Genomic DNA, 262,612 nt, shown 5'->3' on the forward strand with positions numbered 1-262,612 from the left:
CTATTTTAATTGTTTGCCTCTTTGCAGTTCCTCTTTACCAACCCTGGATAATGGCAACAACTTCTTTAGTGGCATGCTGCATGCTCTGTTTGGTCATGTCCAGAGATACCCAAGATAAAGAAATTTGATAAATATACACATTAACTCAGCAAAAATAACATGGTTATTTTCATGAATATTGCACTTGGGCACATCAGCAAAATTCAAAAGTGATAAAAGGTGAGCATTGTATATGAATTTTGCATATGTACATGGTAATATTTTGACACTAGGAACAATATTTTAAGTTGAAATGTCTATATTTTAATTTAGTAAAGATTTGGCAAGCCCCTGCTATATTAGCAATATCAAGATAATGAGATAAAGATCCCACTCTCAATAAAAATATAAAATTATACATGTTTCTTGTGCCCATCATCAGCCATCGTTATGAACATCACTCTGAACTGTTATGCACAATAAGATAACTAGAGGGTTAAAAATGAAGGTTTTACTGCTCACGTTGAATATTATTTTTAGAAAAGAAAGTCATTTCTATTATAGAGGAGGCATTGTGGTCTACTATAATGGCAAGCATATTAAAAACAATGCATTCCTGGTGAAATAATGCTTAGAGTATAGTCAACAAAATAAGCAGGCTGCTGAAAAAAGTTTAAATGTCATATTTCATTAATTCTAAGACACATTTCCCCCTGCTTTTAGATCTCTCAAATTGAAAGGCATCTTACAACCTATAGATGAAATCTAGTAAATAGAATAAGATAAAAAGTATCTTAGTTTCTTTCCTTGGGTTGTTTGCCTTTCTTTTAAGGGAAGGTTTGTTTGACTATTGTGTTTTGTTTTTAACAGCTTGTTTATGAATCTTCCCTTTTCTAGCATTAATGATTGTGTGAGCCTAGAATTTAAATGGTACAAAACTCTGATTTTTGTTTTTATTCTTTGTTCTGACCATTACTGAGGGGAGTACAGGACACTGAAGCAGAAACAAGGTCTGAAAGTGGCAATGTGGACCTTGCTCCTCTGTGGAGGACTCTGGTACCTGTCTGTGTCTGAATCTTGCCACTTCCACTTATCTAGCTTTGCGATCTGGAAAAGATTAACTTTAGCTTCTCTGTGCCTCAGTTTCTTCAAGTGCTGAATAATGGTATCTACCTCATAGTGCTGCTATCTATGAGGGTTGAGTTTAATATAAGTAAACCCTTAGAATAATGCCTGGCACATACTAAATATTCTCTCAACTTTAGCTGTTACCATTGTACCTCACTTCCTTGGTGATCTCTTTAGATCCCTGTTTAACTATGTCCTCATATTGTGAATGACTCCTAAAATGCTATCTTCAGCATGGGCCTATCCCCTGAAATCCAGGTGTCTATATCCAACTGTTTACTCCATTTGGCTATCTAAAGTTGTCTCAAAATTAACAGGTCTCTAAAAGAACTCAATTTTTTTTTACCTTCATTAAACGGTTTCTCCTCCAATTTTCCCAATCTGCATAAATGGCCCCAGATCATCCATAAACCACTCTCTTTATCTGCCACATTCCACAGTTAAGCTATCAGCAACGTCTGGCAGCTCTGCCTTCAAAATACATCTAGATCTGACCATTTCTCATGACCATCATAGCATTTACCTTGATTCAAACCATTGACTCCTTCCTGAACAATCGGAGTAGCTTCCTACTGATTTCTCAGCGTCCACCTTAACTCCTATAATCTTTTATCCAGAATGATCCCTTTACATTATGAACCATCATCATGTTTCTCCTTTGCTCAAGACCCTCTAATCACTTTTCATCTCACTCATAGTAAAAGCTTTAGTCCTAGAGAAACCCACACAGTGGCATCTGCCTTGGTTCCATGGTACTTCTTGCTCCTCCTCTTCCCCAACTTGACTCTGCTTCAGCCACATTGATTTCTATAAATGGCTCATGCACCATCCTGCTCTTGCTATTCCTTCCACAAATGGTCAGAAAGTTTTGCTCCTTTATTTTCTTCATGTCTTTTATCAAATAGACCTTCCTTCCCTGACTACCATGAGGAAACAGTATCCATTTCCCTCCTCCCAGTCCTCTGTTTCTTACTTTATTTTATTTTTCTTCCTCACACTTATCACCACCTGATATGTTATCTATTTATCTCTCTTTCTCCTTGAGATCAGGGACTTTTTGTTTAGGCTGTATCCTTGGGGCCTAGAACTGTATCTGACACGTAATAGGGACTTAGTAAATATTGAATAAATGAATGAATAAAATAACTGTTATATTTTGAAACATGACTTTGTTGAGACCCTCCTTAAAGTGTCTGGATTTCCAACTGCAAATAGATTTGTAGTTATTACATGGATTTGTGAAAATTTTAAGATTGGATTAGAAGGGCTTTTTTAAGCCAGTAGTTTTTTTTTTTTTTTTTTTATTCTATCATGTTTTCCTCCAGAGATTTGGGAGCTGTTTCTCTTATTCACTTGTTCAGAGCCAATGAATGTTACCCTTTAGTTTGCCAAAGTGGTTGCTGAGTGATGAGGCATTTCATCCCTCAGGGAGCTTTAAGTACTGCCCGCACACCATGTATAGTCACTGCTGGCTATGATCAAAACTGTGGAAATGATCAAGTCAGAATCTCCTACTAGGAAGTACAGGCAAGGGGCATTCAGACTCTGGGTCAGCTCTGGGAGCCTTTCAAATCTTCCCATTGGCACTTGTGTGAATTTCTAGTGCTCATGAAAGTGAGACACCCAAGGGAGTCTGCTGCCGTCTAATACACCCAAGGATTCCCATAGAACTTCACCCACAACTCTGCAGAGATCCAGGTCTCTCTGGCAATGGAGCTCATCATACACTTTTATAACTTAAGTTCTAATAAAATATTATTTGAACCAAGAGAAAAATCCCTTGTGGGTTTCACTGCTGCAGCTACGGCAGTAAAGAACTTGGCTTTTTCTCATTAGGGTGATTTACCTTTACAGGCTATAGAACCATTGCCTAGCAATGGGTTAAGAGCTTGAAATCAGAGTGATCTGGGTGCAAATCTTTGCTAAGATGATTACTACCTGAGTGAATTTAGACAAGTTACCTAACTTTTCTAAGCTTCAGTTGTTTAAATTGGTTAAATGATCAGTTGGCTATCTCACTGAAACCCTACTGGCCAAGTACTTAGTAAATCACCTGGCTTAGCTGGTTGCTGTCATTTTTATCTTTTAAATACCTTCCTTTGCCTTACATAATCACTAAAAGTATTCAGGAAAGTATTCTACTTAAAATATAGCATAATTTTTATTCCTGATTTATGATGTGCTAAAATGTAAAATGCATTACATCCCATTTGAAAGTAACTTTATAGTTTCCTAAATTATCTTAAGGTGCCATAATCTATGTTACTTAGATTTCAAGTGTCATTTTATAATCATAAAAAGAATTAATGTGAAAATTCTATTTTCTATTTATATATAAATATGATGGCTTATTTTAATCAATTTAATATAAATGTAGAAAATGAGCATATTCTGACAAATATATACATGTAGAAAATTTTTAATGTGAATACCCTAGCTGAGTTCAGGGCACATAATAGATATTTAAGAAATGTTGATGTCCCCTCATCCCAACATCTACATAAACTTTAACATAACCTGAACTTCATATAGCAGTCCATGACAAAGATATTAGTTTTTTAATGTTTTGAATATTAAAATACTTTCTATTTTTAATATTGCCACTTGGCTATCTGACATCTACAATTTCTAGTGCAGAAAATAAGAGTTGCGTCTATATTTTATTATCCAGAGTGGTCTCTTTAAATTGTGAATCATTATCTTGTCATTGCTTTGTAAAACTGTCTTCTGTCTGCCAAGATTCAGCCATTCATGTATTAATGCAGCCAATATTTATTAAGTGCCTGCTGTGTACCAGGTACTGCTCTAGGTGGTGGGCATACAAGTATGAACAAGAAAGACAAGGTCTTTCTCTCTCAAGAGGGTTAAATTCTAATGTGGAATGATAGATCATAAACAAGCAAAGAAATAAACAACCAAGATAATTTCAAATTTTTCATGAATGGTAGAAAAGGCAGAGTAATCAAGGATAGGGATGTTCCTTTAGATAACTGGTCAGAGGCAGCCTCCCAGAGGTGGTACCCTCTGAGTCAAAACCTGAAATTTGAGTTAAAGTAGCCAGCCTGGGAGAGTCAAGGAAAAGCACTGAATTTAGAGGGAAGAGCAAACCCAAGGCCCCTGAAGCAGATAGGAGTTTAGGGTGTTTAAAGGCCAGTGGGTGGACCAGTCTGGCTGAGCACAGTGAGGGGCACTGACAGGAGACAGTGAGTGTACCACTGCACTCCAGCCTGGGTGACAGAGTGAGACCCTGTCTCAAAACAAACAAAACAAAACAAAACAACAACACAAACATAATTTCACTACCTGTTGAAAAAGATAAACTTGGCAATTGGGTGCTTAATCCACTGCAGAAAGAGACAGTGGGAGACTGTCACCAGGATGTATAGCATCATGTAGTCCAAAGAAGAGTGTTCAGATTTCATTCTAAATTCAATCAGAAGCTGAAAGAGCATTTTAAATAGGAAAATAAAGATACTTTTACTTTGGGAGGCCAAGGCAGGTGGATCCCTTGAGCCCAGGAATTCTAGACCAGCCTGGACAACATAGCAAGACACCGTCTCTACAAAATAAATAAATAAATAAATAAATAAATAAATAAATAAATAAAGGGTTAGTGGTGTGTGCCTGTGGTCCCAGCTACTCAGCAGGCTGAGATGGGAAAATCACTAAAGCCTAGGAGATCAAGGCTGCAGTGAGCCATGATTGCACCATTGCACTCCAGCCTGGGTGACAGAGTGAGACCCTGTCTCGAAACAAAACAAAACAACACAAACATAATTTCACTGCCTCTTCAAAAGGTAAACTTGGCAATTGGGTGCTTAATCCACTGCAGACAGGAAAAAAAGTGAGAGCTAGAAGCTCAGATTGGTGGTCATTTCAGTAATCCAGGCTAGAGATGGGGGAAAACTTGCTGGTTTAGACCAAGGAGGTAGTAGGAGAAATAGAGTTACAGAAGGATCAAATCTGACAGATAAAAGTGGAAAAATCAAAGACCCCTGGATTTTCAACTTGAGCAAGTAAGGAAAATTGGGGATGGGGGAATCTTAGCACAGATTTTGACAAGATGGGGAATTATCATGAGTCTTGTTTTTGGTATGTTAAAACATTTTTATACAAGTAAAAATGTCAAATATGCTGTTGGATTTGGGTCAAGGCTGAGGAGACGCATTTAGGAGGAATTGGCATCTGGTGGTATACAAATTCACAGGGCTAGGAAAAAGTATGGCTAGAGATCAAGCTCTGGAGCACTTCAACATTTAGAGGTCTCATTTGTAAGAAGCAACTAGCAAAGAAGATAGGGATGGAGCACACAGAGAGGGGGGAGAAAAACCAAAAACATGTGTCCTTGAATGATGATAATGATGATGATGATGATGATGATGACGATGATGACAACGACTAGCAATCACGGTGCCAAATACTGCTCTGATTGCCTTACATTCAATCCCCTCAATTTCAAAAGGTAGGTACTATTATTACCCCCATTTTACAGACAGGGAAACTGAGGCACAGTGGGGTTAAACAATTTTCCCAACTTTATACAGCTCAAAAGTGGCAGATGTAGGATTCAAATCAAAGCTATCTAAATCCAGAGGCTATGTTCTTAACAACAACCTGATATCACCTCTCTGATTTGACAGTGAAAAATTTGTTTTGTTTTTCTGAGGGGACAGAAAAAATATATCAAGTGTCACTGAGAGACAAAATAAGATGATAGGAAAATACCTGTTGGATTTATAATATGGAGGTAAGTAAGGTGGTGACTTTCATGGTAGTTTCTCAGTGGAGTATTAGTAATGGAAGACAGATAGATGGGGGTTAACAAGTGAGCAGGGAGTAGAAAGTGAAAGCCACAGATTAGACCACTCTTGTGAGAAGTTCTATTGTAGAGCAGAAAAAGAAATGGCGCTATAGCTAGAAAGGCATTTGGGACTCAGGGGAGGTGTGCTGGTTAGGACCTCAGGAAGGCAGACCTCAAGATGGAAACCAGAAGTACAAGAGATTTATTGGGATAATGATTTTGAAATATAAGGGACAGAAGGAGCAGGAGTAGACAGGGAAAGCCTTCAGATCATGACATGTGTGAAAGGTGAGGGGCAGGAAGGAGGATTAAGTAGGAAAAGCCTGTGATTAGGGTGCAGCTCTGAGAAAGTCTCAGCCAGCCCAACCAGGGAGCTCTGTCATAAAGACTGCCCACAGGGGAGCCTGTGAGTTGGAATGGCTGGGAATTAGGAGCGTTGTAGTGATTGTGCTCAGTCCTTACCTAGGAGTTATGTCAGGAAAAGCCTGGCCTTAGCTTAAATGCTGTGGTGGATCCCAAAGGTGCTATAGCTGGAGGCTGTCACCTAATTGCATTCCTGGCAGCTGATCAGCAAGGCCTTTGTTATAGAGAGACTCAGGTAGCACACTCCCTGGCCACCATAGGAGGGTTATACATTTTCTATATGAGGGCTCTATAATGTTGGTATGCTCATGGAATCAAGGTATAACAGAGCTAACACCATCACTTAATTTACAAAAATTAGCAAAGAACTTAATTTTGTTTTATTGATACTTCTAATACCAACATTTCTTGACAGAAGAAAAATATTTCCCAATATTCATTTAAATGGTGCCAACAAAAGTATTTTTAAACAGATAAAAATCATTTTCCTAGAAGATATCTCATTGAATATCAAATCTAGACACTTAACTTCTATAATTCAGTAGCAAAAACAAAACAAACAGAAAACCAAATAACCTGATTTTAAAAATGGGCAAAGGACTTGAATAGACATTTCTTTAAATGTCTATTCTATAAATTCCATAAAGACATACAAATGGCCAACAGGTATATGAAAAAGTGCTCAACATTGCTAATCGTCAGGGAAATGCAAATCAAAACCACAATAAAATATCACTTCATACCTGTTAGGGTGGGTGTTATTAAAAATATTGACAAAGATGTGGAGAAATTGGAACCCTTGTCTATTATACTCTTGGTGGGAATGTAAAATAGTACAGCCACTATAGAAAACAGTATGGAGATTCCTGAAAAAATTAAAAACAAAACTACCATATAATCCAGCAATCCTACTCTAGGTATTTATCCAAAAGAATTAAAATCAAGATCTCAAAGAGATATTCACACTCCCATGTTCACTCTGGCATTATTCACAATAACCAAGATATGGAAAAACTCTTAATGTCCATCAAAGGATGAAGGAATAAAGATATTGTGGTATATACATACAATGGAATATTACTTAGCCTTGAAAAAAGAAAATCCTGCCATATGTCATGACATAGGTGAACTCTGAGGACATTATGCTAAGTAAAATAAGCCAATCACAGAAGAATTAATACTGTATAATTCTACTTATATGAGGTATTGAAAATAGTCAAAACCATTGAAGAAGAGAGTAGAATGGTGATTGCCAGGGGCTGGGGAGAGGGAGAAATGGAAAGTTTAGTTGGTATAAGGTTTGTTATGAAAGATGAAGCTCTAGAGATCTGCTGTACAACATTGTGCCTGTAGTTAACAATACTGTATTGAACACTCTAAAATTTGTTAAGAGAACAGATCTCATTGTTAAATCTTCTTCTATGATAAGCTGTTTAAAAAATCTGGACACTCAAGTTTGAGCAAACAAAGTGAAGGTTCATAAATTGGGATTCCTCAGTTTGGGCCTGTCTGAATTCACATGGCCCAAATAGGGTATAAGAAGCAAAATTCTGACGTACAGCATGCCCACAAACTTAACTGTCATATTTCAAAAGTTTAGCTAAATCCCATAATCGGGTACTGACTTGAAAAGCTTCCTTGTAGACTTTTAATTATATCTAATGAGCTCAAAATAACTAAATGCCATTAAAGCTGTTTTTTCTTACTGTGTCCCTAAAATGGTAATTTAAAAATACAAGTGAAAAGCTTGAGTGACTAGACACCAAGCCAAATTGTGTAATATCCCAGAATTAAACTATAAACTATTTTTTTAATCTAGAAACTCTTTTTTAGTAGTGAAATGACATTAAAGCAATCCACAAACATGGGTCAAAAAGTATTGAGAAACTACCTCTACTTAAAATACTAGGCTTGCTGCCTGCTTAATTGGATAGAAGGTCATTTGCATAGGCTGCGTAAAAGTTAGAAATTGGTGTTGTGTTTGTTTCACTTGGGCTGAAAGACCAACTAAATGCTATGGATTGATTGTAATTCAAAAAAAAAAATGCACAACACTCCCTCTCTCAAATTAAAAAAAAATACAAAAACTCTCAGATTACCAAAAAAACATAGACAAGATTGTTAATACTAGATCAAAATGTACACACATTTGAATCAATATATTTGTGTGCATGTGAAAAAATAATATATTATTTTTCAGTGTTAATGGGCCTCCTATTATAAGTAGAATAATTCCTGACATGTTAGTTGCCTGGAGGGTTTTTGGTGAGGATTACTCTAGTAATCTGAGGTGGCATTATGGCAATGCTATAGGGGCATACGAAAATACTCACAGCTACCCTGTTCCCTGGGAATTTGGACAGGTAATCCCATATGGTTCATAGGACTTGTTATGTATGGTAGAGAATGATTCCAAAACAACAGAAACCACCAATGGATATTAAGAGGGAGTTAAAAATGAAGAGACCTTTGCTTTTCTGATGAAAATAGGGCTACCGGCAATTGTGGCCAGTGGTTGCCAAAACCGTGTCCTCTTCAAATTAATTTAGATGCTAATTTTGTTCAAGAACTTGATCATAGAAACACTTAGTTTATACAACTACTTGTTTCAAAACAATACCATAATAATCTCATTGCAAATGTCTGACTATGATGCTCCAGAGTTCAGCTACTGCAAATGTGTCTTTATAGGAATGATTAGGAGTAATTCTATTGGGAAAGAGTGAAAATTCACAATTCTTGACTGGCATGGTTGAAGGCACAAAACTGCTGCCTCTATACTTCTTAGTGAAAAACAGCATTGGGCATACCAGGAACAGCAATCTGCTCCTCTTAGTACCTTGCATTTATGAAGTGATATCCTCCAGGAAGTACATGATGCTGGGCATCACATCATGCTCTAGGCAACACCATGAGTGCTTCATTTTCACAAAGACCCAAGGGGCGAGATGAAATAATTCTCATATTCATAAATTAGGAACTATAATTCTGCAGAGCAAAACTGATTTTGTGCACTCAGGCAGTGGGATTAAGTTAATGCCATGAGCTCTTCTCTTTGTGAAAAGTACATTTCTCCTGGCTGAAGAGAACAGCAATAATTACTCAAAATTCCTGAAGTAGGCCAACCATTTGTCCAGAGGGCAAAGAAATCCTGCTTGACTGGCTTCCACCCAAAACCAGTGTCAAGTTCCTGACCTTATGAACTCCCCAGAACAATATTCGGTGGAAAAGGAGGAGCTGTTCTCTTTAGCTTCTTTTCTATTTTTTTTTAAATAATAGCAAGCAATGTGGTTATGTTTTTATTGGCACTCAAGATTATTTCTGAGAGGAGAATTGCTATATTTAAAAATGGATTTTTATCCTTTATAAGTTGGGTGAAATTTTTCTTAGTTTCACTTTCTTAAAAAGGTAGTACTCATTAAGGGAACCCTTCCTTTCCTTATGGTGGGTGGTGCTGGCAGATGAACAAGCCACGATTATGCATGTAGTCAGAGTTTGCTTTATAAGATGTTATTCTAGACATCAAATACATTATACACATGTCATTTCAAAAAGTTCAAAGTCAAAGATAAAAATACATTTAGCAAATAAGAAAACAGCCTGAATGAGAGGGAGTCAAGCTTTTGGAAATGAGAAATCAACTTAAGTGTTATCAGTAATCTAACGCCTTTTTTTCTCTAAGTGTCTTCTGAGTGGGTCGGGTGACAATTGGTCCCAGGACTGGAGGAAAGAGACTTGACTATCTAAAGCAGTGGCTCTTAAAAAGTGGGATGTCATAGAGCTCCTTGAAAATTAGATAAAAGCTAGGAAGGCACACCCTCAGGAGAGAAAAAAAATAGTTCATTAGCTTACAATGAAATTTATATAGAATTTCAGGAATTTCATAACTCCCCTGAAATGCATCAATGGATCCCCACCCCAAAGTTTATGAATAAGGCTTGTGTAAGGAAGGGGTGGAATTCTCAGCTCTATTCCACCAAGTTTTGGGAGACTTTGTCTACCCTGTCAACCCCAACCTATCACTGAAGTCTTTAGTTCCTCCTAGTCAGCTCCGTTGCTCTGAGCTTGGTGGCTATGAAGAAATGCAGGAGGGTCAGCATTAGCAATGACTGGTTCTTCATTAGCACTAGATATGAAGCAAGTGCTGTACCCTGTCTTCCTCAAAAGGTTGAGTTCTTAAAACTTCAACCACACACAAGCCATTGCAAAACTCACTTGGAGAGCTCTGGAGGTCCCTTATGAGAAGACACACATGATTTCAAAACTGATTCTAGCTGGGTGGTTTTGTAGTTGCCTGAATGAAATGATCTGTCAATTTTAGCTTTGTTCTTAGGGGAAACATAGACCCATCTTGAAACATTCTTTATAATCAGCTTGGATAATCCTCCTACTCCCAAATTCAAAGATTAAAAGTACCTGGAAAAAGAACTAACCTTTCTCTTCTTGAGACATTCCCTCTAGGGCAGGCCGAAGGTATACTGGGAAAAGCAGGGAGGGAAAGCTTATCATTTTTCTATCCATAGTATCCTGAGCTGTCAACTCAGCAGCTTTCACAAGAACTAAACCTACTTTTAAAGAAAGGAGAGCTTGAAAGTGTTGTACCATTAGCTATTCTGATTCTAGTCCATGCCAGGAAGCAAAGGTTCTTATTATACCATGTTCTATTTTTGATCTAATCCGTATCAACAGCCTGAAGTCTCAGCATGGTAATGCTGGGGAAATTCTTTGATGATAATTGGAAACTGTACTGCCTTGCCCCTTAAGTTATACAATCTGACTGTCACTAGGAGTGTCATTTGGACTATAAAGAGTCAGGGATAAGAAAAGTGGGCATCTGAAATCTACGTGGAAGGTGCAGTAGCAAGTCAGAGCCTCTTGTGAAAGTTCTGTTGGTTAGGTTGGGATATCGAAAGAAGATGTGTCCCCTACCCTGATATTTCAGAGCCTCAAGACACTCAGTAAACCAACACTCAAATTCCTGGACTGCATCACCTTTACTTTTTGTGCAGACAACACAATATGGGAAGAAAAGTCATACTACATACCAGTTATTAAAAACAGTTAAATGTAACACCAGGCGTTAAAACCTAGTACCTTCTTGTCATGATAAAGATTGTAACAAGAACAGGAAATGGCACAGCACAAATCCGTTTTCATGATAATGATCTCGTGAATGTAAAGAGCATAGGAAATGGAACAAATGTAACCCTATTCCATTACCACCTTCAAACGGTAACCTCCTTGTCCTAGTCACATGCCCTACTTATGGTCCTGATTAAAGCACAAAGGAAATCATAAGACTGTGACTCTGAGGGAACGAAGCAGCTCCCACTTATTTGTGTGCGTGTGTGAGCACACATCTTTCCTTCTTTGAACTAAGTTGCACCAGGCAATTCCTTACAGCTGATTCCCCAACTTTGTCCTGAATAAAGCCGGTCAGACATGGGAGGGACAAAGAAAGCTAAAAACCAATGAGTCATCTGGGAATAGATGTTCTCTTTACTACCCTTTATCAGAACGAGGAAATGATGCCTTCCCCCAAATAGAGGCAGTAAACAGTGAAGATGACTGAACGCTTTTCTTCTGTCTAGCCTTCATAGCACCTCAGCTTACCAAGGAAAATGGAGCTTCTATCTCATAGTGAGTGTGTTCTCTCTTCCCTACCTAAAGAGGCTGCAACATGATTAGGGCTCGTCTAGAAGTACAAAGGAAGATCTCAGGGACACAAGGAAGCCAGAAATAGTTGAGGTCAATCAGGCCAGGTTAGGGTTGGTGCTGCCATACTATATTCCTTTTTGACCTGGGCATGTTTTCCAGGAGGATCTATTTCCCTTGGAAAGCTCTTTAAGTAACACTATGTGAAATTTATAATAAATCCTCTCACCCCAAGATGACTGCTTCAGATATGAGGGGGAGTAGTGAGGAATGATGGCTGAGTTTGCCAAATAAATACGAGGGAAGATGAAAGCCAGATTGCCTGGAGTACTGTGCCCACACCCTGCCTCAACCAAATGTCACTCACTCTGCCCAGCTGGCTAGTAATTCCTTACATGGCATCCAAGTATCTGTACTATACATTTTCTTCTACTGGGGCTTTGTCCAGGCAAGCAAGTCTGAATGCACTTTACATTTCAGGCATCTTGGATATCTGTTCCTTCCAGATGATATCCCAGTTACCAAATGGCCCTGATTGGTTAATGAGGAATGCAATCCTGTTCCTTGCCCTGGCTATTTGTCACTTGTTAAATGATGTTAGGAGATTCCCAGGTGATTTCACATCTGAAGACTGTAATTTGTGGCCTCCTTATCAGATGCCATGCAAAATGTTTTCTGTGGGTCACAACAGTTTCCCAAGGATCCTATCTTGATTCCCAAGATGGATTACACTGGAATTATCTTTTCAAAGAAAGGAAGGAAGCCCTACATTTCAAACAGTCTAAAGTAGGTTATAAGGACTGAAAAATAATCATTTGGGGACAATCTTACATGAGAAAAAGAATATATTGTAAAAACTGGCTAAGTCAATTCTAATCTATAATGTCTTTTAGAGGTTTTTAACTGTATATGATTGTAGGGAATCAAAACCACAGATCTGTTTTTACTTATTTCAAAACATTCTATAATGCTCTTTAAAAAATCATATTATAGGATAACTGTAATCTAGGTAAGATTACTATTAAATACATTGCCATTCTCCGTTTCTTTTTTACTGTATTTACCTTTGCCTTTTTATTCCCAAATGACTAGTTTTGCTGCACAGCAACTTCTTTTCATTCTTTCACTACTCTAGGGGAGACAATGTGTTAGAATAGAAACGGAACTAAACCAAGAACAGTGTGAGGAGGAAGATCTCACTAGCTGTGAGGCCTGGGGGTAGGTCCTTGACATTTCTGATCCTCAGTTTTCTCACTTACAAAATAGAGATTGGTTTCATTGATATTGAGGGTCTCTTCCAACTCTGAAGTCTAGGAGACACTGGATTTTTATAAAATCTAAACCTATGACATAGATAGCATCCATATTTGTTGTTGTTCTGTGAATTTTCAATAAATATCACACTGAATATTTTTATTAAAAGGATATTACCTTTTCTTTCCATGAATATTAAAGTTCCATGTCTCCAATTTCTTGCCTATAAGTTTTCATTTTTACAGGGGAGAGTTACTTTTCCTCAATGCTTTTAGTATCTACTATTAAGAAACAAAGACACCGAAGTAGAGAAGAAGATATGAAGTAAATGATATGGAAAGTTTTAAAGCATAACCCGGACCTACTGTAGAGACAAGGAAGAGGGAGGAAGGCTATTTCCACTAGGAGACTGCATGGGCAATCTCCAAGGTAAGGGACTATATTTTTCAGAAGTGCAACTGACTGAATGAAAGAATAAAAAGAATCCGTATATACAAAGTTCTGAATTATATTTGGTGAGGAGACTTTTGACATCTGCTAAGCTATTAGACCCCAGTTTTTAAAGAAATAAACCATTCCCTGTACATAGAATTAGAAAAAAAAATGTAAGAAATCATTTTCTAATTCAGAAACAAGAGCCAGAACCAACATTCCTACTACAGATTAATACTATCTATACATAATCCTGAAATACACCTAACTAAAGAGCTAGTGACTAGCATGCCTGCCACTGTCCTCTGCTATCTGCTCTGTTCCAGTGCTCTCTTGGGTAACCCAAGTGTGTTTCAAAGGCTTTCACACTGTGGTACCAGAGATAAGAATTGTCTCAGGCTTTTGCAGACAATAACTACTGACCACAGTAAGGTGGATTTCCCACCCCAGAAGTGGTATCAACTGAAAAGGGAACTCTCTTTGATCTTATCCAACGTCTTCATGCCATTTTAAATTACTCCACTGTGGCATCTTATTTCCCAATTCCACAGTCGTCTTAGTTGTTTATTCATTTGAACACCTGAAGTTACTTTATTTGAAATTATTTCCTACCTGGAAAAATGAAACAGGGATTTAAAGCACTCATCCTGTGGTGTACAAAGGATAGATAGAGAGACCTCCTCATGTGCAAGTGCAAAGATGAACTGGTAACAACAATGTCATCTCTAGCATGCTTCTCTGTGAATCAAGGGATGTCTTCTAATAAGACTTCAGACTTGTGCTTTTATTCCAAGCTAGGCTCTGGTGTCAAGAAGCCCTTGGCTAAACTAATAAACTGTTGATCAAGCAGATGTGACTTTGTTACCAAAGATTAGGAGGACTATGGAAAAAGTAAACCAAACACTACAAGCTATAACACCATCACCTAGCACAGAAATAACAACTAAGAGGATACAAAAGAACATAGAAAAATCGTTTTCCCAAAGACTGTAATTTTACTGCCCCCTTTATCAATGCAAAAATACAGACTCCTACTCATCTGGTAATTCTTACCAGTCCTTTAGAAAGATAGGTGACAGAATTGTTGCCACTTGTAGTGGTGATTAGACAGCCATAGACAAACAGGAGGTAAATATTTGCTATCTCAACTACAGATGTATGCACCTGGTCATAAATCAACATATGTTTTATTGTGAACCACCAAAAATATGTTGAATCAAGTGTATGTTGCTTATATCCATGCATTTGAGCTGTGGGGAGCAGTTTAAGGAATATGTAGGGCAGTCTCTACATTTGAGAGAATCTGATAAGACAAAAACCAGATGAAATACATGTGATCAAATTCATATGACTGGATATAAGATCTATTATAGGGTAAAGGATACATTGGTCAAATTGAAACCAAGTATGCAATGATATCTCTGAAAATGGCCGAAGGACTCCATTTGCCTTTACTAGGATGGGAAAGGCTTTGTGAATAGAGTGGATTTTGAGCTCACTATTGAAGAAACTTCAGAAATGAATGCAGATGAATTTGTGGGTAAATCATGAAGACGCAGGGAAAAATCGAGCAATAGCTAGGTACGACCATGAGAATGTTGATAGATGATTAAACCCAATTTAGGCACTTGAGGGATTTTCAGAAAAGAATTATGTGATCCCAGCAATGAAAACTAGTTAGTAGTATTTAGGTGAACTTACCAGTGGAGAAGAGGATCTTAAATATAAACGGTAAACCAAGAAATAGTAGCTAAAACCAAAGATATTCAGAACTCACATGAAGAATGTAACTCAAAATATGAAGTAACAAAATGTCATTCTTACAGTAAATGCTGGCATTATTGGGGAATGGAATTTGCTGGGGCCAGACTACACTGAATTTTCTTGGAACAGGAAAGACTGCTTTTATGGAAGTCAAAGGCAGGTTCTATCTACAGGAAACGGAGTAATGTGTTCTTCCCCCTTTTTTTTCCTCTCATTTACACCATTGAAAATGGATTTTTAAATGATTTTAAATGAGGAAAGTGTAACCTATGAAATTATATGTTATGAAATATAATCCTATCTTTTTTTCTGACTCAAAAGGAAATTCAATTTCCTATAATGCCTTAAGTTATTATTACAAATGTTGGCAAGGATGAATATTTAACAATTATTGGGGATCTTCTACGTTGGGTATGCTGCTAAGGGTTTTATATATGTTTTCCTACATACTAAAATAGTATTCTCTACAGGCATTCCAAGGAATCTCTCTGTTTTAAATAATCAACTTTACTGCACATTGTATATATTTTTCATCAGCTTAATTGTTTGAAGAAAGAAATGATTAGGACAAAAATACAGTGTGTAATGGCAGCCACATGAGAATAGGTGTGTTGAGAAAAATTAAGAACTTTATGATTTTTTTTACAAGTTTAACATTAATATATACATAGGTCTGTAGATAGAGGTGTTACTAAAAAAGAAAAAGATTCAGCAAAGAAACAATCTTATACTGTTAAAACCAGAAAGTTCTGTAGACATGTATGCATGGCTGAATTTCAGGGGAAATATTAAGACAAAAAAAGCTAATATTTTGAATCATTTGTTGCATTTCTGAGGCATTATTGCAATGATTTTAATTTACTCCTGTTTCCATGTGGATGATGAGCAAATTTTGCAAACAATTAGGAATCTTGAGCAATATTAGCATAGGTACAAGATAACCTTAGGCAAGGCTCATATTTCTGTACATCACTGGCAAAGCTAGGCCTTTATCTTAAGATAGCCCCTTTGGAAGATTTACTGGTTATAAAGTCATTTTATTTTGAGCCCACAAATACTCAGTATTTATAGTGAGTAGGTTTCTAAATACATTCTCAAGAAAGCATAAAGTTGAAAGCCCTGAAAATGCAGTTTCTCTAAGGTGCTTCGTACTAAATTTAAAGATAGCTGTTTCAGAAGAGAAATGCCATATGTATAACTTACTCTATGTTCATTAGCCCTTTTGGTGGAGTCTCTCTATGTAGTACCATAGAATTAGATAAGACAGTAATTCCAAGTCAGGCTAAGTGAGAATGAAATGTTTGCTGTCTTTCAAATTAAATAATATAACTACTTTGTCAGGTCTTGCAGGTGAGATAAATACAGAATATCTCAATGCCTGCCCAATATAATACTTTATTCTGTCTTAAGTAATAGGATAAAATGAATTGAAATTTCTAAATTGTTAAGAATAATTATTTAAAAAATCAACTATAGGTATTTGATATTATAGTATTGTATTAATGTTTGTAAAGCAGTAACTTTTTATACATTGCTCATTTTATAAAGCAGAATAAATGGTGTAATAATATGTGTACAAGTAGGAAATTCTCCGAAGGAAAGGCTGCAGAGACATAGGTGTTTACTAACGTATTCTACCTCATATATTAGAATCAATGGAAACAAAATACAAGAAAATTGTGTAGTTATTTCATGTAACATCAAATGATACATTGCCTTGAGGATGACAGAGTGTATTTATAACAATATATCAGCTGGGCAAGGTGGCTCACACCTATAATCCCAGCACTTTGGGAGGCTGAGATGGGTGGATCACTTGAGATCAGGAGTTCAAGACTAGCCTGGCCAACATGGTGAAGCCCCATCTCAACAAAAAATACAAAAATTAGCCAGGCATGGTGGTGCACACCTGTAATCCCAGCTACTCGGGAGCTTGAGGCAGGAGAATCACTTGAACCCAGGAGGCAGAGGTTGTAGTGAGCCGAGATGGCAATGCTGCACTCCAGCCTGGGCGACAGAGTAAGACTCCGTCTCAAAAAAAAAAAAAAAAAAATCTATATCTATCTATCTATCTATCTATCTATCTATCTATCTATCTATCTATCTAATTTACAGGCATATTTACAACCAACATCGTTCAGTCAAAAGTAAAACTTTAACTCAAGATACTCAAACTACAAATGGCATCCCAAATGGGAGTGACTAGAGAAAACTTCTCCAGAAAAGTTTGATTGGGCATTATTGATGCTTGGCAGTTGGATGAAAAGTCCTTTAAATTTCTCTTCACTAAAATATATCCCATTACCTTTTCAATGATATTGCCTATGATCCCTTCAAATTTAATTAAGCATAAGTATTCAACATGTAAGCATACAATTTGTGACTTGAAAATGTACAGAAGCAGAAGTTTACAAATTGTGAAAAAAACAGAATAACATTTGGCATTTGGATGAAATGTTTTCCCTCTGCGTACTTTCAAACCCATTAACCCCTTATTTTATTTTAACAGCATTCTTATGATATAGGTGAATTTGGTCTTTAGAATTACTCATATTTTACTGTGGGAAATGAGCTTATTACCTGCCCAAGGAATGCAGATATGGAATTTATATTCAGATTAAAATTCTATCACCGTGATGTTCTTTCCAAGAACAGTTGTTGCCTGTCAAAAAGAGAAGCAGGATGGACTTCAACCGAAAGTTGGAAATAACCCTGAAAAGAAGAAAGAATAATAATAATTTTTTAAAAGATGGCTTGGCAGATGAAGATAATGCAGCATTATAATCCCTTGGAGTTGGTTTGGTCAACATTTGTAATCTCACCCCTTGCTTAAGCCTTGGTAAAATAACATTTTATCTTATGGTATTTTTTACATACATTACTTGCTTTCAAAATTATTCTACACCACATAGCTCAAAAAGAAGCTTTAAAATATCTAAATTGCCATGGATGATGATACAAATTCATCCTGACCCCACCCTCATTCTTTCCCTAAAATCACAATTTTTATCACTTCCAATCTGGAAGTGTAACATTTGACAAATGAGATGACCATATTTGTAATATCTCCTCTGCCCACTTTAGAAATATTGTTCATACATGACATAACTTCTATGTGCTGTATAGTGTGAATTTGAACCTTCTTGTCTTAAAATGTTAAGGTCTTTATGCCACGGAGGACAGATACTGCATTGTTAAATAGCTGTAGTAGTTTTCGCTAAAGGCCATTTTTGTTTTTATTTATCTGGAGGAAGAAAATGACCTGTATGTTACTTTTTTTTTTTTTGAGACGGAGTCTGGCTCTGTCGCCCAGGCTGAGTGCAGTGCCGCGATCTCGGCTCACTGCAACCTCCGCCTCCCGGGTTTACACCATTCTCCTGCCTCAGCCTCCCGACTAGCTGCGACTACAGGTGCCCGCCACCACGCCCGGCTAATTTTTTGCATTTTCAGTAAAGACGGGGTTTCACCGTGTTAGCCAGGATGGTCTCAATCTTCTGACCTTGTGATCTGTCCTCCTCGGCCTCCCAAAGTGCTGGGATTACAGGCATGAGCCACCACGCCCGGCCAAAATTTTTAAAATTTAAAATGATGAGGCAGTGGTGGATCTTAGCAATTGTTAAGACATGTATTACACTTTTGGTATGGGTATGTAAGCTCCTCTAGTGAGAGACTAAAATTTCAATTGGCAATGCTTGTCACTTCTGTTTCAAAATTTCCATTCATTGTTTGAAATTTTAATAATTACTGCTACTTACATTGTTTGGGGAAAAAAAACTTCCTTTCCTGGTTATTTACTTACTATTTCCAAAATTTCAAAGTAATCCAGGCAAGTTAAATCTAAGCTAAACAAAAAGTGAGCTTTATAGTTCAAGTTCTAAACCATTTTTCAAAATTACATCAATAGCAAGACTGTAAGTACTTTAAGGCTCATGGGTGGTGATATCTTATATTTCTATGAACCTTCCAATGTCATCTATTAGTGTTCTGGCCAAATAATAGATGTTTTACAAATGTCTGATTGTTTAACAAAAATGCGTGTATCATTCACCTCTCCTTTGCCCTCTGGTTTATTTTTGGCAAAGCACACTGGTGGGAAGTTATTTCAATGTTTTTCAATTAAAATATTTAATAATTAAACATTGAGCTTAACAGGGAAGGAGAATGCAAGAACTGGCCCACAGGAACAAGTGATGAATACTGAAATAATGAACGGGTGCAGCAGTAGCAGCAACAGTCAGTTTCATGCTTGCAAGGAAATGATGAGTGGGAAGTTTGTGACACCTGACTTAAAATCAATGCTCCTGGAAGGTGATATAATAGCTCTAAGCTGGAAAAAAATAAGTACAGGGGGAAATCAAAGCTGACACAGTGAAACTGCACAGAAAGAAATGGGTAGAATAATGACAATGTCAAGCAACTAATGGAGCTAATGAGGTATAACGTGATGGTGCTAAAGATCTCATGTCTTCCAAAGCAACTAGTTAATTTAGCTGATTAATTTGCTAACTCAGTTTTTCTTTTTAATCTCTTAGGGAGATCCTGGTGGTCTCCTTGTATTATATTTTATATCATGTATCAAAGAATATTCAAACTGCTACTTAATATTAGAAAGATACACTTAAAAAGAGGAAGTAAATGCTAAAAAGAAGAGCTTTAATTTGTTTAATAAAGTGATGATCATCTAACTCCAAAACAAAGCCCAGAGTTGTTTCTCTCAATGAGAAAATATGTAAGAAAGAAAAATGAAGTAAAATGTGCACTACTATTTTTTTCTGGCTCCAAGAGAAAAAAAGAAAAGAATACCTGTAATTTGCACTTTTTAAGACAACAACCTTATCATTCGAGATCTTAAAAGTCTGCATGCTTGCAACACTGTATTTTCTTTGTTAAATTATTTCTGAATTCTTGTTTTGGTTGTAAGGAGACTTGTAAATGGCTTTCTTCATATTCTTCTACTTTAAAAATAGTAGGGGATGGGTGTAAAAGTGGCTAAATGAGAACATTAAAGAAAGGGCTCTTAAAGGTATTTGGACCTGCCAGGCAAACTGTAAAGTTGCAGTAGAGTTGTTTTCAAGGTAATAGTCAGCGTCCTTCTCTGAAAGCTGATTTAACTTGGCTAGATGATAGGCATCTCTTTGGGTAAGTTAAAGGGTCTCAAGCAATAAAGTATGTTTTATCTTGGTTAAGCTGATAATTTGTTCTACTTAAGCAAGTAATGCAAATTTCCTTGCAAATCTCTGTGCTCATTAGCTCATAATTAGGGCAATAAATCTGGAATCACAAAACAGATCAGTGAAAACATCATAGTACTGTAAATGTGGGAGTGAGGTTATCTTCTCCTGTAGGAATCAGTAGAGAGTTTGCAGAAATCTATTCAGATTCTGACTGTGACTCTACATGTGATTATCATAAATTTAACTACTAGGAAGAAGAGAAGGAAAGGAAGGCTGAGGGGCATACACATACTTTAACAGTCCAGGTGACAACCAAAATTTTAAAGACATCTCTTATTATCAAGACCACTTATAATCCTAAGATATATTATGTTTATGAATTATCTTTAAGTAGGTCTTTCACACTAATTTTCATACATGAACATTTTTGCAAGTAAGCACTTACTGTGCTGCTGGTGGGGAAACCAGTGGCCTGCAGGTACTGAGCAATTAGTCAGAATTCACAGAGTGAGTCAAAATACCATGTCAAGTAGAAAGCCAGAAGAGAACTCTGCAAAGTACAAAAGCCTGCATTCCACCCTTAGTATACAGAATTCTGGTGTGGACAGACAATTTGAACTACTCTAGAGATGACAGAGAAAACTGTGAACTCATAAGAAACCAAACAATTCTGCTTTCTTTTTTTCTTTAACACAAAAATGTTAATTCAACACTGCTTACTTGTACCACAGTACCTCTTTCATTTCACTTGCAAATTGTTTACAAATATGCCCCTTTCTCACTCAAAAGTCATATTCACTGATATTGGTCTAAATCATGCCTGTACATGCTATGTATTTTCTGTTTATTTCTGAGCTCCACCCAACTTGCTCATTTTCCTTATCGCTCAAGATTTAGAAAAAGTTGATTCATGTCAGTACGACATCATGCAGATTGACTAAAACTAACTTTGAGATTAGGGGAAACACATCTTTCTATAAAAGAACCCGGAGTTGCCCTTAGACTTTATGTGTTCATCCTGCTATATATGACACTTAAGCTAACAGAACTGAATTTCTTTGTGGTTTACATCTCTAGTGAGAATATGTTTCTTCTTGTTTAAGAAGTGATACACTGAGATCTTAAATCTTCCCGGTTTTAGCAGAGGAGACAGGGTGGGCTCTTCAGTGATCTATATTCTCCAGTCAAGTTGTTACTACTGAAGTGGAAACTTTTCTTCAAATTATTTGTTTGGGTCTCATTTGGGCCTAAAATGCAGACTTCAGCTTAGATGAAACTATCAGAAATTTAGGAAATGAAAAGTACCCAACAGCAAAAAGCTAAATAAAGTGAATACGGCATCTATTTATATGTATTTAATCCTTAGAAGACAAGCTTCTAGAGAAAAAAACCACAGGAGAATTTTAGCCTATGCTAATAAGTGAAGAGGAAGATACTCACCATGTAATATTAGCTAAAAAAACAAATGTGCATGGTGGGAACAGATGGATTTTTATTTTGGATTTAACTCATTAAAGGTATTTCATAGTCTGGCTACAAGTCAGACTATTTAGAATGATGGAGATAGGTATTAAAACTAAAATAACCCAGCTATTGTTAATGTTAATAAATCGGCTTGGAACTTGCACTTTCTTCCGGCTGTTATCTTTAAACAATCTATTTAAATATTTCTTTGCTCTCTTACCTTTCTTTAATTTCTCAAAGATATGCATAGCCACTATCCTATCCCTTTCCTATATGGAATACTTAGCACTAATTTACATTTTGCCAATATATTTATACTTTGCTTCTTCGCCTTTCAGTGAAGACTAAAGTGCTGTAACGTGTAGTAAATATGTTCATCCACTACCTAGAAGTCTCCCAAATTCCCTAATTTAATAACCATCAGTTTTTCAAACAATGTCAGATATATCCCACCATTTTCCAAAAAAAGCTGCAAGCAACATTTCACCCAACAGACCCTAGGCACCATCAGTGGTTAAAGGTCTTAAGTCCAGATTGACATTTAACTAAACTGAAATAGGAGGCAAATAGCAATATGATTTCCAGAGGTAATACAATCTAGGAGAGGAATTGCCTTTAAATGGGCTTAAATACTGAAGGCAAACCATAAACATAAGAAAAACGAAAGAATAAAGGTGATAGAGATGATTTAGAATTTTTGTAGATTCCTAGGGGAAAAGAAATACTTTAAAAGGAAAACAGAAACAAACAAACAAACAAAAAACCCCAAAAAGCAAATATAGAAAATATCAAGATATTCGGAATCTTCTAAACTTGAGGACTTTATCAGCATTCCATTTTACCAAACTTTTGAAGAGACAGCCCTACCCCTTTGTCCACCCTTCTCACACCTTAGTAGCACATCCCTGAATTCGGAAGTCACAGCCTGTCCATATTCTAATCTCATCCCTATGTGTGGTCAGGGCTGTTGCTTAAACAAAATGAAGGGCTAAATCCTGAAAATACACCCTTCCCATCATCAAATACCTACCCCTATGTCAAGTTGTCTTTCTTCTAGACTTTTATGACACACAACACATCATAGGAAAACAGAACAGCCTGAGTTTTTATTCTAACTTTGGATGCTTCGTATTTATTGTGGGGAACCTGGACAATGAGGTGTAGAATAATATGTTGGCTTCCCACAGATTCTATTAGTAGTTCTTTTGGCTGCCTCTTCATTGCTGTTTATGACAGAAAATAATGCATAGAATTATTTTAGTTTAGTCTAGAAAAATAATTAAGCACACAAAATTTGTCTTTAGACCTCAACCTTGATTCTGTCCTCTTTTCTCCTCTTGAAATCTCAACCAGAAAACTCTCTGTTCCTTCCTCTCTCAGTATACTTCCCTATGAGTGACCAATCAGTGTGCTGTTTTCTTTAGCAGGATTTGCATTTTAACCCTTGCATCCAATTCTGGAACATTTTGTCCCTAAGACATTTCAGTTATCACACCATGTTTACTTATAAGACCATTAAGTTTAAGATGGAAGAAGTGGTAGTGGTAGGTGATTTGGCCTCTGCTCTTCTTCCCATGCTCTCATGCTCTCTTTTGCATTGGAGACAGTGAAAGAGGCTGTCTCAATGGCAGCAGATGCACACCTATGCCCAGGAGTACAGATGATAATGGAGCTTGGGGCTTGTTCAGTATTCTGGGACATGCAACTCACGGTGAACAAATAGGGTTTTATTCTGCCTCTAAATCAGTCCTCTTCCTGTCTGGTGCCCATCTTCCCTCAGATACTGAGGCAGCTGGGTAAGATCTGGAATATGCATGTGTCCTACAAGGCTGTATGTCATGAGCCAGTGCCAGAAAGAGCAATTTTCTTTTTTATTTAGACCAATTCAAGAAAAATAAACTTGTTTACAGGCCACCTTAAAAAATTCAACATGGGGATAGCTTTATTTGGGCTTTTGTGAGAGTGGATATATTCATTCAACCTAGATTATCCATTTAGTGTCAGTGAAAAACATTGCAGGCACTTCTTAGTCACCAATATGTTAAGGTTTGTAATAATCTAGAGCAATTTTCTAATTGTATCCTGAAAATAGGTCCTTCATCACATGGAAAATATGGGAAGATTGCAAAACTGAGTCACGGGTTGGTCATTACTGACCTGGAATCTTATTCTCTCTAAGTTATTCAAAACACAGAACAGTTGGTGTCAGAGTTTCTCTAAAGGGAGCATTCATTTAGAAGTGAGGACAAATAGCTCAAACTTAAGCCACGTAAAAAGAGTGGGAATTGAAGATATGAACCCAACACTTACTTTTTAACATAAGGGCAAATGTCAAGGTGCATATGTGAGAGAGATGAGGAACACACCATCACGAAATAGGGAATGTTAGGGCCAGATGGAAACCTTGGTGATTATCTAAGTCCACCTCCTAGATTTTTACAGACAAGGAATCAGATAAATGACATGATGTCTTAAGACATTCCATAGCAAAAGCTTGGGAGTCAATACTACTTCAGTTTGATTACTGGTCCAGCAATTACTAGCTGTGGGGCATTAAGTATGTTATTTTACCTCCCTTTGCTAGTTTCATCTATGATATTGGGATGATTTTGCAGCACTAAACTAATAAGTTGTTTCAAGGAACAAATAAATCTGCTTATACATATAAACCACTCAAATCAATATTTACAACTGACGTGCACCCAATAAATGATAAATTTCTTTTCACAACTCTTCATCTGCTCTAGGTTTTTAAATTATCCCCCATGACTTTAGAATAATTTAAAGAATATATTGATATGTTCCATTTACATACCATTCCCAGAAAAATAGTATTCCTATGAATTTTATAATTAAAATATAAAATATATTCAATGTTAATTCTTGAAATTAATGGGTAAATTAATTTATACATGGATCTTTAGTGTGAACTTAGGCCAGGCTTGAGACATGTAGTACCTCAACATGTTGGACAAGTGTTTCGGGTCTCACTAAGCCTTGAGGAATGGGAAAAAAAGGAAATGGAATGGCTTTCCCCATTCAGAGATAGCACCTCCCCACCCTGCTCATAACTCAGACAGCACTGCACTTTAAAGGTAAGGGGAGGGGGCACATACAAGGAACAGATAAGAAAAATAAGACTTTCCTGCAACTCTACCATTCTTCTTAGAACTTCTCTTACCATGAATATCTTTCTTTCTCTTTCTAGTTCTCGGCCTATCCATCAAGGACAAGCTTATCCCAAAATTTTCCCAAGGTTCCCAGCCCATAGCCTCCTCTTAGTCCCATAATCTTCTGGCACCTGTCTCTCTACCCACTTGTATGGATGTTAATCCCAAGCCATACTCTAACTCTTCTGCTGCTTTCATGTTTTGCCATTATATTTCTTGTGTTTATATTTTGTTTCCTAATTAGACTGTAAGTAACTTGAAGTGCCTGGAAGATGTCTTTTCTTTTAAAATTAGTTGACCAAAGAAAGAAAAGGAAAAGGTAATGCAGAAAAAGAAAGCAAACACTGTAACTCAGAAGAATTTGCCCCAACAACTCAAATATCAGCTTCACTCCAAAGCTCCACCCCAAAACTAAGCAGGACTGAAACAGCCAAAGCAAAGCCATAACAAAGCTCAGTAAATATTTAGCTTCTCCTAAACTATTCCAATAGAGTCCTAACTAATCTCTTTGCCTCCAATCTCTCCTGTCCGATCCATTCTCCACACAAGTGATCAAATGATGTTATCTACATTAGCCACCCAATAATTGGTTTGTTAACTGGATTTATTAAACATATATTTTGTGCAAGTAAAAAAAAAGTTACTTTGGTGATTCAAGCAATTATATCAATGCTATGTTGTGAGTGAAAAGGCACAACTTTGGCAATTTAATCAGCAAGAAACTCAGAAAGCAAAGTTTGGTACAATGTATGCAGGTGGTTTCTAAATTCAAAGGTGACCCTGCAACCATGGCAAAATAAATGTTTTTTATCTACATACAATTTATGACTTGATCACTAATTGTCTTACTGGAAAACTGTTGATGTTGAAAACTGTAATTCAGGAAATATTATACATTACATAGATAGATTCACGCCATTCTTTCAAAAAGCAGATATTCAGTGCCTACTACATTCCACACACCAAGACTGATAAAATACAACACAAGCAAAACAAGAAATACTGGGATGTTACAATAACATTGCTTTTTGTTAACCATGACAAAATAAATGCTTATGGGTGAAATCATACCTTTTGAATCAGTCAGGGTCCAAGCAGGAAGCAAACAGCATATTCACATTAGAAAACTGTGAGAAAAGTTGAATGTCCCTTTTACAAGCTGAGTAGAAGGAAACTTCAGGCCAGTGCAGGGTACCAGTGTGAAAGGAGGTTTCTACATAGCCCTTAGGCCTGAAGGAGCAATGGGGACAGGGTAGTTACTGGAACTCACAGACAGGAAGAGTACTTGGATAGAGCAGAACCTCTTGAGACCCCAAAAGAATGAAGCCTGAGGAATGCATATCCCCCACTCTCTGCACTCCCTTCTCTGCCTGCTTGGAAGTCAGACAGTGAGGAAACTCTATGTATGGTATGTGGTCCATATATTAATATTTTAGCCACTCAGGCTACAGAGCAGCATGGGGAAGAGTGGAGCATAGATCTACACTCCATAACAACTTAATTCAGCATCCCTTTAGAACTTTCTAAGTAAGTAGTCAGCATGGGTTGGTTAAACTGCACAAACCTATAATGAATGAGTGATTTCAAGTACATTTTTAAAACAGTACCACAATTTTCTGCTGAGCTTCTGAAGGCAAGGTATCAGAGAAGCTGTCAACATTAATGCTGTTTATAGAAAATGGAAAATTAACAAAGCAAGAAGAAATGATCAATTTGAACTTGGTTTGGCTGTGTAAAACTTCTAATTTCAGTCATATATATTAGTTGCTTACCATTTATGCCTAATTACCATGTAGCACAATAATGTGTATCATTAAACATGTGCCAAATTAACTTTACAATATTAACTTTGCAATGTTAACTTAGCATTATTAGCTTAGTTCAAGTTTGGACAGTTTTTGTAGGTTTTGACTCGGGTACATGCTTCTCCCTCTTTTAACTCAAAGAAAATATTTGCTTCAGTGATATTCTGCCCAATCATATACTCTCCAAAGACCTAGGAAATGAAAAAAATATCTGTGCAGATTCTTCAGACTTAATATATGAATTAATTTAGTAGTGCTTAGAGCCAAACCATAACCAAGGATTGGGTTATCAACGAATTCCAGCCATGATATAAAGCAGGAAAAAAACTCATGCCAGACCCTTTATAGCTCTTAAGTCATAGGACTCAGTATGCAGCGAACTGCCACCAGGAGGATCAGATGGGCGAGAGGTGTGCTATCTTTAGCAAATGTATCCTGATAACTAAGACCACATTCCATTTTTGCACTTGAACTAATTCTTGATTGTAGTGTAAAGCTTGAGACAAGCTGACCTACCTACCATCAAATCACTAATGATTAGGGTCATCGGGATATGTTCATACTACATATTTGAATTTCCAGTCGTGATAACTAGATCTTATTACTGAGTTTATGCATTCATTCTAAGAACTGATCAAGAAATTTCTGTTTTGCCTTGATAAACGAACAGCATATATAACCCACAAATTCTAGATCCTTTAAATTGCTAGACAGAGGATGCCTGAAATATATTACAAGTTGGTCTAAAAAGCCTCAGTTTAAATGTATCAGAAAACCATAATAATTCAGCAGTGGGCCTAATACTATAATTAAATTTGACTCAAGGTACTATGGGGTATGCATTTTAAAGGATTAATTTACTTAAAACACATGTTCTCTTTGATTTCAGAAAATAGTTGAGTTACTTTATTTCACTTCTTGATAAGGATTTATATTCAGAAATGTAAAAGTATAATCATATTCTGGAAGATCGGCCCTATTTTATGGCCTTACAAAATATCCTGCACTTCAGGGATTCCACTGGAGATTCTTCCTTGAGGATTCATCTTCTAGGGTCACAGGACCCCTCTCAGTTACTGACCCATCATTGTGGGCCTTCACTGGTGACAAGAAGGGAGAATGGTGGTATTAAGTCCCAGTAGGCACCAAAGAGAAAGCAATATGCTGATGTGGAGAAAGGCCAATTGTTTGCATTTTCACTTCAACCTTGCATGCTGATATGTTATCTGACCTTTAGTCAGTTTGCCAATGTTGTACAAAAACGACTGCTAGATTAATCACTGAAATGTTAACAGGCATTAATTGAACATACACGGTACACAATCATGGAATTAGAACACCTTGGAGGTATTCTTATGGATGAAGAACATCTATATATTCACATTAAAATAATAAGTATAGCTACCCTATATTCCTTGCCTATGTTCTAACAGATACTTAAATCCATGAGGTTATTTAATTCTTTGAACAACCATGTGAGGTAAACAGTATACCCAGTGCATGGACGAAGCGAGGAGATGAATGGGCATAGCATATGTAGGAAGGGGAGGCTGGACTTAAGATCAAGTCTAATTCCAAACTTCATACCCTTTCCATTATTTTGTAAGCCTTAGCAGTGCCTTCCAGTTATGGTTGTTTTGTTTCTCCATGGAGATGTCTCTCATTACCTTGTACACATAAACCCACAGCTTATCCCTGACTCTTCTCCTGCCCTCTTTTCCTTGTGAAATGTCTGACTCAGAGTAATCTTCCTGAAACAGCAAGAAACTGCAATCAGCAAAGCAGAAGTGCTATTGTGCACTGGGCTTGGGACAAAGACCTTCGGTCTGTGGTCAGCAGATTACAGCAGGGAAAAATCACATTTGGGGGGTTAGAGATGATGATTAATATGTGTTCTTTTGTCAGAGATCAGTTTTAAGAAATGTCAGAATGTCGGATTATCCAGGTTTTCCATGAAGTCTGCTGTCAAAAGAATTATTATTATTTTTGTCTCAGTGTTTAAAATAATCCATGCAAGGGCTCTGTAAGCCTTCCTTTTGGGAGGACTGTCAGGAGTTAACAATTACAGATTTCTCCTTTCCAAGGCTCACTCTGGCACCTGTGCCTTAGATCCCATCACTTCCAAATTCCTCAAGAATCTTGTTCCTACATGTTTTACCTTCATCTCTGGAATCTTCAGTTTCTTTTTCATTCCTCTTTTACTTTTTTCTGCTTTCAAACTTCACCAAAAAGCTTTAGTTTACTTGTCTGTCCCCTCTAGCTACTGTCTTACTTCTCTCATTTTCATTTCTGAGCTTCTTAAACAAGTGGTCTAACCTCACTGCCATCCTCTCTGTTTCACATAGCTTCCCTTCAGCCTCTGACATTCTGGCTGTCACCCTACTACACTTCCACGGATGGTCAGTGGCTTTCTCTTTGCCAAGGACCTTGGACTTCTCTCAGTTGTCAGTTTTGATATCTGTGTGTCATGTTATTTTAACTGCACACTCCTTGAAACACTGGCTTCATTATTGGTAACTTTTTGTCTCTTCTTACAACTTTCAGTAGCTTCCCTTCCTTTTTTCCCCCTTTTTAAATTTTTATTTTAGGGATTCTATTGAGGGGTGGTTTAATGTGTTTAATTTTTTAACAGATTTATTGAGAAGTAGTTAACATATAATAAATCGAATGTACTTAAAGTATACAATTTGGTGTTTTGATATATTTACACACCCATGAAACCATGACTACAGTCAAGATAGGGAACATATCCATCACCCCCAAAGGTTTCCTCATGACTCTTTGTAATCACTCTCTCCTCCCTCTCCCCAATCCCCTGCTTTCATCCCTAAGCAATCATTAATCTGGTTTGTCACTATAGATTAGTTTTCACTTTCTAGAAGTTTTGTAAATGAAATGACACAGTATTCACTCTTCTTTGCTGTCGGTTTTTTCACTCAGCATAATAATTTGGGGATTCATCATGCTATTTCCTGTATCAATAGTTTCTTCCTTTTATTGCTGAATTTGAATTCATTATATCCTATACAATTTGTCCAGGCTTTCAATTCTGTCTACCTTTTAATGGAAATTTATGTTATTTCCAGTTTAGGGTTATTGCATATAAAGTTTCTATGAACATTTGTGTGCAAATTTTCTATTGAACAAATGCTTTCATTTCTATTGGGTGGAATGCATAGATCATATGGTAGTATATCTTTTAAAAAACTGACAAACATTTCCAAAGTGGTGTACATTTTACATTCCCATCAGCAAATGTATGAGAGTTTCAGTTTCTTCATATCCTTACTAATGCTTGGTATGGTCAGTATTTTAAGTTTAGCCATTCTAATATATGTGTAGTGATATCTCACTGTGGTTTTAATTTGCATTTCTCTAATAACTCGTGATGTTGACCATCTTTTCATGTGTGAATTTGTCATGTATACTACTTCCCTGGCAAAGTGTCTTCAAAGTTTTTGCCAGGTTTTTTTTTAATTGGATTATTTGTTTTCTTACATTGAGTTTGAAAGTACTTTATTTATTCTGGAGGCAAGTCCCTTTATCAGAAATATGATTTTCAAATATTTTTCTTCCAGTTTTTGGCTTTCTTCTTAACAATATCTTTCAGAAAAATGTTTTTAATTTTGATGAAATCTTACTTATTTTCTTCTTTGATCATGTTCTTGGTGTTATATCTAAGAAATTTCTACCTAATTCAAGAGTAAAAAATTATGTTTCCTTTTAGAAATTTTAGTTTTAGGTTTTGTAGTTAGGTCTGTGAACCATTAATAGTTAATTTTTATACATGGTGTGAGATATGAATCAGCATTCATTTTATGACATATGTATATCCAATTATTCCAGCATCCTTTGTTGAAAAGACTGTCCTTTCTCCATTGAATTGCCCTTGCAACTCTGTCAAAAATCAGTTGTAATATAGGTGTAATATAGGTGATATTACACCAATATCATGCTGTCTTCATGACTGTAGCTTTCCAATAAGTCTTGAAATTAAGCTGTGGTAGCCCTCCAACTTTCCTTTCCTTTCCCTTCCTTTATAAATCCCCCAACTGTGGTTATTACTGTAGGTACTATTGTTGACTTGAGCTTTTCTCTCTAAACATGACTGGCCTTAGTGAACTCTGGAAACTCCTACAATTTTCATAAACAATTTTATGATAAAGGCTGTAAAAAAAAAAAAAAGCAGAACTGCTAGCCCCAGCTTCTCCTTTGAGTTCCAGGCCTGTGGCTCCACTAATTTACAGACAGCTATCAGAAATCTCATCTCTTCAACCCCTGAACTTTTATATAATTCTCTTCTGACACTTCCCATCAACTTTCCCTCCTAACTTCATGATGTCAGCACCACCGTTTTTCTGTTGCCCAGACTTGAAACCTCATCTTTGATTTAGCTCTTTCTTTCTTTTTCTGATCCAATAAATCACTATATCCTGGCCTTTTATTTTTCATTCAAAACATGTTTCATGTATGTTTTCTCCATTCTCCCATTGTCACTGTTACTAAATTTGTACTACCATTTTCTCATGTGTGAATGGCTGACTGAAAGCCCAATTGGCCTTCCTACTTCCAGACTTTCCTTTCCCAGACCCAAGCCAATCCTTAGATTTATCTTCCTAAAGCAAATTATGCTCAAGTCAGCCTGAAAGTTTTCCATTCTAGTTAGGTTTACTTCTCCTTCCCTCTTTGTAATTTGCTCTAGTCTGTGATTTTTTCTTTCACTCTCATTTGCACATTAATCTGACTAGTTTTAACATTTTCTAAGTAGAAGAGAATTTTAAATAACATTTATTTAAAGCCTTTTTAGAAAGGCTATAAAATCTATGTACTATCATATAATTTGTTTCCCAATCCCACTGCTGTAATTTAAACTGTACTTTCCACATTCTCACTGAACTTGAAAGATACTCCATCATTTGACACTGAATAATTTTATTTATTTAAACCTAACCCTTGCTTTATAGTCATATAAGGATCTACTATAGGTTAAAGACAAACCTAACAAACCAAACAAACAGTACCTAAATTCCTAACCAAGACAAGATCCAGTGAAAATGAATTCACTCCATGTCTCTAACACAAGTAGACCAGTTTTAATAGTGTCCTATAAAAATGGGGACAAATTCCTGTGACCATAGGCAACTAAGAATTTTCAGAAATGACAGATTATTAGAAATCCCCCTCCTTCAACTACAAGTGCAACAAGTTCAATTACCCCTGTGAGTTCCCAGCCCTAACAGAGTCACGGGAAAGATGCATTTATCACAAATGAAACAAGCTTTAAAGATTCACTTGCCTATGATCTTTTGGAGAAAAGATAAGAAATGAAACATCATATTTGCTTGTAAATATAAATCTCCTTTAAGGAAAGTAATATTTGAAGATCAATTGTTTTGATAATAAAATAAACTTTAGAACCTTGTTTATGGACACTGGGTGACATAAAACTAAGAAATGTATGTTCTGCTTTTTGAGAATGTAGTATCCTTAAAATGGAATCATTAATATTATGAGAATGTCAACGTTATGGTAAAATATTACACAGTTCATTATTCTGGCAAAGAAATCATTTCTTTAAAGGCAGGTATTTATTTTTCACCCATTAGTATCTAAGGAAATACCTCATACGCAGTTAAGCATGTGATACTTATTTATAAATTAAATTCAGTGACACTATTTTCCCAATATTGATAATATTTTGACAGTTAAGCAATTGGTCTCTAAGGGTCAATTAGAATTCTAATTTGCAAGAAGAAAATGAAAAATGAAAAGAAGCAGTATAATTCTGGATTCAATCTTTTTTAGGCTAAGAAAATAAAATGGAAGACCCGAATCAAAATAGGATATCTATCAGATCATTTTCTGATGTGTAACGTAGACTTAGTTTTAAATGCTAAAAAGTAAAAGTTACACCTTATATTAGTAGAATGGTTTTCTTACAAGAAGCTCAAATTCTTTTGAAAAGACTCCCATATTTTCAAGGACATGCAGGTTCAAGTGCAAGAGTGTTTGTGGGATAAAGGTGTCATAAACCAGATCGTGGTGTTTACAACACCAGCAAGCACCCTGTGTAATCTCACACCATTCGACTTAATAGCTGTTTCAAAATATAGGACAATAGAGTTTCCTAGGATTCTCACATACAGAAGGAACCCAGCTTATTTTTCTTTTTCCCACTTCATGTATAAGGAACAAGGGTCAAGGAAGGCTAACCTCACACAGCAAGCTAGTCCAAACATAGCAGTTACATTGCCTGACTGCTCAAGGTCTATATTGCATTAACTTTAACCTGCTCAGGAAAGACAAGTGCAATACTTTGTTTGGATGAAAGCAAAAAAATTCGGGTATCCAAACCAAAACAGCTTAGGTGAGAAGATGATTCAGCTTATTCAGATCTAGGCAAACAAATGAGAAAAAATAAAAGGAGGGGAAAAAAAAAACCCTTACAAAACCCACCATTCCTCAGAAAACCTAATCCCACGACCAAAAAAAAAAAAAAACATAAAAATTTTAATTTTTAGGAAAAGATATATGTGGCAGTATAGCGTAGAAAGAGTAAAAGTTGGAAAAGAGAGATTTAGAAATATATCAAGTTACATGTAATGCACACAATGTGATTTCTGATAATTTTGGAAAGATATTTTGAATTGACTTTAAAGGGAATGGAGAGGGATGTGAGAGAGTGAACTTGTTCATTTAAGCATGTTTTTCTCCCAGTACTTACTGCTCATCTGAAAACAAGAAGTAGAGCAGGTCAGGAAAGGGGTTATGGTTAACACTGCAAGATGAAAGATAAGCAGCCAGGCAGTTAGAAGCCAATGCATTTTATCTAGAAGAGCAGGTCTGGCCTTGTTTCTATCTTGATAAGAATTAGATTGGAGAGCTTGTTTGTCTATAGACTAGGATGGGGTGGAGGGGTGTCGGGGCTGAAGAAAGGGGACAGGGAAGTCAGGGGCTGAGTTATGGAGTAGTGGCAAACCACTAATGTAGTGATAATTCCCTCTTCTATGTTCTATGTCTACCTGAACTTTGAAATTGCTAGACTTGTCTATTTAGATAACATGGCTGTGTTTCTTTCAAATATGGAGACTTAAATATCTAGAAAGTTTAGGTGACCTGAACAGGCTAATTGCCTAAGTCTAAAATTTCAGGACAATAGCTAACTGGATGGGCCATTAACAGAGAACTTGAAAGAAATGACATTTTAATTTAAGCAGCTCTTTAAATGGTGTGTTTATCTTTATTCTGAAGCATATGCACGATATACTCTGACTTGCTTTTTAAAGTTGTATTTTCATTTCAAGTTTTTTAAAAATAGATTACAATTATAGCAGCTTCCACTTTCTTACTGCTCTGATTTAATGATACAACTGATTTAGAATTATGTTTTACAATATAATTATTAAAATTTGTAAAGTCCTAAGGTCACCAAAATTTGTTCTGATTATGGCCATGACTGTAAAAACAGCAGGTTTCCCTGGGATTTTATTTGCTTTTACCCTTAGAATTTTAGTCCATAATAGAACCAGGAAATCAGAATTTCAAAACGAAATGGGTTATCTTTTTAAAAAAATAAGCCTATAAAATTATTTGTAGCTATTTGAAATGATTCTTAATCATGGTAGGTTTATGTTGCTCATGACCTTAGTTGTTCAAGTAGAGTTTGTTGAATACACAAGATGATTAGCAGAGGAGGAAGCATTATAGGATTAATATAGTTCATAAACCTTTAGGGGTTTATAGCCTCTATGAGAAATAAACCAGGGCATTTTTAGCCCAAATGATTAGATACCAAAACAAATTTGTAAAAATAACAGGTGGGAAGAAAGCATCTTGAAACACTATATTTTTTTCTTATTATCTTGGCCACTGTATAGATTGTCTGGTACCTTGAGTCTTATCTTCTCTGTGGTCCTGAGGCAGTCCCTATATATAATTATCTCTGCACCTGGCCTGACCTCCAGGAGCAATGTATAGAATGTGTTCATTACAGTGCCTGGCACATAGGAAGAGTGAATTGAGTGTTTGTTAAATGAATACAGATAAGAATAATCAAAATGCTCATTGATGAGATTGATTAAAATAAATTATATATCCATGCACTGGGATACTATGCAACTGTGAAAATTATGTAGTTAACTATTTAACAACATGGAAAGACAATGACAGATTATTAATTAGTAAAAAGTTATAAATCATATGAATAGAATGATTCCATATGTGAATAAACAATATGTACCTATGTATTAGATATGTATGATAATTTTTAGAAAGATACATACCAACATGCTTATATGTAAATGGTTGGATTATGAGGGGATTTTTTTCTTTTCTTTTTTTTTTTTGAGACAGACTCTCACTCTATTGCCCAGTCTGGAGTGCAGTGGCATGATCTCGGCTCATTGCAACCTCCGCCTCCTGGGTTCAAGTGATTCTCCTCAGCCTCAGCCTCCTGAGTAGCTGGGATTACAGGCCCCCGCCACCATACCCGGCTAATTTCTGTATTTTTAGTTGAGATGGGTTTTTGCCATGTTGGCCAGGCTGGTCTCAAACTCCTGACCTCAAGTGATCCACTCACCTCAGCCTCCTGAAGTGCTGGGATTACAGGCATGAGCCACCACAGCCAGCTGGATTATGAGTTTTTTTTAAATTTTACTTTAAAACTTTCACACATTTAAAAAATATATATACATACACATACACACACACACACACACACACACGCACATATATAGAAAAGATTGTTTTTATGATAATTTTTTTTAACATCCTAAAGGTGAGGATATAGAAATAGCAAGTGATAATTATTCTTTGGTAAAACTTGTCTGTGAAAGAAGTGGACTGAAAGCATGGAAGCTACAGCTTATTTATAACCAATCGAGAAGCAGGACATGTAAAATGCTGTACAGAGTCCTGCTACCTGGGAAGCTTCTGATAAACGAGGGTTGCTATTATTCTTATTATTGTCATTAAAATGTCTCCAGGTCTCATAGACTTTCAGCACCAGCACACTGTCCAGGAGCACTGTCCAGAATGTTCTCAAGGAGAGTTCTCTTTCTAGAACACTCTCCTTTTTTAAAGTTTCTTCTCTTATTTCCCGCTCCTTGGCTACTCAGTAGAGTTGTGCTGGTGCTGAAAGTCTACGAGACCTGAAGGCATTTTAGTGGCAATAATAATAACAGCAACCCCCGTTTATTAGAAGCCTCCCAGGTAGCAGGACTCTGTACAGCATTTTACATAGTGTGCTACTCCATTGGTTATAAATGTGCTGTACCTCCTATGCTTTCAGTCTACTTTCTTCCACAGAAAAGTTTTGCCAAAGAATAATTATCACTTGCTATTCAATATCCTGACCTCCAGGATGTTAAAAAATTTTTATCATACAAATAATCTTTTCTATGTAATTTTTAAATGTGTAAAAATTTAAAATTAAAAAACTCATAATCCAACCATCTATACATATAAGCATCTTGGTACAACTCTTTCTAAAAATCATCATACATATCTAACACATAGGTACATATTGTTTATTCACATATGCAATCATTCTATTCATATGATTTATAACTTTTTTCTAATTAATAGTCCATCAGTATCTTTCCATATTGTTAAATAGTTAACTACATAATTTTTCACAGTTGCATTATATCCCAGTGCATGGATATGTAATTTATTTTAATCAACCTCACCATTGAGCATTTTGATTACCTTTATCTCTATTCATTTAACAAAGAATTCACTCTTACTATGTTCTAGGCACTGTAATGAACACTTTATGGTATTTACACATTTAATTACTGTAAAAACCAATCAGGACAAATAAGTATTGTAGGCTAACAGATTGCACAACAACAAATGCTGGTGGGGATGTGCAGAAAAGGAAGCTCTTGAACACTGTTGGTTGGAATGTCAATTAGTACAGCCATTATGAAGAATAGTATGGAGGTTCCTTAAGAAAACTAAAAATAGAACTGCCATACAATCCAGAAACTCCACTACTGGGTATTATCCAAAAGAAAGGAAATCCGTATATCAGAGAAATAGCTGCACCTCCATGTTTATTGTGGCACTATTCACAATAGCCAATATATGGCACCAAACTTAGTGTCTATCAATAGATGAATGAATAAACAAAATATGTTTTATATAGACACAATGAAATACTATTTGGCTGTAAAAATGTCATATCATTTGAAGCAACATGGATGGAACTGGAAGTCATTATGTTAAGTGAAATAAGCCAGGCACGGCACAGAAAGACAAATATTGCATGTTTTCACTCATATGTGGGAGCTAAGAAGGTTTATCTCAGGGAGGTAGAGAGTAGATTCATAGTTCCTAGAGGCTGGGAACAACTGAGTGGGGGATGAAGAGAGGTTGGTTAATGGGTACAAAGATACAGTTAGATAGAAGCATTAAGTTCTAGTGTTTGATAGCACAATCGGCTATATATAATTAACAATAATTTATTGTATATTTCAAAATAGCTAGAAGAGAAGATTTGGAATGTTCCAAACACAAAGAAATAATTAGCGTTTGAGGTGATGGCTACCCCAATTGCCCTGATTTTTTATTATGTAACAATAAAAAACCAACCAGGCTGCAACAACCTTATTAATAGTAGTAATCCTCTTACTATCCCTATTTTACAGATAAAGGAACTAAGGCACAGAAAAGTAACTTGCCCAAGTTCACAGAGCTAATAAGTAGCAGAACTGAGGTTTCAACTCAGGCTGGCTCTAGAGTAGGTGCTCTTAACTACTGTGATATGGTTGCTATCAGAAACAATGCTGCAATGAATGTCTTAATTTCTTATTGTTTCCTTAGAAAAACACTTAGAATGAAAATGCACCTTAGATTGACAGACCTTAGATGATACTGTGCGTTATTAAAATTAAATCTCACACTGTTTCAACTTGTATTTCTCACTCACAATTCTCTGAATCTACTGAAATTTTTTCAGTCTTCGTCTTTCATGACCACTCCATAGCATGGGATGACTGATCACTCCTTTCTCTTGCTGTTCTTTACTGCTTCGGTGTGATATCGCCCTCTGCTACTTCCCTCTAACTTGTATTAACATTCCTCCCCTGACTCCCTCGCTGATACTTCCCTCTGACCTCCTTTTACATTTTGGTGTTTCTTCGCTCTCCACTTTATCCTCTCCTCATGTTGCAATCTCCCTGGGAAATCTCATCCATTCCCATGACTTTCACCACAATTTAAATGCTAATGCCTCATAAATCTTTATCCCCTTCCAGACATCTCCGTTAACTCTAGACTTATATATGTAACTGTCTATTAGACGTCTTCACCAGGGATATTCTCCAGGCTTTCAAAAACCGAATATGTTTAAAATTGAACTGGCCACTTTTCTCCTACACCTGCTCTTCATCTGGATTTATCATCTGAATTTGATTTTACCATCATACAGCCAAACACCTAATAAGAGAGTCATTTTAGATTTGAGTAATGATGATAACAAAGGTTTTGAATCTAACAACCCTTGGTTTGAACCCAAGGTATGCCACTTAAAATCTGGATGGCCTTGAGAAAGTTGCTCAAACTCTCTAAACTTTATTTTTGTTATCTATAAAATCAGAATAAAAATACCTACTTTGCAACACTGTTGGGAAATTGAAATGGGATGACGTATGTTATACTGTGTATGTTCTTTTGGGAGTGCTTGACATATTAAAAGCATTCAATAAAGAGTATTGCTATTTTGGCAGTGATGTTTCACCTCTCACATCCAATCAGCTTCTGAGTCCTATTGTTTCTAACTCTGTAACCTCACTCCAATAATCTTTCTCTCTTTACTTTCCCTGCCGATAATGCCTAATTAAGATCTTGTCGTCTCTGATTTAAGGGTTGCAATTTTCTCTAATTCAGTGGTTCTCAATCTCTTTTTTATTCCTGATATCAACACACAGAATGGATGAAGTTCACATGCATGATGCTCCGTCAGGCATACTCCATGTTAAGTACAATTCTAGAAGTTTAGGCTATAACTCCACCCCCCTTGTTTCCCATTCCAATAGGAAATATACTAAAATATACTGGCGAGAAAAGTAAGAGTAGAATTAGCAAAGAGGGGAACTTGAATCCACTCCAGTTTTTTGTCTTGTGCAAATGTGAGTACTGTATTTCCAGTAGCAAACTGCTTGCAGCATACCTGTGTGCCAGTATACCATGGGTGAGCTTTGCCTTAGCTAACTTCCTTTACTAACCCTCTCACCCCACACTAATTCCATTCCCTACACTATTGTCAAAGTAAGTGGTTTCTATTATATAGACTTTACCCTGTGCCCTGAATTTTCTATGAGACAAAATACAACTCCCATTAGCTTGGCGTTTTAAGATCTTTTAGACCTATCCTTTTCAGCTTTTTCAGGCTTTCCTTTTTATATACTCCACCAGACATACGTCTCTTGAAACAACAAAATAATGGTATTTTCCACCTCCCATTTCTCCCTTTCCTGTCACTCCTCACTCCACAAGAGTCTGCCTTAAGCTCCAGACCCTCCCCTGAATGTACCCTCAAATATGGGCACCCACGACCTATATACTCCTAAATCCATTGGGCATTTTTCACTTAGTAGCAATGAACACGTTGAGCACTTCCTTTCCTCCTAATTCTTTGGCTTCTCCTTTATTAATCTCCTTTTCTGGCGATTTTTCTTCTATTTATAGTTCAATATTCTGCCCCCAGGACTCTTTCCTGAGCAGTTTTCTTTTCTTCAATTCTCTTTACATTCTACAAACTCTCTTTGGGAAATCCACTCTACTCTTTACGGTTCCAATTACTATCTATGTGCAAGTGCCAAATAATCCTCTGTTTCTAAGCTTACCTCTTTCCTGAACCCTATGTATACAATTGCTCATAAGACTTTCCAACTTAAGGGTCTTGTGCATGATATAAACATAGTGTTTTCAGAAGGGAATTCCTCATCCTCCAACCCTCCCTAGTCAACCTCTTTTTCATTAAAGTTGCACACCTGTATAAATGACACCACTCACCCTATTTCTTCAGTGAGAATTGAGGCGATATATTTGACCTCTCCCACTATTTTTGACCCCTACAACTAGTTACCATATCTTGTTGATTATATCTCACAAATATCTCTAAAATTCATCACATAATGACAATCCCATTGCAGCCATCTTACCCCAGGCTGCCATCATTTCTTACCTAAATTAATTAATCGCTTGGCTCCAATGTTGTCCCACATGAACCCATCCTGGTCTAGGCTCATCTATTTTTCTTCAAATCTGATAATATAACCCCCTAACTTTAAACCCTTCAAGATAAAGTTCAATTATCTTGAACTTTGATTATCACTTTTAAGGCTTTCTAAGATCTAGTTCTGGCCCCCACTACCAGCCCAGATGATGTACCACGTGTACTTTCACACTATATGGTCCAGCTTGTATCTGGACCTCTTGCGTCTCTCTTTTTTTTTTTTTTTCTTTTTGAGATGGCGTCTTGCTTGTCGCCCAGGCTGGAGTGCAGTGGCGCAATCTCGGCTCACTGCAAGCTCCGCCTCCCAGGTTCACGCCATTCTCCTGCTTCAGCCTCCCGAGTAGCTGGGGCTACAGGCATGAGCTACGACGCCCGGCTAATTTTTTTGTATTTTTAGTAGAGTCGAGGCTTCACCGTGTTAGCCAGGATGGTCTCGATTTCCTGACCTCGTGATCTGCCCGCCTCCGCCTCCCAAAGTGCTGGGATTACGGCGTGAGCCACCGCGCCCGGCCTCTTGTGTCTCTTTTTGTCTCTGTTTTGCTCACATTGAATGCTCTCTTGTCCCTACCCCTTTTCTATGCCTGGCTCAATCTATTTCAGAGCTCCTATTCTCCAGGATTGATCGTATACTCCACTGTAGATTTCCAAGGTCTTAATACTTTCCATACCATAACATATATTTCTTTACTAGAAGCCCTCTTATCTCATGATTGCTAATATTAAAATAGACTCAAATCTAAGAAGCATAAGATATTTACATTTCTTAAACATTTATTTTAATATAATACAGTTATACATTCATTCCCCTATTTTTTAATTTAAGGATATAGCCTTTAATTTAGAAACAGGTCCATTGACTGAAGATCCATACAATCTTTCTTTACTATAGTGTACCATCCATAATTTCTAATTTCACTATCTTTAAACTAAAAAAACACATTTGCAAGCCAATCTAAATATGAACTTTCTGGATTATTAAGTTTTTTTTTTTTCTGAGTCTTTGCTCATTGTATCTCCTCCACCTAATTTCATAGGAAAGTTTTTAGCAATTCTCCTTTATTGAGTCTTTCCAAAAGATTCAAGTTAATTTTCAAAGAAGCAACTCTCTCATTTTATACTCTATTTCATTGAATTACGGAAGCAATGTTATTTTTATTACATGGTTATAATACGAAGTCAACTGGCAATGGTTTGGGAATAAACACAACTAATTCTTGGCAAGCATGCAACGGCACCAATGAGAAAAATGTGTAGGCTTACTGGAGCGTCATCTACTGGCTGTGAGCTTTCACTGAGCCCTGAATATTAATCAGAGTGTTTTGCAAAGGAAATTGATAATATTGGTTAATTTGCCAAGTCAGTTAAATGGAGATCTATTAAGAGCACTTCTCTTAACATAGCTGCCTCTCTTTCACATTGACTATAAGCACTGTGATAACAGAAGAAATACGCATGTCTTAGAAACGACCATCTCTTTTGTATTCATCCCTACTTTCAGTACCATGTACTAGGAACACAATAAATATTTGCTGAAGGAATAAAGAAATGAGTGAATGAATATATTAAGAAATATCTAAAATAATTACATCCTTCCTCCACCGTAGCTCAAGTGTCAGTGCTTAATACTGCTTGATTTTCCTGAATGATTTCTCTATCCCCTAAAGTAAAATGTGTAATTTCCCTTTTTCTGACTCCAATGTTCCTGCACTTACTGCCAACATACCACTTTAAAATACTCTAACATCTGATTTTTTTATTTCCCATTACATATCTATTACATATCTCTTGAAGACAAGAAATAATTTGTATTTTTATATCTTGTTTTCAATATTTAAATGACACATGCTATTTCCATTCCCAAATTAATTGATAAATACGTGAATAAATAAAATAGCTGTGCCATATAGTTATCCTTGATATCACTCTAGATGAGGAAACTGAGGCTGGAAAGATTAAACAGCTTAAGTAATATTAACAAAGCAAATAACTCTTGGGACCTCCTTGCTCTGTGTATGTCAAAGCTCATGCTCTCTTTCAACTCTATTACATCTCTTTGAATCAGCTAGTAAGATGAAACCTCTTCTAGGAAGTAAAGACTTCCTGGCCTCAATCAATTCTTTTTACTTGCCACCTGCTTGTGAATATTAATATTGCTTTCGCTGGATTTTAAAAAATAGACTCCTAGGTAAACAGTAAACAAGAGAGGCAGAGGCCAGAATGCTCAGAAAAAAGGATACAAACTGGCGCAATAAGGATTATATGGTCTGAAGCAGAGCTATGTGGAAGCTGAGGTGGAAAAGTGATGGTAAAGCAAACCAGACCCAAGGATATTGGTTTATCTTATGGCAATACTTAACCCATGGAATGAGAACATTTGTATGAATTATCCATGCCATTGTTTTCCTCCATAGAAGATATCATATTTCCCATATGTGGTTTGGAGAGACTTCCTGGAGTAGATTGATTCCAAGTGTATCTTGAATGGTAGGGAAAATATGGCTTAGTGTTTGGAAAAAGGGATCTAATTTGCAGACTTCAAGGCCAGTGAGATTGAAGGAGCTGATTCAAATATAAGATAGGCATACTTGAAGCAAGAACAAGCCATTGTGATGTTATAGTGAAGAGTAGAGAAACCCCATAGAATCATGAGAAGGACAGAACATCTTTTTGTTAATTAATTTTTTCCTGGACCTCCAACTCCATACCACTGACCATCACATTCATCTTTAGTTTTATCCAAATCAGATTGGCTGATTTTCATCTGAGTTCTTCAGACATCATATCTTGTGCGGAATATCTTAGCTCTCAAATTCCTAACTTCCTATTTTAGAAAATTCAGACCAAAATCAATTCTCTAGTTTTCCAAACACTTGTTACTGATTTTCTTTCCATACACTTAATAATGTAGAGGTTCAACAACTTAGTGCATTGCATCACATATTAATTGTCTTCTATATCATCTCATTGAAATGCATCCAGGACATACTATTATTCTTCCCACCTCTATTCATTTTTTTTTTGGTTTTATTTGGCAAGGAAATAAGGCCCTATAGCTACTTTATTCAAAATCATTATTTCTGCAACATAATTTCTTTTGTTTATTTTTCTTATTTTAGTATTTATAAATTCTCTTACTGTTCCACAAGTTCAGTGGGGCAGTGGTCTAACTTTTCCAACTATCAAATCACTTTACCACAAATTTACTTTCTCCTACAACTGAATTGGCTATCTTTACTGAAAAATTATAAATATGAAATCATATAAAAACATAAAATAATAATAATTTAAATGATATTTTATAATTATATATTATAATAATTTACAATATAAATAATAATGTATATACCTTATTTCAATGTACATATAAATCTTTGTATTTGAATCCCTGGTCCATCACTTGTTAACTCCACAGCTTTAGGCAAGGCCGTTAAACCCTTTGAAGTCTCTTGTTATTCCATCTAGAAAATATGGGTGACAATGGAATTTCCATCATAGCTTTGAAGATGAAATAAGAAAAACATGGAAATTATTATAGTGACTACCACATAACAAGGCCTCAATAAAAGGTAGCTGTGGTTATTGTTATAAAGCAGGAGTATTTATATAGTTCAATGTAATTATTAGGATAGACCATAGATCTGCTTTTGAGCACTTGAAATGTAGCCCAAATTGAGATATGCTATAAATGTAAAATACACACTGGGTTTCAAAGACTTAGTATAAAAAACAAAGAAGGTAAAGTATATCACTAATAAGTTTTTACATGCATACATGTTGAAATGATATTTTAGATATATTGGATAAAATTAAATATGTTAAAATTAATTTTGTATGTTTTAAATATTTTTAACATGGCCACTAGAAAAATTAATTACACATGCAGCTTGTATTTGTGGTACACATTACATTTCTACTGTACAGTACTGCTATAAATAATAATAATTATAAACCCATGAGTGGGTTTAGTTTTACTTAGAAATCTTGTCATAAATTTTCTCTCATGTGAAATGTTGTCACCCATAATGAACTCTTATAAATTCTTATATAGACATGTAAAATATTTTGAAATATTTTATTATAGGATATATAGAAGATATTCTCAGGATTATTAATTTGTAATGACATATTAATATATTATAATTTGATATAAAGGCTCTTTTTATATCATATTTGCAAGATGTCTTCCTTATGTAGGCTGTGAAAAAAATAAAGATTTACTTGGGTATCATATATTTATACACCCAGTTAATTTACAAATGTGGGGGTAACTGAAGACCTGTATGAGAATAGATGGGAAAACTTAGTTAATTTTGCTAAAAGGAATGCAGTTTACCAGAAGATCAGTAATAGATTGTGGTTAAAAAGTGGTCCTAGAGAAGCCTGTGTAAGTAAAAGACATTGTCTAAAAGCTGTGTGGGGATATAGGGTTGTTCTATAACTGTACATCCTGCCTCTCAGTGTGACCTTGAGCATCATGGACTATGACGAAACCCTAGTTTCTAGCCATGTGACCAACTAGTTGTTAAGAAAACAGGCTTGTATAAATAAATTCACCGAAAGATTCATGCTGAAGGCCTCAGATTCCATTTCTATAAATTGAGATGCTCTCTGATAACCTCCAGCTCAAAAGGAGATGATAATACATGACACATTCAAACAGGTAAGTGCAAATATATCCCTACTTTTTACATTTGTATATGCCACATTTATAAAGAGAATAATTTTAAGTATTACTTTACCCTATACCTTACAAAAAAAAAACAAACAAGAAACTGTCTGAACATTTATGACAGAAAAGACACATGCCTAGCTTCCTCAGACCCCTGCTGAGGTATTCAGGGACTCTCTGGACCAAGCTGTGCTCAGCGGAAGTTTGGGCTCTCTGGTTCTGGTCTTTGTTTCTGTTTCTAATACACATTCATACTCAAAGGAACTGAAAATTGAGGTACAGTTCTCTTAAAATTACTCTGTACCCTGATTTCCACCTAAGTCTTTAGCTGTCTTTCTGAAAACTTCCCAATACAATTTTAGAATCTCTCTTCAATACCCCTGTTTCCATGAGTCTATTCTTTGCCACCCAAACCTTCTCCTACTAGGAGTCCCAGGTAACTTGTACCTCTGGTTTTTTTGTTTGTTTTTGTTGTTTTTTTTAGAGATGGGGTACCACTCTGTCTCCCAGACTGGAGTGCAGTGGCACAATCATAGCTCACTGTAGCCTCAAATTCCCAGATGAAAGCGATTCTCCTGCCTCAGCCTCTGATGTAGCTAGGACTACAGGTGTCCACCACTGCACCTGGCTAATTTTTAAAATTGTTTGTAGAGATGGGTTCTCGCTTTGTTGCCCAGGCTGGTCTTGAACTCCTGGCCTCAAGTGATCCTCCCACGTTGGCCTCCTAAAGTGCTAGGATTACAGTTGTGAGCCACCTCATACTGCCAGTACCTATATTTTGACCCTCGGTGACAGCTTTTCTTTATACTAATTTTCATATGAATCTTATATCTTCTACTGAAGGAATTCCTTGGTATAACTTTTCTTATACTTTACAAACTCCATGAGTTTGACTTTAACGTTTTCTATTTTAGTGTACTCTCCCTAGTTGATCTCCTCAAATCTGTAGCTTCAATTACCATAAATATACATATGTATATATAGTCATACCTTGTATAACAGCATTTTAGTCAAAAACAGACCACATATAGGATGGTGGTCTCATAAGATTATAATAGAGCTGAAAAATTCCTATTGCCTAGTGATCTGTATCACAATTGACCACTGTATTCCATATAGGAATGCTTAAGTTCTCACTAAAAGGCAGGTTATACAGTTATAGAACAACCCTATATCCCCACACAGCTTTTAGACAATCTCTTTTATTTATATAGGCATCTCTAGGACCACTATTTTGTACAGTTTTGTAGCCTAGGAGCAGTAGGTTATAGTATCTAGGTTTGCATAAGAACTACATACATACTCTGTACTGTTTACACTGAAATTGCCTAACAACATCCCTGTCGTTAAGCAACACATGACTGTATATGCATTTATGTGTGTGTGTGTGTGTGTGTGTGTGTGTGTGATCTAAGCCCAGATCTTTCTCCTGATATTAACCTGGTATCTCTAATTTCCTACTAGATATCTTTACTTGAATGTGATACTGGTATTTCACACTCAACAGGTTCAGCATGTTCATCACCTTTCTACTCCTTAAATCTATGTTTCCCCTTGTGTTTTTTGATGTGAGTAAATGGCACCACCATGCACCTAACCTTCCCAGTCGGAAACCAGGATATCATCCTTAATTAACCCCCCTTCCTCACTACCCACATACATCCAGCACAGAGCAGGCCAGTACTTTCCACCTTTTGAATATCTTTGGAATCTGTATCTCTCCATTTCCAGACCACTCCCATAGCACAAACCACGATTACCTTTTTCTAGGATTTCTGCAGCAGCTTCTACTTCCAGTCTGGCATCCCTCCAATCTCATCTCATATTGAAGCCCAAACAATTTTGCAAATCTAATCATATCACTTCCAAATAGAGCCTCCATTGGTCCTTGTTTCCCTTGGTATAAATTCAAATTCCTTGATTTTGAAAAACAAAGCCCTAACATGCAACTCTACTCAACTCTCCAATTTCATCTCTTGTTCCCATCTTACACTCAAGCCATACTGAACACTCAATTCTCTGAATGGAACCATTCATATTTATTCACTCTCTGTTTCTGTCATTGTTTCTCTTGGACTCTTCTTGTCTTTCCCTGTCTGCCCCACTGTCTCTTCCAGGACTTTGTAGATGTCTTTCCTCTGCTTAGAACATGTTTTCCATTTTCCCATTTCATCTTTCCCTCTTTGTGAAATTTACTTTTGTTTATCTTTTTGAACTCAGCTTAGTTGTGACTTCTACCAGGACATATTTTTCTTAGTCTCAGGCTGAATTAGGTTCCCCACCCATTTGTTTCCATAGTATATTTCTTTCATATTTATGGTAATAATTACCATGTTTTATGATGCCTAATTATTTGTTTGCTTCCTCACTGTAAGATTTTTGTATCCTTGAATACAGGGATTGTGTCTTATTCAATATTATGTGCTAAGCACCTAGACAAGCACATTGGAAGTACTGAATAAATGAATGAACTTCCTACAGTATTTAGTCAAGGGGCTTGCATGCAATAAATACTCTACTTCCTAAATTTTAGATAATTTTTTTTGTGGACACTGTAACAGGAACCAGTCATTCAGAAAGAAAGAGATAGTATCGAAAGAAAGGACAAAACTTATGATCTACCCAATTTTCCAAGTAGACTCAAATTTAATGTTGAGATATAAATCATCTGCACATTCTATCCTTGTCTCATCCTACAGGCTAATTCTGCAGACTTTACTTAAATTTCTCCAAGGACACAAAGTGGCCTTGCTAGGAATCCCAGAATAAATAATGTCGCTGAGCCAGAATCCTAGAAAGAATATGTGGATACGTCGTTCCCTACTTGTCTTTTATTCCTCTGGTACTATTTATCAGGTAACATTTTCAGGGTTCTCGAAAGAAAAAAAGCAAAAACCTTATATCTTTAAAGGATAATATTTTACTCCCTTCACCTTGAACTTAGGTTTAAATTAAAATTAGGTTGTATTTAGATTTAAATTTAGGTTTTAAAATGTGTACATTCTTTCATAATCTTGAGATACTCTGTTTTATATTACTCAATAAAATGATAAGATTATTTTTTACACTTAGGCCCATTATAGTTTTACTTTACTTATAGTAAAATATTCAAAGGCCTTGCTGTCATGAAAGGTTTTGCTACATATAAATCAGGCCTGCTTGGTACATAGTGATAAATGAGGTAAGATAAGTCATTCACTCTTACTGTCATTCAGATGGCCAATGATGGAGCTGTCCTTGTTTCTCCAAATAAGTTTTATTATGGAGTTCTGCCATAATAGTCTGGACAAACAGAATGAATTTAGGTCTCATAGACCAAAACAAATTTAGAAGCGTAAAACAGTCACTGGGCCAATTCTCCCAACTATTGCATTTGTACTTTACATGGTCTCAAAATATTGAAAATTAGTCTTACAAATAAAAAAAAAGTACAAAAAAAAAGGCTTTGCTTCTGAGAAATACAAGGGTTACTTATAACCCAGCATACAGAGAACTAAAGAACAAACAGCAGATAAATAGAAATGAAAAGTCTGCAGATTTAAAACATAGCAAGTGGCCAGGCGTGGTGGCTCACGCCTGTAATCCCAGCACTTTGGGAGGCAGAGGCAGGTGGATCACCTGAGGTCAGGAGTTTGACACCAGCCTCGCCAATATGGCAAAACCCCGTCTCTACTAAAAATACAAAAGTTACCTGGGTGTGGTGACGGCAGCCTGTAATCCCAGCTACTCAGGAGGCTGAGGCAACAGAATCACTTCAACCTGGGAGATGGAGGTTGCAGTGAGCCAAGATCGTGTCATTGCACTCCAGCCTGGGTGACAGAGCAAGACTCTGTCTCTATATACATAAATAAATAAATAAATAAATAAATAAATAAATAAATAAATAAAAACATAGCAAGTAAATAAATTATACTACTTGTTCCCTAACCCTGTGATGGTGTATTATTATAGGTGACACTTGCTGTCCAGTGGCAGGTTGACAGGTTGCCATTACTAATACATGATACTTGGATATGCCTAATTACCATGGGACACTAGTATTGCCCAAAGCTACTTCTAAACTTCCATGTGATGACTAATAATTGTACTCGGGTTATACACACATTGGAAATGTGGCTGGCAAGACCTACTGATACTCATATGAACCATGTGAGTACAGAAAGGAAAATACATACCCTTCATTATCTTGTTCATTTCTGGGAGTTCTCAAGTGCTTCTTTTTTTTGAACTGGGCTGAACATGCCATGTTTATATTCTAAGAGTCAGATAAAGCAGTATAATATAATTAACCCAAACATACTGAGTATCCTAACATACTTATGACAGATTGCTCATTAAAAAATCCCACATCATTAAGATAATCTACATTGATGGAAGGACATGTTAGTACGTTTTTTATATAGCTCAAACTCACCACACCATATCAAGCTCTTTAGTGTTAAGATTTTGTTTTCTATAGATTAGAAACTATGAACGAGGATAAATTAATCATTCAAAATATGTTAACACAAATGGGCATTTAGTTAAAGCTGAGAGATATCATATTGAATATGGTGGCTAGTGTCTCAATATGATGCTTAATCATAATTTTTAAGAGTCAAAAAGACTTTTTTTCTAATTAGAGCAGACAATGTGTCAGCATACTGTAGTTCGAATTGACTATATTATTGTGCACTCATTTTTGGAATTTCAAGTAAAAACAAGAAAAAGCATAAGGGATCTAATACAGAGCTCATCTGTATTTCAAAAGAATTAGGTCATGACCCATTTCATATCTTAAAGACCCAAGAAAGCTACTTGAATTCTTCAAGGCAAATAAAGAATAAATTCTTTCCTTTACCCTTGCCTGTAGCAGAATTTTTCTCATGCTTGTTATGTGATCAAGTGATCACTTTCTTAACTATAATCAGACTTGTCAAGACATTAAAGAAGAAAGCAGCAGACTCTGGGCTTCTACTTGCAGCTTGGGAAACGTATTAGTGTTATGGTATAGCCAAACTCCCATATTTGTTAGGATGACTAAAAAGTAATTTGGCTAAGAGCTTGGAAAAACATGAGTCATTTGCTGCCCCAGTTTCTTTTTTCCCCTTGAGTGTCATCAAATGATAGTAATATATATGCATGTTACAATCTGATACAAATAAAGAAACAAACAGTGAAGGGAGGTGGGGTGGGGAGGGGCTGTGCAGAGGGGTGGGGTGAGGAGGAGTCGGGAGACAAAGAATAGACTGTTTGAAGGCCAAAAAAATGTTATTTACTTACATTGGAGAAGTAAGACAAGGAGAACATAATGCTAGGTGTCACTACAGCAACCATCCCTTGAAGACTGGGGAAACTTGTCTTGGCTTTGACCAAATGGTAGTACATGTCTCATTCCTAAGGATAGACAACATAAGGTTGGATTTTACCATAAATATATCACTCATTTCACAAGAACAGATTTGGGGTTGAGGGTGAATCTTGATATTGCTCTATGCTACAGAATTAACAGTAAAGAGATAAGTTAGTAATAGGTTTTAGCACCTAAGAAGAATAAGCACAATCTCCAGGCTGCTCATTGAATTTGGAAGACATAATGACAATGATATCACTGAAAACAGTAGGATATCATTGACAGAACTTCCAGTACCGATAAATTCATAGATTTAATGATGAGTCAGGTGAAGGTTTGCAAATGCAGAGGAGGCAAAAAACAAAGTATAAATATTAGAAAGTAGATTCTGCAATGAAAGAACTAAGGAAAATGAGTATGGGGATATAGATCTAGTGATTTAAAAAACGGCAAAGAATTCCATCAACTCTGAAGGAAATTTTGTAAGTAATCAAAAGCCCACATGTATTTAAATTAGGTCACAAAGGGGTCTTTAGAAGAACCAAGCTAGGACAATTTATTCATTAAAAAAATTTCTGCAACAATATTTTAATTTCAAATGATTTTTGCCTTGCTACTTAATACTGTATTTCAGAGTCCTAATGACTGTGCCAGTGAGTTCATTTGGGATAATTCTGTTTAAAAATTAGAAAAGCAAAACATTACTTTTAAAGTATGCCTGCTGATTCTCTTATTAATTGGGTTTATCAATCAAATGGTGAATAAACTGGTTTAGAAATTAAAACACTGAACTAAGTATATGTGGAATTAGAGTCTAGTTTTAGCTTTTTCACTGATTGGGGTGCTTATGAACAAAATCACAACCAACCTGAATCTGTTTCCTTGCCAATAAAATGAAGATAAAGTATCAGACACCCTACACTTTCCATGAGCGTTTTGAGAGTGAATTAGATAAAGTCAGGAACGATCGTGCTCATTTGCAAAGTACTTGTAAAAAAGAGGGGTATGGTTAAAACTCACATATTGTGGTTGCATCGAATTTCTCACATTGAAAAAGACTGTGTTTTATTTAGAGTAATCAGAATTGTGACAGGGTCAAGGAGAACAGATAGATGTTAATCAGTCTTTTAAGCTTTTATGTCCACAAAACCAGAACCAATATGTGGGCCCAGGGCATTGATACAAAATGAACTCTGTTGCCATTCCTTCTTAGCCAAATTCTCCTACTTCCTGATCAAGGGATTTCACTAGGTACTCCCTCCCGGTGGAGACAGTTGATTCTGATCCCAACTCCATCTGGTGAGGTGAAATGACAACACAGTGACTCCTCCCTCTTCTACCACAGGCTTACCAAAGGCCCAATGAAACCCAACACAAATACCCTTAGGTTACTTCCTTTTTACCTTTGGTTCTTCCTCTTGCTTCTTCACAGACATTCCATTTGGTTTGATGATCAGCTTCATACAGCTCTTCTAAGGATTTCTAGAACAAACAACTCAACACCAATATGGGCAGTATCCATTTGCACTGCTTTGAGGGATTTGTCCTTTGCCTGACAAATTTCAAGTTAGAAGCACTTGGTCTGATCCAAGACAGTTTAGGATTATAAAGCAGCAATAAGAGCAAGAAGAAAAAGGCTACCACATTCATATTCATCAGACTGAACACATCTTTATTTTCCAGGATCTCCTCCAGGTTTTACCCATTTTTATACGGGATTATGGATGTCCAAATAAGTTTGTCTTCTTTGTCAATTTCTCCCATTTGCCAGTTAGGCTATTTTATTAAAACCTCTCCCTTGGGTATTGTGCCAAACAGGAGAAAAGTAGGAAAATTCAAATTCACCAATTGTTACCTTCACTGGAACCTCTAGTGAGAAGTTAAATAAACACACCAGGAAATTTCAGTAGGGGTGTTAACAAAAAAGGGGATTTTCCTGGAAGTTTAACGGGTCCATTTGGAACCCCCTAATAGCAGGAGGGAGGGTTACTAAAATGCTAGATGAAATCCTTTCACCATGTGGTTCACACCCCAAGAACAGTCTTCTGGCTTGAGCATGCTGATAAAAAGTCTTACAATCATATCAAGATTTAAATTATTTATAATTTCTCTGACCATATTGCAATTGAAAAGTCAAGAGCATATGGCACATTTTTCAAGAAATCCTTTTCATTTGGCTCCTGTTGATATAATACACCAGGGGAATTTGATATTCCTTGCTGATCTTGAAGGAATCCTTTATAAACTTAATACTGGAGGATGATTTGGTAAGTTTTTCTTCTTTTTGCTTTGCTATTTCACTTGCTTTACATCCTCCCCTGCCCAAATTAGGTTAGTGTTTTGAATTATGATACAGTCAAGGCAGGAAAATTTCATTTGAATTTATGGTATATTTTTCATTCTGTGTGACACATGGAAGTGAAATTACTGGGGAATGTGGTAAGTATCCATGAAATTCTATAAATACATATCAGTGAGGAAAAACTCTTAACAGCTATCTGAAATGTGACGGTGGAGTTCAAATTGGCCTGAAGGATAGTGGATAGCTAACACTCAATAAAATGAATTTGCAGTCATATATGCCCTTTTGCATTTCTGGTTATGAAGATGTTTATAACAGAACAAACTTCTCATGGCAAAAGATAAGTTACATTTGTAAAATCTAAGAAACAAAGAGATGTGTATGACTCACGTAGTGATTGTACAACATGAAGCAGAACTGGCAACCAGTTTTTGCCAGTGTGATTGAACAATCGCTATGACTTCTTAATTTTATCTTTGACTTCTAAGAATACTGGTTTCTATAGCAGTAGTGTTATTCTGGTAGTGTTATTGACCATATCAGAGCACTCAGACCTCTTGTGTAATTTAAGTGCACTACTATGCTCTTTGGAGTAAGTCACAATTTTCTTTCCTAAGGTCTATTTTCTTATATAGAAAGGGGATAGGCTCTGATGTACACTCCTCTTTTTTAAAAGTGAAATAAGATATGTATGAAAGCTGTCTAAAGAGCAGAGATGTCATTCTTAACAAATCATGTAATACTTTGTTCTCTGCTCTGGTGGACTATATAGTAATGATGGAGATGACTAACGATTGAGATGTAGATTGCAGATATCACATGTATCCAAACTTCTGGAAATGGAAGTGTGACAAATACACAATGGCAATGATAATTTAAGCCTGGTATAGTCAACAATTTAGTCTTCTGTATTTGGAAGACATGTTTGTGTACAGAATTTTCACCAGAAAGTTTTTATAGCAAACTTTTTATGTCAGAAGTTTATTTTATTGGTAAAATATTAAATAATATACAGAATTAAAAACTGCACTTACACTTCTGAGAAGAAATAAATCTTGGACAAATTATATGCTTGTTCCTGAGATTCCCTAAATTTATTCCAGTAGCTGTGCACTCAGACAGTACAAACCTTTATAATATAATCCTTTTCACAAAGTATTACAAAGTTTCTGCAGCTTCTTTAGTTGTACACACATACAGACACACACTCACACATGCATATACAACACTCATACACATATACACAGTAACCACATACATGCACAGAACATGTATGTGTGTGCATTAAAAACAAAGAAGATACAAGTCCCACATTTTAGTCTGCAGTGATAAAACTATTTAGCGGAGGTCTCCAAATCAGTATGTAGTAGAGTGACTTGTCACACAGCTGCAAAGACTGTTTCAGTATTTCCATAGTAAACCTCATTTTCTGAGGTATGGTATTTGAGCCTTAAAAAAACTACATTACACTTAGCAAACCTGACATACAAGGTATGGAATTTTAACTTTACATATATATTTATATATATATATATATATTTCTTTTTTAAACAATAGTTTTTATTTCCCCAAATTATTAGTTTGAAAAAAAATGAGGTTTACTGGTTTGACCTATTTTTTTTTCTTTTTTTTGCTTCTGAAACACAAAATACCCTAGAAACTGTCAAGCAATTAGTCTTTAAAATAGTCTAATTACCTTTGGTATTGTTAAAGAAAGAATATCTAAAATGGCCAAGACACATACTGTACAAATGCAGAAATGCAGTAACTGCCTTTAAAAGAAATGCCAAAGAAATGTTATCTTTTAACAAAACATGTATTTATATTACAGCAGTTTTACTACAGGGACACAGGTATAAAAAAAGAAAATTAGCACACTACATATAAATATGTATAAGAAAAAATACCTCTTACTTAAATTTGTATGAAAACAGGACTGCTCCAAATATTTTTAAAAAATTTTCTCCAATAGGTGATATGTAAGTGTTTAAAACTCAGCTAAGTGCTTTGCTTTTATTTAAAAGTTTATTTCTAAAAGGGGAGAAGTAAAATAAAAATATTAAGTATCAGGTTCTTAATTTAGCGCATTGGGCGAGGGCCTAAGAAGATTCAATCTGTAAAAAGTTCAACTTTAGGACACATTTTTCAAGCAAAAGATTACTAATTTCCATGGAAATTTAGCTTAAATAAAGATACCATGAGATCAGACTAGTGGTTTCCACATTCTGTAATCTTTTGATTGTGGAGTGTTTTTCTCTTTGCTTGTTATGTCTTTTAACATACTATGACTTTTATGAGTTTCTTTTTGTCATTAGCTAAAGGAAGAATAGGTCAGAAAAGAAAAAAAAATCACCATAGTTTTTAAGACTTCAAGGGGAGTATTGCACTTGTACAGAAAGAAAAGAATAGTATCTTTTTAACTAATAGCAGAAGCAATCATTCTGGGATTGCAAATAACACATGGTCTAAAAGGTCCAACTATTAACAGCAAATATGGGGCCTGGAGACCCCCTCCAAACCTGGAATATTATTATAGTAATGTTAAAGCATTTTTCTCCCAATTAGGAGAAAGTTAAGACTCTTTGCTTTACATTTTTAACACCTTTCTAAACACTTGCAAATAACTGTCTAGTCTTTCATGATATACATTTTTTGGAGGAAAGCCAAATCAGAATGTAAAATCCAACAATAAAGGAAAGCAAACATACTATAATAGGATTACATAATCTCTGAAGTAATGTTTTAGGTACCCAATATTTGAAAGTGAAAGTAACATGAGGGTTACATAGCTTACTATTTTTAATCCAACCACTTTTCTTTTTAATAGAAAACTACACTTGAGTATAAAAATACGTCAGCAGATTATACAACCAACAAAAATCACGAAAAAAAATTAAGATTAAATTACCAATGAACTAGAAATAAGAGTTGACCTAATCTTCAAACTTTTAGGAGAACAGAGAGGTAAACATCCATAGACAATGACAGAAGGGAGACAGACAAAGAAAGAGGTTGAGGGAGATGTAACAAAATTTAAGAGATAACAGAGAGACCTTTGTTACACAGAAAGGGAAGGGAGTTATGTTCAAAATCAGAATGCTTGACTGTAAAAAATTTTTAAATCACAGTTTCAGAATTTGAACTACTTAAAAAAAACAAGAATAAAACAAAAACAAAAAAACCCAGATCCCTTCCCTTGTTACAGTGTAGTCGTTTTTTAAAAAATCAATTTCCAGTAAATTAAAGTAAGTAAAATCTTGATAAGTGCATAGTAGGGGATTCAGTGACCTCCACCTGCTCAAGAAGCTTTTCTTACTATCTGTCACTTGAGGTAATTTGAAGGCCCAATTCACTGCAAACTTATTTGTACCTATATGAACTTATATGCTGTACTTTATGTGACTCAGCAGAGGGCCTCTAAATTTTATATTTTATTCACCATAAAAAGGACATCTTAGAAAACTAGTCATTCATGTACCACTCTCTGTATGGGATAAAGGTTAATACACAACACATATTTTATACAGAAAATATACAAATGCAGTGTTATGGGAGGAAAGCCCCATAAACAGAATTATGAACTTATTCCTAAGAGTGCATGTGAAAAATATCCTCAAACTTACAGTACAGCAAGATAAAACTAAAAAGCTAGAAATAGAATATTACATAAAAACCTTATGGAAATTCCAAAGTTTAAGGTTTCTGCAATAAATGTAAAAATATTCAAGGTGTCATTATTTGGCCTAGTAATACACTATGATAAAAAGAAACACTAGCATATCACAGCTTCTTGGTCATATGCCATTTGCTTTGTATAACCAGCAGCTCATTTTTTTAAAAAGCTGTCATATCCTAACGCACCCATTGCAAGTAATACACAACCATGATATGAAACCATTTGAGATTATGCTTTGGAGAATAGCAATGTGATATGACTGTTCAGTTTTGCTTTGTTCAAGGAGAATTAATTACCTGCTTTTTCACATTATTCCATCAATTTTCAATCTCTATTTTCTAACAGATTAGAAAATACAGATTCCAAGACTAGAACAATACTAGTCTGGAGATGAAAATCCAAATGAATATTGTATTTTATTGACCAAAAAATTATCTAATAAATTCTTGTTTGATACAGAACTTATTCTTCCTTAAAAACAAAACAAAAACACAAATTATAATTCAATTCACAGGTAAAGTTTCACTCTATATTTTACCTGCATAATCTTGTAATCATATTCAGAAATACTATGAAACTAAAAAGGTATTAAAGTCTAGTTTCAAAGTTTCCTTTTCCTTTTAACAGCTGAGCTGAAAATTTCTCTATTAGAAATTGCTGTAAAGATTTGCACTAAAAATGCAGAGATGAATTATATAGTACTCAATTTTAAGTGATTTTTAAAAATGCATATTAAAAGTGTTGTACAGCTGCAACAGCTAACCAACACTCTCAATGCATTTTAAAAAGGCACCAATATAAAGAACATAAGTATTTAATACATTAAATTCAGGATTTAGGAGACCAGTTACTGTATATTTTAATTATTTTGCAGGAACTGGAGAATTAAAAATATGTCTAAGATAACTTTCATTTACACAAACTTCAATTTCACCCCTTCCCACTTTTTTTTCTTTTGGATTTGGGGAATTTTCTGGTTTAGAATAGTCTTCATTCAGATAGTATTTATTAAAATAATACATAAAATATAACTGATGATAAACACAAATGTAATTTATCCATTTTTGTACGTGAACAATCCAAAGTTAAAAAACAAATCATGTAGCTAGTACAGTTTAAGTTCTGCCTGAAACTAGGGGCACACAGTTTTTCGCCTGTATTTTTACAGCCCCGTCTGCTCTTTTTCTACCCTAAGAAATCATTTTGGAGACAGGATGAAATAAAATTTGGAAGATAGTGAGAACATAATAATTTTCATCTAAATGCCTTAATCTGATGTAAATTTTGTTAAACATTTATAAAATACCAAAGACTTCATGGTTTTGTGAGTTGTACAACCAAGATAAAAACTATAAAAACAAAATACCGGGCTCACTAAACTATTCTTGTCTTTCTCTATTTGCCAATAAGTAACTGTTGATAATATTTATTTTCTGAATTTTCTTCGTATTCCAAAAAACTTTACATTAAATATCTTTGAATGTATATCCAATCAGCTTAATAATTGTTTGTTTCACTTTGTTCTGTAAGTAGATAATAAGGACCCAAAGTTTTAGTATAAGAGTTGCCACTGGTCCTAAAGACACACTAGTAACTTCTTTAGTGATTCCTATTACGACCTGATAAAGTAAACCCAACTAATTTCTTGGTATTAACTGTCATTTAAATTCTCTGTATGTTTTTGCAATATATCTGATCACTCCAACTGCTTTTTTTTTCCATGAATTCTCTTTAAAAGAATGTGTGTGTAGTATACACACACATATACCCTATGATTCATACATACAATTACCTGTATGCATGTAGGGGAGACACTTTCTACTATGTAGCCAAATCTAAGTCGTAGTTTCTTATTTTCCCAATTTTGTCCCTTTAGGAAATCTCAATGGAATATTTCAATGACTTGAAATTTCTTCCAATCTGCCTACCGATCCCTTTCCCTGTCTTAAAAAGGTCCAATTAGAATGGCTTTTTAAGCATGATTCATCACTGTCAGAGAGAGGCTAAGATAAAATTCTGGGCAAAATTAGGGCAAAGCAATGTGATTAAATTCTGAACTTTTGCCAAACTGGAAAATACAGAAGATAACCCATTTTCATGCTCCTCAAATACTTTCTGCAATGTGAAATCTCACCTAAACAAACTGGGCATACAACTGTTATGTAAAACTTGATTTATTTGGTGTCTGACTCTTATGTTTATTTTTAGATGCTACAACCTTGCGTATTTCCTTTTGAAGAAAAGGCATGCAAATATAACCATCCAGAGTTTCTCCAAAAACACTATGTCCACAAAAATTCTTTCTGACCCACAAATTTGAATTGACTTTGTCCTCAATTGTCCCTGCCACACCCTGAGCCATATCCACCTCTTTCTGTTCCTCATGAAGCTAGGAAAATACAAGTATATGCTTGTAGCAAATGCACTCTCAACTACTAACTACCTTCAATAAAAGATTCCCAAAAAGATGAAATCAGAAAAGGAAAGTGCCTTAGCACTGTCTTCATAAGGTTTAGGGTCCACCTAAATTTAGTTTCATCCTGGGGCAGGTAGATATATGATTGTTCATATACTGAAAAATAAGTAGGAAGAAAATTCATAGATAATGCCAGCAGAAATTCGCACGCAGCCAAAATTATGAACATATTGACTGACATCCAAATGTTTCCTTAAATTGCAGTAACAGACAAAATTGTGAACCTTAAAATTATTTACCTCATCCAAAAGGAAAAAAAATGGCATCCCAATTATTATTTGGGAGTGGTTGGGCGGGGGGGGGTGAGCGAGTCTCAAAAACATGCTTTATCTTTGAATAGGTTGTATGTTCACTATGTACCAAGGCAGGAAGAAAAAAAAAATGAAATTGTTGACATTCTATATATCTCTGTTTTGGTGCATTCCCTTAGATTTAAAGGGGCAGTTTGGACATTTTCCCAAAAATAATTATGATAGGGACTAGTAGAAGAGAGCTGAGTTCTAACCATTTTTGCCTAGTTCTAGCTGTGTTAGTGCTTAGAAGTGCTTAGCTGGTGCCTACCATTTAAATAGCAAATAGTAAGCTGGAAAATGAGTTAAGAGCAGTATTGGGGCCAGACTTGCTTATGTCCACAATTCTCTTGACTTGGTAATTCTCATACAACACTGTATTAAGATACATAATTTCAGCATCCTATTTAATGATCTTTTAGAGCAGTTATCAGTTACTGCCTAACAGAATTTCAGTATTCACAAATGGTTATCAGATAATCCAGTCACAGTCAGGCCTGTCCTCCCCAAACAGAAGCAGCAAGTTCTGCCTTCCAAGTATGTCCCCCTAAAATGACTTGAATCAATATCACTCGGTTCCTCCCCTCTAATGTGGTTGGACTGCAAAGAAAAAACAGAGCACCCACATAAATGAAATTAAAATCTGCACATGAAATATGGCAACCTATACCACGTAAGGGGAATTCTATACTAAGGGATTGAGATTCATTTCTGACAAGGACTTACACAATTAAATGTTTTGGAAACAGAAAAATGTGCAGGACCTTCCTTTGGGGGTTCTGTCACATTCTAGACTCCAAGAAGGGTAAAAGTAAACTTTCTTATTTTTTTGTTTCTTTTATCTGCTGTCCAAGGTACAGGTTACAAAGAAGTCCCATTCCCTTTTCTTTGCAGCAAGAGTAGTAAATACTACTGAAGAAATGCTAAAATAAATAGCCCTAGTTCTGTAACCTTACAGGGTTCAAGTTACCAGATTCAGGTCAAATTAGCAATTGCTCTGAGGAGATTTTGAAAGAAACAGCCGACAGGAAGACTTTTAAGACCTTCTACTCGAAGAATAAAGGATGAATGAACTATGGACAGAACACCGGGAGGTCACATCTTGAAAAAAACTAGTGAAAAGAGAAATACCAGAAAAGGGATTTCTAAGTGGGTTTTCTCCCCCTACTGTTAGCATAATTATATTTTTCTGCTGACTGGTTAACACTGATTAAATGCTGATAAAGTGACAATCGTAAGCATACTTTTAGAAACAAATACATATACTATGCTGCCATCACATTACAACTTTAAAAGAAAACCTCTCAAACAAATTTATGAAAGTAGAAGTCCCTCCCAGAAATTATTGACTGCCTTTTATCCACTCTTAGACCATATGTTATTCTGAAAACTACATAAAAATACTATTCCTTAAAGGTGTTAAAAGTAAGGCTGCCAGGGTGTCTATAAAATGCCAGTCATCAAAACTATGGAAAAACAGTGCTTACGTTTAGAAAAATAAGATCACAGGACCTCAGATGTATTGTAGGTGGCCCTTAACTACCTGTAGTTTAAAAGTTTTGCTATATGGTACAGTGTAAAACATACTGAATTATAAATTCCATAGGGGAAGTAAACATAGAACCCACAACAACTCAGCTCCTCTTAGGAGTTATCACTGAAAATAACAATGTGTTTGTGTTCCATGATCTCTGAAGAACAAAAAATTGGTTTACAGTTTGAAACACATTCTTCTTTCAAGAATAAAGTTACTTATACCATTTTCAAACCACCAAAGTCCTACCCAGAAAACTCTAAACTTTCCTGTCTTCCATCATAATCCTGAATATCAGTGGCAAATCAGAATCTCTTAGGTGAATCTTTATGAATCAAGTGATTTTTCAAAGCATGATATGCCTTGGTAGAAATGGACTGCTCTTAAATTCCCACAAAATAAACAAGCCAGGTGATAAAGAAACAATATTCCCACCCCTTCTCTCTTCTGTTTCTTCCTTATCGTAATTAGGCAGAGCAAATGACACTGCCTCCACAAAATAAGAATTATCAACAGTAATAATATTAAAAAAAATAAAAGGTATGTCAACATTTGAGGAAAGGTGGGATTGTAAGTGCAGTATTTCTTCATGTGCAGTTCTTTACTTCATAGGGGTCCCCTTTGGAATGAAAAGGCCTAGTGGAATGTGTGCTCCCCTCGAACAATGTGTGATGAAAACTCATAACGGTCCTGGCTTCTGTAGCCACAGATGTTGCATTCCAGTGGGTCCCGGTAGCCATGGCAACCCATGTGAATGGTGTACATGACATGGTCTAGGAAAAGGACTCGGCAGTGCTCACACTTGAAGGCCCTAATCTGTTCTCCTTCTCCATTGAAGACCTTGTAGATGTCCTTCAGAGAGCCCTTAGGAGCCTTGGTAGTATCCAAAGCTTTGACATCCTCCTTCATGTAAGCTGGGCTTTGTTTCCTCTTGGGATTTAAGGCAGGGTTTCCTTGGTAGGACTGGTGGTCATCATGGCTGCTTTCTGAGTCAGTGGAATCCAGGCAGCTATTGCTGGGAGAGGCCTCTCTTTCCTGGGGTCGACTCTTTGGTCTGATGAGAGAGATGGGGCCATCCATGTTGTTTTCATGACTATCAGCAGTTTCCCTGCTAATGGGTCTTTCTATCCTATTTGGATGATAGACCTGAGAATAAGCTGAGCTTATAACTGGGGCCACTTCAGCGATTGTGCTTGGCGGGTGCTGCATCAGAGGGTGAAGGGCCTCAGCTCCAAGGTAGGTGATTGCATTGTTGATGGCTTGGTCCATCATATGAGACTGCATCAGCTCAGCCTCCTTCTCATATGTTAAGTTCATATCAAAGTGAATATCTGGGTAGCTGAATCGCATGAGCTTTTCCCCTGGAAGGGAGTGGGAGGTGAAAGAAGTAAAAAAAAAAAAATACAACAACATTAGTATCAGATTAAAAATATGAAAGGGTACGAAGTTGACTGATTGCCTCCATTTTTCATAATTTGGTATATATTATTCTATAAGTCAAGTATTTGGGCAATGCTGCTGATGCTCACACACATTTTTTTTTTTGAGACAGAGTCTCAGGGTGTGATCTCTGCTCACTGCAACCTCCGCCTCCCCAGTTCAAGGGATTCTCATGCCTCAGCCACCTGAGTAGCTGGAATTACAGGCATGCGCCCCCATACCTGGCTAATTTTTGTATTTTTAGTAGAGATAGGGTTTTGCCATGTTAGCCAGGCTGGTCTAGAACTCCTGGCCTCAAGTGATCCACCCACCTTGGCCTCCCAAAGTGTTACGATTACAGGCATGAGCCACTGGGTCTGGCCACAAATATTCTTGACATGAAAAAATATAAAAGCAATAAAAATTTCGTAAGCCATTTGCATTTGTTCTGATGCCATCATGAGAATGCATCTAGTCTGAAAGATATGATTGAGTTTATCATATTTTCATTTTCTTTTAAAATTCTCACTTGAATAGAGCTCAAGGAGAACAGGAGGAAGAATACCCAGTAAAAATAAGTCAGAGACAATGCTTGATTTTGCATATTTTAAACATTAGTGACCAAGCTACAAAGATCATAAAAGTGAGAGTGATCTGGTTATAACATATGGCACCTCACTGTTGTGTAGGGTTAAGTTGGTTGATTCAGCCACTATTTTAGAAAAAATATATATAACCCATATATGTCATTCTGGAGATTTTTTAAAAGTCATTATTAAAATACTTTTAAAAGTTGTACCACCTAATAAAAATGAATGAAATGTAGGGTTATTTAAAAATAAAATTAAGAGTTATTTCAGAAAGTATTTGCTCATAAACTCAGAAAATCTTGTCTCATTGTTTTGCTTCTTGAAATTAATATTCATTTTTATATCATCCTTTCTTATTTAGACATGTGTATGTGATAGTGCTGGTATGTACACCCATTGCTAGCTTCCCATACTTTTTCTTGATTGAAGCATGTTTGCAGTTTTTCCTTAAATATACACCTCAACAAATATAACTTTACTCCAATATTTTACATCAACATAATGTCTGACTGTTAACTATAAAAGAGTTTTGGTGCTTGCAACGGGAAAAGTAGTTTTGATTTTTAGCCAGATATTGCTGGTTTTGAACAGAATATTTAGTCTTTTACAAATTCTGTCCCTAAGACAATGTGGTCTCTATTTACCAGTTACTTTCATAGGTAAATCTTACAGATAAATGCTTCTTAAAAACGTATGTGGGTTTCCCATAAATGGTTAATATGTTGTTGTGGATGGATGCTTAACTTGTAATTTTGGCAGATACTCTCAGATTGGAAGAAATGGCCCCTACGTGAGATCAGTGTAATGATTAGAGTAACAAAAATGGAAACATAAAACGAGGAGAAATTATTTCATGGCACTCAACTTAAGATATATGCAATGTCAAACATTTCCAAATTAAGCTAGACAAACCCGATCTATATTCTTAAAGAACTTACAGTTTGGAAGGAACAATAGCAATTTAAGGATCATTTACAACATAGTGTGATATGTGTGATGGGGTCAAATAAGAGGAATATTTAGCTCATACCAGGGGACTAAAGGAACGCTTTTTGAAGGAAATGGAATCAAGGACAATAATGTGATTGTAAACATAGCCAAGTGAAGAAACATGAGGTGGAGTAGCTGGTAGAAACGATCAGAGGCAAGAGGGTATCACTTATAAAGGAGGAATTACTTATACTTCAATAAGGCTGAGAGTAGAAACAAGTGCAAAAGACAAGTTAGATAATATAAGGCCAAATATGCTAAAAATTTGAATATTTCCCTAAAGGAATACAGATTGAAGGGGATAAACAGGGAAGTGCCCTGAAGGTATTCATTTAGCAAAGGGGTTTAGGAAATTGTTGCTCTAGGTTTCTGGCCCACGTTTCTGGCCTAGGACATTTAGTAGATGACAATGAGATAGAAAAGATGATGAATTCAGTTTGGGAGGACTATGAGTAATAATAATGTTCAGTAAGATTTAGTCTCAAATTCAGAAGAGAGACCTGGGCTTGAGATGTAGAAATGAGTCATCAGTTGATAGAAAGCAACTTCTGAAGCCAAGGAAATAACTGATATCACCCAGGTAGAGTGTGAAGGGGATGGGTCAAAAATAGAACCTGGAATAACACTAAGATTTTTCTGCCTACTCATAGATCAGGGATAAGTGGGGTTTGCACTGGGCCCCATGTTTAGGGAGCCCTGGGCCTTTCTTCTCAGGAAATGAGGAGCTTCTAGGGCCAAGGGAATGTGCTGATCTGAAGCTCACTCAGACCTCAGAATTCCTTGCCCAAATGGTTCTGAGCCTGCTTCTAGGGTCTACACAGTCCTCTTCATAGGGTCCATAATACTTCATACCAACTGTGCTACTGGTAAGCACACACCTAGGCCTGATGGCCAAGGCACTGCTCTTTATGTGCAACGTAAAAAGAACCTGGATATGCAGGCTGGGGTGTCCATACATGTGTGTGTGAGACCCCCTTTGGTAATGGAGAGAACTAGGAGTGGGTCTAAGAGAGGAGCCTAGCTGTAAGCCAGTGGGTGGTTCTGCTCGTGCTGCCAAGGTGTAGTGTAGAGCTACAGGAAATCTGAGAATTGCATATTTATTTGAACTTAGTCAAGTTGGAAGGGTAGAAAATAAGTTTTACAGTTAGATTTATAATATAAAAATATTTAGGCATATGAATGGGGGCCTCCATTTGTACTTTGGCCAACTTGCATAGCTGTTAAGGATAAGTCTGAAAGAATACTGAACACAGTCAGAGAGAGAGAACAATGTCATAAAAACCAAGAAAAGAGTGTGTTTCCAAAGGAATTGACTATTCAATAGTGGCAGATACTCTCTAGGAGCTGTGTAAGATACTGTCTTAAAAGAGTCTACTCGATTTGGCACTACAGAAGCCAGTTGTGACCTCAGTGAGAATAATTTCAGTGGAGTGTGGGAAAGAAAAACAGGTTGCATGGACTTGGAAATGAATAGAAAAAAAAAATCATTGAAAACAAGCACAGAGATTCTTTCAACAATTTCATCTTTGAAGAAAAGGAGACTACAGGTGTACCTGGAAGGAGATAGGGCTTAAAGGAAGATTTTTTTTAATTATGAGAATTTATTGCATTAAATGCCGATAGGAAATGCCCAATAGAGGGAAGAGGTTAAAAATGTAAGTGAGAAAGAGGAAAAAATAATAGCGTGAGGTATCTGGGGGGCCAGGATAGGAGAATTCCTGTGCACAAGAGGGGGAATGAACTTTAATTAGAAAGAGGGATAGTTGATTCATTGAAATAAGGAAAAAAGATAAAAGCATTTACATGGATGCATACAATCCTATAGAATTGGTAATATTATGTTGAAATCAGTTCCAGCGATTTTATCCCCTGTGAATATAGATATAAGATCACCAAGGAGTGAGACAGCATGTTTGCAGAGAGTACAGAAGGTTGGCACTGTCATGGTGGAGAGCAGGAGAGATGATTCTTCAGGGATGCTGCTCCATAGGATGGATAGGCCAGCTGATATTTGGGATCAGTTATTCATTCATATATATTGATGCCAACTCATCAGCCTGTGGAATTTTCTCCAAAAGTACCAGATGTGCAGGCTGGGGTGCACATCTAGTGAGATATAAGTATGGAAAGGATGCTCAGTCAGCTTTACAAGACAGTAGGGTTTCATCAGGAGAAGCGGATGATAGATCAGCCAACAAGGCAAGAAAGGCAAGAATATTGGCAAGAGAGATGTAGAAGTGATGAGCCATGGAATCTAAGCTGAATAAGAAAAGAGAGGGAGAGACAAGTAGATATGCAGGAAGTTCAGGGATCATTGGTCTGGAGAATTTGATAAGGTCAAAGAATAGTATTTAACTGAGGCACATGGAGAAGGCAATTTATAATAAGTGTGGAACGATGAAATCTTTTGTTTCAAGAACAATAACAGAAGTAGTTACTATGGCTACTGTTTGTTATACATTACTAGGATAGAATCCAAATAAAGAAAAATATTCTCTCAAATTCTTAATTAAAAATATAATATAAATATTTTAGAATCATAATGTAATTTTCTAAAAAGCTGTCACTCTTTTCTAAGGAATGCAGTGAAATAAAATTGAGAGTAACATCTCTAAGTCAGGAAACATGACAAAAAATGTTACAAAGAGTAGACTATATAAATTCAGAAGACAGAAAGAATAATAATATATTTTATTTTTTCCAACTACATTAGAGTCTAGTTAGATTTAAGCATTTAATGACATCCAACAAAAAAATCAATATTAAAAATAAGTAAACTGGCTCTTTATTTCTTTTTTTTCATAGTTACCCACAAGAACAGAAAAAAAGTTACCAAAGGCCTGAGGCAGTCCTTTGTGTATAACTCAGGGGCTTCAACTGACATAATATAAACTATGGCCCTTATAGTCACCCTTCGGCCTTCTTTCAATGAGTTCTCAATAAATCCCTCCAGCTAGTCTTAGAGTGCTATTTTGGTGATGTGTTAGTTCTTCAATTTCAGATTGAAAGGAAACCTTCTTTAAGTGTTTATTGAAGTAATGGAATTGTGTTATCCTCTCCTCCCTGAAATAACCAAAGCAAAGATTTTTGTCTCAATCTCCATTTAATCAGGATGTCCCACAATGCTGACACTAGAATGTCAGAATCTGTTTGAATATTTTTATCCTAATAGATATATTATATATACAATGAATAACAATTCTTTAACAATTCTTTTTATTGAATCTCTATTATTCACATTTCTTTTAAAAAGTCCATGCTTTTTGTATCCTCAGAGACAATCTATGACTTACAGCATGCATCCAGAATGATGCCAACATTGGGCGTATCAAAGAATATCTAAGGGTTTGGAAATGAAAAGGGAAAGTCTAAATATATGATATTTAATCTTTTCAGTTCAAAATCATAGGCTGGATGAAAAAACAAAGATCAAAATATGAAATAAAGATCCAAATATGAAACATCTTGAATGTAGGTTGCTGCATTATTTTTCCAATGCAGAATTTTGAAAAAAAGAAAAAAAGAAAAATTCTCTTCATTCCAGATAAAATACTAAAATAATTAACCCATTTATGCCTGAGGTTGAAATTTTGTTTTAATTTTCACAATCAGACCTTGGCAATGACCTTGAACAGTAGGATATAAATAACTCCCACATGCTTAGCGTTCCAATAATGGAACACTAGGCATAAATGTTAATAGGTTAAAAAAAAACAGCTAAAAACCTGACACTAATGAAAATTTTAAAACAGATTACAAAACTGGCCAATAGGCTGGACCATTTCTCCTCTGTATGACTATTTTTTAAAGAAATTAATATTTTCTATTTTACATGTTATTTCACTTTATATATCATCATATTTTGAGATGGTGACCACTATCAGTCTTTATCTCTCGTATGTATTTGTGTGTGTTGGTGTAAGTGTGGTGTACACAGAGTGTCAGAGAGTAAAAAAGAATAATGAAGAAAAGAGATGGGTATTTATTTCATGAACTGAAACACACCATATATATTTCTAATACATGGGAACTTGCCTTTTCCTACTAAAATCACCTTGCAAAGAAACAAAAGCATTTGTAATGCTTACCCACAAACTTTTGTGGAGTGGAGCTTTTACGTTTTCCCATATTCCCCGTGAGCTTCTCTATGACAGCAGGTCTCTCAAAAGGCACCAGAGAAATATTGTTGTCCATAATAGGCTCTTGTTCCTTACAATCTTCCATAGGAGGTACTATACAAAACCATAGAAAAACGCAATCTGATAATTTCTTCAACATTTTGGATGATACAAAGCTGGATATGCCATCTCGATATGTGTTATAAAAGCTAGTATGCTTCAGTAGAAGCAAGTAGAAAGAATACCCTCTAGTGTGAAAGTATACTCTTTAAATTTGCACACACACATATACACCAGAGGATTTGTTTTTATTTGAGTCTCTCTTAAATCCATGACATACATACACTGTTGCCACTATTGGTGGCAAACTTGTTCATGTGGTTTCTCATCTTATTCCCCTGAAAGTGTTTTTAGCATTGACTAAAATCAATACTACTTTTAAGACTGCACTATTTTCAAGGCTTTTAGAGTTTATTTTTAAAAAACAATTTAAGTAAGTCAACTTGTTTGAGAGAAAAGCTTAAACAGACATACAAAATAACAGCATGGTATTTAACCGTTTTTCTTAACCCATGTATTTTCCTGCAGCATATTTTCTATTTGATGAGCTGTTAGCCTTATTGGCAGTAGCTTAAATACCTGCACCAAGCAGCCCTCATGAAGAAGAGCCAATTCTGAACATGTCTATGCACAGTAAACTGTGGCAGCTTTATGATTATAATTTATTTTAAAAAGAGCTCTTCAGCAGGAAGAAGAATCCATTTCTAAATTGGCATATTGGCTCACTAAACTACTGCCCTAATTCATTTGACATACACTCTCCAATGCTGTTCCCTATTCATCCCTTTTTTCTAAGCTGCTATGGACTAATCTGTTAGCCCTTAGACACTGACATTCATAGTGCAGACAAAGAACTTAAAACAGTTGTTTTTTGAGTAGAAATACTGCCCAAGGATGTTTAATTAAGGATAGGGTAACAACTCAGACAAGGCAAATCAGTTGATTAAAAACAGTGTTCTCAGGAAAGAACATAACTTATTACTTGTTGATTATTGTTGCTTTCTCCAGTTGCACTTGTGCCAGTACTGTTTGGAAACCTAAAGCTTTCATTTCTTAGAAAAACTTTACTTGTTCAGTATGCACTGTAAAAATGATTTACTCTGATCCTTTCATTTGTATAAGATAGTCCCACTGTGTACAAAAAAATGTGTTCTCATTTATAAGGGGATCCTCTTGGCAGACACAAAAATAAGTGAGAAAGCAAGAGATGAAAGTTAGGAAAATTCAGTGCACAATTCAGTTGATGTATTTAATGACCAATAGGTTACCAATTTTGAAAAAAATGAAATATAGTGTGAAAAAATGTTTTCATGATTTGGACATGTTTAAAGAAATCAACATTCCATCCAAGTTTTGATTAACCTATAGATGGGTCAGAAAAATTGAATTGTAATCTACATTTAATAAGAAGTCCTCTGGCTATGAATAGCAAGGGATTGTGCAATTATTGGATGTTAATTTGGAAAAAAGTTTCAAGGTGAGACTGAGGAACAAGGAAACAGATCATTGTCTACACTATATCATTAATGATGTTATCACATTGAAAAAGTATGTCCCAAGATATTATGTATAAAACATTATATTCTCTTTTAGTAACAACTAAAAAAGTGACACAAAAGTAAAAGAGTCAATAAAAAAGCAAAGAATTTCAAAAACATTCAGGGATGACCAATTCACATAAGGGGAGTCAGAAGAATGGCACAGTGGTGGTGGTGTGGTGGAGAACCAGGTAATGAGATACAAATTGTGGTCAAAATCTTAACTTTTTGTTTGGATGATGGATTTACAAGCACTTACTACATTATTAGAAGTAACAACAAAACTAAAAAGCAGTCCAAGTATGGACCAAAGATGAAAATATGTCAGAGACTGAGATCCAAAATGAAAGAATTTGGCAAGAAAAAAAATGTTGTTGTAAATTTTGCTAAAAAACTAGCAAAACTGGTTAACGGGTTTGCCCCCAAAATTGAATATGCTAATTTGTTCTGAAATGAGTAGTCCAAAACCTGGCAGTTTTGCTCTAAGTTTCACCCTGAATTTTCATATTTGAACGCATTTAACACTCAAAACGAAACCTGGGTGTGGGAACTGTCCCACACCACATCCACCTCAATTCAGATGATTTGTCCCGAGTTCAATGAAGCTCATGTGAACTGAAAATGATGATTTTGGCAGAGTTCTGATCTAATTTCTACTTTACAATAGCCCTTTTCATGTCAAAAATTGATCTTGTTTCTACCACATCGGCAATAATAATAACTGACGTATACTATGTGCTGTGTGCTGTTTTAAGGCTTTGCATTTAATAATTAATTTAATTCATCCAGAAACTCCATGAAACAGGTGTAATACCATCTTCACTGTACAGATGAGAACACAAAGACCCAGAGATGTTAAGTAATTTCCTCAGGGTTTACATCTAGTTAGTAGAGAATGTTATTACTACTAGGAGTCTGGCTCCAGAGCCTGGCTCAACCATTACGCTATACTACTCTTTGTAGAGGTATTTTGAGCATTGACTTTTTGTAAACCAGTCAGACATATTTGTAAGGTCTGCCATTGGGTAAAGACCTGATACATTTTTCCTTAATTATGTAACCAATCTGATTTTGTTTTGCTTCATGGATCTGGGTGCAACTCATCAAAATATTTCTGTGTATACATTGCTAGAAACATAAAACAAATTCTCTAGATATCTCAATAATGCATTAATCACATAGACATTAATCTGGGCTAAAAATATACCAATAAGGTAACTTCCCCTGTTTGAACAAACTTTATAACCAAACATCCTCTTTGACCTTATATTTGAGGTTATAACCAAGATAAAAACATAATTCCATTAGATCACTGTTTCATCACATTGATAACCATAACGGCAAAACCATAAGTGTATTCCCAATGTATCCTTTTGAAAAACCAAACAGTTCACCCAAATTCAAATTCCAAGTCTGAGGGACCTAGATTAGGTCACATGTCTAGCCTCTGAGCAGGAGAGGGCAGAGTACCTGGACTGAGGGTCCCACCACAGCTACATGCAACAGGAAAGTTCTCTAAAGGTAAATGGGCACTCTTGTTATCAAGAGAAGGAGGAAGGGATGTCAGGCAGGCAAAAACAACAGATGTCTTCTATATTGTTGCAAATTTTCTCCATGTTACCCGATCTAAAAAAAAAACTTTACAGTTATCTTAGTTATTTTCTTGACAGCATTTGGCAGTGCTGACACTTGCTTTGGCTTCTGTGAAATCACTCTTTCCATGTTCCTACTCTGCTCTTACTCATCTTCATGAAATTTTTTTCCTGCTAGTGTGTTCTTGGCCTTCTTGATGTCTCACTCTGTATTTATCCGTACCGTATTGCCTTATTAAAAACTACTACGTTGGGCCACTACATAAATTATGATGGATACTGCATCTTTGTTTCCTACTCAGACCCCTCTCAAGAGCTTGAGATCTATATATTTAACTTCTTCCTAGACAGTTTTATTTGGCTATTTCATAGAGACATAAAAGAATATAGTAAAAGAAGTAAAATCTCCATTTACCTTTCTTTCTTCTATTTTCCTAATTACCATATCACTGAATGACACTACTAATTACCATATCACTGAATGACACTATTATTTACTCCATCAGCCATGCTAGTCACCTGTGGAAAATCCTAGATTTCTTCCTTTCATCCAGTCTTCTGCCTCTCCTCCTCCCTAGCACATCTCTTTACAAACACACATGGAGGTACCCCAAGTGTTTAAGATGCTACATTGGTAGTTGTTCACACATGTTGTTCTTTCTGCAGGAAACACCCTTCTCCATTTATTAGTTCACATTTTTGCTTTTTAAAACTAAGCTCAATCCCGGGAAATTCCTCTTGGATGTTCTGCTGATTTAGGTATGTCCTCTCTGTCTCCATAATGCTTATCACATAGTACTATAATTGTTGTTTTACTGGTCTATCTTCCAATAGCTGGTAAATAACCTCAGGGGTTGCATTCTGTTGTATTTGTGTCTCTAATACCTTTTACGATACAAGAGAGATATAATATTCAATGGATGTTCACTGAATGATGTCACCCAAAAGAAATAAGTCAAAAAAGCTTACTCCAAAGTTTGGGGGTGCCCAATAACGCCTCTATACTGTGAAAAAGAACCTCCCTTTCCTAAACAATTCAAAGCATAAACCTAACAATATATATAGATTTTAAGCTGGCTATCCTTCTGCTTTGCACTTTCATTTTTGTCTTTAGGTTTAGGTAAAACAGGTAATAACATAGTTTGATTTTAAAGCTTTTTCTTCAAGCTGAGCAGACTTGAAAAAGCAACATAAAGATAATATTGAACAAGATAATCTGCCATAAAACCTAATTAAATAAGATAAATAATCTGCCCTAAAACCCAATAAAATAAATAAGCTCATCAAACCCAATTAAATAATTTAATTATATAAATAATCTGTCATAAAACTCAATTATTATTTCCAAAACTATGAGTCATGATATTCCTCCTTTTTCCTCAAACTCAATCAACTTTTCTAAGACCATTTTATTCTACCTCCTAAATATGTCTTCAATATTTCACCTTGTTCTCTTCTGCAGTTGCCTTTTCATCTTTTTTTTTTTTGGCATTCTCATTTCCAGTCTCTCCTCACACCATACCCCCTGCCCCAGGTAGGCATTTATCATGTATCCTCATTGGAGACATTTTTCTTGATTTGATTACCTCATTAATAACAAATTTGGTTACCCTAGTGGCCCCCCATCAGTTACACAATGAAATTCAAACACTAGATTAGCAGAGAAGACTCTGTCTTTGCATCACAACCTACCAATTCAGAAGCTTCATTTCCTACCACTCCTTAAACTGCAGTTATACTCAACATCAGGGAAGCTGTTAATTATCTTTTATATCTCCAAGCCTCTTCTTCTCCTTGAATATACATTCTCTGTATCCTGCCTGATATATGCAATTTTTACTCATCCCTCATGTTTGGATTGAACACTCCTGCATGTAAGAAGCCTCTCTTGACTTTTCCAGAGTTAGGTTAATTCTACATCTACGTTCCCAGAGAACTGTGTATGCATCCTTATTAGAGCTTTTGTTTCATTTTATTTTATTTTTTTTAAAGTATGTATTTCCTACCAGACTATAAAGTAAGTGTATTAAAAAACTGTGTCCATTTATTTTTATACCCCAGAATGTTCTATATAACTTGGCACATAGTAAGCTCTTGATAAATGTTTTCTGAGTAAAGTGAAAATGCCTCTTTTCCTTTAAAAAATTCCATACTAGAAGAACAACACGGGGAAAAACACGTTTTAGAAAAGAAAGACTAGGAAATATAACTATGTCAGATATTTTTTAAAAACGAGTAATAGTTAAATCATTTCATGGAGCTAATGGCAACCAAAACGACAGCAACTCTCATATCTACCACAAAAAAGGAAAACAAATAACACACAGCAAGAGAAGGGGATAAATATAAGTTTCATCGTGGTTCTGTTTAAAAAGAGACATATGCCAAGCTATTTATATGAGACGTATGTTAATGATGAACTCTAGCAGCATTTTACAGAACCATCTTTTTCTCTTACAGTATTTATCAACTCCTACCTCGTATGGCCAATTTCCCATTAGGCATGTTAATAACAGATAGAGGAGATTAAGGATAATCTCAAATTATTGTTATAACAAACCCAGAAAAAGTATGGTATGAAATGGCATGAATGTAGACTTATGTGGTTAAAATGATATCCAGTATTTAAGAATATTTGTTTCTATAAATGGTATCAGAAGCTACCCTCAATCCCTTCTCCTCTTTGGTTTTACCCTCTGCTCTACCTACCCAGTGCCCCTGCCCCTTTCCCACTTTCCCCCACTTGGTTCCAGCTTTAGCACCACCTGTAAAGGGCCTATGCCTGTGGAGGGCTAAGCAATCTGGGGAATAGGGGGTAAGACTGAGGCCCCAGTTGTTTAGAAGACATGTCTTTGCTTCTCCCAAAATATACTTGTTTAAATTTTTCGTTAGCATTTGATTCTCTAAAAGTTCAATCTGCCAACAGATAATTCAATGTTGATTATAATAATTTATTTACATTTTACCTCCCTATTACCATATAGTCTTTTAGGAGTATGTATGCAATACAGAATTCCATAAATAACTAGGAATGCAAAAATAATAAATAAAGTTGGAAATGCATAACGCCATCAAATGTCAGAACCGCAATGGGAGAATATAATATAGAAAAACTAGTAGCAATGCCATAAGGTGTTCTGGGGAAGATTTGGTATTCCCCCAAGTTTCCATCAGCTTCCAGCCTCAATTTACCCTTAAATCCATCAATTTAAATAGTAACAGTGTATTTGGTCAGCAAATGAAACTTCTAATGCTTAAGTTATTGCTGGTAAATAACAAATTTATAGGGAATAGCACATTTACTGTTATTCAGTTATTTAATGTTCTCAAATGTTAACAGTAAAGCAAACCATTTATTGGACATTTATTACATATCCAGTCAAATTTAGTCCTCACACCCAGCCTATGAGTGACACACCCAGACACGACATAGCCAGAGCAGGTTTGGCAGACTCCGAGACACACCATTTTGTAATCTCTATGTTCCAGATCCTATGCTATCATCAGCCCAGGTAATGCAAGCTTGAAATATCAAATTTACCAAGACTTGATACACAGATATGTTTGTAAAAAATGTTAATGATGATAATATAAAAATAAATGGACTTGATCACAAATCAATAGAATTAGATTCTTTAGATTATAGAAACTAGAAGGAAATGCTTCAGTTGTTCAGGATAACAAGAAAAATTTTAAATTAAAAAAATTCCCAATTCAACAACACATAATCACTAGCTGTCCAACAAACACAGTTCCATAGTATATACCCTATAAAACAAACAGAAAACCCCAGAAATAATCCTTGACCTGGCTATGTCTAAGCCAATACATAGATATTTATATTTTAAAAGTGACTGTCGCAATCCCCAACTATACCATTTAATACTGGGCAAACCTTTTTTAAATAAAAGATATACAAGTGGCCAGGCGCAATGGTTCACACCTGTAATCCCAGAACTTTGGGAAGGCAAGGCGGGCAGCTCACCTGAGGTCAGGAGTTTGAGACCAGCCTGGCCAACATGGCGAAACCCCGTCTCCACTAAAAATACAAAAATTAGCCAGGCCTGGTGGTGCATGCCTGTAATCCCAGTTACTCGGCAGGCTGAGGCAGGAGAATCGCTTGAACCGGGGTGGCAGAGGTTGTGGTGAGCTGAGATCGTGCCACTGCACTCCAGCCTGGGTGGCAAAGTGAGAGTCCATCTCAAAAAAAATAAAATAAAATAAAAAATAATTTAAAAAAATAAATAAAAGATATACATGTACTAATAAGTTGAGATTTTTGTCTTTGTATAAATAAAACTTAGCAGTAGACAAATCTAATTAGTAAGACAAGATAGACACTACAAATCTTAAGAACTGAAATTCATTATTTTCCTATATAAGGCTGATTATTAAAATTAACTTTTCAGGAACAGAGAATTATTCATTGATAAACCTTAGGGATTGCCTTCCTACCTGCTGTAGTGTATTTAGAGATCAGGATGTTTTGCTTGGAGAATGTTTTTTGTGGAGAGAGATGGTGTCTAATTTTGGTCTAGATTGTTTTGCACATTGTAGAAAGCAAAATCAGTAATTTCTCATAAAAATTAAACGGCCAATTGGAGAAATTTCAAATTATATGACTGATCACTTACCTAACAGAGATGAAAATATTCAAATAACCAATTCATTCTTTTAGGCAGCCTACAGACTAATGTGGAACCAGCTCTAACTATCTGGTTAGATAAACGAAAAAGAAGAGTAAATAGTACCTTCCTTTGGTATATGAAAGGTTGGTTGTCATTATTATGCTAATTCAAACGTTATCAGAAATAATTTGGGAGTATTGCAAAATTTCAATACAGATTATTTGCAATGTATCCCAAAGTTCAACTCATTTAAGTTAAAGTGGTCTAAAATAGTTTTAAACAGCGTAAGATTTTATCTTCATGTTGAACTACAAAAGCAGTAGGGGGAAATAAAAATGATGAATCCAGTTTCTACCCACCATGGTGACTCATGACCTGCCCAGCAGCCTCCATGCTGACATTCTGGAGATAGTTGTGGCAGCGTTCCTTGTGCTCCTCCAGTGAACTGCGCTGCTTGTAGCTTCGTCCACAGTAGTTGCACTTGTGAGGTTTACCCACTGTGAAGAGAACTCAAGGTCAGTGTGCTGTTAGTCTCATCAACATTCAAAGCAAAATCAATAGCTAACTTTTGATAGTCTGGAGGAAGCACTCATATAATTTTCAGACTTAAATCTCTTCCTCCTTTACATTCCAATTTTGGTAAGAAAAGATAATACATTTCTACCAAGACAAAGACAAGAAGACAGGTGGATCGTACCTCTGGCAACAGGGGAAATACTGAATCAAATTCTTGCTCTGACTGTATTCTAGACCTTGAGGGCCTGATGATCAATCTTCAAATTATCTCACTCTTAATACACTGACTCTCAGCTTTGACTCATTCAAAAGACAAATCAGGAGTATCCTAGATACATCATGAGTTGTGTTTTTTTTGTTGTTTGTTTTCTTTTCGGGTAAGGGCAGAGAATTTTACAGAAGAAAACTTAAAATGCAACAACTTGAAATGTCACAGTGTAATAAAGAGATTATTCTTGGGTACCAAGAAGATTAAAAAGAACTCAAGTGGTGAGAAAAAGTACAGATGAAAGTAGAGTTTCCTTTCCTTTCACCTTGGTAACAACTATTCACACATGCAAAATTTTGTAGCAGGTAAGTATATTCTCCCTCATCAGCTTTTATAATACCAAGAATTAACCTACTAGGTGCTTTGAGTCAGGATTATTACACAATATGTAGTTACAAAATGACAGTAATAGTTTCCAAAACATCTCACATTCAGGAAATGAATTATTCCCCAATAGCTAGGGAGCCATTATCTCAGTGTCATTATCTCAATACATCTGTTAAAATACTAAGATGTTCAGTAAAAAAAACTTTAAGAAACAAAGAAGAAAAATATAATCTCTATGGAAAGAAGCATGTTTTAATGCATGACTCTTCATAAGGACATCACAGAGCACTTTGACTCTTGGTTTTGAATGAATACAGAACAACATAAAACCCCAGATGGTCTGTGCCAAAGCCCTCAATAGTAAAGCACCGTGTGATCCAGGCCCGTGTCTCTATTTGACTCCCATAGGAATTATTTAGTTTTGCTCAGAGAATAACAGACAACTCTTTTTCATGACCAAAGATAGCATCCCTAACTCCAGTTAACTTATAAACCCATGCTATGACATTGGTCACAAGAGGAACTGAAATACTATAACAAGGCAAGGTATTCATGGCTGCCTGAAAGTTTCACTGTACTGATGACAAAGAAAGCTACACCAAACCTTTAGATTGTAATTGAGGTACACATAAATTAAGATCAGTTATTTCATAATCATAATTGTTTGTAAACTATCATAAAAGCTATTTATGGAGTGATTATTCATTTTTTAAAAAATGCTTGTCAAACCAGCTTCTATTTTTTGGAACCATGGATTTCTGGGAAGTAGCTGAGAATACTGTGCAGAACTTGTATCACCATGTGACAGCATTAAAAATACAAAAAATAAGTTTTGCTGAAATCATCTAGTGTAAATACTATAAATAAATTTACATGTAATTATGTTCCAAGATATGGGACTACATAACAAAAAGTATCTGTTTGCTATTAGCATTACTCAGTTTTGGGTTCTTCTGTAATATTTCTCTAGAAATAGTAATGAATTTACACTGAACAAGTTTATTAACCAATTAATACTTATTAAGCACTTACATTGAAGCTAATAGCCCGCTGTAAACTACTTCAGTCATTTCCGGGTCTTCCCTGGTATTAGTTCCATCACATTATGATGCCTCTGTTGTACTATGAGCATATTCTCCTATACTTTCTTCCCCTTATTTCTGTAAGCAATCATTATACCTTCTCAATTTAATTGAAACATGGTTTTTCATTCTATTCCCCTTGGCTCACAACCCTCTAAAAGTCCCAACTCACCTGATAAGAAGGAAGAGACATGTAGTTTTTATGTTTTCTACTCACTTTTTACTACTCTCATTACTATCCCATCTGCTTTATTTCAGCTTCTCCCATTTTGTCCTCTATTTTAAATTAAAGCATCACTCCTTCCTCTTCATCCCATCATTGAGTCCAACAGGGATCTGAGTTGGGCTTTGTTCTAAATGTATAACCCTAATTTTCCCAACTCTTCATCTCCATTCTATTCCAGCAACCCAATTATTAGGTGACATGTTGGATTTGGACATTTCTTAAAACTATTCTATTTCCAATAAATTTGCTCTGGAGACAATCTATCCTTTTACCTCTCTCATTCATTCAATAACAGACTACTATGTACCAATGCTCATGAGGCTAAAATGTAAAGTGGAAAACAAATTCCCATGGTGCCTATCCGTATGCAACTGACAGTCTGGTGAGGCAGACAGACATTTAAAAAATACACAAGCAATATATTACAAATTGTGGGCAGTTGCATGGAGCAAAAGAATGGTGGTGTAGTATAACATGGGGAAACTAGCTTGAAAAGGTTGAACAAGAAGGTCTGTTTGAAGTAGGAACATTTCAGGTGACAACTGAAGAAAAAGTAGTCATTATATAATTGGGGAGTGAGGGTGGAAAGGCAGGATTTCAGGATTTCTGAGACCTGTAGTCATGTATTTTCCTCTATATACTTAGCTCCTTCAAAGTCTACATTCTGCCCTTAATACTCTTTTGAAAATTGTTTTCAGACATTGCCAACAATCCCTGCAAATTCAATGGCTCTACTATCTCCACAAGACCATTTCCTATCCATTTCATAGTATTTCTTAAAAATAAAGTTCATAAAAATATTGTTTATACTTACTCCCTATACATGTGTTTATCTGTACATGAGTTTATCTTTAAAGTAATACATAATTACTACATATAACATATATATTCATATAAAAGGACCAATATTTCACTACCTTTATTTTTATAATAGTTATTATTATTATTACTTTATATTGTTATGAACTGAAACGGACTTTTTCTGGTATTATTGAAACATTTTTGAAAAGTCAGTGGTCTCTGAATCACTAAATCCATAGGCTTTTATTAATCCTCTGCCTTCCTAATCTCTTGGCCACTATCAAACTTTCTTGTGTCTTGGGTCTCCTGTTTTAGCGTCTGAGATCAGATCCTACATTCCCCCTCACTGCTTCTCAGTTTTTTCCTAACTTGCAAATATGTTATATGCATCCCTTCAGATATTGTTCTCAGTACAATGTTCTCCCTCTTTGCTCTCTAAATGAAGTGCTCATTTTTATGAAACATCCACATCAGGTCAAGAATAATTTCCCATGTTTGTAAGCTCCAACTGGCCATGTACATCTTTCAATGTCTGAGTGAATCCCTTCCCTGCAACCAAAATGGAGAGCATCAGGACATAGCTGTCTCCTCTGCTCTCACAGAACTCTGTTCGTACTCTGTTGATGCACTACTTTTAACAACTGTGTTGTAATTAACCATTTGATAACTATTTATTTCCCTAGTCCAAACAATGAGCTTCATGAGGAGAGAGATCTTGTTTTACTCAATTTTAAATTGATAATACATATCGAGTTATTAAACACAGGAGACAATATGTATTTGCTGAATGACTACTTCAAATCCATACTTGCAACTGCCTTTTGAGTCTTGCCTCATGGATATTCCCCCGAAACCAAATCAAACATTCAGGATACCCAAAACTATCTTCCTCCACAAAACTCCCTCTTTGTTCTGACTGCCCTTCTGTGCTAGTGTTACCACTGTTCTAATATTCAAGATTCACAACAATGCACCCACTTCTGTTACCTTCTACCTCTTTTCCTACTTCCAAATAGCTGCTAAATTCTATATACTGGACTCATAAAATGATTCTCAAGTTGATCTCTTCTTTTCATTCTCACAATCAACATCCTAGTTCAGGCCTTCATTATTGCTCACCTGGGCCTGGCATAATAGACTTCAAATAGGCTTTCTCTTCCCGTGTGTAATTATTTTATTCCTCTCTCCAACAACTTTCAATAACTGTTAAGTTTTATTGAACTAAGTCGAAATCCCTTTACCTGGCATTCAGCACCCTATACAATCTGGTCCTAAAGCACACATCCCACTCCTACCCCAGGCCCCAGTCAAAATTACTTTACACCTACACTTCTGAGTTTTGTTTGTTGCTGTAATTGCCTCAGATGATTTCTACCTCTTGAAATCCTCCACATCCTTCCACTTCCAACCTCCTTAACTCTATTCCATTTTAACGTGATCTTTCTCACTAAAGAACTATTCCTGTATTGACCCTCATGCTTAGAACACTTCCAACACTCTATCATTCTATCTTATATTATTTGTGACGTTTATACTGGTATTTACACACTAATTTTCATCTCCATGTTGGAGATCTTGGCCTTTTTGAGAAATTATAACAATATCTTATGTGTCTTTGTAACTTCCGAAGAGTTTAGCAGGGTGCTTTGCTCATAGAAAGAACTAATAAGTGGAGTTTTTATGAATGATATAATTTCCAAACTCTTTAAATAGCTTTTTCTCATTAGTTTTTCTTAAATCTTTTTCTAATTTCAAATGTAAAATATTCATATAAAATTTTTTTAATCACCAGTAAAATCCATAATTATGCCATTTAGAAATAACTGTCTTTGGTATTTCTGTATCATCCTCTTGCGTTTTTTTTAATGCATGCAAAGATAAATTTTGGTATGAAAATGAGTTATTTTATACACTGTTATTTTATAACCTGCTTATTTTACTGAACAATATATTTTGAACATTTCCCCATTATTATGAAATGATATTTTTGTTGCTGCTGTTAGGTAACACTTTCTCCCAGATTCTAGATTTATGGTAATGCTGAATTACTCAGTTTGCTTAGCATTCTGAGTCCTTTTCTTTTACTATGTTAATGATTATTTTTCTTTTTACCATAGTTAGATATGCCCATAAAAAAAATCAAATAGTCCCAAGTGGCATTTAATGAAATACATAGTCTCTTCCCCATGCTGCCCTACCTGCCCCCAAGCAATCTAATCAAAATCCCAAAAAGCAACCATTTTCAGCTCCTTCTTTTGGTGATTACATTCATATTTCTAAATAATATATGGGTTATTTTTATTCATCAGGTTTAGAGATAATCTATTGCTTCTCTGTCCTGGTAGTTAAGGATTCAGCTCTCTTACAAACACCCTCTCAATTCTCACTTCTGTGGCCTTTCAGTAGTTACATAATCATTTCTGATTAATAGTATAGAAATGGAAATTTCCAGTAGTCATAGAAATATTAATCATAACATACTATTTGGCTCAACGGTGATTACATTTCCTTTTTTGTGCAGCTTTTAATTTTTCCTAGAGTTAAGAATCTTCTCACTTTTTATTTTGCTTGTGTTTCTGTATTCAGTGCCACTTACCCCCTCCTCTGAGGTTCTCACATCTTACTGATAACTGTTCTAAACACTCAGAGTCCAAAACAATGTCATAGGTCCTTGCCAATCCCACTTTCCTCTTGCCTTCTCACAACCATTGGCATCCCTTTCTCCAGTTGGAACTGATGGTACCCTGGGTTTATTACAGAGTTGTTATCCAGAACTTTCCTTTGTCCCCCTCATGATTAGTCTTCTGCTGCCTGAATCCCAGGTTGAAAGTCATTTTCTCTTAACATTTTGAAGCCTTTTTTTCACTGGGCTACTAACCTCTAAAGTTTCTTTTTAAAAGTATTATATAAATATAGCTTTATATGTGGCCTGTTTGTCTGAAAGCTCTTAGTAACTTCAGTTTGCCCTTGATGTTCTGAAATTTCTGAAATATGAGTGTATGTCTCTGGTCTAAAGTCTCTAATTTGGATGTTTGTCCCTTACCTCTCAAGAAATACGTGTCTGTACTATATATAATAAGTATATACTAGTTCACATATTGCAGAATATTTACATATATACAGATAAAACATATAAATATGTGTTTAACGTTGATTCACATAATTACTATAGTTGTCAAAAGTCTATGGCTATTTCAACTTAATTTTTATATATGGCATAAGAGTCTTAGACCATTTTTTTCAAAAATATGGGTATTCAGTTGTTCTAGACCCATTTATAGAAAATATTATCCTTTCCCCCCTTAAATTATCTCAGTACCTTTGTTGAAAATCAACTGATCAATTTGGGTTCTATTTCTGGACTCTATTCCATTCCATTAACCTCTATGTCTATCCTTAAACCAACAGAGCAAGTCTTAGGAATAAATTTGGAATCAGGCAGTGCAAGTCATCCAAATTTGGCTTTTCAAAATTATTTCGGCTATTTTAGGTCTACATTTCCAAACAAAGTTTGAAATCAGTTTGCCAATTTCTGTTAAAAAGCTTGTTGGGATTTTGACTGAAATTGCCCTGAACTGACAGACTCAATTTCAGGAGAAACCAACATCTTAACAATACTGAATCTTTTAAATCATGATAATGTCTCATCTCTGCATTTATTGAAGTCTTTAATTTATCTCAGCAATGTATTATGATTTTAAGTACACAGTTCTTATACATATTACTTAATTTAACTCTAAGTATTTCATACATTTTGGGATGTTATAATCAATGGCATTGCTTTCTAAATTCCAATGTCCAAATGTTCATTCCTTGCATATAGAAATACATTCGATTTATTCTCAGTATGTCAAAGAAATATTTGCATTACCATGTTTATTACATCATTTCACAATAGCCAAGATATGGAATCAACCTAAGTGTCCATATTTTCTTATTACACTCATCAAATGATAACCATCATGATGAGGAAGTTCTTTTCTACTCTGTTGCAGAGAATTTTTATAATATGTGAATGCTGAATTATGTCAAATACTTTTTCTGAAACTTTAAAGACAGACTAAAATCTTTTCTTTTTTAGTCTGTTAATATGGAAAATTACATTGTGATTTTTTTTCACCCAATGTTAAACCAACTTTAAATTCCTAAGATAAATCCCACTTGGTCATGATATATTATCCTTTTTATACATTCCAGATTCAATGTGTTAAAATTTTAAGGACTTTTGCATCTGCATCGTGAAGAATACCATTATGCAGTATTTTTTTCTTGCAATGTCTTTGATTTTGGTGTCAGAGTAATGCTGAATATAATAATTTGTTTGGAGGCCTCCATCCTCCCTTTTCTATTGTCTGGAGGAATTTGTTTCTTTAATGTTTTTCTTAAATTACATTTTCCTTAAATATTTGACAGAATTTACCAGTGAAGTCATCTGGAGTTTTCTTTGTGGGAAGGTTTTTAACTTCAATTTCAATTCCTGGAATAAATGTGGGCTATTCAGAGTGTGTATTTCTTCCTGAATGAGAGTCAATAATTTCTATTTTTTATTTCATCTAGCTGAATTTGACATAAAGTTGTTCACAATATCCCCATATTATGCTTCCAATGGCTACAGGATTTTTAGTGATTTCCGGTTTTTATTCTAGATGATGTCAAATTATGTGTTCTTTTAATATTGATTGATCTTGCTAGAGGTTTATCTATTTTATTGATCTTCTCATATAATCAGTCTTCGATTTCACTTACTAATGGTATGCCCAACACGGCATACCATCCCATTAGTAAGTAACTGTGGCCATCTAAGGATGAAAAAACAAAACAAAACCCTGTTTTGGGTTTCAATTTATATATTATAATTTTCCTGAATGGATAAAAAGTTGTTAGGGCACAAATCATTATTAAGTTGTTTGGACCTTACTACTTAATAAAATGAAACTTTTCAGTATTACTTTTAGCCCTAAATGCACTTTGACAAAATTATTAAGACACTACAGTCACAATGAACCAAGAAAGTTTGGGAAACACTGAGCTAGGTAATAAAATGTAATTTGTATTTCTTTTACACTTGCATTAGTGAAACTAAATATTAAACAAAAAAATCATTAGACATTTGTATGCTATCCTTTCAAATGATCTATTTCATGCCTTCACCTATTTTTAAATTATGGTCTTACTGCTTTGGTCTTTCTGAATAAATTGATCAGAAATTGATCTCTGTATATATTAACGCCTTTGACTTATTTCTTGACTTACCTATTTGACTTATGCTTTTTTTGAGGTTTAGAGGTTTTACATTTTCTTGTGGTCAAAATTGTTGGTAGTTTCCCACGTTGTGATTTCTTTACTGTTTTAAGTTTTAAAATTCTGCCCGATACGGAATTTTTTAGAAATATCCACACCTACTTTTTTTTTCTAAATCTTTAGAAGTCTTAATGACTCTAGGTTTACTTTTTTAATGAAATGATTAAGTGGGAAAAGAATATTTTAGAAAGGAAACAGATCTCTACCTGAAAAGTGAGATATCTTTCAAAGAGAATCTCTTTATATGAAATAATTTCAGGATAATTAGCTGTCTGTCAAAAATCATTACAGTAAAATAACTTTTATCTCTCTAAGGACAGTTTACTAAAGTAGTTGAGGGTGGGGGGATGAATGTTAAATGTTTAAACAAGTCTGTGAGACAGTATATTTAATGCAGATTTCTTAGAGATTTACAATGTATATGAGCATTATCAGAGGTTCTTTTGGATGTTTAGCTTCAATAACAAAAAAGCAAACAGACAAAACTTATTTAACCCAACGTTTTCCAAAAAAACTAAATATAGTACAATTTTTTATTTTAGCAACTATTAATTTCGCAAGTAAATAATTTTTTGTGAACATACTGTGAAGAACACTGCATTATGACAATAAAAGAGGCACAAAAAGTCAGCATTTGTAGTATTTTTCTTTTTTCTTTTTTTTTTGTTTGGTGAGATGGAGTCTCGCTCTGTCACCTAGGCTGGAGGGCAGGAGTGCAGTGGTGCCACCTCGGATCACTGCAACCTCCGCCTCCTGGGTTCAAATGATTCTCCAGCCTCAGCCTCCTGAGTAGCTGGGACTACAGGCATGCGCCACCATGTCTGGCTAATTTTTGTATTTTTAGTAGAGATGGGGTTTCACCACGTTGGCCAGGCTGGTCTTGAACTCCTGACCTCAAGTGATCCGCCCGCCTCGGCCTCCCAAAGTGCTGGGATTACAGGTGTGTGCCACTGCGCCAGGCTGCATTAATACTGTTTACTCTTCTTTAACAGGATATGCCAGGTGTTGAGCAAAGACATCTAGTTCCTTTAACATAAATTTCTTGAGCACCTCCAGTATTCCATGTCCACGTTCTAGGTGCTGTAGATACAGCACTGAACGAGACAAATGTCATTCCTGCATCCACAGAGCTAACATTATTAACCATCCAAATATTGCCATTTGTTTTATAATGTAATAACAATGTTCAAAGTAAACTGAAAATCTTATACAGGACACAAACACCAGGAAAAATTGTATATAAAAAAGTATGTATGGGACCTTTAAAGTAAAATCACAGACATTTGAAAGCAAAAGAAAACTGCTTTTGATTGTTTCGGGCACTCTGGAAGAAAAACAGGCACAATTCAAACAAGAAAATGTCTTATGTAAGATTATTTTTGTAAGTCTAAGTTGTTGGCATCTACTTTTCTATCACTTTAAGTTAACACATTTCCTCAGATTTCTTGAACTTAACACCTAAAATAAGGAAGCAAAATGGGATGAAGCAAAATATACATTGTAACATATTTTGGCAGTGTAACAGTTACGCTTCCCCAGCATTTCCTTATCACATAAAATATTTTATTGCTTATTTTGAACATTGCTAATAAAATAATTAAACAATAAACGGAAGTAGATGCTTAATCTCTCTAAATTTTTACACTTCTGTTAAAAATATATACATATCAATTGTTTATTCATACAACATGTATTTACCAGCTGCCTAAAATGTGGCATATATAATCATAATAATAAACATTATATTCAAAAACCATTTAACCCCTAGGGATGCTCACTTCTTTCACTGTAAGTGTAACATAAATCATTTAACAGATTGGTTGATGAATTTAGGAAAAAGAGCTAGAGAAAGTATAAAGGTGCAAAAAGTTTTAATGTGGCCAGGAGATGGTACAGTAAAATCTAAGACACAAGAGAAACAGCAGATATATTTGATACTGTTTCATTATTACAAATGTGCAAAATATTCATTATGGGGAATAAAAAGTAAACAGAAAGGCTAGTAAGAATTTACTAGGCATACAGATTAAATGAATAATCCAAATTATATAGACTCTTCCTTTTAATGAGATTTCAATTAATCAAACCACTGGCATATCTTGGAGATATTGCAGGTTGAGTTCCACCCCATCACAATAAAGAATATATCCTGATAAAGTGGGTCACTCAGATAGAAGTTATGTTTATATCATACCATAATCTATTAAGTGTGCAACAGAATTGTGTATAAAAACAATGTATATACCTTAATTTTAAAAAATACTTTGCTGCTAAAAAATGCTAAAGAGGCCAGGTGCAGTGGCCCACACCTGTAATACAAGCACTTTGGGAAGTGGAGGCAGGAGGATCACTGAAGCCCAGGAGTTCTAGACCAGCCTGGGCAACATGATGAAATCTCATCTCTATAAACAATACAAAATTAGCAAAATTAGCAAAATTAGCCAGGGTGTGGTAGCATGCACCAGTGGTCCCAGTTACTCGGGAGGCTGAGAGGCTGAGGTGGGAGGATCACTTGAGCCCAGACAGTCAAGGCTACAGTCAGTTGTGATTGCACCACTGCACTGCACATACATACATACACTGTAAAGATAATCTGAGCCTTCAGACTCATAATCTTTCCACTGGTGGAGGAGGGCATTGCCTCGATGTCGATGGCTACTGATTGATAAGGTTGGTGGTTGCTGAAGGCTGGGATGGATGTGGCAATTCCTTAACATAAGGCAACAATGAAGTTTGCCACGTCAGTCAACACTTCCTTTCACAAAGGATTTCTCTGTAGCATGTGATGCTATTTGATACGATTTTACCCAGAGTAGAATTTCTTTCAAAATCGGATTCAACTCTCTCAAACTCTGCTACTGCTTTGTCAACTAAGTTTATGTAATATTCCAAATCCTCTGTTGTCATTTCAACAATATTCACAGGATCTACACTAGAAGATTCGATCTCAAGAAACCACTTTCTTTGCTCATTGTAAGAAGCAACTCTTCATCCATTCACATTTTATAACGAGACTGCAGTAATTCAGTCACATCTTCAGGCTCCACTTCTAACTCTAGTTATGTTGCTGTTTCTATCACATCTGCAGTTCCTTTATCCACTGAAGTCCTGAACCTCCTGAAAGTCATCCATGAGGTTGAAATCAACTTTTTCCCAACTCCTGTTAATATCTTGACCTTCTCAGATGAATCAGAAATGTTCTCAATGACATCTAGAATTCTGAATCCTTTCCAGAAGGTTTTCAGTTTACTTTGCCCACATCCATCACAGAAATCACTGTCTATGGCACCTCTAGCCTTATAAAATGTATGTCTTAAGTAATAAGACTTGAAAGTTGAAATTACCCCTTGAGCGTGGGCTGAAGAATATATGCTGTATTAACAGCCATAAAAACAACATTAATCTGCTTGTACATCTCCATCAGAAGTTTTGGGTGACAAGGTACATTGTCAATGAACTGTAATATTTTGAAAGGAATTTTTGTTTCTGAGCAGTGTCTAAACAATAGGCTTAAATTATTCAGTAAACCATATTGTAAACAAATGTGCTGTCATCCAGACTTTGCTGTTCCATTTATAGAGCACAGGCAGAGTAGATTTAGCATAATTCTTAAGGACCTTAGAATTTTTGGAATGGTCAATGAGCATTGGCTTCAACTTTAAGTCACCAGCTGCATTGCCCTACCAAGAGAGTCAGCCTGTCCTTTGAAGCTTTTAACCCAGGCATTGACTTCTCCTCTCTAGATGGCCTCTTCTTCTAATAGAAGGCTGTTTTGTCTACACTGAAACTCTGCTATTTATCACAACCACCTTCATTAATTAGCTTAGCTAGTTCTTCTGGATGAATTACTGTAGCCTCTACATCAGCACTTGCTGCCTCACCTTGCACTTTCATGTTATAGAGATGGCTTCTTTCCTTAAACCTCATGAACCAACCTCTGCTAGCTTCCAACTTTTCTTCTGCAGTTCCCTCACATCTCGTGGCCTTCAGAAAATTGAATATTGTTAGGGTTTTCCTCAGGATTACGCTTTGATTTAAGAGAATGTTGTGGCTGGTTTGATCTTCTATCCAGACCATCGAAACTTTCTCCATAATCAGAAGTAAGGCAGTTTTGGTTTCTTATCACTTGTGTGTTCACTGGAGTAGCATTTTAAATTTTCTTCAGTAACATTTCCTTTGCATTCACAACGTGGCTGTTTGGCACAGGAGGCCTATCTTTTGGCATGTTTTGCCTGTTGACATACCTTCCTCACTAAGCCTCATCATTTCTAGCTTTTGATTTAAAGTGAGAAATGTGAGTCTTCCTTTCACTTGAACACTTAGAGGCCACTGTACAGTTATTAAGTGGCCTAATTTCAGTATTTTTGCATTTCAGGGATATAGAGGCTAGGTGAGGGACAGAGGGACAGAGAAACTGGCCAGTTGGTGAAGTAGTCAGAGCTTACACAACATTTATCAACACAAAAATTTAAGGCCGGGCGCGGTGGCTCACGCCTGTAATCCCAGCACTTTGGGAGGCCGAGGCGGGTGGATCACGAGGTCAGGAGATCAAGACCATCCTGGCTAACACGGTGAAACCCCGTCTCTACTAAAAACACAAAAAATTAGCTGGGCGTGGTGGCGGGCACCTGTAATCCCAGCTACTGGGAGGCTGAGGCAGGAGAATGGCGTGAACCCAGGAGGCGGAGCTTGCAGTGAGCCGAGATCGCGCCACTGCACTCCAGCCTGGGCGACAGAGCGAGACTCCGTCTCAAAAAAAAAAAAAAAAAAAAAATTTAAGTTTGCCAGGCTGTATAGGTGTGGCTCGTGGTACCCTAAAACAGTTATAATAATAACAAGAAAGATCACAGATCACAAAACAGACATAATAATGAGCAAATGTGAAATATTGCAAGAATTATTAAAATGTGACAGAGAGACATGAGGTGAGCATGTGTCATTGGAAAAATGGTATCAACCGACTTGCTTGGAATTAGGGTTACCACAAACTTTCAATTTGTAAAAAATGCAGTATCTGTGAAGTGCAATAAAGTAAGGCACAATAAAGGAAGTTATGCTTGTATTTCCTTTCATCTGACTTTCTATATTACAATAACTCAGGCTTATGAGTAAGCAAATAATTTGGATAGCAAACAGCTCCCAAAATAATCAATTCAGAAGCAAATAGCTTGCTCTAACTTATGGAATATTCATATAAAGAATATGTATTTGTATATCCAGAATGTGGTTTCTTACTTGGATCTCAAATTCTAACCCTAATGCCAGTTGTGTGTGAAGCCTAGGTTAAGTTAAATTAGGAAATAGTTGTACCTAACTCACAGCATTTCTGTGAGTATATATTTTTTTAATCCATATGGAAAACTCAAGGTACTTAACACACAACAAATGCTCAATAAGTGGAAAATCTTTTTTTTCCCTGTAGCAGTCAACATCTTATAACATATTATATGATTTTTTAACTGATTCTTGCCCATCTCCCCTTATTAAAATGTAAGCTCCACAAAGACAGTCTTGCAGTCCACAATCTCACAGAGCTTACATTCGAGTGAGGTGGGACGGCACAGACAACATGTATATAAACTAAACACCAACATAACCACAGATTCTGATTCAAGCTTTTTATTAAGATAGAGATAGCAAAATAGAACTAAGGGGATGCTTCTGGTAGGTTGCTTATGGATGCCACTATTTTCAAAGAGATGACATTTAAACTAACATCTGAAAGATAATAAGGCAACTATGCCAAGATCTTGGGAAAACGCTGAAGGTGTTGACTTCTAGGATCATCCATTAGTTCAAAAACAGTAGGAAAGAATAAAGAAACCTCGGGTTGCAAAGAACCCAGAGTGAGGCGTAAAGTAGTAGAAGATCAGACAGTAGAAGTGGGCAGAACCACCAATGGCCATGATTAGTAGTTTGATTTTATTATAAAAGCAATGGAAAACCATTAAAATATTTTAAGAAGAGGAGTGACATGATTTAAATCAGATTTTAAAGTAACATTCTGGTTGCTATCTGGAGAATAGATTGGGAAGCAGGAGTATAGTGGCTGAGAGCAAAGACCCTAGATTCAGACAGACCAGAGCTTATATCTCAGCTTTCATGAGTATATTGGAAGTTGGATAAAATGTAAACATATAGTTATCATGGTACGATTTTTTTTGCTATATCAGATCATAATTTTTAAAGTACTCTCACATGTATAATTTATACTATTGTTAGATTTATTTTGTTCTAAGCTGCTATATGTCTTCAAGCATCATGATAGATTTTTGTTTATAAGAGCATGATACAATTCTTGTTTTATTGTGCTGTGGGTGTGTATGTGTGTGTCTGAAATCTAATCCAATAATACATTGTTGCCAAACCATGGAAAATAAAAGAAAAATAAGGTGAAAGTATAATCTGTATAAGCTGAGGAGGCATACATGTAATATGTAAAATGACTGCGTGAGGACATTAGATAATATCTCTTTCTTTAAACTTGACTCTACTTATCTGCAAAATAAGGCCCTTAAAATAATGCTTGTCACAAAATAAGAACTTATTAAATATACCCATAATTTTTAATTTTTGTAATAGACTAATACTTATCATGTACTAGGAAACATACTCAACCACCATTGACCTCCATGAATCTTAAAAACCTTTCTAGTTAATATAAGAATATTCAAATAAAATAATCTGTCCATTAATTCATTCAATCAATATGGTATATAAGGGATGAAGATGCAAAACAGAATAAGCTCTCTTCTTTGAGATGCTGGATCTAGGACCTTTTATTCTTATCCAGATGCTTATAATCATTATCATCATATTTCTATACAATTTAAAAGGACTCCACTCTGATAGATTTCTGATACCTTACATAAAATTTTAATTATATTCTAAATATATTTTACATGCTTATGATGAATGATACTTGGTTTTTATCTTTCTTATTTGTCTGATTTTCTACCATTTCAGAGTTTTCTTACAGTATTTGGCAAGATAGTATAGGCTGTGGATGAACAGGTTTCTTTGACTCACACACACAGATCAAGTAGGAAAAATTGAAAGAAATGGTAAAGGTTAGGTTAGAAAAAAACATCCAAACAAAACACACCACACACACACACACACACACAAGTCCCAGTGTGTCATGCCCTTCTGGATACTAGGTGAGTAATAAAGTTTGCGTGCAGCCTCTCCACTTCTGTTGTGGAGTTCCAAACATGCCAGGCCTGCAGACTCATGGTGTGGAAGGGAAAATGTGAAATGGCCAAAGTTAAGACTGTCCACACTAAATCCATGCATGGTACAAAACTGTGGTAACAAGCTTTGGAATGAGGACAGTGTAGATTATTTAGAACAATGAGAGAGCAGCTAAGAATCTTGTCCATTTCTTTAGAACTCCTGATAATAAAGGAGGAAGGAAAGCTTCCTACAATAAATTGATCTTCTAAATGACTTGCACCAAAGTGAAAAGAGCTGCATAGAATTATAAAAGAAAGGCTTATTAATTCCTTCTAGAAATAGGGTCTGAAAGAAGCATGACTACTACAAATCATAAAAGATGCGATTGTATATGCTATTAAAAGTTTTATCTTTTATTAGAAACATATAGTGAAGAGTAGATACATAATGGTTATTGGTCTGGGGTAGGGGGAAAGAGGTGTTCTACCTGGTGGAAATCAAATGGGCTGTCTTACAGCTGGCCTGACTGAAAGTGGCTTTTACCTTCTAGGTAAATTTCAATGAGTAGGACCTCAAGTGTGTGTTTTAAGAGTCAAGAATGAAAATATTAATCCCATCTCCTTTCTTCAGTGTTTATTGCAAAGCATACAGTGAGGCACCAAAGGCATCAGTATCAGAATTTGATGGATGAAATCAGCACAGCACAGTTATGCAAATCATGTGTGCAACTGACACTGCTTGTGTAATTATCTGTATAATCCACCTCTATCAGCCACCTCCAGGAAGGAAAGGAGGGGCTGAGGGTGGGGAAAGTTCACACTTGGGAGATCACCCAGAAAGTGGGCCAGGTGCCAGGTCTACAATCAGTTTAAAACAGTTCCTTCTCATGAGAAGCCTGCAAGACAAATTATACTACATTTAATGCACCATCACTATTATGAATGAGCTGCACTGGATTCAATTTCTAAACCAGCATAATTTAATTCAATGTTTCTATCCTTAAAAAAAAAAAAAGTCATGGTGGTCTGTTTTGTTTTGTTTTCTTTTCTTTTCTTTTCTTTTTTGAGACAGAGTCTCACTCTGTCACCCAGGCTGGAGTGCAGTGGCAGGATCTCTGTTCACTACAAGCTCCGCCTCCCAGATGCACGCCATTCTCCTGCCTCAACCTCCCGTAGCTGGAACTACAGGGGCCTGCCACCACGCCCAGCTAATTTTTTTGTATTTTGAGTAGAGATGGGGTTTCACCGTGTTAGCCAGGATGGTCTCGATCTCCTGACCTCGTGATCTGCCCGTCTCGGCCTCCCAAAGTGCTGAGACTACAGGCGTGAGCCACCGTGTCCAGCTGGTCTGGTTTTAAAATAATGCAAATATGAAAACAACCGATTATCATAATCTTCTGGCCAAGTATCTAATTTTCAGAAATTTTTGTCCTCAATCATTCCACAAAACTATCAGTACTATTAATATCCAAAGGTGTATAACTTGCAGCTATCTCATCTTACACAAAACATTTTGCATGATACATACACTGAAGAAGTTATTTATGTACTTTTTTTCTGGAAGTCATTACAAAAAAAAAGTGAAGTAATGTGGAAGCAAATGGATGAAGGATTGAGGGAAAAAGAATTATAAGAAAGACAAGAAAGAGCAGACCACAACACTCAAAAGAAGAAGGGAAGATAATTTAAATAAAACAAAATAGAAACTGGTGTATTATAAAAGAGAGTAAGTGATGACAAATGCTACAGTACATTAGAAAATACTTTAGCTTATGAAATCACTGATCAGTTGTCAATTTAAAGAAAAACGATGTGATTGTGATAATAAATTCCTTAGTAAGAGACAACAATGCGTTTGAGGGTATACTACTCTCATGACAAATTAAGAGACTTTCTATGAGATTTAAAACTAGAGCAACTAACATTATGTTGTTTCTTTAAACAATATGGTCAAAGATGAGCTCCATCTTGATCCAAGCCACATGGTAATTTTTTTTTTATTTTTAAGAAATTTGAAGATATGAAGAAGACCATCTTGTCTTACCAGTTTCTCTGAGGGCATGTAGCATATACCTTAAAAATGCATGTTAGTTTGAAATTCTATTAAAGATAAATGTGCAAATATATTTAAACATAGGATGAGTCATAATACTTTACAGGAATTTTCTCATAATAGGTGAAGGCATAACTGAACAAAATATAAACTAGGCTATTTAATTGGGATTTTTAACAGCCAATATTAGGAACTAGTATAAGCATTCAATATTTCTGAGCTATTTTTGTGGATAAAATATAGTCCTTGGAACTATAGGGACTTGAAAAATAAAGATAGTCCATATATATATATATACTAAAAATGTTTTTTAGTTGGGAGGAAGTTGTTGTTTTAACAGATGGGGATTTATATGGTACATCTGGTCCAGTTCCTTTTTATGGAACAGAATAGCTTTAAACTGACAATTAGACATAAACAACAAACTTCATAAGCTGAAAATTGTCAAACACTGAGTAGGTCACAAAGTAGTGTTGTAAAAATCAACATTCCTAAAGTGTTTGGAAGTAAGATAGATACATGTTCAGAATAGTTTAGGCATATCAACCCTAAGTCAAAAGAACTTTGACACTGTAAGGTTCCTCAAATCTCTCTTACTCCAAAGTTATGTGATACGGATAACTAATTTTACAAAGTAGTTATTTTTAAGTGATATACACAAATAAATAATTATATCATATGCTCAATGCTGGTTCAATTGAAAGCTGAGGTTTTACTTAGAATTTAATAGCATTATTGAAAATATGAAATAATTATTTTCTTAAAATGAGGATGAACAAAAATATTAGAACACAATTCCTTTACTTATTTTCTCACTTAAGGACATTTTACTTATAAATCTTTGAAAAATAACTTAGTTTTAGAACAAGTATCTTAAATATATAGCTCTCTTAATAAGTATTTGGCTTTTTTAGAATTATAAGAGACAATGAATAAATGTCTTTGGGAAATTAAGATTTTTAATTTTCAAATGTATTTGGACGATTCCGTTTTTGAGCAATACATAATTTTCATAGTAATCTGAACCAGTATAATTCTTAGCCAAAATTGAATTTTTCATCTGGTAGAAAAATATTTTGAGACTCTATGAGATGCATTCTGTTTTTTTAACTTTTAAGTTCAGGGGTACATGTGCAGGTTTGTTATACAGGTAAACTTGTGTCATGGGTTTTTTTTTTTTTTTTTTGGTATAAATTATTTCGTCATCCAGGTATTAAGGCACCACTAGTTATTTTCTCCTGATTCTCTCCTTCGTCCCACCCTCTACTCTCCAATAGGCCCCAGTATGTGTTGTTCCCCTCTATGGAGACACATTCTTACTCATCATTTTTCTCTTTATAATTTATAAAAAGAAATGTTTAACACACATATATGTTTCTCATATATTAAAATTATACACTCTTCTGTTTTAAACCTTTAATTTGGGTACAGCATAAGAGTATATACAAAATATACCTGAAATGCTAATTAGAAAAAACACGTAATTCTATTTCCTCCTAGAATTTTTAAAATAACAAGTATTCTAAATATTATTTTGACTAATAGGGGTCCAGGGCTTAATTTAAACACTATCCCCTCAGAGTATTAGGTATAATAAAGAAAGTAAAAGGTGTAATATATATAATGTACAAAGTATAGTAATCAAATTTATAAGAATGAAAGAACTATAATCACCTATAAAACTGAAAAATCTGAGACAAAACTAATAAAAATCCTTTTTTGTAGCAGAAGCATTGATTCATCATTAAATAGTCACCTAAGGGTGGGCGCAGTGGCTCACGCCTGTAATCCCAGCACTTTGGGAGGCTGAGGCAGGCGAATCACCTGAGCTCAGGAGTTCAAGACCAGCCTGGCCAACACGGTGAAACCCCGTCTCTACTAAAAATACAAAAATTAGTTGGGCGTGGTGGTGCACGCCTGTAATTCCAGCTACTTGGGAGGCTGAGGCAGGAGAACCACTTGAACCCAGGAGGCGGAGGTTGCAGTGAGCCGAGATCACGCCACTGCACTCCAGCCTGGGCCACAGAGTGAGACCCTGTCTCAAAAAAGAAAAAAAAAGTCACTTAAATACTATGTTAAAAGTTTACATGAAGCAAAGTAGATGATTTGTATAGTAAATCTCAAGATTGCTGAATAGCAAGAGTTTCAAGTATAGACTAATACCTTTTATTTTCCTATAACTTTATGTAATGTATCTCTGGGACATGTTTTTAAAAGTGCAGTTCACTTTCTCAGTGGGCTAATAACTTGACTGTAATCTTTTTTTTTTGGGGGGGGGGGGATGGAGTCTCGCTCTGTCACCCAGGCTGGAGTCCGCCTCCCGGGTTCAAGCAATCCTCCTGCCTCAGCCTCCCGAGTAGCTGGGACTACAGGTGTGTGCTATCACGCCCAGATAATTTTTTGTATTTTTAGTAGAAACACGGTTTCACCATGTTAACCAGAATGGTCTCGATCTCCTGACCTCATGATCCGCCCACCTCGGCCTCCCAAAGTGTTAGGATTACAGGTGTGAGCCACCGTGCCCGGCCACAACTTGACTATAATCTTTAGCTGATCTTTGTTCATAAAACATTTCAATTATTTATTTGTCTCCCCTTTCCCTCTTCTCCTTCCCCTTCTTAAAATGTCATTTACATTTCACACAAAAAAAGTTATTTTTTTTTCTTTCTTAGACACTTCAAGGCTATCAGATGTAGGATATCAGACATTAGTAGACAAGAAATATTGGCACTGTGAAGACTCAATATAAACCTTAAGATGTTAATTCGGTTTCACGAAAACTTATTTTAAAATAAACTAGGGCAAAATACTAAAAGCAAACAAACAAACAAACAAAAAGAAGTAATTTGGAGGGAGTGGAGACTACTCTTTAAGGTGTGGTAGTAGTGACTGATTAGCAAAATCCAGGGAGAGAAGATAACACATTGTAGTTCGCATCATATAATAGCAGAACCAGGAGATTTAAAGAGTAAATTAAGTAACTTGACAACGTCCCATAGCTAATTTGCAGCAAGGCCACCCTAAAACTCACATGCCTTGATCTCCTGACTTCTAGACAGTACATTTTTTTTTTCAATCATTAGGAGTTACTTCAGTAGAGTTAAAGCTTTATAGAATAAACATACGAGCTGTGTCATTTATCGCTTAGCAGGGTGGTGATGAGCACAAATTGTGGAGTTTGCTGCCTTAGTTTAAATCCAGGGTCTGCCTGTGTGACTTCTTTTCTGCCTCAGTGTACAATAGGAATAACCAAAGTGAGAGGTTCTCATAATGAACCTGCCTCTCCATTCTCTTTGTAAAACATACTAATGGATAACCAAAAACACTGAATTCTTGGAGCTCATAGGTTCTTCTTTGGTATGTCCGAGTATACTTCTAGCAGTTGAGCTGTATGTATAGTCACTAAGAGTCAGGTATGACTGTAGCAAAACCTATTTATGCCAGTTTACCTGCTATAATTATTTCCAACAAAATAATTACAAAAAGAATACCGTTTCTATGAAACCAAATTTTGCCACTTTGAAAAGATTCAATAAAGATAAGCTGATAAAAATATTTCTAAAGAAGTGAATGTGGGCAAAAATAATCATAAAAATTAGTGAAAAAATCTTTAAAAATGAATAGAAGTCTGACTGCTTCACAGGATCTTTAAGTTCTTAAAGACACTGAAAATGTAACTAAAGATAATGTGTTATGGGTATGGTTTAGACCAGAAAAATTACATGCTATTCAACAACCAAATTTCTCACTGAAAGAAAACAGCTTGGCCTTAAATTAAAAAATAAATAATAAAATATATATTACATTTATATTTTTTAAAGTAAAAACTTTTCAAAAATGCATTTTCCATGTTACTAGACTTATTGCTATTAATCTACAATCTCTTTTTGCTTATGTTAGATAAAAAGGTTTTTTATTAAAGAAACCATGGAAAATGCTTAGTACAGTGTCTACTGTCTAGGGAAAGCTCAAGAAATTCCAGATAAATAACCTAACTACCAGGCCTATGCAATAAAAACCAAGACACTACTTGGTGTCCTCTAGAGGACAAGAAGAGTTCCTAAGCAGAAAAATATCACCTTGTACAGGGATCATGCAAGGTAAATGAAATACACACACACACGCACACACACACACACCCCTAGTATTTACTTAATACATATTGTATTCCAGGTATTTTTCAAAGTATTTTTCATTTCTTAAACTGTAACATCTATCACAGTAACGTATTCATGCACATCAGTGCTGGGCTTGTTGTTACCAACCTACCAAATGAAAATCAAGATGAGAAATTTTTAAGTCTACAATATAGGAAGCACAAATGTGGTATTAATATCCAACATGATAAATAACAATACAATAAAACAATGGACAGTTATTACCCGGAGGAAAAAGGGAGGCTAATACTTTCTACCAATAATAATATTCATAAAAACAGAGATTAAATTTAAAATCATTATATTCCCCTTAATACTCTATATCAGCAGTTCCCAACCTTTTCACCACCAGGGACCAGTTTCATGGAAGACAATTTTTCCACAAATGACAGGTGGTGGGGGAATGATTCCAGAATGAAACTATTCCACCTCAGATCATCAGGCATTAGATTCTCATAAGGAGCACACAAAGTAGGTCCCTTGCATGCGCAGTTCACAATAGGGTGCGTGCCTATGAGAATCTAATGCTGTCACTGATCTGACAGGAGGAGGAGCTCAGGCAGTAATGCCTGCTCACCGCTGCTCACCTCCTGCTATGCGGCTCAATTTGTAAGAGGCCACCCACTGACTGGTACTGGTCTGCAGCCAGGAGGTTGAGGACCCCTGCTCTATACTAGTAATTTTAAGCACTAGTTCTTAAATTTTAGTTGATCTGTGGCACATTCTCTGTTTGGCTGCCATAGCCATTTTCCACACTTCTTTGTTCTGCTCCTGCAAAAGCTAATTTTTATTGGCTTTAATCAATAGGCTCCCTTGTCCTCTGGCTTCTGGTTAAGTTTAGTCAATGTGAGGCACCAGTAAGAGACTGAAGGGTGGAAAGAGTGAGGTCAGGGTGTTTATTCCCCAAGTCACAGGTTAGCAAAGGCTACATTCTTCTACTGAAGGTCAGTGCTCAAGACCCTTTCCTATTTCTCTTAATTCCAGTGACCTCTAGATCCCCTTTCTCTTTCAGGCTAGAGCTAGTAATGGCTTCCTACTACTGTAAACCCAACCATCTTTTTGTAGACTACCCTTATTCCTAACCATTCTTTTGTGAATATCTGTCTTTCATGCATGTCCCCAAATTTTCCCCACTTGAGTGTCTTACTGTTTTCTTGTCAGGATCCTGACTGATAAAGAGTTACTGATATCAGAAATGGCCCAAAGCTCCAGTCAAAATGGAATTCAAGGATAGCAGGATAGCCTCCTTACCAGGGAGTTAATGGGACAGTAGTGATCCAAGGCATGTGCTGGCAAGATGATTATTCAAATTGTCACTGGTGGTAGCATGGAAGGATGTACGACGCAGGGTAAGGCTTTGGGAGCCATGGCATTACTTGCTAAAGCAGCAATGGTAGTGTATAAAGATTATAGCATGATATGGCTGACGGCCCTAAGGAGCACACAAAGGTGAAAGACAAACTGAGTGCCTTGAATACTCAAGTCAGAATACAGGCAAAATACAAGAAAGTTTATGTCAGCTTTAAAAGGGTCCCTTATCCACTTAAGCCTCAGGGCAAATAAGGCTGAAGACCAACTCCAGAATCTGATTTGAAGGGTTATAGAATTGCAATGCTAAATACAATGGACAATACTAAGACTATTAGTTTTTGATAGTGGGGCAATGATGAGAAAGCAGAGAAACATGGGATGGTAGTATCTTCTCCCTCCCCCTCAACAACTTCATTGAGGTATAGTTAATATACATAAAACTGTAGTAAAAAAACAAGAAAAATAAAAAATATTATTTCAACATGTAGCACTAGCCATATTTAGGTGTTTAGTAACCACATGAGGCTAGTGGCTACCATATTGGACAGCGTAGCCCTACAACTATCACCTCTCCCAAGAGAGCAAACTAAAAGAAATAATAATTCTATGGATGAATAACAGACAGTAGTGAAACCACCAGAATACTGAAAGATGTTAGGGGTGATAATTCATACTATACACCCATTTAAACTGTTTATTAGGCTAATGCATGGCATTGATGCAGACTTAATCATTTCATAATGTTAACTGTAGATGCAGTTTTAGCTGTACAATCTTTACTGGAGCATATTAACATAGCCACCGACACTAGGTATGAAGCAATGAACTTGATTTCTGTTTAAGGTAATTTGTATAACAAAGATAATCAGAAGCAGTTTTTTCCCTTCACACTAGAGGAGCAACATACTTTTACTCTCTTACCTTAAGGCTAGGTCAACTCTACTCTCTTTGTCATAACATAGTCTGGAGAAATCTTGTTCATCTTGACATTCCACAAAACATCAAGCTGGAATATTATATTCATGACATTACACTGATTGAACTTGGGAGCAGGATATAGTAAATACCTGAGATGCCTCAGTAAGAGATATATGCTATAGAATAGGAGATAAACTCCAAGAAAGTTCAGGGACTTTCAGCATTGGTAAAATTTTATAGGCCACTGATCTGTGCATGCTGAAATAGATCCTCCATTGTAAGTGAGAAATTGCTGCATCCTGCACCTTCCTTCGTGAAAATGAAGCACAAAATGTGGTGGCCTCTCTAGATTTCAGAAGCAACATAGACCATATTTGGGTATACTTCTGTGGTGCATATACTAGGTAATCCACAGGCTGTCCATTTTGAGAGCAGCCTGGGGCAAGAAAAGGATCTACATCATACCCTGCCATGATGAAAGCTCCCTCTACTTTTGACTCTAAGATTCAGCAGATGCAATGATTTTTGGAAATGTCTGTGGCAAATGGAGATGCTGTATGACATCTCTGTCAATGGAAGCCTCAGTGTGTAGATCCCTCATGGTTTTTAGTAAAGACATGCAGTTTTCTAACAATAACTAATCTCCATTTGAAAAGCCTCTCCTTACTTGCTAATGAACTTTGGTTAAGACTGTGTACCAGGCCATAGGACTCGGAAGGACAATGTAGCCCAAACCGTGCATCATGAACTAGGTGTCATCTAATTCAACATATCAAAAATGTACACAACAGCATTTCCTTGGTATATTTTCCTTCCCTGCAGCCTTCTTATGCTAGTTGAGGAAGCCCAAGTATACTGTATGAGCAAGTAGCTCAGAGGTCCCTAATACCTGCTACTACTGCTTCTCAATCTTTTTGCTTCAACCCGTATGTATGGCCTCATGGGGTATTCTCAGTGACTAGTTGATGAGGATGAAACAGTGTGGATCTGGTTTGTAAATAGAGTGTCTGGAATTCAACACCAGCTGTGACTATGGTGTTTACAGGTCCACTTAAGGGAGAGGGCCCTGAAATACAGTGGCTATCCCTCCAGCAGCCAGAATTTCATTCAGCTAGTACATTTAACTGCACACTTTGCATGGAAGAAGAGATAGTTGAGGTAATGATATATGGCATGGCCATATGGTCAAGGACTTCAAAGAACAAAATTGGACAACTGGTGACAGAAGGTCTAGGGAAGAGTTATGAGGATATATCCTTCAGAATTGGTACAAAATGTAATGATATGGTATTCTATGTAAATTCTCTCTAGAGGGCATTCACTGTAGTGAAGGCTGTTAGTAATCTGAAGGGGGTAATCTCATCAGTCTCAGACTCTTTACCAGGCTTACCTGGTACTTTCTCAGTGGGCCAATGTACAAAGTGACAATGGGAGTAGGGACACAGAAACTATGAACAGATTCAATTACATGGACTTCCTCTTCTCTATGACTGATTTAACTACCACCACTGCTGAGCTCACAATTTTCCAGTGCTGAGACCCTGATATGGCACCATTCCTGAGAGAGATCAACCAAGCAAGTAGTGGCAGGCAGGTTACATTTGACTCTTTCCAACATGGAAGAGGCAGAAATATATCCTAATAGGATATGCCTTCCCTTTCTCTTCAATATTTTTGCAAGCTCCCTCAAATATGGATTTAACAGAATGCCTCACCAATTACCCTGGTATTCCTTGCTATACTGCCTTCAACCAGGAAACTCCTTTTTATGGCAAGACAAATACAATTCGCGCAAATCTATAGAATGCATGGGTCATACATACCCCATGTATCACCACCCAGAATCAGCTGGCTACATGGAGTGGTGAAATGGCCTACCAAAGGAGTGGTTCATGTATGGTTGCCAGCTGGGAGGAGTTTGGGTGTGTTCTACAGGATATTATATATGGCCAACATCATCTCCTCCATAGCCAGAAGGCATGAGTCTGAGAACAAAGAGGTTAAGGTAGAGGTGGCCACTCTAATAACATCAAATAACCCATTTAAAGGCTTTTTACTCTGTGTCCTGAAACCTTCAGATTGGTGGTTTTGGAGATCTCAGTTCCCAAAAGAAGAATGTTTTCTCCAGGTTTCAGAGATCTGGTCCTGTTGTATTGGAAGCCGAGAATACTCACTAGCTATTTTGGGCATGTCAAGCTGCTAAATAAACGGGGACTGGCTTATAATTTTTCCAGACTACCAGAACGATTTGGAGCTGTTGCTATATAATGAGGACAAGAAGAACTATGCTTGGAACTCAGGGGATTTACTGGGGCATCTCTTTAGAAATACTTACCTAATAATTTTGGTTATTGAAAAATTATAGTAATATAAGAAAGACAGGACCACCGAAGACTCAGAACCTATAAAATTTTAGTCACCTATCAGATAAAGAATCTTATTTAGCCGATGTGCTAAACAGAGTAAGAGTAAGGGGAAGATGTATTTGAGTGGAAGAAGAACACTATAATGATCAATTTTGAGCTTTCTGGCAAATTAGAGGAGCAAAAACTGTAGCAACTCTGTTTAATGTTCTATCTATTATGAAGAAAATTAGGGATGGCTGGCATTTTAGATTCCAATTGGAAGCATGATTGAATTGGTATCAGCTCTTGGTGATGCAGTAGCTGGATGCCCCCTCTCCAATAGGGACTCCATTAAACTCTCTTGAATTACCCAATTTGAATATATCTATTTATATATCTGCAAAAATCATAACTTGACATACTAAATTGCAAAATGAGCACGATGGCAGTTATAAGGACCATGTCTTTGTTTATGAAGACAGATAACATAATATGTACACACAAAACCATGACATTAAAAACAACATGATTTCAACAAAAATAAGATGGATGTTTAAAGTTATTTATTACATGAAGTTGAGGCAAAACCATATGTTCACAAAGATCTATTTGTTATATAATCTTTGGACAACTCAATAATAATTTAACTCTGGCTAGAGTACATGACAAGCTAAAGGAAATGCCTATCATGTCCTAAAAGTATATTTCGATAAAGAACTTTTCATAATAAAACACTGCTTTAAGTTATAATTTTGATAGCACAATTTTAAAATAAAACATAAAATGCTGTAGTTGGAAGTAAGTGAATTCCTTTAACTCAGGGAGGAAAGAAAAATATATACTTAAAATATTTTGTTTTCGTGTTTGCATTAATTTAATTTTCTTGTAACTGCCCCAAATTTAAGAGTTAATGTTTAAAATAGTTTTACACGATTCACATTCATGTTTAAAAACTTAGTACAGCCTTAAGGATAAAAAGGAAAAATGTAAAGAGAGATAATATACAATAAGCATTCTCTCACAACCTCAGCACTCTCCAATACGATTTGTCAATGTAGATTAAAATATCACTTCCATCATATCTTCATATTAAAATTAAAATTTAGTATGTCATTATGAACAGAAGAAACAAATAAAACTGGCTTAAGAGTATTCTATATTAATTTTCCACCTTTAACTTCTTGGTTATGAAAATTTATACTAAAAGTCAAATGAGATTCATTTGGATTTCTGATCATTCTTTTCTCTTTTATGTGTTATATTCTGGCATTTCTTAAAAACATTAAATTTATTTTTTTCTTTTATTCCCAAGAATTTATCATATTCTACATTTTTTAAATGATTTATGAAACACAGCAAAGTTTCAGAGTACCCAATGACTATTGTTTGAGAGCTAAAGATACAAGGAGAGTTAAAATTAGAATATAAAATACTCGAAAAGCCAATTTTCTGAGTATATTTTCAAGTTTAAAAGAAACAATTTTATTTTCCACAGAGATCCCAGCCTGAGCACTGTATCAGTCAAAAAAAATCAGTTTTCATTTCCTCTATAGTAACTCGAAACATAACTGATATTATACTGGATCTTCACTTATCTTGGATTAACCATAATGACTCCATTCTTAATTGTAAAATTTTAAAATTATAGAAAATATATAACAGCTGTTTTCTTATTCTAATATATTGAAGTAAGATACTCTTCAGTTGACAGTGCTCCTTTCTGCCAAGCTGTAAAGTCTAAAAATGAAAGATACATGCATCCTGCAAGATTTATCAATTATTTAATGTACACCAATAACAATATTGTCTTGGTCATTACTGACTACATAACAAAGCCATGTTACTATCATTCAGTAGTACTCTTCTAAGTTTTCCTGTTTTACTTTTCTTCTCAAGGAGTTGGTGACACTTACCAGAATGGGTCCTGAGGTGTCCTGTGAGGGCGTCCCTTCTTCTACAGGCGTAGCTACAGAAAGGACATTTGAACGGCTTCTCTCCAGAGTGTAACTTTATGTGTCTCAGAAGGTTGCCCTTCTGAGTAAAAGAAGCTCCACACTGGTTACAGTGGAAGGGGCGTTCACCTGCAGTAAGGAGAAGAAATGGGAAGTATCAACTAGGGTATGTGCAAGTGACTAATTTGCCATCCACTGTTAACCAAAGCCAGTTCTCTATGCTAAAAATGTTCATCTCCCTCATAAGTCTTTTAAACATTTATCTTCCTAGAATTTGCTTTGCCAATACAGTTACCAAAGTCTCAAGTTTTACATCAAATGATCTTTCCCCTTCTATGTATAAATGTGACAAAAGTCCTATCACTGACTCAGAAGAACAACAATAATAGCATTTATCGTTGGTTGAACAATGAGGTGCTATCACTTTAGGGCCTTACACACAATTGTATGCTTTCCATAGAATATTTCAATCCTTTCTTACAATGACAATAATTAGGTTGTTTTAATTTTAATTAACAAATGAAGAAATTAAAGTCCATAGATCAAAGTATTTTATTACACAGAGCTAGAAAGTAGTCAAGGTGAGAAATGAACCTGGTCAGTTTGGCTACAAAATCTTGTTCTCTTTATTTTACATGCTATCTCTTTAAAATTGGCAGAAAATTTGAGCTGAAAGAGACCTTCAGTCTAATTCCCTCATTTAGCTGATATGGAAAGGGGCAACTAAAAGGTACAGCAAATGAACCAGCTTACAAAGCTCATTAGTACAAGATTTTCAAATACAGGCCAGGTTTCTTGATTCTCCTGGTCACTAATAGTAAAACCTTTAGCAAAATTTCCAAATAAAATTATTCATCCAGACATGTCCTGTACACCTTTTTTGTGAAAATTATTATTTGAAAGGAATCTTTTCTCCCCGTTTTTCTATTACTGATATTGCTATGAAGTTTTTAAGCCTCAATTATAAGTTTGGTCTGTTGCCATCAACTGACTCACCAGTGTCATCAAATATAAAAACATGTACGCAATGAAGCAGTACAACTGGCAAGTAGGATCAAATTGATAGCCTTATCAAACTATAAAGAAAATGCTATTATTTTAAATTCACCTATCACTAAAGATATATATAAAATAAAATAAAAATTTAAATATAAGTAAATAGTAAAAATGTAACATACTAAAGCTCTAAGTTTAGAATAAAAAGAACATTACAAAACAATTCCCTTTTGGTTGAACTGGACCATTTCTTTACCTGCGGTTAGATGATGATTGTAATTTTAATAGTTTTTCAAAAAGCTTACATTGAAATGTCATGTTTCATATATCTTTAACTGAAACACACATAATAATGAATAATAAAAACTCAAGGTTTTTTGGCCCTTTGACATAATGCAAACTCAATGATTCTTTTATTAAAGAAAGCTAAGAGGTATAAATAAGATAAACTATGGTCACTTTCTGGCAGCAGCTATTGAAAATTCTATCATATAGATTTGTTATAAAACCTAGATAAATTTAAAAATTGATAGATCAAGTATATCTCAAATTCTGTAGTATTTAGTGTTTTGGGAACTTAATGAGGTACATACCAAAAAGGTGTAATCTGTGGGTATGGTGGGGGTTAAGGTTTTTTCTTAAGAAATCTGGAGCTCTTATGAGCTACATGTACAAGAGGTCCTATATTGATAATATTGGATTGAAAAAAATCTGTAATGTTAAAGTTCCCTTAAGTGGTATCTTCTTAGTTTCATTAACCTGGTAAGATCTATATCTCCTCATATAAAGTCTTCCAACATAAGGTTTTAAAATAAATTGAATTTTGGCAGATCTTTTTTACTTTTACACACAATATACAACTTGATTATTTGATTCTCTTTCCTAATGGAATCACAGGCTGCAACTTTTTAAATCAAGAATTTTCCACTCCCAACCCCTGCCATAGTAACAAAAGGAAAGATGGAGGCACTTCTTTCACAAATTAAATTTTTAAAGAAAAAGGAAAATAGCAAATATATATTATACTTTTCACTCCAAAAATTTGATTTTACTTTTAAAATCTGTCTACGTAAGGTTTCCCAAGCAAGTAACAAATTCGTTCACAATAACTTTACAAGAGTTAAATTACTAAGTGTGGTGAACAATTTGAAATCATGTCTGCCTTTAGATAATACTCCTATAGCCTGCTGACTCCAATTTCCTTTAAACCTCCTACAATGTTTGAGTTGAAATATTTCAAAATCCCTAATTTGAGTAGTTCATTCTTCAAAAATAATGCTAGTCTAAAAATGAAACAATATCTTTTTTAAAAAGAATTTTAAAATTCACCTAACTGAGTTTTATGCGATTAATGAAAGGGTAATTTAGTTTTTACATTTACAAAATACTCTAGATATCTTCAAGTCTTTTTAATAAGAAATTACTTCTGAATTTATATGATCATCCCCAAATGGCGTAGAAGAAACAAAAGGTGGTCTAGGTATATCTGGAAATATTGTCCTGTTGCTGAGTGTGGAAGTCATACTATGGAAGTCTTTGGTAAGTTCCCAAGGACATGGGAAGTAAAGAAGAACAAGGCATGATTAAGGTAACTAGTTTTCTTCCTTTTTTTGGTAAGAGAAAAGGGGCATTGAAAATAATACATTTTAATTTCAATAAGATAAGGCTTTGGGAGATATTGATTTGAATTATGAATAAGTCTTGATAGATGCTTTTTACATTTGGATACTAATCTTATGGCTTTCCTCATTTTATTTGCCTAACTCCTGTTGATGTATTGATTATAGGAAAAGATAATTATTTCAAGAGTCCACTTGTTTTATTGTGTTCCAAACTAAAGTTAGTTGGAATCATAATGAAACCCTCAAAGACAGTACTGTTAGAAACAAGGATTAAAACAGAGGGTAATTTATGAGATTTCTAAAAGTATACATAGTTATATTCCAGGAATAATCCAAATATAGAAGTAATATCCATATCTGTCTAATAACAAATAAAAAGTGAATTGACTCAATTTTTGATAAAGTTATTTCTATAAAACATTAGCAACCCTTTTATTCAATGTCGTGGGGTATTTCCTGGCCTAGGCATTACAGAATAAGTGTAAAATTGTCTGACAATTAAGTAAAAGATTCAGTTAACTATCTTTTCTCTATGCAAACGGTACATATGCAAAAACTCCATACTGTCCATGAAACTTTAAAATAACATATCTCAATTATTTCTTGTAAATAATTTGTTCTTTAAATGGACTGCATCAGTGTGCCCTTTTTGAGTCAGTTTAGACTTTGTCTGAAAAAAATATTAATCATGTTCTTCATATGTATATCAAAGCAAATTTTAAGAAAATCTCACAAATTTACTAACTACATTAATGGAGCAATCCAAGCTGAAAACATTAAGTAGTTTGTTATAACCATAATGACTAATCTTTCCCCTGGTAGGCACAAAAATCTAGACTAACAAAACTGGATCGAGGAAAACAATTAAGATATGGTCATGTGTCCTTCATGTCCATATCTCAATCTGTTGTTTTGTTTTTATTTTTAAATACAATAGAACAATCTACTGGTCCATTTTTATTTACTGACTGGGTGAGATTATATATTATTTTTATTATGGAATATCTTATATTTCAATATTTTATGTACCTTCATAAACACCTATTTCTAGACCTCCATCTAAATATTCAATTAAAATGCAAATATATATGCATCAACTTGCTTTGGTGAATCAAAGACAGAGGGTGCTCCTATGTTGGGTGGAACAACCTACAAATATGCAGAATCTCAAGCATCTGCTGAGTGCCTTTGAGCAAGAGGATGGCTGCACAAAGCTGCAATGTACAAAATACGGTGCTGAAAACTGAGTTACAAGATGGGAGTAGATTAAGGAGAGGCAAAATTAGGGAATTCTATATGTATAATGTCCAATCGATATGTGTTCATGCATGAATTGATTTACTATCCCTATTTGTTTACTCTTCTCTCTATATTCCCAGTGAAGAGTGCCTGGAGTATCCGATGACAATATTACCTGATTACTTACTAAAGTAGCAATACCAAATCAATAAAATGAAGCCATTAATAAGACACTGCAATTGGTACTTTAGTAGAGTATGACAGAGAAAGAAGAAGAGTGGATTCGATCTGATGCTCCATGATATTGTAATGAATTGGATGGTTGTGCATCTTTTTTCACTATCAATTTTATATTAGAGGCTGGGCACGGTGGCTCACGCCTGTAATCCCAGCACTTTGAGAGGCTGAGGTGGGTGGATCACCTGAGGTCAGGAGTTTGAGACCAACATGGCGAAACCCTGTCTCTACTAAAAATACAGAAATTAGCTGGGCCTGGTGGTGGGCACATGTAATCCCAGCTACTTTGGAGGCTGAGGCAGGAGGATCGCTTGAACCCAGGAGGTGGAGGGTGCAGTGATCCAAGATTGCACCACTACACTCCAGCCTGGGCGACAGAGCGAGACTCCAACTCAAAAAAAAAATTATATTAGATGTTCTATGAACTAAAAACACTAAAATATATGTTTCTCAAAGGCATTATAAGGTTTTAAGACAGTATCTTTAATATGAGAGATAAACAATTGATAAGAGTGGGAAGTTCTAAAATGCAGACTAGTTCATGGTATTAAGGAGAAAACATTTGGCTAATGACTAGATTCTGACTACATTTTTCTCAATCTAGTTTAAATTAAAGAAATGCAAATAGACTTTCTAGTCTCAAAATGGTACTAAAGTGGTGTTGAAAATGGCAGGACACACTCAGATGTATAAACTGGATCATCAGAAATATGTTTAAGTGTCTAGTTTAAAGATATCATATCCACAATTTCAAAGTTGACAAAGCATGACAGGTATCACAGCTTCTCCGTAAATGGCTATTAACTTTAAGAAAAATCTAGATCTGAAGAAAGTATAATAATTTGCACAATGCTCCAATAAACACTGATTGACAAAAAAAGATAGTGTTGCAAGTGTACTTTAACATACTCCTTGCTGTTATGAGTTGAGTGAGTCTCGTATTCCTAGGATTTGTGGAAATCTGTATAACTGTTTATAAACTTTATTATGCCAATTAGATTATTTTCAAAAATAAAATAATGCAACTCTACCACACTAGTAAATAACAAAAGGACAGTAGAGTAGGTATATAATTATTATTGTATTTACAAATTAACAATCCTCATGAATATTATTGTAGCTACAGTGAATCACTGATTAACCTAAATTTTCTAAAAACTGTACTCTGGTTCTTTGAATTTTCTTAATTCAGACCATAAAAGATCAATTAAAAATCTTCTAAATACTGTTTTTAGTTTATTTTTTAGCTTAAAATTTAACATTGCATGCAATTCAACTGAAAAGCCATTAGACTGACTGTGTTTTGTTTGTATTTTACTAGATAGGAGAAGTTACACATTTGAATGAGTGTTATCTTCCTTAATATAATCACTCTTACATAATGAATATATTATAACTTTGTGGAACTTGTTTTTAGAACTGTCGTTAGAATTAGTTCATGAGCGTAGATGAAAAGTAGATTATTTTATAGTCTTTTCCCTTTACTTTTTATCAAATAGATACCAAGCTTGATCTTTCAACCTTTTCTAAGACACTTAAAAATTAAAGAAAAAAGTTACACTAGTAATATAAATATTTTTAAAACATCATGCTGTTTAAAAAGGAGATAAAAAACCAAAAAGCAAAATGTAATTGACTGTATGATTGGAATAAGTATATATGTTCTAAAGCTGATGATTTTGATTATGATAACACTGATTTTAATGTATAACTTCTCACTGTAATTTTTAAGATATCAGCCTTACTTTACAGTCATACCTTATAATAAATTATTGGTATACTGACATACCAAGCAATAGTGTGTCTGAACAAAACCAGTATGGGCATCAGAAAACCCTGGTTCTAGCTTCAGCAATGCCTTTACCTACATAAGGGATAATGGACAAATCACTTGACTGTTTCTTCATGTCTATTATGAAAGGTTCGGATTAAAAAAGACTTTGACCTACCTTGTATCTTTAATGTTTTAAGCATGTAATTATTAAACTATTTAGAAATAAAACTTTTAAATAAATTTATTGTGATTTATATTTCTTCCAAAAAAGTATATTTTAAAACTCTGAGAATATTAGTTATTAATATTTTACTGTACACTACACTACTTTGCATTATAGTGAAAGCCATCATTACCATTAAACCAATTTTCATATGAACTTGAATCTTCTTTGTTAAGAGTCAACGATCCTCCTAGCTTACCACTTACTATCTCATTTCTGTTGCTTTTTAAGAAAAAAAAATTGGCAAAGTGTTTAAAAAGATTTAAATAAGACCTTCTCATTTGGTTAGTTTTCACAAAAAACTTTTCACCTCTCCAATGTTTAAAAATATAGTATGAATTAATCTGTGGGCTTTTTCCTCACTCTATCCCAGAATTACATATTCCAACCTACACACCAGCCACTATTTGTCATATTCAATCCTACATATATCCTTGCAGGAGTTATAACCAACAATTACAGAAAGATGGTAGCATCCCTGAACTACAAAAGCACCTGCCTGCTACTGAGACCTGTGGTAGGATAGGCAGAGATCGATTAGAAATTGTATTTCAAGGAGTTAACTGGATAAAGTGAAAATTATTCACTTACATAAATGCATGAGTGCCATTTTGTAGTATAAACTCTTATCTAGCAAACTATATTACCTGCCCATGGGTATGGTAAAATATGTATAGAAATACAAAAAGATTAAGTTACACAATGAAATTCTCCTATACCTTTTGAACCCTTATCATATTATTGCTATATTAAGAACTGTGGAAACTGAATCCCAAACTTCTTTTCTGATATGCTATTCAGATTTGAAGGCTGGAAGTCAAGACCCAGGCTACTCTCTGTTTTTCTGCAATCCAATACTAGCAGAATTCTGAAAAGGTAGTTTTCACCACTGCCACCCCTGAATAAAAAGGAAAGAGAATAGATGTCAGGTAATATCAACATCAGATGTCACAGGCAGTCATCAGGTTATTCTTTCAGCTGCTTACCAGTGTGACTCCTTTTATGTACCATAAGCACATTGGGCCCAATGCAAACCATGCCACAGACGTCACATTTCAGTTTACCATTCGGAAGCCGGATTCCTCCCTCGCCTTGAAGCTCCTGGACTTTCCTGTTGTCAGCCACCTCGCTGCTCTCAATTAGGGGTTCTTCTAGGCTGCTACCCTCATCATGGCCCCTGATCTCATCTTCATGGCTCAGGGGTTTCCTGTCACACTCTTCATCACTCTGCATTTCTAGCTTTACTGAATTTGCTGTAATTTGAAAAGAAGAAAATAAATTTTAAATACATGTTATGTATTCTCACCTACATCTCTTTTCCACTCATTGTCATTCTACTAAATGGATGAAAATGATATATACAGTAGAATAGGGTTCATCATCAAATGCCATGTTAATACATACTGTGTTCTATGATATTTTAGTGAAATGTCATGGAAGTGAAGATAGCTCAGGAAAACTCCAGGTAAACAGAGTGACTATTTCTGCACATATTTGTTTCTTTCACTTAGACATTTGCTTTTTAAACAAATTTTTTTAATAATCCTGGTATTGGCTTTTGAGTCTGTCACTAAGACTCCTAGGACTGAGATAGGATTATGGAAGAAACAAGATTAAATATTGCTTAACACTCTGAACTATGCCTCCTCTTAATTTAATGATCATTATGTATACTTCATATTCTCTGTTTCACATCAGAGTACTTGTATAAACCTGCTTCTGAACAGGGCAAGAGAAACAATTCAGGATCTTAATCCAGCAAATGTCTTTGACATATGAAGATACACTGTCAAGGCAATGTTCTAAAATCAAACTAAACACATATATTCAGTTTAGAGCTATATAAATGTAGTACACAGACCTCACATGCTCTTAAGTTACTCTGCCTATTTTTTCTATCTAAAAAATTACCTATGGAACATGTTGTTTGAAAATCAAAGTATTCCAACTCTAATCTATGCACACCAAAAAGCAACTAATCACAGTAATGGCATAGCATGCATGTACACACTTGCCACTGTTAAGAAATGTAATGCCTTCTGTTTGCTGTTTTTGGATCATCCCACAGAAAAGTTGGAATTTTGTTAGCACAGCCTTCATTCTGGATTGCTGACAGAGTCTTTTCGTAAAGCAGAAACAAGCTTTAAGTGAGTATCAGTTTTTTATCCAGTAATATAGAAAATTTCTTAAGAAATCATATCAAAGTTACTAAGCAAAACAACTTATTTGGTACTACTTGATTAGAGGAAATATTTTCATAAAAAGGAAGTAAGTTCTTTTCATTGCCGTTGTTTTCTTAGAGAAACCACACAGTCTGTGATTTGTCATTAGTACTTATCACAAGAGGGTGCACTATCAAAATGGCTCTGTGGTAGAAAAGTACTGGCATTATAATCTTGAACTAATTATTTAAACTGGGTCTCATGTTTGCAAAGTACAGATGAACTCAGATTACTGAATAAAGTTCGAGCAGAACAGTTTAGGTATTAAGAACGAGGATAGTGAGGAACTTAGGTTTAATTTCAGCATGTCCTTTATAAAATGGGGATGATAATGGTACTGACTTCCTATGGTTGCTGTGAGCATTAAATGAGTAAATATAGGAAATGTGCTTATCTTTTTTTTCCTGGATATATAGTGTTCTATTTCATAAGGTTTTTATGAAGATCAATCAACTTATGGTACATAAACTACTCTGAGATCTACAAAGTGATATGCATCCTTCCTGGACCCATTTCTAACAGAGTACCAACTATATTGCGTTTTACCCTATTTACAAATTGTTACTCCCTTACTAGTTTTTAAAAAGAGTTGGGACAGTATTTTATCCATCTTTATATTGCCAGCATGCTCAAGAATGTTGTGGTATATAGGAGATGTTCAAGTACTATTCACTGATATGTTTTACTAACTTAAGAGTTTTATTGCTTTAAACTTGCTTTGTATGTTTAAAGAACCCATAAACATGGCAAAGAAAAAACAAAAAAAAACATAAAGAATAAAAATTACATATGAAGTTCTTTTGTAACCAAGCTCACTATCTTTCAGGCCCTATCTCAAAAGCAACCAGTATCATAATTTTCAAATTCCAAATAGTCTGAATCCATTTTATAAATCTAGCATCATTTGTTCATCCAGTTAATCATTGGAAATTTGAAATTATTTCTTGTTTCTTGCTATTACAGACATTATTTTACAATACCACATAGTTCTGTCAATCTGACAGATTAAAACTGGTATTTTATTATGGTTTTTAAAAAGCATTTTAAAATTATGAGTGAAGTTAGACATCTTTTTCTATGTTGAAACATTATTTTTTCTCAGAATTATTTATCAAAGTTGTCTGCCCATTTTTCTATTAGGTTGTCAGTCTTTTCTCACTGAATTTAAATGCTCTTTACATATTAAGGAACTTAGCCCAGTGTTTATGATATGTTTTGCAAACATTTTGGTTTATCTCTTTACTCAAGGGCATTTTTTGGCATATATGCTAATTTCACATGTTGAATTTTTAAAGTCTTCAGTTATGGCTCCTGGATTCTATATCTTGCATCAGTAGGTTTTTCCATAATCTAAGTAATTCTTCCATGATATTTTTTCTGGTAAGGGAGACTTTTAAAATCAATGCAAAATGCTATTGGTTATCGCATATAGTGCTATATTCCATTCATAATTGCCATTTAAAATTAAAATTAAGAAAGAAAATCACTGAAAAGTGTTAACTTTATACAGCATGACTTTATACCACTTAGTGTGCATAAAGTGTATCAGAATTCCATTTCAGGAATGAAGAAATACATAACTGAAAGTGTAGTTTTAGAACCTGAAACTATGAGTCTTTTAAATTTCAAAATAGCTCAGAATTATGAAGAATATGACTGACATTACACTACTAAGTTTAATTGGGAAATTAAAACATAACATGAAACAGATAAAAATGTGATTTTTAAAAGTGTGAGATATTACAAATATAGTTAGAACTTTTTATCTATAGAAGAATATACTACAAATAAATACAGAAAAAGTGTATATTTTCCTAAAACCGAAATAGACAAGAAATAGTAAAGCCGTAGTAATCTATTCTCTAACAATACTATAAAGAAGTATGTTTAGAATATATGAATGTATATAATTTTGCTGTACTTATATAGTAAATCAATAAAGTGCAACACATTTTAATATACACATGTCATACATTAAATTTTGCATTTACATGGTGCATATATACAAACAAAATCCCAGTGTAACTAATCTTTCACCCATCTCACTACAATTAGGTTGAAATTCTAGAATAAAAGCAATTATTCTTTGAATCTTAACTATTAAATAGAAAAGTTCTCTCCACTCATAGAAACTCTCCCATGGTTTATTTTCACTATTTAAGATGTCTGCAATTAATGTAGAACACCTAATATTTTAACTTATTAATGATTAAATGTAAGTAGTAAACTTAAGTGTATTCTAAATTATAACTTATATATATATAAGACTTTTGTTATAATATTTGTAGCTACACTATATGATGCTACAACTATTGAATTACAACTATTAACCACCGTACAATAATATTCAGAGTGCTTTAGTTTTCAAATATTTGAAATTAGATTTATATGAAATTTATTTTACAATTTGGCAACACAAAGACATCCTCATAAATGGGCTATAAAGATAAAAACTTGTTCATTTGAGTAAAATGAAAAATCACTGTTACAATTCTCAATACCAAGAGTTATTTTTCAAGCTTGTTTCTCTGATATGAAATAAAGAATGTAAAACTTGGGCATATTTGTGGAAATGTACACACGTTATCATATGCTAATAAGCAATAATGGCTTAATTTAAAAAGAATTTTGCCAGAACAAACTGTTAGCAATGAAAAGGGGATATGAGACAAGATTTTAGTTTTGATGATAAAGATGTTTCTTATACTTCAGTTGTAATGGCACTTCTATTTAGCATTTATATTTATAACTGTTACATCCATATTTTGGTAGACTCAGGTTTGTGAACACAAGGAAAGAATAAGTTAATAGAAAAAAACTGTTATGGTCAAGTTTATGTAGAAAAAGCTTTGAACATATCTCAGGATAAAAAGTGCCATATATTTTTCCAGAAAAAAAAAAAAGCTTCAGGATATAAACATTCTCATGAATTCAAGCTTTTCCCCTCTTCTTCTTTATGCTTTCAAAATACTATTTATAAACACTAGAATGTAATCTTGATGCCATAAAAACACCTAGTTTAAGCAATTCCATTTACAAATGACAAGAAGTAAAGACACTTGCACAGATACTCTTTTTTAAAGCGACTTTCAAGCCAAACAATTTTCAATTATAAAAGTTCCTTCAGTAACCATTCTAGGCTCTCTACAATCAAAGGCTTCACAATAGTCATTGCTTCCAGATACATAATAGTGAATGGACAGTTACACTAGACTTGCCTTTAATTCACTAATATGATAATAAAAGGATAACTGAATAAAAGCCTTTACACAGGTAAACAGGTATAGATCATCATGAAAAAAAGGTAGAATCTAAAACCAAATGGAGCAAAATCATGTTATTTTGTGAATCTACTAAAAACAAATTAATTTAATCCAATCAATGTCATAATGGACATTTTCTTTGCCACCATTGTACTTGAAAAAGTAAAAAAAAAAATCAAAACTCAAATTTTACTCACATAAGAATGAAAAGGATAATAAAATGCACAACAGTCATTACATACATTTGTAGACCTTACATTCATTCATAGAACTCATCTACCTTAGCCAATAAGGAACAAAGACAGCACTGAATTCTCTTAAAAAATCATTAAACCAGTAAATATTTATTAAGTATCCACTATTTGCCTAATACTTTGTCAATAATAATAGTAAAGGTTTAAAGCCTAAAGCAAAAAAAATACTATTAACTTAAATAAGTAACCCATATTAACGCAAGAGTATGTACTCCAAAAATGGCCATAAAAGAGTTCATGAGTTAGAATACAGGAAATATTTTACAAACATATGTAATTTGGTTACATAATAAATTTATTGAACTGAACAATATATAAATGTAAAAAGGCACTTCTTTAAAACCTGGACATTTTACTTTACTACTTTTTATGCTATAACTTCACAAAGTCACCCGTTTGTGCAAGACAGCATATGATTTTGCAGTCTGGAAATTTATTTCTTCAATAATATGAATTCTCAATTTTTAAAATTTTTAAGAAAAAGATCACTTTATATGCATGATAAATATATTAATTTTAAATTTTCAAATTAAGATAATAAATTCTACCCTCATCATTAGAATTTTATTTTCACAAACTGCTATAATTTTTAAATGTCAATTCTGGAAACACCATACACAGTAATCAGAACTGAAAATATCAATTTAAGACATTTTTAAATATACATATTAAACTTTCTACAAGTTAAAACTTTATTATTAATATGAGCTGATTCTACTAATCTACAAACAAGTGAGTCAAGTTTCCTAACCAGGAAAATAATGCAGAGGGATTATGATTTATTTTCTCTATTTAAAGTGATATATTTATTTATCTTATAGAGTATAAAATAAGCTTTCTAGTTTAATTTCTATGAAATTGGTGACTTACTTTTGTTTAGCTGCCAAAGTGTATATTTTAATTTTAATTTTTAATTTTTCAAGGAAGTAAATATTATGGGAATTAAAGAAATATTTTTTTCACATTGTGGAACAGAAGATAGTAAAATACCATTCTTACTTACCAAATGAACAAAAGTGTATTTCAGGTGTGATGTGTAAGTGGACTTTTTATATGGTTGGTTTCTGTTCCCTGGCAATTCAAGTGGGCACTTAAGGGATTTTATAACTTATAAGCATGAACATTTCCCAGTCTATGCCAGACACTTGAAATGGTGTTATACACACTAATTGAACCAATATGGCTATCTAATAATTTATTGAAGTTGCTTCTACACTAATATAACTCCCTCTCATGTAAACTTTCTAAACAGAAACACCAAACATGATTAAATCCATGTTAATATCCCAACAGCTGTTTAAATAATGTGTTAGGAAAACAAAGTGCCTTCAAAACTGTGATGTAAAGCCCAATTATTTACTAAGAATTTACCAACAGTCTAAACAATTAAAGTAAAACCACAACAAAGGTATATGCAATCATTTTTTAATATCCTCAGCAAAATTTCATGCAATGTATTTGTTCCTTTTGACTGTGGATAAATAAGTGGATGAGTCTTGAAAAACAGTTTCTTCACAACATCCTTAAAGAATTTGTTTTATAAATGGTGGGACATGTCCAGACACTGGTGTCACTGAGCTGCAGCTGAGCCACTTCTGGGTAGCATTCTAAATCTGTATATCACATCACCTCACTTTTCTCTCCATCCTCTTTCTTCTCTGTTCAATATAGCTATATTATGTATTTCTTAAACCCACTGGAGTTACTCCAGATCAAGACAGTACTGATTTCTGAAATACTGTTATTATTCCAACAATAGTGTAGTAAAGTTACCCTGCATCTGAAGGCAGAAAACCAGGGTCTCTACCACCTCTTCTGCCATTTAACTTGTTATGGGACCTTGGGAAATTTGTTTATCCTGACTCAGCCACTAGTACCATCTAAAATATGGGGGGAAATAACACTTGATGTTCCTGAAAACAGAAGGCTAGATAAAATAATCTCTGGTAGACTACAGATTTAGAATCCTTTTAATGATAATAGTAATAATAATGATAATAATAATAATAGAAAAATAAAACAGTTTTTATGATTTATAAAATACTGACATATTCTTTTTTGATACTCAAAATGACTGCATTGTAGGAAGGGTAGCCACAGATAAACACTGAAGCATGGTTGTTAAGTGGCTATTGAAAGGATACAAGTTAGTAAATGTGAACTTGATATCAGTTCAAGATCTTTTGACTCGTAGCCTATCCATCCTTCTATGACATGATACTGGCTCTCCAATGAAACAAGTAACTTACATTAGTATTATATTTAGGACAAAAATCAGTCATAGGCAAACAGTTCTTACGGTAGCTGTAAAACTATGTCCACCAGTTGAAGAGGATACCAGAAACTTAAGTCCCGAATGGTCACATAAAGAAATGTTAAGTTTCCATAAACCAAACTATTGAATTATGACTTTCTATCAAAACTGGGATGCATGTCTCACTCAAAACAACTACCTCATAATTTTAAAATTTGCTTTGGTGTTGTCAAGGTTATGTCCATGCAGTACACCTAGTTGCTGAAGAATCTGTCAATATTCAATCTTTTCCTCCTCCTCTCTATTTTTTTAACACTAATTTCTATACTCCTTGTCCTGCTATGACTTATCGGTGGTAGGTCAAGGCAGCAATTTGAGCAGTAAGTCAATATTATCAATTTTAATCTCTAAACCAATAGTTTATGAAGGATAGCATTTCAGGATTTCCTTTGTGGTCATGTTTTGACAGTCTTGTGTCAATTATTGATATAAAGATAAATCACACCTGTGAGTTGGTAATGTAGAATTTTATTTACATTTAAACAGATCTTGGCAACAAAATAAAGACCAAAAAGTTTCCTCCCTACTTTCATGGAAAAAAAATGTAAACGAATGGAGTGCAAAATATCTAACTTCCTGATGATCCTCCACAATCCATGAAACCTTGTATAGCGTGCACATCATCAAAATACACACCTTTATTAGCTAGCACAGTAGCACCATCGTGGCCCACGGATGGAGTTTCTATTTTTTGGCGGACAACTAGTTCATGAGAATTATACAATGCAGAGAAAATAAACCTACTTTAAATAGAAATGCCTCAGCCAAACAGCAGTCTATCCCTTTATCCATCCTTTCGATGAATGATTTCATTTGCCAAGTCCTAAAGGTTCAATATCTTCTATGTCTTGCACATCTAACTGTTTTTGCATCTTCTTGGGCAATACAACTACTTTAAGATCCCCATGACCTCTCACCTGGAACAATATCAAAAACTTTCTAACTGGTCTCTTTCCTTCAAACTTTTGCCACACTCTTCTCCCCCAATTCATCTATATTCAATTGTTAGGTTAATCTTCCTATTGCAGAGTTCATATTATTCTTCTAAATGTCTTCAAGAACTGCCTACTGCCTAAACATTAAATACAAAGGTATTGGTGTGGAATTTAAGAACACCCAAAGTGTAGTCCCATCATATCCTTCAGCCATATATCCTATGAGTCTTTTAGTTACTCATACCTTTTCCAGTCAAACCACTGTCCTCAGTTTTCCAGAAACACATTTATACATCTCTACTTACTGGGTTTTTGTTTTTTCCCAAGCACCTGCTTTTATTTTCTGGGATACTTCCCCTATTTCTGCAAAAATTAGCACATCATTAAAGGATCACTTATCTGCTACCTTTTTTTCATGAGTGTTTTCTGAGCAAAAAGTTCTTCTCCTATGAAACTTACTTCACTTTACATTACAGTGATTTCATCAGAACATTTGCCTTACCTCTACACTGCCTATAGTGTAAGGTCCTTGAGAGGAAATACTGCCTTTATTCATAGTTGTAAAATCATTCTATCCTTGCACATACAAAGCACCCAATATGTATTTGTTGAACCAGCGCTGCTGATTTATGTATGATATTTCTCTTTTTAAATTACGAAGACCTCACATAAATCAAACACACATGATGAATAAATATAACAATACAGATTTAGATTTTAAACACAAATCATCAATATCAAAATAACGTTAATTAAAGAACCATTAATGACAGGAAAGAATTTAGGTGCATTATATATATCAACTGAATTAATCAAAATAGCCACTCTATGAAGTACGTAATTTTATCCTCATTTTACAAATGAGGAAACTGGAGCTCAAAATCAGTGAAGTAACACATTCAATTCATACAAATATTCAGAGTCAGAGCTGTGACTGGAACTCAGAACTGATGACCAAATTCTTGCTATTTCCCTATGATGCCAAAAGCAAAGTAGCTAGTAATAGTTAGTAAAGAAAAAAAACAGATGTCAATATGTTAAAGAATGATACCTTTGAATCAGTGTATACAATCTGATATGTTTTTTACTCCACAGTGGAATACAGGTGTAGCAGATTGCCAGTTTGAGGTAAAGAGAAAGTTGTCTGAGTAAGCCTGTTTTGGAAGAAGACCAGCTTACACTGCCAAATTTCCTGAGCGTGGATTTTATTTCATATAAGAGCAATCTACTTTGAACTGGTGTTTGGCAACCATCTGCTTAACGTAACTGTAAGAGGCTTGTGAAGCAAATTACATTGTGAAATTATCTTTTTAATAAGAGCAGTACAAAATTCTTAACCTAACTTCTGTAAGAAGTAAAATCCAGCTGAGTGGGTATGTTCCCAAAGGGACCCACAAGGATTCCCAGAGGTCACTAAGGACGCTTAAACAAGGTCAGAAGGCAAGGCTGCTGGCGGCTCAACAGAAAGAGATAAGGAAGAGAGCAGGATTTCTATCACTGGGCAACGGCAACAGAGGGAGGAGCCAAAGCAGTGCAACACACTTCAGCAGCTTTACCGGGTCTCTGAAGTGAAGCAACAGGGGAACCCAACAGGTTTCCATACCCCAGGTTCAAACATCCTTGGGTCATACACATTGAGATCAAGGCTACAAAAGTTCTTTCCCTGCTGTTCTTCCATAAACACTGTACTACTGGTCTGAGTCAAATAAACAGAGTCTGCATTTGGCCCTGAGATGCAGGATTGCTCAGTTAGAAATTAATAACCAGTAAGATCTATCAAGTAGTGAGAAAGAGAAAACTTGTGGTGATTAAGGGGAATTAAAGCAATTTTTGACAGATCAGTGCCAGATACTTATTTTCCACAATGTAGCAGCAGCAGTTTTTTTTGTTGTTGTTGTTGTTCTTCTTCTTTACAATGCTCATACCTAGTTTTCTACTCCTAATGAATGAATGAACATTTTAAGTAGGATTACAGAATGCATATAATTAAAGGCAAAAACATTTACAAAGCATCCTATGAAGTATTTAAATCATGGAAATACCAGATTATAACATCTATGTTTAAATGCTTACATATATAAATGTTAGGAAGCCACTTGCTAGCTCCCTGCTTTCTACTGTATATAAAGTGAAGATAATATCCTCTACATTAAAACTGTGAAGACTGGAAAAGCATGCAATCACTTAAAGCAAGCAACATAGCCCTGTGGTTAAAGAGCAAGGGCTCTAGGTCCAGCACCCTGGAGTTTAAGGCCAGGTTCGTTCATTTATAAGTCACATGACCTTAGGAAACCTAAGTTTCAATTTTCTCATCTATAAAATCAAAATAATGACAACAGCTGCCTCCTAGGGTTGTCCTAAGTATTAAATAAAATTGTATAAACAATACACTTGGGACTACTTGCTTCTTATTAATATATCTATGTGAAAGCATTTCATAAGTATCAACATCAAACAAACATAAATCTGGGGTTATGTTTACTACATGGAAGTACAGGGAAGATGCAGAAGGCTTTATGAAGGAAATGGCATGTAAAATAGTACTAATAAGTTGGATATGACTTATATAAAAGAAGAACTAGATGGCACTCAAGATAGGGGCAAGCATGAAGAGAGGAAAAAGGCATGAGTACATGTTGGTTGTGAATGACACCATTTTTTCCGGAATGGATACACTCAACGGATAATATACAATAGAACATATTCTAAAACCACAGAGCATTTAAAATTGAGCAAAGCACAAGAGAATTAATGCTTGAATGGCAGTAATTTCAAAAGACAAATGCTGTTAACTTATTAATAGGACAACCAAGTATGAAGAACTCTTATGAAATCATTCAAAATTACTCACTGAGCACCTGCTCTGTACCAGGCACCATGAGGCAGTAGTGAACAAGACAGATATATTCCCTGCTTTTATGGCACTAGTGAAAGGTATGCATATAGATATATGTGTCTGTCTTTTTATATATATAAGCAACTATGCACTGTAAAATATTTAATGAGCAATACAAGGATTCATAAGCCCCACACCACCATGCCAGAATATTCAGCTACTATAAAACCTCAGTGCAAAATATAGAGCATAAATAATCAACAAATATTCTCATAAGATCACTAATTCAAAAAGATAACTTCTCATTGTAAGTAGTTACTTTAAGCATGCCATCCTTGTATTTGTGAACTGAAGTCTTGATTATTCAATGAGTTATGTTTCCATTTCCAAATCACCATTTAAACAGCTTTCTAAAGCTCATAACTAAAGTATGTGAAACATATTAAAGTGATGACTATGCACCATAGAAAGCAAAGTAGACAGACATATAAGGTATAGTTAAAGGGCATATAAATAGCTTTAACACTTGTGTATGTATGATATTACATTAATCAGATGTAAGAGAGTTCCTTATCCATTAAGAAATACTTCTTCTTTTAGAATACTTGATGCTTTCTGGTCAGGTAAGTAGATCAAAATTTATACAAACTGGGTTTTATTTCTTCTATTAACTGGTGATTTAGCACTGAAGATCACATCTATGTCACCTGGAATTGTACAAGTTACCTTCTAAGAGGCTTAGCTTCCTCTTCTGTGAAATAAAGATAATGCTACCGATTTGTGCAGGTAAAATGCTTAAAAGCCTACCTGCCTGAGGTTAAGGATCTTAAGGTCCCTTCAATCTATGGTATCTATCTATGATTACAGAATACAACCAGACTATTCTTTAAGTTTTCCATAAATAACAATTTGTGTAATTGGTAATAGTTATTGGTCACTATTATAAGTAATAGTATAAATTTATTTATACAAAATCTGGGGTAAAGATCTACCTTTTAGATCATATATTTGAAACCTCTGGGCATGCCTAATTCTATGTGTTCAGGTGTTTCTAAGGGTCATAGGTAAAAGCATGTTTAAATGTGAATGTACTTTTATACATATGCATAGTAATATACTGGAAACCTAGTTGGTATGTGTGCAGGATGTTCTTTATTAAGCAATAAATGTTAGCTACTTAAGCAAAAGATAGTGCAATGTGATAAATGTGCTATCCCCATGTGTTTCCTTCAGTTGAATGTTGGCTAGCATCCAGGAGGGAGAAAACACACACACACACACACACACACACACACACACACAACATACTCAAAACTTTAAAAAGAAAAAAGAAGTGCTACAACCTTCACAAAAAGCATAAAGTCCTTGACTCAAATAATGTTATGAAGACTCTTCTGAATTTCTCTTTTTTTCTACTTTGTCCCCGTCAGGATGTGAACCCTGCCATTATGTATGGCTTGCGGCTGTTTGGGAGTTTCCTCCCCATCTGGGACTAAGAGGCAAATTGCAGGTTTCCAGGGAGGGGAATGCTGTTACAGTAGGGATCACCTCAGCACTTCACATGGATTGTGCCAAGCCTAGTGATACCAGCTACCTTGATACCTGTGACAAGCTAGCCACCAGATTTTGTACTCTTTGTTACTGAAATTATGTAAGGTATTAGTTTTAGTAGCCTAAAGTCTTTGTTTTCTCAAAGGCTATAAACATATGAATAACCATTAAAAGTTATTTTAATCTTCTTCCACCTTTAAAATGAATGCAATTATTTCAGGAGCACAAGAATTCCCGAATCTACCTTTTTGTCACTCTCATCTTCCAAAGCCCACTGTCTTCTTTCACATTCCTAGCAGGTTGCCTTTGTTCAAGGCAGCACATGCTTACTAAAAGCACCTCTCATTCGATGGAAGCTGTCAGCAATTACCGCAATGAACTTTAAATCTTTTTCCTCTAACTACTGTAGTATTCTAGAAATAATGACACAACTTCTCACTGCTTTAAAATGTCAAGCTGACCACTCAGAAATTCAAGCTATGTTTCTCCAGGAAGGTCCAAATGATAAGACATTTTATGTGCCTTCCATTTTATCTCCTGTTCCATTACTACACTGCCTAACACCTTCACAGTATAGCAACACCTCCTGGGACAAGCTGAAACCTAAATGAAACACAAAAGCTGCAACCTGAACAAAGTTAGCAATATGTTTTTGGCAAGAGTAAGCTGTTTTTGTCTTTTCTTTCCATGATCTGACACTATCAGTTGAATTAATTTTATTTTCTTCCTCACAGTGCTATTTCTAAGTAGATTAAACCTATTGCATGACTAATTTACCTAGTGGCAAGGTAGCCTGCCTTTAATTGTGCAATATTTTTAACAATAAACACCTAACATACTCCATTATTTTCATGCATTTTGAGATTAAATTTATATTCAAATGTCTGGTTTGACTTTTATACTCAGAGGAAAAAAAAATACCTTTCAGAAATTTGAACTAACTTCCTTAAACTCAGGAAGCTTTAAACTTCCAGCTGACACAAGAATTATCAATTTACAAGGTTCATATGAATACAGTAAAATCCTGATAGTTTTTCAAATAATATGGAAAACACAGGACATATTTTAACTATGCTTAATTATGGGAAAGAGATGTCCATTATTAAGAGATCAAGTTAAGTTTTAAATGGCATTATCTTTAACTACATAGCAAAATTAAATTAAGGAATAGAATCCTGAAGAATAGCTTTTACAGATAGAAAACTTAGCTTCTTCCTTTACATGTTAAAACTCCTGTTACTACTTACATCTAATATATAAAGAGTGTGGACTTGGGAAGTCACTGGATTGTATTCCAGGATCAGGGAATTCACTGATTTTCAGGATACCCTCTTCCCATCATCACTTTCCCATAATAACAGAAAAACAAATAAGCAAATCAATTTATCAAATACCAATTTATAGAGTACAGTATACACACTAGACACTGTTAAGTATTGGATCTATAGGACTAGACAGGCTTATAGTCTGGTTGGGGATACAGACAAACCTAACAAGGTAAGCAGTTCTCAGACAAGGACAGTACAGAATGCCACATGGGAGCACGGTCTCAGTGCAAAATACAGTGTTTGAGAGGAACTAAAAGGAAAAGACAGGAGAGTCAACGACGGTGTCCAGGTCTCTCAAAATAATACTGCTGGAAAAGAAAGGTTTAAGGCCTTTAAAGGTTAAAATCCAGGGCCAATGGGTCCACAGGAATTTATTATTCTGTGGGCTAGTTTTGTGAAATTGGTAGCAATGGAAGGAACAAATGAACAGAGAGGGAAAAGTACTAACATTTAGTGAAGGTGCATTTAGTTGGGCGTCCCTCAACATTAGCCACTTAATTACCAAACAAATCTTTCCAATAAGTATTAGGTTCATTTTATACAAAAGGAAGCTGAGGATCAGGACCACATCACAATGTTGAATAATACTGTGTGTATGAACCAGCCAAATACCCTCATAATGTATATCACTGGCTATAAAAGAAACCAAGTTGGGGGAAAATGCTTCTACAAATATGGGAATTCAAAGTCTTTTTCCATGAATGGGGCCATTTATATTTTACTAGATACTATACAAACAAATATTTATTAGTAACTGATATCTGAATATTACGGAATAAAAATATACAACATTTAAAAACACAAGCTCATTTACTAAGTAATAGGCAAACAAGTGAAATGCAACAAAATAAACAGAAAAATGCAAAGAATCTGCAGAGAAAAGGAACTGAATGTAACGAGTGAGTTTAAGAACTGGGCTTTTACGCCCGGTTTCAAGGTGATAAAATGTGAGTGTTCATTCCTTCACTCAACAAATATTTATGGGGTAAGACTTTTGTACCGGACACACTGCTAAGCACTAAAGATACAGTAACAATCAAGCCATAGTCCTAACTTCATATTCTGTTTATATTAGGTGGAGACAAGAAGAGATCGCAATCCCACTACAAGTGTCTGTCTGTGTGGAAGGAGAAGTATAAACGCACAGAATTGGGAAGAAGAAAGGCTCACAGCAATTCACTTAAATTCCTGAACTAAGGACTTGTAGCCCTACCATATATCCCTTTATCAGAAAGCAGAATATTTCCTGTTGAAAATACATGTCAGTATCAACAGGTAGTTCTCACTAATACTTCCTAGCCTGTTTCCACGACAAACATAAACAAAATTATATAATTGTCTTTTTTCACTATGAACGTAGCCCTACAATGCAAGCAAAACCTAAAAATATTAAAATGAAACACGCACATACACACATACAATTTTTGAATGAAAACCTAAAATGAAACCTCTTCAACCCATTATATTCACCATCATTAGATACAAGATCGCTATGACAAGTAATAGAACATTGGTCAAAAATAATAGCTTGGTTAAAATTTCTACATGCTGATAATAGTTGCAAGCTTTCACTATGTTGCCATATTATCAGTCTTCATGAAATTCACTTGTCAGTTCTGTTTTGAAACAGTGAATTCTCACCCAGCATGACAGGGGTAAAATTAAAATCTCTTTTCTCTTCCCAATCAAATCAGCTAACGATGAAATATAAGAAAGGAGTAACTCGGAAATTTCTGTCACTAATTGGTCAAAAAAAAGATTAGTTTTCAGATTCCTTTCCTTTGTTTTTTTTTTTTTCTGTTTCGACTGATGATCTCCCTAAATGTTACTAGTCAGCTAATTCTTTTCTTTAAAAACTCATTTTGTTGCCAGCATATTGAGTAAAACTCGCTGAAAATACACAGTGTTATACAATAGTAAGGAATAATGCAGTAGACAGTCTACAATCTGCAGATTTTATTATCATTATCGCTCACTGGGTATTGAACTTATCCCTGTAGTGGAATAATGTCACCAAGCAGCTCATTCAAAGATAGACAAGGCAAAGATACCTTTCTACATACTGACTTTAGTTACAAACTTTTATAAGTCTTAGTGAATTTCAGCACTCTTGAAAGTAAGTCTGTTAAGAGAAAGGACCATATTTATTTGTTTCCCCATTTATAGGGCACCTTATCAAGCCTTGCACATTAGGTACATTAAACTTTATATTTTTCTAGGGTTTCTATTTTAAGCTTTTGCTGAAAACTGTTAAACACAGCAACTCAATAAAAATTAAGTATGGCCTAGAAGAAGAAATAAAAATTCAATGAAAATGACACATGAACACGAAATCTAAGGCACTGGAACCCATTCAGTTAGAGACTGAATTTATGCTGTTTTATAAATTTTATTCTGCTTAAGCTTCTTCAATACTCTCAAATGATGGTCAATCAATGTTTCCCTTTTTCATTCATTTAATAATGCATAAATTCAGTAAATATTCAGACAGAATACTTATCCAGTATAAGTACAGTATTGTCTCGGATGCAAGAAGGCAGAAGGTTTACAGGAATAGATGTAAATATTTTACTTAAAAACCTTAAGGTCTACTTAATACGTCATAAGTCCATATTCTTTGTGATTTGGGGGAAGTGGAAAATGAAGACTGTTTTCCACTCCTTGAAAAACATCACAAATAAAAGTTAATACGAGGAGCTAATATAGTTAATCTGGTACTAGAAACTGAGATACAATAAACCAATCACTGAACTAGAAGTAAGATTCCTAGGTTCTACTGCTGGTTAGTGATGGAGTTCAGTGAGTAAGAGTGGAGGTGAATGTTAGTGTCTCAGTTTCCCAACAAGTAACCTGAAATAAACTAACTCCATATTTACCACAGAAGAAGTATACAAAAATTAAACAGAAAACACTGCCAGGAAAATATTAAACAAATGATAGTAATCCATTATTGACATGATCTATTTTCATAAATATAAAAATGTTTTAGAGTATGACAGTTATTCAAATGCTTAATAGCATGTTACACCTTTGAAAGATGTAACACTACAAGAAAAACAACAGAAAAATCAATGTACACTTCACCTTTCCAAAATGTAAAGCATATATTAAACAAATAAAATGAAAATCAGGGAAGTGAAAGCCATGTTAACTTCCAATGAATCAGAAGTCCATAAAAACTTATAAATAACATAATTTTTGTTTTCTTTGAGATGGAGTCTTGCTCTGTCGCCGGGGCTGGAGTGCAGTGGCACGATCTTGCCTCACTGCAACCTCCACATCTCTAAATAACCTAAATTTTAAAAATTCAGAATGATGTGAAGAATTATCTCTAAAGTACCATCCAGAAGTAGAAAAAGATAAATTTCCATTTCACAATCCCTGGGATCCAGAAACTTGCACCTATTTGACCCAGCTCCTATAATCACATTTCCCTGGTCCCTTGAATGTATTTTACTATCCTCTCAAACTGAGAAAAGTGACAATATTCATTATTTTGTTGCAAATATCCAGAGCACTGATTTAAATATCATACAAATGAAAAAGAGTGAAAAGAAAAAACTTTGAAGAGACACATCCATCTCTAACTAAAAACATGAACAGAGTAGCAGTATTTTGCCCTTTACTTTTTAACCCCGTATAAAACTAAGTCAAGGAAAATATATTATTCTGACATGTTTATAACTATTATATAAAATCAACTATCACCTAACTACAGGAATGTGCTCTGAGAAATGTGTCCTTAGCTGTGAACACTATCAAGTGTACATCACAAATCTAGATAGGATAGCCTACTTCATACCTAGGCTGTATGGTATATATTGCCTGTTGATCCTAAGCTACAAACCTGCACAGCATGTTACTGTACTGAATACGTAGGCAATTGTAACCCAATGGTATCTACATAGGTACATAGGTACAGAAAATGTACCTTAAAAATACCCTATTTATAATATTATGGCATCACTGCTGTATATGTTGTATATGTGGTCTATCATTGAAAAGTTATCAGGCATGCACATGACTCTACATATTTATGTCAAATATTAAAATCCAGATGGAACATTAGTTAGAATAACAAAAGCCTAACAAAACTCTTAAATCCAATCAACGGATTATGCTTACATACATATTTTTTAGAAGACTGACATTGCATTACCACATAGAAGCTGTGAGTCAAATTTCACTAAGAATCTAGATTCTGTTGTGTACTTTGGTCTTTGCCAAGTTTTGCTAGAGTAATAGAATGCCAAATTTTCTGCAATTATTTCATTTAGGAAAAAACCTTCTCTTAAACATTCTATAAAAATTTGATTCATCAAACCTTATTAATATGATGATGAATTTATTACAATTGTATTTAAATGGTTATTAAATGTAAGCCTAAATTATTCAGGCTAGACAGACAAGCATGGATCCTGAAAAGGCGGTTTGTTTTCTTAAAACTAACTTCCAGTTATTTCAGATTTCAACTATGTGTGTACTTTTCTAGAAGACAATTCTAAAGTGGCTTTCAAACTGTTCCTTGGCTATACACTATACAGATACTGAGACAGTCTCAATAAAAGAGAAATGCTGAAGTCTATACTACCTTATTTCATTCAGTTAAAGTTTTGTTCTGTTCTGCTGGCTTAATATGGCCTTATCATTATTTCAACACATGTCCCATTCCCATTTATTAACATTAAATATGAAATAGTAAATCTCACTGGAAAAAGTTTTCTAAAAGCTAACCCCTGCTTTAGAGAAACAATCTATTGGCACATGCTGTATGTGTTTATGTTCATTAGCAAATTGGCCATTGCAATACTTCAAATTAGGGTATCAGCTGAAATATTAGGTTGATGCCAAAGTAACTGTGGTTTTTGCCATAATATTTAAAATGAACCAAGAAATAAATACAAATTCCAAGTACTTTCAAGTTATACTCAGTAGAAAAAATATATATCTTATCCTATATTTGAGTTCCCCCAATGTGGATGTTGTCATAATGTCATTAGTAGAAGTTTATTTTTTAAAGTGACAGTTTGCTCCAAATGTCACCTAAATAAATATTATTTATCAACTCTCATTTGAGAATCTGAATACAAGTATTAATTTTCTGAGGTCACATAGAAGTTTTCTTTTAATGAAACTAGAATCCTCAAAGAAAACATTTGATTAATTTTTCATTAATTGGTATATACTGACATAATAACCATTAAGTAGTTTATATTAAACACACCCAGTGTATTTTAACCATCCTTGTTTGGGTGAGAAATGAAGATAAAATATTTTCATGTGACCTCTATCTTGATATTATTCAAGCACTGACATTCAAACTAAAGAATATGGAAAGAAGATTTTTGATTTTTCTCTGCCTGGGAATAATATTATCAAAGAACTCATAAAATAATCATAAGCAAATACTAAGAATACACCACCACCACACTCTACCAAATTTAGGTTAATGGCACATAGCAAAGAGCAGAGCAGATAAGGCATCACAGAAATTCATATACAAATTTAAAACACATAGACACACTAATGACTATGTTTTTAAATCACTATTTGTAAAAAAACAATGTTTTCCCAACGCTTTCCTACACATCATTTAAACTAAACAGGATTTTTTTTAAACAGGCAGGGAAAAAAGTGAACAGAAGTAAACTTCATGAAACCCCATTACAAAACTAATGCTTTTCCTAGGGATGAAGTCATATGCACCATCACCTAGTTTTCCACTAGAAAAAAAAAAATAGAAAACTCTTTTCATAGAAACTCCATTTATTCTAAAACACTGAAACAAAACTACTATATAATCTCATTTTCTAAAATAATCAACACAAAATTCCTAAACATGTAATATAAACAAGAGAAGAATAAGACAGAGGACTATTTAAACACAAATAATGTATAGTAGGCATAGAATCCTAACACAAAAATTAAACATGATGGTTTGCGATACAGTTATACTGATATAACATCTATCGATCTATCTTCAGCATTTGTACTTTATTTATTTAAATTAAATGAAATATGTATGTGAAGTGCTTTTTAACTCCAAAGTTAAATTCATATATTCACTGCTAGTTACTATAATATTTTTGGAATTAAATGTTTAATATAGAAAAGAGAATAAATGAGATATTGTCATTTCCCTATACTTAATACCATGGAATAATTATTTATCTTCAATTGTTCAGGATAAATTATGATATTTTAATTTAAAAGAAGCTTGAGAGATGTCCAGCTTCCAAATTCTACATCCAAATTCTACAATTCACTATTAAGAAATGAAAGTCCAGCTACTCCGGAGGCTGAGGTAGGAGAAGGGCGTGAACCCAGGAGGCGGAGCTTGCGTGAGCGGAGATCGCGCCACTGCACTCCAGCCTGGGCGACAAAGCCAGACTCCGTCTCCAAAAAAAATAAATAAATAAAAGAAATAAAAGTATATGAACTTAGTGAATCTGAAGACATACAACTAATATATAAATCATTTCAAGGAAAATTTTGGTTTCCTCAGAATAAAAGATTGTTACACACAGGTACAAATTTACCAAAAGGACTGTGGAATATCTTTATGCAAGCTGCTTAATAATTATCCATCTTATATACATGAAATTCACTGAATCTGATATAGAGAAGGCTTATTTTAAGGATTTTCTAGTGACTTAATTCTACATTTACAGAATTCTAACACCAAATGAATATGATAATAGTGAACAAATAAGTGTATTAATGTATCACTTGTTTAAATCAGTGGTTCTTAAAATGTATCCATGAAAAGCACAAGTGTTATAGATATTAAATTGTAGCTCAAGTAAAATAATACTAGTCTTTTTTCCATCACAGAAATATGAATTTCTTGAACTTTCTGTATTTAAATTTTCTCTAATAATTTATATTAAACCACTGCCATGAACTACCTCTTATCTATAGTGAATGCTGTCAATCAACGAAATGAATGAAAACAGTAAGTAAGTATGAACTATAAAAATGGGAAAGAATCTAATATCTTTGCAATTTGTTTTTTAAATTTTTTAAATTGATCTTTGGGCTGCCAGTTCTGATATTATTCTATGTACTTTTTTTTTCTTTTCTTTTCTTTTTTTTTTTTTTTTTTGAGACAGAGTCTTGCTCTCTCGCCCAGGCTGGAGTGCAGTGGTGCAATTTCGGCTCACTTCAAGCTCCACCTCCCAGGTTCACGCCATTCTCCTGCCCCAGCCTCCCAAGTAGCTGGGACTACAGGCGCCCGCCACCACGTCCAGCTAATTTTTATGTATTTTTAGTAGAGACGGGGTTTCACTGTGTTAGCCAGGATGGTCTCGATCTCCTGACCTTGTGATCCACCCGCCTCGGCCTCCCAAAGTACTGGGATTACAGGTGTGAGCCACTGCACCCGGCCTATTCTATGTACTTATTTGTTTTAATCATGTTTACATTAGTTTGGAAGATAAAATTCTATCTATATTTCTCTCTAAAATCTAGTTTTGTTTAATCTGTAACACAAGTGGGTTAGAGTAGAAGATTGCATATTCCTTTCCGTCTTAAGAGCTTTATGATCCTACTAAGGATCCCACTGATAAACCCACATATTCCTGTCTCCTCAACTCTTCAAGTGTAAACAGATTATGTGTCCTTTAAAAAAAATTCATGAATACAAAGATTTATGTTTTGCTATATTATTTTAGAAGGGTAGAGAAATTGGCTGAAATTGCTAAGAAAACTTAAAAATGTAGACAGTAATATTTTATCTTCTGTTGAAAATGTTAAAAATGTACTTTCTATTTTTAATAAAATAGAAAGTTCTATTTGTAATAAAATAGAAAAGAAAATTTAATAAAATTTTCTTCCCTTTTCTTAATATGAAATTAGTTCTCAATTCACTGCAACAATTACTATATTCTTTCCAGAAACAAAATCAGTATCCTACAGAGGTTATGAGAAACTCTTTTCTTTATGAGTTATATTATAATGTTACTCATACTTAAACAGTTTATTTAGTTCAGAGTGTTTTGAAATCTTCCATCTCAATAGATCTTCACACTAGAATATGAAGTAGGTGCTATTATTATCCCCAGTAAACGTACAAGAAAACTGAATCGCAGAAAACAGAATTATTTGAGCAAAATCACACAGCTAATAAGTAAGTTGAAGAGCAGGGCTTAGGTTTTGTTTTTTGCTTTGCCCTCTAAATACTGTGTTTCTTCATCCCTTTGAAAAGTGAGTCCAGAAGGGTAATTTTACATTTTAGTGAAATAGAGTGAGTGGCTACCTAATTTTGACAGTTCTCATTTATCTGTCTCATTAGCATGGACAGACCAGATGGACAACCCACCATATAGAATGAAATTCTGCTGTCATTTCCTGCCAAACCAAAGTGATTCTTCTCTCCCATGTTAACCAACTGTGTTCACAACCAAACTGCTCTCTGAGTTTTCTGTTTCCAAACCTATGAGAAACAATAGCTGCATGGTGAGTACTAACTTCTGATATGTCAGGTTGATATGACAGTAGTACTAGCCCATCATTGTGACGTTAAATCTATTGAAAAATAAACCTTGAATACAGCATTTGTTGTTGCTGCTATTGTTGTTGCTGTCTAATTTTCTCTTTTTTGTTGAGGGAGAAGGGGGAGAAGGTCTATAAAGAAGAGTCTTGGTTGGGTGTCGTGGCTCATGCCTGTAGTCCCAACAGTTTGGGAGGCTGGGTAGATCACTTGAGCCCACTGGTTCAAGACCAGCCTGGGCAACATAGTGGGATCCCATCTATACAAAAAATTTAAAATGTAGCCAGGTGTGGTAGTGTGTGTTTGTAGTCCCAACTACTTGGGGGACCGGGACAGGAGTATTGCTTCAGCCCAGGAGTTCAAGGCTGGAGTAAGCCATGATTGTGCCACTGTACTCAAGCCTAGGTGACACAATAGAAAAGAAAAAAGAAGGAAAGGAAGGGAAGAAAGAAGGAAGGAAGGAAGGAAGGAAAGGAGGGAGGGAGGGAGGGAGGAAAGGAGGGAAGGAGGGAAGGAGGGAGGCGGAGAGAGAGAAAAAAGGAAAGAGAGAGAGAGAAGAAAGGAAGGAAGGCAGGAAGGGAGGGAGGGAAGGAAGGAGAAAGGGGGAGAGAGAGAGAGAGACAGAGAAAGAGAAAAGAAAAGAAAAGAAAAGAAAAGAAAAGAAAAGAAAAGAAAAGAAAAGATCTCCATCTATAAACCATCTCCATAAATTTCTTGTATACTACCAAGAGAGAAAGCCTGTGTTGTCCCACCACAGTTGGGCAGGATACATTTGCCAGCCCAAGTAAAAATATGATTAAAATAGGCAAAGCTTGTCATCTCCTGATTTTTACTTTCTCTATGTTTTCCTAGCAGCAACTTCCATTTTTCCCAAAGTGCTACCCACCTTAAGGCATCTAATTAGTGCCCACTGTTTTTCCACCCTCCAGTTTGATGCCCAGCTTTCTATGACATACCCTAAATGAACCACACTTTGTATTTGCTTTCCTATCACCTGCCCCCAATCAAAATTCACTTTTCATTTCTCCTATCACCTGGAACCCTGCCAAAAGCTTTTTAGGAAACCAATTACCTAATCTGATAAACTGCTGAGCAATATTTAGCAAGAAATTTGACTAATACTTAAAAACACATGTACCCAATTCCAGTTCCCACAACTTACAACTACAAAGTTCAAAGGAACAAAAGAAATAAAAACACTCTCCTAAGAGAAAAAGAGATAATAAGCCTGAGCTTCTATTTACCCTGAAGTATATATTTAAAAAATCCATACAGAGATAGATAGATAGATAGATAGATATGGATATCTTGTCATATTCTGTTATAATGTGATAATATGGAAAGGGAGATTCTTTTGCCCACCCATAATTTACAAATACTGTGTCAGTGAACTTCTAAAGTTGGAAATTACTTTAAAATAATTTGGGAGGGAAAGTATTTTGGGATATGGAGGCACAAAGGTTCATTAAATATCTACTTCTCTATATATCCAAATTTTCAACATTAAAGGAAAGAGAAAATGAGGAGAACAAATCAATCAATGAATGGGGGAGCAACAGTTATGAAACTGCAACTACTATAATTCAGAAAACTTTGAAAATGGTTGAAATAGAAAATAAGTGAAAAAACCCTCTAATAATGTATGACAGTAAGAGACATGGGTAAAATGCAAGTGATTAAGACTAGTTCAAAATAAATGAGAACTAAATGTTCAGAAAGACTTTTAAATATTTTCTTGCAACTAGTAAATTTTCATGTATCTAGTGAATATTTTTAAAGGAACAACATTAATTTTTAAATCACTGACAAATTTAAGATAAAGGACATGGGCTAGCCATGGCAAGAAATGGTTTAATGATACCACACATATCACTGACTCAAAATCCTAACTAATTCTAATAGGTTTGACAATTGCAACACATATGGAAGGAAAAAAAAGGCTATTTACTAAGCTCCTTCTCTAATCCATTTAATAAGGGATGAAATGTTTGGCACCATCTTGACCTATTGTTAAATTAGTCCTAATCATTAAATATCCCTTTCATAAAGAAAAAAAAATTTGGTGTTAGGTTGAGTTTTTTTAGTACAAATCTATTACAACTAATAAAAAAGCAATTAGAGTTTCTGTTTATATGTCCAACATGTATTAAGTTAGGTCTGTGAAGGCCTAGAGTCTAGGAAGATGAGTAAGGCCCATGAGGGTCAAGTGGAAACATACCAGGCCTGGGAAGAGTATAGGAGGTAGTTCAGAAAGACTTACAGCATATAGAGCTAGCCAGTGGTTATCCCAGCAATCAACAAACTGGAGCATGGCCCAAAAGTACACTGAAATCAGGATATTAGCCAGAACAGAAGAAAAAAAAAAAGAATAGGTATGTAAGTATGTCATTAGTAGATTCAATTAAATCCAGTATCTATAATATCCTCCAAGTAGATGCAGGACAGGTGATTGGCAATGAACCAAAACAAAGTCACAGAAGTAATTCACTCTTTTAAACATTTATTGAACTACAATGAGCTCGAAGTCCAATATAGACAGAAAGTCAACAAATAGTGAGAATATGGCATGATGAGTGCACTAATAGATGTGTGGACTCAGGTATAAGGAGAAGATATAAAAGAGGGGATGATCAAAGAAGTTTGGGTAGGCTGGGGAAGGTTTCTCAAAGAAGATGACTGAATTCCACCTTGAAACATGAAGAGGACTTCACCAGTCACACTTGGTGGGAAGATATCCCAGAAGGGGGAATAACATGTGCAAATGCAATGGAGTATGAAAAATGGAGTGATCATCAGGTACCAGTCATGGGGAAAGTGGGTTTTCAGGGCAAGAAACTCAAGACCCTGAGAGCAAACCATAAAATCATGCCCTGAGGAACTGAGGTACCAAGGTCAGACCAGAACTGACATTAAATGTGACTGTGTACTAAACTAGTGAGCTACTACACCCCTCCTAATATCCTCTGGGGGTAGGGTCCAGAATCTGAGTCCATTAACGATATTCAATTGTAAAGGTCAGAGGTCTGGCTGCAAAGTCAGGGAGGTCCTTAATTAAGTTTTAATAAGAACTAAACTAGTTATATTTTAATAAGAACTTTATAGACCTAAAGAAAGGTCTCTGAAGAGCAAGTGGGATTCATGATCAAGTTAAAGGCAAGTGAGGCTGACTAAAGTTACCCAATAGTGATGAAAAATCTAGGATTTTGATAACATGTCAAACAGAAATTTTTCTAGTTTTGTTCTATACATTGTTATGTGCTATATGTTAAAACAGTTTTTCATGAAATCAAGCAGCAATAAATGTATACTTAAGGCTTGCAATAGAAAAACTATTGTGTTAAGTTTGAGGAATAAAAATAATGATAAAGAATGATCCTTACTCTCAAGAAGTTTACAGCCAAATTAAGGAAATAAAACAGCTATCTAGAAATATGAGCAAATATACAAGGTACAGCAAATGTCAATAGGTCCCTTCTTTTATAAACCAATGTACTTTTTACTAGCTTATCCTGTGATGTTATATTAATGCAAGAAATAAGATTTATAATGATAAAAACATAGATAAAAGGAAGAAAAGGTACACTTGCACAAAAGAATCTGTGCTAATGTTAGCAATGAAGCAAACCCTCTGACTAAGTCAACTTTAAAACTCTAAGTTTATTGGATTTAGAACTTAACACATATATAGTCAATATCCCATATCATTCAAATTACTCAAGGCACTCAGTATACAGAATATGAAGAAATATTTAGATCATCGGAACTTGCCTATTATGAAGCAAAGGTTAAAAATACTCTTCTTCAAAGTTTGGTGAGTGTGTGAGTAAGAAACACCTGCTGTCAACTCCATACAGATAGCAAAAAGACTCATAAATTTCAGTGACAATTTTTTTGGATGGGGTTTCAGCTAATTCACTTATTACATCCATAAACACTGGAGACATTTCACTACTTTTGACAGTTCAAGTTTTCCTTCTAAAATATGTTTGCAAAATATAATTTCAGGGGAGAAATGTTGCTTTGGTTTGCAGGGTTTTTAACGATTCATTTACAGGTCCAGAAAAGCATTTTATATTTCTTTTCCTTCATATGTCTGCTTATTTGATGGTAATTTTATACCTCTGAGACAACAAAATGACTTTTTAAACCTTCAGTTAAAATAAGCCATATAGTTGAAAAGTCTATTAAAAACTATAGCCAGAAAGTAAGACATGCTAAAATTAAACACTACTTTAAGTAATGAAAACCCTCGGCTTTTGCAATGTTTGAAGTTCAAATAACTTCTATAAGTTCTAGTGCAGGCATCCTCAAACCCCAGGCCAGGGACCAGTAGGAACCAGTAGGAAACTGGTCACACAGCAGGAGGTGAGCTCCATCTGTATTTACAGCACTTCCCATCTCTCATACTACTGCTTGAGCTCCACCTCCTGTCAGATCAGCTGCGGCACTAGATTCTCATAGGACGGCGAACCTTTTTTTTTTTTTTTTTTTTTTTTTGAGGCAGAGTTTCGCTCTTGTTGCCCAGGCTGGAGTGCAATGGCGCAATCTTGGCTCACCACAACCTCTGCCTCTCAGTTTCAAGCGATTCTCCTGCCTCAGCCTAGCTGGGATTACAGACATGCACCACCACGCCAGGCTTTTTTTTTTTTTTTTTTTTGTATTTTTAGTAGAGATGGGGTTTCTCCATGTTGGTCAGGCTGGTCTCAAACTCTCAACCTCAGGTGATCCGCCCACCTCGGCCTCCCAAAGTACTAGGATTACAAGTGTGAACCACTGCGCCCAGCCTCAGATGGCAAACTTTATTGTGAACTGCACATGCCAGAGATCTAGGTTGTGTGCTCCTTATGAGAATCTAACGCCTGATGATCTGTCACTGTCTCCCATCACCCCCAGACTATCTGGGACTATCTAGTTGCAGGAAAACAAGCTTAGGACTCCACTGATTCTACATTATGATGAGTTATAGAATTATTTCATTATATATAACAATGTAATAATAGAAATAAAGTGCACAATAAATGTAATGCTCTTGAATCATCCCAAAACCATCCCCCACTAACCCCCAGGCTGTGGAAAAATTGTCTTCCACAAAACCAGTACCTGGTGCCAAAAAGGTTGGGGATAGAATACAGATTATTTGGAGTAAGTCAGGCCTCAGTTTAAATACCCAAACTGACACTTGTCACCTGCCAATTATTAAAGTACACCTGTCTAAACTACAGTAAAGTGAGCATATGATGTGGAATTCAACCACCTTGATTTTGCATCCCAAACCTGTCACTTAACAGCTGTATATCACAGAGCATATTAGTCAGCCTCAGTTTCCCTAGAATGCTTCCCTGGCTTAGAAATTTGAGATAATAACTTTCCAGGGAAGTTTCAAGGAGTAAATTGTATAGACTGTATGAAAGTACCTCACACAGTACCTAACATATAGGGATACTCAAATAATAGTTCTGTTCCTCACTACAAAAGATTCTCCTAAACTACAGTTTACTGACAGCAATGTTAATTTCATTCTTACGGTCAGTGTTAGAAAAGTGCTTAGTAATCATTTTTATTATGGCTTTGGGGATAAGGAAATGAACATATATGAAATCTTACAGAAGTAACAAGGTCTACAAAAAGGTTTTTGAAAAAAATCATAAGATGATAAAATATATCTATGTCACTCTAAAAAAGAAATTGAAAAAAAAAAAACAGGTTCCTTCAACTCTGCCTTTCTTAAGTATTTTCTGTTACTATTAAGTCCCAATATCAGGTGATGAGCATTATCTGAAGGCCTTTTACACATGAAAAAATATTATCATGCCTTCTCTAATCTGAAAGAATAAAATAACATTAAGCCCTGTTGAAGTTGTATTTTGTAACCTTTAGAGCCCATCACATACTTACAACTCTCTTTGCTCATGTAGTATCCCCTTGCATTGGATGTCCTCATTTGTCCTCATTTTCTACCTTTCATGATTCAAGGTCCAGTTTCAATGTGATTTCCTAAAAGAATATCCTTTTCTGACCAATTTTGGTGAAATTAATGGCTCCTAACAGAATAGTGAATCTACACCGCAAATATAATTTAACTGTCACTTCTATTACACTGTACGCTATGACCCAAGAACAATCTTATTCATCTCTGCATTCCAAGCACTTAACACAGTGGCTGGCACACAATAATGTTCAAAAAATATTTACAGAATCAAGTTGAATTCTTTCCCAAGTCATCTTTCTCTTTTAGAACACTTAGAAACACTTAGAAACAGATGATGTTAAAAGCAATTTTTAGTAAGCATTTTTAAAATCGAAAGGTGAGCTCCTTCTTTTATTAAAAGGCACTAAAGAGCAATTAAATATTTTTCAAATTATGTATGTTTTTAAACAAAAAGCCTTTTGGACACATGTTCTTATTATGAGCCAAATTTGCCAGCAAGGCAAGTGACACTATTGACATCTTAGGGTATAAATGGCTTATATATTAACATACCAACACTAAACATATTAACGTATTTCAATGTGATTCATTTAAACATGGCTTTGTTTAAAAATCTAGTTAGGACTTTATTCACCATGATCTTATTCCAGAAAATATTTTTAAAGTTTCATTTATAAATGCAGTAAAATTAGAGTTTATTCATCAACTCATGACACTTGGCAGTGCTGGTTTCACCATGGTGTAATAAAAGAATGAGAGAGTGGATATCTACTCAGTAAAGGTGTTGCAGCATTAATGATAGGGAAACTGACCTGAGAAAAACACCTGAAACCCATAACATAATCTGTAGAATGAAGGAGGCAACATGATGTTGGGTCAGCCTGCCAGACAATACATGCACTCTATTTAAGAACTATCGCATCCTGCTGTATAACCTCTTTATGTTTTGCTATACATACAGAAGAGCATGTTTCCTTTCTCGATTATCCTTAAGGAGGTTGCAGCCTTGTTAATGATAGGTGTCAAGATCTCCAAAAGAGATGGACTTTACTCACTGGAAAATGTTGAGACTTTCCGGGATCACTCTGGCCAAGTTCTTAAACTTGAGAAGGTGGTGATTAAAAGTTAGCAAGTGGTTCTGTAGTGGTGAGACGTGGGGTAAAGAATAATTGCTAACCCAAACTGAGGGCAACACCAAATGCTAACTTCACCAAATTAAAGAAAACAAAATTGCTTAGTATAGGAATCATTACTCCACTAAAAACATAAATTACTTGGACTTGGAAAAAAACTTTTGAATTTTCACCTAAAACACTGTACTAGTGAACCTTATGTTCAGCAATATTCAACAATACTTCTTGGTATTCAAATATAACTCCATGTGAGCATGTAGAATCCAGGGAAAGAATCTCTGGAATGCTGTAACTGTTTGAATAGTTCATATCCTGCAAATACCTACATCCAAAAAGAAGAAAGAGTTGGAAGAAAGCTGCAAATGTTACTAATTTACCAGTACTAAATACCAACAAAATATAGTTTTAACAATGCAAAATAATATATGATATGATGTATGATTTACAAAAAACAGATTAAAATAAGCTCTAAATTTCTGTGGACAAGATGAATGTGTGTGGCTGAAGGGAAGCAAAAGTGATCCTGATCCCATGGTATTAAGGTAGTTCAGGTGAGTATGATTATTTTTCACACATAAACACTAGCCCGGAAGCTCACCTTTACTGCATATCCCTAAAGATGTCCAGAGATTGCTAGGCTTCCTCAGCAATGACTACAGGGACTAGGAACTCTTTCAGAGAGACCCCTTACTCTCCAGCCTCCAAATAGTCAGGCACCAGTCCAGCAGCCCTTGGCTGTGCTCAAGCAAAGAATTTTAGGAATGGGTAAAGGAATGGCACATTCCCTAGAGAGTTTAGTGTGGAATGGGAGTGGAGGGGGGAGGAAAAGAGGGCACCCTTCACATCCCTGTCAATCAACTATTATTAACTATTATGCTGATGGAATGGAATCTAACGTTATACTGGCTAAGACTGGCTTTCGTCCAGGTTCAACACTATTGCCAAAAAACAGACTGTGGTTTTATTAAGTGATCTGGCCTTTGCTCCATAAAGATCTCTCTGTTAATGCAATAGGGAGAATATCAATATAATATTCTCTAATATATATTTACTCTGTTCTGAATAAAACACCTTCCACAATACCAGTACACTTAAAGTGGTAATCTTAGGTTTTGAAACAAAAGGTAGGGGAAGTCAAATCAGTGGAAAACCTGAGCAAATCAAAGGTCTTGATATGCAATGTATAGTAAAATTGACCCAAGCAGAGCAGAGGAAAAAAAATGCTAATTTAAACACTGCCTGTTGCTGTATTTGACTCATTATTTCTGTGGGAACTTTGATTTGCATAAAGGCATGGCAGATCTTAAGAGGCAGCAAACATTCACTCATGTCACTAATCACATTTATAATTCAGAAAGTTCCTCACATGTACGCATAAAATTCAAAATCCTGATTTTAATACTTTGTAGTTCTGAGGATGAAAATGCAACTCATTTAAAAAGAAAAAGTTGTTTTATTTACATTAGTGTGTGTGTATATATGTATACTACACATGTGAAATGACTATCCATTACTAATTTATTTTTTAATTATACTTTAAGTTCTAGGGTACATGTGCACAACATGCAGGTTTGTTACATATGTATACATGTGCCATGTTGGTGTGCTGCAACGGTGAACTCATCATTTACATTAGGTATATCTCCTAATGCTATCCCTCCCCCCTCCCCACTCCCCGCACCCCATGACAGGCCCCAGTGTGTGATGTTCCCCACCCTGTGTCCAAGTGTTCTCATTGTTCAGTTCCCACCTATGAGTGAGAACATGCGGTGTTTGGTTTTCTGTCCTTGCTATAGTTTGCTCATAATGATGGTTTCCAGCTTCATCCATGTCCCTACAAAGGACATGAACTCATCCTTCTTCGTGGCTGCATAGTATTTATTCCATGGTGTATATGTGCCACATTTTCTTAATCCAGTCTATCACTGATGGACATTTGGGTTGGTTCCAAGTCTTTGCTATTGTGAATAGTGCCTGAATAAACACACGTGTGCATGTGTCTTTATAGCAGCATGATTTATAATCCTTTGGGTATATACCCAGTAATGGGATGGCTGGGTCAAATGATATTTCTAGTTCTAGATCCCTGAGGAATTGCCACACTGTCTTCCACAATGGTTGAACTAGTTTACAGTCCCACCAACAGTGTCAAAGTGTTCCCATTTCTCCACATCCTCTCCAGCACCTGCTGTTTCCTGACTTGTTAATGATCGCCATTCTAACTGGTGTGAGATGGTATCTCATTGTGGTTTTGATTTGCATTTCTCTGATGGCCAGTGATGATGAGCATTTTTCCATGTGTCTGTCAGCTACATAAATGTCTTCTTTTGAGAAGTGTCTGTTCATATCCTTTGCCCACTTTTTGATGGGGTTGTTTGATTTTTTTCTTGTAAATTTGTTTAAGTTCTTTGTAGATTCTGGATACACTAAGTATTAATTTATATCCTATTTCATTCCAAAGCTGATATTTAAAAACAGCTTTAAAAATAATTTTCCTGGCCTGGCACAGTGGCTCACACCTGTAATCTTAGCAATTTGAGAGGCCGAGGCAGGGGGATCATTTGAAGTCAAGAGTTTGAAACCAGCCTGGCCAACATGGTGAAACCCCTTCTCTAGTAAAAACATAAAAATTAGCCAGTCATGGTGGTGGGCGGCTGTAATCACACTACTTGGGAATCTGAGGCAGGAGAATCGCTTGAACCCAGAAGGCGGAGGTTGCAGTGAGCCAAGATTGCACCACTGCACTCCAGTCTGGGCAACAGAGCGAGACTCTGTCTCAAAATAAATAAATAAATAAAGTTCATTTTACCAAAATTAATAACAACAATAATGGAAGATATTTATTAGGTGCTAATTACTTGTCAAGAATTACACTGAGTTTCACAAACATTATCTAATGTTACCTTCAAAGAACCCAGTGAAATAAGTAATATATCCCCACCTATAAGTGAGGACACTAAGTCTTAAAAAACTGTTTGGTAGCTTTGGTTCTCTGCTGCATTGTAAGGGAAACCATAATTGCACTACTCTGCAGGAGCATCCTGGCTCTCGAATCCTTTGGCTAAGACATTTTGATTAAGACTCATCTTGATTTGAGATTCTAGGAATGACTCTCAAGCTTCACCTGTTCAAAACAGAGCTCTTCATTTCCCCAAGTCAGTAAGTGACATCACTATTCACCAGGCTACTTAAGCCAAACACTAGCAGTCACTCCTTAGACCTCTTTTTCCCTCACATGCCGCTTCCAATCCATCAGCAAGTCCAACAGGCTCTACTTACAAAAGACCACTTCTCACCACTCCCACTGCTCCTGCTCCAGTTGGATCCACCACCATCTTTCACACAAATCACTTTCACGCAGACCTTCTCACTTCAGCACAGGCCTCTTCACTTTTGTGCAGGCCTCCTCACAGGGCACCTTGCTTGCAGTCCTCTCCCTTTGTCCACTCTCCACATGGGACCCAGATAATTTATTAAATATATGATCACCCCCTACAGATCTCTCCCCTCTTTCAGACCACTGTAACTAAACCAAACTGGTACTCTTGCTGTTCCTCAAGTACGCCAAATATGCAAAGTGTCACAATTCCCAAGCATGATTCTAACTAGAAAATCCACTGCTTTTGTAATAGAACATTTTTGGCTGACAGATCATGGGCCAAAAATTTAACCTCCACTCTCCAGCCCCAATCTGGTTTGTAACCATGTACATGCATGGCAACCCTTATTCTGTTAGGGGGAGAAGGAGGAGGAAATTGGGAGAATTCTGTAAGGGGGAGAAGGGTTAGTAAAAGGTAAGTATAGAGAAAAAAGTAGAGCCTAGCATCTGTTCTTCGTTGGACTCCTTGCCTGAGATTAAATGCTTACAGTAAAGGAATGATAGCCAAAAAATGATGGAACTGAAATGAAATTCTGGAAAAAAGATTATGACCAGAAATTGATCAAGAGACACTTCCTGATACTCTGGGCACTAGCAGAGCTTCTTTAAGGCCCAGACAATACAATATCACGCACAGCTGGGGAGAGACCTCCTGCCAAAACACCCAGAAGCATCCTTGCCTCAAGCACTGATTTTCTCCTGATAGGAAGTAACAACAAAGGGTCTTTGCCAATGGACCTCCTGAGCTGTGGATGCAAACATTTGGGAACTAGGGGAGAAATGTGGGCAGTGTGTGTTAGTGACAGCTGAGAGAATGGTTTCTGGACATATGTGAGGTGACAGTGGATTCCTAGAGGGTCACAGGAACATAGTGAAGAAGGTGAATTTATATGAATCAGGCCAGTGCGGCCAGTAGTAGAGAGTCAGAACTATCTCAATCTGCTCACTAAAGTATATGTGTCTTTATGCAGAAGTCAAGGCTGGTAAGGTCTGTAAACATCTTGGTTCTGCCTTTAGGTTAAGTCCAATTTTTTTTCTTTTCCTCTAACATTTCTAAAGGAGACTAAACAAACATGGTCTTTTCTGTCACTAACTCCAGGCTCACTTACTTTGGCATTCACATTTCTATTTGATGCTTTGGCTATACACAGACAGACAGAAGACAATTATACAATAAAATGGTTTTATATCATACTCTTTTCACCAAAAAACAAGCCAATTTAAAAACTAAGGTTCTTTAAAAATTGCAGATGTAGTGAATTAAGGTAAGATGAGGTCGTACTAGAGTAGGGTGAGCCCTTAATCTATTGTGACTGGTGTCCTTACAAAAAGGGAAAGTTTAGACAGAGACATGCATACGGGGTGAATGCTGTGAACATGAAGGCAAAGATGAGGGTGATGCAGATATAAGCCAGGAACACCAAGGAATATCAGCAGCCATCAGTAGCCAGGGGAGAGGGACATAGCAGATTCTCCCTCACAGCCCTCACATGAAACCAATACTGCTTACACCTTAATCTCAGACTTCCAGCCTCCAGAACTGTGAGGCAATAAACTTCTGTTGTTTAAGCCACCCAGTCTGTGGTAGTTCGTTACAGCAAACCAAGGAAATTAATACAGGCTCAGATGAGATATATTTTAGGAACCAGAAAGGAGATGCAGAAGTGATTGGGACACTACAGCAAGAACATTTTGAAGTCCTTCAGAGGAAAGGAAAGGTGCCAGAGGACCAGAGATGGGCTAGTTTTACGATTTTTAAAGGCAAAGGATGTGAATTTTGTCAATCTAAGATAAATATGCTTACAATGAACCCATTAAAATTGGAAGGTAAGTGTTTGTGTAACAACTTTTTAAAAAGTATGATCCAATATGGGTTCACTAAAAATAATATTTTTATTGTTGATGGAATTATTAAACTGGTAGTTTAAAAATGTGGACTTTGTTCATTCTGAACTTAATTCCATATCTGAAGAAAGCTCTCATAATGTTCTTGAGGTCGAAATGGAGAAATATGTAGGAAATAATATGAGAGGTACATTCATAACAGGTTGAACAACCACACCCAAAGAGTATTGATTAATGACAAGATGTTAACTTGAAAACAGATCTCAGGTTGTGTGCCATAGGGCTATTTTAACAAGATTGAAAAGAAACTTGCAAGGCATGTTTATCAAACCTGTGCATGACACACAGCTGACAAGGATACCTGATCCCCTCAATGGCTGAGTTTTGATTCCAGAAATCATCCGTCTGAAGAAGAAAGGAATTAGAGATGTTAACCAAGAGAAAAACAACAGGGAAAGGTAGATATGAGATCAAGGCTGGATTTATGAAAGACGTGGGATCAAAGTAGCTTATGCAGAAAAGATGTGAAAACTTAATAAAAGAAAGAATATTCTATTTCTCTGTGTAACTGTCACTCTAGTGCTAATATATTTTACTTAATTATTGCTGGTCCTCTCCATGGCCACTAGCTTCCCCATTTCTTCCCTTACATTTTCCAATCCATTCTGTGAAAGAGAGTATAAGCTGTGTGTGTGTGTGCATGTGTGTGTGTGTGTGTATGTGTGTGTGTACTCATACTATTTTTAATTTATTTACTTATTTTTTATTATATTTTTATTAATTTATCTATTTTATTTATTATACTAGTATTTGTATACATACACATACTATTTTTGAGACAGGGTCTCACTCTGTTGCCCAGGCTGGAGTGCAGTAGCACAATCAAGGCTCACTGCAGCCTCGACTTCCTGGGCTTAAGTGATCTTCCCTCCTCAGTCTCCTGAGTAGCTGGGACCACATGTGCACACCACCACACCTAGCTAATTTAAAATAATTATTTTGTAGAGATGAGATCTCCCTATGTTGCCCAGACTAGATTTGAACTTCGAGACTAAAGCAATTCTCCTGCCTTGGCCTCCCAAAATGCTGAGATTACAGTGTGAGCCACTGTGCCTGGCCTATAAGCTATCTTTTATAAACTGTAACCATAATAACGTCCTCTACCATTTCAATGTACAATTATGGTCATATTTAAATTTTTACTTCAAATATAGCTGGCTAGAGTTCTGACTTGCCCCATAACTTCAGTCTACATACCATGCCACACAGAGAGTTGGTAAACCATAATTAATCTGCTATTCACAAGGCTACTGGTCTTTTATCACCTAACAATGTTAGTCCCCCCTGTGATGGTACCATCCCGCCACCCTGTTCGAGCCACAGTGATGATCCTGTTTCCTTTGGTGCCCAGCTCAGTCAAGGGTGCTCTACTTCTGTGTTTGCAACTACCATTACCAGCTGTTCTTCCCTAAGGTACTAACTACACTGATGACAGCATATACAAAATTTTCTATCATCAGCCCCATGAGTTCAAAAGCGCTTCTCTTGAATGTTGGTTGCCAGGTGGGGTACCCCTTTCTGTCCTCAATGTAACTTCATTTCAGGAATCTCATTGCCCTTTCCAGAGACTGGGATTGAGTCAGTGCCACACAGCTCTATGTCAGCAGAGACTAGGTATTAGTTCTTTCTCTCCCAGAAGGCACTGGACATCTTGTGTAAACTGATCTCCTCCCCAGGAACCAGCTTTACAGAGCAGAATACAAGTGCATTCTCAGGGAGTGGCAGACTTTTATTAATGAAGTCAGAAAGTTTTCTGCTCTATGACAATGATTGTGTACCTGCTCTATATTTGCTAAACTAAGAAACTTATTCAAGTAATACAGAAGATAAGCACTTCTAGATTTAAATATCTGCTCTTCTCCCCACCCAACACCTAAAAAAATCATAAATCAAATTCTACCAAGTCAGTGTTCAACACTATTTCAATAGTTGTTTGTTGCTTTTAGGATAAAAATCCAAAATTCTTCCCCAAATCCTCAAAAAAAAAAGTATATTACATGGCTCCTTCTCACCTCTCCAGATACATCACGAGCCACTCCATCTCCCTCCATAGCAGGCTCACAGGCCTTCTTTCAGTTCTTTGGTGAACATATTATAAAAGCCAACTTTCTCCTGCTGCGGGGCCTTTGCACATATACACTGGTCTCTCATACTCTACTGCCATCTGAGTAGCCCCCACTCCTTACCTCCTCTATAGTTTAAATTTCACTTACTCTAAATCATCAATATAAACTAAGGACCCGATGTTCTTTTTAATTATAACGTCCATTATTCTTATTTTACAGCATCTAATATAAATTATTACATACTTATATATGTGCTTACATTTTTAATGTCTTCTTTCACACTGTAAGCTCTATAAGGACAGAGCCTTGTCTGTTTCGTTCACTGCTGTAGAGCAAGCTTAGTGCCTGACCCAAAATAAGCCTCAAGAAATATTTTATTAGATAATTGAAGGAATAACTAGAAATACCCAATAACAGAACCACTAGCTTTATTGTCTTGGAAGAAATCTTCATTGTAAATCGCATGCTTTGCACAAAGGTTTCCTAAGTTGGGAAGAAAGATCAACTACATGACCTTGAACTTTCTAGTTCGGGAACTAATATATTATAAGACATAAGCTGCTAAGTGGATTCTAAGAAGAGAAGGTCATTCTTATTTGGGAAGTTAGTAAAAGTTTCAAGGAGGAATTACTTGAAATATAATTGAGATATAACTTAGAGGAAATGTTTGATTTGAAACTGCATGAGAGAGAACTTCAGAGATGTGAACATGTGAAAAGGGAAACATAAAAAGGTAAATAAGAACATCTTGTGTGAAAAGGTAAACCTGAGTTCATCTGAGAAAGGTATGGATTAACAGGTTAAGCAGACATGGTAAAGTGAGTTGATAAAAAGTTTGAACTGGGTTCAAATTTCCATCTCTTAGGGGAGTGATAAAATTAGGGAGATTCATCTGACTATGCTGAGTATGTCAGAAGGATAAGTAGCTAGAGGTAAAGAGTAACTAAGGGGCTACTAATCTACCATAACAGCTATGAAGCTTGGAGTAAAGATAGGGTGATATTTACGTATTTAACAATTCTGTAAATTGGCAACAGCAGAGAGGCTGCAGTTCCCACAAGCAATAGCAAGAGAGAGCTGGCAAGAGACTACCATAGCTTCAGGGGCCCATGTAAGTACTATTTGCTGGTGCACCAGCACTAACACCAGGGTACCATCTTCCCTGGAAGAATCTGAGAACCCCCTAGCCTGGGAGAGAACATCCATGGGCACACTGAGGCTGAGATGTGCAGGCTGGGACACAGGCTGGTTAGCCAGTTGACAGCATATTAAGCAGGGTACCCACAAAGCTCTTGGGATGAATGGAGTACAGGTACTCAATGGACTTGAGGAAAAGTCTCTTTCTCAAACCTGTACAAAAGCATTTTAATATTTTAGCAACCAGTATAATCATATCTGTAAGTGCTGGGTGAATATCAGCCACAGGTAAAGAAAGGCTAGATAAGATGTGGACTGGCAAGAGGAGAGAGGACAGAATCAAAAGAAATCTTAACGGAAAAAGAACAAGATACCAGATGACAGACTAGGAGAAGCAAACAATATTAAGTAATCTGATTCCAAGATTTCAAGTCTGAAGAACCATATAGGGGAGAGTGTTATATTAATGACAGACATAAGGTATTTTGGAAACAGAATAAATTTGAGTGAAGTGGTATATGAGAATTATGAGTTTTTAAATTATTGACTTGAAAATGCTATTCATAGTTGTTCATAAACATCCATAAAGGCAACTAAAAGTACAAACCTTAAGTTCAGATCTGAACTCAAAGTTACAGACTTTGGGGAAAACTATGCAAATATCAGTATAAATGTGATAATGGTAAATAAACTCTTTAAGTAAGTGAACATTAAAATGAATCCCGAATAAATGTGCATATAGATAGCTTTCTTTTAGGATAAAGTAAATTAAAATTGGCCAAAACATATCATTAAATTAAAAATTAGAATGTTATAAAATATACTAAATAAATCATTTTTAAATATCCAAGATTCATTTTAAAACGTGATCCCCAAACTGGGGTGCATATTAGACTCTTTGGGTAACTTTTACCATCATACTGGTGGTTGACCAATTAGATGGGAATCACTGAATTAAAATAGTCTGTAAAATGAACATACGTAAAGTCAAATGTCTTAGAAAAATATTTGAATAATCTTCAATGAAGAGCTTTAAAAAATAAAGATTTATCTAGACACTGAAAAGAGTTTAAACATAGAAGAATCAAAAATTTAAAACCATGCACATGTTATTTAACCACAGGTATACCATAAACATTTTAAAGATTAAAATATGTTTTTGTAAAAATATGTCTTTCAAATTTTTTAAATCTAGTTTTACTGAAGTTTCTTATGGTAGAAATGTGTGTTAATGCAAAGTTGAACAAATTAACATTTCAGTTCATGCTAAGAAGCACACTTCACTATTTCACTAGAACTAAAGAAAAATAAGTTATTGTTAAGTATTTCTGCAGAAGTAAAATTCAGGGAAAATTCCTAATTTGGTATTTCTAGCTCATCTAAGGATATTGTTTCTATCTACTAAAGAGGTAATTATAGATATTTGAAATAAAATTTAAGTAGTATGACTTGGAGAAAAAAAATTCCCATTTGTAGTATCTTTAACAATAATTGATAGTCATTAAGTAACCCATCTCTGGGTTACAGTAACCACTAAATACTATACAGCTTATGAGAAGGTAACCCAGAAGATATGTCCAAAGGAGCCTAGAAGAGGTACTGGAGAAGAGGGTATAGCTGAAGTCTCAAAAAAATAGCACCCATTCACTAAGGATATGTTACTTGATCAAGAGAGCATCATACTCTAAACTTGATGCGAATTTCACATGAAAGAAACTTAATAGCCAGAGAATAGGAAATATTGACTCTAAAAATGTCTTAGAATGTCTAAGAATAGCAAATCAAGCATGGCCCCACCAAAATAAAGCTGCTAACTATAGGTAAAAACTTTGTTTTCTATTCTTTTTCTGATTATGAAAGTAACAATGCCTCATTATATAAAAACAGGTATTTACAGATATTTAAACCAGTACCTAAACCTACCCCTATTTTTAACATTTTAGTATGTTTCTTTTCAAAAAAAGTTGAGATTTTATGTATCAATAAACAGATAATGTATGGATGTATATATAATATACTATAAAGTATTTACCTCTCTATAATAACCTAAGCATTTCCATGTCATTAAGAAATTCTTCAACAGCATAATTTTTAAGACTATATATACTTCAGCTTATGGAATAACCATGATTTACCTAAGCACTGTACCAAAAGTAATTTCCAATAATAATACTCCAGTGTCTACTTTTGTGGATAAATCTGTCTGCATTTCTAACAGGTTTCTTAAAATTGAAGTCTTAAAGAAGGCATTATTAGGTGAAAAGAGAGGCAAGCTCATTATAAAGTTCCCATATATAAAACTGCCATCCAAAATGAGGTGTCAATTTAAACTTGCATGAGTACTGTGTCAAAACAACATTACCAATGTAATGCTATCAATAAAACCAATACAATGTTATTGATGTTAAACAATCTCAGTAGTTTTCATCATTTATAATATGGTGAGTAAAACATGGTATTTTATTATTTTAAAGTGTATTTATTTCATTGATTGAAAATAAATTTGTCACGTTAATTATTAATTCCTAAGATTACAAAAGTTTTTTTGAAAAACGTCAATTTAAAATCAATTATTGAAAGACTAAACTATTATTTTCTATATTTTTAAAGACCAAGAGATAATACCTCAAATATGCAGTAAAATCAAGGCTAATGGCATGCAGTTTAATGAGATAATTAATTAGCTTTTTATGCTAATTAGTACAACTGGGAATCATTCTAGTTAACTATGGTGATTCTAAAAAATATGCAATAGTTGGAAATAATCAGATGTACAATAATATAAATTGATATAAAATATTTCAAAATGTTTTATTAGTTAATAATCATATCTAAAGAATTAAACTTCTATCTCTGCCATAATTGAAAAATAAAATAAAAATAAAACTCAACACCATGAAGCAAACAGTTACACTGTATAACCTGTATAACATATTACCAAATATCTCTCTCTGGGCTATTTTTTCCCCATATTTCTTGATGACATACATTTAAAATCCTAACATTCACTCTTGATTTCATATTTTAAAGTATTCAGAAACCTTCACATTTAGCCTTTATGTGCAGTAGATGAGTTATTCAAATGACTTTTAAGATCAGTCATACCCTTGAGATTCTATGACTTATAAAATATAATTAAACTTAATTAATAACTCTTTAAGAACTGATTTCATCATATATAAGCAGAAATTGTGACTCCTATATTACGGGTGATTGTATCATAGAACCTGACACACAGCACACGTAAGTGTTCAATAAATGCCATTCCCTTTCCCCTAACTTCCAGCTCTCCCCCTCTGCTCTCTATCAATATGTACTTGTTGACAAATCAAATTTTATTTGTAATTAAAAGGTGAAAAAATATAATTACATATTTACAATATCTACTGTCAAACATCCTTACCTTAAATTAATGGTTGAATGTAATCTGGCAAGGAACAGAAGTATATCAAAGGACACTTCTAATTCTATATTTTTGAAAAAGACCCTATAAATTAGAGAAAACTTTTTACAAGAGTGATTAAAACAGTTAACATGAATTAATCAACCTCAAAAAAGTCACAGAAGTTAGGTCAGTGATATCATTCTATATCCATGGCTCTAGACCTTCACTGTGCATCAGAATTATCTGGGGAAATTAATAAATCATTATCAATGCCTGAGCCCTACCCCTATTTTTATTAAATTGGTATGGGATGGGGTAAAAATACCAGTATTTTTTTAACATATCCAGATGATTCTAATGTGCAGCCAAAGTTGAGAACCACCATTCTACATATTGAGAAGAAACAAATTACAGAGTAGAGCAACTCGCAAAATGAGACTAGAATCCAAGTTTCCAATTTTAGGACTTACAAGAAAATCTCCTCCTGGAATCAAAAGAGGTTTGAATGTACATTATATAATATGAAGATATTTAAACATATTGAGGCACCCATGACATTTAATTGGCATTCAACCTTACACAAAATGATGATAATCAACAAATGATCACCCTTACTAATGCCATAAATGGTCCTTCCATCACACCATCTTAATTTCAAAAGTAACATTTTCTTTGCTTCTGAATCTGAAGAAAACAAAAAAATCTCAAAGTCTAACATAACTACTTTGCAATTACTTTTTGCCATATATAAAGAGAAAGAAGTCCTCATAACTAATCTTGTCTATACAAAAATGAACAGACAGCAGGAAAAAAAATATATAGGAATAGAATCACCGCCTTAGGTGATGGGCAGACAGTTTCCAAAGCAAAGCATTCTCTCACTCTGTCCCGGTTAAAACCTGTTGGTCTGGGGATTGGCTCAGCTGCTCCAGTTCCAGCTTCCCGGCCTTCCAAGGTGCTGACGTGACCTCAGTTGTCACTCTGCTGGAGCTAGATCCAACTAACAAAATCCAACACATGCAGGCACTTGTTTCTCCATTATCCAGTGCCTTCAAGGGCAGCAGAGAATCAGGGAGTCAGTCACCTCTTCTAATCTTGCCCTTGATAGTTTTTATCCTCAATCCTTAAACACTGTGCAAAGGTTATTAGGCAGATGAACATCAATGATCAGCAATCAAATGGACCAAATGAAGAAAACAAGATAAAAATTCAATTAAATATTAGCTAGTTGATTTACAGAATTTTACAGAAGGGAAGCATCTAGTAAACTGAGTTTACTCATATACTGATGAAGATCTGAAGGCTTTAGTTGAGGAAGCTACATGACAAAAGTCAGCCTCCTCCTCCCATCCTCCTTTCTTTTATAAAGATAACTGAAGAGATTGAAGAAGGAAACAAATATTATAAATATTACTGTAAGATGCCAATATTATATACATGCTTCCTGAAAGTTGAGTATCTATGTACATATGAAGAGTAGAGAGATGCCGTTTAAAAATCACATCTTATCTGCTTTTTTTGAAAGGGATTCTTTCTTATAAGCTGTATCAAGTGTAACTTGAACATGATGTCCTTAAATTTTTGTGCTCATCAACAATTTGTAGTAACAGACTCTGAGATCAAGAGCAACATACGTGATGAAGCCTCATCTTACTCCCTATACCAACTCAGCACTGAAGATTTGCATGCTTGAGCTTTCCTCTTCTAGCTCTAAATAACTCCTGATATACAGCATGGTACACAGCTTTACCTACAAGCACAAAACAACATTCTTTACCCAGTACATGTTATTACCTCCTCATTTAAAAGAAAAAACATGAAGCACAAGATGTGTAATCATATTATGAACAAAAGCATGTTTTAATGTTAGCTTTTTTAGTTAGCTCAGTGACCATCAGCACATTTTTAACCTCTCTGACCCTTAGCTCGGCATCTCTAAAATGAGGGTAATAAGGAACCTATCCCGTTGTGCTTTTAGAGGATTAAATAAGATAAAAGACTCCCTATCGCACATTGTAAGCACTTAATGATAGTTATTACTAGGTATATGAGTAAAGGCTCTACTGCTTTAGATTCATTAAAGAATTGGCTTTCATTTTCATTTGAGATTACTTTATAAAAATCATATGGTTATCCACATAAGTTACTAATATAAGTGGGTTTTTGATATGTTTATATTTTAATGTATGGCATTTAAGCTAACTGACACTAAGCACATGGATAACTCTTCTAATGTCATCTAAAGTGATATTTCTCAAATGAAATATCCTTCTTTGGGAAGGACCAATTGGTTTTTTAAATTTCTAATTCATCACATTTGTATAATAAAGTCAAATTTGACAAAAACAAAATACAAGCCCCCTATTTTTATTACTCTATCAAACTTTGGTGACAGTTTTAAGCATTTACTCAACTTCTATATTTAATTTCAAGGCAGACTGGTAACAAATGCTTTCCAGCCTACAGACTGCATATTAAGTAGGACTATTATAAAGAATACTTGATTTTAAGAGTGATAGATATTGACTATTTTATAATAAAACAAACTAAAATTTAAAACTAAAAATCCTTATTAATGGTGTTTCACTTACATGAATCTCAATTCAAACTAGGTATGAATTTTAAAAAATAGTAAAATTGCCAAAATACCATAGGGGCCCCTTGGTGAAAGCCACGTATTTAACATACTGTCTTAAAAGGCTATTTAATACAGCCACTGAATTCTAACAATGTTGATTTAATACAACGCATTACCGTGCAATAGTCACTAAATAAACTAAGAAAAACAACCAATAAGAGTAACCTTACAGGTTTACACTTAAATTTTTGAAGGAAGTTCCTCACACTAATCTAACTACAATATACTTAGGAATACTTGGCAACATTAACAGTACCTGTGGCTACTCTAGGTAGTATTTCTTTTTAAAGGCCAGGTACTTGTATAAAGAGAAGTCCCAATATTATAAATCCAACAAACTCAATAATATATTAAAATGTTTAGCTTGTTGTTTTTCTTACAGAACAGATAATACTTTCTAGGTATTTACTTTTCTAGTGCTTTATGATTTCAACATAATGTTTTGTCAGTTTTGGCATAATGAAAATTAATAATACAGATCCTACCTACACGGTTGAACCCTACTTGGGCTGCCATGGTAGAAAGAGAGAGAGAAAGAAAGAGAGAGAGAGAGAAGAGACAACCCTTTGTTGACTAAACAAAATCACCTATTTTCCCTATACCTATGAGGAAAAATATTACAATGAAACAAAATGAGATGGACAGACAACATTATTATGTCTATAATGTTAAAATTTGGTTTATCAGTAAATTACTTCATATCTTTCAAGCCTGCTTTAAAAAAATCTCAGAAACCATAAAAATGTTTTCATTAGTTATTTAAACACTAGACTAGGTAGTGACTAAGATTTGAGAAGAAGATGAGAGGCAGTCTCTAACCAGCATTACTCATTATTTCTCCAACCTGGAAAAACTTTTTCTTCTTTCAGAGGTCAAATTAAAAGTACCTTTACCTATGGTTATCCAGAAAAGGAATGAGAATTAGAATAGATACGTTCACTGTAGTCTGCCTAAAGAAAACACTAGGAAAGAATTATGATATATAAATTTCCTTCACATTGATGTTTTTCTGGCAACTGACACTACCTACTATTAAGATAATTCTGAGATTACAAAAAAAAACAAATTAGTTCAAATGAAGGAAATCCTTACCTAGACTCCAAATTAAATTTATATTTAATTTTAAAAAGCAATTATTAAAAATGTTTATGTCCACAAAGGAAAGTACGACCCTAACGTCTTATAACAATCAGCTATCAAATGAATAATCCAGCACCTTTAAGAGTATTTTTAATCAGTCTCTGTATTCCATCATACATGAAATATAGTACAGCTTGTTCCATGTTTGGTCCAAGATGCTAATGATAGTAGCTGTGGCAATCAAATCAGTAGCACAAACGATAGTACACTCACACCTAGAGTGCAAAGAAACATTCTTTCTTACTACTTTATTCTCACTTTAGCTCTGTCTAAAGGACAGGAAATAATGTCATTCCTCCCATAACAAATAAACCTGCCATTTCAGATAACTGATCCATGACAGGTTACTAGTATTCAAAACTGGCACTTAGAACATTGTCACCATGCAAGCAAACAGGAAGCAATTTGCAGGCTGTAGACCTAAATCTGCTACATGGATCTTTTTTACTTGTTTTGGTAAAACCAGGAAAGAAGCACATACAATACATATTTTTAAAGAAGTGGTGATTTTCATGTTTTCAATAATTCTGTATTTAAACTAGAATTTGTGAGCGGCATCTTTGAGATGGGACAGATGCGTAGTCCCAGAAATATTGACTACTTTCTGTACCCGGGAAAACCAAGGCGTGGTGCTGTTGGCAGTTGTCAGGGTATCTGTTTGCCCAACTTTTATCCAGCTGGAGCAAAGGTAATAAGCTCTTGAAATAGAAAAAGAAAGTGGAAAAAGACAAAATTTGCAAATTGATAATTTTCAAAACTGAATTAAAATGTATAGTACCATACAGGACTTGTCCATTAAATGTAATACAAACAAGAATAAACCAGAGCAATTCACAATTCACCAAGACAAGTTGGGAGGTTGTTTTTACACCTCTTCTTGGTTTGCTCCCAATGTACAAGCAATAGGAAATTTTTTAAGTAAATAAGACGTCAATCTCATAAAATCTCAATAACTCTTCATTAGAAATTAAACAAAAATAATGCATAAAAATCCACAGCATATAGCAAAATGAATTTTAATAAGACTAAATATAACATTTAAAGGAAGGGGGGGTCTCAATTTTATTGAATTTATAGAATAATATGTTGATTTAACTAATAATCAATTGTTCTATTCTTCTTGTCATATTTCCAGCTGTACCAGAAAATTTTTTTAAAAAGAAGTACTTCCTCAGTAATATTCTGCTGCTCTACAACAGCAAGCAAAACAGCAAGCATGAAGGCATCAAGAGGAAAGCACATGTGAGAAATGGGCAGCCTTTCGTTGTAAAAAGGTTCCTTTTTACTCTCGAATATTGTGAGATAAGCAGTAATGGAAAAATAAGAGAGGTAAGATGGCATGGACCCAAGGAAATAACTGGAGGGTCAAGTCCATATAGTGGTCAGGATAATGGCAATATAAACAATAATAAGTAACCACGTTACTCACATGTTCTAAATACCGTAGAGGGGGCTTAAATATACAACTAATCTAACAATCTTAAAAAATATAAGTATTCTCACTTTGTACAGGTAAGTCAACTGAGGCTCAGAGATATTAATTTATTCATACAAGGTCACTCAGTCAGTAGCTAGTTATTCCTCTGGGTAAACAATGATAAATTGTGATAAATGATGACAGAGAGACCAACAGACATGTATACACATATATCACAACTAATGGCAATGCTTAGATTTGAACCATTGCAGACTGTCTTCAAAGCTTGGACAGATAGCTTAATAAACAATCACAGAAGGATAATAAAAAGTATTATATGAATACTTATCAAAGATAATCTTCTGATTTATCAAATCAACAGACTGAACGAAAAGAAAGGCTTAATAAAAGTTTAGTGGGCACTTACTGAATGTATAATGAATGAGAGAATGAATGAATGAGTATAAGATGGCAAGTGATAAATAGGCTTTTTTTCTTTAAGGAAAGGATAGGAAATCTCTTTAACCTTCCTTATTTCTACGTTAATTCTCTGAAAGGAAATGTCTTCTTACAATAAAACTATGACATCACTGATCGTCAATAAATGTTTGTTTTGTAAACTTTGAATAATTAGGGGAAATAGGAATATAGCAAAATATTTGAAGATAGTTTAAATTACAAATAAGCTATTTTAAAGTCTATATAGGTGTGTTAAAGATGTTCGTTTTTATAACTTAGAACAACTGTTACAGAAATAAACAAAGCTCAAATAATCTCACCATAAAATTCCTTAGTTACAAATATAGTGATATCAGATTTATAAGAAAATGTTAAAAGGACTTTGAATTTGCTAAAAAGAGTAGTATATTTTGAAATGTATTGAATAAAAGTGATGATACTTATATTACATAAATGATCAATTAAAAAGATTTTTAGTATTCAGAATTATATATTTCCTGGATAAAACTGTGTTTTGTTTTCATTATTTTAATGCTCACAAGACACACCTCGGATTCGATTTGCAGTATACATAAAATGTAAGGGGGAAAAAGACCTCCATGTCTAGAGGTATTGCAAACTTGCAAAACACATTAATAGTACACTTAAAACAGAATGTGTTAACCTGTCTTCTGAGGTTACCGCACAAGTGTTTTAAAAGTTTTGTTTTGCTGTGGTTTTAAAGCTTAGTGTGTAATCTCTCTACCACTGCTTCCAACGGACAAAAAAAAAAAAGAGTTACAACTCAAATTCTGTAGTAAACCACAGAGCAGAGGCAAGGGGTTCTCAGCCCATTCCTTAACAAACTTATTGCTAGTCCTGTCTGCACCATCCTAACTCGCCTATGTTCCCCAGGCATTGAGCCAAAAGTATCATTTTACTGAGTGAAGAAAAAAGAGTTTCATTCTTCCAATCTTGTACTACTTTCACCTCAACCTTGCAATCTTGTTTTTCCACATTTTCTAACTATTGAAATGAAAGCATTCCCCCCAAAATATTAATAAAGAATAGGGAAAGGAAGAGAATGGGAAGGAGGTGTTCTCTTCTAGATAGTACGCAGAGTACGAGGCACTATTTTAAACACTGATAAGGGCATGCATAGAAGCAGGGACTCTGCTTGCTGCCAGTGAATTCAGGTAATGTATCCATTGTTCCAAATTGCTATGGTCTGGTGACAGGAACCCCAACTAGAACAAGCTTGCCCTGCATTTTCTTTTGCATTTAGATGCCAACTTTGATAAGGTCACGCCTTAAAAGATCCACATAGCATGCAACACACAGATAGCAATAAAGCCTTCAGCCATTCCCATACTCAGATAAGAATGTAAAAAGAAGAGGAAATCAGAAAGACATTCACATATATGAACAGATTTACAGGGCCAACCCATTTATAACTAAACCCATCTAGATCCTTTCACACACCAGGGACCTATGTGGAGCCAACAACAAAGGTACTCCAGAGATTCCCTCCCCTCCCAGGCCCCCATGCTCCTATCCCAGAATTTTCTCAAAGGAGCTCATTGCTTTCCCTCACTGGCTTCCTTTGAGTAGTGTCAAAAAGACTTCCCTTAATGCTTTGACTGCTTCTTTCAATTCCAGGGACTCCCTGAAATGTCCAATTTATTCCCCTGACCCTCCCAAAAGGTTTGACTCCTCTTCTACTGGAAAGCTCTCCCTCATGAGCTACCCACAGAAACCAGTTCCCTAGACTGCCTTCCCTCCCAATCATAACCCAAAGATCCAATCCTCTTCTCCCTTGCTGTTTTCCTTTCCAAGTGTTCCCAAAAGTACCTAACCTGACATCATTATTAGTGAAAATACACCAGAGGTTTTGGGGGAAGGGAGGAATACCATTAGAGCAAAGGAAAAACACACCACAAACACACATGCACATACAGTGCAGGAATGATGTTCTCATTCCTGGACTGGTTTTCTCTTACCTTTGTCTATACACAATACGTCACCTCTGACACACTCAAACATTCCCAAAAAGCTTGATTAAATGATTTTATCTGGCACATTTAAAGAAGTGTAGTGTGGGGGGGGGGGAAGGGGGGGTGGTATGTCAGTATATTACATTTTTTTCCTAACAAAAACATCTAAACATACCAATTTATAAAATTGTGACCAAAATCAAAACACAAGTGCAAAGATCCTTTTTAAATTTGTGATTATCAAATGCTACAAATCAGAATTCTGCAAACAAACAAAAATCAAAGAACTTCTTCAGCCACAACTATTGATAGAGTAACATCTTGCTTAAAACTTCTCTTGTGAAAATGCTGTGCTCTAGCTCAATGCTTAACCAGACTCTTCTGGAAAACTTTTGTTATTTCGCTGTAATGTTTTCAAAAAGATTTAAGAGTTTCCAAACAACTTGTTTTACACTGACTTAAGTTTTACCTAGCTCAGATAAAAATAGATTTCTTGGACAAAAGATAAATGTACAATTTGTTTGAAAACGTTTTCTTCAATCAGTATATTTTTATGACCTAAAATATAGCAACAAAATTAAGTGATTCCATTTTTCACTTTAAGATATAAATTTACCTAAACTGTCTTTATTTAAATTGTCAGACTTCATGATTAGCTACTTCTCTTTTTAAAAAAGGCATTACCATAATGACCAATAATTATAATCCAAATAATTAGTATTATCTTTAAAATCAATCTTTTTTAAAAAAAATCTCTTTTGTGGTTGAAAAGAAAATTATGGAAAGAGGGCACCAATCTATTTTTCTGTTTAATTTAAGAGATCCTTGCGCCTGTTTTTTAAAGGAAGAGTTGGTCTAACTACTCTTACGAAAAAAAAAAAACGGCTAGGCACAATGGTTCACGTCTATAATCCCAACACTTTGGGAGGCCGCGGCTGGAGAATCGCTTGAGCCCAAGTGTTTGAGACCAGCCTATGAGACATAGTGAGACCTCGGCTCTAGAGAGATATTAGCCAGGCATGGTGGTGGCGCATGTCCCTAGCCCCAGCTAGTCCAGAAGCTGAGGTGAGAGGATCTCTTGAGCCCAGGAGTTCGAGGCTGCCACATAAGCCATGATCATTGTGCCACTGCACTCCAACCTGGGCGACAGAGTGAGGGAAACCATGTCTAAAAAAAAAAAAAAAAAAAAGAAAAGAAAAGAAGAAAAAAATGTTTTTTTAGTAGGTTTTCCATTTCTGAGACTAAATGTCTAAAAGTTTCTTGCCACTTGAAAAATCTAAAAGTGAAACATCTCAAGTCTCACTCATAACTCTATTCTTGATATTTTGTACTATGATGAACACATTAAGTAATACATATATTTAACATGTGATTAATATGTAATCTTGAGCAAAGGTACCAAAAAGTATCTCTCCAATTCAGAGCAAAAGTCAAAAAAATTTTAATTTTAATTTAAAATATTCCTTATGCCACCCATCAAGAAAGCCATTATATGATAAACAGCAGATATATCATGCTGCTGATTAATTATAATGGGGAAAATCATAAACCTAGAAATCAACTATATCACATATAGAAGGACAGGGTAAGGAGAATGTACCTGTTTGTCAACAGGTCCATTGTCTATGATGAGCAAATTAGCCTGCTCAGGGTCAGAAACAACACTTAGGGTTCCCTCAGACACACAGTGAAAGACCATCACAAAGCACTCAGGCTGTTAACAAAAGACAATCAAATAATAGTCCTCAGAAGACCCTTTCTCATCCCTTGCCCATGAGAACTTTAAGGCTTAGCAAGACAAACAAAGAATTACATATTTCTTGGGCAAGATTTATCACATTTATGTCAACAAAGAGATGATCACTGTGAGGTCTTATAGCTTCACAGTTGTAGTTTTTAAAGGAGGGATCACTGAACTCCCAACAAATTGTATAGCTCATTTTAAGTACGTGTACATACACGCACTTTCCATTAGTATCACAAAATTCTAATTGTAGAATTGTCTCTAAATGTTTTTCTCACTGTGGAAAAAGCAGATTTGCTCATCTGTAGCGAGAACCTGACTGGCACTTAATAGGGAAGGTATGTAAATCATGGTTCAAGTTCAGTCATTGCTGGAACTGTGTAACTACCTTCATGTATTAGAGTTTTCAGTGAAAATTTAGATAATTTATCTCAGGAATTCTTGCAGGAGGAAAAACAAACAACACACATACATACTTCCAAACTCTTTGGCGAGATCACAAAGATCTTAGGCCCTTCTTGACAACATTTTAGAGAACTATCAAGAATACTGGAACACGGCAGAACACAATACATGCTGAATTCGAAATCAAAAGACCTGAAGTTTACCTGTGTTCTAACTGTGTAGGTTAGTTTTCATATCTCTAGAACAAAGAGAGGTGTGCTACATCTCAAAAGCTATGATTAAGTGAAATGTAAACAATCAGGGGCATGATGCTAAATTAGGCAAAAGGAAGCAAAAACAGCCGTGATACCCTACTGAGTTGATAGGAGAATGGAGTCAATGTAAACTGGGGAAAAAAACGATTGAAATTACTATGGAGCAACCCACAAGGCATTATCCTTTTCGGTGTTTAATGAGATTTCCCGAAATATTCAAAATGGGTGCATGCTTTGATGTCAACTAGGATAACCTGTGAAAAAATGAAATAAGGACTATATAAGATGTAGAATTATCCATTGGAAAGTAGGTGATTTTTATTGAGGAAAAAAAGTTTTTCTGACAAAATTTTACAAATTTTAAAAAATTTCTTCTACATGACGTAAATATTTTACATAATATAAAATATTATGCTTACATTAGCTTTATGTACTACTTCTGCCATCCCCAATGAACTGTGGTCATAATAAGCAGATTTGTGTGCATGAAAAGACATAGGGACCAGCTTCTAAAAAACCCTTCTCACTGTGCCCCACAGTTTGAGAGAGCAGAGCTACAAGCTGAGCTACTGAACTGATATGACCTGAGATCTGATCCCACTGCAGTAGCCATCGGGCTACAGTGGTAGTGTTACTTTACCAAAATAAACCCCTCCTCAATAGGAAAACGGTCCAAGAGTGCTTCCAGGTGCCAACTTCTACTCTTCTGGAATAAAATTCCACTAACAAAGTTGATATAGCTTTAAAATGCTTTTCTTTAAAAGAAGGTACATATATTTAGGTTCTACTTATCCTACAATTCAATCTCGAAGAATACATAAACATAAAAAAGCAATACAACATATTGCTTTTTTTGCTAATATAAAAGTAATATATGCTCATTGTAAAAAAAATGTAAAATCTATAAAAGTATAAATCAAACAAAAATCACAAAGAATCCCAACACTCAAAAATGACCACTATTCACATTTGGTGTATGTTCATCTCATCTTTCCTCTATGAAATATACATCTATTTATATATGGCAGGCTTTTCTTTACGTATTTGAGATCCTACTATATAAACTTGTACAACCTTTTTAATGTATGCATTTCAAAAAATGTCTATGCCATAATCATTCTTAAAACACATGGTTTTTAACAGCTCCATTTTATTCTGTCCAATTAATATATCATTTTTTAAATAACTGACCACTATTTAAAATATTTCAAATTAGTAATTAATTCTCCGTATTAAATAATCACTTTGAGGAGACTTATTTTAGAAGTGATTTTAACACTTGACCCTACCAAATTCTCAGCAAGTAAAACATGCAAGCAGACACAAAATTACAGCAGTGAAAATTTTATAATCCACCTCCCCTTTATTTTACTCAAATAAATCAAACCTTATAGGTAGTGGCAAACTGTGCATATTGTCTTGTTAATATTCATCTTGCAATTTTAGGGCTACATATCATAAGTAACACAACCACAGGAATAATAGATGCTTGCATTGAAGATACTATACTAGGTATTATAAAGACATTCACTCCATCCTTGACCACAACCCTGTAAGGCATGTATTAGTATCACTTTTTTTTAAACAGATTAAGAAATTAACTTTCTGAAAGGTTAAGTAATTCACACAGCTATTAAATGAATCCTACCAAAACTTAAGACACAGCTCTTGAATCCCATTTCCAAACAGATATTTAGTGTTCTCATTTATATTTATGTGCTATATATTTATATTAACTGTACTATGACCACTAATGAAAATAAATTCCTAACACTACCATTATTATCATGATGTTATAGTACAGCAATTTGGCAATACTATATTTCAAGAAGAAAAACATATGAAAGGTAAAATATATATAGAAATTTTAAATAATATTATCATTTCTAAAGTTGCATGTTCTATAAAAATGGTAAATTCTAAAATGAACACTGGTCTTGATTTTTGTACAACGGGTGTTTTAAAACTACCACTTAATTACACTGTTCAATATTAATTGTTTGATGGAGTTAATGTGTAGGAAACAAAGATATAAAATGCAATTAAAATTATTAAATATACACAATAAATAAAACCATCAACAAATGATCTGAGTGTAAGGAATCTACATCTAAATTGGGTGTTGGGGAAGCAAATTAATGGATTACACCAGTTTCTCACAGTTCCACTGGCAAACAGTTGAAGGGCTGACACTTTCAGTCTCACCCTATAGAAATATTTTCTCAAAAAAACTAATATTTACTGTGGTTTAGTTGTTATTATTAGTGTTTTTTTCCTTTTGTTTTGTTGTTGTCAAATAGGTAGATATTTGAATGGTTCAAAAATCAAAAAGTATAAAGTATATCTAGTGAAGAGTCTTGTTCCATCCCAGCCCCTCATCTGCTCAGCTGTCATCCCTCTATCTATACACTCCCAAACAACTAATTATTTCATTACCTTCTTGTTTATCCTATGAGTTTTTAAATATAATTATTAGTAAACATTTCTGGGGTTTTTTTTGCCCAACTTATTTTCTTCTGCCCCTTCCTTTTTTTTAAACTTAGCAATGTATTTTCGAAATCTTTCCATATTCATGATTCTTATTTTTTATATACTTGCATAATATTCAATTATTGGATATACCTAATTTATTTAATCAATCCGCTACTGATGGGCATTGTTTGCGCAATGTTTCTCATCTTTTGATATGAAAAACAATGCTGCAATGAATAAATCTGTGCACACATTTGACAAATTATTATAACATAAACTTGTAGAAACAGGAGTACTGAGTCAAAGTTTATAAGCATTTGTTCCAATTCACATTTATATAAGTTTATACTCCCATCAACAATACATAAAAGTCCCTGTTTCCTTGCAGCCTTGCCAACACAGCATGACATAAAATTTTCAGTTTTTTGCTAATATAATGAATTAGACATGCTATGTCAGTATAGTTTTATATACCTCCTATTTTGGGTGAAGTTAAGAAAAACTTCGTATGTGTAGGAGCCAATGGTATTTTTCTGTGAACTGTGTGTTAGAATAATTTAACCAAATTTCTATTAGATAGTTACTGTACTTCAGGAATTACTAGGAGCTGTTATGTATTAGAGATTAACTGTTTAAGTCATCATATGAGTTGCAAATTTTACCTCCAGCTTGTTGTTTACCTTTTGGTTTTATTTATGCTATTTTTTGCCATGTAGAAATTTTTATTATTTTAAATGAATTAATCCTTTGAAATTGACTTTTAGATATTGAATTTTATTAAAAAGAGCTTCCCATAGTAAGACCATAATAAGACTTTCACATTTTCTTCTATTACTTATATGGTTAACTTTCATGCATATATCTTTGTTCCAATTCAGAGTTTATCCTGAAGTTCAGTATAAGATATAAGCAATATTGCTTCTACCTGTGAAAGAATACAGTATATCTTCCCCATTTTAAGTATGCTTCTGCATGTTCTTTAATACAAATATTACAAATTTAAATATTTGCATGTTAATTTAAACTGCCCTATTACTAAATTATTTTATTGTTTATGAATTATTTGTCTTTCAGCTGATTCTCTGCAGTTTATGGATACAAAACATATCATCTGCAAAAAGTGATTATTTTATCTCTACCTATCAAATTTTTATAATCCTATTTTTTATTATCTAAATCCATTGGCAGTTTCGTCCAGCACAATATTAAAAAAGAGTAAAGAGAACAAACAAAATCTACCTAGTTTCTGAAATTACTGAGCATGCGTATGTGTTTTCCTATGAATCATAATGGCTTTTGGACTCACATACATACATTTGATCACTATGAAGAAGTTTCCCTTTATTTCTGTTTACTGGGTGTAGAGAATGGTTGTTAATTTTTGTCCTATGTTTTTTCACTGTCTATAGAGAAAATCATATGATTGTTCTCTTTAGTTTAATATGATAAATATTAGATTTCCTATTATTGATCCATCCTTGCACTGCTGAAATAAATTTCTTTTGTTAATAACAAATTATTACTTTCAGGGAATTCAAATTGTAATTTATTTTTTTAGAAACTGCCTCTTCTTTTTGGACTATTATTACTTGATATTGTTAAAGGACAAGAGGCCGAGCCCTAAAGCAATAAAAAATTACCAACCAGAAAGATTTGCAGAGGAGAACTTTAGGTTGAGGAGCAGGTATAAACTAATAGATTATGTTTGATAATTACAGTTTCATTGGTTAAGAACTGTGAGACTAACATTTTCAGTCCTACTCCATAGGGAAATTATATGCTCGGCAGAAGTATTTTATCCTAACACTGTTTATGGGTTATTTTTTATTTAACAATACATTAATTCAACTTAGTACAGATTTACTGAGCATCAACTATTTTCAAGGTATTGAGCTTGTGTAGTTCAGTGGCTTGCAAACGTTTTTTTGACCCAGACAGACAATAAAAAATATATTTTTATTGCAATTCACTGTATACATATGTCTATGTATGTCTAAATACATATTAATGTTTATGAAAATGGCTTAATGAAACAATACTATACATAATCGTAGTTCTTTCCTTCTTTTTTTTTTTTTAAGACAGGGTCTCACCCTGTCTCCCAGTGACAGATTGTGCAGTGGCACAATCACAGCTCACTGTAGCCATGAACTCCAGGGTTCAAGTGATCCTCTTGCCTCAGCCTTCTGCATAGCTAAAATTACAGGTGCAAGCCACTGGGCCCAGCTCAATATTTCATATTCTAACGCTTTCTATTCCATATCATTTTCACTAAAGTGTTGGTTTCTATACATTACACCGATTCCCCAACCCATAATAAATTAAAATTTACAGTGTTAGAAATATCATATTAGCTAAGACGAAGGATTCTGGAACTAGGCAACCTAGGTTTGAATCACAGCTTTACCTCTTAATGGCTTTTAATTGCACCTCAGTTTTTCATCTATAACAGCAGGGCAATACTAGTATCTACCTCATAGGGTTTTATTGAGATTAAATGAATTAATACATATAAATATATGTTTGAAATATTATATTTGATTTGTTTGACAAAACATTTCCCTTGATCCTACAGTTGCTAGAAAAAGCAAAAACGTGCATCCCCAAAATACAAAAACTGTGGAGAAATCATTAAATATACAGACTTCCTATCATCTAATAAAAATAATTATGAGCATGCCAATATAATCTAAATATCTGATTGTTTTTTAAAGTGAATCTGAACTGGATCTTCTAAGGCCTTGAGATAACCAGTAAATATTAGCTAAGTTAAATAATCATTAAGGTGTCTCTTTCATTCCTACTTTATATGGATGTCCCTTGCTCCGATGACTATCAAAGAAGTTGATAACACTAAGAGGCTTAGTGGAGATCTATAATGGTACAACTCCAACTCATTCTGAAATGGTATGCAGAGAGTAGCCTAATCTTTACAGTATTTAGGAGTTTAAACATCTTAAAATCAGCCTGGAGGAAAGAATGATCCTATTTCTTCCTTAACTCAGTTTTTTGGGGCCTCTTCAAAGTTAACTTTAGAGCCCACGGAGAATAGCTTTTTCTTACACACAATTTTACTATTACATAAGCTTGCTGGGATTTATCCATTGTACAAAACAAATGGTATTAAAACATAAATTACCTCTAGTAAATATACTACCTACTTTCAGGTACAATCTCAAGAAATCCCCTAACTCTGCAAATGTCTGTTTCTCTAAAAAACAAAGAACCATGTTTCAAAGTTAATTTACTTTGGTGGTAAGAAGTTTGGTTGTTGCTTGGTTTTTTTCCCCTTATCTCTCTTTCTTCAGCTGTACCTATTGATACTTGGCACATACGTTTTTTCTAATTGTTTTAGGGAAGGAGTGGAGAGAGGTGTTTGTTTGTTTTGTTTTAGCATGTTTCTAAATGTGCCTGGGATTATATTCTTAAAGTTGGCATCTATTGAGCAAGGAGGGGCAAGGATACACAAGTTTGACAGAAATAAAGGTAAATAGCTATTTTTATACTCATCACAAGGATGACAAGTGCTAGCAATGTCCAGAATGCCTATCTCCCACTGCAACTGCAATCCCAAACTCCTCCTAATATACCTGTAATAATCAGTTACGTCTAATACATCTCTTGAGCCTGGTTCTCTGCCTTAAACGTCTTCCTAAAATCTCTAACATTGACACCCAACTCCAAATTTTAAGTTCAAATAATAGCTGACTGAAAGTTTTCAATATATTTTCAGTGTTTATATTTGCTAATGATAACAATAGGTTTTCCTGAAAAAAATATTTTCTTCCTCAGAGTAATCTAAAATCAAATCTTCCTCTATAATAAAAAGGTGTGGATGTGTGTGTGTTATAGGGGCAAAGGTGCAAAGGGTTTTTTTTTTTACTCTGACAAGTATTCTGATAGTTTGACTTTGAAAGATCCTAAATGTAAATTGTTACAGAAACATTTAAAACGTTATTTTGAATTAAATCAAATATTTTAAAAAACGAAGTTTTTTCTTCCTTTCCTATTTCTTCCATTTATTTACTGTTGGATGGACTTGAGAAATGGAATTAATAGTGATTATTTAATTGGCCATGTGATGTATGACACTGAATGAACCAAATGCCTTCCCAAAATAAAGTGTATGAAAAAGAATGTGAAACTCAGGGTAAGAGATTTTTCCAAAAGTCTTCCAAAAAGTGTGAAGATGTGAACCTGAACAGTAACTGATTTAATATGATTTTGATCAATGCAAAAACCTCTTAAGAAACAAAAGCACAGGCCAGGTGCGGTGGCTCACTCCTATAATCCCAGCACTTTGGGAGGGCAAGCTGGGCGGATCACGAGGTCAAGAGATCGAGACCACCCTGGCCAACACAGTGAAACCTCATCTCTACTAAAAATACAAAAATTAGCTGGGCATGGTAGCGCGCGCCTGTAGTCCCAGCTACTCAGGAGGCTGAGGCAGGAAAATCACTTGAACCCGGGAGGCAACTGTAGTGAGCCCAGATTGTGCCACTGCACTCCAGCCTGGTGACAGAGTGAGACTCCATCTCAAAAAAAAAAACAAAGAAACAAAAGCATGAACCTATTTCTAGAATGAAGGCAAATGCACGTTAACCCTTAAAAGTTACAACAGTGTAGTTTTACATCTGGCTCAAAGAAGGCGGAATCACAGCTATAGTAGGTAATGCTGGATGATGGCAGCTGTGAAAAAGCTGGATAATAAATATACACAATCGCATACATTATAATAAAGCATACTGCATGTTCCTACACAAGTCTAAACCTAATTCCATTCATTCAGTATTCGATATGTTTACTGAAGTTTTAATCAATGTCAGGCACTGGTCTAAGAAAATAGTATCATGTCTTATAATGTCTTAAATATGAAATGATCCTAATTTGAGGTATGAGGAAGGAAAACAGTGACTAGAGAGTAAACAACACTAGTCTCCTCCTGAATAAATATGCTATACTATTAAATAAAATTCCATAGGCATAAAACAATGGAAGAATTTAACCACATAGCGAATATTTCCTTTATCTCTCTGCCACCCTGGGAAAATGTCTGTTTTCATAGTGAGGTCTCTCAAAATGATAGCAAACTAATCAGCAGAGGTTCTTGAGATAATGGGAGCTTGCCTGGCTAACCAGGCAGCCTGTCTATCAACTTCAGATCCACATATCTCCTGAATTATAATCAGAGACTGATGTTCACACCCTGAAACCAGTCCATAATTTGAACTCCTGCCTTAAAAATAAATTAAAGGGATAGGTAAAGGCAATGCATGACTCAAACCACGTGAATCTCAACAAGTATGTCCCATTTACTATCTTGGAACAGTCATAATTGGTATTAGACCAAGTTTTTCCCGTCAAAACCAAAAGACAATGGAAATGCTAAACACCAAATGTCAGTAAACCAAAAAAGTCAAAATATTCACATGGTGTAATAAATACTTGGATTTTATTTTACTTTAAAGCATTTAGCAAATAAAGAGCCACCACATTATTACAATGTATGGGTGTATGACAGAAAAAAAAAAGCGTGTAACATCAGAGCTTTCTTATTTTGTGTATGGGTAAAACAAGGAAAACAAGGCAAAAACAAGGTTAAACTCTTAAATATAGCAAAGCACTGTTTGAACCTCTTTTAATGTAAAGGGATAACAGATTATACTTTATTGACCTTCTAGTTAATAACACTATTTTTAGAAAAACAAAAATCATATTATTACCATCTTAAATGTTAAAGTCTTTCTTGGTTACAGGAACACAAAAAAGAGATACCAGTTAGTCCATTACCACAGAAAGAATTACTCTGTAGCTGTTAATAATTATAATGTATGTATGTGCTTAGAAACATGAAACAGTGTTGAGGACGTACAATGTTGAAGGAAAATTAATTATGTCATAAATAATTTCTATTATACAATCCCATCCATTTCCATGTTTACATGGTCATAGAAAATAATCTAAACAGATATACTTTGAGTTGCTAAGTGAATTATATGCAAAGCACTTAGAACAATGTCTAATACACAGTAAATGCTCTTTAAGAATTTCTGCAGGCTGGGGGCACAGTGGCTCACATCTGTAATCCCAGCATTTTGGGAGGCCGAGGCAGGTGGATTGCTTGAGTCCAGGAGTTCGAGACCAGCCTGGGAAACATAGTGGGATCTTGTCTGTACAAAAAACATTTAAAAAATTATACAGGCAGGGTGGCCTGTGCCTGTAGTCCCAGCTACTTGGAAGGCTGAGGTGGGATGATCACCTGAGGCTGTGAGGTCGAAGTTGACACTGAGCCATGATCGCATCACTGCACTCAAGCCTGGGTGACAGAGTGAGACCCTGTCTCACACACAAAAATCTGCTATTATCATTTTGTATGGTAATTGGCTCTGAATGTACAATTATGACTGCTTTAGCCCTGACTTCCTTTTACTTGTGCATGTTCCCCTTCTCCTTAATTAACCTGCATTCATTCTATCAAAAATGTTTATTAAAAAACATATATCATTAAAATATAACTTATAAAAATCACAATTTTCACACCCAATAATCACAATTTGGAAAAATTAACCCATATTATAAAAAATTCATCTAACTGTTGTACCTCGTAATTTGTACTCAACAGCACTTAGGGTAAAATTCCGTAGGTAAAAAGCCAAGAATTTGAGGTATATAAGGAAGAGAGGAAACAAATATTAAAATATTAGGCATCTGAGTATTATGTGCTGAACAGCGAAAGAAATTAATTTCACAAAAACTCCTGACCCCAATAAACAGACCAGCACTGAAAGGAGCAACTGTCATTCAACACTGCCTCTCCAACACAAGCCTTACGAGATACTGCCATTCAACCCACAGTTACTGAATAATCATATCTCACATTTATTGGAACACTTATTACATGCTCCATACTTTGCGAAAAGATTTAAAAGCTTAATATCATTTAATTCTCCCAACAGCCTTATGAGAGAGATGTTCTTCAACCCTTTAGGGCTGAGAGGAATGAGGCATGGAGAGGTTAAGTAACATATCCAAGATCACATAGCTGGTAAGTAGAGCTAAGATTTGAACCTAGGCCCCAGAATTTAATCAGTAGTTATTGAACACCTACTCCAGAAAAAATGCTAGGCACAAGGAGCTGTTAACTGCACAACAGTCAAGACATGCTCTGCTAAGGGCAGGGGCTCTAACAATTACTCTAGGTCTACCCTCTTCAAATTCTGATCCTGAGTCCCTACATCCATCACTGCAGTCACTGCAACTGCATTTATTGCCACTTGCACCAGAAGGCTAATTACAATACTTCCGTTTCCCACTCTTGACAATGAACAGGGGAAAGTATATTTCCCAAGTTCTGATTTGTGATTTAAAATGTATTTCCTCATAGTGTTAGTTTGTATAATACTATTAACCCTACTACAATTGCCACATTAACTAAGCCTTTTTATTGTTGTTTCTTTCAATGGAATTTAACCACCATTTTTAGCAGTGTTTCAAGTGAAAAGGACATTCTTTAACCCCTTCATTTTATTTTTAAACTTGTCATACAAAAAATATGAGCATTTTTTTCCTTTTAGCATTCAGTTCTACAACATGCATAGATTCTTATAACCACTACCATAATCAAGATACAGAACAAAAAGGCATTCTCATTAAAAAAAGAGAGATGGCTTATAAATGGACTTAAAAGACAATCCCTGTTACATTAATGACTTTTTACTCTGTCTTCCAACACACCAGGCTTTTCTTCTATTCTAGAATAAGTGAATTGGACGCCACAATAGAAACACTTGGTATATTTTTGCAAAATATATTTTGTATACCTGTGGCTTTCCATTTTTAAGGATATTTAGAAGCTGTGGTTTTATAGGGGCTTTATCAAAATAGTTGAAATTCTTTTCCATGGCAGAGTTTTGACAACTGTGGAAATAATTAAATGAGCACACGTTTTCAACACTACACATGACTGAGAACTGCTTATCCAGAAGAGACTAGCTAGGTGGAGGGCTCTGTTCTAAGACTATCGAGTATATATTATGTGGTATTTAAAGACATTTGTAAACGTGTTCTATATTTGTAAAACTATAACTAGAAGTTCCTTATATTAAAACACAACAAAAGTAAAAAACACTAACTCTAACAAACTGAAAAGGTAGTTGAAAGAATATTAATCAAAGTTCTTGTTTAGCTTTACAGATGCCACCTAAAACTTTTTTTCCCAGAAAAAATTTTGGAACAGGGTCAACGAATGGCCAAAGAGTCACTTTCAGATTCTAATATTCTCTAACACTTTTGTAACTACAAAGTCAGTCATTAGTGCTAATATTTTGTGCTTGTGAAAGAAGAGTCTCTACTCAGGTCTGGTACTACCTTTGGGCTGCAAAGACAGTTACTTTAATGGTATTAATTTGACAGAAAACAAAAGAAAAATAATCACTCTCCCAAACTTCTTCTCCATACCCTCCAGCATAATCTGGTACCTGAAATCTCCATTATCAGAAATTTACTACTATGGCTTGGGAACCAATTTCTAGAGACATCTCTATTAAAGCATTTATGCTACTATAAAACAACAGTAATCTATTAAACTATGTCAGTCTCAAACACCTTAGCTTGAATTCATTTACTTGAATTGTTCTATGACAGGATGGAAAGCTGGGGAAAGGGTTCCTAGTGTCCACAGACAGGTTTTGGTTTGAATAAAGAAAGATTGTGAAGACACGTATCAGAATCACGCAACCCTGAAAGGCAGGCAGGACTGAGCAGGACAGTGAAGCACAAAGCAAGTACCACAAGGGAAGTGGGTTTGCAAATGGAAGTGCTAAGAAAGAAAAAAAGAATAGTAAAAGGGGCCCCAAAACAATTCATAGGTAATTCTCTAAAGCCAGCCCTATCTGTAGAACCTTTGCTAGGGCACTGGTGGCATGCCCCCTTCCTGCATTCTAAGTACTCATCCTACCACAACCTCATTTTTTTTTAATGAAATAGGTCAGCTCGACAAAGAGCAAATGACTGAGATGAAACAAATTTCCCTAACTTTAGTCAGAGGAAGTTTCATAAAAAATCTAATGCTGTGAGCCAGCATAAACAAGAGATGAAAGTGTGGGAGAGAAGAAACATGAGAAGGAGGAAAAAAAAGAAAGGATGTACCACTGTTCTGTTGTTATTCTGTTACAGATGACACACATTAGGAAGTCCCTAGTAATTTTGTGTATTAATACTCTACCCTATGATGAGGCACAGCTACAGACATATCCATCTTGGTCAGCTCTGAGTTATAAGAATACGCCTGAAGCCAAGCTGAATGGACTTGGGTACTGAACGCAAGGCTTTCTCTACAGACTCGGGTTCAGAGTTCACCATCATATATGGATCCCTACCACATCCTGTGTGCATAAGGGCATGTGATATCAGATTAAAATTGGCCTTTACTAGCAATCTTGAAGGAGAAGAAAAATAATTAGTTAGTAGTCAGTAAGTACCTGGCAAAGAAAGAAGCAGTCTCACTTATTCGACTTTAGTGAGATAGTATCTGTTTGTTTGGAGAAAAGAATTTGCTGTTGAAGGCAGACTACATGTTATGTGAGCCCAGGTCTCTCCCTCTTTTCATTCCCCAGGTAAAGCAGCCAACTCCATCTCTCTTTCTTCAAGGGCAGTTCCTACTCCCATCCACTTCATGAAAGTTCATTCACTCTCCTTTTAGTCATTTGTTCATAAAACAATGGGAAGTAGTACACCTATTCTCTGCCAGGTACGGTGGCAAAATTATAAGTACACAGATGAACAAGACATAGTCTGCCCCAGAGGAGCTCAAAATCTAATATGGGAGGCAAAGACATAAAACAATAGCAATACAATGTGGTGAATACTATAATAGATACATGTACATACTCAGTGCTACAGAAATATGGGGAATAACTAAAAATTCAAATAAGCAGTTACACTGGACCTTTGAAAAGGATTGAGAGTTTGCCTGGTTGAGAAAAAGTACAGAAATCCAAGGAAAGGAGAAGGATTCATGCAAAGAAAAGGCAATTTGAAAGAATATGTTATATTCAAGACATGGCAAGTATCTGTGGCTGAAGCACAGTATATGTGAAAAGGAATTTCAGGAGATGAAGACAAAAAGATAGACTGGGCTGTTTAGTAAAGGCTGTAGTATAAAATACTAAAGAGCTTATTAGACTGCATTCCTCAGGTAAGGGGAGTCATTCAGGTTATCAGAAAAAAGAATGGCAAACAAATTTTTGTAATAGAAGTAGGTGACAAAACTACAGAAAGGCAATGATTAATTCTATAACTCTAACTGGAAGGCAGATGACCTACAATTAGTCCTAAGAAATCACTTTATCCTGCACTTTATATATTTATTTATTTTTGAGACAGTCTCATGTAGTAACCCAGGCTGGAGTGCAGTTGCAGGATCTTGGCTCACTGCAGCCTCAACCTCCTGGGTTCAAGTGATCCTCTCACCTCAGCCCCTCAAGTAGCTGGGACTACGGGTACGTGCCACAACGCCCAGCTAATTTTTTGTATTTTTTGTAGAGACAGGGTTTTGCCATGTTGCCCAAGCTGCTGTACTTTAATTATATGAAAATAATTTTACTATGTTTGCCTAATGTCTCAAACTCCCATCTAAAATATTAAACTGCTACTTAATTTTTTTATTTATGTATGATGTAACTGTGAAATCTGATTCTCTTTAAAGGAAAAAATGCATTCTTCTTCTCTGTCCTATACACAATATTTTTCATAAAGTACTAAATAGATACTTGCTGACTGATCAAGATGCATAATAGTTACAGGATCTTTTCTAGAAACTAGTTTTATGCTTTCTGATTCCGTTTCTATTATATAATATTTCTACTGATTCTATTATGCTCCCTGATCCTATTTCTGATCTATTTCTTCAGACTGTTGGAGAAATATAAGGTCAACCAGGTAAGCATTTGTACAAGCGCATTTAAAATGTTCAGCTCTTCTTTCCTTTTGGCTCCAGCTCATGGAGATATGGCTTCCTATCTTAGGCAAATCAGTACTTGGGTGCTACACTGATACCATTAGCTATATTTCTTACATTCAGTAGTAATTCAATGTGGAAGCTGGAGTTCTGAAACTGTTAGCAGATCATGTATGATATTCCTGGAATTCTACCAATATTCTTTCTAACATTCATTGAGTTGCTATAAATACAAGGACCATTATGAAATGTTTGTAATTACTCCTGGCATATTACAACTTGTGGAATACTGGTCACTAAACATTTTGATAGCCTCTTTGAGGTACAATAAAGAAAAACAAAACTTCAGCAAAGGCCTTTTATAACCACAGCATTGGTTTAAAATGGCCATTATTACATATTTGTACAAAAAACTAAATAGAATAATATCTGTTTCCATTCTGAAGAGTTCCTTCTCAGTTTGGTTAGAACAGCACACTAATCAGCTGTTGAAATCTAAACTGATTATTTCTGAAGTGTCAACAGATGCACAAACTCCCTGGCTGAAACAGGAACATGTGTCTATTTTGTGTAAACAGGCTGAAGGAATACAACTGAGAGAGAAGTGCAGAAATAAATAATAGAGAATGTAATAAAATACATGTGAAAATATTCACATGATTTTATAAAACATCTCAATCAAAAAGACCTAGAAAGCCAAGCAAAGGAAAAATTATCAAAGGCAGGTAGAGGAAAAGAAAAGACAGACAGAGAGACAGAGAGAGAGGGCAAACCACAATAATAAAATTATGCATATATGCTTATATTTTTAGTTTTTTCTTGAGAAAAGCTACAACTCTCCCTGCCTACCACCCAACCCTAAAGATGCAGTTCAGTCATGTTCTTCTACCATCTTCTGAAAAGCAGAGAATATTTTAGTGAATGATGGTAAAATGCTGTAATATCTTAGCTCCTTGGAGCAACCACTATTTTCTTTCCCAAGTCCCTGCACATATACTATCTGACAGTATTTCCTAAACTTGCCTGATTATCAGAATTAGAGTCGCAGGCTCCTCCTCCCTTGAACACTTCGTTTGATTCAGTATACTTGAGTTGAGGTCTGGGACTGTTTATTTTTTTCAAGTATCTTAGATGATTCTTACGATCAAGCAAGTTTGAGAAAAAGACCCTATGACATAACTATTTTAAAAATAAATTGGTTTTAAGGATTATTCTTTCCCAAGAATTTCATAATGTCTCTTGCCATGATGGCAGACCAGAAAAGTACTACGTGACCTTGCTGAAACACTCTTACCAAATCTGCAGTGACATAATTAAATGGGCTAACATAGCTCTTAAATTTATATCCAATCATTTCTCAGCCAGTGATTCTCCTACTTAGATAATTCTCCAAACTAAAGAGGTGGACGACAAAATCTAGCCTAGATAATCAAAAGAAACTCCAATCTTTCACATGGCTAGATTTTGCCACAGGTGACCTGGAACACGTGATATTTCTGCAGCTAGGGTCAGCTCCTCCTCAAATGTTCACACAAAGACGAAGCCAGCTAATTTCCCTGTTAAATGTGAGTGAGTCACCATCCTAACAATTTAGATTGCTAAGGTGCACATATTGAAATATATGCTTCCCGGCACAATTCCATATCCAATTACAACAGTAAATCCAATAAAGGCACAGTAAAACTGCCACTCAGGCAAGGGAGAAATAAGAAGTCATAAGCTAATTTAAATGTTGCTAATATCCTCAGAGGAACAAATGTGGATGCCTACAACCACTTTCAGTAGACTCCATATTATCTTTTTCACCTAGGAATCTTTCTTAAGAAATGTCAGCTGGAAAACCGTGATGAATTTCCACAACCTAAGCAAAGTAAAATCCTGAAAGATGATCATACTTTCTTTATGTGAGTTTTGTAACATCTCCCTATAGCCTTCTTCACTTTATGTCCTACTTTTAAGCCTCAAAGCATCAGGTTTTATAGTATCTGCTCAAAATTCTATGCACAAAGTCAAAATTGTATATGTAAATGGAAACATAAGCAATGGATTTCTGTTTCCAAAATAGGCATAGTTTTTGTACAAAATTTTATTTTAACCGTAAGTTATTTGAATTGTCGAATAAAAGACTTAAAAGGATATACCTAATGTAAATGACAAGTTAATAGGTGCAGCACACCAACATGGCACATGTATACATATGTAACAAACTTGCTTGTTGTGCACATGTACCCTAGAACTTAAAGTATAATAATAAAATAAATAAATAAATAAAAAGAGTAAAGTGTTTAAAAGTAACATTAATAAGATACAAGTTATTGAAAATAAATTCAGGGTTTGGTTTGGTTTGGTTTTGTTATTTACCATACTTAACATGGTTTACTTGCAGCTGTTGGTACAAAGGTGGAAAAAGACATAATATATATGTTAAGCACTACACCTAGAGCATCATTCCTCAGAAGAAATGATGATAGTATTCTAAATACAAGGGCCAATGCAAAACACTCTAAAAACCTACATGAAAGCCTGCTCTACAAGCATTAATACATAACAAAGCATCTAAAACTTGTGAGATATTTAGCTTGAGTCTTAGTGAAAACAAAAAAAAGCAGTGACATTTCAGACAGGCAGATGAGGGCTCAATATAAGGAAGAACTTTCTAAGAATTAGAGCCGATCAGCAATGGAACAGTACTTTCCTCTAGCACTTGAAGCAGTCAAGCAAAATCCCAGAGACCACCTGTCATGCATGCTGTCAAGGATATTCTTGCTTTGTTAAGGAAGTTGTTCTAAATGACCTTTGGGGTCACTTCCAAGTAACTGATTCAAGGATTATTTTCAGTGAGATGAATGGCATGGGTGCATGTCCTTGTGTGCACGCACGCATGCGCTCGCACGCGCACACACACAGCCACACAAAAGAACTTGGAAGCCTGATATTTTTAAATGTGATTTTACAGGCAAAAAGCAAAGAAGATCAATCAGCTCTGTCATGAAACTGCCATTGTGCAGAAGGGGGAAAGGGATACAGGTACAAGCCTTCTGCCTAAGGATTATCTTTAGGTCAAAGAACAAACCCAGGTCCTAGGTAACCTTCAGCATACTCTCTAACAGTCTGCAAACCATCCCAGACCGGGAGCTACAAAACTACACGACACACTTGGATGCATAATTTTTCATGTACAAGTGTATATGTCATGCAATGAACTTTCTCTGCTCTCAAGAGTATTTCAGTTTCCCATGTGTAGAAAGTACAGGGTGAGTCTAAACCTGAATAAGTATACAACTTATTTCCTGAATAAGTATACAACAACAACAAAGTACCAGGTTTCAACTTTTCTCAAGGGTCGGCTTTGCCTATGTGTTTCCAAGGAATTCAACTTGCTAATCAATTGACAGACTCAGAGTTCTCTACCAGTCTTGAAACAGGAAAGAAAAAGAAATCAGGTCCTTATTCCTTACATCCTGCACAAGGTATCTATTCCCTTATACCTCACCTAGCAACTTAAATGTAATTAATTGTATAATTTTTAAGTAAAGGTTTATTTTTCTTTCTGTATTCTTTGTTTGCTACTTCTTATTAGGTACACAATCTTTTCCCCTAATAGAATGGCTATATGGATGACAAGGTTTCTTGATATAAGAATTCAGATTTCATTAACTCCTGAACTTCATTGAACTGCTATGCAAAATACTTTGGAAGGGTTTCTTATGTGATTTACCAAGATAACTAGTGAAATTAGAGCAGACACAGAAATAAAAGTCACATCTTCTGTTCTAGAGTGTATAACATTTGAAAATTTCTACTTAACATCAAATCATCCATTCCCTGCCATTATCCTTTAATAAATATGCCTCAAATCATGAATCATGAATAAAATCTTTTTTCTCTCTTTCTCTTAGTTCCTAATAGAGTTTTTAATTATAATTTCTCCCAGACACTGAAGCAGAAATATTCTTCAGGAACAAAAATTAAATACAGAATTTCCAACCAACAAACATTTGAAATTATGTTTAAAAAACCGTAATTAAGAAATGTCAAACATACGTAGATACCATCTTCCCCCATTCAGATGAACCAAAATGGATAAAATGCATTGTTGTCAAGGGGAGAAAACAGACACTCACATATTACTAGTTGTAGTGTAAATTGTTATACTTCCCAAAGAGCAATCTGGCTACACTTTATCTACTAAAATATTCATTGCACAGACTTCTTGACATAGCAAACATACAGCTAAGTTATCCTAAGGATGTAAAGAAGGTAAATGAATGAACAAGAATATCACTGAAACAATGTCTACATAATAACAAAAACATAGAAACAACCTAAATGTCCAACAGTGAATGAGGAGCAAATTAAATCACCATGTATCATCAGTGTATAAAGGTATTATATGCACCCAAGAACAACGCTGGTATTAAAAAAAAATCCTAAATGAAAAATTGAGTCATAGGGCAAGTATGTACCATGCAACCCTATTTGTACTATTAATAGGAAAGGAAACAAAATATGTAGACACATGATTTGTACTAGCATATACTAAAAAATTATGGAAAGATAATTAAGGAATTGGTAGCACAGGAAACTGAGGACTAGGGTACTTGAGTGGTGGAGCTTTTACCTTTCATGTTATATCTTTCTCTACTATTTTAACTTTATACTATGTTCCTATATCATTTTTATCTAGAATCTCTATTTATACTGCTCTTCAGCCCCACACTATGTCAGAATTTTGTAATGCTGGCCACATCCCCTGTGGGATGAAGTTTATCACCCACACCCCATCATCCCTAGCACTATCATGCCATAACACCAAAGTTCCAGTTCAGAACTTACGTAATGGATGGTTTCAGGGTTGACATTTCCCCTACCACTTTTCCCATTTCTTCACATCCTTATGTTATGTGTGTTGATTTCTGCCTTTCTTTCTCTAAAATCTAAGCTCCTTTGAGAGTAGGGTCAATGCTGCCTTAATCCTAGCTTCCCACAGTGGCATCCTAGGAGGTACCGGTAATAAATAAACATTAGAGTTGTTTTTTATGAGATTATCGTTTTAAGGTTAAAATTGTATTTTACAAGAGAAGAATTTCCTACTTTCCTGACCATATAGAGTTGTTAATAAATCACCTCCAGATTACAGAAAGAAACACTGAGATACTTTAAGCTTATAAATAATTTGTAATTATTAAACAACAAAGTAAATGATGGTAAAAAGGAGACAGAAACATTAGAAATAGTTTTAAATAAAATTTTTCAAAGAAAAATTTTTTCAAAGAAAAATGCAGACTTGCAATAGGTACGTCATAAGGTACAAGGGAACACAAAGAAAAAGAAATTTGATTGAAGAAAAAATATTATAATAATTTCCTCATTTCCAATACTGTCAAATACAATTTCAAAAAACAAAGCAAAACACATTGGTTTCAGCTCACGATACACATTTATAACAGTGAATAGGAACTACACATCAGAATGGAATGATTATTGATTTCTTAATGGATTACTGCTGCACAAATTTACACACACCAAAAAACCATCAATCTTTGGGTAATAATTATAAACCTATCACAGCCCATACAGCATTCTGACTGAATTGAAAGTTACTGCTATCTGCCGGGAAATGACCAATTTTCTATTTCTCCAGCTCCAACCACAATACGGAATGGTGAGCAGCTACTTACATCAAATGCTATTACAGGACACGGTTTGTAACAGCCACAGCATACACCATTTGTAAACTGCTATTAGAGAGGTAAACAATCAGGTCCTGGTGGAATTTTCTTATTATTCATTAGCTATGAAAACTGTAAATAAAATGGGTATAAGGCAGTTACACTTATCAAAGACCTTTCATTAGTGGCAGGTTGTGGAGAAGGAATCAAGGGCAAACAGTACATTAGTTGAGGTCATGCTGTTCTGACTTTACATACTAATTTCAAACCTCTTCCCAAATCTGCACCAGAATCTCTGTAACTATAAAACTACATAGTTCTCTTTCTAAATCCTAAGGATGTTCTCAGTAAATAGCACTTTTACTAAATATCCAGTGGAATACCAATACAACTAAGATACTATTTTCCAAAAAGAAAACCCCATTATGTCAGTTTCACCTAGCAGTCCTTAATCATTGAATAATGATGTGATACAGTATTGATCAATTAAGTTTGTAATTGTCATATTTTCCAGCTGTAGTAGTACAGATAACACCACTTCCTTCCAGATAGTTCATCCCATTCTGAACACCTTATTTGATCTATATTACACACAAATAGTCCTAGCATAAAGACAGCTAATCCAACCCAAATAAAAGTAATTTGAAATCAATTAACACACTTGTTTACATTTTCTCTCTAAGTCCTATCTATCATCAGAATTGTCAGTTAGATATGTCAACATTCTTTTCTAAAGAATTATAACTGCAATTTTTCCACCCAATTAACTAACTTAAGAATACATGTGTTTCCAAAATATCCTAGGAACTAAAGAAATTAGATTTGATTGTTTTTATAAAGCATTTCCCTTCCTAAGAGGCTATTAAATTACCATGATGATCAACCATAATAATTAAAATACTATTAAGTATAATATAAAAGCAAATAGAAAAAGCTAAATAAAGTTACCATTATAAAATAAAATAGATCTGTGAAATACCACAATAGATTTGTGAAATGGTGAAATGTGAGGATGCAAACTTGTTTTGTTTGTCTGTTTAATAAAAAAGGGTATTCTAAATCTTAAAACAAGGCAAAAAAAAATGTATTTCCTAGAATGCAAGTGGTAACTTTAGAATGGGGTTGGTATTCATTAATTTTCAAACCCTAGAAGCCTTATCTAATAAATATTAAAAAGCTATATGCAAATATTTGCAGTCTATAAATGACAACAGCAAACGTGCCAAAAAATGAGCTAAGTGCTCTATGCAATTGTTACATTTATTTCTTCAAACCTTAAGGCAAGTATTATTATTATTATACCATTTTACAGCTGAAGGAACTAAATTTAGGAAATCTAAGGAACATTCCTAAGGTCACACAGCTATTAGGTTGAAAAACAATGGAGTGTCAGTAATCCCTTACGGCTTAACCCAAAAGTAGGGTGCACAGCCAGGACTCCAAACCAGGTCTATGTAATATGAAAATCAGTACTCTTAACTACTTCTACAGGGCCTTACCCCAAAACATAAGAGTGTATCATGTAAAGCAAGGAACACCAAGCCAAGAGTCAGAAGATAAGGTTTTGTTGTTGTTGTTGTTGTTGTTGTTGTTGTTGTTCTTTTTCGGACAGAGTCTCGCTTTCTGTCGCCCAGGATGGAGTGCAGTGGCGTGATCTCAGCTCACTGCAACCTCCACCCCCCAAGTTCAAACTATTTTCCTGCCTCAGCCTCCAGAGTAGCTGGGATTACAGATGCAGGCCACCACACCACACTAATTATTTTTTCTTTTTTTTTTTTTTGTATTTTTAGTAGAGACGGGGTTTCACCATTTTGGCCAGGCTGGTCTCGAACTTCTGACCTCAGGTGATCCACCCGTCTCGGCCTCCCAAAGTGCTGGGATTACAGGTGTGAGCCACCACACCTGGCCAAGATAAGGTTTTTTAATCGTTGTTGTACTACTCTCTCCCCATGTGACTTTCGCCTCAATGTACAGGTTTCTAAAATAGAGGGTTTAGAATGAACACTACAGTGTAAAACACTTTGTTTGCTTTATAGACACACACAGAGAATTCTATTTATGGAAGGGAAAGAACAAGGAGTCAGTTCATCTGTGAGTTCACATTTATTGTCTATTACATTCCTGGCCCTACTACATGAATGAACAAGCCAAATGTTCCTCAACTGTGTGTTGGGAGAAGAGATAAATACACACATTAAATAAATTCAGATACTATTAAGTATAATAAAGAAAATAAAACAGGATAATGTCATAGAATGCCTGGAGAGGGGCTTATTTATCTAGGATGCTCAGGCAAAGCCTCGCCAAGGAGGTGACAGTTAAATGGAAATAAGAAAAGAAGGAGGCTTTCATGCAAAACTAGGAAGAAAACATGTCCCAAACCAAAGAAACAGCAAGTACAGAGGTCCTTAGACAGGAATGAACTTGCCATGACCGGGAAAAGAAAAAGGGAAGAGGTATTAAAAGTTCAGTGAACAGGGAAAGAATAGAGAAGAGGAAGTCAGAGATGGAGTCAGGGCCACAGCCTTTAGGACCTTACAGACTTTGGAAAGGAATTTTAGTTGTATTCTAGTTACAGTGGAAAGCTTTTGTGTTTAAAGCAATGAATTGTTATAATCTGATTTGGGTTTTAGAAAGTCAGGCTCTGTCTATTGTGTGGAAAACAAACTACAGAGAAGCAAGAATGGAAGCAGGAAGATGGGTTAAACTGTTGCAATATTTTAGGCTTAAGGTACTAGGAAATGATGATAGACTAAAGTTACAGTAGCGGGCCTGGTGAGAATTGTTTAAATTCAGGATGTATTTTAGAAGCAGAGCCAAGGATTTCTGATAGACTGGATGTGGGATTTCCTTTGAGGAAAGAAACAGTGCTAGATGCAGAGTTGAAAGTCATCAAAGCATCTACAGTATCTAAAGAAATAAACTGAGAAAGAGAGAAGAGGACCTGTACATAAAGATATACAGGCTGCAAACAGATGAAGGTCAGTACCAGATGTTTTCTGCTCACTAAGTAATTGGCAGCTATTGATTGTAACACTTCTAATGAAGCCACACCTTCTCTATTTCTTCTCTTTAGATAGGGACACTAGATCTTACTGTTCTATCAAAAGCTTCTAGTTTTCTGATGTCCTCTAACTGGATCATTTCCTTTATCCCAATAGCCAGTAATCAAGAAAATAAAAACACTTGGTAAAAACAGAAACTCAGAAACAAAAACTAATCACTAAGCTAGGGTCTCTCACAGGCAGGAAAGAAGTCAAAATACCAAAGCATGAGAGCATTTTAGAGCAATAAATGCTTTGTTATAAACTGACAAACACAATTAATAGACATCAGTCATCAAAGCTGTGCCTACCTAGAGATGTGATCCTGAGAACACAGTAAGGTCCAAAATATCCATAAACTTCACACTTGAAAAGGAAGCATTTGGGGGAGCACTGAAGTTCCCCACCAACCTTAAGACCCACCCAAGCAGGGAAAAATCAATTTTAATTGTGATTTAAAATAATCTTACTAGTAGCTGAAAGTATTTTACAGTAATTCAAAGGAAAAGAATGTCAAACAGAAAATTACAGATTGATTACCACAAACAGTTCTTTTTGGCACATAAATGCATATGACTTGATTATCATTAAATTGCTCCTAAAAATATATGGATACAAGCTTGAATTTTCAGTTCAGTTAGGATTAAGTACATTGCTTTCCTATATATGCCCGTTAGATATTATGGGCTTAATTCACAGAACTGTACGCCAAGCAAATTATATTTCATGAGCTTCCAAATAACACAAAATTTTGTTGTAACGTTAAAGAAAAAAAAACAGTGAAAGAGATACAATAAAAGATTACTTCTTAAGAAGATGATCTGTTACAATGTAAACAAAGAGAATACATGGTATTCTTCAACCTATTAAATATACTGCCTTATTTCTTGCAGCTATATGAATGATTACAAACAAATGCTTGTAAAACTAGATAATGATTGCTCATGTAACAAATTGCTTGGACATATTTAAGCAAACATTTCTAGTAAGAATTCAACTGAGGGGGAATGTAAATGTTGGGATAAAACTGGGGGAAATATCTTTTGTAAAGATTGTGTATATGAACCCAGGTACTGTTACAATAATTGTAGACAAATGTGATAATTATCACAACTCCTCTAAGAAAATGGAGGTCTGGCTCACAATCTGGCATCAACAGAACTGTCTTAACAGTTTTAAGGGAGAGCCATTTGATTCATAGGATTCTAAATGATCTTTGAGATTTAGCTACTGGATTAAAGTTTATTAAAAACAACATTAGAATTACATGCCATTTTCATGTATATCTACTAAATGACTGATTTATGACTTGAAAGATTTGGATCATAAAGATCAGAAATATTCATTACTCAAAATAATAATAGTAACAATAACTTTTAAATTGTATCTTTAAGATTTTCCAATAATACCTCTGACCTGTTTGTATATACATTTCAAGATTCTCTAGGTATCCCTTAAAGTGTTTTATAAAATCCATCTCTAAATTCTAGAGTGACACTGGCTGAAAAGATGTATATTTTGAAGCCATGTGAAGCTTTTGAAGCCATGTACTTGAGAAGCTTTTAGTCCAATGCAGTATTGTTTGAATGAGTGTTGAGAAAAGAGTTAAAAGTTGTCTAAGCTAGAGCCATCGTTAGAGCATTTATTTTAAAACTGCCTTCTGGGTAAGACTAGCTGGGTGATTTGGTCTCTGGTATCCTCAACACAGATAGCATAACTGAAGTAACCTGTGGGGTTAATCTGAATAATAATGTCTGGAATAACTGAGAGATGTCTCTAATGCATTCAGTCAATCAGATAACCAACACATAGGGATATTAACTCACAATATATTTTAAAATAAACAGCAAATCTTCTTAATTGAGAGACTACTATGTATAAGGCACTGTGTTAGCCTCTGTGGAAAAGATAAATGAATATTTCTTAAATTATTTCTTAAAATGTATTAGGCCCTGTGATAAAAGCTTTACTAAGTTTATTAACCCTCACAACAACTCCAAGAGACAAGCACTAACTTTCCCTATTTTACAAATGAGGTAACTAAAACACAGCATAGGAAAGATACTATCCCAGTCGGTTAGGTGCTAAAAGTCATATTCTGTCTGCTACCCTCAGGCTGCAGAGATTACAAAGTCATTTTCCCTGCCCTCAAGGAGTTTCCAGTCACACAGAGGAGATAGGATGTACTCAAGAAATTAAGCAATGATAAAACAGGATAGGAGGTGATAAAGGCATCCAAAAAAAAAAAGATCATTTGGAATTAGGGATCGACTGTCCTGTGCCTATGACAATAGTAACTCTGACCCAAAAAAGGTGAAACTTCACTCATGAAAATGTCTGTTTATGTGTACTCTAATGTGAAATCCTTTTAAACTGAATACTCTGTTTTCTCCTTGATTCTACACAAGATAAGAGAGAAAAAAAGAACACTGCTGGGGTATGTATATGTGGTTCTGAGAATTCCAGATACGCAACAGAGACATGAATTTAATATAACACATAAAGCACCATAAGTATGGAAATTAATAAAATTTCAGAGCTATACTAGGAATTCATTCACCAACACATCTAGTTATACAAGTAAATAAGTCCATCCTAAAAACTCACTCTGGACAAGGTCACCTAGGGAGGTACACCAAGCAGCCAAGACCTGCCAGCAAACACATCTTCTGAATTGCCATCCTCAAATGAAATGCATTACTACCACTTAATTACCATTTCAATTATACCCCTCACAAACAGAGTAGGTTTATGTGTGATTCAATTTAATTAGGTAATTTTACTTTCATTTCTTCAGTAATTGATTTGAATACAACAGAATTAATAATTGTCTCATATCTGCATACACATTTCTTTTCAAACAAAAATTCTGAGTCTGTCTACCTGACTGCACTCAAACAGATGAAAAGCAGAAATATTCAGTAAGTGATCCAGATATGTTATGTTCCATGCAATGCTTTGGACTAATTTTTAAAATTATTGTTGATTAAAAGCAGACTAAAAGCATGTCCTTCCTAGAAGACTATTTGATATATGTTTGTGGGACCTGTTTCTTAGTTATCATGTAATTCAACTTTTTTCTCATATTCTTTTTATCTAACAATAAAATAGGAGCTATCATTCTGGCTAACTTACCATGAGCCAGTCACTGTTCTGGAAGCTTTACATATATTGTGTCTAATGCTTACCACTCCTCTGACAGAGAGCAATATCCCCTTTTTACAAATAAAGCTGAGCTTCCAAGAGATAAAATATCTGTCTAGGGGCCTCACATTTGACATATATTAGATCCCACTTCTTTATATACCACAGAGGGAGAGAAACAGGAAAACTTGCTCAATTCTGTAATTTTTAAAAACATGTTTACTGGCCAGGCAAGGTGGCTCACGCCTGTGATCCCAGCACTTTGGGAGGCTGAGGTAGGCAGATTACTTGAGATCAGAAGTTCGAGACTAGCCTGACCAACATGGTAAAACCCAGTCTCTACTAAAAATACAAAAATTTGCTAGGCATGGTGGCAGGTGCCTGTAATCTCAGCTTCTCGGGAGGCGAAGGTTGCAGTGGAGCCGAGATCGCACCACCGCACTCTCTAGCCTGGGCGACAAAGATAGACTCCGTCTCGAAAAAATAAATAAATAAATAAATAAATAAATAAATAAATGTTCACTATTTTCCAGCAATAAAATGCTAAGTACTATCAAAAAGAGTAGATTACTCTGACACTGGTTGCATAAATATTAAGCTCAAGTTTTGATCAGCACATTCTATGCTAGATGTCAAATCATTTTGAAAAAAGTACCTTACAAATAAAATGGTATTCTTAGTAGACTTAAAATTTGTTTTTTTAAGCAAGTTAAACATATACCCTGATCTTTTTATTATTATTATTTTATTTATGGGCTTAGTAAACCTTTTCTTCAACAATGATACACATGTAAAGTTTATCTCACAACTGATAAATTTTTACTACAGTATTAAAACAGATTAATTTTTAAAAAATGTCTCAGTGGGTAAAAGCCAACCTGAGCCTTCTAAATAACAGAGTATGATCTCAAGAAAGTCTTCTGGAACCCTCAGTGCCTGTGCTTAGACACTTCGAGAAGAAAACGGAAAAACCAGAGATCAGAGGACAAAAACTGGATGCAAAACCCCATCTCATCTGCTCAATATCAAGTTCCTTCTTCATTGCCATCTCCCAAGAGGGGGGAAAAAAGCAGAGAAAGTTCTTTCTGGCAGCCTTACAGTCTCCCTAACCCCCTTCCAATCTCCTTTCCCACTAAACTAAAGTAAAAAGACAACTGAGGGGCAAGATCAAAGTTTACCGCATCCACGATAATTTAGGAATACGACCAGTTAGGATATCCCTTACACACACAGTATAGTACACAATCATTTTTGCAAAAGATAAAAGCAATAGATTAGTCCAAGATGGCCACTGATAATAGCACTGGTTTATAACTAATATAACTTAATAACTAGGTACCACTAACTTTTATCCTGCTTTAATTGGCTAATTGTTCTAGAATCAATCCCTTAGGACCCAGTTCTTTTAACCAATCTACCCCCATCTCCTACTCCCTGGCTTTCAAATATCTGAAGAAGTATGCTTCTTTCTACCGAATCTAAATGCTTATTCATTTAGCTTCTACCAGAAACCATTCTAATCTTATTGCCACATTCCTCATCGCTTAAGCAGGCAGCTTCCTTGATTCACTTATAAATTCTGATTTCTCTTTATTTATTTTTTTGTGAAGAAAGAAAAAGGGGAGGAAAAGACGCTATTTTTCATTTGCTCTATTGCTCTCTCCAGTGGATCTACTAACTCAAGTGGAGTCTGTGGCTTGTCCTCCACTTCTGAATCTGTTATTTTTATTCTTTCTTTCTTCTTGCCAGCTTTCTTCTATGCTCTCTATACTTCAGAGCTCTGCTCTTTCTTTTATAGGCCTTAAGTTATTTTCACAGGTCCTACCTCCATTAGCAACATACCAGAATTGTCTTGCTAAAAATAGTTTCTCTTTAATAGTTTTAACGTAAAAAATTAGCAACATCGGATGTAATTTTAAATTGATGAATATGAAAAAGAGACTAAGGCTCTTTTTAAAAAGTAAACTTGTTTGTTACATGCAAGATAGAATTGAAAATCTATGTTTTAACTCATTCTACTCAGATTTCTTTTGCCATCAGATGCCACAATGTCTCCTTAATATTGATATGTCATTTTAATATTTATATGTACATTATTTAGTGTATGACACTTCATGCTATGAATGAATATTACTCATAAAACAATTCAGAGTATATAACATTATTTGGAAATGCCACTGTAAACAACCTAGCCAAGTGTGGTGGCTCACACCTGTAAACTCAGCTACTCAGGAGGCTGAGGCGGGAGAATCACTTGAGGCCAGGAGTTCAAGACCAGCCTGGACAACACAGTAAGATAGTGAGACCCTGACTCTAAAAAAAAATTGTTAGAAATTAGCTGGGCATGGTGGCATGCACCTGTAGCCCCAGATACTTGAGAAGATTGCTTGAGCCCAGGAGTTTCAGGCTGCACTGAGCTATAATCGTGACACTGTACTCCAGCCTGAACAACAGAACAAGACCCTATCTCAGGAAAGGAAAAGGAAAGAAAAAGGAAAAAAGGAAAGGAAGGGAAGAAAAGAAAGAGAGAAAGAAGAAAGGAAAAGGAAAGAAAAGAGAAGAGAAGACGAGAGATGAAAAGAAAAGAAAAGAATACAATGCCGGGTACGGTGGCTCACAAGCTCAGGAGTACGAGACCGCCTGACCAACATGGCGAAACCCCGTCTCCACTAAAAATGCAAAAAAGAATTAGCCGGGCATGGTGGTGCGGTGCGCCTGTAATCCCAGCTACTCAGGAGGCTGAGGCAGGAGAATCGCTTGAACCCAGGAGGCGGAGGTTGCAGTGAGCCAGATCGCGCCACTGCACTCCAGCCTGGGCGACAGAGCGAGACTCCGTTTTAAAAAAAAAAAAAAAAAAAGAAAGAAAGAAAGAAAAAAGAAAAGAAAGAGCCGGGGGCAGTGGCTTTATGCCTGTAATCCAGCACTTTGGGAGGCTGAGGCAGGTGGATAGCCCGAGGTCAAGAGTTTGAGACCAGCCTGACCAACTTAGTGAAACCCTGTCTACACTAAAAAATAAAAAAATTAGCTGGACGTGGTGATGGGCGCCTGTAATCCCAGCTACTCGGGAGACTGAGGCAGGAGAATTGCTTGAACCTGGGAGTGAAGGGTTGCAGTGAGCCAAGATCGCGCCACTGCACTCCAGCCTGGGTGACAGAGCAGGACACTGTCTCAAAAAAAAAAAAAAAAGAAAAAGAAAAGAAAAAAGAAAGAATAAAAGAAAAAGAAAATACCTTATATTTTGACTAAATCTATAGTAAAATAGTATTCAATAAATCTGAAGATATCATTTGTACATGAAAATGCCCGATTTCAGTATTTATCATTGATGACAGCTGATTATTTTTATGAGTCTACAATTTTACTGAAATTTCAAAGTTAAATGGATGTAATCAGAGCTACTATCAGTTTTCTGGCTCCATACTTTCTTTTAGAGGATGGTTGACTGAATTCATTGGTCTTTTCTTTAAATTACACAAATAATATATGAATTTATTTTTTGTAAGAGACTTAAAGAATGTAGAACTATTTAGAATAAAATATAAAACACCCTGTTTACCCTCCGATATCCCAAAGTCAACTATATCAAGTTTTGACGTTTCCTTCTTGTTCTTATTATTTGCTTTCACACATTCACATGCATACACATGCACATATATGCTTTTAAAAACATAAATGGCATTATCATATACATAGAGTTGTATGAAATCAATTGTCTCGTTAACTATAGCTTCTCTGGCTGAAAAAATATCTCTTCAAATTTGTTACAGGTGGTGTACTCAAATTGTAACACCAACTAAAACTATTCAAATGTATCCCCAAAAATTTATGCAAACAGCGTTACTATGATTTATTTATGTAAAAAATAATTTATTTTAAATTGTGTTTTGTTGAGGTACGGGGGTGTTTCTTTTTTGTTTTTATTTCCAAAGAAAATTAAATCTAAAATTATCATTAGGTCATTAATGTGTCATAATTCAGACAGATGGCAGTGTGCAAATTCATGCTTCGAGAACTTAAAAACAGCAGACTCACAGAAAAATCTCATATTTCTCTTTATAATTCTCAGTTATGTCCAGACGCAATCTGTTGCTGCTTTCAAGTAGTTTTCAAAAATGTAATAATGTAATAGAAGTCATTTTACATTTCCAAATACTACATTCGAGTCAGTGTTTTTAAGGCGTAAGTCATTTTAAAGCAGTGCACAAAAATGATTAGGCATCACCTATTTTTAGTACCTAAAAATTATTGAATAGCTCAATTTTCAAGCTTTAGATGATATTTGGGTGATCTGAGCAAGCATTTCTAATAGAAACAGACCTTTTACAATCAGGAATTAAACATACATCCTCAGCCCTAAAAACTATAGAAATGCCACTTTTCAATCTAAAAAGTAACAGATGTATTGAAAATAAAGTCATCTACTTCAGACCATCTGAATAATAAGCATATTGGCATAAGTCTGATTAGAAGACCTATAAGATATTTCCATATGTAAATATTACTTGTTAAAATGTGTATTTTTTAAACAACAAAACAAGGACATTTACGAAAATGGCCAAAGAAAATGTTTTATATACTTGTAGAAGAAATTATGCCTCTTTAGAACTCAACCAGAAATTCTCACTGTTAATTCAACTGAAAACAGAGCAACGTAGTACCCTAGCACTTCAAAATAAGATCAAGCCCTGCATGCTGAATGTCTTAGTAAGAAGTAGGTAGAGCTGACATAGACAAGTGTAAGGAGAACTACAGCTTCAATGATAATGAGAGCAATGACAAAAACGTCAAAAGTGTAGACACCCAGAATGTTAATTTATTAGAATGTGACTTCACACTGATTAATTATACACTCATCAAAATATCTGGAGTGCATAAGAAAAGCTAATTGAAGCATTCCATCTTGTACATGCTACTAAAAACAGTTTAAGTGATGGAGAACTGGCTTTAAAATTACAAGTATATGGAATTAAATCTGTAACCTTAAATGTGCTATATCAAGATATTAATAGTAGTAATGAAGATGATGATGGTGGTGTCATGGAAACATCTACATTAACATTCATGTGGATTCCACTGAACATGGTTGTATAGAATCAGAAAACATAAGAACTGTTTAGAAACTTAGAGATCAGCTTTTGGGACCAATTTGAAGATTTCAAAATCTTCTTCAGAGTGAGACATTATAAAAATAACACATCCCTAAACAGAGAAAATCACAAGTAAATTAGGATTTTTGGATTATTTCAATAACTAAGAAATCAAGTTTCCAAATTTTTTCAAGTAGATCAGAAGCATACTATTTAAACAGACATATGTAATATGCTAATCTTAAGTATTTTCTTCATTCAACAAATATTTACAGGGCTCCTACAATGCATACAATGCATATGCTAGGGATGAAGAGGTATGACCATTTTCCCCAAAGATTCACATCTGGAAAACCTTATTAATTTCTTTATAATCAATGTGTAGCCCCCAAATAAATCTATATGCTTTGAAAAGTTACTTAATTCACACTCAGTAATTAAGACAGCTTTCCTACTAACTAACATGAAATACAACAGTTTGCTATAAAATCTCATTTGCTGCGGTCAGATCACTTCAATAATTTCATGAGACTGGTTTGGTGTTTTTTTCCTTCTGACCTATAAACTGGAAGTGCCTCTATATCACCAGCTAACTTAAGGATCTTTCTTAGGTGGTAGTGCTATTTTCCATCTTCATCTAAAATAGATATTAAGAACTCTTAAACTGCTGACCACATCACCTATCGAGATTTCTGTGAATGGAAGTTCGAATTTATGGCAATAGTAGTTGAAGGAAGTATCCTTTATGGGCACTATAAGATTGTCTTCATAAAGTTAGGCTATAAAATCAACATTTTACAAATTAAAGCAGAAATATAAATCACACTAAAGAAAATGAATGGATCTCAGGCCAGAAAGAACTCGTCGTAACCTGATTGTACGTATTAATATAGGTTACAGACTGAATCTGGGAGATTTAGCCTAGGAAGCCAAGGGGGAAAAAAAAAATGAATCTCAGAAGTATTTTGGTTGAACTAGGGAATCTAAATCCATGTCCATTAAAAGGAGAGGGAACTGGACAAAGGACTTCAACCATAATTATCCAAATAGCAATGTTATCTCTATTGTGATGCTGAATATATTAGGTTCTCTTAGTCTAATGCCATTAAAGTTGAATTATATAACTAACTCCCTTTATTCAGATTCCTTGCTCAGTAAATGACCTTTACTGATTACCCATATAGGTCAGTTCACAAGAACAAAATGATCTAGTCAAGCCAACTAGAGTGATCCAGCTCCTATGTTTGTTGGTTGCATGTGTGTGTGTGTGTGCTTTATTTTTAATCAATATCTAAACATAAATTGGCATTCTGATTTTAAATATCAATTTTGTAAACTTATTTAATGTCAGTCAACCTTGAGATACAGATCCACTCTAAGTGTGCCACAAATCTAGTTTCAGAACTTGCAAGGATGAGTGCCAAATCCTGCATTATAAATAATTTTGTGGGGAAATGTTATCCTCTGAGAACCTATCTAAGTGGCTGGTTGCCCTTTTGTCTGTTTCACTGTACATCCTCAAATTTACACACATTTGAAAAACTCTTGGAGGTAAAAGGTGAGAAGCAGCTCATTAATCTATAATGGATATAAGTCACAGTTAGCACATCACACTCATTTCCTTCTAAATGCAATAAGCAGTATTACCATCTCACACAAAATATCAATTCATTTGGACCCTTGAAGATAACATCCTTCTCTAGAAAACACCCCAAACCTATTTTTTGAGCCCCAGCACCAGCAATGCATCATACACAGTAAGTGCTTAATAAATGTTTGCTGGATCAATGATCGAAAGATGAAAAATATCTCTCTAAGGAGTTCTGAATCTCCACATACAGGAAATCTCAGAAGAAGTGTTTCTAGCATTAACATTCATTTGGAATTCTATGGTGTCTTGGGTAGTCAGCGCTTACATTTTTAAGATGGAATTCTATAATAAATATTTTAGAATAATTATGTTAATTAAGATGTTATCTATGCTATACTGTCCCATCTAGGTAACCTCATCCCAAGGGGTATGATATTATATTTTTAAAATATTAATTCTATACAAAATCATTTTAAAATAATATATATTGTATCTGCATATTTATCTCAAAGTCTTCAAAAAGGCTCTGGTGAGGAGTATTAAATTCCTTAGCTATTAATGTGGCAGAACTGACCAGTGTTTAGCTAACAACCTGTAATAAGTATGTAATATTTTCAATAGCATATTTATTTATAAGGAAACAGGTTACAGAATAAAGACAGATCATTAGAATAGAGGCACTGGAGTATATGGCATACGTTAATCTTATGATTTTTTTAAAAAAACAGAAGTTATGATATTAGATATACCATAAAATGTTGAAGAGCTTTTTGTTTAAAAATCAGTGGGTCAATCACATCAATTAATTCAACTTCTGAGACCAGTATAAAGGATTCCATTAAGCAAAGAGTTTATTAAAGCCTGTGCACATAAAACTCAATATAGAATTTTGATTTAATGGGGCAATTGAGGAAATAAGGCCACTGATCAAATACTGAGAATTACTTAGACATGAATGTTTTCAAAATATGGTATTAAACTACTGTTAAAGTAATATGGGCAGAAAAGTAACCAAACCATGGGCTAATATTAGTTTTCACTAATTAGGAAAATTCATACTTCAGTCTATATCCATGTGCCTAATTGCTATCCCCCTCCCAAATTGTACCCTGCGGGTGCTTCAAACCAGAATTGAACTAAGCTAAATCTTTTCCAGGAAACCTGCTCCAGTATTTGCTATCTTCACTGACAGAACCTACCACCATCTATCCAGTAATTTAAAGGTTGCCATCCTTGACTCTATTCTCTCCTTAATTCTACTACCCAAGTATTGTCTACTTTAAGATGCTAAATATTACCTAGATCCTTCTCCTTCCTTTTTATCCCACTACTGCTAGCTTGCATGACTTCTCACTCAATCATCGAAACAGCCTGTTAAATACGCACCTGCCTAGAGACTGGTCCCCATCCACAATCTTTTTCCCCACATTGTAATCAAATCGATCCATGTCAGTCAAAAGACTGAAGTCACCTACTTTGTTAAAACCATTGACTTCCATGAAAATAAAAGCCAAGTTTCCTCTCATACAAGATGTTCCATTATCCTGCCTTGATTAACTCTCCAAAGTCATTCCTGGCCTCGAATTCCTAGACTCCAACTTTATAGTCTAGAAATACCAATCTGCTTGTATTTCCCAGAATATTGCACGCTATTTCTCACCTCTTATTGTGGATATATTATTTATTGAAAAGGCCTTCCAGTTACCCCTAAATCCTATTCATTTAATAAGTCTCGGCTCAAGCAGTCTCTCCCTCTGAAAAATCTTTCCAAATGAATACCACCTCTCATCCCCCGTAATAATCAAGACACTAAGCTTACTACAGTAAAATGCCCTATTTAATATCTGTCTGTCCCACTAGAGTATGAGTTCCTGGAGGAAAAGGACTCTATACTCTTTATTCACCTTTGGATTCACCTTACAATACCTGGCACATATGAGGTATCCCACAAATATTTATTGAATTGATCAACTAGAATTGAACAGCAAAATGTCAAATGCTTATAATTAATAATTGCATTTAAGCCTACTTCAAATTTAGAACATCCAAACTACTACTCCCGAAGTGCACAATCAACAATTAAACCAACAATTTTATTAGGTATCATCAAGTGAGAATTTATGGTACTACCAGAAGCATCAAATGAGGTTAGATTTTAGATGAGGACTCTCTAAGAATTGATTCTCTGTAGGAATAGGTTACTCTATTAAGGGAATTTTTTTCTTTTGTTATTTGTAATGACTGGTATATCTGGAACACCAATAATATGCAGTGATTTGCTTTACATATAATCAAAACCACAAAACTATACTCAGGAATGTTGAGCGCCACCCCCCTCCCCAATTCTGACATACAGACAAACTCTATTTCTTTCTTAACCAAAATCTTCATAGATGCTTTAAATAACGGAGGGTTCCTGCTTCAATTTTTACCCTAAATTATCAGAAATCCCTATCTTTCTTCCCTGGACCTGTGCAATATACAGAAAAGAGCAAAAGACCCAGATTTCAAATAGATTTGGATTTGAAAACAAACCCTTTTTCTTACAAGTCATAGGTCCATAAAAAAGTAACTTGACTGCTCTGAGTAATAGCAGCAGTGATTATTTATTGAGTCTTAGCATGTGCCAGAAGTTGTGCTGAGCATTTTGCATGTATTGCCTTATTGAAATCTCACAACAGCCCATTGAGGTAGGTATTGCTTATCCCTATTCTACGGATAAGGAAACTGGAGCTCAGAGATGTGAAGTGACATGGCCAAGGTCACACAGCAAAGCAGGAATTCTAACCAAGGCCAGCATAATTGCAAAGCCCATATTTTTAACCACTCACAATCTACTGCTTCTGAGCCTCAGTTTTAAGTGTTATAAAATAGAGTAACTACATGCCTACCTCACAGAATTGATGTGGAGACAAAGTGAAATAATAAGTAAAGCATCTAGCATACTAAGTGCACTCAATAAAGGATGCCCCTCTACCTTCTCTCGCTCTAGTGGTGATTATAACATTTATAATAAAGGAAACCATCCCTAAATATTCCTTACCTATATCAAAACAGAGGTATATTGGGTCTCAATTAATTCGCAAAAGGAAAATACTAACAGGCCAACAAATACATTTAACATAAACAGATAAGAAGGGAAAAAAGTAAAGAAAAACAACATATTCTACCTCATTTTAGGACTGGAACTCTGCTATTGATATTTCCAAATATGATAAAAATATGTAAATATTCAAAATATATCAACATATCAAAAGTTAGGAGAGAAGAGCACGGAACCCAGAGATGAAAATTCATTATGGCTTACAGGAAGACTCTCAATAGAACACAATCAATGGTGTTATCTTTTTTTAAAAAAGTACTTCTAGTGGGAAAGACAGATTTTGAACAAAGATAGAGATGATAAGGATAATCTTTCCGCCATACGTTGTTTTGTTTTTTGAAAACGGACTTTAATTCTCAGTACTAAGCAGACTAAACAGATAGGGAGTTGGGAGCGGAATGAGGTGCAAAGAAAAAATTACAGCACTTTTGCTGTTAATTACCAACAAATCTCTACCTCTTTTACTTTCCTTTTTTTTTCCCTTTTTTTCTCTTTTGGTACATAGTTATGACATTTATCTCTGATACCTGTAAAGAAATTAAATCAGAACTGTTTTTATTTAATTCCCTAATAAATAAGAACTAAATGTAAAGTACATTGGGTATATACACAAACCTAAGTACGGGGACTTAAAACAGAAGATTTTATATCAAGCCCATCTGGTGTTATATTAGGGTGTGTCCTACAGAAATCCAAGCAAGGGTGACTGCCAAACTAAGCTACAGAAGACAACTCAGAAAGCTGGTAAGTCCCATAATATAGGCTCTATTTCAAAAAGTGCATTAGAACACCCGCCTGAAAAGATTATCTGATATCACTCCACCCTCATAATAACTCTTCTATTTCTGAGATATTTGTCACAAAAAATATGGGCCAGTATTGGACACGGCAGACACCCTGAGAAGGTGACATTGTAGAGATAGCAGTTATCTAACTAACCCACAAGGTAATATCACAATTTTATGTCCCAATCCTGATAACTTCATCTTTCTGCTAAGTTCTCTAAGAGGTAAATTGATTTCTTCAAGCCTCAATTTCCACATATGAAAAATAGAAATCATAATATACTTCTGCTTCACTAGGTTCTAAAAATGGAAACTAGCTAAGAAAAAAATTAATGTGAAGTACTCTGAAAAGGATAAACTAGATTCCCTGACCTGATTATTGGTCAGAGCCTTGTAAAACTAGACTTACTACTTCTTCCGATTCCAAACATGCCACCTGGCCATCAGACTGATAAATAGCATTGACTGTACAGTTGATCCACTTAAGAGCTTTAAAGTAATAGAAACAAATTTTGCATCATGATGTATTTTCATACCCATTTAAGTAACTACCTGCAAAGTAAATTTATACATAAACATTATAAAAAATAGATAAGAAAAATAAAATTAATTTAAAAATTTTGAACTTTAAGCAACTTTCAAAATAGTCACCTGCCAGTATAGAACAGTCTGAAACCAATACTGAACAACTATGCAAGAACTGGAAATGAGCTAACCAAGAAACAGAAGGAATCACAAAGTAAGTTTCATCTGATGGGCCGAAATACAATATGGATTATTTTTATATTGTTCTGTCTGAGATGTCTGTCTCAGATTCTTAACTCCCAGATTCTATTTTTAAAAATCACTTAACACTGTGTATTTCCAATAGCCATCAAGGCATATACTGTCATCCCTGACACCGAAGATTGTCAGCAGACTCAATATGTACACTAATGATCTCAGGCAACAATGCCCATCTTCTTATCAAAGACATCCTTATTCCAGAAGAAAAAGTTTAAAGTTCTCTAAGAAAATTCATTCAAAACCATGGGAAGTAGTCATTATAAAATGTTAGGATCACTAATACCTCTTACTTCTTCTTAAGTTTATCTTACATGCTAAATTTTAAAACCAAAACCTGTCAGGCATTATAACATTTTTAGTTCTCTCCCTCCCAAGTCACCAGTGCTCTATTCTAGCACTGTCAAATAATGATAGCTGCCGTCATTATTTTTATACAATAGCTGGCAGCAAGTTGCACAGAAACCCTTCATCTTAGAAGAGTTACCAAATAGCTTAAACAAATGCTGGGACCTTACAGTAGTACTGACCACCTTCCTAAAGCCAAAATAAGTGAGCTCTCATGCCTTATTGATACTTTTCTGGCCAGAATGTTAGCTGTTTTATTTAAAAAAAAAAAATTTACTTATTTTATTTTTTTTTAACTGTTTAAAAATAACTTTTTTCCTCCTTACACATATATTCCCATCCTCTCCTTCCTGCTACTAGAAACTGTCTTAAAGGTTTTCACATTTACTTTTAGCTTTAACACTTTCAATCAAAATTGCAATTCTGTTTTTGGAAGCAGGCACCCTCCAGGAAGTATATTTGAAGATATTAAAAAATGCAGAAAATAAATAAGTTCTTTTCATTTAACAAAGTCAACAATGCATGTAAAGGGATTTAGGAAAACCGGTGATCTCAGACACAAGTGATTTGACAGGCCAGATGCACACAAAAATTATTCCAAGTCACAGAAAAACATCACAGTGACCAATTCTAGGTCTCTTGTTCTAATTAATAGACGAGAGTTCCTCTCTATCACTATTTGCTTTGGCAATCTAAAATGCTGATATTCTCCTAGATCTAACAGAGAGGAAAAATGGGTATCTTCTCCATCTAACACCTAAGTGGGTAACCTAGATACTGTAAATAGAGGCTACATAAAGGATGCAAGAGACAGCTCTGAAGTGAGAGCCAAAATATTTAACCTGCAACTCTTTGGAAAAGAACCTGAAAACACGTGCATCTTAGCCAAAACCTGTATACTAACATGGAATTGCCACAGGCTAGTAAGTTAAAAAACTCTCTACCAAACATAAGTTTACTGTTGTTGGGTGAGAAAAGCTCAAATGTCAAAAGCACAGTTCTTATTTGTTCAAATTGATCATGCCTACACTCTGCACTGTTTATTTAAAAAGATGAGTGAACTGCCTTTCTGAAGCAAGTACTTGCAAAACCAGAATCAAATTCAGAAATAAAGCAGCCAATTAACCACTTGACAAGCATTTTCCTGTGGTTGTGTCTAGGGGATGACAGTCAAGTCTCTGATTAACAGTTACTCCCTACCCTATACATGCAATGTTTCTAAAGCCAATAGCTAACTAATAGAAACTACATATTACCTCTTTTTACTCTTTAGGAAATTGTGTGAGTTATCTGAGAAATAAAAACATTACACCAAATAACTAGTATATTGAAATGTAAAAATTATATTGCCTAAATTGTAGTCATAGTATATTTTTTATCAAATCAACTAGCAAAAAACATGAATGCAAAAGATTCATTATGAGATTAGTATGATAATTTAGTATACATTCACTTGCTAACTTTACTAGTTTTTTCTTTCTAAATGATACGGGAATTGTAAGGACTGCTTCTAGAATTAAATTTTCTTAGGAAGTGCTCATTACTTAAAAGAACTACAACTTTTAAATAAATAAAGCAAATTCAAACTCAATCATAATTTCAAGTCAATAGCTAAAATTACTTAAAGTTAACAAATTGCAAAATGTATTCAATAGTATTCTATATAAATTGCTTATAATTCAGTAGTATTTACTAATTACTAAGCTTGTAGTTTTATAATAACTTACAGTTTCGAGAGCTGTTAGAAGTGAAAAGAAAAAGTTGCTCTCTCTGGATAGTCAGAATACATTTACGAATATGCTCATAATTAAGTACATGATTCACTTTTCTTAGTTATTAAATCTTCGGGGGTGGGGGGGGGGGAAGGAAAGAAAATGCCTTTCCTTCACATATTGCCAAAACAGAAAACTTGTAAATTTAATTATATTTACATGTAAGTCCAATGTCCTTTCTATAACATGTAAGAATAAAATATAAATCCAAAGTATAAAGAAAACAAGATTTCAAATTACTTTTGAGTAAGAGTAATAAAGCACTTGCACTTGATAGCTAAACTGATAAAATATTATAATTAAGAAAAAAGCAACCATATTCTTAATAAAGTATTTTGTCTTCTGTCACTGACAGCATGTAAGTTGCATCTTATTACATAAAAACAATGTATATTACATCAGTAAATGACCCTTTATCAGAAACAGTAGCCAAAACTGTCTTTTCCTACAAATTCAAAACATCTTTCCAAATTTTATCAGTTCTTCTCTGGACAAAAGCCTTTCAACTTTGCTACAGAAATGGATATAAATGAGTTCTATAAATTTTCAATTACACTTCACTTCCAATGCTTTGGAGAAGAAACTTTCACATTTTTTAAAAGCAAGTAACACTGTAATTTTATCACTGACGGTTTAGCTTTCTACCAAGGCAACATAAAATTATTCATTTTTTAACTGTGAAGAGTCCTTTGGAAGTGACGTTTCCACATTTTTTACCCAACAACAACAAAAAATCCAGTCATAAACCTGGCAAGTCAAAACAATAACCAGCAAATTCTAACCTTTCTTACCTGATACAGGTAAGCACCAGCTCCCAAATGCCACCTTGGGATAGTTCAGACTAGTAAGCAGGCTCATGTTTTATAATACTAGAATGAACAGGAATAAATCTGTGTTGTTCTTTCTTTAGCAAAATCTATAACAGTAGCTATACCACAATGTGAGAGGACCCCACAGACCTAACAAATTAAAGTCTGTTGCTGGAGAGATACCAAAAAAAAAAATCATAAAATGAAGACTTACTGCTTGTCATGTGACTTGGTGAGGCATGCTGTCCATTGGGTGTGCTTGAGGTGAGGTCAATTGCCATATTGGAGTGCTCCCTTTCGGGTGAAAGCTCATTGTCACCTGCTTTCACAAAATATAATCTTTTGGTTTCTATTCATTGTCACATAAGATGTAATTACTAACTTTGCTTTATACACGCAATGGCATGCATAGCCTTCAAACTGTAAGGTAATACATTTTTCCCTTAGAAACTGTAAGGAAATATCATTTAGAAATATACAGTTGAATGAAATGATGAGAAGCCATAATCAACCCACAATAAAAAAAAATTAACAAAACTTTATTATCTCAACACATAAGCTGTTGATTTCTAAAGTATCTTTCAGTTGAAAGAAATAATTTTTCTTTTAACATCTAATTTAATTGTTAAGCACACAGAATTTATAATGAGCATTTTCCAAAATGCTGGCTATCAGAGAGAGGATGGAAAAGACAGGTAGCTAAAGAAATGTCAAGTTAGGAAAGCTAATTCTCTTTCACATAATATGTCTGAAAAATTAGGTTACAGAGAAGTAAATATTTAGTACACACCATATTAATAGACATATATAAACCTGGCCTATCCTCAACTTACAACAAAGTAAATTATAAAAAGTAGGAAAGTGTTGAACTGCTAGCTACTATTGATTTAAGTACACTACTTAACTTAGTATGTTTCTATATTTCCTTCTTATTTCACTTCAGTGCTGTCATTTTCTCAAACTCATTCAAAGGTGAAATTGTGAACAGAGAGAAAAAAGAGTACAGAATTCTCAATAAAGTTTCATAATCCAGGAATTAAAACACAGGTAATACAAAGGCAACTTTATTACCAATAACAAATCAATGAAAACTAATACTTACACGTTATATAGCCATCAATAGCCTCTGTTTCCATAGTCAAAGTGCAGTGCTGCAAAACAAAAGATTATACCCTTAATACAATGATTCCTTTCAGTATCTGCCATTAAATTCTTATTTGAAGCTCCAAGCAGTTAGTCCATGTTGCTGCTGCCACCTGTGCCCAGAAACATACACAGTGTACTGTATGTGCTCATTTGCAAGTCACTGAACTCTTTCTGCAAATGATCTGATTCCTGCTGGAGATAGGATAGGAAAGATAAGTGTGCTGTGAGATGGGCTAGAGCAAAAAAGGAATGACTCTCTTAACCAAAATTTATTGGGTTTAAGAAAAAATAGGGGGTATAGCTCAAATGTGTCAGCTTTAACTGGGATTTAAGTGTTTTACCATTCACTACTTCCCACAATCACACTGCAGTTTGAGGACTTCCCCAGTATACAGATAGCTCTATTCACAATTGTTGCAAGTTGGTTCATCATGTTCTAATAGGGAGGGGGAGGACAAACAAACATAAGAAAACAAAACAAAACAAAAAACTTAGTGCCCAACGGTGTCTTGAAGATTTCTACAGCAGTTGGCCAACTCCCTGACTTGTATTGACATTTTAGCCTACCCCAAGTTCTGTGTAAGCACCTGTTCAATGTAACCTTAATTTCCTGCCAGACCATGCTTGGATACAAATGCCAAGCCTACTTAATACAGTCTGATTTTGAAAATTTCATAAACTTTGGTTGTGCTAGAGAGAATCATTTAAAAAAAAAAAAAAACTTTGGGCAATTATTCTCATGCACAAATGCCACAAAACAGAACATAATTCTCAGAAACAAAAGTAAACTGTATGAGATGACACCCCCTAGCTTTGATTCACGTAATGAAAAGATCGATAATCTAACTGTATTCTGTGGGGAAAAAAGTTTAAGAATTGACAAGTCCTGAGAAGATTTTTACTTTTTTTTCCCCCTTTGGCCTTGGTCCTTTTTGCCTTTAGTTTCAAAACTCTCACTGCACCAGCAGCTAAATTATTCACAATGAGCCATTTCTGTATTGATCGCCAAGTATATTTAGCCCTGGCTCCTGGAATTTCTCCATTACTTACTGGAAAACAGGCAGCTTCACTTCTTGTCTCCAAAACCACTTCCCTTCTCCCTCCCCTCCCCTTCTTCACCACCACCCTCCCTTACCCCCCCCCCAAAAAAAACTTTTATTTCTTTCTTTATGGAATAATCAGATCAAATTCCCAACTCAGTCACTACATAGCACTTAAATTTCAACCTGCTGTACTGTTATCACATTCTTTTAAATTATGATTACATAAGGCTTTAAAGAAAGAGATCCGTAAAGTTTAAAAGAGGAGCAGTTTCTTCGGATATTTTACAAATGAGCTTATCTCTTTAAAAATGTACACATTTAACACACACATATTAAAAAGAAAGAAACGTCAGGGAGAAGCGAAAGAAGGCTGCCCCATCAATGAAATGGTTATTAACCCTCAGAGAAGGAAAGAAGGAAAAAGAAAAAGGAGAAAGAGAAACGAAATGTACATACAAAAGAAATTGTCCTTTGATTAAAAAAGATTCATCACCATTTCCAGCTCTGTCGGGAGATCTCAGCTTCTTCTAACCCCTCAAAGAGGAGGTGACAATGTCGGGCTGAAGATAAACGGAGGGAGAAAGAAAGAAGTTTTTTGTGTTTCCCCCTTCTCTCTTTCCCTCCCTTGCCCCCTCCAAGCCAAGCCCCCTGCAGAGTTCAAGGGGAGGAGGAAGGAAAAGCACTTTACAGGTGGGTCATTCCAAGCCCAAATCCAGCAAACAGATCGGCTGATAAACAAAACCAAGAAATGAGAGAGAAGGAACACCCCCCTCCTCCTCCTCCTCCTCCTCCTCCTCGTCCTCCTCCTCCTCCTCCTTCCACCCCTCCCCCTCGTCCCTTAGGGATGGTCTAGTAGGAAAAGTCACTCAGGAATGGCACCACGTACTTTCAGGAAAGAGGAAAAAAAAGAGAGAGAGAGAGGTCAGTCAGTGCTATAGCAATGCGATTAACAAGAGAAAAAACTTGATCCACCGGTTCCTTAAGAATCGACCAAAAGCTAAGACAAGAAAACTGAAAGAAAAGGAGGAGGGGGGGCGGGTAGAGGGGAGGGACAGTCAGGCAGAACCCAGCTAGGAACCTAGGCCAACTTCACAGGACTGTTTTTGGCCCTTGGCAAAAAAGAAAAAAATAAATAAATCTTAATTCCATCTCTTTCGCCCATACTAGAACCTGTCAAAGTGATTTAACTGCTGCCTGTTTACATGTGTCATACCAGGGTTTTTGGTTTTGTTTTTTTTTTTAATTCCAACAGGATCTGGATATTACCTTCTATCTGGACAGCTGCAATTTATTCCAGCCTACCCAATCTTTCTTCTTGGAATTCAAGTTAAAACAAAGCAAAACAAGTCCAAATTCATGACAGCTATAGAGATGAGAACTGATTAATCGATTAACATCCCAGAAACAGATTACAAGGAGGGGACGATAAATTAAGGCAGAGGACATCATCTTCAACCCGATTCCCTGAGCGTCCTTTACAAAAATCATTACCCTAATCAGAACCACAATCCATCCCTCCCAGAGAAAAATACCTATATTATTATTATTATTACTGGTTAACAGCAACAAGTCATTTGATCACATCACAGTGCAAAACGAGATGCTATATAATTACACTTAACTTTGAAAACACTCCCCCCTTTGCAAATCATACACATATTTATATATAATCTATGAATCAGAAGACAAAACAAGAGCTGTTCTTCACCACGCAAAAGCCAAGCGGAGATTTACCTCAGCAGTGCATGCAGTAAAATAATCCCATCACCCTTTTGTTTGTGTTTACTGTTAATGTGTCCTCTGTCTTTCTTTCTTTCCTGTGCCTAACGTGTGTTTGTGCACTGCAGTTGGTGGTGGAAACTAAGGCAGTGGATCTGTAGCTAAGGGTAATCCTGTTTTTACTTCCTCCATCTTCAGCGAGGAGCAGGGTTAGCCCGGGACAGCTGGTCAAACCCCGAGAAACCGATCCGGTGGAGCCCGAGCACATCTCCCCCGCCGGCCGGGCTCGCGCAGACGCCCGCGGGCGGAGGGCGGGCTGGCGGCGGCGGCGGCGGCGGCGGCGGCGGGCGGCAGGCGGCGGGCAGCGGAGCCCCGGGCGCGGGCGGACGGACGTGCGTGCGCGCGCGTGCGTGTGTGCGAGGCCCGAGCGCCTGTGCGTGTGTGTATGAGAGCGCGTGTGCGCGCGCGCGCGGGCTGGCGGGCGCGTGTGCGCGTGTCTGCGCGCTCAGCCGCTCGGCGCGCTCGGCAATCGATTACAGGACAAGTGCTGCCCCGGAGGCTCCGCGACGCGCGCACTCCCTCGCGCCCACCCGCGCGCCCGGCGGCGTCGCCCCCAGCCCGTTGGTCCCCGGACTGCGGACCCCGCCCCCGACGGGGGCCAGGTAACCCGCTTCCGAGTGTGCCACGGCGACCCCCATCTCCCCTCCCCGTGTCATAATAAATCTCACGTTTTCTGCCGGCTGGAGGCTTGGAGCGGTGAGGTGACGTTCATTTCGGCCGCGTGAAGTTTTCTTTCAAACTGGGATTGGTGGGGAGGCCGGGGGAAGGGAGCGGGGCGGCGATCTTGGCGCCCTGCGCGGAGTCCGGGAGCCGCGTCCCGGCCGAGTCGGGGAGTGCGCGTGCAGCCTCCCACCTACTGGTCTCCGCCGGCAACTCTGCGGCCCCGTTTCGGAAAGCGCACCGCATTGACCAGGACATGAAGCGGGATAAGAGGGGTCCTGGGGAATAGACTGAGAAAGACATTCATGTCTGAGATGAAGCTCAGCTATTACTATTTTGAAAGTGCTTTAACAATGCAAGTTTAAAATTAAAGTGTTGACTTGCTTTTTCTCCCCCGGGGCATGTGCCACGTCCTCCAAAGTCAAAGGAACGGATGAGAGTACAAAAAGTTGCTACCCTTGAAGTGTTACCTTCACTATCAATCACAGCTTGTTTATTTGGAAAGAACTTAAGTGAACCGTCAAGAGAAAAACAAATGCATATTCTTTCTACAAATAGTAGCATTTAGTATCTTTCCTGACCACATTTGCGAAAAGAGGGAATAGAGACTTCTATAATTAAAGGGAAAAGGAAAATGAAAGGAGCTGAAAATAGTGAACTGTGTAGTCTGGGTGGCTGAAATTTGAAAACACATGAAATTATCAGGACTGCCAAACGGTGTTTCTGAGAAACCATATCACAGATTGTGAAGAAAATCAATGCTAGAAGAGTCGGAACAGGCACCGTACTCTTACTCCTTTGAAGAATCCCAGAAATAGTTGTTGAGGTTTTTTTTCTGCTGAGAAAAAAAGATATATTGGAAATTAAGTCATCAACAGTACCTTAAGCACCGCTCTGTAGGTAATTTTGGATAGTGTCTTTTCTTTACATTTTGATATAGGGAAGGAATTAATTCACATCGACACAAACGAAGTAATAGATACCATATAACTTGTGTGATACTGTAGCTTTTATAATGAATTACTTCTTGAAAGTTTTTTTCCTATACAATGTATAATTAAACAATTGTAACGATAGTCTCTTTTTGTTTAACTATAGAAAATGGTAGATAGTGTGGTACAGCAAACAAGATTAACAAATTTTCGTTGGAGAGAAATTATTTGGGCTCGGTCTTGCAATAACATTATGATGATTTTAAGAAAAATTGCAGTTCCTGTGAGTTATATATTGATAAGGCAGATTTTTAAACACTTAGTTGCCAGTTATCTAAATAAAATTAGTTTTCCTAAAGTCGTATTTGGGAAAGTCTGAGTAGAGAACCAGTAAGTCACTCTAATCATCCCAACAGAGAGCAAATATTTTAGTCTTAAATTACCTCAAAAAATCTGTATGTCGTATATAATATGTAAATGCCCAATATGTAAAGGATAACATAAGTTCTCGAAATTGTCATAAGTCCTTCCTAAAAACTGAACCTAAGTGTTTAGGTATCTGTACAGTTATAGAGATCCTTGAAAATACGAAATAAAGATAATCGAAATTAAGATGAAATGTCTGATAGTTTACACAATGTAATTATTTGGTAGAAGAGGATCCATTGTGAAATCTTAAAGATACATCCTCAAGTTCCCCAAAGTTACCAGGTTGATGTAGTCCTTGCCCCTGGTTTATTGAAGCTTAATTTAGCTTCCTTGAAGCCGGTCCTTTTCAAGAGTTAACTTTCATTGGCTCCCTAGTCACCAGAGGCACACTTTCTCCCTCTAGTGGCTAAGGCTTCAGACACTACATTCTGTCACCCTGCCTCCCCCTGAATGGATCCCAGATTTTAGAATAACAAAGATCTCATGACCACCTGGGAGAATTGGACCATCTTGGCAAATGTTTCCCTCTTTTTAACATCCTACATTCCTTTCTTATTTGCAGGTTATGGTGTATCTAACTCATCCAGAGAAATCAAGATTATGTCTTCATACCAAGATTGGGGGTTTTATTTCACGCCTGTGGAGTCTATAGTCCTAAGATTCACAATGCAATCCACTCATGGCAAAGAACCCTTGCATAAACTGTAATTCACTTTGTTCAGAATTTCTCTGGGTAGTTTTGTTTGTTTGTTTGTTCGTTTTGGTTTTGTTTTTGTTGAGATGGAGTCTCACTCTGTCACCCAGGCTGGAGTGCAGTGGCGCCATCTCGGCTCACTACAATCTCTGCTTCCTGGGTTCATGCGATTCTCCTGCCTCAGCCTTCTGAGTAGCTGGGATCACAGGCGCCCACCACCACACCTGGCTGATTTTTGTATTTTTTAGTAGAGACAGGGTTTCACCATGTTGGCCAGGCTGGTCTCGAACTCCTGACCTCAGGTGATCTCCCAAAGTGCTGGGTCTCCCAAAGTGCTGGGATTACAGGCGTGAGCAATTGCACCTGGCCTCTCTGGGTAGTATTTTGATAGTTAGAGGGTGCATTTATTTCTGTCCTTTGCCAGAAGACATAGACTGTACACATTGTTTTTAAGGTACGTATATAACTATACTGTACATTAAAATATACCACTAGGGAAGTGGAGTACCATGTTCTTTGGCCACTGTATCCAGTTTGGAGAGTTAAGTTTTTACTTTAGGGAAGAAGTGGCAGGGTGGGGAGGAAACAGACCCCTCAACCCTTACCATTTTTCACGTAGCTGGTTCTTTCTCACCCTTTCTGTCCCATCCTACCCAAACATTTTCCTGCACCAACTCCTATTGTGGCACCTTGAATGTTTCCTTCATAACATACTTTGTAAATATTTTATTAATGTGTTGAGTTTTAAAATAAAATCTGTCTTTGCCACTAGGATATGATCTTTTTAAGGCCAGGGATTATGTCCTGTTAGTCATTGTTTTCTCAGAAGTAGAATAATATTTGGTACAAGTTGGTACTCAATAAACATTTATTAAATGAATGAATATGGAGGAAATTATATACTCAGCTAGCTTTCATGTATTAAACTCTATTTTCAAAGGGCAAAAAGGGTCCCATTTCCAAGATACATGCTGATTTCATAAAGAATTTGGTCAGATCTTGGCTCATAAGTCATATTACAAATATCTTTAACAGGTCAGCTCTGGCTTACAAGCCACACAAAGGATCTGAACCTCTTGGTAGATAACAGTTATATTTACCAAATGTATATAAAATAAAATGTTATATAAATTAAAAATAAAATTATGTATAAATATATATTTTTAACATTTATACATTAATTTTGCAAATATACATATGAAAAGTGGCTAACATTGTATATAAAATGCAATTTGGAATAAAATACATTTATGTAATGCCTCTGTTTCAAAAATGAATTATTTCCTGTTACTACCTGACAATTCATGAACCAGGGTGACTATCAAGAAATGCAACAGGTTTAATTTTGTAATCACTAAGTGTGATCAGCAAAAGAAAAATTTTACAAGGCAATATAGCTAAAAGGTACATTATGGAGTATTGGTTTTGTTTTCTTTGGGTAGTTTGTTTTATCTATTTTAGATTTAAAAGCCCTAAGTACCCTTTAAAGGAATTTGGGTAAAATCCCCTTTTGTTTGCTCAAGGAATCAATTGTATGTTTTTAAGTTTTGGGGGTTTTTTTAGCAGAAGATGGGAGGGGACAATTTGGAAAATTATAATTCTTCCCTAAAATCAAAGAAGAAATTTTTGGAAATGAATTCTATATTTTTTTATTTAAATGGCTTTATTGTGCTAGATATATAATCAACCAGAATAGGTACCCTAAAATAACTTGAATCCCTGAAAAAGTTAAGAATAACAGGCACACATAAGCACAATGTTTTAAAACCGATAACTTGTTTTATTTTTGTCAGGTGATGTTGTTCTTGTCTTTGAAGTAGTGTTCTCTTTTTAAGCGGGATATGGAACAATGGTCTCACTTACTCCTGTTGACCTAGATTGGCACTATGAAGAAGCAAGAAAGCCAAAAATGGAACTACCTTTTCAAAGAAAATATTCTAAGATACCAAATCCAGTTCATAAGTAAAGCATATAAATACTGTCAAACTTTACTTCCCTGAGTACACTGATAGTCTGGGGTCTATTCAGCTGGCATGTAAGTCCCACATGGTGAGGGTCTTCTAATTCCATCTACCTTGAACAATAGTTTCTTTTAACAGTCTTAAGAGTGTCACTTTGCAATTAGAGATAAGGCTCTTATGCAAATACTCATGTCCCTAAAAAAGGTAACATTATGACTTAAATTCACACGTTGATAGAATACTATCAGATTTCTTCCAAAGAGAGTGTTTTGATGTAGAGCAGGTGATAAGCTGTCTCTATCCCAAATGAGAATGATAAATTATGGGAGTTAAACCAGTGGGATGAGGACCAGAGAGGTTCCTGAATAAAATGAAAGCACACATTTTTAAAGATGTCATTAAAATCCACCATAATTGCTTTTAAAATGCAGATTTGTTCAGCATTTGATAAAATGAGTTCCATTAATGCAAAAACAAGGGAATTTTGAACTGGGTCAAGTGGTGATGCTCAAAGTCAACTCTAAAAAGGATTGAGAAGACCATTCTTCTAAGAAACCCTAAAATTTTAGAGCACAAAAAGTACAGGGAAGTTATTGGAATCTTCAATAAAGTGTTAATTCAAGAAATGAAAAAGATATGATTCAACTTTGTAAAGAAATAACTTACCAAAAGAGGGTAACAAAGGAGAAGACGCCTGGTGAGCATTAATTTAGATACAGGACAAAAAAAAAACACTCTTATTATTTGGAATATTTTTCAGCAGCTACATGCAAGAGATTAAAAAGAAACGTATTTTGCTGGGGACCAGCAGGAAAACCAAACATAATCATTTGACTTTGGAATTGGGAGGTGAAAATAGGACAGATTAACCTAAAGATCTGTGATATCAAAGGTTGGATTCTGCAAGAGAGATCCATACTCTAAAGCAGAGTGATGACAGGTTGCATCTCAAGGGAAACATTTGGTGGTTAAACCAGTGCCAATAGCAGTATGATACTGTCTTTTTAATCCTGTGAAAAGCTTGTGGAAGTACATACCCAGTGTTTGTGAGAAGCTTCAACTCTTTATAAACCAAAATTCTTTCACAGTAAAGCAAAGTCTAATCATTTGCTTAACAATCCTGTTAAGCTGGAAAAAAAAAAAATAGAGGAACACATTACCAACAGATAGTAAAGGAAATAATCCAGAGAATTCACCTTCCCCATTTTTATAGCCAGATGGTTACAACCTAGGGAATTGAGAACCATATAGGGATAGAACTGGGGAGCCATTTTCTGTTTTATAACTCTGAAAGAGGGCGTGAGCTATGGAAAAGGGAATTGAATCAAAGAAAGGTCATTTACAAGTAGTAAAGTCAAATGTCATCTCCCCCAATTTTCATGACTGTGGTTTAGAAAAAGGTTAGCTTAATATAGAGCTTAGTGTGGCATTCTGAACTGTCGTAAGACATGATAAAGAAGAGAGTAACACCATCAGTGTATCTCCCCCAGCAGCTGTGCCAAAGCTTCACAAAAGTATTTAAAACCTGACGTCATGGTGAGGTACTAGACACCTGGGAAAGTCCCACTCAGTAGACTAAGAATATCACTCTAAGTCCTGTAAACTATATTGCAGAAATGGCCACATTGGAAGACTGTACTTTTAAAGTGTACTATTATTGAGAAATAAATCCATATGAAGAATCTATAGCATTTTAAATTGATGATATAACTGATTTCAATGAAGTTAGAGTATCAGTGGGACTAGGAAAGTCACATATATCATTTTTATAATTATATCCATTTATTTTGTGCCAGATACCATGGTAAGCATGTTACATGCATTATCTCATTTAACACCCACTGTCATTTTAAGAGAGGTAATACTACCCCATTTTTCACATGAAGAAAGCTTGGAGACAGTATTAACTTGTCCCTGGTCCCACAGTTTCAGAGCTAGACAGTGTCAAACACATGTTTTAAGTTCTAGAAAGCCCATATTCATAACTATCATACTATAGTCTCTCTAAATTGCCAATTATTTTCATCAATCATACAGACGTCTTACTGTAGTTAAATCCAGCCTTATGAGTAATACACAGTCCACCGTTGTATCTCTTGAAAGCATACTGAATGTCCAGGGTATTTTAAGAAGGTTAATTGAATGTGGTATCAACATAGAACTTTTTACCAAACCCAGTACTTATCTATGTGTGAAACATTACCTATTTGGCATTTAGTATGTTAATATCAGATGTTTATTAATATCTAGAGCTCTTCTCAATAAGTGAATGACATGAGAGAATCACTGAGAGTGAACTGAAAGAAAGTCACCCTATGAAGAGTTGAGTAACAATCAATGGTGACACAGAGATCCAGATAAGAACATAACTTTAAAGTCTGGGTCACCAAGCATATTTGCACATTTTATTTCAAAGGGGACCATTTCAGATTTATTACTCCCAGAAACAGATGGATCATACGGCTCCCTTTTGTAGACATACTTCACCTACATGTGTAAATAATGAATGCATGGCTTTCTGTGATAAACACTGTAATTGTAAATGGTTACGGCATTCTTAAACGATATTTCTCAGGAAACAGATTTTTTTTCCAGTGGAGAACAGCTCTCAGTTTATAGTAAAAGTCAAGTTGAACATTTTGCTAGGGTTTATACATGAAGCTTGTGAAATTAGAATGTTTCTCTTGTTTTTAATTTACAAATACAGTGAATACTGGAGTAGAGAAACATAACTATATTATTTTAATTAGGGTTTCCTATCCCATGCTTGTAGAAGTTACATATTTGCTCTCTTATTACAGGTTATTTTTTCTAAAAACAAAAAGAAATAATGCTTTTATTTGATAACAAAGACACTATTTACTTGACAAGCCAATCAGTGATTTTAGGGGAACTCTGCTTAAGGGTATTTTGAATAACCTAACCCAGAAGAGCTTCCTAAAACATCAGGTAGTAGCCAACAAATAAAATGAATATGGTATCTGGTATGTTCAAAATATATTGTTTAACATTTTCCCATATTTATGTTAGATGAATGTTTGGCATCAGACTGGTTGAATATTTAAAAAGGAAGGAATGATGTTCCTTCACAACGTAATATGGAAGACAGAGGAGTACCCTACCCCCAAGTCTTTGGAAATATTGCCTTCAGAGGTCATTCTTGATGTAAGGGGGACACTGCAGGCTGTCAGGCCTGGTACCATTAGGCAGTCTATCGTACACAAAACTCTTTGATCAGTTCTAAGCCCAACATTAGCAACTTTCTGATATTTTCACTCTCCATGTGATTTTCCTATGTGAAGGGATTATACATGATCATTATATTTTTATTTAAAAACAAATGATATTTCTGGTTTTTTTCCACCTATTTCTTATGAGTTTAGAAATGCATGGTTTTCCTTTCTAAGAACAGTACAGTACTGCATCTGTAAACTTGAGTTGAAGGCTAATGGCCAGTCTCTTGAAAGTGGAGCTCACTAAGGTCATGCCATTCGGCACTGTCCCTGTCACCTGGCCAGACTTCTCTCCTGACCCTCGAGAATATGGCCACCATCCTTCTACCTGCTTTAGAATGTCAGTGGATTCATAAGCAAGACAGCCTTCTTAAGTTGATTCATGAGGGACAGCAGTATTTTTGAAACAGCCTGTCTCAATGGAGCCCCGCAGAGATCTGAGAGGAAACCCAAAAGATCTAAGAATGAGAAAAGGAGAGATTAACACCATCAAATTCTGCCTGTAATAATGACAGCAGAGTTGTTGAGAAAGGAATAAGTGAGGGAATGGAGGCTGTCAGTATAGATGGTAATTTCAAGAAGTTTTGCTATAAAAGGAGAGGTAGAAGCCAGTAGCTACAGGAAGATGTGGGATTGAGGGGAGTTTCTTGTTTGTTTTCTTTTGTCTTTTAAGTAAGACCTTGACATATCTCAGTGCTAATGAGAAAATTGGTAAAGTGGGGTCCCTGAGGGAATAGGAAAGAAAAGAATCTATTGCGCAACTGGCAGGAGTAGCTTCAGCTAGAAGAGGACATACCTCATGTGCTTAGGATAAGTAAGAAAGGAAGGTTGAAGATGTAAGTAATTTTGTGCGTTGTCATGGTGGGAAGTTTAGGAAAGGTATGAAGAAGGTATCAATGTTATTTATTAAGGTTGAAAAGCCACTGGATTGAAAATATAAGAAGAGTGAATAAATTTGAAATAGTTGCTTTTATAAAAATAGAGAGAGGCTAACTGAAAAAAAATGTAGAAAAATAGGCAAGCCGAATAGAGGACCCAGTTGAGGCTGGTGACCACAAATAAACCATCAATAAGCTCAATGCTATAACTGTAACTGGGCTCACAGCCCAGATAGAATCTTGAAAAGAATGAACCACAGGATTGATCCAGTGTAAAAAAATCCACTGGCTGCGGAGCTGGAAGACATTGAATCAAAGAAGTTGAGCTTGACTTAAAGAAATGAATTGGAGTAATGGATCATCAAGTAAGCTATACAAAACAGAGAGGGTACTGACAGATAGAAGTAGAGGGGTACAGAGACCTCAATTGGGTCCCAGTGAGGCTAAATAATTTGCATAAGAGGGAATAGTGAGAGATAGGAAGGTATAGAAGATTGTGAACAGAAATTTCTGATGGAGAACAAGGTGCCAGAATCCAGAATGGAGGTTGGGAAGTCATGGCCTCTAGGGGGTGGAATATCAGAAACATGAAAGGATAATCGGGAGATGTAGCTCTTGGGGAAGAGAGGGAAATACTGAACTAGGTGCAAAAGTCTATGAAGAATGAATCCCTGGAAAACTGATAAATAAAAGCAAGGAGGAAGAATTGTGAGGTGGTAGCTGGAAAGCATGAGCATCAGAGGAACCGGGATTTTACATGAAAGTGTATATGTTCTGAAAATGTCTTTGGACTACATAGGGGATGCTGACTCCTTAGTCTAAACTTGAGCAAGGTGAATCAATAGAAAATGAAAAGCCTTCACTTGAGAGGACTATGGGTAAGTTGACCATATGAGCTGGTTTGCCAAGAACTGTCTCAGTTTATACCTGTGGTCCTGGCATCATTATTAATAGTACCCCCTTTTATTCTTAAGTGTCTTGGTTTCTGTGTGACATTACATGTTCATCCTAGATGAGAAGGAGTAATGACCTCAAAGAAGACCTTTTTCATTTAGGCAATGTTGTTTTTATGTTTGTTGTTGTTGTTTTTGAGACAGAGTCTCACTTTGCCACCCAGGGTGGAGTGCAGTGGCGCAATCTCGGCTCACTGCAACCTCCTCCTCCAGGGTTCAAGCGATTCTCCTGTCTTAGCCTCCTGAGTAACTGGGATTACAGGCATGTAATCCCAGCTAATTTTTGTAATTTTTGTGGAGACAGGGTTTCACCATGTTGGCCAGGCTGGTCTTGAACTCCTGACCTCAAGTGATCCACCTTCCTCGGCCTCCCAAAGTGCTGGGATTACAGACATGAGCCACCGCACCCAGCCTAGGCAATGTTTTTTTTTAAAGAGGTAGGAGGCTATAGATGGATTTACCTGTTTGTTTTTGGTTTTTTTTTTTAATTAAAAGAGGAGTTCCAGGGGCCATAATGAAAAAGCTTTGAGAGCATATTGAGCAGTGAGATATTGATTCAGGAGAAAGGAGGTTCTAAGCAGTGTTGTAATTGAAAGTGCAGAAGAAAGGAGTTAACCTCAGCTTTAGCTCCCATCTTCCATTTCAATCTTTGTGTCAACTTTCTCATTCTTTCCATCTGGAGTCAAGTGGACAATCAAGCCTTCATAGGTGAAATATGCCTGCTATTATTTATATCTTTGCATTGTTGCAAGTGATTGCAGCAGTTATTGTACTGCAAACTGACAGATACAGGTAAGAAAACTTTATAAACAAGAGTCCAAGTTCCTCCAGATCACTGCCATACAATGACTCCTAATTGAGATGATAACCTCCTACTATTTGCTTTCTTTTGCACTTATGTTTTGAGTGTTCTTTATTCTGAGCTTTGGCAGATTCAGCTCTGTCTCTGCCAACTCCATTACTTGCTTCAAAATCAGGGTAAAAAAACAAGGCAGCTTAAGGCCTCTGGATCATATGAAGACTGGTTTATTCATCGAAGTCACTAGATTTTGCCAAGCATTGTACACTGAGAGCTGATGACGAAAGGATTAGAGTACTCAAGTCAGATGCCAATGCCAAAAAGGAAGCAGAAATTAACCACCCTTGCTAAAAGCAAAATATTCTTATGTCTCTAGTCACAACCATAGGCTAAAATGCACCTTCAAAGAGCAGTATAACATGTAACCAAATTGTAATTGAAGATTCCTTTTTTAAAACGAAATGATCCCAACTCACTAAACACAGAAATCTTCATTACGACATCATCACAGGAGACCTTTAAGTCAATGAGGTCATTTGTATTTTAGTCTGCAAATAATATATTACTGTAATGCAATGAAGGCATAAAGCTTATTGATGTACTTTATGGAAATGTAGGTAAAGCCATTTCTCTGAGTTAGGGGTATTCTTCAATGACCGTGACAAATAAATTAAAATGGGGGATTTTTATTCACTTTCTAAAAAGTATTCTTTCCAGTTTACAAATAGACTGTCCACAGGAATTCTTTTTTTTTTTTTTTTTTTTTTTGAGACGGAGTCTCGCTCTGTCGCCCAGGCTGGAGTGCAGTGGTGCAATCTCGGCTCACTGCAAGCTCCGCCTCCCGGGTTCACGCCATTCTCCTGCCTCAGCCTCCCGAGTAGCTGGGACTACAGGCGCCCGCCACTGCGCCCGGCTAATTTTTTGTATTTTTAGTAGAGATGGGGTTTCACCGTGGTCTCGATCTCCTGACCTCGTGATCCGCCCACCTCGGCCTCCCAAAGTGCTGGGATTACAGGCGTGAGCCACCGCGCCCGGCCCACAGGAATTCTTAAAGTAGTAAGCCAACAGCATGAATTCAAAATGTGAATCATTTGTTTAAAAATCTGCACACAATTTTTTAGAATTACCTCATAATCAGCCTCACTGCTTAAAACCATGGTTCAAACTTGTTTTCTGTACCTAAATGATCCACATGTTAAAGATATTCCTATTTAATTCCATCTTTCATTGACAGAAAAAATTCTAAGCTGGACTCACCCCCCACTAGCTTCCCACTATGTTCTGCAGGAATATCAGAGTATTGGAAATGTTATAGCAGTTTGAAAAATATCCCCCTAGAACAGTATTTTTCAAATGCCTGGTTATAACCCATTAGCAGGCTGTGTGTATTTAGTCAGTCATAACTAGCATCTAAAAAAAAAATAGAATCGAATAGAGTACGTTTATCACACACAACAAAGATAAATAAAAGGTAACTTTTTGTATCAGAGGTATATCTATCTATCTATCTATCTATTGGCTCACCATGTAAAAGCTATTTTTACTCCCTATGGATTACATGGTCAAAAGAAGACTGAAAGCTACTGGCCAAGAGAATGCATAAACAAATTGAAGTGTATCATTTCATTGAAATATCGCACAGCAACTAAATACTACAACAAATACATATATATACACACATACATATATATGTACTACATAAATCAATACATATATAAATGCATAAATACCACCACAACAATCCCTAAAATATTATACAGGGTAAGATAAGTGAATTGTTAAAGGATTCTTATATAAATTTTTAATTCTTAAAAACATAGAAAACAATATGTATTGTTTTTGTACATATGTATATGTAGTAAAAGTATTATAAAACATAAAAGAAAGACACCACTTTTGGAATAGCAGTAACCTCCAGGGTGAGAGAGAGGAGGATGAGATGCATCTGCAACGTTTGATTTCTTAATAAACACAATTCTAGAAGACAGGAGACCTTTATTCTAATTCTGACTCTGCCATTACCTGACTGTTTTACTCTGATTGGGTGACTTCATTGCTCTTGTCCTTGTTTCTTCCTATGTGAAATGAAGGGATAATACCAGAGAATGATCAAAGAGTCAGGCTGAAGGAGAAGTGGATTTATGTAATGAAAATATTTACTCATCTAATATTTAACTCATAGAATTTAAATGATTACTCAAAGTTAACCAGCTAGCTAATGGTAGAACTCAGGCTAGATAGAGAGAACTCATCTGGAGTCATAGTGTTTCATTCTCTACCCTGTAATTATGCCTTTGATGAAAGATAAAAGGACATGGCATCATTTTATGTAGGACGGTAAAATAAGAGATTACCATTATCCTCATCTTACTGTATGAAGTGGGCCTTGTGACATATGCTACTGAAGGAGAGAATGAATATTTTGAAAAGGCCAAATATAATCGAATGTGTATATGTTTTCCCTGTTAAATTTTAAAAGCAGTGAAGATCACTGTCAAGTGAACCTTTAGTTTAGCTATGTTTTATCTTAAATAATTGATAGTAGACTCTAATCCTTTGATTTATAAATGGGAAAACATGAAATAGTTATTTTCAAGACTGATTTGTGGCTACTTTTTGAAGCTGGTTGATTGATTTATCCACCAGTACTTCCTACAAGAGTTCGAATTCAGGGTAAATTCAGAAAATAATAAGAGAAACTAAGATGCAAAGGGGAAAGAAAAATATCAAGAAATCTTGGTTATGAAAAAGCCACAACTGAACACAAAACTTACTTCTGCAAACATAGTAATCAGATAAAAGAGGAAACACAGTGTTGGTTACATAGCTCATATTGTCTGGGAAGCCTGTGAAATCATCAGCCCAGATTAAAAAAAAAAAAAATTCCAGGTCAGTACTCCAAGAGGAATTTGACCCAGGGGATACTGGCAAAAGTACCATTGGCTATATAATTATCAAGATCTTTCAATCCAGAAGGCCTGCTGTCAAATCCAGGCTCCTATGATTTACTCTGTTACTTAACAGTTGGACAAGTTTCTTAATAGTCTCAGTTTTCTCATCTGTTAATAGTAGATGAAAATAATAAAACTTACCTAAGTTTTGTTTTTAATATGGTTTACATGAGTTAATATTTATAGTTGATCAAATCAAGGCTTAGAGCAATGCCTCATTCATGGCTAAGGGTTTTATTTGCATTTCTTTGATAAGCAAATGAATATTCTAAATAGCAGTTTTACAAAGAACATTCTTAAATTAGTGTGATTGAAATTATTACAGTTAATTATTGCAGTGACATAAAAGCTGATCATTGTTTTGTAACTTAATTTTCTTTTCTTTTCTTTTTTTTTTTTCAGAGAGATAGGATAGCTCTCTGTTGCCCAGGCTGGGGTACAGTGTTGTGACTATATAGTTCACTGCAGTCTCGAACTCCTGGGCTTGAGCAATAATCCCACCTCAGCCTCCCGAGTAACTGGGACTACAGATGCGCACCACCACATCTGACTAATTTCTAAAACAACTTTTTTAGAGATGGGGGTCTCTCTATGTTGCTCAGGCTTGTACCTTAACTTTATATTGATTTCCTTCCCAATATTTAAAAACCTTTCCCAAATGTCTGATGTCATTTTTTTAAACGAACAAATCAAACTAATGAAAAACATATTTTCTTCCACATCAGAGTACCGATTTCTTATGCTTGCTCTTCAAAATGTAATACCCCAAATAATATATATCAGATTCAAATTTTTCTATCCAGACCTTGGTCAACTCTAAATTAGAGCATTTGTATAATGTAAGTGCCTAGAAAAACCTCACATAGCAACAATCAGCTGAACTAACCTATGCTTACATAGGGAGTGCAAAGTTTAGGACAACCTGCCAACTAAGTTTTCTCCTCCAAGGACTAAAAATTGCCTAGTTTTTGTTTGTTTGCCCTCACTGGGAGTCTTTAAAATGAAAAATTTTCGCTTAAGCATTTTTAAATGAAATCAGATCAAATATGCTCGAAAAAACTATAGACAAAAACCTATGTATATGGAAAGACAACGTAGTCTGTTACACTTTATTTATATACAGCTTTAATTCTGTTAAATTGCTACACCACATTTTTATTTTTGCCCCTGAACTATGCTGATACCATATACTATAAATGAATGCTTTGTAATTCCCTTTAGGTTAACTTATTTAGCACCTACTATCTACATCAATAATGTTATCATTTATCTCAATAAAATATATTTTTTCTTGTATGTGTATCCTATCTACACTGCTATGTTAGAGCAATTTTAGAGAAAGACTCAGTCAACTGTTTTTATAGTGCTCTTATTTCTTAATACAGTGCTTTAAACAGATTTGGTACTATCTTTGTAATAAAAATTATCATAGAGATAAAACCATTCATCAATAAAGTGTTATAAAATATTCCACTGCTGTCTAATCATTCATTCATTAAAAAGCACTTTCAATGCAGTTTCCTTTCTCTTTTTCTAAACTCAAATACCGACGCTCTTTTTAAATTTAGGCCTTTGCACTTTGTCTAAATTGACCAAGCTATTATGGTCTTCTGTAGTTCTTAAACAAACATCTATTTGGTGTCTCTTACATCTTTTCAGTGTTTATAAAAAGGCTGTCAAGTGTTTTTAGCCCCTTTTCAGAATTTATATTATCATAGTCTTTCAGTTCCTAATATACAACTCAAACACTGGTGTTCATTTAGAGTACTATCTTCATACTATGTACTTTAAAAAAAGTGAGCTTATGTCTTAAAATAGTATATGACTTCAATATGATAGCATAACTAGAACTAGGATTAAAGTCTAGCATTCAGAAACACCTGTTAACTTATTCTCAATTTCTTTTAACTCAGGCTACAGAACATAGTGAACTTTTACTTTTTTCTTGTTTATTTTTACTTGTTTTTCTATCATATAATTCTCATAATATTTTTTATTTCTAAATAAAAAATTAATTTTGACAGTAAATTGAATGTAAAATTGGACATACATACACTTAACAGTAACGCAGAATTGTAGCACAATATATCTTGGTCTTAATGTTTAATGTTTTCATGTAAAAGGTTATTTGGTGGTAGATTTCTTTAGGAACAGGATCTTAGGAGCCATCAAAATAGTTAACTTATCTCATTTTCACTCAGTTCAAATCTCTCATTTAGTTATAGCAGAACTTAAAATTCTTATTTGCAAATCCATGTTGCAAACTGGATGGAAGTTTATTTTTCATTGCAGGGAGTGAGAACTTTATTATAATTCATTCATTTTTGTCATTTAAACTTTGATTAATTCTAAGAATAGTTGAAGTTACTGTGAGAAATATTTGAGAATCTAAAGAATTAATTTAGGAGAGTCTCAATGACCAAGAAAGCATATAAGATTAAATTCAATGTGATGTAATGAAAACATTGTAATATATTTTGACACAACCCATTCATTTGATATATTGTTTATCATATCTATGTATTTCAGGAGGTCATAGTCATAAACTGTGAATATCCTTTTTTAAAATCTCTAATAATTGAAGTGAAATTAATTGTGATATGAAATAAAATTATAAAAAAAAATTAGTGTAGCTTGCAGATTATTAATTGTTATGGAACTTTTTGATGCGTTACTAAAAGTTGATATGTCACCACCCGTCTCCATGGACACAGTAATGTGTGTTTTAGAGAAATCATCTAGTATATCTTGTACTATGAGCCAAAAGATATTTTCAATAGAATTAATACATTATTGCTTAGATTTCTTTTTAACAAAGCAATTTTTTATCAAGACTTATCTAGCTAAGTACAATAACAACAATAGGAAGAAATCAGAATCTCTCTCATTACCTGCTTCTGTAATTGTGCATGCATAAAGTATGCCTGAAGGCTTTGGAAAGAGAGATTCTGCAAACTGAATACTAATTTTGTGAATACTGTAATTTCATGTCTGCCATCCATGTTCAAGCTGGTTGTGGCTTGAGGAGCAGCTGAGGCTTTATGGAAAACTTTGTAAAACATTCTATTTAGAAGCAATTCTTGTTCTTTGCATTATGTGCTCTGGGTATTTTTCTTCCTTTGTGTTTTATTTTGAGCGCATTTGTATGAAAACAAGATCTTTGTTTCTTACAAGCACATCTGCTCTTGCTGCTTATAGATTAGGAGAAGTCATCATCCTCTGTGACATCATAATCATTTCCATGGCAACCAGTTTGGCTTACTTTCTTTGAAAATGTAATAAAAAGTTACAGAACATTAGCAGCAGCAAAGTGTTTATCTCAAAACAGATACATAATAACTTCTTAGTGATCTGCACCCACTGTGTGTGGCCCATTCATTACAAGGCACCAAAGCTTTAGCCTATTGTGTTTAATTCCCTTAAAGTTCATGTGACTGTCAATTCCTGTTATTCACAATTTAGAGAAAATATAGAATGCTTGAGGAAACAAATTTTGAAGTGACCAATTTTATTGTACCTTAATGCCCTGTCACATGGCTTTGCTTAGTTCACTAAGGGAAAAAAAAAATATGTGAGACCTTGGTGTTTTATGTCCTACTGTAAATAATTATATCGATTTGAATAACATCTGGAAAAATCTTGAAGCCCTTTACTTGAAATGATTTTATGAACAGGCACTACATTCACTCAACCACTTTAGTAGTGTCACTAGTGTGATGAAATGTGGCTATGAAAGACCTCAGAACATAATCATTTGGATAGCCAGACAGCCAAGGCTGGTAAAAAGCACTGGAACTAGGAATAGACTTTGTAGCATGTTCTACTACATCACTATTTGTTAAAATTATGAATTTTTAGACACAATAGTCAAGCAATCCATAAAGAAGTATTTACTGAGTACTTGTATTGGGGGTCATGTGTGAAATAACAGTAGTATAGACACAATATCTGACCTCCTAAGCCTTTCTTTGAGATTAATGTCTAATTATCCCTGTCACTATTTTTTTTCCAGCACTACCAAAATATTTTTAATTAAATCATTATTCCTTTAAATTGTTTCATTTTATTTTAAAAGTGTACATGTTTGATATGAACCACAATTAGTTCAGGAGAGTTGGTTAGCTGGGCCTAAGTAAGCTCTTTTGTGTTGAATACTAAGAACAATTGGAGATATAGAACTCAGAGGCAGATGTTGACTGGGTTTACTTGCATTCAGAATGGCAGCAATTGGATATGTGATCTTGGACCTGAGTATGAAGCCAATATCGGTGATAGAGGTAACAAACACACGGAATTGTGAGTCTCAAGAAAGGTCAGAAATGAGAGGATCAGCATGAGAAACAAGGACAAACCATCCAAATCAAGGGAAGAAAGCCCAGGTGACCTATCTAAGGAGAGGTGGGGCAGGTGTTTTGCAATGGTCAAAATGGCAGGCAAATGAAAGAGATCTAAGCAGTGGGGTGTTCAGTGTTGGAAAGTCCAGTTGCAGGAATCAGGGCCCCAGTCAAGGAAAACTGAGCTCAGAAGTAGAGTATCCATTCACTGTGGTACCAAGGGACAAGACAGGAATCAATTGACAACAGTCTAAAGTAGTAAACGTCCCAATGAGTGAGCGTAGTATGTGCATATATTCATATACAGGTGTCCCTCAGTATCCTGGTATTCTAGGACCTCCCCAGGAATACCAAAATTCATCGATGGTCAAGTCCCTGATATAGAATGTTGTAATAATTGAATGTAACTTGTGCATATCATCCCAGATACATTAAATTATCTCTACATTACTAAAAAAAATCTAATGCAATGTAAATTCTATGTAAATAATTGTTTAAGGAATAATGACAACAACAAAAGTGTCTGTACATGTTCATTATAGACACAACCATTCTATTTTTTTGGAATATTTTCAATCCATGTTTGGTTGAACGCACAGATGCAGAACCCACAGATATGGAACCCATAAATACAGAGGGCCAGTTTTTTTTTTAATTTATTTGGTCATTCAGTGATAAACACTCTATTAGACACAGGGATTGAATAAAACTGACAAAGTTAACCTTATGAAACACATTAAACTGGGTTAAACAGACAATGAATAATTAATTAAGCAAATGCATGTACAATCACAATGTGTATTATGTGTCATGGATCAAATATGACATGAAAGGGAATAAAGCAATGGGGTAGAGGATGCTATGGAGGATGCTAAGGCCACTTGGAGAATATAACACTGGTTAAAAAAAATTCTTTACCTCACCCTCCACCCACAGCTCTGTGGCCCACCAAATTTAAAACTACAGCTACTTAACATATATATCCAGGGTTAGCCCCATTCCCAGGTTTTGTTATCAACCAGTGACACCCCCTGCACCCAGTGATTCTCACCACCAAAATCTCCTTTACACTCCTGAATTACCTCATATGTCTGTCCAGTTTCCAAGGTTAGCTGACATCCTTAATCTGATTTGCCTTGTTGCCAGTTAAGCCCTCAGTGATAAGTTCCTGAGTTGCAAATCACATATTAGGAGGGTGGGGGTTTCTTCTAGTAAGGAGAGAACGAGTATTTGTTACAAATAAGCCCCTAAATCTCTTAATATATTGCCCAAAGCTTTTAGAGAGATTCAGGACCTTTCTAAACTGTTGATCAATCGTCTCTTTGAAGATTTGAATCCTCCCCTGGCCCCTCTGCATAAACTTGTCAGGCAAAGGAGGGAAGGGAGCAGAGAATCATACGGGGAGTTTCTAGGGGTCCAGCACGGAACTGCTGTGCATCAGTCACATGGCATACCTAACAGTAAGAGAAGGGTCAGGGGGGCTGGCAAATAGGTGTGTGTGCTCTGAAGGAAAAAAAGAAATAGGTTTTGGTGAGTCAAGAGTCTTAATCTTTTTATTCACCTCAAACATCCGTTTTACTCTTTTGTCCACACAAATAATTTACTTATCCTCAACCCAAGTGAAATCATCAGGTGGGCCTACTTAGGTGGATCCTTGGAATTGGTTTAATGCTCTGTTATCAATGTCTTGAAATTACTAATAATTTTATCTTTTTTTTTTTTTTGAGATGGAGTCTCGTTCTGTCACCCAGGATGGAGTGCAGTGGCATGGATCTCAGCTCACTGCAACCTCCACCTCCCAGGTTCCAAATTTCTCCTGCCTGTTTTTCTGAATAGCTGGGACTACAGGCGCTTGCCACCATGCCTGGCTAATTTTTGTAATTTTAGTAGAGACGGGGTTTCACCATATTGGTCAGGCTGGTCACGAACTCCTGACCTCAGGTGATCCACCTGCCTCGGCCTCCCAAAGTGCCAGGATTACAGGTGTGAGCCACCGTGCCTGGCCAATAATTTTATCTTTAAGCTTGTGGGGTTTTTGTTTGTTTGTTTTTTGTTGTTCATTTTTTTTTTAATCAAATCTGATGGGATAACGGAGTATGCATGTGAGAAAAGATACCTGCAATACGTATGTCCACTGTTCCTTGCTGTCCCATTCATATATTAGCATGTTTGATGTCCCATGAGCACAGAATTCCAGTAGACCTATGATGCTAGGGAGTTTAGCAAATGAAAACCACGGTCGCTCACGCCTGTCATCCCAGCACTTTGGGAGGTGGAGATAGGAGGATCATTTGAGCTCAGGAGTTTGAGACCAGTTTGGGTAACATGGTGAAACCCCATCTCTACAAAAAAAAAATTCAAAAATTAGCCAGGGGTGGTGGTGTGCGCCTGTAGTCCCAGCTACTTGGGAGGCTGAGGTGGGAGGATTGCTTGAACCAGGAAGGTGGCGATTGCAGTGAGCCGTGATCATGCCACTGCCCTGTCTCAAAAAAAAAAAAAAAAAAAAAAAAGGAGTACAAGGTAGCCATGTTACTTCTACGGCTGAGTGAGCAGGGCACTGACAGCTTCGGGAAACCACATTTTTCCATTGGGACGAAAACATGCTTCAGACACAAAAAGAAGGCAGTAGCATTCTAAGAAGCACAAAAGTCCAAAGAATCTTTTGCTATATTTCCCTGTATTTGCCAACCATTTACACTAAAATGATGTCATGGAAAGAAAGGGAATGATGGAGCAATCATAATTCCTTCTCCTTTTATTCCTGCCTTAGGAAGGAATAACATAAGCCAAAGGTAGAGAGCATTGCTAGACTATGCACACATTGTGAAACAAAATGAAAATAGCCAAATTAGTTGTGTGCAGCATCTCCACTGTTCTGGGAAAAACAAAATGCGTAGGCATGTGTAAGCTCAAGAAATACAAATTGTATAAGTTCAGTAATTCTACATGCAAGTTAGTGCTATTGTGTTTGTATTTAAAACTGGCATTGCACAAGATAAAGATGAACATTAAAATTAGATTTTCCCTTATTTAGAATGACAATAAGTAACAAATATAAAACACCATTACCACTCAAAACATACAACAGAAGATAAGAGAAAGTTTTATATTTTATACTTTTAATGGCACATTTTCTTTGCTTCTTTGAACTAGAGTTCTTACATTTTCAATTTGAACTGCAAATTATTTAGCCAGACCTTGATTGGGTGATCTATGTTGTCTCCCTGGCATAACTGTAATAAAAGCTTCCATTCAGAAAAAGGAAGAATAGGATACACAGAGCAGTCAATGACCCATAGAAATTATTAAATCCTTCTGGGTAGGCACTGCAACTACCCAAAATGTGAGGTAGTTTCTTGTCTGTTCATGATTCTTCTTTCCATGGCTCTTGGCTACTGTCTCTCAGTTTCTTTCTTAACCATTACTGCCCTCCATGGCAATATCTGAAATAATTGTTGGGGAATATTATCTTCTTGGGACTTGTACAGCTTTCATATCTCTCTTCCTTCCCATGGGTTATTTTTAAGGCCTTTTTAGCCTAACACATGATTTCTTTGGCACTACAGTTTCTTCAAAAATTTCTTAGTAAGCTTCTGATCTATTTGCTTCCAGTTAATTCCATGTGCCAAGGTTTTTATTAGATGTAGTTATTCAACTCTCCTTACTCTTTGTTTCCTAGTCCTGTTTCTTCTTCAGCTTGATGGCAGGTACCTTGAGGCTATCTGAAACAATATGCTACAGTGGAAAAGTATCTGTCTTAATCTGATGTTTACTGAAGGGCTGAGTTGTTTGAGAAATCTCACCGGCTCTTTGTCACTCAGGACCATTTTTTATTTGGGGTCCAAAAGCTATCAACTTTTCAACCATGTAAGGCCCTTGATCTCTGAACTGTCTTCTGTCCATTCTCTGCTTGGAAATCAGCCCGAGCTCACCTGAGTGCATATCTTTCTTGCTTAAGTTGTGGCCGACTCACTATCCCTCTGACAGTTCCAACTACTTGCCCTAGAGCCACAGATTCAGTAGATGTGTGGTCTGCTTTCCAAGCTCTCCCATGACAGCTTTACTGAAAACCTGCTGAGACACAGCAGAACTCTCCAGACAGCCAGGCTGCTCTATCATAGTCTCACTTTCTGTTGGCCAGCCACTAAATTACTGCCACTTATTTTTGGATATTGTGATTATAGTAGCACATGTCAAAGTACCAATTTCTGTACTTAGCAAGGTGGAATAGCTACTGTAACCAAACACCAAAATCTCAATGCCTTAATATACTAATAGTTAATGTCTATTGACATAACATATTACTGTGAGTTTATAATACCATGCTCCTTCCATCTTTAATTATTTTATTTTGAATGACCAAAACTTATATTTTTGAAAATCTTGGTTTAAAACTTTTAGTTGCAGCAATTAAAAGACCTGTTTAGAAGTTTGGTTTGGCTGGGCGTGGTGGCTCAATCCTGAAATCCCAGCACTTAGGGAGACTGAGGTGGATGGATCACTTGAGCTCAGGAGTTCAAGACCAGCCTGGGCAACATGGCAAAACCTGGTCTCTACAAAGAATACAAAAATTAGCCAGGTGTGGTGACGTGCGTCTGTGGTCCCAGCTATAGGGAGGCTGAGGTAGGAGGATCGCTTGAGTCCAGAAGGTGGAGTTTGCAGTGAGCCAGGATCACGCCACTGTACTCCAGCCTGGGTGACAGAGCCAGACCTTGTCTCAAAACAAATAAAAAAGTAATTTGGTTTATTGTAATGCTTGGATTTAGTACTTGTCATAGTTAAAGACTCCTTACAATCAGAGGTAGAACTAAATGGAAGAAATATATATTTGTCTGCACTGAAAACATCATAATACTCTGTTTTCAGTCCTACTCACCAATTTATACAAAGATGATTTTGAAATTTTACTTATAAATTTCAATTTCTGTCTTAATTTTAGTAGTTCTTACAAAGTAATCAAAGGATTGGCTAGTTTGTTTTTGACAAATGTAGTTCAAACATACTGTAATATTTTTGGCATGTCAGAAAATTTTGTATTTAAATTTTTTAGCCATCAGAATATGAAAAGTGTTTTTAAAGATGGCAGATTTACTTACATTGCTTCAGCTGTAAAAGAATATTCTAGTAGATACCATCCCCAAAATCCCTTTTCAAAATGTATATTCTTTTTGAAAGTAATTACTGTTTCACTTATTGTTAAAATATTACCTCTACCATTAAGGAATTGCTTATTTATATTTTTGCAGGTATCTATTAGGCAGTATAGCCACTGGATATGACAGAAAATGTCACCAACCAGAAGCTGACAATTAAGAGAGCCCTTTCTCAGGGCTAAGAAGAAGGAGTGAAAAATAAATCTAGAGGGGCCAATGAAAGATATCTGACACACATAAAATCAGTCACACATGGGTGAACTGTAAGAGACTGAAAGTAAATAAATGAATGAAGTTACCCTTGTCAAGCCCTCCAGTTATGGAACTCCTCCATTTCCCACAAAAAAACCTCATATAATCATATGTGAGAAAAGACTGTTAGGGTCTCTAATGGGGCCACTTTTCTAAACAAACTGAGAAATGAAGCAACATGTAGCATATGAAGGCAAATTCTCATGTTTAGTATTATGAAATCTAGATTAAAGAATGTAGCTTAATATAAGTACCAGATGGGCCTGCTACAAAGACCCCAGATATAGCAAATTTACCCAATCCATTTAGGTGTTGCTATAGAGAGGCAGGTGTCCCCCAGGGAGAGGACAGAATTCCAGTAGTCCAAGGAGAGGATTGACAGTATCGGGTTGGAGGGGTGGAAAGACCAAGACTTTGCCTAGTAAAGTCCCTTCTAATAGAAACAAGGTTTGTGAAAACCATGTTCCCTTCTACTGAAGATTGGCTAACGAGCAGATCCAGTGAGGATACCAGGGTCAACTCATATACTAAATATCAATAAAGTGTAATGTATTTCTTTTTAGATAAAAATAAATAGAAGTACAAGTTCTAACGTTTTCTTTCTTTAACCTGAGAGATTTTTCTGCAGACCTCTTAGGGTATACCACTTTTGAAGCTGTTGGGCTGAAATGTGCACTATTGGACCACTATTGGCAAGTTTTGTTCTAGCCCAGTTCCTGGTAATAATCCTGGCCAAAGGTGGGAAGAATTTCATACTGTGGGCAAAATTTGCCTCAGGCACTATTTTGACTCTCATCCAGGTGTCCTGGAATCTGACTTAGTCCCAGTACCACTTCCAACCAAGCTCCAGGCCCATCTTCCACTGGATATGTCCTCTAGCTCTTTGTGAATAGCTCAGCATCAACATATCATCACTGCTTAATTCGAAACTGACTGCTATTGACAGTGTGTCAGCCTTATGATTATATATGAAGGACAATATATTATGTCAATTCACTTAAGTCTTTATCTCTCATGAAGGTTGGAATGGCTTTTATTTTTTATCTGATTGACTCTCAGCAAATCAAGCAAGAGGTCTTAAAAAGAAAAAGTAGAAATAGCTTACAATTCAGTTGATACAATGGATAGAATTTTCTGTTCCTACTCCAATGTCATCATAGTAAGAAAAGAATTTGAAACAACAGAAAGACTAAAATGGGAGACTAATGACATTTATGCTGTCTTCTATCCTTTTTTTGTTGTTAGAATCTATTTTTTAAATAAACTTTTACTTTTAGATTAGTTTTAGATTTACAGGAAAAAAGTTGCAAAAACCATACAACTAAACTCTACAATTCACTCTCAGTTCCAAAACCACCTTCAAAGTTTTTTTTTTTTTACTTGTTTGGTTGTTGGGATTGGTTTGCTTTTCATTTTTTGAAATCACATGCATTTAATGTTACTTCAGGGCAATAATTCCAAGATTTGTGTAGGGAGATAACACTGCCATATTCCAGGGATTTAGGGTAATAAAAACACCCTGCTTAGTTAGAATAAGAATTCAGAGCCATGACCTCTGGCTCTGGCTTCTTAAGTAAATACAGGAGAGTTTAAAGCTGCCCTCTGGGCAAATATTTTAGGGGCTGATGAGCATTTACCTTCACTTAAGATATAGCTTGTCATCAATATACCCAAGTGACTGACAATTTCTATTTTCAATTTCTATGTTTAATAAAAATGAACGCAGAATCCACTGAAGTTCCTTGTCAACTCCAGGACAAAAAAGGAGGTACATCTTGAGGAGCAAGTAGAACAACATTTTAAAGTCTAAGAAGGTCACCAGTCTTTGGATGAGTCTGTAGTAACTTAGAAGCTTGTTGCCCAATAACCCAAAGAGGAGAATGAACAAACTCAAAATGAGGGAGTGTGACTGCCCCTTTAACACTTAAACTCCATGCCCTTGGAAGCAGAAGTCCTAAAGCTCCACAAAGAAACTACATTGGTGCTCAACAAATATGTGTTAACTAATTGACTCTGAAGAAATTTGGTAATTTTTACTCTGCATAAAGAGTGAGAAGTGGCCACTGAGTTGCCAAGAAAACAGAGAAGGCTTAGGAAGAAGTAATTTATGCTCTAGCACTGAATTTACTAGTCAGGGTTCTCCAGAGAAACAGAATCAATAGGACATCGATATATTGATTTATTTTGGGAATTGGCTCACATGATTATGGAGGCCAAGAAGTCCCTCCATCTACTGTTTGCAAGCTGGAGAACCAGGAAAGCTGGTGATGTAGTCAGCCCACTGTATCTGTGGGTTCCATGGGTGCAATCCACCATGGATAGAAAATATTCAGAAAGGAAAAGTATTTAAAAAAATACAAATTTAAAAAATACAGTATAACAACTATTTACATAACATTTACATTTTATTAGGTATTATAAGTAATCTATAAGTGATTTAAAATATTCAAAAGGATGTGCACAGGTTATATGCAAATACTACTCCATTTTATGTAAGAGACTTGAGCATCTGTGGATTTTGGTACTTTCCATGAGTCCTGGAACCAATCCTCTGCAGATACCAAGGGATGACTATAATTTAGTCTGGGTCTGAAGGGCTGAGAACTGGGGGTAGGAGGAAAGGCTGGTGTAAGTCCTAGAGTCCAAAGGCCTAGGGACCAGAAGTTCCAATATCCCAGGGCAGAAGAAGATGGATGTCCCAGCTCAAAAAGAGAGAGAGAGAATTTACCCTTCCTCTGCCTTATTGTTCTATTTAGGCCCTCAACAGGCTGGTGAGGGTGGTCTTCTTTACTTGGTCTACTTACAAAAATGCTAATCTCTTCTGGAAATACCCTCACAGACACACACAAAAATAAAGTTTTACCAGCTATCTGGGCATCCTTTAGCCCAGTCAAGTTAACCCATAAAATTAATCATCACAAGCACCCTATTTTTAAACTTGTGTTTCTGCAGGGAAAATACATACACAGGCCAAGAAGCAAACAAAAAATCTCCCACCTTAGACCCAAGTTTGTTTGTTTTTTTTAAGTTTACTTTATTCAACATTCTGTGCTATGACCTTCTCATATACTTAGCACTGTATGGAAGACACAAAGACATAAGACACAGACTCTGTTCTCAGGGATCATATATTCTTAACAATAAGAGCCCATATATGCATATGACAACTTGAATATAAAACCTACATGATAAAGTTCCAAGTGAGTTATACAGACAAGTGCTGTGAGAATTCAGAAGAGAGAGGAATCACTGTGTGCAGAAAGTCTTCTGGAGGTGAAAGCTGAGTGATTCCTTAGAAATTCAGAAGGATTTGAGTAAATACAGAAGTAAGAGTAAACTGTTTCTACACCTACTTTTTTCTATCGGAAAGAGGGTGAACAAAGAATACAAGGTGAAAATAATCACTGATGTGTCAATGGGGTTGCAAGTAAACCAGTTTAACTTGAATGTATAATTCATACTGAGGAGTAGTGAGGGAGAAATTAAAAATTCAAAACAGATTACAGAAAGCCTGGAAGGGTCAGCCAAAGCTTTCCCTCTGTGGAACAAAGGACAGGACCTGGGGCTGATTTTCAGCAGCCGCATTCACTAGATGTGGAACACTAGGCAAACTTTTAAACCTCTCCGAAAGCTGTGGTTTCCTCATACTTGTGTGTCAGACTTGTGCATTATCAATAATATGCATAGTGTGGCACTCACTGAGTGATTGCTCAACAAACCTAGTATCATTTTAGGTAATGGAAAATCACTGTAGACTTTGGATGAGCAAAGCCTTAAATTAAGCAGTACTCCCCATGAAACAGGTTTTGTATATAAGATGGGGTCAAGAAATTGAGATGGGAAAAAGAAAAACAGAAGGGATTTCAAGGTAGGGGGCTGCACTGTGGAAACCTAGTTTCTTTGAGATTGAAGCATTGAGGTGTAGTTTCCAGACTTAGGAAATTGTAGCAAGAAGTGTCAACTGAATATTTAAGTTTTATGTGGAAAGGATGAAATGATGGAAGCTCTGTATGGAGAGGGAGAACAGTACAGTGGAAGAGAGACAGGCAGTAGGTAAGTTTATGGTCAAAGAGGAAAGGGATTAAGGCTTAAATCTTAGTGAATCTGAACCTTGTGAGGATACCATTTGCAAGGAGTTGGTCAGATTGCTGGAGAGACGTTATGGAGAAGACACATAGCCTGGTGGATTTAAGGAAAGCCAAGAATTTTAAATTATTTATATCATGTGAAGATTCAACCAATAATTTGACATTGTTGAGGATAGCAACCAAATTTTAAATACCAGGAAAAAAACATGAGGCAGATTATGAAATTCTGAAAATAACGAGGAAGAGCCAATCTTTCCTGGGGTTGGAGACAGAGAGAAAAGTAGAAATGCAAAAGGGCTAAAAAGTGGTATATTGTGATATCTAAACATCAAAGGAAAAAAATGGAATAGTAAGTGTGAGTGAAAAATCTGGAGATCCAAGAATCAGTTATTTTCTCTTTTCCCCATCAAGTAGGCATGAGAAAGGCAAGCAAAGGTATAGTTTCTATCAGACTGGATATGTACTGTGGTATTTTCTGAGGAAATCCAGTCTCATTTAAGGAGAGTGAGTAATGAAATAAGGTCAGAAAATGATGACTCCAATCGACTTAACATTTATTTTGTGACAATTATAAATAAGGAACTATGCCGGGAGTTTAAGTAAGTGAAATAAAAGTTTTACAAGACATACTAGAAAAACTGGACTCACTGTGGGAAACAGAAACATAGAAGGGTAGACTCAAACTTAGGAGTTGGGAAGCAGTAGCAGGGGAGTTTCAGACCTCAGCTAGAAAGAATGAATAACAGGAATTTAGGAGAAGCTAGTTGAGAGGCCTCTGCGGAACATCAAAGACATTTCCAGGCAAGGGATATCAAGCCTCTCCACAAACATGAACATATAAATCCATTTCAATATTTGGAATAGACTGTCTCCCCATGAATTAAGCACCCACCTTCATCCATGAAACTGATCATGTTTCAGTTTTGAAAACTTGACTTTCAGATGTTAGTTGGGGAAAGGGCAAGAGGAAGGGGAGATTCTTCATAGAATGTAGGAGCCAAAACAACTTTGCCTCTAGAAACAGCTTTCTCTATTTGAAACGGGATACTCATCTGGGAGATTTGAATAACCAACATTTCATTGTTTCTTCACTTCAATAAATTTAATATAATTATGTCCTTAATTTACTAAAAGATCTTGAAATGCTTCTTGAAATCACCAAGAAAAGTGTGAATTGTATATTTATTTCCTGTTCAACAGTCACCTCAAATGCCACCTCTTCCAAGAAGGCCTTCATATGGGAAGGAGGGTATGTATGGATGCATGGAGAGGGCTGCAGCGGACATAGTTGGTTGCCCGCTAGTATCCCTTCTACACCACCCTCACTGTCAAACAGCCGCATATTTTGGGTGGAATTAAGCCATCCAGTTACCCTAAGATGAATCCTGATTAGCTGATGCCAATCTGACTGACACAGTCACAGGCCCCCTTACAGTAGAGATACGTTCATAGACAGGACATGTGAATCAGGGTGTAAGCCAACGTAATACACAGAATTCTCCTGGTTAAAGAGATTAGTCAAGGGTCAGCACAGGGCTTATGTGGTCAAGTTAGAAGGAAGCCCAAGACTTTAGTTGATGCTTTGGGTAAGAAATTTAATCTATCAACCATTTTCTCATTCTCTCATGCCCACCTACCCTCTTATCATGGTTGTCATTCCAATATGTCGTTGCAAAATTGCGTATTCCAAAATGCTAGTCATTCTACAACCACAAGGTTAACCAACCTTGGAATAAACTTGCCACAATAGAAAGAAACTTAGAGAAACAAAACTGCTCCTTGGTGAATATCATAGAGCTGCTGGATCAAGCCTTGCCTGCAACTTCCACCGCTAGTGACCTTTTAATTTTATAAGTTCATAAATTACCTTTTATTGACTTGAAACCAGTTAAATATCATAACTGAGACACCTTTCTGAATGACCTTTGTACTCATATTTTATTTTATTTTTCTAAATATTTTATTTTTCCCATTTATTTCAATCTTACCACATATTATCTTGCATTAAATCTATTTACTTACATTTCTTATCTTTTCTCACACACTTTGAGCTCCTTGAGGGCAAGGACTGTAGTTTACATATTTTCATATTTCTCCTAGCTTTCGTGATGTTGCTTTGCATATTGCCATGCTTAATGAACATTTGTAGAATGAGTAAATCAAACTTGTGAACTTGTGCATTTGATCTCACTACCACCATGTTGTATTTAACACATATTAATAATTTAAAACTGTTGAATAAACTGAATATAAAAGCATCATTGTTTTATTGTTTAATTTTGCTATCTTGAGTAAGGGGGGATTTGCATTAAGATTTGGGTACATTGAAGATAGTCAAAGGCCAAAAGAAATTTGCCGGCCGGACGCAGTGGCTCACACCTGTAATCCCAGCAGTTTGGGAGGCCGAGGTGGGCAGATAACAAGGTCAGGAGTTCAAGACCAGCCTGGCCAATATGGTGAAATCCCATCACTACTAAAAATACAAAAATTAGCCAGGTGTGGTGACGGGCGCCTGTAGTCTCAGCAACTGGGGAGGCTGAGGCAGAAGGATCACTTGAACTCAGGAGGCGGAGGTTGCAGTGAGCCGAGATCACGCCACTGTACTCCAGCCTAGGCGACAGAGCAAGACTCAGTCTCAAAAAAAAAAAAAAAAAAAAAAGAAAGAAAGAAATTTGTCTTGCTTTTAATTCAAGTCTTGACACTTATATTTGATCTTGATATACTATATCTTACCATATTTACGTTATATATCATATATATGCATCTTACTATATTTGATCTGGGTAGAATTATTCATTTCTCTTGTTCTCAGTTTTCTTATCTATAAAACGGTGATAAAAATAATATCAATCTTATAAGATTGTTATAAGGTTTAAATGAGTTAATAAAACCAAAACACTTACATCAATGTCAGATATACTAAATACTTAACAAGTGCTGGCAATTTTTCGTGTTCTTCTATGATATTGTTGTGATATTATTATTATTATCATCCAAGTTGAGAAATACTTGTAGTGTTTTTCATGTTAAAAAAGTAGTTTTTTAAAAAATTAATTTGATTTTCATTTTAACTCACTGTTTAATAAAGTTAATTTAGAATTATATAATTACTTTTTATTGAAATTTTCATTGAGATAATTGTACATGTACTCACATGACACTGTGAGAAATAATACATAAATATTCCTTGTATACTTTGTTTGGTTTCTTCCAATGTTAACATTTTGTAAAACCGTAAGATAATATTATAACCATATTGATGCAATCCAGCAATCTTATTCAGACTTCCCATTTTTATTTGTACTCATTTGTGAGTTCATGCGTATGCATGAGTGTATTGTGTACATACGTGTGTGAAGTTCTTTACAATTTCGTTTCCTGCGTTTATGCCTGTATCTGCCAGTCAAGATACTGAACAGTTCCAACACAACACCCACCTCTCATCCTTTCTGTACTTACTTTTTGAACTAAAAATTAGTTGTGTTTTTTAAAAAAATAAAAAACAAACCAAAAAAATCCTTATGAATCAAGCACTCCTATTGCTTGCTATTTCCACTGCTAGCTTACAAAGGTCCAGGTTCATCTGCTAATGGTCATACACTTCTGATGTAAATTTCCCTGAGCAACACTCATTAACATGCCCTACTGACTGTGTATCTTTGTGCCTGTATATATATTACTGTAGCATCTCTATACTTATTTATCTTTCTGTCTAGAATGCAATTGAGAATACAAAGTCTCATTAATTTACTTACTCCATGCTCCATTGTCATTTATTTGAATTATAAGAATCTATTCATTATTATTAAATCAAACTCGTGACTTTGCTGTCTGGTTCGGTCACTCCAAGATTTAATTTCACCATTTATATATAGCATTTTACGTATGTTCATCAGATGTATATGACATTAAAGTCCATTTATGGAAAATATTAAAATATAAACACATGTGGTGTTCTATTTGTATTTTAAATATAAAATGCTAAAATAAATATAAGTATTAAAAATAAAATTGTTTCTAGATTGTTAATGTCTTCTAAGAGTAAAATTAGTCAGAAATGCCTATCAGTCAACAAGTATATTGATGAAGGTATAAGAAATTACAGAAAACTGGAAATTTATGATAACAAAGGATAAATGTGGCAAGATGAACTCAGAAGGTGTGCTGTGCATGCTTTAAATAATCTCAGTGCAAAGGGACTAGGTATTCAGGAACTACTTTGAAGATATTTGACCTAGCTGTGTTCCCTTCCCAGTCATCTGCTCTGTCAGCTGATCAGATCTCTTGAGGTTTTCTCAGCAGGAAATGGAAATAAGCCCATTATTTGCAAGAGATTAAATATTGATCAGAATTTTATATTTATTTCATATTAAAATCTATATGTAAGTGCTTCATTATTGAGTTCAATTTCTGTATGATTGTTCAGTTCAAATAGCAACACAATAGAATTTGCTTCTATTGTAAATTGTAAAAAATTAGTACTACATCATATAAAATGACAGAGATGAGTCTTTGTATGAGATTTAGCTCTAACCACAAAATAAATGTTAAGTGAATGGCCAACATGATAAAATATTGGAAGCAAAATAACTGAAAAGAAAACAATCTTAGGTGTTGGAGTCAGAAGGCAAGAGCTCCTGGCTCTGATGAGCAAAACATTCAAACTCTCTGGGCGTTGGCTTCCACATGTGCAAAATGACAATAATAATAGAATCTACTTTCTAGTTGTTGTGTGGGTTAAATTATCTGATATGTGTATTTCACTTAATAGGTTCCCAAGTATATAATAATTATTTCAATAAATGTCAGCTATTACTAAATAAGACATATTTTCAGTCGCAATCTCAACTTTTATTCTGAGTACCCACCCTGATATATAAAATTATATTGAAAAAAATCTTTCATAATTGTTAAAACAGCAATATAAGAGATCTTGCTATAATACTCAGAGATAACCATGGACAATTAGCTGGTTTTGTCATTAGAATTACTTCTTTATCATGAGAATTAACAGTGAGCAACATGGCTGGCTATGTACAATAGAAGGAAACTCATAAAAGTTTGCTAACTAAAGTGAGTTTTTAAAATATATGCTGAGAAGGGCAATCTACAGAGATTTCAGAGTTTTGCTAAATTTTACAAGTAAATGTTGAGTATAGAGGGAAAATTGAGGTAGAATGGGTATATAAGCTGTTAGCTTTGTATGGTATTTCATTTCTCTTTTATCTCCTCTGTCAACATTCCTCTACTAGACATTTCCCAGCACCTCGCTATCTGTTATTGTTATTGCTTATTTATCATATACCATATTTAATACCAAGCATCACATTGTATTGATCAACCCATTATGTCTTTCCAGCTTGTCCATCTACTCGATTCTGATGGCTTTACACATTAGCCCTTTTGAATGATATTGTAATTGGATTCAGAGTCTCCTGGTGCATACTACTTCTTGAGAATATGTTAGGCACTTCAGTGAGCTGCTTTAGTTTTTTCTGGGCAGACAACAGTAGATTTTGCTTTTATGCACTAATTACTCCTTCTTACTGCCTTTTGCAAGATTTTCTTCCTCCGCCTATCTCTTACCTTTTTTCTTTATGATTCTATCTTACGTTCTTTTCAATTCCTAATCTTCATGGTCTGCTTAGATGAACTCTTCCTCAATATCTCCAACTATAAGTTATCTACTGAATAAAAAACATAAGGCACAAGACTTTAGATCTCTATATTGAGTGTATCTAGCTGGCCTTAGGATACTTCTAAGTGGATGTCTTACTGACATCCAAACTCAACCTGTCTACACTGAACTAATCATCTCTCCAAACCTGCTAGTACTTAGAGCAGAGAATGGCACCTGTGAATTACCATTAACTCCAGTCTGCTTGTTCCCCACAGTTAGTCAGTCACCAGTCCTTGATGAATCTATTTTATAAATAACTTTTTAGTGGTCCGTCTTTCTAATCTCTACTGCCACAATCCAATTCCAGTCCACCAGCATCTCTTTCTTAGGCTATTGCAAATCTGAATTATTGGTTTTCCTTCATCCAAAATATTCTCCTGGATGCTGTCAAAGCAATCTTTCTTAAGTGTGAATATAATTGCACCATTATTTCATTTGAAACCCTTCAATAACTGCTTGCTCTGAGAATATAATTGAAACTCTTTGTTGTGACTCCTACTGCCTTTCGTGACCTAGCACCATCCTAGGAGTCAACTTATTTACTGGCAAAAGCATAAGTTTTGAGATTATATGCCTGCATTTAAATCTGAACTCTTCATTCATCCATCCATCCATCCATCCATCCATCCATTCATTTTTGAGTAACCACTTTGTGCCTAGCATAGTTCTTTCCTCTGTGGATACAGCAGTGAACACTGACAAAGCCTCCCTTCTGGAACTTTTATTTTAGAGGCACAAAATAATTAACAAAAGAAGAAGTATAGTACTTCAGATGATGATAAAATGCTCTGGAGTGATGGTTGTGATGAAATTGATGTGCATATTTAGTAGTATTCAGAGACACGGAAAAAAGGGGGTAAGTCTTCAAGGTGGAGGTGTATTAAATAGTCTTTTATTTTCTGCAGTAGTATCATCTCAAAGCTAAATATTTCTGGGGCACTTTATGTTTGAAAAATGTATTAATTTTTATTATCTAAAAGAATCTCTAGTTGCTTTGTGGAAGAGACTATGAGGAAGCTAGAGTGGAAGCAGGGGAACAGTTAAGAGAATGATTTGCAATTCTTTAGGGCAGATATAAAACTAAAGTTGTAGAAGTGGACATGGTGAGGAGTTGCCTGACTGAGCATATTTCGAATGTAGAGCCACAGGTCATCCTAATGGATTTGAAGATAGGAAAAAGAGAAAGATGACTTCAAGGTTTTGACCTGAGAAACTGCACCTGCTGGCATTATTCATTGAGATGGGAAAGAATGAGAGAAGATCCTATTAATATTTGGATTTCAAAGGAGAGAATCAAGAACCTGTGCTATTTCAGATGGCTGGTACATGTCCAAGTGAAAATATCAGACAGGAAGCTGGATATGAAAGTATAGAGTTCAGCTGAATAGTTTGCTGTTGTCCGTTATTTGAATATGGTTTTAAAGCCATGGGCTGAGTGAGGATACTCAGGAACAAGTGTTGATCAGGGTATGCTAATAAATGTTTAAGGAATTGCTCTCTTCTAAAAATATGTATACATACACACAAACATACACACACATACATACATACATATGTATATATATCAGCAGATTATTCTATCCCTCTAGACAGGACTCACTCACTGTAATTTGCCAGGGTCCCCTCTACCCACTCAGCTATGCATCTGCACTCACATGGGCCCTTGTCACTCATCTATATTACTGGTCTGTTCCTTTGACATCGGAGTTTGTTAATCAGCAGTAGTCCTTCTTTCTAGGTTCTTTCCATTTTATTTATTTACTCCATGCTCTATTACAAGCTATTTGTCTCAAATGTCACATGGCAGATGAAATCATGTATCATTAGTCCCAGCTTCCTTAGATCCAGGCCAACATCAGTCACGGCAGAGAAAGGACAAGCTGGAAAATACTCCACTTTCTAAAGATATTTCTCAATGCAAATAAAGATTATTCTTCATCTGCTTGAAATTTTAAAATTTCTTCTTGTTGAACTGTGAAGCTGGCACACTGCATGTAGCTGCTGGGTTGTGGGTGCTCAGGAATTGTGTTTTCAAGGGAAAATTACCAGGTTGCCTTGAATAATAATATACATGTTTTTGGCATCTTCTTAGAGAAGGCAATGTCAGTATGCAATGAATATCAGTATATTAGTTTTGATCAGTCCTCAAAGTTGAGAGCAAAAGGTCGAAACATTTTCAAAATCCTTTTTTTTTCAAAATATGGTAAAGAAGACTCATTTTATATTAGTTTTTTAAAGTAAAGTGATAATTTCATATATAATAAAAAGAGCCACAAAATTTATTACAGAAATGATTGAATGTAGAAAGATTATACACTGAATAGCCCACGAACCAGAATTGTCAGGAAGGGATTGTAAGGGTCACAGGGTTACAACTGGATGCTAAACACTGACTGAATTAATTGCCCCCTCACTGAGGGCATAAGGTTAGCTTTCAACCATATGCCATAATTTTTAAACGATTTTTTTTCTTTTCTAGAAGATGTATGGAGTATAACTAAAAAGCAATAAAAATTTTCACATTAAAACCAGAATCATTACTTTGTAGTGAAATAGCAGTCATAATTTCCTCTTTTAAAATTTTTATCCCTTTCTCTGTTCTCTTTGTTCTCTCTGCTCTACCCCCTTCCTTTGCATGAGTTTGCATGTCTTGTGATATTTTTCTTTTTCCCTCAGAGCATAGATACAATTTCCTGTGGGGCACTCAGTATGTCCAAGACCTAGGATGTGCCTTGAGAGGTATGGTACTATTTTGAGGTAAGTTATAACATAAAACTGCATTAGCTCCCTCATTTGTGAAAAGTATACCAAATTCCCAGATATGTGGTAAGCAGTTACTGGTAAAAACACAATCCTAATGGTTTTCATAATTGATGTTTGCAAAACCAGAAATAATTCTGATCATATTGCATCCCCCTTATAGGACTCTGGCAGTGAGAAAGGATTTTGTATTTCATAAGTTTTAGTAGGTATTATATTTAGACTTTTTTCTGTAGCAGAAAAAACACTTCAGAAATTTTTTCTTATACTAGTTTGTGGAATATTAATGAAATACAAACACACACACATTTACTTTTATTGGTAAGATTTCAAGAAAGATGTGACAGATGATTCTCATGGAATATAAAGATTTTTCAGCTAATCTTTAAATTACTTTCATTTTTAATTTTTGTGGGTACATAGTAGGTATATTATATTTACGGGGTACATGAGATATTTTGGTACAGGCATACAATGTGTAATAATCCCAGCATGGGAACTTTAAATTACTTTTAAAAGGAGACATCACTGCTCCATTTTGTTTACCTTTCCCAATAAAATGTAAGACTCAATGAGCACTCTCTCAGTTATTTGAAAAATTATTTTGTCTTACTTTGGCATAATTTTTGGAATGAACTTTCTGCAATGTTCATTGGCCTAGACATTAATTATAAACTGCTTGACCTTAATCGATTTCTCATCCATCTATTAGTCCAAATCCATACTTCGGGTTTAAATAACTTAAGGAACATGATCTGACTCATGAAAAACTTCCATTGACTTTACTCGAGTCTGTGAAATTTTGTCAGACATCCAGAATCTAATTCATTGCTACATCCCAGAATACAAACTACAAACGAGAAACTGATGAACTTTGTACCGGGTAGCAGGGTAATGTTCTTTTAATGTTTTTCCTGGTTTCAATAAGACTTCTTTATAAATAAACAGCATTTATAATGACATTTAGATTCCTGGTAGATAGCTATTCACTTATACTAGAGACATATGCTAAATGATTTTCTTACATAAAATATTAACATTACTGCTTATTATTATCATTATTTTTAGTTTCCTTTAAATTTCCTTTTTATGCACCCCAGTTAAGTGCAGCCTATGTACAGAAACAATAAATTTTTGCTGGTTGTTTATTCTTAAAATATTTAGGCCTAGTTTCAATGGCTATAGTGGATAGCTGAAAAATTTTCCTCATGTTGTTGGAATGTAGGATGAATCAAAAGGAAGTTAACAATTCCAGAAAGATGGCAGCATGAGGGCACATATTCCACCCCCGAACAAAAATGTACTTCTTTGATTGGAAGTAAATCAATGACAGGTACAGTGCAGTGGGATGCAGGGTGCACAGGGGAGTAATGCTGATGTCGGGAATGATACCAAACACAGACCACAAATCTTAAAGAAGTTCTTCCAAATATGGCAGCATTTAGAACCCATATACCATTTTTTTTTTCCAGGGAAGCACAGACTTATAGGAAAGTGAGGAAATTCTGGGAAATCCTAATATTAGAGAGACAAAGGTTGGCGCTGCAGGCAGGCTCTGAGGAATGACGGGGCCTTGAGCCTCTTTCCCACCAGAGTTCAACAACATTCCTAGGCCGTGCTGGCATCTCTGGAATGTAAAGTGAGCACTCTGCCCCTCCTCACTTTGCTTCTCTGATCTGACATTTTCGTAGTTACCAAGTTCCCTCAGATGAACGAAGGGAGAACCCTAATCTGAAGAGGGGAGGTCTGAAGTGGACAGGAACAGTACCAAGGAGACCACAGGAGGCAAAACATTAAAAGTTGAAGAAACAGCATAAATAACAGAAGACTGAAACTAAGGTGAGCGGGGAAAGCTTGCACTCTGCAAGCAGTTAGCCCAGGTTCCAGTCCTAGTGCACTGTTTACTTACTTGGTATGTGCTACCCAGCAAGTTTCTTAACCTGTTTGTGCCTCAGTTTTCTCATCTATACAATGGGGATAATAACATACATGTAAGAATTAAAAGATAATATGTTATTTATATAACAAGGGATTATGGCAATACCTGGCACATACCAAGAGTTCTGTAAATGCTGATTGCTTTTATTAAACTAAGTCATTTAATACATTTACTTTGTTATTAAATTAAATATTGCTATTGCTAAATCTAAATAAAAATGAGATTAAACAACTTATTTAATAGACGAAACCTCCAATGACATCAAAAGTCGTCCATATGATATGTAAAAGAGAGCTGAAATAATGCAACTCAAAAGGTAATAGCAAAGGACATTATGCTAGAAACGCTAATCACTATTGCCTAGTCACATTCTCTCCTTGTAATAGTATCCAAAGACAGGAATAAAGGCCACGTTCTTTTTCCTCTGACTCTACCCCACCTCTGGCTACAGCTGATTGGATCAAGGACAGACACCTGACCAAGGACAGTCACGCTGTGCTTTATGTCCCGGCAGAAAAAGGCTCTGGTGAGGATCAAATTTTTTTTTAATTTGGGTAATTAAATAAATGAGCTGAACGGAAGTGTGAATCAGTAACTCTTTGTAGCCTTAAATGAAGTACAGCGGGAAAAGGAACACAGGAACTCAAGCTTGCCCTGGGCTGCCTGGTGGGAAACAGACCCGGATCTGCAAAGGTGTTAGGTATCTGTGCAGAGGAAGCCGCCGTCTCTGCCCCTGATTTCGGCCCTCAGAGCCCTCAATGACAGCAGTAGAGTCTTCTACTAAGCTATGTTTCTAAGGATAAGGTTGGGATCCTGACAGTGAATAAGGTTATCCTGCAGGATGGGGAGCTGAGAATTCTTGGCACTCGAGCCTCTCTGAGGCAGTTACCAATGCAAGCTCCCTCCCACACGTGAGGAGACATCCCTTTTTAAGTCCATCCTGTGACCAAAGCTTGGAATGCAGCGCTGGCTTTTGGAAATAAGCAAAGGCAGATTAAGGAAGAAAGGGCCTTTACTGTGAGTTCTGACTGATATTTCCCTTCAGGGCCTTGAGGCTTAAGCCTTTCTTTCTAGAAGAATGGGGAGGGGAGGAGCTAGTCCCATTTGTTGCTAAGCGACTAAAGCTTTCTCGGGTCACGTTTGCAGCTATTGAGAATCAGTGACAAGGTGGATGTAGCGATGCAGGGAGAAGCCTCTCATTTCAAGATTTCTGGTTCTGTATTTTAAACCATGGAGTTCGCAAGAACAAAATTGATTGGAAGCCTATCAAAGTTCGAGAATGGTGTTTTTAGAAATAAGCCAAGCCTTAGAAGGAGGGATGAGTTTCAGGCTTAAACCAACACAGCAGGGCATCTTATCTTCCTCTGCAAAGTCCAGGCCCAAGGATGCTAAGAATAAATTTAACAAAAAATATACACAACCTGTATGAAGAAAAAAACACAAACCAACCAACCAAATGAAGGGCCTAAACTAATAGAATGAATGGAGAGTCATGACATGTCTTTTTGGAAAGATAGATACTGTAAAGATGTAAATTTTCTGCAAACTATTTGTAAGTATAACACAGAGATCCATTTTGTATTTGACATGACAACATAACTCTCATTTATTTGGAAGACTAAATGTAGGAATATCCAGAAACATTCTGAGAAAAAAAGAGGAACAAGTAGGAATTTGCCTGTGGTGTAGTAAACCTTTTTTTTTTTTTTTTTTTTTTTTGAGACAGAGTCTCGCTCTGTCGCCCAGGCTGGAGTGCAGTGGCGCGATCTTGGTTCACTGCAAGCTCCGCCTCCCAGGTTCACGCCATTCTCCTACCTCAGCCTCCTGAGTAGCTGGGACTACAGGCGCCCACCACCACGCCCGGCTAATTTTTTGTATTTTTAGTAGAGACGGGGTTTCACCGCGTTAGCCAAGATGTTCTCCATCTCCTGACCTCGTGATCCGCCCGCCTTGACCTCCCAAAGTGCTGGGATTACAGGCGTGAGCCACCGCGCCTGGCCTTAAGCCATATTTTTAAGGTGTGACAATTGAAACTGTGATAGTGTTTGAGTAACAGCATCGGAGTAAACAGGCAGATCAATGGAAGAGATTAAAAAGTAAAGAAGCAAACATAGCTGTAAGTCCCTGGGAATTTAGAGGTGATATTTCAAATCAATGTACTGAATGGGTTTTCCAAAAAAATGTTTTGGAACAAATGGCTAGTGTTTGCAAAAATATAAGAGAACCCTGCCTCCCACTTAATTATATTTTGAAATTTAAGGCTGGGCACGGTGGCTCACACCTGTAAACCAGAAAAGCCAGCACTTTGGGAGGCCAAGGTAGGAGGATCACTTGAGGCCAGGAGTTCAAGACTAGTCTGGGTAACATAGCAAGACCCTGTGTCTACAAAAATTTTTTTTTAATTTGCCAGGGGCATGGTGCCGTCTGTAGTTCTAGTTACTTGAGAGGCTGAGGAGGAAGGATCCCTTGAGCCCAGGAGTTCTAGGCTGCAATGAGTTATAATCACCCACTAGACTAGAGCCTGGGCAGCAGAGCCAGATCCTATCTTTAAGGAAAAACAAAACAAAACAAAACAGAACAGAGATTTGAATGGAAAGAATAAGATTATAAAATATGAGGAGAAAATTCAGATTAATGATGCTACAATCTTGAAATGGGGAAGTGTATTAGTCTGCCAGGTCTGCTATTAATATATTAAAAAAAAAAAACTGTGGCTTAACGGAAATTTATTTTCTCAGTTCTGGAGGCTGGAAGTCCAAGGTCAAGGTGTCAGCAGGGTTGGTTTCTCCTGAGGCCTTTTACCTTCTCCCTATGTCTTCAGGTGGCCTTTTCCCTGAGCATGTGCATTCCTGGTGGCTCTTCCTCTTCCTATAAGGACACCAGTCACTGGATTAGGGCCTCACCCTTCAGATTTCCTTTAACCGTAATTACCTCTTTAAAGCCCCTATCTTTAAATAAGCCACACTGGCATTCAGCTTTCAACATACACATTTTGGGGGATGCAATTCAGTCTGTAACAGGAAGTATTTTCTAAGTATCACTTCAAAGACAGACCAGTCATTGATCTTACTAGAAATCAAAGGTGTTTAAAATAATACAAATCTCATTTTTTATTGATTTGATTTTTAAAAAATTGATGTCTTAGCATAAGTAAGATTATGGGGATACAGGGCAGTATAAGTACTCTCCCACACTGTTGGTGGGACAGAACATGGATATAAATACTGTGCAGGGCAATTTGGGTTTTGTAACATACTAAAGGAATGTGTTTCCTCTCCATTTCTTAGATTTTTATCCTAAAGGAGTAGTCCAACGGGTGAGTAAAAATATATGTGCAAGAATGTAAAATTGTATCAGATAATGAAAATAGGAAACAAACTTGGTGTTAGTAAATAGGGGATTAGATCAGCCAATTAAGACACCAGTTACCCAGTAGAATACTTTTTAGTCATTAGGGAAATACATAGTAAATCAGTTTTCCAAGAATGGACCTAGAATCTTTAACATGTTATGTTAAGTGAAAAAAATAAATATAGTATGTTCCCATTTATGTAAAAAATATAAATAGAAGTATACATGATGAAAAGTAGTAATATATGATCTGAATTACTTACACTGAGCATAGAATATTTTGCTAATCAGAAAGGCAAGCTATTTTCATTTTTAAAAACAACCATTTGTAGAAATGAAAAGCATATTCCATATATAGAAATACATATTTAAAAAATAACATAAAATGGGAATAGATAAAATACATTTGCTTGATGAGGGTGCTCAGAAAATAGAGAAAAAAAAGTCTTATAATATCTATCAGCTTAAACATTTGGGAAACATGGACTTAGAGCTTTCCTGGGAAAGTTTTAAGCTGTCTGAAGATGGAATGTCGTAAGTAAGAAGGGCCCCTTGACACTTGATGAAAAAGAGTTTAAGAAACATGTGGATAGTGGAAGAGGAACACCCTGCCAAACTAAAATTTTGTCCCCAAAATGTATCTCTTAAAGTGGAAGTCTATCCCTACTATGTGCAGAGTTTCAAAACTGATAAACAAATTAGGATTAAAGAAAGTTTTAAGTAATTTCTCTCTTTCATTATGCATGAAGTATTGTTTTCTCACTACATAAAGTATTGCTTCTGAATTGTTTAGTTTTTTAAAATAGACATTTAATTTTTTAATGGACACTTTAATGGACATATTTAAAAGATTAAATATGTTCATACTACTTATGGCATAGGAAGTTCTTTGCTGACAATCTGTATTATACCTAATATGATGTGTTTTTTAAATTTTATTTTTTGTCTTTTTACTTCCTACCAAGTAAAAAGTGTATTTTAAAATACGCAAAGTTCAATTTTTACAAACTCAATACTCAGTCTGTTGTGTTGATCCCACAACATACTCATGATGCTAAAAATTCTAGGCTGGCATTTCAAATGGGAGTGAAACAGCATACTGCACAACTTTCAACAAGCCTAGTGCCAAAAGATGAAAAAATATATTTTCATTTATCGTGAGTCCATTTAAGCACCAACATGTATGACTTTAGCACTTAGTGTCAAGAACAATACCAACAAGTAAGGGATGATTATTGGATTTTGGTCACATGTCCTACTCCATACCATCCCATCTGTTTTGTTTTCCTTTATAAACATGGTATATGCAGGTATGGAGCCTCACCTTCACTTTGCTTTTGTATCTGTTGAATGAAGAGTTTTGGCACTAAGGGTACAGAAAGAAAGAGCTGAGAACTTTGTAAGAGAGAGAATGAAGTGTGAAGGGAGTATAGGCTCTGTGGAAGGTGAACTTCCAGCCCTGGAAGCCGGAAGAATAAAAACAAACAAAAAATGGAAAAAATGTTTTAAAGGTGAAAATTGCTAAGTACAAGGGAAGTTTTGTATTCAAATGCTTCTTAAAGGCAACTACTGCCATTTTTTCCCCCTAACAAACATCCAACAGAAATGCTTTTTTTTATGGAATGTGTTATTTAATTCATGATATTATGAGTCAAGCACTGTACCGAAAATTTCCATTATATATTTATATTACTTTTAAGAAAGAAAAAAGTTGTCCTTAAATATATTTTATATAGATTTAAAATTGGTAAAAGTATTCAGGAGAAATCAAAGCAATGTTGGCTTTTTAAGTGTCAGTATTAAGAAATTAAAAAGGATGCAGAATTAGAACAGTAATTTAAGCAATCCAAAAATAATTTAATATGCTAAAACATACATACTTTTAGATTATAATTGAATAAAATTGGAAGTGAGCACTTACAAAAATTTTGTGAATATTTAGATATATGTTTAGTCAATAAATTGAATATGAGTTAAATGAGCACAAGATTCAGATTACTCTGCCTATTTCTTAAGATACATATTAGTGTTTAAATAAACCTCACCGCTGGTAAATTTATTACAACCATTTTGCATTAAAATAACTGAAAATTATAAAATAAAATTTATACTATATTAAGACAAATGTAAAGAGATACATTTATATATATTTATGTATCTTTATATATCTTTATATGTATCTCTTAAAGTGGAAGTCTATTCCTGATATGTATATCAGAGTTTCAAAACTGATAAACTGATAAATATATATATATACTTATAAAGGTATATAAATATTATATATAAAGGTATATAAAGATATATAAAAATATACATATATAAAGGTATATATATTAAGATATACATTTATATATATCTGAAATGAGGTCTTGCTATGCTGCCCAGGCTGGACTCAAACTCCTGGGCTTAAGTGATCCTCCCTCCTCAGGTTTCCAAGTAGTTGGGATTACAGGCATGAGCCACTGCACCTAGCTAAACATATTTTTAAATAAAAACATTTAAATGGAATGGCCTTCATAGATCAGTTTGGTACATTTTTTAACATAAAAATTTGTCTTTAAGTTATAGAAGATCACAGTTTCCGAATCCATTTATAAACTGCCTTTTAATGAGTCATTTAAAAAGCTTTCCACTGAATGCTCTTTTTTTACGTGGTAAGAATGTCAGCAACTTTAGACATTTATGATTGGTCTTTCTGACTTTTACTATACTCATTTAATATACCTAACTTGTTATTTAGGCTGCACACTTGCCCTTTAAAGGCATTCTCAAGTGAATATAGATATCTACAATTTTTAGACTGTAAAAAATAATTATGATTTCTTCCTTTAAGATAGTTGATAAAACTGCTTTATAAAAATGGTAAAATATAACCTTTTAACAAAAGAAAAATTTTAAACTTGAGAATGTCACAAAATATAAAGGTTAGGTAGAAATAACTGTGATTATGTATCATAATCACATTTCCAAGTACCAATGAAAAAAATCCCAAATGAAATATTTAAAAACTCAAAGTTGTTCCTGAGTATCACTGGGTTAAACAGAATTCAATATGTAAATCACTACATTTTCTTCTTCAATCTATGAAGTAAAAGCTCCATTACTCCAATCATTTGGGAATATAACTTTTCCTCTTTGGTTCTCACTTTGTATTTATATACCAATTTACAGTGTTTAAAGCCCTCTCATATATTTATCTGATTTTAGGATTATATAATGTTCATTTGAAATATTATCCTCATTTTTTATGTGTGGATGCTGAGTTATTCATTCCATCTATCACCATGTATTAACTGACCTTTTTTTATTATTATTTTTTTTGAGACAAGGTTTTTCTTCTGTCACCCAGACTGGAGCACAGTGACACAATCACTGCTCACTGCAGCCTCAGCCTCCCAGGCTCAAGTGATCCTCCCACCTGAGCATCTCAAGTAGCTGGGACTACAGGTGCGCACCACCACACCCGGCTTATTTTTGTATTTTTTGTAGACACGGGGTTTCATTACATTGCCCAGGATAATCTCAAGTGATCCTCAGCCTCCCAAAGTGTTGGGATGACATGTGTGAACCTCTGTGCCAGGCCTCAACTGATTTTTTATTATATGACAGACTTTAAAGATTCGTTAACAGTGGCTACGGAGTATGAGCATTGTAAAGATAGCAGTAAATATGAGGTGTACAGAGAGTACATATGAAAGAAAACACATGCAAAATGGGGTCAAGAAAGGCATCTCAGAGAAGGTGAGGCCTGAGTCAAGTATCATAAATAGATATTAGACAGGTAAAGATGAGCAGTAAAAGGATGTGATAGTGTTTGCAGAGCAGCCTGGGCATGGCACCAGAGACAGGCTATATTGCCCATCCTGGGAACAACACTTGGAGTTGGGGTTGGAAAGTGCAGGAGAAATGGCAAGGGATGAGGTAGCAGAGATATCCAAAAGGCTAGATAATGAAGACCCTTGGGTGCTATATTAAATGGACCTCACACTGAAGAATATCAAGAACCAGAAAAACACATCAGACACATCAGATTTGATTATTTGAATGGTTTGGAGAGGGGGCATTGTGGGTATTCAGCCTTTTAGAGATGATACTATAATAAACCAGATATTAAAATTCCAAATAAACAAGATGCTAAAGTTCCAAACGAAGGTAGCAGCAGTCGAAATAGAAAGAGACTCTGTTGGGTTTATACAAGAGATTAAAATGTTATTTAATCTGGAGATATATTTCTATAATTCACAATGTAAATAAGTCAAAATGAAAATGACATGTGAACACTTATGTCAGATATCCAAAGTAATTGCTAAACTTCAACAAACTAATGGGATTTTAAAAAGGATGACTGTATAAGAATAGCCTTGAATATTTCTTAAAACAAACAAAGCATATCAGATGACCGTAACTGTATAAGAATAGCCATCAATATTTCTTAAAATGAACAAAGCGTATTGGAAGCCTGCATTATATTAAAATATAATGACCATACCACTATCATAATAAAATAATATGATTCTCATGTAGAAAGAGCCAGCTTTATGGGTCAGATCTCCAAAACAACAGCAACAATAATATGTTTTTGTATGTCTAAAAACATCATAAGCAAAATTAAAAGGCAAACAACTGGAGAAACACATTCAACATGTAGGAAAGATAACGGGTTTATTCATAACTTTAAAAAGATCTTTTGAAATTACATGAAAACTGGATATAACAATGACCAAGCCTATAAACTTTTCTAAATATAAACAAGTGGGCAATAAGCATACTGAATAAAGTTCAAGTTCATTCTTATGCAGAATTATAAACATTACAACAAGATTATGCCATTTTAAAACATACTGAATTAAAGAACAGTAAAAAAATGACACCAATCATTAACGAGTATGTGGGGAAATGGCCACTTTATATATTCCTCATGACAGCAAACACATGAGAGGGAACTGCAAAATCTTTCTGGAGAGCAATTTTGGCAATATGCATCAAAGCCTTAAAAATGTGCTTTGACTCAGCAATTCCAGATCTAGGGAATTTATCCTAAGAAACATACATTTGTGAAGAAATTTAGTTTCTTAGCCTGTGTCCTCCAAAAGCCAAACCTGAAACGAAGCCACATGGGTGAGTCCTATATTGGAATGTCAACCCCAAGGAGCAAGCACTAGGACAGGGAAGCAAAATGAGGAAGGAGAGAGCCAGAAAGGGTGCATTATCACTTCAGTCACCATCATAGGCAAGAGGTTGCCTGTTATTGCAGGATGGTCCAGGAAGTCATAGGAAATGTGTTTCAGGCTTTCCATCTGAGGGAGAAAGGGGCACATTTATGTACCTCTTCTCATCCCCATTGGACAAAAGTTAGTACATTTCCTGGTTACACAGGAACAGCTCCTCCCTATCCCTCACTTCACAGTATCCCACGTGTCTGCTTGAGGGTCATTCTGTCTGAGTCTGATGTGAGTGCTGTCAGTTTGCACATGTCTAGAATGCATCAATGCCCTTGAGCTGTCTGAAATACAAGACTAAGAGGATCTGAAGTGATGCATATGAGGTATCCAATAAAGTACATCCCTTGCAACACAATGATCCGTTTGTGTCCCTCATTTGTGTGCATCTCCCTTACTATGTAATGGAGCCTTCATTTTTGGTCGGAATAAGTTTCCTTCACTTCTTCCCTGAAAGAGGAGAGGTACAAGTCAAATGTGCCAGAGTCTCCTTCAAGATGGAGGACAGCCACAGTCTCTGCAAAGACTTAACATAAGATGATGAGTGAGAAATAAAAGCAAAACAAAACAGAAACCTACCATCTCCACAGATACAGCTGCTCCTGAGATTGTAATTACTATTTACGGTTTACCTCCTTCAATATCAATTCAAGATTTTCCTTACTCTTGGCCAGCACTTGGCCCCCAGAATGGAGGAGATCCAATGTAATCAACCTATCAAGAATGGCTTTCTTATCTCCCCAAAGAATGATGCTGTATCAAGTGTTGATGTCTGCTGCTGGCAGGTTGATCATTCAGCAGTGGCAGTAGTTATCCTCATCCTTGCTGAGAGGGAGGCTATACGGTTGAGTGCATGTACAGACTCCACCATGACAATTATCATTTTTGCACTACTATGGCTAAGAAGAGAGAGTCGGTCAGTTGACATCCACAGGAAAAGTCATACTGTTCTTTGTAGTGGATATGCTCTGGTATGCACAGGTGTTAGACACAAATCCTCATGCTTTGTGCCCAGTGTGACAGGTCCAATCACATACCTTTTTCACAGATTTGTCATTGGTTTTATAATCTTGTTCTTTTCAGATCACCAAAAACCAGCCTCGCCATTTGCCAATGCTTAGGGCTCCATATATATATCCTTATCCTAGATCTCTTTTCCTTCCATATGAATTGAATGCCAAATGTACCATTCACAGTCTTCTCGTTTGGATAATTTCCCTTTACCACTGGGAAATTTGGGTCATCCCCAAGCCATGCTATAATGCAGCACCAGTGCATTCTTAACTAACACTAAAATATCACTCTAACCTAACGATAAAGGGTATTGGTACAACAGAGTGGTTGAGATGGAGTGTCTGGGCCACATGTTCATATCTTTATTTCAAGAGGATGCTCCACCATGCCCAGGTCAATGGTTCCCTACAAACTTTACCGATGTGGTAGCCTTCTGAATTTTTGTGGAGTTTTTTTTGGCAACCTTTGACATCCATGGTTCTTTCTAAGAAGTCCAAGTCACTTGCCATTTGCTGCTCACCTGGTCCAATTAATGTGATGTCATCTCTATAGTAGATCAACCAGTGACCTAACCTCAGAAATCTTATAGCGTCAATTCTTCTGCGTTCTGTTAATAGAAATAGGCAAATGCCAGCAATGGGAGAAGAATTAGACTCCACTTCTTGATGAGAGAGTGGTAAGTTTGTAGAATAACTTGTGAGGTAAGAGATGATGTTGTGGCTACCTTTGAAAAATATAATTATCACATGCATTCTCTGGACTCATAATAAATATCCATTCTTACAGTCCCACCTCCATGAACCTTTGGACCACTTTCTCAATCTATTCCAAGAAGTTCCAGCTTCTACAATTATCTCTTTTGCTCTAGGTCAAGTTTCAAGGAGTCATCCCAGAAGAGTATTAGGATCATGTCCATAAGTTCTGACATGGCATTGAATCCTGAGTTATAGTTGAGAAATCCCAGATCAAAAAATTCTCCCCTATCTAGACTTTTATTCCAACACTCTCATTATCTACACAAACTGTCCATTCATACATGGTCTCCTAAATCCTGCTAATACTATTAGTTAGTTCTTGCAATTCCATGCTATTTAAGGTATTTCTTCCAAGAGCAGAGACTGCACATAGTAATTATTCAGAGATTTGACCTTGGTCATTGGCCTGGAGGCAATGAGGTATTTCAAGGGTAAGTCTTGCATCATCTTGCAAGGCACTAGCCTCAGATGAGGTCATTGCAAGTTCTCCATGCAAGGGAACCTCCTCTCTTCTGGCAAAGAGCCTGCTTCAGCAAAATGAAAGATTCAGGAGAATGTTGGAGTTTGTGATTCTTGGGCTTGTCCACCCTAAAGTCCTCATTTCAGTTCTCAAGTCCAACTCTTTACCTATATGGCATCTGACTCTGATCTAGAAGATCTATCCAGATGCTGCATCTTAATCCAGTTTAAGCTCTGCCATTCTTATGATTGTATTCCAAACCCAATTTTCAGTCAACTCTGCCCTGTAGCTGAAGGAGACGACTTTCTTCTTCAAAGCTTCCACATAGGCCCTCTGGGTTTCACAGTTTGTTTAGCCTTGATGATTGGCTCTTCTGAGACTTCATTTTCTTTTTTTTCAAGGCTTCCAACACACTTAACAAAAACTAGCCTATACCAAAATCCTTATAATCACTCTAGTTATCATGGCTCCCGTATCATTCAGATGTCTCACCTTCTACCTGTACCTCATATTAATCAGCTGAAGGAGAAAGTCTTAATAATTGTGATGCTATTGAATAACAGAGGTTCTTACAACCAGTAGGGGAGGAGGGAGTTCTTATTAATGTCTAACCATTAAGTAATCCAGTTTCAAAACCCTTTTCTGAGGGTCTGCTTTCCAAGGCTATTCCTGGTACCTTCTTTCATGATCTGTTTTCCCCAGAGAGAAGAACCTGAAACAAGGGCTTTATGCATATGTTGCTAAATCCAGTGGGACCATCTGAGAAACCATATAAACTGCATATCAGGTCTGTCCATCCCAGGAGAGAAAGGTAATAAGCATGTATCGCTCAGTTTTCATTCCCATTGGTCAAAGTTCCACCCCATGGGCTGTGGACACCAACTGGTTCCCTAGAATCTAATGTCTTTGAGTCAATGGAGAATTCCTGGGATGAGGGGAAAGAGGTTAATCATAGGTGCCTGAGCCAAGAAGCTGGTCAGAGCTTTTGCAGTATTAATTGTCACAAAGTGTCTGAAATAAAGACATGTAAGGTCAAGAGGATCTAAAGGAGTACTTAAAAGGTGTCCAGTATTATAGTCATAAGAACATTCATCTCATTAAACTAATAAAAATGACACAAATTTTCATCAATTCAGGATTTGTTAAATAAGTTGTGGTATGTCTGTTCAATGAAACACTGTGAATCCCTAACCAAAATAATAATAATACAATAGAAGAATATATAATGACACCAAAATATTCACAGTGCATTTTAAATGGACAAATCTGGCGATATTGTCAATATATGACATGATTTTATAAAACCAATTCTTTTTTGTCTAAATCAATATTTTCCTCATTGGGAATGAATAAATTTTATATACCTCTTTTTATCTTTTCTTTTTTTCTGTATGTCTCACTATATTCTACTGGGGTTCTACTCAGGCTATAAAAGACATTATTTCCTCTCTAGGGATTATTTCTACCTTCCTACCAATAGAGAACTCCCATCATAACACTGATTCTTCCTTTTTTTCTCCTTCCTCTTCTCTCTTCCTCCTCCTTTTCCTCCCCCCTCCTCCTCCTTCTTTATAGGTATTGATTCACAGAATAGAAGATGATGAATAAATATTTCTTATGGATTAAAGCCTCTATTTCTGAAATTTCTTATCAGTTACCTTATTTCTTATAATTGATTTTACAGAGTCTATAAAATCAAAAACTCTTAGATTAGGATGAATTTAGAGGGAATCCAATTCAACCTTTTACTCAAAAGAAACCCCAGCTAAAAGATTCCTGACAAATGATGGTGCTACTTTACACTTAATTTATTTGTCTTCAGTCACAAGAAGTTTACTATCTCAGGGGAAGTTTTTCAAATGATATGTTTGTGTCTTAAAGTGAGAACAATCTTGAGGACAAAGTAATTTAAAAGCCTTAATAATAATGACAGCAAACACTTAACATTGCTCTTACAGCGTGCCAGCCACGGTTCTGATTACTTTTCAATTGTTAATACATTTAATTGTGACTCTAATGCTATCATGTAGGCACTATTCATATCCTTATTTTACAGACAGTTTAACTAACTTGCCCAAGGTCACATGATTAGTAAGTAGCAGAAATGGGGTTTGAAATCAAGCCATCTGGCTCCAGTGTCTGCCCTTTTAAACGTTACATAAAGAAAATAATTTCCAGAGCTTCCACTTTTCTTTCCTTTTTTCTCATTTGCCATTGCTCCTTTATTTTTCATAAGGCTTCTATGATCTCTAGGCCAAATGAGATTCCAAAAATAACAATTTTAATTTCCAAATCGAGGGCATGATTTCTAAATGGACCAAGTTATTTTTGTGAACTCTACATAAAATTCAGGAACAGAACTTTGGGAAGGAACTTCCAGATGGCAGTAAATCTTCACAGTTCAGTAATTAAGCCTTTTCAGAATGTTACTCTGTGATGGAGCCACTGCCTGATTAACTGTACAATATCAATTATATCAAACGGCACTACTTTAATTCTGTCAAAATTTAGAGAAATCTGACATGCTGACACGAGACTCTGTGAAGTGTGATAATGAGCTGCCAAGTGTCATAAAGTGCCACAGGGGGGAAAACACCCATGCTTTCAGACTAAAGATGATTTTTTTTTCTTTATTCACATTAGGGCATGCTTTATTAAATCTCATGAACATCCAGATGCACACACTTGTCCTGTTTGGAATGGACACCCTAATCTTTTTTAGTTTTTATGAATGAAGTTCAAGTCATATAAGCCAAATTTACAGAAGAAAATAAATACAACATCTTTGGTGGAGAGAAATTATATGTCTAGGAAATTAGGCCCTTATCCATTTTGTCCCCTCAGCCCTGTGAAGCATGGTTCTCAGGAAGTTAACTTGAACATTCCAAAAGTTAAAAATTTGACTTGCCTAATTTTACAGTGACAGACATTTGTCTGGTCATTAAGGACAAATCCAGGCTGTTTAAATAGCAAAACTGGAGTTATCAAGTGACAGGATCTTTCAACAAAGTTTGGCTTTCTTGAAAAGAAAGGCATGTCCTTTTCGTAACAAGCAGGAGACTTTATTATAAACACAATACCCATCATCAAACATTAATCGTTTAGTGTTTCATTAATGAAGTAATCAGAATAGCTAAAGGGCACAGGCCACTCTTTTGATTTTTCCATCATTAATGCATTATTTAAATATTTTAATTTTCTGTTATGTCCTAAAGGAGACAAAAGGAACCCTGTATTATGACTTGGAGAGATGTCTGCGTGTGCTTAATGAGCACCTTACCATGAAGATTTTATTCTCTTTTATATTTTTGGTGATCATCTCTTTCTGAATGTCTACCATATCTGTCCTTCTTGACCTCTTTTTTACCCCTTTTAAAAGTACATTTCCAGTTACTTTCTGGATATTTCCATTAGGAAATATCTCAGCACTCCTTGAAGTCAAATGTCTAAAACCCAACTTTTTCCAGTCCCCTCCCAAGTAGGCCTCTCCCTCCCTCTCCTTTGGTCAGGAGAATCATCATTCTCCAAATCACTCAAATATGAATACTCAGACTCTTCTTTACTTCTTTTCTATCTCACTCACTTTCAACATTCTATAGACTTACAATGTATTAGCAGAAGCTTCTGAAGTCAATTTGGCACAAACATTAAAAAAAGAAAAAAGTTTTCTTTTTGAATCACTGCTTTCAACTAATGGTCAAAACTTTGCTAAGTGTTAATGACATTTGGAGAAGTTTCCATCCTTCTGGAGCTCCTTGCACTGACATTGGTCAGTGCCCATGGTTATCCGCTATGACTGCTTTCAGCTAATAGTCCCCCGATCTGGCAGGTTTTCTGATACACCAGTAAGATAGTTCAAACCTGGCTATCTTCTATTTGTGTTTCTTGACTCAGGAAATTTAGGCATCCCTGCCATGAAAAACAGTTGAAAAAAAAAAAAGAAAAAAGAAAAGAAAAGAAATGGAATGAAAAGCTGGCTGATATGTTGCCTCCTTGTCTCTAACCTATTATTATTATTTTCCAATAATATTTTTTCTTGATTCTGGTAGGCTCAGGGAAAAACAACAAATCCATTGACTAAACTGGTTAAGATGTCACTGTCTACTTCCAGCAAGTATTTCTAATTTTGCATGAGTGATTTTTCTTGAATTCCTCTCTTGTTGGCCTTTGGGAAGGTAAACGCCCCTCCCATCCCACTGTCTTCTTCCACCTATGGTGGGGGAGGATACATGAAAGCCACCACGCTTCACTCCTCCTGTGTTTTCTGTTTATACAGATCATGAGGCAGGATGCAGCAGGGATAACAGTTGGGGAGAAGAGAGAGGATTGCTGGTTCAGCTGCCTCTTATCTTCAAAATGGGTATCTAGTTCTTAAAATGGACTCAATTATTGCTATGATATTTAGAGAATAAGGTTACTTAAGGCTTTTTTCCCCTAAATTTTGGGTCCTAGTTACCAGTTTTGGGGCAACAGAGAGGGTACCACTTAAGATCTTATTACAAGTTGCCAAATTGTCTCAATATTTCCTTTGAGGTATTTTTCACATCAATAACAGGGTCAAGAACGCCATCTTAAGAGCAAGAATCAGACTGTGTGTGTGTATTGGGATCACGGTACCTTGTTAAGAAAACTCTCAGGAGTCTTAAAATATAAGATGCATGTCTGGTGTTGGCCACCCAATCTGTATCTTTGCTTTCTCTTACATATTTATACCTATCTGGCACTTCGAGATCCCACTATACCCTTTGAAATCAGGAAGTACATTACAGTGATGGCATTTACACCATTTTCCCAGGCCTCCATAGGCCAGATTTTACAGAGCTGTTCAAAGATGCCACTGATCTCCTCTCTTGCATTTCTCAATGTCTTAAAGAAGGGAGCATGCTCTGGGCCCTCCTGTGAGAAATCACGGAAATGTGGGTATGCAAGACACATACAACATATGTACTTCCACATCCCATCTTCCTAAGCTTTTCAATTATTTCCTCTATATTATGAAAGAAAAGTTCTAGAATCTCACCCTCATTAACCATAATCTGTCAAGGATCCAAGTTTCAGTTAAGCAAAAATAAAAATTAAAATTAAAAATTAAAAAAACTGACTTTTAGAATCTGTTGTTGAAGCTTGTACATTACACTCCGAATTTCTGAGACATAAATTATACTGATAACTTTGGTCTGGTCCAGTGTTTTGTTTCATTTCATTTGCCTGACATTGTTAGAATTTGTATTCCTCAGAACTTCGTTAATATAAATTAGCAAAATTTCAGACATTATTAAGGTGGTTACACTTTGTACTTTCCCCTGGGGCATGCTTGGATTTGCCTCTAGTTATAGGTCTGGAGGCAATGAAGACTATTGGAAGGTAAGTGTTGAGAAGAATGGGCTTTATTTTGCAAAGTAACTACTCTAGTGATGTTACTAAAGCCTAGAAGCAAAATAATGGTTGTCTTCTCAGACAGGGGAGAAGTGAGTGTTTCTGCTGGGAAGGGAGGTTCAGAGAAATTTGACAGGGTTCAAGTTCCCAGATTTGTCTGAGTACACCAAGATGTGTTTATTTCATGTTCTAGGGTTCATTCATTCCCTATGTCTAACATTCGCACAAAGAAGTTGGCAGTGTTATGAATTCAAGTTATGTTTTAGTACTATTAACTACCTACCTAATTATTTAAGTCTAAGTTCTAGCCATTTCTGCTTTGTAGCTAGCTAAGTAATCATTCAAGACCTAGTTCTAGACAAATACAGTGAGAGTTTAATACTCAAGGATTCACAGAAAAGGCTTTGTACTAAAATATTTATTTTACTAAGAAGGAAATTGAATAAAGTAAAAAAAAAAAATAGAATGCAAGGAGCAATCCTGGGCAAATAGATTGATGAAGATTTAGGAAAATCAAAGTAAATATCAAGTGTTGAAAAGAGACTAATTTGGGGGATATTTCAAAGCAAAGAAGAGCTATAATACCAGGTGTGATAGATTTGATTATTATTCAGCAAGTATTCACTCACTCTCCACCCTTCATAGCCATGGGAGGAATATAGTTCTCTGACTCATAAATATTGGACTTGAATTTGTAACTTGCTTTGGTCAATGGGATGTTAACAGAAGTACTGAGAGAAAAAAAGCTTGAAATGTGCATATCTGTTGCGTTTGTTCTTACTCTTCAGCTTTCTGCAATAAGAGTATGATTCAGGTAACCACCAGTTCAAGGAAGATGAGAGATATTGGAAACAGACCTGGACCCATTGCAGAGTTTGGACCCAATGTTCAGTCCAGCCATGTCTAGCCTAGCCCAGCTGAGCCAAAAAGTGATAAATGATTGCTTCTTGTTGAATGCTCCTGGGATTTTGTGATTTGCAGATAAGCAGCAATCTCTAACTGATACATTAGATACTAAGAAGGATGTAAAAGTAAGAAAAATTGAGTTTAAAACATTTTAAGTCCCCCGAATTATTCTGGAGAAGAAATATTAACTCGTAAAAAATTATTATTGCCTTTTCTGTAAATGTAATATATGTATGTTATACAAAATTCAATGTGTACAGAGGAAGCATTTTCCTTCTTACACTGGTCCCATATGTACATATTTCTTCCCTCCAGAAGCAAACACTGTTCCCAATGAAACACTGTTACCAGTTTCATAGGTGTACTTTTAGAGAAATATTTTGTTCCTATTCATTTATTTGCACATATAGTTATGTGTGTGTATATATATCTATGCAAAAACGTAACATATTACACACACACACAAACGTTCCTTGAATTTTCTTATTGAACTCCATAATTAGAGATTGTTCTGTATCAGAACATATAGGACTGCTTAAGTGTAGTACATATAGAACTACCTAATAATCTATTGTTTGAAATAATAAAAACAAACTAAGTATCCCCTCTGTATAATGATTACCTTTAAACATTATTAAGCAAGTAAACGTGTTATATATTCAGAATAAACGTTAAAAGTATAGAAAAATAATATACCTCTTGATATGGTTTGGCTGTGTCCCCACCCAAATCTGATCTTCAATTGTAGTTCCCATAATTCCCACATCTTGGGAGGGATCAGGTGGAGATAACTGAATCATTGGGGCAGTTTGCCCCATCTTGTTCTTGTGATAGTGAGTTCTCACAAGATATGATGGTTTGATAAGGGGCCTACCCCTTTTCTGGGCACTGTTTCTTCTTGCACCTGCCATGTGAAGAAGGACATATTTGCTTCCCCTTCTGCCATTATTGTAAGTTTCCTGAGTCCTCCCCAGAAGTGTGAGTCAATTAAACCTCTTTTCTTTATAAGTTACTCAGTCTTGGGTATATCTTTATTAGCAGCATGAGAATGGACTAATACACCTGTAAACAATAAGTGGAGTAAAAAAAGAAGAAATAAAAATTATCAGCCTACTGGAAAGCAAGAAGGGTGGAAAAAAGAGGCACAAAAATGCATGGTAAACAGAAAGTTCAAATAACATATTAGAAATAAATCCAAATACACCGGATAGCACCATGATAATGTATGCTGGTAAATTTTTTTCACTAAATGACAGATTCTCAACCTAGAGTTTCATGAAAGCCCAGCTATATTCATGATATTTATAAGAGAGACACTTAAACTTTGACTGCGTAAACCATTCACTTAAAATATAATTGTATAGGAATAGAAAAGGAGATACCACAAAGTAATTATCAAAAACAATCTGGCACAGGTATATTAATATCAGAGAAAACAGACCTTAAGAAAAGAAATTATTAGGGTTAATAGGGTATGTAATTATAATAACTTTCTTTTTTTATAATTTAAGGGAGTTTAATTGAGCGATGAATGATTTGCAAATTGGGCAGCCCTTGAAACACAACAGATTCATGAAGACTCCGGGTGTGCCTCATAGTCAGAACAAATTTATAGACAGAAAAGGTAAAGTGATGTACAGGAATCGGAAGTGAGGTACAGACATAGTGAGATTGGTTACAGCTCAGCGTTTGCCTTATTTGAATGCAGGTTGAACATTCAGCAGTCTATGAGTGGTTGAAGTATGGCCGCTGGTGGCCAACACTCAGCCATTGTTACAGGTGCATACTATTAACTTAGGTGTTCAATTTTGTCTGACTGTTAAGCTAGTTTACAGTACATCGATAAGGACTCAAATATAGAAGTACAGAGTCCTTTTCAGGTCATATTTAGTTTGCTTTAACAATTCCCCCCTTTTGGTCATTTTCTCAATTTTGAGAGACTGACTGAAACTTTAGTCATTGATGTTACTATCACTATTGTAAATGTACTTACATGGTTTTGAAAGTCACTGGGAAACAGTAGAACAGTGGGTTTTGCAAGGAGAGAATAAGGACTGAGTAGAGAGTAGCTCCTTATGCTTTAACATTCTGTTTACAGGAAAAGAAAAACAAAACCTGGTCTATTCTAGGATCTATGTGTTTTCTTAAAGTCTTAGTTTGATTAATATCACAT

At 35.4% G+C, this 262,612-nt stretch overlaps 1 protein-coding gene and 1 long non-coding RNA gene across 6 annotated transcripts; both read right to left on the minus strand.

Annotated features, from left to right (window-relative positions):
• Positions 1-53,500: 53,500 nt before the first annotated feature.
• IKZF2 (IKAROS family zinc finger 2) lies at positions 53,501-206,500 on the minus strand. 5 transcript variants are annotated; one of them, XM_055380491.2, is made up of 9 exons: positions 205,618-205,901; positions 204,377-204,443; positions 202,797-202,845; positions 201,909-202,013; positions 110,956-111,222; positions 103,840-104,007; positions 75,806-75,943; positions 67,599-67,742; positions 53,501-61,872 (listed from the first exon to the last, which is right to left on the minus strand). In XM_055380491.2, exons 2-9 carry the CDS (start codon positions 204,377-204,379, stop codon positions 61,148-61,150), a joined length of 1,599 nt encoding a protein of 532 aa, XP_055236466.1. In that variant the 5' UTR covers positions 204,380-204,443; positions 205,618-205,901; the 3' UTR covers positions 53,501-61,147. The 5 variants fall into 5 exon arrangements, with proteins under 5 accessions (XP_055236466.1, XP_055236467.1, XP_030864774.1 ...); XM_055380492.2 differs by having other exon boundaries at positions 204,340-204,443; XM_031008914.3 differs by lacking the exons at positions 204,377-204,443; positions 205,618-205,901 and adding an exon at positions 206,331-206,500.
• Positions 206,501-210,146: 3,646 nt separating this feature from the next.
• Positions 210,147-222,361, minus strand: LOC115933724 (uncharacterized). The gene is made up of 4 exons (XR_004069587.2): positions 222,044-222,361; positions 213,461-213,630; positions 211,376-211,466; positions 210,147-210,261 (listed from the first exon to the last, which is right to left on the minus strand). It is a non-coding gene; the product is annotated as an uncharacterized lncRNA (long non-coding RNA).
• Between the last annotated feature and the right edge of the window lie 40,251 nt (positions 222,362-262,612).

The sequence above is a fragment of the Gorilla gorilla genome, chromosome 11, assembly GCF_029281585.2.
Source record: "Gorilla gorilla gorilla isolate KB3781 chromosome 11, NHGRI_mGorGor1-v2.1_pri, whole genome shotgun sequence".
NCBI lineage: Eukaryota > Metazoa > Chordata > Mammalia > Primates > Hominidae > Gorilla > Gorilla gorilla.

Coding starts and splice junctions, on each gene's coding strand:
- IKZF2 (XM_055380491.2), bottom strand. Junction 202,014..202,796: donor TATTGATGGCTATATAACGT/GTAAGTATTAGT, acceptor TTGTGAAAGCAG/GTGACAATGAGCTTTCACCC. Junction 75,944..103,839: donor ACACCTCAGGACCCATTCTG/GTAAGTGTCACC, acceptor TTCTCTTCACAG/TGGGTAAACCTCACAAGTGC.